This window comes from Musca vetustissima, unplaced genomic scaffold (genome assembly GCF_032173495.1).
Source record: "Musca vetustissima isolate MV318-11 ecotype Yass unplaced genomic scaffold, APGP_CSIRO_Mvet_v1 utg6462, whole genome shotgun sequence".
NCBI classification, from domain to species: domain Eukaryota; kingdom Metazoa; phylum Arthropoda; class Insecta; order Diptera; family Muscidae; genus Musca; species Musca vetustissima.
The window spans coordinates 127536-415893 of record NW_026885658.1 but is presented as its reverse complement, the minus strand read 5'-3'; the positions used below and the strand labels follow the sequence as shown (position 1 = coordinate 415893).

Sequence of the window (288358 nt, the reverse complement as noted above, 5' to 3'; positions counted from 1 at the left end):
TTTCATTTCAATTGAAAAAGGTTTCATTTAATTTGGAAAAGGTTTCATTTAATTTGGAAAAGGTTTCATGTAATTTGGAAAAGGTTTCATTTAATTTGTAAAAGGTTTCATTTAATCTGGAAATGCTATATATAAATATTGTTACGAATATAACTTTAGATTTAAGATGAAATCCGTTAATTTAAGAATTTGAATTGTAACGTAAATTTCTACTACGCAGTTTATTCGAATAACTTCACAACAACAACTACTGTATAGATTTTTCTACATCCTTCCATTTCCTCTTTCAATGTCTATTTTGTTGTTGACGTACAATTCTTGTTAAACGTCATCATTGATGATCGCTTCATTGATGATCGCTTCCTCTTTCTTTGTTACCCCCTCGCCTGTATATGCGTTGTTGTTATTGTTCACTAAATGTAAGTTTGTATGTGTTTGTTGCATTGGTAGATTGTTCGTAATCTAGGTGTTACCAGATCGTCTAGAAACTTCTGTAGCGACAGGCAAGGCTGATATAAATAGGGGAAATGGAAAGGCAGTTAGTCAGTTGTGAATCACATCGCGAATTGAAACCGTCAAGTAACGTAAAGCTGTAAAGTAACGTGCAAAGTAAAGTTGTGTCAATAAATTCATTGTAATACTCGTAATCAGAAAGAAACCGCGTTTTATTTGGTACGAACTGTATTGGGAAATAAAACAACGTCTACACGGGATTAAGTAAAATCCAAGAACGTAACAATTGGTGTCGGAAGTGAGATTACGATAATACTACGATGAAGTTTAAGGATCTACGAGTGGAAGACTTGAAGAAGGAGCTTAATAAATTGGAATTGTCCTCTACTGGCAACAAGGCTGAGCTACAAAAACGTCTGTTGGATGAGTTCGAGCGCCGTGGTATGAACATCGATACATATGAGTTTGACAGTAAGGATGAAGTGGATTTATCGGAAATGGGCGAATCCAGCAGTGGGGAAGTCTCGTCAGTAGCTGCCAGGGGTGACGATTTAAGAGAAATGCTGGCTAAAATGTTTGAGGAAAATTACAGAAGGAGCGAGGAAAATTCGAGAAGAGTGATGGAGAAACTCGAGAACATTACAGAAGTTATTGGAAGGAGAGTGGAAACCGTGGAGGTCCAAATTAAAGAATTGGATAAGAAAGTGCAGTCGGTTGACGAGAAGATTCTGTCTGTGGATGAGAAATTTCTGGTCCACGACCAAAGGGTTACGAATCTGGAGAAGAAAATGTCGGAACTGGAAATTAAGGGTGGTCCGTTGCGAGTTCCTGATAACACACTAAAAATCAAACCTCCTGTATTCGACGGCTCTACGTCATTCAATGTTTTCAAGTTACAGTTCGAGACAGTGGCTTCTAGAAATTCGTGGAACGACAGCGACAAAGCGGTTGCACTACTTCTGGCATTGAAGGGCAGTGCTGCTGATGTTATACAGAGTATTCCTGTCACTTCTAGAAACAACTATGAAGACGTTATGGCTGCACTGGAACGTAAGTACGGTGGCGAACATAAACGAAACATCTACCTTATGGAATTAAGGGGAATAGTACAGAGGGCAAACGAGACGTTACAAGACTTTGCAGCTGAGGTGGAACGTTTGGTGCTAATGACGTATCCAGGAGAGAATCACCCATTGCTGGACCGTATGAAAATCGAAACCTTTGTGAATGGCATACGTGACCCTGAGATTAAATGTGCAACATATGCGTCACCAAAAGCGTCATTTGCCGAAACCTTGCCCAAGAGACGGCAAGAATAATTGTTAAGCCCCAGACCCACAAGATTCGCCAACTGGAGACCGAATGTTGCGAACCCAAATCTCTCGTTAACTCGATCAAGGACGCCATGAGGCAGGTAATAGAAGAAACAAAGTTAGTGGGGATGACTAAGCCCAGGATTAGATGCTACAACTGCGATAAAGCAGGTCATATTGCGCGCGAATGCAGAGCTAAGCGCAAACGATCCAGGTCATCGTCACCACCTCCAACGAAAGATGGTAGAAGAATGGCTCAACAGTCCACCAATGAGTCACCGTTAAACTAAATCGAGCCAGTTCAGCGGGGCATGAACTGGTTCCCATCGACGATGGCCCCACAATCTCCATAGCAATATTACAACAGAAAAGTCACAACCTAACAACAACTGGGTACATCACTGGTGATAAGCGAGTTCTGACGTTAGATACTGGCGCATCAAAGTCCATCATAAGATCAGATCTGGTAAAGGGAAAAATAACGCAACTTAATGGAGTCAGAATGCGCACAGCAACGGGGGAGCACGCGGCAGTACACGGCAAGATTACCCTGAGACTAACTATTGCCAATAAATCGGAGAATTACGAGTTTATAGTTGCCGATATCGTAGACGAAGTGATAATAGGCGCAGATTTTATGATTGCCTTTGGTATCAATCTGGATATGAAAGAGCGTGTGATGACCTGGTCTAACGTCAAAATTCCGTTAAACGTGGGCTACGATGAAAGTACACCCATTAGACGTCTGACTACGGACCATCCAGAGATAATACCGCCCTGTGCCGAAGCAATAATATGGGTACCAATGAATGGAGATTGTGGAGCCGAGAAGTTGTGGGTGGTGGAACCAGCAGAAAACATAAACAGTAACATCCTAATAGCGAATGCCCTGGTGAAAAGCAACAAGGACGGATTGATTCCTGTTAGAGTTTTGAACCTGTCAAACAAGCAAGAGCAAATTTGCCAATTTTCCGATGTTGGACAATGCACACCAGCTGAAGCTGTAATTAATTTGGAAACTAGCACCGAAAAGCCAGCAGCCATGGAGAAGAAGCACCTCGACGGCTACATAAAAGAGTGGACACACCAATTATAACCTTCCGAGAGGAACAAGGCTAAGCAGCTATTATGGAAATATGCCTCTACCTTTGCGTTGACAAAAGAGCACCAAGGAAGAACATCAGTGGTGAAGCATGAAATCCATACAGCAGACGCGAGACCCATTAAACAGCCTCCAAGAAGTGTTCCCCTGGCAAAAAGAGACGAGGTCCAGAAGCTGATAAGTGAAATGGAAAAGAGTGGTGTAATAGAACCATCGTCAAGTCCATGGTGCTCCCCAGTGGTCTTGGTCAAGAAGAAAGGCGGAAGCACCCGATTGTGTGTGGACTACCGAAAGTTGAATGATGTCACCAAGAAAGACAGCTATCCGCTCCCAAGAATCGACGACACATTGGACACATTAGCCGGGACGTCGTGGTTCTCCACCCTCGACCTGCAGAGTGGGTACGGGCAAGTAGAGATCGCCGAGAAAGATAAGGAGAAAACAGCGTTTGGCGTTAATGGGGGTCTCTGGCAGTTCAATGTCATGCCATTCGGACTCTGCAACGCCCCGGCTACATTTGAAAGGCTGATGGAGCGTGTGTTAAAAGGGCTGCAGTGGAAGTCGTGCCTCATATACCTGGATGACATCATAGTCATGGAACGCAACTTCGACGAACACATCAGGAACTTAAAGGATGTTCTACAGCAGCTTTCGTTTTCAGGCCTCAAGTTAAACCCAAAGAAGTGCAGTCTCTTCCAACGAGAGGTGACGTTTCTGGGGCACCACGTGACGCCGGAGGGCATATCGACGGATAAGGAGAAAATTCAAGCCGTCAGAGATTGGCCGCAGCCCCGAAATCTCCATGAGCTGCGAAGCTTTCTGGGGCTCTGCACCTACTACCGTCGATTTGTCCCAAATTTTGCCAACATCGCCGCCTGTCTACATCGCATGACGCAAAAAGGCCAGAGGTTTCAGTGGGGCAACGACCAAGAGGAGGCATTTAGGAAGCTCCCATTTTGGCATACCCTATACCTGGCGGCAAGTTTGTTCTGGACACAGACGCAAGTGCGTGCGGCATCGGTGGCGTCCTTTCCCAGGAAATCGACGGACAGGAAAAAGTCATCGGGTACTACAGCCGGACATTGTCGAAACCTGAGAAGAATTACTGTGTGACGAGGATAGAGCTGCTTGCTGTCCTTGAGAGCGTTAAACACTTCCACAAATACCTATATGGCCAGCATTTCCTGCTGAGGACCGACCACGCTGCTCTCCAATGGTTGCTGCAGTTTAAAAATCAGGAAGGTCAACTAGCCCGTTGGATCGAGAGGCTCCAGAGTTATGACTTCAGAATCGAGTACAGAAAAGGCGGAAAACACGGTAATGCTGATGCCCTGTCTCGTCGGCCATGCAAGGTAGAATGCAGGCATTGCTCAAAGGCTGAGAATAAAGAGAATATCGTTGATGTCCGACTATTGCAGTTTGAGTCGGGTGAAGATTGGTCGACGGAACAACGAGGGAATCCCATTCTGGGCAAAATAAGCCCCAGACCCACAAGATTCGCCAACTGGAGACCGAATGTTGCGAACCCAAATCTCTCGTTAACTCGATCAAGGACGCCATGAGGCAGGTAATAGAAGAAACAAAGTTAGTGGGGATGACTAAGCCCAGGATTAGATGCTACAACTGCGATAAAGCAGGTCATATTGCGCGCGAATGCAGAGCTAAGCGCAAACGATCCAGGTCATCGTCACCACCTCCAACGAAAGATGGTAGAAGAATAGCTCAACAGTCCACCAATGAGTCACCGTTAAACTAAATCGAGCCAGTTCAGCGGGGCATGAACTGGTTCCCATCGACGATGGCCCCACAATCTCCATAGCAATAGTACAACAGAAAAGTCACAACCTAACAACAACTGGGTACATCAATGGTGATAAGCGAGTTCTGGCGTTAGATACTGGCGCATCAAAGTCCATCATAAGATCAGATCTGGTAAAGGAAAAAATAACGCAACTTAATGGAGTCAGACTGCGCACAGCAACGGGGGAGCCCGCGGCAGTACACGGCAAGATCACCCTGAGACTAACTATTGCCAATAAATCGGAGAATTACGAGTTTATAGTTGCCGATATCGTAGACGAAGTGATAATAGGCGCAGATTTTATGATTGCCTTTGGTATCAATCTGGATATGAAAGAGCGTGTGATGACCTGGTCTAACGTCAAAATTCCGTTAAACGTGGGCTACGATGAAAGTACACCCATTAGACGTCTGACTACGGACCATCCAGAGATAATACCGCCCTGTGCCGAAGCAATAATATGGGTACCAATGAATGGAGATTGTGGAGCCGAGAAGTTGTGGGTGGTGGAACCAGCAGAAAACATAAACAATAACATCCTAATAGCGAATGCCCTGGTGAAATGCAACAAGGACGGATTGATTCCTGTTAGAGTTTTGAACCTGTCAAACAAGCAAGAGCAAATTTGCCAATTTTCCGATGTTGGACAATGCACACCAGCTGAAGCTGTAATTAATTTGGAAACTAGCACCGAAAAGCCAGCAGCCATGGAGAAGAAGCACCTCGACGGCTACATAAAAGAGTGGACACACCAAAGCCAGCAGCCATGGAGAAGAAGCACCTCGACGGCTACATAAAAGAGTGGACACACCAATTATCACCTTCCGAGAGGAACAAGGCTAAGCAGCTATTATGGAAATATGCCTCTACCTTTGCGTTGACAAAAGAGCACCAAGGAAGAACATCAGTGGTGAAACATGAAATCCATACAGCAGACGCGAGACCCATTAAACAGCCTCCAAGAAGTGTTCCCCTGGCAAAAAGAGACGAGGTCCAGAAGCTGATAAGTGAAATGGAAAAGAGTGGTGTAATAGAACCATCGTCAAGTCCATGGTGCTCCCCAGAGGTCTTGGTCAAGAAGAAAGGCGGAAGCACCCGATTTTTTGTGGACTACCGAAAGTTGAATGATGTCACCAAGAAAGACAGCTATCCGCTCCCAAGAATCGACGACACATTGGACACATTAGCCGGGACGTCATGGTTCTCCACCCTCGACCTGCAGAGTGGGTACTGGCAAGTAGAGATCGCCGAGAAAGATAAGGAGAAAACGGCGTTTGGCGTTAATGGGGGTCTCTGGCAGTTCAATGTCATGCCATTCGGACTCTGCAACGCCCCGGCTACATTTGAAAGGCTGATGGAGCGTGTGTTAAAAGGGCTGCAGTGGAAGTCGTGCCTCATATACCTGGATGACATCATAGTCATGGGACGCAACTTCGACGAACACATCAGGAACTTAAAGGATGATCTACAGCAGCTTTCGTCTTCAGGCCTCAAGTTAAACCCAAAGAAGTGCAGTCTCTTCCAACGAGAGGTGACGTTTCTGGGGCACCACGTGACGCCGGAGGGCATATCGACGGATAAGGAGAAAATTCAAGCCGTCAGAGATTGGCCGCAGCCCCGAAATCTCCATGAGCTGCGAAGCTTTCTGGGGCTCTGCACCTACTACCGTCGATTTGTCCCAAATTTTGCCAACATCGCCGCCTGTCTACACCGCATGACGCAAAAAGGCCAGAGGTTTCAGTGGGGCAACGACCAAGAGGAGGCATTTAGGAAGCTCCCATTTTGGCATACCCTATACCTGGCGGCAAGTTTGTTCTGGACACAGACGCAAGTGCGTGCGGCATCGGTGGCGTCCTTTCCCAGGAAATCGACGGACAGGAAAAAGTCATCGGGTACTACAGCCGGACATTGTCGAAACCTGAGAAGAATTGCTGTGTGACGAGGAGAGAGCTGCTTGCTGTCCTTGAGAGCGTTAAACACTTCCACAAATACCTATATGGCCAGCATTTCCTGCTGAGGACCGACCACGCTGCTCTCCAATGGTTGCTGCAGTTTAAAAATCAGGAAGGTCAACTAGCCCGTTGGATCGAGAGGCTCCAGAGTTATGACTTTAGAATCGAGTACAGAAAAGGCGGAAAACACGGTAATGCTGATGCCCTGTCTCGTCGGCCATGTAAGGTAGAATGCAGGCATTGCTCAAAGGCTGAGAATAAAGAGAATATCGTCGATGTCCGACTATTGCAGTTTGAGTCGGGTGAAGATTGGTCGACGGAACAACGAGGGAATCCCATTCTGGGCAAAATAATTTCGGCCATAGAAAGGGGCAAGCGACCTAGTCGTAAAGAAATTACCTCCGAAAGCCCTCTTTTAAAATCCTATTGGGCCCAGTGGCACAGTCTACTTATAATAGATGGTTGCTTATATCGCAAATGGGAAAGTGAGGACGGTAAATCTCACCGGAACTTGATCGTCGTCCCAAACTCCAAAATAAGAGATGTCTTGTCGGAGTTTCACGATGGGCCAAGTGTAGGACATCTTGGCATAGCAAAAACCGCTGAAAAGATGAAGCGATCTATATCTAAATATGAACCGATTTTCATGAAACTTTGCACACATCATTCTAGACCTTATTCGTTTTGCTGTGCTAAATTTCGTGCAAATCGAAATATATATAGGGACTTTGGTACACCATTTACCTTAAATCGGACGAAAATATATACGGGAGCGATATCTAAATCTGAACCGAATTTCAATAGCGTTCGTCCTTGGGCCAAAGAAAAAAGCTGTGTCAAAGTTCATCCAATTTGAATCATAAATGCGATCTGTACTTTGTTTACAATTTAACATGGACAGACGGACGGAAATGCATAAATCGACTCAGAAAGTGATTCTATACATATTCTCAAAAGAAACCATGGGTCTATCTCGATTATTTTTGCCTGTTACAAACATATGTACAAAGACATAATACCCTGCACCACAGTGTGGTGAAGGGTATAAAATATTGGTTTAATATATTAAATACAATATATAATTATTTAAATTTATTAATTTTAGTTGTAATAATTAAATACTTATATTAATTAGAGTCTAAACGCAACCATAGACTCTTAGAGTCTAAACGCAACCATAGAGTCTAGAGTCAGCGACAGTCGTTTGCCGTGTGTTTCTTATAGGCAACGGGAAATCGCGACGGCTGACGTTCGCGTCTAGCGGCATGACGCTAGAATAGATTTTATTCATTTTTGCTCAGCGTCATACTCATAATTTCTCTCTTGCTCTCAATAGAGTTGCCATATTTTAGGTAAAAATCAACAGTGCTACCAAATTTCAATGAGAATTTATATCAAAACATATGGCAGTACTGTTAAAAAAACAAATATTTTCAAAGATTGTGGATGTTTTTTAATGAATTATTAATAAAATGGAAGAAAACTATTTTTTTTTTCAATAATTTTATCCAAATTCCTTGACATTATTGTTTATTAAATAATAAATTGATTTTGGTTTGCACAACGTAAAATTTTCTGTCAGAAAATGAAAATAAATAATTGACATTTTGTGCCGCTAACGCTAACTCTTTCGTTTGGTTTTCACGCCGGCGAAAAAGTATGACGCTGACTCGTGACTCTCTGGTTGCGTTTAGACTCTAAGAAACACACGGCAAACGACTGTCGCTGACTCTAGACCAAGGTATATTTAATAAGGTAGTCGCATCGACCCAGCTGTTGGACAAATAAATGTCAAAAATGTTGTTGTAATGTTGAACCAAAAATTAAAAAACAAAAGTATAAATGAAAATCTCCGAATTTCGAATAGCTTTTTTGGCAATACTTTTATTAACATTTGTTACAAGAATTTGTGTAAAAAAATCTTGCGAATCTGTTTGTTTTGGTAAAATATTTTTGACATATCAAAATACAACAACCGATGTTTGTTGTAGAAATTCGCCGATGCGGCTACCTTGTATATCTACCTTGCTCTAGACTCTATGGTTGCGCTTAGACTCTGAAGCCGAACAAAGTTTCGGCGGCGGCGGCTTTTGAATTTTATCGGCGGCTCGGCTTAGCCGGCTGTGAGCCGATCGGCGCAGGTCTCTGGGTACACTACGATTTTTAGTGTCCCGACACGACGATTTTTGGTTCTCCGGCCGCTGTTCACAACGTTTTTAGTGGACCAACATGCGGAACATTACGAATTTCGTTGTGGTCCTGTACAGTATCATTAAAATCTGTTTTAATGTTTGTGTTCCGGAAAACTAAAAGCGCATTTACATTTATTTCCTAAAACCGACACAATTTTGAGTAAAGTGGACCACACACGTCAAACATGTGCGTTCGATCGGTGTGAAGCTCCTAGCCCACACACGTCAAACGGATCCACAAAATTTCATTTCATATTTATTTTTGAAACGTGAAGATGGACAGCAATTGTGATGACGGAGAAAGATCAAATCTTTTTATTTAATATAAATTTACTAAATACTTATATTTTATTTTTTATTTCACACACTGTAGGATATATGTAAAAAACATCAAAAAAAATTCTTCATAAAAAATTTTTGCATATGTTTGACATTGTCCGCTGATCCGCACTCCACGAGATTTCACAAGAAATGAGAAAATATCCATACACCAGGCCACAGACGTCAAACATGTGCGCATCGCACAACGAGAAACATTGCTTCGATTGACGTACGCACATATTTGGCGTGTGTGGCCCACTTGATTTACAATAGAGGTGTATTTTCTCCTTTCTGACCTTGTATAATTGTACCATGGTACAATAATTAATTTTTTTTTAATTCAAATTAATTTTTTAATTCAAAATTCGTGATAACAATTTTTCTTTTTGTAAACAAGTGTCTGTGCAGACGTAAACAAACTAAAAGCGAATTTACATATAAGATTTAATCATGATTAAAGGCTGAATCAGGGTTTATTTTCTTAATCAGGCTAAATTTACCATGATTTACCACACAAATTTAAATCATCGTGCAGCAGGATTTATTTTAAATCATGATTGAAATCATGATACTACTGAGATGCAACGCGGGTTTTGTACGAAAAAATACAACTCTCTCACAATGTACCAAAATTTGCAACTGTTTTTACATGCCGTTTGTTTTTAAATTTAACGGCTGACAAATACAAAAATGACAGATCAAAGGAAAATAAAAATTAATTATAGAATTTTTGTATTATTAGGTTCTTTTACTTTCCAAACGATCACAGTATTGCAAAAACATTTCCATTGTGGTAATTCTTCTATTCTTTTTCAAATTGCAAACAAATATCTTTGGCGCAAATTAATAATTTTGTATGTATACTAACAAACATCAGCTGATCGGCATTTAGATCATGATTAAGGGTATGTGTAAACAATTAGGGTGTATTTCTGGATTTCGTTAATCGAGTCGATTTAAAATCGTATATGTAAATATACTTTAAATGTTTACGTCTGCAATGTAAATAACCTTAATTTATTTTCAGGATTTCGTAAATCCACATAAGTGTATTTGCGTAGGTACATGCGTATAACGTTAAAAATATTTAGTGTTCCTGTATCAGGTACGGTACAATACGATAGTGTACCGTTTATTTACGAACACTGAAAGGGACTTACCAATAATCATTTTTTGCTTTTAGTTCGTCGTTCGTTATACATTCAAAAGTTTTCATTATTTTACAGTTTATAATTCATAAATGAAATGACTGTCAAAACTTGTTCAAACATATTAATATTATTCGCTTTTGAAAATATATAATCGTGAATTTGACCATTGAATAATTGCATTTGTAATATGGAACGTTTTTATTTTGATTATTCGTTGAGTTGCAACGCTGGGTACAATGGCGGCCACGTCACTTTCTTTGCCTTCTTAACGTTCCCTTTCTCCAAGTTTTTGTTGTGTGTTTTGTGCCGACATTTGTGTTAAAGTATTGTATTGAAATGTATATCATAAGAAATTTAACAAAGTCTTTCAACGATTAATATTTTTTATGTATTTCCAGATTGAAATCTCACAATCATCAACGTCGAATTAGGTTGGATCGGCTGTGTATCTTTATAAATCGAAACAAACCGAAATACATACATTTTGCTGACCTACTAAAATGAATATCTTTCGATTGGCTGGTGATTTGGCCCACGTCTTCGCCATTATTATTTTACTTCTAAAAATATGGAAAACAAGATCCTGTGCTGGTATTTCTGGAAAATCGCAGATTTTATTTGCCTTAGTATATCTGACCAGATATTTGGATTTATTTACTACATACGTAAGCCTATATAACTCTGTAATGAAAGTCCTGTTTCTGGCTTCATCCGGGGCAACCGTTTATCTGATGTATGTTAAATTCAGAGCCACATACGACCGCAATCACGACTCGTTTCGTATTGAATTTCTGCTGGTGCCATGTCTTCTATTATCATTGTTAATCAACCACGAGTTTACTGTTATGGAGGTTTTATGGACCTTTTCAATCTACCTAGAATCCGTTGCCATCTTGCCTCAATTGTTTATGGTTAGCAAAACTGGGGAAGCTGAATCTATCACAAGTCATTACCTGTTTGCTTTAGGATCATACCGAGCTCTATATTTACTAAATTGGATATATCGCTACATAGTGGAATCACATTATGATTTAATTGCAATTTTTGCTGGAATTGTGCAAACAATTTTGTACTGCGATTTCTTCTATTTATACATTACAAAAGTGCTGAAAGGTAAAAAATTGCAGTTGCCGGCTTAAATAGTCACAGAACTTTTTAATTGAATGTAGAAGTGGACACGAAATTTGCAAATACATTTTTTAAATCACGTAATATCAATTATTCTTTATGTTACATATTTAAATGTATTAATATTTCTCCACCTTCCATTTTTCTAAAGTAATCGTAAGAACTTATTGTGTGGCTTTATTTTATGTATATTACGTTTGTAATGTTATGCGACTTTTGATAAGTTTAATTGAATGAAATAAAGATAGAAATAACACTATAATTTTTTAAGTCGAGCTATGTATACTTTCCAATTGCATATTAATAAATAAAATATATTTGAATAGTTATGAATTTACTTTGGAGCGAATGGAATATTAGAGCTAAACTAGAATCGATCTGAAATTTTTTTCTCAATGTAGGTCTTGTTAAGCTCAAAATTTTTGGCTCCTTTTGCATTTCGTTGAAAAAAAATATATGTGGTAGGTGCCAATAGTCGGCACTAAGAATTTTCGCCTTTTAAACGTTTCACCATTCCAAGTTCATCTTTTCCACGGTATTGTATTTAGGTTCATCGGTTTCGAAATTATGTTTGCTCCCCGAAGGAACACAAATTTGTTTGTATTAAGGGGACCTCCCATTCTCGATTTTAAATATTCTAGATTTTCATTGGGCTAGTAAATGAATACCTATGCATGTTAAAGTTTGTAACTTAACACACACACATATATATATATATATATATATATATATTTAAAGATTTAAAAGAGAAGGAAATTAATTTGCAAAATTTGGTTGTTGATGTTGTTTTGTTGTAGCAACTGTCTACATGGTTCTGATCCTCTGTTTCCAGGTTCAGGAAGGTTGCAATCTGCATCGGCTGCGTCCAAAGAGATTCCGGAGACAGATGAGTGGGTTTAGCAGGGCTGTTAAATAGATGCAGTGTATCGTGTGGTCCAAGTCCACACGCTGGTCATGTGTTTGAAACCGTGCTGTCAATTCGGGCCCAATACGAATTGAGGCGGCTGCACCATCCTGATCTTAGTTGGGCTAAAACCACTCTCGTTTGTCTAGGCAGCTGTCGTTCTTCTGCTGCTATAGGTGGTGGGTGGAATCCGATTACTGCATTCACATGGTATTGGTCCATTGCCTGGGTCACTGCTTCCGTGTGAATGCCGGTAATTCCTACTCGATAAGCCTTTTGATCTAGGGGTTCTCTTTATAACCGTTGGATCTCTCCCTAGATCATGTAGGTCTCTTCTTACATGCCTGGGTGGGTGAATCCTATCCATAAAATTGTGGAATGAAATATTCCTGCGATAACACCAAAGCAGGTACGGCATCGACAACATTCTGTTGTGACGATGCGGGTAAGACCATTGCCTCCTCATGTAAATGGTCCACTGGCGTCATAAGGAGGCACCCTGCCGCAGTTCTCAGGGCGGCATTCTGACAGGTTTGAATGTTCTTCCACTACGTATCGCTTACATTCGAGAACCACACTGGCGCCGCATAATTTACCACCGACCGACCTATTGCTTTGTAGGAGGTCAACAAGGTCTCTTTATCAGCCCCCCAAAAGCTGCCGGCAAGCGACTTGAGGACCTTGTTTCTGCTTCTCATCATATTACAAATAGCGGTGGCTTGCGTGGACTTAAATAAGTTATCGAACGTTACACCCAAAATTTTGGGATAGTTTGTGGTCGGAATTAGTGTACCATTGAACATTATGTTCAGAGGGAGCTTCATTTCAGCCGTCCATGTGGTGAACAGAGTGGCTGAGGATTTGGCGGCGGATATCTTCATATTCCTCAGATGGAAAAACTGTACTAAATCAGATATGTTGATTCCCTTAAAGTAGATTAAATTAATAATTATGTAAAATAGTGCCTTTATGACAAAAGTCGACACTTTTTTCCAATTGTCGGCAAAACATGGTGCCGACTTTGGGAACCTGTTATCCAATTCTCGGCATGGCTAAATAAGACATTTCAGAGGTTAAAAAATTTAAGATTAAACAATGTCTTCCATAATGTAAAAACACTCAAAACTGATTTTTTTATACATAAATCCCTATTTATAAAATGATCGAATAGTGCTTATTATTCACCCATATGCCGACTATAGGAAAACCTTAAAAATTCATTTTACATGTTTTGCAACTTTTTACTCGAAAACCGTTCCTCAACCCACAAAACTGGTAAAACATTGAATCAAATTTAAGAGAGCACAAAACAAAATGGCGTTCTTTTTGTAAACTTTTTACTCGAGAAATTTGGCCGAGTAAAAATGGTAAACAGGAATGCCTACTTCTGATTGGCTGTTATGTTGATTTTGAAGTATTGACATCTAATTTTGGCATATTTACTAGATTTGCGTTCCCGAACTTTTCAAATTATTTTGTACTCTGAGAGCTTTTTTGAAAAATTTCCCTTTTTAAAAAAGTACTGGAACAGACCAATAATTACAAATATTTTTTGATGATTTTAGATTCTAAAGTATTATCTAAAGTATTTTAGATTCTGAAGTATATTATCTAAAGTATTTTTATATAATTACAAGTTTTTTGAAATTGACATGCCCACTATTGTTTCTTAAGAAACATGAATTATCGCTAATGTTGACAAACCTCATTTACTTAGCTCGATTTAATTTTATATAGAGATAGGTTGTAGTGTTGTTGAAGATTATTAAAGGCGTTTTTCATATTTAGTTATAGGATTTTTTAGTTATTTGAAGTTATATAAAACTGATGTCGACTATTGGTACATGCCAGAATTGGGTGCGTTTACCCTATATGTATACAGTGCGAAGCGAGTACATGTTTGTACTTTGGACAATTTTTACGTCATAAAAATAAAAGTAAAAAAGCAAATTCAAAAGTGTTGGTCGTATTTTATTGAGTACTTTGTACTTAACAAATCAACATAAATTAAAAAAATAAAATAATAAAAAATCAACCACCATGTACTTACTTCTGCACGTTTGAAAAAAAATGCAGAATACGAACTCAGAGTTCCTGAGTTCTCTTCTCAAAAGAGCCGCAGCTGTGTTGCTTAAAAATGTTGCATGTGTAAATCCAGACTTATACCCTAGTTGTATATTTTTAATGTGTCACTTATGCAATTTCGCATATTTCAATCAGTTCTAGTGCGATTTCATTAGAAATATTATTCCAATCACATGAGATCCACTGCCAAAGTTCGTAAAAATCATTAGGGACTGATTGGTGGCGTAGGGGATGATAGATACCAAGCAACGGCCCTGATTGGCTTTAACATGGCGAAGCCCAGGCTTATCTTGGTCCCTCTTTCATCTCAATTGTGGACACTGACCTCCCCGCGGTGCCACCTGGGGAGCTATTCTCATCACCCGATGAAATAGTGAGCTAACATGTGCCGCGAGTTCACCCATAAGAACTATAAAAAAATGGGTTGAGGCGTCGGGTTAGTTGCCCACCCTCGGAAAACCCAACCTACTATGAAAAAGCAAAGAAAAAGAAAACCAAACCCCCCTAATGTTGACGACCCCCGCAAACGTATAAAGGACCACGATCTGCGAATCTGCACTTGGAATGTGCGCACGTTGTACAGAGCAGGGGCAGTGTTCGCTTTGGCGGATATACTCAAGAAGTACAAAGCCGATATTATTGCCTTACAGGAAATGCGATGGAAAGGGACAGGCGTAAGTAAATCAGACGATTACGCCCTGTATTATAGCTGCCATGAAACGAGACATGAATTTGGCTGCGGATTTATGGTTAACAGGAGAATAAAAGACCTTGTCTCCAGATTCACTCCAGTAGATGAGCGAATTGCTATAATCCGTATAAAAGCGAAGTTCTTTGACATCAGTCTATTTTGCGCCCATGCTCCGACCGAAGAAAAAGATGAACAGACCAAAGACATATTTTACGAGCGCCTAGAAACAGCATATGACCGTTGCTCTGGCCATGACATTAAAATTCTGCTAGGAGATTTTAATGCAAAAATCGAAAGGGAAAATATCTTTGGTCCCACCGTCGGAAAATTCAGCCTTCATGAAGAAACATCCGACAACGGCATGAGGTTGATTGACTTCGCGGCAGCAAAAAACATGGTAGTTAGCAGCACCAGATTCAAGCATCTCGATATACACAAGGCCATCTGGATTTCTCCTGATCAAGTAACGAGAAATCAAATTGATCATGTTGTGATAGACGGAAGGCATTCATCCAGTGTTTTAGACGTCCGATCGATCCGAGGAGCGAATATCGATTCGGACCATTACCTTGTGGCAGCCAAGGTACGCACCCGTCTTAATGTTGCAGCAAAGGTGCGATCTAATACAACACGGAAACTCGACGTCGAAAAGCTGCAAACACAACAGGTAGCCGAGGCCTACTCCGCTCAACTTACCCATCTGCTTGAAGAAAGCACTTCTTGTCCCGATAATAGCATAGAAGCACAATGGCAAAGAATTGCCCACTCCCTACAAACTGCAGCAAAAAGAACAATTGGGTACCAAAAACCACCACCAAGAAACCCATGGTACGACCAGGAGTGTCGTAATGCTACTGATGTGAAAAACGCAGCGTATAGGGCAACCCTGCAGACAGTAGCAACACGTAACGTGATGGAGAATTATCGGGAGAAAAGGAGAGAGGAGAAACGTGTTTTCAGAAAAAAGAAGAAAGAACAAGAAAAACGTGAGCGTGAGCAAATCGAGATGTACAGGAATCAGAATGAAGTCCGGAAATTTTACCAACGAGTAAAACACCAAACCGAAGGCTTTGGTGCAGGCACATCCTCAAATCTGTAGAGATGAATGAAAATTTTACCAACGGAAACCTGGTGCAGGCACATCCTCCTCTAGAGATGAAGAAGGAAACCTGGTGACAGATACAGACACCGTGTTGAGGATCTGGAAGGAGCACTTCGAAAAGCTACTAGTATCAAATAGTGGCGATGAAGAAGATACCCCAGAACCAATAAGAGATGATGGTATAGAGTGTATACCACCTAGCCAAGATGAGGTCATAAAAGCAATTAATCGGCTCAAGAACAACAAAGCAGCAGGAGCCGATGGGTTACCAGCCGAACTATTCAAGACTGGTGGCCAGATGCTGGTCAGGACCATGCACCAGCTGATTAATACAATTTGGCTAGATGAATGCATGCCCAATGATTGGAACCTCAGCATCCTGTGTCCCGTGCACAAAAAAGGAGACAAGACGATATGTGCCAACTATAGAGGAATAAGTCTCCTTCCCATCGCATATAAAGTGCTATCCAGTGTCCTGTGTGAACGATTGAAGCCAATGGTCAATGACATCATCGGACCATACCAATGCGGCTTCAGACCTGGCAAATCCACCATTGACCAGATTTTCACTCTGCGCCAAATCCTGGAAAAGACCCACGAAAAACACATCGACACATACCACCTATTTGTCGACTATAAAGCCGCATTCGACAGCCCTATCCGTTCAGAGGTGTTTAAAGCCATGTCTGCGTTCGGCATTCCTGCAAAATTAATACGGCTATGCAGGATAACTTTAAGTGGCACAAGGTCAGCCGTTAAAGTAGGAAAGGACCTATCGGAGCCCTTCAATACCGAACGAGGATTCAGACAAGGTGACAGTTTGTCGTGTGATCTTTTTAACATCCTACTCTCGCCAGACCAAACTCACACTTTACAAGACGCTGATACTACCCATGCTATTATATGGATCAGAAACATGGGTACTTGCGCAAGCAGATGAGGCAGCGCTTGGGGTGTTTGAGAGAAAAATTCTCCGAAAGATCTACGGGCCGATCTGCGTCGACGGTGAATATCGGCGTCGAATGAACCATGAGCTCTACAATTTATACGCGGACATCGACATAGTCAGTCGTATTGAGCTGCAGCGACTACGGTGGCTAGGCCATGTTGTGCGGATGAATGAAGATGCCCCAGCTCAAAAGGCATATAAAAATGAGCCTACTGATGGTTCCCGTAGAAGGGGAAGGCCACGAATCAGGTTAGGTTAGGTTTTGGGATGTGCAGTCACATGTGTGACTGCAACACTGTGAGACCGGTTGGGTCCGTTGTGATCATCCACAAGAGAAGATGAAGTGAAGAGAAGACACCAAGAAGACAGATCTGTAGGAGAGAAAGGAGTAGTAAATTAAAGGGGTGAGAGTGAGTGAAAGGTCGATGGTCCTATGAGTCATACAGAAGAAAGCATTACGTGCCAAGGCTATGTGCTCCTAACCATTTTATGTTTCTAATTATGCTGTAGATTAGAGCAGGTTCGGTTGATGAGAAGAAGCTGAGACCCGATAGAAAATGAGCACCCATTAGTCTGTGTCGCCTATAAGCCAGGGCTGGGCAGTGGCACAGGAGATGCTCAATTGTCTCCGTCTCCTCCTCGTTAGCACAGAGTCTACAGTAATCAGTTGCATCCAGATCCCATTTACTAGTAAGGGCCCTGATGTTGCAGTGACCAGTGATGATTCCCGTCATCACTCTAATTTCAGCTTTGTTCAGGTTCAATAGTGAGTGCGTTCTTTTGGTAGACAGAGTCGGCCAGATTGATCTTGACACGTTGCACCTAGGTTCGTTGTGCCAAAGTTCGCGGGCTGTTTCGTCAAAGAATGCCTCAAAGTTTCTGTAGAAAAGACATATGGGTGGTTTAATTGAGTCATCAGTTTCTAGATCGGTGGATTGAGACCCTCGTCTAGCTAGTTCGTCCGCTCTTTCATTACCCAAGATATCGCAATGTCCTTGTACCCAACACAACCGATAGCTATGGTTAAGTTCTTCCAGAGCTGCTCTACACTTGAGGACGGCTTCGGATTTGATGTGGCAAGATTTGATGGCTTTGAGAGCCGCTTGACTATCCACAAAGATAGTCACCGGTTCAACGACCTCAGCATCCAGGTTTTTTATCAATTCCGCTGCCTTCCAGATCGCGAAGATTTCAGCTTGGAAAACACTACAATTACTATCCAGCTTGTAGGTCAACTCAAGGCCTAACCTTTCACAGTAGACGCCTGCCCCAGTACCTTCTTCCATCTTGGATCCGTCTGTATAGAAGGCCAGACCGTCCAGAGGAGGGTTACTTCTTTTCCAGTCGTCTCTACTAGGAATAACGACATCTACATCGTCAAATCTAAGGATTGGTGATATATAGTCACTTAGTTTAGCGCGTTGGTCCAATGCTACCCCTGGTTCATTTAGAACACTACTATGCCCAAAGGTACAGTTCCGCCAGAGTTTCTGTTTTTGTAGCCTCAGGGCGCTACGCGCAGCCTGACACTTAATGCTGAGGCCCAAAGGCTTGAAGTACAGCATTGCGTTCAGAGCTGCTTGTGGCGTGCTCCTTCTGGCTCCTGTAACTAAGATTGCGGCGGCTCTTTGTACCTTGTCTAGTTTACTCGATGTCGACTTGAGGCTCAGACAGTTCCACCAAACAAGAGAGCCATAGGACAAGATGGGCTTCACCACAGTGTTATACAACCAGTGTATAGTCGATGGTTTAAGCCCCCAGCTTTTCCCAATAGAGTTCTTGCATGCATAGAGTGCAATCATTCCTCTCTTCGCCCGCTACTCAACGTTGCTTTTCCATCGTAGTTGACAGTCCAGGATTGTGCCGAGGTACTTTGCTTCGGGAGATAGGTGAAGTTGCACCCCATCCAATGTTGGTGGAACAAAAACGCCGAGCTTACGCTTCCTAGTAAACATTACCAGTTCTGTCTTCGTTGGATTTACACCAAGACCATTTGCCTTGGCCCAGCGTGACAGAGTCAGTAAAGCCCTTTGCATAAGCTCAGAGATTGTAGAAGGAAATTTTCCGGAAATCAATATCACCACGTCGTCCGCGTAAGCTACAACTTTGATACATTCCCCGTCCAATTCCCTCAAAATAATATTAATTACCTGTAGCCATAGTAACGGCGAAAGCACCCCTCCTTGAGGTGTGCCTCTAGTTACTGTTTTCCTGATTTTTGTATCCCCCACACTTGAATTTATAATTCTGCTGTTAAGCATTTTATTTATCCAATATGTCAGAGTATCAGGAATGCCGACTTCCCTAAGTGAGTGGTTTATGGATTCAAGTTTAACGTTGTTAAAGGCTCCCTCTATATCTAAGAAGGCGGCCAGCGTAAAGTTTGAGTTTTCCATGTTCCTCTCAATATATCCCACCACTTCGTGCAGTGCAGATTCCACAGACTTGCCCTTTATGTATGCGTGTTGTGAGTTGCTGAGAGAAGTGGTGTCTATACGACTCCTTATCTCCAGGTCGATCAGTCTTTCGAGAGTCTTGAGGAGAAAGGATGATAGGCTAATGGGTCTATAGTCTTTTGGTGCAGAGTGGCTTGGTTTCCCTGCTTTGGGGATATAAGTGACCTTTACCTCATTCCATAGATCCGGAACACACGAGAGAGTCAGACAAGCAGTATAAATCTTCTCAAGGATCAGATAAATACCTGGCGAGGCATATTGAAGCATCGCCGGAAGAATACCATCCGGTCCTGGCGATTTATACGGCTTAAAAGTGTTGACCGCCCATCGTATCTTATTTCTGTTTACCACCCTGCTAATGAGATCCAGATCCGGGGTAGCAAAAAGCTGAGTGTCATCACGATCACCGTCGATGGTACCCACGTCTTTGCAACCCGGGAAATGAGTCTCGGCTAGGAGATTAAGAGTCTCAGAACCTGAGTTCGTCCACGCTCCATCTTGCTTCTTAATACTACCGATGGACTTCGGGTCCTTGGATAGTAGTTTTCGAAACCTGGCAGCGTCATTGACCCCTTCTATTGACTCACGCGCGTTTTATCTCACTCTTGTATTTATTGAAACTAACTCTGTAGGAGTTCCAATCAGTGTCGAGTTTAGACTTATGCGCCCTGTTATACAGTCGTCTGGTCGCTTTCCTGAGCTCACCAAGTTCCCTGTTCCACCACACTGGCCGAGATTTCTTTCCAGGATGTGTGAGCGGACAGGATTCCTTATGGCAACATAGGAGAACGTCCGTTAGATTTTTCACGGCCCCGTTGAGTTCCACAGCTGTTCCTAAATTTGTGTTAAGAGTCAGCTGGGAGTTCGTTAGCCCCGTGAATTTCTCCCAGTTTGTTCTCCTTGGATTCCGATAAGGCTGTTGTCTATCTCCGTCAAAAGAGTACTCGAAGACAATCTTTAAATGATCCGAGAAGAGAACATTTATCAGATACCCTCCAATTCCTGATGACGGAGTCGTCTAGATTTGAGAGGGTTAGGTCGATGACCTCCTCTCTACCCTTAACTTTAAAAGTCGGGTCACTACCCCTATTGCATATACGTAAATCATAGGATAAAATGAAATCAAAAACGGACTCACCTCGTATATTTGTGTCCTTGCTACCCCATTGAAAATGGTGAGCATTTGCGTCGCATCCCAAGATAACATCGCAGGTGCTCTTCATTTCGTTGAGCATATTTCGTACACATGTGCCTGGTGGATCCCTCTCCTCAAAGGGCATATAGACTGAGGAGAGCAGGGTGGCCTTCCCCGTCTTGTGCTCCAGCCTCACAGTGCACATGTCACCATTGCTGTAATTAGACAGAAAGATTAAATTTAAGCTCTTCTTACCTACTATGCATGTTCTCACCTTGTCCCCCGTGGACGTGGCGAAGATATCAAAGTTGGCATTCCTTAGTCCAGAAACCATATTATTATAAATATATGGCTCCTGAACTAAGGCAATGTCCACTTCCGAGTTCGTGAGGGACAGGAGTAGTTCGGCGGCTGCGGCCTTGCAATGATGTAGATTGATCTGCATTATGCGCAGCATACGCCGCTTCCCTACTCCTACTGAATTTCGGTGGAGGTGCTCAGTCGAAACCGAACCCATCCTGAACCGAAGTTCAATTTCCCCTCACGTTCCCTGAGATACTTCTCCCCTGGTGGGTCAACCGCCACTCTCGCCACCATACCACCATCCTCGTTACACGGAGTTAGGTTGACCACAATCCAACTCGAAGTAGTGAGGCTGGGGTTTTGTAGCGCCAGCATCTTCAACAGGAGTTCCTTATCCACAGAAGGTGGGGGAACCCAGGCCGAAAGGACTCGTCTTGTCGGGATTTCTGCTAGGGAGACCGCTGCAAGGTTAGCTCCTTCCCAGAGCGCGCCAAAGCCACTAACAGTTTCCACAAGGAAATCCTTGGATTTCTTGTTTAAGCAGTTAATGACTTTGGCACCCTTCTGCATGAAGGCACTACCAAACTGTCGGTCCCCTTGGTCCGTCCCACAGACGATAGCCGACCGAAGGGCTCCTTCAAATAGCAACCAATGACTCTCACTAATTCTACCCTGAGGATCAGCTTTGTCTATGATTGCCACAAGAAGGTCTTCATCGGTGGCTATCTTAGTTGGTCTTTCATACGGCTTACGTCGTTGACCACGAGCCTTGGAGGTCGCCTTTCCAGAGGAGGTTGAAGCCTTCTCCGTACTCGGTCGTTTCTCCGCCGTTTGTAGTCCAACACAAGCCGCATAAGAGGTAGAAGGGTCTACCAGACGAGAAGTCATCGTCTTCTTGGGTGAGGGTTGAGGACCCTCCGAAGAGCGGATACGTTTCACAGATTTATTCTGTGGGGCGACATCTACTCTCCCAGGAGACGCTGGTTCCATCGCTGATTTTCCCTTCTTCCTGCTTCGACCACTCTTGGATCCACTCAGCGCCTTTTCCTCCCCCTTGTCGTTAGGCGCAGAATGGGTGACATTCTGCTTGAGGGTACTCTCAGTAACCTTCTCCTGTGCTTCCTTACTCGGGGTCAGATCAGCACTGGGCTTCGGGTCAGAAGTCGGCTTAGCACCTTTGTCAGAGACAGTGGGCTTCGCCGATTCTACTATTTTTGTGCGAGCAGTGAGATTCGGGAGGGAGATCTTGTCCATCTCGAGTTCGCGATGGAGAGCGTGAGGGTAAATTCTCTCGAATTTCCTCACAAATCTCATCTTACCCTTGATGAGGTGAACCTCCCTCTCCGAGATCAAATTCGCGTCTCGCCCCACGAATTTGCGAAGATACGAAACAGCACGTTTGTAGTGCTTCGCATCCGTCACTTCTCGGGCCTTCCCAACCTTTGAGCTACTGTCCGTTTCCGGGGGATCAACAGATTCTCCATCGTCGGACATCACCTCTGTTGCAGATTGCCTCTGAAGTTTGTCGGCAGGTGCCGACACAGGACCTGCTGAAGACAGACTGGAGGTCGGTTGGACAATAGGGTCCACATTTCCTTCGTTGCTGCTATGGCCACGAATCAGATGGTAAGACCAAGTAGAAAACAACATCTTGGAACGTGGTCTTCCAAATTGGTGGATTTGCGCACAAGACCGACGCGGTTGGAAATCTTTTTTAAGCTCGGCTTATGGAACAACCGTTCTGTAACAAGCCAGCTAAGTAAGTAAGTACTGATTGGTACTGCCCCTCCTCTCTACGATTGACCCCAAATTATCCTTCGGATTAATGTGGGGACTTTGTGCTGACCACTGTTTTAATTCAAAATTTTGCTCACCAATATATTATATCGCGATTTTGGCGGTGTTTCTTTGATTATCATGTTGCTTATAAATACTTCTGCTACAGGTTAGGCGTTCTTATATACCAAGACCGGTTTATATGACCCTACAATGCTCTCAATAGACTTCTTCCATTATTATATTGTCAATTTTTTACATCGATGCAAGACCCATAAGTTAAAGCCAACACATTCCATGGCGATTACTCAATCGTGCTTCAAATTTGGCCCTTGAATTAGTTTTCATCACCAATAATGATTATCGTCGGATTGAAAACGATTGAATTTGGATTCGTAGGACCCGATAACACGTTTCCGGTCAACCACTGTTCAATTTTTGAGCACGTTGTTTTTTTCGCCGATGTTGCAGTTTTTTACGATAATGTCGCGAAGGGCTATTCATGTCGTTGACCGACTTACAGTTTTGACGAGTACTAACGAAGCCTATTTTGGTGTTAAGACATTTCCCTTATAATTAGATGGGGGTCCACACAACTTTGAAGCTGTGCGCGACCTCTAATTTTAGGTTTAGGAACTACAAAGCACCGTTTTTGAACCCTTCTGGCCACTAATAGGTACAATTTAAGTTCAATACCTCTTCAGTGGTTATTTGATGTTTGTTCAAAATTTCCACAATTTTTTATTAGTAAACGGGATTTATAGAATATAAAACTTATATTTTCTAAAACAAAGTACACATAAAACCTAATAAAAGATTTAAAGTGAGTACATTGGAGTTAGTTTTGTTTTCTTTATTTTTTTCTTAGAAACTTATGATTTAAAATTTTTAAATTTGGTTGTTTTGTTAAGTACAAACTTCCCATTAAATCAACATTTTTGAATTTGCTTTTTTACTTTGACAGAATCAATAACAAAAAAGTTCAATTTCTTCGGAATAAAAATTTGTGGATGGGGGTATTTTTAGGAACAACCATTTGGGTTGGTCTGGACCCGTGCAGGAAAATATAGACAAAATATCTTATGGAGCAATGAAATCAAAAAAAAAGTTTGTGTTCAGTAACGAATACGCCCCAAGGGCAAAAAAAATCATATATTGCTTACAAGAAATGAAGTTAAACGCGGAGGTGCTGGCGGAGGTGGCAACCTAATGGTGTGAATTTGATTTTTCCTGTATGATCTTCATCCAATATTTCAGATTACAGATCCAGGGACCCGTTTCGAATACGAAAACAAATAAATAATTTTGAAAATTGGAGGAAACTTCTAAGCAATCTGCCAAAAAGAATACAAAAAGTCTTTCAAAATAAAGGTGGATGCGAAAAATATCATTAATATAAACATCCTAAATTACAATCTGTGCTAAAACAATCGAATGTACGAATAAATATTAATTCCTTCCCAAATGTACTTTTTCTTTCTATCGTGTATAGAAATTTATTTATCTTGAAGATCTACACAAAAATTATTTTTGAAGTACAATTTATGTTGTAAAAGCTAAATTTGAACTGAATTTCATTTTATAATGTAAGCATTTTTCGAATTTAATGAAAATTATTCATACTACCGTGTGTACTTATTATTTCGCCCAAATGCGTTCTGGTAAATATAGGTCTCGGAAGCTCGAATGAAACTACTTTTTATATTAGACAAAAATTTCATCAAAATAAAAATTTGTATTAAATAGCCAGCCTTCGATCGGGGATTTAAGTCTTTCTCCTATGGACAAACGAATAGTATGTCCATACTATCTTGAAACATAATCTGTTTAAAATTTCATCTAGCTAAGTTCACTTATTTAACAAAAATTTAGCATTTTATGAATGGCGTTTTTTCAACACTGGTGAAACATGATTTTCTTAAAAAATATTGGGCATGTCGATTTTTAAAGTCTTGTAAATATAGCAACATTAAAAAGTAATAGCCTCTAAAGTGAGTACATTAACCCATACCGAGAGTTGGATGCAAGTTTCTCAAAGTGGGCATTTATTGTAATATTTTAATAAGCCAATTTATTTTATATAAATTTTTCAAGACAATTCTGATGGAAACTTTCGATAATAAAGTGAATATCTATCTATAGATATAAAAATGAATTGCTGTTCGTTAGTCTCGCCAAAAATTGGAAAACGGCTGAACAATTTTTTCTTACCTTAGTCTTAGGTGACAAAAATTTGAAAATCGCGAAAAATTTTCAAAAAATTTTATGAAGCCTATTTACATTTCCTCGAATTTAGTATCAATCTATTTCGATAGCACCACGCCATATATGTTATTTTGAGATAAAAATGTTGGTGGATCATTCCTCAAAGCCTTCATTTGTTATTTATAGAACAATTTCAAAATATTAAATTTTTTTCAGTTGAATTGACATTGTATTGAAACTATTTTATGTGAGAATAAAAAAAATGAGAAGTAGTATTCGAGTAACTGGTTATGAACTGGTTATTTTACTAATTACCTGTAACTACCACTAGTTACCTCTTCATGCCCTAGACTGGTGAATTTAACATGGGTATGTCATTGGGGAAGTCACAAACTATAAATCAAATGCCTAGTTACTTCTGTATAGAAAATTAGATGTATAACAGTTTGAAAAATTACAATTTATTCTGTACAAAAATATTTGTTATAACATACATATATAGCATTTCCACATTAAATGAAACCTTTTACAAATTAAATGAACCCTTTTCCAAATTAAATGAACCCTTTTCCAAATTAAAGGAAACCTTTTCCACTTGAAATGAAACCTTTTCCAATTGAAATGAAAGCTTTTACAAATAGAATGAAACTTTTTCCAAATTAAATGAAACCTTTATTCTTATCTAAGGAAATATAATATTTGCACTAATTTTAAACCAATATTTGAAAATTAAATCAAAGAATATTAACAAATATAGTTGTATGGCTATGTAATTAACATAAATATTCTTTAATTCGGTGTGATTTCATTTAATATCTTTACTACATAAAACTAAATAAATAGTAATACAAACTGGGGTATTTCTTGACATTTTAATAAATAAATATTTAAGAACAAGAATTGAATACCCGGCCCTAAATGCGAAATACATATTTGACTTAATAAATTGTTGATGATAAGGTAACTGCTTATCTTAATGAAGGGGTTCCCGACTTGCAGCTTGTGGGATTTTCAAAACCATGTCCATAACGTAGCTAGAACAATCTTGCCGAGTAAGCTGTTGAATACTTCGCTCGATTACATCAACAATGTTATGTTCCATTGAAACGTCACACAGCTCTGCTCTTGGACATAATTTTATTATTGAAAATGCATTTTCGATAGGATTTAGCATTGGAGAATAAGGCGGTAAGAATTTAAGGTTGCATCTTTTGGATTCGATCAAATTTTTTATGTCATGTCGCTTGTGTATTTGAGCGTTATTTTCCAACTCTGGATTGATTTTCTCAAAAAAAAAATTCTATAAATAATTTAAATCTATTTGCATTGACACTGGAATTAGAAACGATTGTGTGATGTACAACTCCCGCGTTGTTTATTGCTGCAATTATAGTGACATTACGACCTCTGACCGTAGGCAACACAATGTGTGCTCTTGTTCCTTGTCTTGAACGGGCTTGGGTTCTTCGTATGTGAAGATTAAATCCACACTCATCAATGAATATTAATTTTTCTCCTTGTTGGGGTATCCATTTTGTAAAGTCTTGAGCATATGTTGTCTCAAGCCTAATGTTCTGGAGTCATTCATTTGTTCTATTTCAATAGAGGCCATCTTAAACGTAATTTTTAATTTCCGTAATCCATATTCTATGCAGCTTGTGGAAATATTTATTTCATTTTCTCTCAACAGTTTGTTCCAAAATTTTGTTTGTAATTACTTCACATTGTCGAGAGTTTACTGTTTTGGATGTTCACATTATCGAGAGTTCACTGTATTTAAAAATTGCAACGTTTAAAATAAATGCGAAATTGATTTTATCTCGGGAAGCTCTGATAATTGGGAACCTGAGGAAGAATCAATATCCTCGCCAAGTATTGCAAGTGGAAATGCTCCAGAACCTACCGAAGCTACATCTACAAGACCCCGAAACAAATTGGGTCAGTATAACAAAATAATAAAAGACATGATATTTTTATTATGTAAATTGTATGAAGAGGGGAGAACCATTTCCGAGGCTGCAAATTTAACCTGCATAAAAATAAATTCCGAAAAAACATTTATAAGAAGATACAAACAAAATTTTGTATCTTCTTAAGGAAAATAAGCGTGGAGGAAATAGAACTAAGTTGTTGACACCACAAGTTTTAAGCCTGATCGAGTTCTATATAGAAAGTCAACCTGAAATTACCCTCAAAGCCATAAAAACTAAATTGTTGAGAGAAAAAGAAATAAATATTTCCACAAGCTGCATAGAATATGGATTACGGAAATTAAAAATTACGTTTAAGATGGCCTCTATTGAAATAGAACAAATGAATGACTCCAGAACATTAGGCTTGAGACATCATATGCTCAAGGCTTTACAAAATGGATACCCCAACAAGGAGAAAAATTAATATTCATTGATGAGTGTGGATTTAATCTTCACATACGAAGAACCCAAGCCCGTTCAAGACAAGGAAGAAGAGCACACATTGTGTTGCCTACGGTCAGAGGTCGTAATGTCACTATAATTGCAGCAATAAACAACGCGGGAGTTGTACATCACACAATCGTTTCTAATTCCAGTGTCAATGCAGATAGATTTAAATTATTTATAAAAAATTTTTTTTTTTGAGAAAATCAATCCAGAGTTGGAAAATAACGCTCAAATACACAAGCAACATGACATAAAAAATTTGATCGAATCCAAAAGATGCAACCTTAAAATTCTTACCGCCTTATTCTCCAATGCTAAATCCAATCGAAAATGCATTTTCAAAAATAAAATTATGTCCAAGAGCTGAGCTGTGTGACGTTTCAATGGGACATAACATTGTTGATGTAATCGAGTGAAGTATTCAAAAGCTTACTCGGCAAGATTGTTCTAACTACGTTATGGACATGGTTTTGAAAATCCCACAAGCTGCAAGTCGGGAACCCATTCATTAAGATAAGCAGTTACCTTATCATCAACAATTTATTAAGTCAAATATGTATTTCGCATTTAGGACCGGGAATTCAATTCTTATTCTTAAATATTTATTTATTAAAATGCCAAGAAATACCCCAGTTTGTATTACTATTTATTTAGTTTTATGTAGTAAAGATATTAAATGAAATCACACCGAATTAAATAATATTTATGTTAATTACATAGCCATACAACTATATTTGTTAATATTTTTTGATATAATTTTCAAATATTGGTTTAAAATTACTGCAAATATTATATTTCCTTAGATAAGAATAAAGGTTTCATTTAATTTGGAAAAAGTTTCATTCTATTTCTAAAAGGTTTCATTTCAATTGGAAAAGGTTTCATTCTATTTGTAAAAGGTTTCATTTCAATTGGAAAAGGTTTCATTTAATTTGGAAAAGGTTTCATTTAATTTGGAAAAGGTTTCATTTAATTTGAAAAAGGGTTCATTTAATTTGTAAAAGGTTTCATTTAATGTGGAAATGCTATATAGCATTTCCAGATTAAATGAAACCTTGTTTGGATTTAGTTCGGCTCAAGGTTAAATAAAATGCTGTATTATGATTTCTGATTTTTTATTTTTATTTTCCAATATTTCGACTGTCTTCGACAGTCATCTTCAGGGAAATACTAAAAGATACAATTATTTAATACGGTTTTCACAGAATAGTATAACACAAATATTACGTTTTGAGAGAAGCTACAGGTTTGTTACACCGTCTATGCTAAACTAAACTCTAATTCGTCTGTGCTTATGAACTAAATTTCTATACATATGTGCACAGTGGTCCGTGTCAGTCTTGTAATTCATTCTCTTCTCTTGTGGTACATTTATTATATTAAGCATTTCTAAAGTAAATCGTCGTTTGTAATTGTTTTCTTGTGTCAAAATATCAACGTCTTTGAAATTTGGTGTATGCCCCGTGATTGTGCAATGTGCTGCAAGAGCCGTCTTTTGTTCTAATGGCTTGTCTGTATTTTGATCTGACTTATGACCAGAAAGTCTTGTCTTTAGCTTGGTTTTTGTTGTACCAACATATACCTTTTGGCATAAGTTGGTTTTGTCCCCGTTACATTTTATCTTATATACTACATTGCACTTGTCTTCTTTTTTTATTTTCGATTTTGTCTTGCTAAATAGGCTATTGATATTATTTTTAGATTTTAGGGCTAGTTGATAATTGGTTTTGTCATAGATATTTGAATTGCTCAATCTCTCGGAAAGTCCTGGTATATATGTCATTGACTTGTACGATTTTTCTTCTTTTTCGATTTTAGCTTTATTTTTCGACTTGCAGGATTGTAGTAGTTCGTCAATTGTTTTTAATGGGAAATCATTTTTCATTAATATGTATCGTATCTTTTCTTCATTTGCTTGGTGAAATTGTCCGTCGCTTATGTTTAATACCCTGTTTATAAAGTTTGTGGCCGTATTTATTTTTATGCGTCTGGGGTGTTTAGAATAGAAATTTATTAATCGTCCAGATGCAGTGGGTTTTTGGTACCAATCTATTGTTAATTTTTGGCCTTGTCGAATTATCATTGCGTCAAGATAAGGTAATTTTTGGTTTTCTTCTATTTCGTGTGTAAATTGTACATGTTTATCAAATGAGTTGAGGATGTTTAAAGTGTTGTCTATTTCCGTTCTTTTTACAATGCAGAAAATATCATCCACATATTTCGTAAGAACTTTTGGTTTTTGTGTCAATTTCTCCATTGTAGCGTCCAATAACTCCTCCATTACTATGTCTGCAATAATCGGTGACGCTGGAGATCCCATCGGTAGTCCTTTTCTCTGTTCATACACCTTGTCATCATAAATGAAATATCTTGAATCTTTTATACAAAGAGTTAGTATTTCTATGAAGACGTCCTTTTGTATATTCTTTTATTAAGTCCCATTTTTCGGTAATAGTCTTCAATGCTAAATTTATGGGTATGCTGGGGAATAGTGAAATAACGTCAAATGATAGTAAAATCTCGTCTTCTTCTATTGATATATCCTTAATTCTTCTTCTCATCTCCATGGCGTCTTTGATGTTGTAACATGAATTCTTGGTCAAGTTCTTTAAGATGTGTACAATGTATTTGGAAAGTTCATACGTTGGGGAATTAACGGATGAACATATGGGCCTGAGGGGCATTCCTTCTTTATGTATTTTTGGTAAGCCGTATATTCTTGGCGCAATTGATGTGTAAGTCGTCATTTTATACTTTTCTTGCAAATTTATGATGTTCATATTGTACAATTTTTCGGCCAATTTGTTGTTTTTGTTTTGAAGGTTAGATGTTGGGTCCCGTTTTAATCTTCTATATATGCACATATCCCGTAAAATATTTTTCATTTTTGTTTCGTAGTTATTTTTGTACATAGCAACCGTCTTTCCCCCTTTATCCGCGTTTAATATTAAAATGTCTTTATTTTGATTCAAAAATTGTTTTGTTTTACCCACTGTGTCAATAATGATTTTATCTCTTATACTTAGTTTTGTCTGTTGTAAGTGGTCGTCAATGAGAGAGACTAGTTTTATTCTCGCGTTTTCTTGTTCTTCTTTGTTGTTCAATGTTTGTACGCACTCCTCGCTCTCTGCTATTACATTCAGTAAAGGGAATGTTGCTTTTGTTGTTGGGAGTGCATATTTTGGCCCCAACGAGAGTAGCCACTGAACATCCTCAGGTATGTGTGTGTTAGTATTATTAGAAAACCAATCGTTATTTTGCTTTACGTTAAGTTCTTCTTGTTGCTTTTGGATCAATGTTTGATATTTGTTGATGTGCTTCATTTTACTCTTATTGTTATTGTTATTTTGGAGAATGCTTTCGCTCTCCATAAAAAGGTAAAAGTCTTTCTCGTCCATTGTTTGTTGAAGTATCTCTTTTGTCTGTGAGAGTATGCTTTTGTTTTTCTTCAATTCTTTATGTTTTTGTTGTATTAAAAGTTTAAGTAGTTTAATGTGGAAATTGTTGTTGTGTCTCCTTAGTGACGCTAATAGATTTGGCGGTATTTTGTCATTTGTTTTGAATATATATTGTACGTGTTTTTTGTTGTGTTTAATATGAAGTTTGGTATGATACCCATATTTCTGCATTTTATCAAAAAGGTTGTGGATGTTGTCAAAGCTGTTGTTTGTCTGCTGCATTTTGAGTACTGTTTTGTTTTTTTGATTATGTCTGCGTTATATTTTCTCCTTATTTCTTTGTATAAATGCATTTTTAGTATTTTACTTTTTTATAATTTTCGGAGTGCCTCCCGTGATGTTTATTGTTTGTTGTTTTTGTTAACCTGTGATGTATTATTTTTCTTGTTTGGATTTAGTTCGGCTCAAGGTTAAATAAAATGCTGTATTATGATTTCTGATTTTTTATTTCGACTGTCTTCGACAGTCATCTTCAGGGAAATACTAAAAGATACAATTATTTAATAAGGTTTTCACAGAATAGTATAACACAAATATTACGTTTTGAGAGAAGCTACAGGTTTGTTACACCGTCTATGCTAAACTAAACTCTAATTCGTCTGTGCTTATGAACTAAATTTCTATACATATGTGCACAGTGGTCCGTGTCAGTCTTGTAATTCATTCTCTTCTCTTGTGGTACATTTATTATATTACCTTTTACAAATTAAATGAAACCATTTCCAAATTAAATGAAACCTTTTCCAAATTAAATGAAACCTTTTCCAATTGAAATGAAACCTTTTACAAATAGAATGAAACCTTTTCCAATTGAAATGAAATAGAATGAAACTTTTTCCAAATTAAAAGAAACCTTTATTCTTATCTAAGGAAATATAACATTTTCAGTAATTTTAAACCAATATTTGAAAATTAAATCAAAGAATATTAACAAATATAGTTGTATGGCTATGTAATTAACATACATATTCCTTAATTCGGTGTGATTTCATTTAATATCTTTACTACATAAAACTAAATAAATAGTAATACAAACTGGGGTATTTCTTGACATTTTAATAAATAAATATTTAAGAACAAGAGTTGAATACCCGGTCCTAAATTGAAAATAGGGCAACACTGTCGCCATAAAGTAAACAATAACGAAGAATGACAAAAGGAAACGTCAAAAAATTGTAAATGAAAACATATTTTTGTGTGGTACGAGTGTTTTTTTAAACAAAAATGATGAACGAATTAAAAAAAAAGAATTTTATGAGATCTATCAAATATACTCTCCCTAAGTGACCACGGGTATGAAAATATAAGTACGAATTATGTGACAAATGTTTTCAAATATTTAATTTTTATAGATTTATATAAAATGTCTCAATAAAGATTCGTTTATGTATTTTTTAAACGCTCGTCGTTTCAAATAGATCCACAACAATTCCAACTCCAATAAAAGAGGCCGCTGCTTTGAAATTGCTTGGACAAGGTGGTTATCAACAACAACCTATAAATATGCACACATAGTTTCACATTTTATATAAAAAAATAATATATTACTTTTTCCAACCACCGACATCTTTTACAGGAGGTCAATTTGAATTGAGGTCATCAGACAGTTTTGTCCACAAATTGTTGGCGCGTTGTTTCGCATTTGAACTCTGCAACCGTCCCTTTGCCAAATCACTGTGTTGCCCCATAAAATCTACTGAAGTTAGGAACTGACGTTGCTGAGCCTGTAACTGTGACTGTTTTGCCTTTTACTTATCCAACAGACAATTTTGTGTCCCTTTTGGTGGTATAAAGTAACTAGATCTACAAGTAACTAGTTATATAACTATATATTAGCAGACAATTGATATTTTTTGGACAACTGGGATATAATTGAATGTACACGCAATTATTGTATGTACACGTTGTCCATAAATTTCACGTAAAGTTTGGGACAAACGCAAGGATGAAAATCAGAAGATATTCGGAATAGAATTCTGATTCTAAGATACATGACGTAGATTATTTTTCTTGAAAATAATAATAATAATAGTTCTATAGGGCCACGTTGTTCCTTAATATACATCATGCCGTCATCATGCCGTCATGCCGATGGCAAACTCTTCAATCATTATTCCAAAAAATAATTTAAAAAAATCAAATTTTGAGTCGTAAATTCAGTTATTTTTTTTCATCACAACTTAAATAATTGTATACTCAAAATTATTTACTGTCAACTTTGAAAATGAATAAAATTCACCAGATTGAAGGGGTTTCATTTTAAAAATCAAAACTATTTTGATGTTCTTCATGCATTGTGTGTGTCACACATACATAAATAAACTTTCAAAAAATTACACATACAATAATAAATGCTGTACGGCATGATTTATAGTAGTGTATGGGACCCTTTAAATATCTAAAATGTTGCTATGCCATATGGTGGTTATATACCTAATCGTTGGTCAATGTTTTTGAACTTATAAACACAACATCTGGAATATATCCGACACCAAAAATGTTTATCACATAGAAAACTAATTTACAATTATAAGGTTCGTTCCCGTACTTTTTGATAGTAAAGCTAGTAAAAAAGCGAACTATCAAAAATTACTCTCACATACAAGATTTGCGCAAAAAGTAAAGGAACAGAAAATATTTAAAACATGAAGAAACGCCCAAATCAAAAACAGAAACCTAATGCACACAAAGAAACAAAAAGTTAAACGGCGTCCATTGTGTGATTTTGATAATATTAATAGTTATTTTTTATTTGCATAATTTATAGGAAAACATTATCGAATATTTGGAAGTGGAGTTTCTGACGACTCCAAGCCCGGAAAGTCTTACGTGGCTGGACGCTCCCATAATGTTAATGCTATTGAAATTGGTAGATATTTTGATTGCATTGTTTTAGCGCACTAGAACAACAAGATATGGAAGAAGTCAAGTTTAGGGGCTCCACTCTGATCATTTTAAAATGATTACCGTTAGTGGCCCTCCTTGGAGCTGCCAGCCATTCATCTTCACTATCCTCCAAAGAGAATAAAAAATCTGTTTGCCAATTTTTAAATTTGGTTTTATTTTCAAGCAAATGTGTGTGCGCGTATCCCTTTTGTTGAAGCGCTAACTTTCATATGCTTTATTTCGGACTGTATATCTCTGGCAATCAAATGTCAAATTCACAATTTACTACATTTACTATTTCGTGCAAATTGGTCTTGCAGAAAATAGGAGAAGAGAACGCAATTTTGGTTTTAACTCTCATAAATTTAACTTCAATTTTTGCTACTTTTCGGCGTAAGGGAATGTTTTTCTAGCAAAAATTCCAAAACTAGTACAATATAGTACTATATTGCAGGTTTGGGATCACAGCTATAATTTCTTTGCAATATTCTATCACCAACATGGTATAATAATAGAAGGTAACAGCAAGTGTTGTTGTACAAAAAACGATACAACAACCACATGGAAATTTGTTGTTGTAAGTTCTACTAGTGTCAACTCATTTGACAGAAAAAATGTAAACAAACAAACAAATTATCATCAAATTATTTTTATTTCGAAAAAGAAATATTTTCGAATCCTCAAAATAAAAATTGAAAAACATGAATGAAAATCTATCAAATTTATATTTCTATCGCTTCCACATATTTCCTATAATTGAGCCATTGCCATATATATGTGTAACACATATGAAAATGCTGGGAATAGCGAGTTATTCCTTGAAGAAAGATTTGCTTCCTCAAACTTTCCCAGCAGGCAGATTGAGTAAATTGAATACAGGAGCACATTTAATAAAGAACAATTTCAAATTGTATGCGTTCCCATTTTTCCTGTTGGGTGATTTTTAAAAATATAATTTGTCAAATTCATATTGACACTAGTGTTACGTTGGAATCAAATCAGCTGGGATTTGCTGTTACCTTTTATAATTGTACCATGTATCACCAATATCATAAAGGGCCACATACACTATAAATCATGCCGTCATGCCGATGACCCCTTTTTGTGTATGTGAGATTTACTAGTGTATGGCAAACTCTTCAATCACTATTCCAAAAAATCGATTTTTGTTCTAAAAATTGCATTTTGAGTCGTAAATTCAGTTGTTTTTTATTCCGACACAATTTTATTATTTTTATTATTTTTTTTTTATTATTTACTGACAACTTTCAAAATGAATATTATTCACCAGATTGATAGGGGTTCATTTTCAAAATCAAAACTATTTTGATTTTCTTCATGCATTGTGTGTGTCACACATACATAAATAAACTTTCAAAAAATAACACATACTATGATAAATGCTGTACGGCATGATGTATAGTGTATGGGGCCCTAAGGATAGAGAGCAACTATCAAAAAACACCAAAATTAAGAAAATACAAATACCTTAATATGTCAACTACCGATATATACAGCTTTATGTGGTAGTAGGTTGTCCGTGCTTAGAAAAAATAATGTTCAAAACTAAAGACACTCTGGTTGTAAAACGGGTTAAGAACTTTAACATGCCGAAAATTAAACGGGAAATATATGTGGCGTCTTTTTAAACGTTAAGCTATAGTGCTGGGAATAATATTACGTTTACATTTAACCGGATTTCGTTGACCCAGTGGGTTTCAATTGTCAATTCCATTGCATTTGACATATATGCAAAATCCTCATATAATATGCCGTTAAAGTTTTTCATTCACAGGAATCCGTTATCTCAAACTCAAAGTCTTTATAATACCGAAAATGGCGGAACCTGTACGTAGGAACTTGAATCTACATACATAGAAATTTTTCCGCAAAAAAATGTGTTTTACTCTCCAATATCCCGGAATGACTTATTACAGTTACTACAATGGGAATGAATATATTAATTTTTGGTAGGAAGATTTGACACCACATGAGCAAATACCGAACAATGGACAATACCATTGTATGGGGGCTACCTGGAAACTTGGACAATATTGATAATTTTTGGTAAAGAGGTTTTAATCATCCAAAATAAAAAATTACAGCCACTCCCCAAAATACCGAATATTGTGGGTACCGTTATATGGAAGCTACCTTAAAGAAATGACCAATATTAACTCTGTCTGTTTACTCGATATTTGGTAACAATGGTTACACAATGTTACTAAATGTTGTCTGTTTACACAAAAATCCCGTAAAAGAGAGTCAAGTGAGAGAGCAAGTATGACAGTTGAACAACAACAAACTTACTGCAGTTTATTGAAAGAATTTTATTCAGTAAGATTTTGCAAACTCAGCATTTTTTGATCAGCTGTTTTATGACCAAACACAAAAATTATCCAAAACATTTTTTTTAATTTGCAAAGTTCAATTTGAAGTTAAGTTGTGCAAAAATTACAGAAAATGGAAGAAAATTCGTAAATAATGCAAAGTTTAATTAAATTGGAAAGTAATTTTTTATATTTTTAGGCAAGTACCGGAAAGAGGGCAATGTATTGATTTAGTGAAAGTACCAAATCAATTTTTCTTTTATTGTTCATTTTATTTTAATATTAAATGCAATACAAATAATTGTGTTCGCCCTTTGTTGTTTATTTTGGCTCAAATAAAATGTTTTCTTGAATCAGCTGTTTATTTGCTAAATCTTGCTAAATGTTGTCTGTTTACTTTTTTCAGTATTATCGCAAAAGAGAGTAAAAACGGCTTACTCTCTGAACTATAACTTACTGAATAAATGTTACTGGAAATGTAACCAGAAATACCTATTGATAATGTTTAGTATGATTCATTCTATCAAATAAAAGAATCAAACGTCAAATTGTAGCTGATTAGATTAATAAATGTATATCCACTGAGACTTTAAAATGAAAAAATAGCAAGACTCGCTAATAAACATAAATTGTTGATATTCAGTACTGTAATGTCTCTTTATGTGTGCTCGGATGGAACTACCGACCCATTAAGTTATTTTATAACCGAAACGAAGCTCGGTCAATCAAAAGTTAATATATTTTATAAATATTTGATTGAGGTATCAAATATGCAACAGTAAAATTTCGTAGAAAAATTTGACAACCAATACAAAATATGTTTGTATATTTTTCTGTTTTGGGAATCCTTGGTTCGGTTCGGTTTACCACAACATAATTAACTATGATTCATTGTTGATGAGGCGTAATGGTTGCACTTCAGGAATTATTCCGGTTTGGCACGGTTTCGAGACTACAGTGAATGGGCAATCCCCAGTCGGTTCCGGTTTCAACGCTTTAGATGACTTAGCGTACAATATCACCCATTGTAAACTGTGGTGGTACCTTCTCGGCGGGAAGAGAACTTATACGATGTAGTACTCGTCGCTTCGCCCTGTCGCTCTCGGGATGATCGACAAAATTTGCTCGACCAACTGCTTCTGCGGGAAATTTGGTCTCATCTCGGGTATTCGACTAGCAGGTATAAATCTAGCAGCTGTAATGATGTCCCGGAATTTCCTACCTGCTAACCTCAAAAGGAATGGAAAGTTATTTGAAGCGCTGATTAGCGAACTCTCTGAGTTCTTGTCAGTTGACGTTCCTATGGTTAAATAATGTTCGGCTTTCAGAGATGATGAAATCGGACGGTTTGCTGATGAGACGTTTATGGATGGTGGTCTGAGCCAAGAGCAATTACGGGCTGTCGTTCCATTCTTCTGATTCATAAAATCCACTGTTGCATTAATGATGCACTGTTTAACCTCTACCATTCTATTATTTCACGCTCTCCAGATGGTATCGAGAGCGTTATATATACAAATGAATCTACGCTCATGGCGTCGCGTCCTATCGATGAGGAATCTTTCACGAAATTTCCACATTGTTTACCACATGGACTGCGATGATGGAAATACCATTGAATTTGCAGGTCAAGGGGCATATAATTCCGAAAACCAACTAACCCAAAATTCTTGGGGTCACATCCGACAGCATGTTCAAATAGTCTGCGTAAACCAATGTTAAATGCGATTAGTGGAATAGTAGGAACAACATTCTCAAGTCGCATGCCGGCAGCACTTGGGGCGCAGACACTGGCTATGCAGTACCAGATTGATTTCCGAACATTAGTGCAGTACATACTTCAGGGATAATCATCCTCATCATCAAATGGTGGATAAAACGTCCCTATCCAGGCGTGTCAGGAAGAAACTGCATGAGATAGAGGTTCAACGTTAAAAGGAAGCCCATAGATTAGCTGCTACCGAGTAGATCTAAATAGCATTTATACTGATGCAGTTGCCACAGAATTGAATGTATACAGACTGAATGCCACCAAACGTCCAACAACAACCTGTCCCAAACTCCTCAAAGTACAACAAATGGGGTACCGTTATATGGGGCTATAAACGTATATAAATGTGAACCCATATCTCAATATGAAATATTTATGTGCAACTTTTTACAGCTCTATCTTAAATAAAATATTGCAAGCTTGGTGGTATTTTTAACAGACATGCATAAATCGAAATACATTTTTTCTGATCAAGAATAAACATATGGGAATTTTCAAAATTATTTTAAAGTTCCATTTAAAACAATTTTGAAAAATTTTTTCGGCTAGGTTATGGAAATTATGCTCATTTGAAATCTGTACGCGTTCACAAATTAGGATGCTGCGCAACAAAGCTATAGCGGTTTTAAATCTTGTACTTCAAATATAAATTAAATGAATTCCTATTTAATAAAAATATAGCAATGTAATTATTTATATGTTAAAATACGACACTGTATTGTACTCAAACTCTAACACACGCATAATGAACTTCTACAATTCCTTTTTACATTCCTTGTCTGTCTCTATTAAACCGTTGAACTAAAAACATCGTGTGTCGGGTTTTACTTGTGAAAGGGTTAAAAGAACAGTTAAAAAGTATTCCACAGGCGCCAACCTAAAAGGTTATAAAGACCACCAAATTCTAACAGGAAAAGTAAGAAAATTCCAGAATAGTGCAACAGAAAACAGCAGTGAAGCACAAGTATACATGGCGAAAGCAGAGACTAATAATACCGTTCTTGAATCAGCAGACAGTAAAGCTAAGTGGTGTTTAGACAGTGGCGCGACAGCGCATATGAATTGCGAGAAAGCGTTTTGTGTTGAAAGAACATAAGGAGAATGTGTACTTGGCGGCAGAGCAGTTTTTAACGGCCAAAGGCAGAGTTGGCAAATGTACGTTAATTTTAGACAATGTGTTGTATGTGCCTTCTATGAATGTGAATTTTGTGTCCAACATAATTATGACGTAGGCTTTGATAATTAGGGAGCGAAAATAAAAAAGAAACGCTACGGTAATGTTTCAAACTAAGAAAGATCAGAGCTTATACATAATTAACAGGAAAATGGTATATGTTTTCTACGGGTTAATAATGAAAAAGCGGTAATGTAGCATTCGGTCATTTAAATTTTCAGAACTTGCAACAATTAGCAACCAAGGTGCTAGAGAAAGTGACGCCATATGAAGCATTTACTGGTAAGAAACCAAAGTCAAAAATCTTCGAGTATATGGTGAAGCAGTTGTGGTTTGGACAAGACAAGTCGTAAGAAGTTTGCCGCCCGCTTGCTGCAAAAGCTCATAGAGTTGATGAAGCCGAAAAACGAGCTATAGTTGAAAAACTTGATGTAATGTTTGCTGATAAAGGAATGCCTAAGGTTAGTTCCCAGAGCAGGGATGGAAAATTCAGTACAATAGTACTTTTTTCAGTACCTTTTTACCCAAAAAGTACCGTGGTACCCACCTGACCATTTCAGTACCACTCCAATCCTTCATTAAACCATGATATATATATATATATATATATATTTTTGTTTTTGGATTATAATTTGTTATGGATGTGACCGACAAAAGTATGCAGATGAATATATTGATGTGATTGCAATATTACTCTTGAAAAAATTAATAGATTTGAGTAGATTTTATTCTAAATTAATTATATTTTCATTTCTTTCATCTAATTTTTAATAAATTTTTCTGTATACCAATGTTTAAGTAACTTTTTTATATACATTTTTGTACTTCTTTTATGTCATGATCTTATGTTTAGTATACTCTGAGTTCATGTTAAATTATATATACTTTTATTCTACTTAAGTACTACTTCCGCTCGACTTTCGAGTAAAATTTTAGTCTGGAGACAGACTTTTTTTGGACTTTTGTAGCTAACTGCTACTTTTGCTAGTTTTCGTTCTGATAATTAGTGAAATGTAGATGGGTTATTATTTATTGTCCGCTTTTATTGTCTTATTTATTTAATACAAAACTTTTTTAATTTATCTTTGAATACATATATTATATTTCATATTAATAAGTCAATTTTAAAATGTAGATTGTTAATTTCTCCAATGTGGTCTTCGGACTTTCAACTTACCATGAATAAATAAATAAAAATAGAATAAAACAGGTGAAAAAGCGTTAAGTTCGGCCGGGCCGAACTCCACCATACCTCCACCATAGATATACTGACAGGTACTAGAAATGAAAATATAGGGAACATACCAAAAAGTGGTCCTATACCGACATTTCTAAAAAGGGATTATGTAAACAAAAATAAAAAATTCAAAAATTTTTAGGGGATAATTATACCCTCAGATTTATCGCTACTGAGGGTGTATACACTTTAACTCGGTGAAAATGTGGCTGATCGAAATATTGGTTCTAGACCCCATGTTTATTTGGATCAAATCCGTTTCAAAAAATTTAGATTTCATCCAAACTTTGTCCATCTTATTAATTCTTCCAATCTTAGTTCAAATTCGAAAATGGGGAATAGCGGTCCACTTCTTGTGAAACCTCCATACAGGGGCAAGGTCTAAATGCGGGTTATAGTTCATTATCGAACCTTACGTTCTACTTGTTTATCTCGAATCCTCCGCAGGTGAAATGATTACATCAGAGACTTAAAACCAAACTCAAAACGCGGAACAAATCAGATAATAATTTTAATATAAAAAAGGGGGTTATATGGGGACTAACCCAAAATGGGGGCGAATATTAATCATTTTTGGTAGGGAGATTTGGTACCAAATACGACTACAAAATACCAATTTGCAGCAAATTCGGTTGAATAACGCGTTCAAGAACCGAAATACCAAAAATTGGGGGTACCCTTATAGGGGGCCTACTAGAAAAAGTGGGCCTATGTTTATCATTTTCTGTGGAGACATTTAGTACCCAATAAGAACCCAATGTAACAAATTTCAGCGAGTTCGGTTGAAAAACGCGCTAAAGAACCCCAAAATACCGAAAATTGAGGGGTACCGTTATATGGGGGGTACCAGAAAAAATTGACCTATATTTATAATTTGTAGTAGGGAGATTTGGTACCTAATAAGAACTCAATGTACCAAATTTCAGCGAAATCTGTTGAAAAACACGCTCAAGAACCCCAAAATTGAGGGGTACCCTTATATGGGAGCTATGCCTAAACGGGGACCGATATAGCCCATCGAACTTGACCTACCTGCAGACAAAAGACGACTCTATGCAAAATTTTGGCATTCTATCTCAATTCGTTTAGACGCTAGAGTGATTACAACAGACAGACGGACATGCTTAGATCGTCATAAAATTTTACGCTGATCAAGAATATATAAACTTTATAGGGTCGGAAATGATTATTTCGATGCGTTACAAACGGAAAAACAAAACTAATATACCCTCTATACTATGGTGGAGGGTATAATGAACAGGTTTAAGACTGATAACTGTTCGGTTATGATTAAAATTACAAACATTAAACGGCATATACATTAGAACTTTTTACCGGGTTAACTTATTTGATGAGGATTTATTTGACATATATGCAAATGAATTGACAATTGAAACCCACTGGGTCAACGAAATCCGGTTAAATGTAAACGTACTATTAAATCAAGTTAATGAGTTCCAATTTTTTTTTATGGATATGTTTGTCAGATACTCAATTTGGCATACTCTGTGCTATCTCCTGAGGTAGGAAAATTGATGACATTCCTAGTCGTCGTGATTACTTCAATAATTTCAAGAGCACTTTGGAACAGAAATTCATGTTAGTTTGTGATATATTGGCTTTCGAAAAAGAGGCAGTGAAATTAAAGTTAGTGATAAACTTGTAGCATACAACTGTTCGAAGAAAGTGGATGATATTAAGCAAACCATAGGTGGCAGGAGAACGCATTTACACGGCCTTATTATATTTCAGAATTTGCAGTGAAATTAAAGTTAGTCAATGACATACATTTTCAAATGCAATAGAAAAAGCAAGAATTCTCATATTCTTGGGGTTGGGTTCATCAGCTGCCAAATTTGTATTTCCACGGTACACAATTAATATTTCAATAAGAATTTGCAGTGAAATTAAAGTTAGTCAATGACATACATTTTCAAATGCAATAGAAAAAGCAAGAATTCTCATATTATTACCATCAGAATGATAAACTTGTAGCATACAACTGTTCGAAGAAAGTGGATGATATTAAGCAAACCATAGGTGGCAGGAGAACGCATTTACACGGCCTTATTAGCTCGTCGGTGGGGTTGGGTTCATCAGCTGCCAAATTTGTATTTCCACCGTACACAATTAATATTTCAATAAGAATTTGCGTGCACTAACAATTTATTTCGAGTGAATCGATATAGGGATGAATTAATACAGAAAGATAGATTCAGATCTAAAGAAACAAATATTAGAGAAAGAGGAAAATAATGGAGAGAGTGCGAAAAGGAAACATATCAAATGATTTAGAGCTACAGCTGTTTATGTGCTCTTAAGCCCTCCCGACCATGGTTACATTTATAAAGAATCCAAAAGAATAAAATAATAGTTTCTTAGTAACCCCCAGATTCATAGTAACAAACGCAGTTACAAGGGAAATCAAAAAGTTATTTACTGATCTATTCTGAGTTCATAATGATGTTTATTTTCAGATCAATTGATTTTTCATAACATTTTAAAGAGGGTAATAGAATTCTAAATGGGGTTTGACTCATAAGGAAAACTTAAATTGTAAATATGATCTAGGAATACACATATTCGCAATAAAAAAAATATAAATTGCATTCGAATCAAGTTGAAATAACAATTGTATTATATATAAAAGAAAAATAAACTATCGATAATACATGCAAAAAGCATTTAAAAGAAAATTAGCGATAATATTACTAAAGGTAAAAATAGGTAGCAGTTATATAAATAACATTATAACCGCAATTGTGTTTAAGAAATTCATAAGCTATTATTATATTTGCATTAATGTCTTACAAAGCGGATCTTCTTTCATGAACAAAATTTGCATGTATGATACCATTCTCAATTTCAGATCAATAAAATAGTAAACAAATAAAGAATAATACAATATGGTTTCAATCCAAATAACTAATCATATCGTATTGTTCCGTTGTTTTGCGTTCATTCGAACATACCTCCACGGTACCAAAAATTCATCATAGCATAAGATCAAAACAAAAAAAGATAATAAAAACTTACACTGATCATTTAGCGGCTCCCACGCAGAAAGTACTTTCGGCGAATTCAGAGTATGCTGGTTGACCACAATATTGTAATGTTACACCATGAAGTTATGCTAGCGAGAGAGGTATGTTATCGTAACATCAAGCAATGTAAAATATACGATCACGACAAAATTGAGATCGGCTGCTTAGCTTTGATTCTGTTATTGAAAGCGGCCTCTGGATTGTTCTCACATATCAATTCCTAGAGTTTTTCTGTTTCATCAAAGACTATCTCTTACATTACATACACCATGTTATGAAGAAGAAGTCTTGGTAATGATCATTAATGCACAAAAAAACATGTGTAACATGCAATGTAAATGATGATCTTTGATGAAACTCTATTCCTTTTTAATAATCATTTGAGATGGACAAATATCATTTAAGATTTAAGTTATAAATAATCACTTGTGAGATGCAAATATTGCCAATTAATTTAGAAAATTTAAAAAAAAAATCTAAATTTTTCTACACTTATAAACTGTGATACGACTTCTATACACATTTGATCATACCATGATTATAAAAAAACTCCAGTAGATTCCTGCCTTGGATGTTTCGGCATAATTAGTTTCATTTCGGGCCAACTCTGGTGTTGGTATAAATAATATATGTACCACTTTCCATTTCGATTATTCTGTGATCTGACACACTGTTTTTTTTTTTTTTTGAGTTTTATTTCACTTGATGTTGCCTGTGCAAAGAATGGGTTGAACTAACGTCGCTTTGTGAATAAGACAAACATGTGGCCGCAAAAAAATGTGATGTGGTGAGCGCATAAGATTTTATTCTGCAAAATCTCTCTTTCTGCTATGCAGTGAAGGCAGTGAAGGGCGAATCTAATAGAAAAAGTAATTGATCGAGGAGAGAACTCAATAAAGTTTTTGTATCACTTTAAATAAATCACGTTCCTCTTACCTTCTGTTCTGAGTGTGGAATAGACATCTGCAAGAATGTACTCGTACAATAAATGCCCATCCACATTCATGGGTGTTAAGTCGTATTCAGAGTACACAACAACATTGGATGAGTGCAAATGAATTCAACCACCGAAGTTGTGTTGTTCTTCGTTGTGCTTTGTCCGATCAAACGATGAAACTCGAAAGCACAACATGCAGTATGATGGATTACAAGAACAAGTTAGACAACATCAATGAGTCCAATGAGTGAACATCATGCATTGTATTTTTTATTCTCTGTTTTCATACAACGACTTAACATTAATGGTGGGCATTCATTGTACAGCATAGTTGGGCAGACGAGCACACCAGCGTTGATGTGTTCTCTTAACATTTTTTGATGTTAAAACAAAAAAAAAAACCTTAATAAATATTTTTCCGCAATTTTTTTAATGAATTTATTTTTTGAACTTCCAAAGATGTTATTTATGTTTTAAAAATATTAAATTAATTAAATTCCGTAGAATTATTCATGTTTTTATTTTCCCTTAACAATTTTTTAAGAGAAATTTTGCCCACCATTGTTGTACAGGTACATTCATGCAAATGTTTACCTTGTACACTCTTTAAAATTTATCAGTGAGCAATAGTGAGAAATAATGTCTTTTATTTTTTTCTATTAAATACAAGTAATTAAAAACTCTAGAAAAATAAGTAAAAGTTGAATGAAATGACGTAAGAAAAAACATCGGAATCTTCCTTAAGGGATATACAAAAATAGGCCTATGCTGAAAATGTTCCCAAATATTGCAAATTAGAGTACAAAGTTATATGAGGAGTACAAATAAGTATTTGCGGAAATACATACGCACTTCTTTTGGGACTTAATGACTTTTGTTGAATTTTTACATGCTAATATTATTAAGTAGAGTAGAGATTGTTTATTAAAAAATATGAATACAAATAAGTAAAACGTCCTTAAGTTCGACAGGGCCGACCTTTTTATACTCACCGCCGTGAGGTGAACAGTCAAATTTTTAAATTGATCGGTATTTTTATATGAGTTTTATGCCATGGTAAATAACTACCAAGAGAAATATAAAAAATACAGGCTATTGGAAATTTGGGCTAGGACCTTGTACATAACGTAATCCTCAAATTGTCAACAATTTGGTGTACAGTTTTGTGGGGTCCATATCGCGGACACCCGGATTGGACACCCAATGAAAACCCAAAATAACAAATTAGAACCTACTCGATTGAAAAACGTATCCAAAATACCGAAAAATGGGGTAACGTAATATGGGGGAACTCCAGCGGGCCGCCCCCCTGCGTACATCCCTGCCTCATAAATACCTAAAATACCAAACTACAGACAATTCGGCTGAAAATCATTTCCAAAATCCTAAATATGAAATGTTGACTTAAAGCCTTTACGTGATGTTAAGTCAGTGACATGTGATAAATTGGACTTAGCGCCTTTACTCATTAATGCAAAACAACAATAACAAAATATATTTATTTAAATATATATATATATATATATATAGGGGAGAGGGGGGCACCTTTGAACGTGGGGCACCTTTGAACAGCGCTCATAAAATCTTGGTTTAATATTTTTCCGACCCGCAACCACATTTTTGTGTATGGCAATCTTGTTCTCTATCTGCATAAACCACTTTGGCTTGTTTTTTCAGTTGTCAACAATTTGTGCATGGGTGACCATGTTTTCGCAGTACATTTGTAAACTTTTATTCATTTGGTTGTAAGGGCGCAGGAAGAATTCTGTGATAGTTTTCTTTCGTCAAACAAAATTTTTGCATTCCAATAATCATTTCAAACATAACTAATGTAATTTCTTTCATATATATTTATTACAAAAAAAGTTATTATAAATTTCCCTAAAATGCCATGGGTGGGGCACCTTTGAACATGCCCATTAAACTCGAGTAAAAAACGTAGTTTTTAACTTTTGGCTTCGATTTCTCAAAATTTCAACTGGGCTAATAAGATTGCAAAATTAACTGTATTTTCCACCATATTAATTTTTGTTTTTAAGTAATTTTATGTTTTAATAAACTTTGATCTAAATTTTTTAAATTTTGAACATTTTTTATATATTTTTAAATGAATAAATGCATTTCTGATATGTATGAATAAAATACATACATATTTGAACATAAACACTGTAAAAAACCATGTCGTTCAAAAATACCAACCATTATCAAGCTTATAGTGTGTCATATGTATATTCATTTTAAAGATTACATATGTACCTATTAGTTAAAATTTATAAGAAACCAAAAATTATAAAATAAAAAATTTTATAAGGCTTGAAAGCAAAAAGTGTTCAAAGGTGCCCCCCTCTCCCCTATATATATAAAAGCTATTTTGAAATCTAAACCGATTACATCGAAACTTGTCACAAGTTAAGTTATACTAATTTCAGTATGTTTTGTGCATATCGGCCACATTTTGAGATCTTGGTGCATCATTTACTTAAAATCGGACGAACATATAAATGGAGGCTATATCTAAATCTGAACCGATTTTCAGGAAACTTAACACACATCATTCTAGACCTAATTCAGTACGCCATGCCAAATTTCGTGCAAATCGAAAGATATATAGGGAGTTTGGCACACCATTTACATAAAATCGGACGAAAAGATATATGGGAGCTATATCTGAATCTGAACCGATTTTCACGAAACTTAATACACATCATTCTAGACCGTTTTTTCCCAATTTCAATAAATATTAAAAAGGAACCATGTGTCTATCTAGTTTCCTTTTGCCTGTTATTAAATTGGCTTTGCATATACTTCTCGGGAGGATATACTTAAATGTGAACTGAAAAAGGCCATTTTGGATCGTAGCGGATTAGTTTTGTATCTCGACACCCCCCGAAGGTAGTAATATTACAACAGAAGTACATACGGACTAACTAATAATGAGTCTTAACATATAATAGGTTATAAACTGACAATTTGTAGTACCGAATATCCCCCACGCTATGGGGTATCCAATTCGAACCCAAATTAAAACTAATTTTTATATGTTTAAAAGTGCGTTTAAAAACATCTAAATATTGAAAAAAGAGAAGTAGCGCTATATAGTGGATACATTACTAGATATTCATAAATGTTGCCCTTATTAAGAATATATATACTTTATATGGGCGGAAATTACTATTTCGATTGTATAAAAACCATAATATATCTTCATTTAATTCGGGTAATTCGAATACTACTGTATAATTCGACACACTCATTGTGTAAAACATGTTCGTGTACAAACTTGCCGCATTTGTTCTAACTTTGTGTGTTACAACATACATTCATACCAGTTCGTCGAGTCTGAAACGTGGATTGTATGAATCAAACGAATGTACAACAAATTCGAAACTCTCATACCTGAAGCAATTCATGTTTGTTGTACCCTCACTCATTGCACTTCATTTCAAACAAATTTATAGAATAGAAGCCATTACTTTGTGTGAGTGACTCATGGGTGGTGTTTTTGTGCATTCATGCAGATGTCTAGTGTGGAATATATTCTGCAGGTTAACAATTAGATAAAAAAAAACTTCAACAATCCAAAATCATAGGACTTCTAATCAAACTGATTAAACATTTTGTTATGAAATTTTAACAAATTTCGAAATACGGACGTTCTTACAATTGAAATAATCTATGTAGTCATAAAAATATAACAAGTCTTATGTTGACCAAAATTATGTTGCAACTCTCTGGAAAAATAGGTTCTTCCTTCGATGGATTATATGACAAAATGAACGAGACAAACTATATTTTTCCTTCATGAAGACTTGGTGATGTTAACTAATAACGTATTCATTCCAGAATTTTAGTTAAAATCATAAAACGAAATACAATAAGCCAACAAGAAGCACCGATAGGTAAGATAATCCTGCTTACCACAACTTCATATACAGAGGGCTTTCAAATACGTTAAATAGGCTCTTCTTTTGAATTTGTCTTCAAGAGTTAAAACATAAAAATAAGCAATGAAGGCAAGCGCCACTACAAACTAAGTGATATCTTGAAAATCGATCTTTATGAAACTGAATAAAATGTTTTTTTTTTGTATTCTCTTGAAAAAGTACTCTTTTATTAAAAAAAGTACTCTTTTGGTAACTTTTCACATTTTTCATCCCTGTCCCAGAGTAAGGAACAGAACATGTTATCTGATGTGTCAGACTTGTCGGAGAGTGTCTCTAGAGAGGAAAAGTTCATAGGTTTCCATGAGGACGAAACCGAAGATCGAGAAGAGTTGTTTCAAGCTACGGTCAAGGAGAGACGTAGCATTTTAGAGGAAAAATGGCAAACACATTCCATGTGGAATGGTGGTACCACATGGAATGTGGCGTTGGCGGTAGAGAAGAAAATGTATTTACATAAGATGGATGTGTGTACCGCATACGTAAATAGCGACTTGGCCGAGGTGGTGTATGTGAAGCAGTCATAAATGTTTATTAGTAAACAGTATCCAGATCGTGTGTTGAAGTTGCATAAGGCAATTGATCCATGTCTATACATGATGAAGATTGAAGGTAAATTGTGTGTAATAGCAGTTTATGTAGACGATCTTATCATTGACAGTCGTGATATGGACTGGTAAAACGTCGTTAAGTTCGATAGGGAGGAACTTTTTATACTCACCACCGTGAGGTGCACAGTCAAATTTTAAAAATCGAACGAACGCAATATGGGGATATCGACCAATATCGATAAGTTTTTGTTGGAAAGTGTGCTACCCCATAAGTACCTTAAATACCAAACAATTGGACTTAGCGCCTTTACTCATTAATCCAAAAAACAATAACAAATGCGATAACTGTATTTGTATTTTTTAGATCGATTTATTTTGTCTTATTATACATAACTGTATCGAAATCTCATTTTCTAGAAAAATGGACTTGCTGCCTTTACAGGTTAAGCCAGCTAGGATTAAAAGTTTAATCTAATTTATTTGTTTTTCTGTAATAAATAAATTCTTTGAGGAAGAGTGTTGAAAAATTATGGCAATGTAATTCTTTATACGTTAAAATACAACACTGCATTGTATTCGAACACTAACACACGCATAATGAACTTCTACAATTCCATTGTCTGTTTTTATTAATCTGTTGAACTAATAACATCGTGTGTCCAACCAAAAAAGTTATAAAGACCACCAAATTCTATCACTATTTGTTGTAATTCGCGAATTTCTTCACAAATAGTTAAACGCATTTGTTTTGTTTGCAAACGTGTCAAATCATATTGAAAACCGGTTTAATAATGGCGACATACAAATAAAAGCATGAAGACTTCTAAAAATATAATAAAGAAATTATTGAATTGCCACATAATGTTTTTTTTTTTTAAATTTCTGAAGACGGTGAAGGGAATACGGATTTGCCCAAAATCTTCTAAAGTATGTGACGCTTTCTTCTACAAACTCTTTTAGCGGCTAAAGTGTGCTGCATGATTCATTTTACTATGCAAAAATGGATAAATATCACGCAACGTTCGTAAGATTTTTATGCGCATCTGATTTCAGTAATCTCCTATAAAAATACACAAAACTACTCCTATTTTTAAATGATTGCTTTAGAATAGGGTTGGACAATCTAGTTCACAGAGCGGATCGATCTTTCTTGTTCCTTTTGTAGAAAGGAACTAGTTCCTTAATATAGTTCCTTTGCTCCATATAGTTCCATGCCATATATTCCCCACTAATAAAGTTTTTTTTTTTATAAAAACAACAAACTGGGATTCAGCCTGACTATTTTGCAAAAACAAAATACAAATGGTGTCCCAAATAAACCGCCAACACTACTGAATTTGTAGACGCAGGCACGGTTAAACTGTTTGGCTTGTTGCTATATACTAGCAACACCAACAAAGTCACACCTTGGTATTGTTTGTAAATGCCAAGGTATATATATATAAGGTAGCCCCATCGGCGAATTTCTACAACAAACATCGGTTGTTGTATTTCGATATGTCAAAAATATTTCGCAAAAACAAACATATTGACAAGATTTTTTTACACAAATTCTTGTAGAAAATGTTAATAAAAGTATTGCCAAACAAGCTCTTCTAAATTCGGAGATTTTCATTTAAAATTTTGTTTTTTAATTTTTTGGTTCAACATTACAACAACATTTTTGACATTTATTTGCACCAACAGCTGGGCCGATGTGGCTACCTTATTAAATATACCTTGGTAAATGCCTTGTTAATGGTGTTTTTACACGATATGTATTTTACATATGTGCTGTCACTTTTTTCATCCATATGTAATTCCTTATGTGTGTCAAAATTAGCGGCGTACAAAAAACATTTATTTTTGTGTTCAAATCGGCATATGTATTTTACATATGACATAACCTATAAACAAAAAAACAATTTTATTTTTTCTTAAATCAACATCATTTTTTTATTAAACACCTACAAACGAAATAATAATTTGTAATTGTTGCCTTTTCATCCTTTTCTTTGAATACATACATACATATTCTTTTCTTTGAATTGCAATTGAAATATTTTCTTCCAACAATGTGTTTCATTCAAACAGCTGATTTCCTTATGTTTCACATACGAAAATAGAACGCGTCCTATTCGGGAAAAAATACATATGTAATTGTATATCGTTTTGACACATTGAAATTTCCGTATGTTTTACATGACGAGTTCGATTTCCATATGCAAAAAATTGACAGCACATATGTAAAATACATATTGTGTAAAAACATCATAACCTCGAAGTGAGGCACCAGCGAAATTCTCATGCAGCTTATGTCGTTGGTCAGCTAAGTACTTCGCTTTGTTACAAGATACATTTGGGTATGAAAGGTTTTTTGTATAGAAGCAATAGCTTCTGGGGAGAATATCCCAACAAAAAACTAAGGGAACTGATGAGGGTCAGTGGCGTGTTCCGAAACTATAGTCTTCCCTGCCTTACCCGTCGGCAAACAATGCCATACATTCCCCACTAATAAATAGTTATTTTTTATAAAAACAACAAACTGGGATTCAGCCTGACTATTTTGCAAAAACAATTAAATTCATTTATATTTTTGTGTTGTAGTTTTGGCTATTTGAAATTGAAACTAGTTTTACTTACAAAAACAAAATTTCTTTTTGTTTAATTGTTTGGATTGTTGTAGAAGAACACTTCCTGTTACCTTTTATAATTATACAATAATTGAAAATAAGAATGTCTATCTGGCTGACTTCCAAAATGTATCAATGCACATGCAAAGTAACTAAACATCGCAACTAGGAACTTTGCAAACATTTACAATATAAAATGAATGTGATGTAATGTTAGTGATAACAAATCAGCTGTTTTATGAAATAAACAAATTCCATAAAACAGCTGAACGGCAGTAAAAAAATATTTGGCAATATTTTTGTATTTTATCAGATTGTCAAAAAATCCTGCCAAACTTCGATGTGTTTATAAAAGTTAAATAAAAGAAAAATGTGTTTTAATATTGCCCAAATAATCCCAATAAAGGGAAAGATCTTTTCAATGGACAACGTTTAAAATATATTTATATCAGTCGTTTTGAGCTGCAGCGACTACGGTGGCTAGGCCATGTTGTGCGGATGAATGAGAATGCCCCAGCTCAAAAGGCATATAAAAACGAGCCTACTGATGGTTCCCGTAGAAGGGGAAGGCCACGAATTAGATGGAAAGACCAAGTAGAAAACAACATCTTGGAACGTGGTCTTCCAAATTGGTGGATTTGCGCACAAGACCGATCGCTTGGAAATCTTTTTTAAGCTCGGCTTATGGAACAGCCGTTCTGTAACAATCCAGCTAAGTAAGTAAGTAATATTAAAAAATATAATTACTTAAAAAAATATAATGAAACACTCCTCCACCAAGATCAAACGCATATCCTGAATATGACTTGAAACGCACATCTTACGGAGTTGAAACAGGTTTACTTTCTTGCATAAATCAACATGTTTTATAGGATCCTTATCTAGGCATTCGAAATTTTCTCATACATATTCTTTAATTGCGTTCATGTTTTCCATATCACGACTGTCAATGATAAGATCGTCTACATAAAGTGCTATTACACACAATTTACCTCCAATCTTCATCACGTATAGACATGGATCATTAACATATGGACTAAACCCGGCCATTCTAAACACCTCATCCAGCTTCGATTTCCTAGCACGCCCGGACTTCTTTAGACCATAAATTGCCTTATGCAACTTCAACACACGATCTGGACACTGTTTACTAATAAACATTTATGACTGCTTCATATACACATTTGGGTATGAAAGGTTTTTTGTATAGAAGTAATAGCTCCTGGGGAGAACAAACAACTAATGGAACTGTGAAACATCAATTTTTTCAATCCTACATGGAACGGGAATGAAAAGTAATACCAAAATCCGCTTTTTAAAAAACTCTAAATGTGTTTTGGACTTTGAGGCATCGGTCAATGTTTGAAAACAATAAACAACCGCAAGGAGACATAAGAAAGATTTTGCAGACAAGCCAATGGGTATTATTTTTAACAGCAACGAATGGGCACGGCTAAATAAATTTTACGCTGATCAAAAATGTATATATATACTCCATTAAATCCCCTTCTCACATTTTAATGTATTACAAATTCAATGATATAATATACAGCCCATATTATTCTGAAATGAATATTAAAAGTTGAAGTCTTTATTTATATTTTTATACCTAATTAGAAGATTTACTTTATGGATGTTTTTATTCAGAGAAATCAGCAGTTTCTGGTTTTATTAGGAAATTAATATTGTTCAGCGGTTTCTTTCTCTATGATACAACATTTCAAGTAACCATCTCATATTATTAATACGTAAGTATTTTACGGGAAATATTTTTACTACGATAACGAATTTTCCTTTTTATCGGAGAAAATAGTAAAATCTAGTAGATTCTTGCAGTACGGGAACAGACCAAATATGTTACTATTTTATTCCCATATTAAACAAAATGGTATTTTTTAGGAATTCGTTTTATTATTCTTATAATCAAAACGCGCGGATATATATTATTCATTTCTCTCCTTCATTGAGATATTTGTCAAACTCTCTATTTTCGGCTGCAGTATTGTTCTCTGGTCTTGCTGTTTTGTTTAAATCATTATCGAAAAATTTCCAACGAAAACGACACACTAACAATTGAATGTTCAAGTATATTTGAAATGGCATACTGCTAATGAAGAATGGATTTGACTTCTAACCACTTCCAAAATCCCAGAGTATGTGCTATCGAGTAGGTTATTATACAATGTTTTCCTCGATGGCAAGGTGTAGTTCGGACAGTGTGAAACCTAACTTATAAGATGTCTGATCTCAGGCTCCTCAACAATTCTGGATGCATGATGTCCATTAGCAAGCATATTCAGCACTTGGCGGTCAATTTTTTTTTAACTTTGAACGTATTGGGTTATGTGCTGTTGCGGACTCTGTACTTGTGCGGTGGCACTAGTAGACGATTGTATAAATAGATGCTTCCTGCTAAAATGTCGGCTCAATTTTCCAAGTGACCCTGACGCAATGCTAATTGATGTTTTGCAATATTTGCATGGAACTGTGGAACTTGAGAACTACAGCTTCGAGGTAGTTAAAGACTTTATATACCTTGGTACCGCCATAAATAAAACGAATGACATCAGTTTTGAAATTCGGAGAAGGATTGTGATGGCCAACCGATGCTACTATGGTCTGAGCAAACAACTCAAAAGCAAGGCCACCTCCCGCCAGACCAAGCTCACACTTTACAAGACGCTGATACTACCCGTGTTATTATATGGATCAGAAGCATGGGTACTTGCGCAAGCAGATGAGGCAGCTCTTGGGGTGTTTGAAAGAAAAATTCTCCGAAAGATCTACGGGCCGATCTGCGTCGACGGTGAATATCGGCGTCGAATGAACCACGAACTCTACAATTTATACGCGGACATCGACATAGTCAGTCGTATTAAGCTGCAGCGACTACGGTGGCTAGGCCATGTTGTGCGGATGAATGAGAATGCCCCAGCTCAAAAGGCATATAAAAACGAGCCTACTGATGGTTCCCGTAGAAGGGGAAGGCCACGAATTAGATGGAAAGACCAAGTAGAAAACAACATTATGGAACGTGGTCTTCCAAATTGGTGGATTTGCGCACAAGACCGATCGCTTGGAAATCTTTTTTAAGCTCGGCTTATGGAACAGCCGTTCTGTAACAATCCAGCTAAGTAAGTAAGTAATATTAAAAAATATAATTACTTAAAAAAATATAATGAAACACTCCTCCACCAAGATCAAACGCATATCCCGAATATGACTTGAAACTCACATCTTACGGAGTTGAAGCAGGTTTACTTTCTTGCATAAATCAACATGTTTTATAGGAACCTTATCTAGGCATTCGAAATTTTCTCATACATATTATTTAATTGCGTTCATGTTTTCCATATCACGACTGTCAATGATAAGATCTCCAATGATAAGATCCTCCAATCTTCATCACGTATAGACATGGATCATTAACATATGGACTAAACCCGGCCATTCTAAACACCTCATCCAGCTTGATTTCCTAGCACGCCCGGACTTCTTTAGACCATAAATTGCCTTATGCAACTTCAACACACGATCTGGACACTGTTTACTAATAAATATTTATGACTGCTTTATATACACATTTGGGTATGAAAGGTTTTTTGTATAGATGTAATAGCTTCTGGGGAGAACAAACAACTAATGGAACTGTGAAACATCAATTTTTTCAATCTTACATGGAACGGGAATGAAAAGTAATACCAAAATCCGCTTTTTAAAAAACTCTAAATGTGTTTTGGACTTTGAGGCATCGGTCAATGTTTGAAAACAATAAACAACCGCAAGGTGACATAAGAAAGATTTTGCAGACAAGCCAATGGGTATTATTTTTAACAGCAACGAATGGGCACGGCTAAATAAATTTTACGCTGATCAAAAATGTATATATATACTCCATTAAATCCCCTTCTCACATTTTAATGTATTACAAATTCAATGATATGATATACAATGAATATTAAAAGTTGAAGTCTTTATTTATATTTTTATACCTAATTAGAAGATTTACTTTATGGATGTTTTTATTCAGAGAAATCAGCAGTTTCTGGTTTTATTAGGAAATTAATATTGTTCAGCGGTTTCTTTCTCTATGATACAACATTTCAAGTAACCATCTCATATTATTAATACGTAAGTATTTTACGGGAAATATTTTTACTACGATAACGAATTTTCCTTTTTATCGGAGAAAATAGTAAAATCTAGTAGATTCTTGCAGTACGGGAACAGACCAAATATGTTACTATTTTATTCCCATATTAAACAAAATGGTATTTTTTAGGAATTCGTTTTATTATTCTTATAATCAAAACGCGCGGATATAGATTATTCATTTCTCTCCTTCATTGAGATATTTGTCAAACTCTCTATTTTCGGCTGCAGTATTGTTCTCTGGTCTTGCTGTTTTGTTTAAATCATTATCGAAAAATTTCCAACGAAAACGACACACTAACAATTGAATGTTCAAGTATATTTGAAATGGCATACTGCTAATGAAGAATGGATTTGACTTCTAACCACTTCCAAAATCCCAGAGTATGTGCTATCGAGTAGGTTATTATACAATGTTTTCCTCGATGGCAAGGTGTAGTTCGGACAGTGTGAAACCTAACTTATAAGATGTCTGATCTCAGGCTCCTCAACAATTCTGGATGCATGATGTCCATTAGCAAGCATATTCAGCACTTGGCGGTCAATTTTTTTTAACTTTGAACGTATTGGGTTATGTGCTGTTGCGGACTCTGTACTTGTGCGGTGGCACTAGTAGACGATTGTATAAATAGATGCTTTCTGCTAAAATGTCGGCTCAAATTTCCAAGTGACCCTGACGCAATGCTAATTGATGTTTTGCAATATTTGCATTTAGCTCTTGTTGGGTCATCTTCATTATAGTGAAGCCAAACTAAGCTTGTCTTGTCAGATCGGTTAGTCCATGAATAGTGTCATATCCCAACATTTAGTTTCGAAGGCCTGTATAATCTGGGCAGTGGTGCAGGAAATGTTCTAGCGTTTAACTGTCTTCCCCACACGCTGTGCACCTGCTGCTACCCTCACCTACAAAATCAACCAACAGGAAAATTGGGAACGCATGCAATTCAAAATTATTCTTTATTAAATGTCCTCCCGTATTAAATTTACTCAATCTGCCTGCTGGGAAAGTTTGAGGAAGTAAATCTTTCTTCATGGAATAACTCGCAATTGCCAGAATTTCCCTACATGTTACACATATAAGTGGCAATGACTCGATTATAGAAAAGATGTAGAAGCGATACAAATATAAATTTCATAGATTTTCATAGATTTTCATTCATTTTTTCAATTATATTTTGAAGATTCTAAAATATTACATTTTCAAAATAAATATAATTTGTTGAAAATTTGTTTGTTTGTTTACATTTTTCTGTCAACACTAGTATAACTTACAACAACAAATTTCCATGTGGTTGTTGTATCGTTTGTTGTACAAATTCAATGTCAAATACAAATTTTTTGATGGCATGCATTTTTAACCAATTAAGCGGGAAAATCAATTAACAGGGTTTAATTATCCGAGAAAATTTACATGTATTTTCCTATGAAATAATTGTTGCCCCATCATGTGCTTCAATTAAGCGTGGAAACCAATTAACCGTAGGGTCAATTAACCAAAAAGTACTGTATTAAAAAAAAAAAATTAGTTCTCAACTGACGTTTTTAATTGGTGTCAAGAACAGCGGGTTTACATATATCCTTTGATCATCATAAAAGGCCGAATCAGAGTTTATGTTCTTAATCAGGCTAATAATAGGCTACTATAAAGAGTAAAGTGATTGATTGACTGACTGATTTAACGATTCATCAACGCCCAGACGAAACGGCTGAAGCTAGAATCTTGAAATTTTGGGTTAGTGTTACTCTTGGTCCAAAGGTGACAGATAAGGCTGGGTTTTTGGAAATTCGTACTAGAACCGTACGAAAAGTACTAAAAAGTATTTGGCGAACCAGTAGAGCTAGAAATCTGAAATTTGGATTGAGGGTCACTGATGGAGTGTAGAATAGATGTAGCAAACTTTTTGGAAATTCGAACTATAAGTATCGGAAAAGTACTGAAATGTACTAAATTTGTACAATTTTGTAGCATGTGAATGGATTGAGCTAAAAACTTGAAATTTGGAATGCAAATTAAGGTTGAGAATTAGGGTCGATATGAGGAGAGTTTGGAAAGCGTTTACTCATGTGTACGAAAAGTACTATATGGTATTATATTTGGTACAAATTTGATTTGCAGGTACAAATCGAGCTGGAATCCTGGAATTTGAAATTAAAATTACCGTCGGAGTGTAGGATTGGGATATGAACGCAGTTTTGGAAATATAATCGGTACAGTTTGGATTTGGGTGATCCTATAGAGCGGGAACAATGAAATTTGGAGTCAGGATTACTGTAGGGGTGTGGGATTGGGGTCAGGATTCAGTTTACGAAAATAATACTTATGGGTACTAAATGTACTAAATTTGGTACAATTTGAAATTTAAGTGTAGGGTTGGAGTATGTAGGATGTTTTAGAAATTTGTACTAAATTTGGTACAATTTAAATTGTGGGTGAAGCGATAGAGTTGGAATCCTGAAATTTTGATTTAGGATCACTGTGGAGGTGTAGGATTGGGGTATGTAGGAGAGTTTGGAAATTGGTACTACTATGTACAATTTAGTACGATTTGATTTTTTGGGTGAACCGAAAAAGTTGGAATCTTGAAATTTTGATTTATGAACACAGTGTAGGTGTAGGATTGGGGTATGTAGGAAGATTTGGAAATTGGTACTACTATGTACTAAATTTAGTACAATTTGAATTGTGGGTGAACCGATAGAGTTGGAATCCAAAAACTTGAATTTAGTATCATTGTGGGGGTGTAGGATTGGGGTATGTAGGAAGTTTTGGAAATTGGTACTACTGTGTACTAAATTTGGTACAATTTGAATTGTGGGTAAACCGATAGAGTTGGAATCCTCAAATTTTGATTTAGGATCACTGTGGAGGTGTACAATTGGGATATGTAGTAAGTTTTGGAAATTCGTGCTACTGTGTACTAAATTTGGTACAATTTTAATTGTGAGTGAAACGTTATAGTTCGAATCCTGAAAATGGATTTAGGATCACTGTGGGGGTGTATGATTGGGGTATGTAGCATGTTTGGGAAATTTGAACTAATGTGTACCAAATTTGGTACAGTTTGAATTGTGGGTGAAGCGGTAGAGTTTGAATCCTGAAACTTAGATTTAGGATCACTGTGGTGTGTTGGTTTAGGTTAAGTAAGAAATTTTGCAAATTCGTACTACTGTGTACTATATTTGGTACAATTTGGATTGTGGGTCAACCGATAAAGTTGGAATCCTGAAACTTCGATTTAGGATCACTGTGGGGGTATAGGATTGTGGCATGTAGGAAGTTTTGGAAATTGGTACAACTATGTACTAAATTTGGAAGAATTTGAATTATGGGTGAACCAATTGTGGGTGGGTGAATTTTGGCACTGTTGTGTGCAAAGGTTTGGGGTAAGTAAAAAGTTTTTGGAAATTCATACTATTATGTACTAAATTTGGTACGATTTGAATTGTAGGCGAACCTATGGAGTTTTGGAAATTCTACTACTTAATTCCGTACAATTTCAATTGTGGGTGAATTGATAGAGTTGGAATCCTGAAGTTTGATTTTGGAATCATTGGTTGAGGAGGGTACTTATGGAAATAATGTGTTCTAAATGGAAAATTTGTTAAAATTTTGATTTGCGTGAACCTTTAGAGCTCGAATCATGAAATTTGGTACTAAATGGTACTTAAATTTTATTTATGGTCGATATTAATGTGTGGATTGTTTTTTTATTCAGACATATTCAGTTTTAATTAAAAATAAAATAATATGTTAATACATTATTAAATATTTCCTACATTCGCTAACGAAGTTGCGGGCATATGCTAGTTCATGGTACCATTATAAAAGGTAACAGCAAATCCCAGCTGATTTGATTCCAACGTTATACTAGTGTCAATATGAATTTGACAAATTATGTTTTTAAAAATGACCCAACAGGAAAATTGGGTAGCATAAAATTCGAAATTGTTCTTTATTAATGCCCTCCCATATTCAATTTACTCAATCTGCCTGCTGGGAAAGTTTGAGGAAGCAAATCTTTCTTCATGGAATAACTCGTAATTCCCAGCATTTTCATATGTGTTACTCATATAAGTTGCAATGGCTTAATTAGGAAAGATGTGGAAGCGATAGAAATATAAATTTGATAGATTTTCATTCATGTTTTTCAATTTTATTTGAAAAATTCGAAAATATTACATTTTTCAAATAAATACATTTTTTTGATAATTTGTATGTTTGTTTACAATTTTCAGTCAAATGACGTTGACACTAGTATTACTTACAAAAACAAATTTCCATGTGGTTATTGTATCGTTTGTTGTACAACAACACTTGCTGTTACCTTCTATTCTTATACCATGATGCTAGTTTAAATATAAATTTACCATGATTTGTCATACAAATTTAAATCATCTTGCGGCAGGGTTTAATTTAAATCATGACAGATTCAACGCTGTTTTGTCACATACAAAAGCGGAAGAAAAAAAATTATAGGATTTGTTATTACAATATTTTCTTCATTAACCGAAAAATGTTTACATTTATAGAAAATCGAATTTTTCAATGACTGGAATTCAAAATACGCATTGTCAATGTTGAAAATTTTTAACTTTATATTTTTATACGCAATACTTACTGGGTAACATTAATTGAAATACATGTATTTAACTTTTGAGGTTAATAGAATCGTAAGCATACATATGAATTTAGGTATGATCCTTACAAAATTGCATTTGACTAAAAAATTACAAGTACTGATACATTAGTTGTGTCTGATATTTGGTAACAATTTTGTAAACTCAGCCATTTTTAGATCAGCTGTTTTATGACAAAACACAAAAATTATTATATCAATTATAATAATAAATCCACCCTCTACATTATTTTGCTTGTTAATTATAATAGTAGTTCCATATGAACCTGTTGTTCCATAAGGTACCTAAAATGCTGTTATTCCATTAAATCAGGTAGTACCATTATATATGCCTAGTCGTTGCGCAATGGGTCACATATAAGTTATCAATAAACTACCCACAATCAGGTTTTGGCATGTCAATTCCCTACAAATACTTAAAAAGTAAATAGGGTGTTGGCGTCCTTATTGCAGTTGATGCCAAGTATTCAATTAAATAATTTAACTGATATAGAATTACATTACATTTTTCAAATAAATACATTTTTTTGATAATTTGTATGTTTGTTTACAATTTTCAGTCAAATGACGTTGACACTAGTATTACTTACAAAAACAAATTTCCATGTGGTTATTGTATCGTTTGTTGTACAACAACACTTGCTGTTACCTTCTATTCTTATACCATGATGCTAGTTTAAATATAAATTTACCATGATTTGTCATACAAATTTAAATCATCTTGCGGCAGGGTTTAATTTAAATCATGACAGATTCAACGCTGTTTTGTCACATACAAAAGCGGAAGAAAAAAAATTATAGGATTTGTTATTACAATATTTTCTTCATTAACCGAAAAATGTTTACATTTATAGAAAATCGAATTTTTCAATGACTGGAATTCAAAATACGCATTGTCAATGTTGAAAATTTTTAACTTTATATTTTTATACGCAATACTTACTGGGTAACATTAATTGAAATACATGTATTTAACTTTTGAGGTTAATAGAATCGTAAGCATACATATGAATTTAGGTATGATCCTTACAAAATTGCATTTGACTAAAAAATTACAAGTACTGATACATTAGTTGTGTCTGATATTTGGTAACAATTTTGTAAACTCAGCCATTTTTAGATCAGCTGTTTTATGACAAAACACAAAAATTATTATATCAATTATAATAATTATTCAAAACATTTTTTTTTAATTTGCAAAGTTTAATTTGCAATTAAGTTGTATAAAAATTATAGAAAATCGAAGAAAATTTGTAAGCAATGCAAAGTTTCAATAAATTAGAAACTTAAGCTTAAATATTCCCGGGGAATATACCAAATCAATTTTTTCTTTTATTGCCCATTTTATTTTTAATATTAAATGCAATACAAATATTTGTGTTCGTTCGTTCTTTATTATTATTTTTTTGCGCAAATAAAAATGTTTTCTTGGATCAGCGGTTTATTTGTGAATCTTACTAAATGTTGTCTGTTCACTTTTCTTACTCTCTGCACTAGAACTTACTGAGTAAATGTTACTGGAAAAGTAACCAGACACACCTATCTTTATTTTGACATTTGTTATACTCAAATATTTGTTTGTATTTCTCAATCGAATCTCATTTATAAAACATAGTTGTAAAATTATATGTTATAAAACACAGTTTTTGTTCGAGATTATATATCTCTCTTTTTTGGTTTTATATCAGCTGTGCCCAAAATAGGTCCCATGGGCTGTCGGTGTGTGTCAAATTGCTCACACATACAATTATAAAAGAGAAAATTTTGAAAATAAAAATTATTTTCAAAATTGTCATTCATTCCTTTTTGTTTTTATACACTAACCGAAAAATTGGGATATTTCTGGAAACATTAGTTCGGAACAGGTCGAAATATGTGAGCAATATTATGCCGGAAGGGCAAAAGCAGAAACAAATATATGTTTATATGGGAAAATGTATCATCAACAACCATATTTCCATTAAATATTAAATTTTTTCTTCCTTAAAATTTAAAAATAATATTTTAACAAAATTTCTCCCAGTATATGGCATAGAAACAGAACTTTTGAAAATTTTGTATTTGAAACATATACAATCACAAAACTTGAATGTATTAGTATGGACAGCCCTGTTTTATATTGAATTATTTGCCATATTATCATTGTGTTTATTTTCAATAGCTGTCAAATGGAAAAAATAAGCAAATGCAATATATAAATATATATAATATATAAAAGGAAAAGTCTTTAGTTACATATAACCCAAGAACGGCTGCATCGATTTTGATGATTCATGCAAATTTAGAATGATATCTATTCTGGGGAGGATAATATACATGATTCTAAGATCCACCCTCTACATTATTTTGCTTGTTAATTATAATAGTAGTTCCATATGAACCTGTTGTTCCATAAGGTACCTAAAATTTTGTTATTCCATTAAATCAGGTAGTACCATTATATATGCCTAGTCGTTGCGCAATGGGTCACATATAAGTTATCAATAAACTACCCACAATCAGGTTTTGGCATGTCAATGCCCTACAAATACTTAAAAAGTAAATAGGGTGTTGGCGTCCTTATTGCAGTTGATGCCAAGTATTCAATTAAATAATTTAACTGATATAGAATTTGTCGGCATATCCATTGAATGAGGTAAATTAAAGGTTCGTTCTCGTACTTTTTGATAGTAAAGCTAGTAAAAGAGCGAACTATCAAAAATTACTCACATACAAGATTTGCGCAAAAAGTAAAGGAACGAAAAATAGTTAAAACATGAAGAAACGTCAAAATCAAAAATTTCATTTGTTAAGGACAAAAAAAGACTACAGAAACCTAATCCACAAAAAAAAAACACACACACACACAAAAATTTAAACGGCGTCCATTGCGTGATTTTGATAATACAAATATTTTTTGTTTATTTTTTTATTTGTATAATTTATCGAATATTTGGACGTGGAGTTTCCGACGACTACGAGCCCGGAAAGGCTTACATGGCTGGACGCTTCCATAATGTTAATGCTATTGAAATTGGTAGATATTTTGCGAACTAGAACAACAAGATATGGAACAAGTCAAGTTTCGGATCATTTTGATTACCGTAAGTAGCCCTCCTTGTGCGGATTACAGTGATATACATTTCATGTGGGAAAATGCATAGTTCCCGAGTTATTGGTCTTGATATTTCGGAACATATTTTGTTTAAAACAACCCTTTTTCTATTGCCACCAAGGCAATATGGGTATCATTAAAAGGTTATACCGGGTATTTTTTGGAGAACTTAAGAATAACACATTCACATTTGGACAGGCTCATACATGGCTACGCAATATATTCTTCATCTAGTTATATAACACAAACCATAACCTTTAAAATGATACGGCTAATTAAAACAACATACTCTCCGAACTTTCAAGGCCCATATCTCGGGAAGTCTGCATTTCTCCCCATATCACTGTAGTCAGTTCACCGAGAACTACTTACTGTAAAAATGTCAAAGCGATTCAATTGGAGCCCCTAAACTTTGGATATTTTGGCACTATTAACCAACCCAAGCCTCAAAAGAGAATAAAAAACTGTTTGTCCATTTTTAAATTTCTTATTTGTTTTTTTTTTAAGCAAATGTGTGTGCGTGTGTCCCTTTTGTTGAAGCCCTAACTTTCATATGCTTTATTTCGGACTGTATATCTCTGACAATCAAATGCCAAATTCATAATTTACTACATTTACTATTTCGTGCTAGGCCAAATTGGTCTTGCAGAAAATAGGAGAAGAGAACGCCATTTTGGTTTTAACTCTCTTAAATTTAACTTTAATTTTTCCTACTTTTCGGCGTAAGGAAACGCTTTTCTAGCAACAATTGCAAAACTAGTACAATATAGTACTATATTGCAGGTTTGGGAACACAGCTTAAATTATCGCAGCATAATATTTAAAATTAGCATATATTACTAATACAATCCGTAATTAATAAAATGAATTATTCGGCCCGAATATTAATTATTGGCGTTTTTAATATGCCATCTGTGAAGTGGCTTTCATTGCCAGAGTCAGAAGCTCTTACTCCTTTGACATCTGAAATGAATTTAAATCAATTTACTTGTGAAATTATGAGTCGATTTTCTGGCATTAATCTCCAACAAATAAATAATATAGTAAATAATCGTATGAAAATCCTTGATCTAGTTTTTGTAAATCATACACAATATTTTGAGTTAATTAGAATACCTACTATTTGTAGTCTTGAGGATAATTATCACCCTACCGCGATACATGATTATTTAATTTCTGACGATTCGTCAAACTCATTCAAAAATAAATACATTTTAAACGGCATGTATTTGACATGCATACAGTGGAATTGACAATTGAAACCCACTGGGTCAACGGAAATCTGGTACAATGTAAACGTACTATTATGTTACCCTAAACATTTTTTTTTTTCTGAATGTGTTCCTACTGTTAGAACTAGAAACTCTGATAGACATAATTGGAATACTTGCGAATTGTCAAGTATAAACAACACAACAAATAAACTTTTTTGAAAATATAAAAAATCTGGATCTTCTATAGACTTTGCTTACTATTCTGTTGCTAAATCCAAATATGCTATAGAATCCTGGAGGTTGAATAACTTAACAATCGTTAACAAGATTAAGAATAATTTTTATTCCAATCCACAGTCTTTGAATTCGTTAATCTAAAAAGAAAAGTTTCTTCTAAGCCTTAAAATTTAAAATTCAATAAAAACTCCGAAATTGCAGAGTGTTTTAAATTTTTTTTGCCACTACTTATTCAAATACTACTTATCAGATTAAAGATCCATATCCTTATGAACTATCATAGATAGATCAAATATTTATGTCTTTCTTACAAAGTCGAGTGGTCTATAAAAATCTACGTAATTTAAAATGTTGATTTTAAGAATTGTTCAGATTCATTAGCATTATTTAATTTGGTTATGTTCCTACTTTTTGGAAGAAGTCTTATATAATACCAGAGGAATTGCAGTGTGATAATATTTGTGAATTGCTGGAAAAGCATTATAACCCTAAACCAAATTAAATATTTTTGAACTTTAAATTCCACTCTCTAAACAAATATACGAGTTATCGTTGTATGATGCAATAAATTTGGTAAACATGTACAAACAAGCTGAAAAGGTTTTAAGACATGAATAATCAGCAAGAAGCGTTAATATGGTGAATATGGCAAAGACAAGAGAGAAAGAGTGAGAAAAGAGTTAGAGAGACAGACCAAAAGCGAGATCGAAACAGAATACAAACTGTTATAGACGAGGCAGCAATGAGCATAATTCAAACGTTGCCGTCACATAAATTCTGCATAAAATTTTTGCAAAAAGGAAGGCCACTTAAGTCGTTGGTGTTTCAAAGCAAGATTCACAATAAAACAAAATTCTGACGGCGAAGGCAGCGGAAAGGAGGACTCAGAGCAAGCTCAAGCATACGTGATAAAATTATATGTACATTACAAGTAAATGATCGAAATATCACATCTGAAGTCGACACGGGTGCGCTAGTCACCATTATAAGCCTTGTTGATGCTTACAAATATTTTTCGAATAGGACACACACAATGATGATAGGACACACTTAGACCGTTTAGAAGAGGTGTTAAGAGATTAGACCGATACAATATGCGTATAAATCTTGGTGTTTGTATGGGGGTGTGATGCAAAACAAAAATAATGAAAAATAAATGAGAACACGTGGGTTATTAGTTTTATATTAAAAAATAATTTGTTGTTTATTCAATCTTTATTTTCAAAGTGACAACAATAATTTACCTTTGTAAATTGGAGTGGCGTCAGAGGCCTTGGTGCTTTCGCTTTCAAATCTAAACGACAAATGAACGCTGAGGATAGTTGTCGTATACTACTACTAAACTACTTCCAAGAATCTCTCATGTACCAAGGTGAGAAAAACCAACAGCAACCACCGCCCGGTGGCATCTGAACTCTGCGGTCTCCGCGGAGGGAACTTGCTGAGTAGATACCCGTTGTGTCAACCAGCAAACGTGATTGACTGAGCTCGGGAAGTTGATGGTCAACATATCTAACTTATACATTGCCTCTCACCTTGATATTTTTATATTTATCAAGAAATATCTATTATATCTAAGAAAAATAGGGACGCAAGTTCAGTTTCTGTGAGCATTTAATTCATTTCAAATTCAATTCGCTTATAGAGGTACTGGACCCGAAATTATCCAACCAAACGTTGTATATTGGGCCGTAGGTAGACCCGGCTGGGATATTACGCGTGGGGAATTATCTTAGAGTAAATTTCTGGACCTTAAACCATTGCAATGGGTCCAGCTCTGTCAAAATTAGGATCGGCAAGTTCCAATCCTACAAATGACTCGTGCACGGAAGGTGGAGCCGACATGTAAGGGGTTACACCACGGGTGATATTGGCTAGACTACGGCCAAATTGTATCTGAGAAGAATCAAATCGCGAGACTATACGAAAATCGGCGTATTCTAATTGGTTTACCTTAGTGGTTGGCCATCGAAGTTGTCGGACAAGAGATGCGAAAACTTGGCTTACCTGACAACATGGGTCAAGCTACGCACGGACCGGTACGGTAGAATGTGGCAGGCAAATTCGTATCAACAAAGATGGCGTAATGGGCAGTACAGTAGTCGGCAAAACGTGAGGGGGTGACACAGGGAAAATACCTCGAGGCACAACTGAGGTAGATGTTCTTTGCACGGCGCGAGCTGAACTTTTAGACCTACGTTCCTGAAATCATAAGGTGGAGCAAACTTTATCACGACTTTCATGAATACATTTTCTAAACTCATTTTCAAGTTCTCGAGTGGCACCGACAAAGTTGGTACCATTGTCTGAAAATATTGTTTTTGGACAGCCACGACGACCTATAAAACGATAAAATATGGCAAGAAACGTAGCGGAGGACAATTCAGATGCTGCTTCTAGATGGACAGCTTTGGTAGCGACGCAGACGAACACGCAGACATATCCTTTCGTTATACGACAGGCTCGACCAGTGAATGACTTAACGTCAAAAGGACCTACAAAGTCGACTCCAGTGTTCGTGAAGGCTCAAGTAACAGAAGTTCTTTCAGGAGGGAGAGCACCCATTATTTGATTACATGGTCGATGCATCTCTAACAAACAGCTGCTAGTTGCGGTGCGGATCAGTACTTTCACCCGAGGTATCCAATACTCCATACGAAGGAGACGCAACATTAGTTGGTTTCCACCATGAACGGACTTTGTATGTACATATTCAACAAGGAGATGTGTGAAACGACACGAATGCGGCAAAATGATGGGGTATTTTTCGGCAAGAGTTAAAGTGTCAGATTTGACCAAACGACCATTCAATCTCATGACACCGAATTCATCCATCACTGGGTTAAGCGACAGAAGGGAGCTACTAGAGGACAAAGGGCGTTTATCGATAAAGGTCTTATATTATGTTGCGTAGTAAACTTCTTGTGCTAAGGTGGCAAGACGACGTTTAACTTTTCCAATTTCCTCTGAAGTTATAACCTTACTGGTAAAAGAATTTTGTGACATATAAGATAAAACGCAACGCTCTATCCAAGGATGAACAATTATCTAAAACATCTTCATATTGGGTAAAAAATTAAAAATGTGATTTCATGCTTCGAACCTCTAAATTAGTTTCAGGCAGAGTTAATTCCTCAGTATTCCAATGTGAAGTATCAAGACTCAAGCAAGAAGGATCTTTCCACCAAAGTGTGGACTTAGCAAGTTCTACAGGTGAAAGACCACGACTTCCCAAATCAGCTGGTTTGTCCTCAGATCTAATGTGAAACCAATTGGCATTTCCTACATTTTGTTGAATTTGACAAACCTGATTTGCTACAAATGTCGTCCAAGTAGTAGGTGTTTTTCACAACCACGCTAACACAATTGTCGAATCCGACAAATAGTATAACTTTTGAATAGGAATGTCTATCTTAATTGAATTGACCTGGGGATAATTCTTGCCAGGAGGTTTGAGTTGTAGAGAGAAGTGAATCGTCCCATCCAATATTATCTAACCACACTTTTTGCATTATAATTTTTGCAACGACAATAACGGGAGCTAACCAACCTACAGGATCAAATAATTTGGCTATATGTGAAAGGACTTCCCCCGCTTTGAGTAATTAGATTTTATAGGAATTGGATTTACCGCAAAATAGAAGGAGTCTAGACTGGCATTCCATCTTATGCCCAAAGGTTTGAAACTGCTGTCTTCTACGAATGACAGAACTTGAGCATCGTCTAAAGGTAAGGTCACACTAGGCAAATATTTGACGAAAAGTGTCAAATATTTCATTGTCATAATCTGACCACAAATATTTTCAATGGCAAACACAAAACCAGCTGATTTTGGGCAAACAAAATTATTTGACAGCAAATAAAATTTTGCGTGATTTGCCCACAATGTGAACGCCGACTAGCAAACATTTGCCTTATTTTTGGGCAAACATTTATTTGCCCTTACAATATTTTTGTAAGAGCAAACAAAGAAAAATAACAGCCCAAGTTTCGTTAGCCCATGTCCACCTGCTGCTAATGCACCCGTTGAAGATTATATCAAGGATCCCATGGAACATCACATGGTATTCATGGATGAAGTGTGGCAACAAGTTGATCTGCCATCCACACGCTGATATTTGAAATTTTTGAATCTTTTCATGTTCTTTTACTATATTTCTTCATCCTATACAATAATTTACGATGCTCCTCTTCCATAATTTCTTGGAAAATATCGAGCAAATATTTTTTTGTTTTTTGACAGTTTGATCAATCTGTTTTATTGTGCAAATATTTGCTCAAATGTGACCACACGTCAAACATGTTTTCCCATTTCGTTATTTGACACTATTTGCTGCTGTTTGAGCAAACAAAATGTGTCAAATATTTGAGTGCAATGTGAACACAAAATCAAGAGTGCACAAATTTTACGTTTTTTGGGCAAACAAAATAAAAGACATTTGAGTCAAATATTTGCCTAGTGTGACCTTAAGTGACTAGGGGGTAAACGTGCAAGAATAGATTTTTCGCTTGAGGTCCAGTTTCGTAACTCAAATCTAGCTGTGGACATGAAAGTGATAAGTTGGTCACCCGCAATCAATGTGGAATTTATATAGTGACCACCAGAAGGAACGTCATCGACATACATACTTTCACGTAATATTTTAGCAGCCAAAGGATATTCTGATTCACAATCATAAACAAGTTGAAATAAAGTGCGTATAGCAAGATAAGGGGCACAGTTTATGCCAAATGTGACCGTTTGCAATTGGTAGTCTTTAATGGGGTCACTAGGGGTGTCTCTGAATAAAATCCTTTGGAATGGTGTATGTTTTGGGTGGACTCGAATCTGGAGATACATTTGGGTAGTATCACAATTAAAAACAAATCGAAATAAGCACCATCTCAAAATTAATAGGACTAAGTCAGCTTGGAGTGTTGGTCCCACGTGGAGAATATGGTTAAGACTTGTACCAGTGGATGTCTTATTCGATGCATTAAAAACTACTCCAATTTTGAGGTCTGTTTTTCCAAATTGACAACGGGGTGATGGGGTAAATAACACAAATCTGGCGCTTGAGAAGGGGAGACAAGTTTCATATGATCTAAATCAAGGTATTCGCGAACAACTGCATCGTACACATCTTTGAGGGAGGGTTTGCATAAAAGCGACTTTTCATTTCGAAGATATTGACTCAAGACATTCTGACGTGACTCACAAAGTTTCAAATATTGTGGGAACTCAGCTCGAAAAGGGAGGGTGACAACATATCTACCATCTGAATTCCTCGTGGTGGTGGACCTAGCAATTTGCGCTTGGGAGCCTCCTCAAGTTCCCAAAAACGCAGAAGACTTTTATTTAGACTGTCTTCTTCACCAAATTCTAAAGTGGTCGTAAAGACACGAACTGGTGAACATGAAATTGGACCAGAAGACAGAATTTTGCGCCAAAGAATTTGAGGATATAAATCAGCACCCAATAACATATCGACAGGACGACAATCAAAGAGATGTGGATCAGCTAGACGAATTTGAGGCAAGGCACACGAACCGCAGGATCGATAGAAAAGGAGGGAAGATTGCCAGAAGTTCTGGAGAGAACAAAGGAATCTAAACGAGAGCTGATCCTTATGCGACAATTTTTTCTTGAAGTGACCGAAGGGGAATCATTTACAACAGAAATGTTTGCAAGGGTGGATTGAGACGACAATTTGATTCTATTTTGCAAGTGTTCAGTGATAAAGGTAACCTCGGACGCAGGGCCAATGAGGTTCGCACTGGATACGAAGCACCTTGGTGCACAAGTGTGATTATAGCTGTTCCGAGAAGGACTTTAGAATTGTGGGAAGTGTGATAAACTTGTCGATTTACTATGGTAGGGTTTGCCCCAGAAGACGTAGAAGCGACATTAGCTAAATTAGAATCCGATTGGGCAGTGGAGGGAACGGGCGTTGCATTTAACGAGATACTATTATTGTGTGCCACTCTATTAGGTTTGTGCAAAAGGGTATGGTGACGTCCTTGACATATATTGCAATTGTGGGGACTTGGACATTTACTAACCGAATGACCTTTAGAAAGGCAACTGAAACACAACTGTTGTTTTTTAACAGAAGACAGTTTTTGATCAAAAGTTAAATTTTTGAATTGAGGGCAAGAATAAAAATGGTCTGTTCCCGTACTGCAAGAATCTACTAGATTTTACTATTTTCTTCGATATCATAAAGGAAAATTCGTTATCGTAGTAAAAAGTAGTTGATTCTTGCAGTACGGGAACAGACCAAAGTGTGGCTTTCGTTGGAGCAAAAGAAGCAACGAGTTGGAGTGGAACTTTACTTGTTCAGAAGTTTTCACCAAATGTGCCTTAACGTTGCGTGAATTTGAATTAGACGAATCAATACCTTTTATATCACGCAAACAAGCCAGCGTCTGAATTCTCTCAGTAAGGAAAGAATCGAGCTCAGACCATAACGGTAAGGAAGACTTATCTTTGAGACTCTGTTCCCAGAGTGTCACTGTATGTTTTGGTAGACGCTGAATGCAAATAAAAACCAGAATAGGATCCCAATGATCCGTTTTAATGTCGTAAACTGACATTGCAGACAGACAACCGTTGATGCCCCGTTGTAAAGTTTTTAGCCCCGAACTATTTTCATTGTTAAGCGAAGGAAGATCAAACAGAATTTTTAAATGACTATTAACAAGAATGTGCTTATTGTCATAAGTATCGTACAAAGATTTCCAAGCAAGAGTGAAACTTTTATGTGTTAGTGGAAATTTAGAAGCTATGTTCCTAGCATCACCTTTAGTTTTTTTCACCAAGTGACATAATCTCTCGATGTCACTTAACCGAGAATTATTGATATATCAATATCACACGGAGGTAAATTGAGACTATACATATAGATATTTGCAACATTCGGTGGTAAACTCCAATTGGAAATTGAAATGTCAACTGGATTCTGAATATCTGGGTGAACAGTGTTAGATAGAGTTTTCAAACGTATACTATGAATCGACACATTTCCATCGTTAGAAAGTCCTGGTTAAACAACAGTAGACGGATTAGGCACATTAACAATTTGCTGAGGATGAGGGGAATTGTGCGGGATACTAACATTAACGACGTTAGGCATTGTAGGAGAAGATTTTTCCGCTTTAAAACTTTTCAAAAGCTCTTTTATTTCGGACAAGCAATCTATGTAACTTTGACGTGATGACTGGTATTTTGCATCGGTAGCAGAAATTTTATCCGACGTCGTACCTTCTAATGTCATTAAATAGTCAATACACTTTTAATTTCATCAATATCCCTTTGGCAGGTACTTTGAATTAGTAACGGATCATCAAGCTCTTACCACAATATTTCATCCATTCAAAAAACTTCCTGTTATGAAATTGCATCGACTTCAACGCTGGGCTATTACGTTGCTATCATACGATTATGCAAACGCAGACGCATTGTCTAGGTTACCAATGGGAGGCGACACAGATTTTGACAGAACTGAATCCGACGTATTACATATTGATGAAATATATAACGTCGTATTGCTAGACTGTCCTATAGATCAAGCTCTTGCCACAATATTTCATACATTCAAAAAACTTCCTGTTATGACATTGCATCGACTTCAACGCTGGGCTATTACATTGCTATCATACGATTATGCTATAAAGTACAAATAAACATCTCATCATGCAAACGCAGACGCATTGTCTAGGTTACCAATGGGAGACGACACAGATTTTGACAGAACTGAATCCGACGTATTACATATTGATGAAATATATAACGCCGTATTGCTAGACTGTCCTATAGATTCTAAAACTGTATCGTTGCACACGGAAGAAGACGAAACATTACAAGTTATCACAAACTATGTGAAAAATGGATGACCAGAAAAGAACAAATCAAGTAAATCTTTAAATCCATATTTTGCAAAAAAGAATTCAATTTCAATTTCAAAATGGGGCACTTTTTCTGCTAATGATCATTCACGTGTTATAGTTCCAAATTCACTTCGTTCAAAGGTTTTGAATATGCTACATGACGGACATTGGGGTACATGCAGAATGAAGCAGGTAGCTAGAAGATATGTATGGTTCCCAAATATTGATCAAGAAATTGAAGGGATGGCAAAAAAGTGTAGCATATGTCAAGAAAATAGCGATAGCCCTCGTCAAGAATTTTCGGCATGGCCTGAAGCAGATCAACCATGGGAAAGAAAACACATCGATTTTGCTGGTCCTTTTCTTAACAAGATGTTGCTCATTGCAGTTGATTCGTATTCCAAATTTCAAATGAGACCAGTATCGGCAGCTACCTCGTCAACAACTATTACAAAGTTTTTTTTTGCAATTGAAGGCTTACCACGTACCATAGTAAGTGACAATGGTACACAATTCACGTCGGCGGAATTTAAAAGATTTTGTGAAGCAAACGCTATTGAGCATTTGACTACAGCTCCGTTTCACCCAGCTTCTAATGGATTAGCTGAGCATTTTGTTCGAACTTTCAAGACAGCTTTTAACAAAATCATATGAAAAGGCATTATACAAGTACTTGGTGACATACCGATCAACACCAAATCCCCAGACAGGAAAATCTCCAGCGGAATTACTTTACGGACGACAACCTCGTACAATTTTAACGGCAATGTTTCCTGTGAGAAACGGAAAATCAAATATTTCTTCGAAATTTGCTATTGACCAACAGGTATATGTACGCCATTTTTCGGATAAGAAACGCTGGATAGTGGGAGAAGTAATGGAAAAAATTGGAAGTTTTATGTACTTGGTAAAAACCACACAGGGAGAAGTTCGAAGGCATCAAAATCAAATGAAGAGTAGAATAGAAACCAGTACTGATAGCAACAAGCGCAACCAATTTCAATCACCATGTGGAAGGAAACTGATGATATTGACATATTAATTCCGGATAATCAAACGAATAAAAACACAAGAGAACGAACAGCACATACAAGCGCACCAGTTATAGAACGATCCAATATTACAAATAACTCGACCAGAATAGAACCAATAAATCAAGCGTTAACCGAAACTTCATCAGTGGTAAATTCTCAAAAGACTGAAACCGATAGGCAAGGCCTTAATGAACCGCTGGACAACCAAGATAGCTTCAGGTCACAACGCATCGAAAAACGTCGGCAACAATTTACCCCCAGAAGATCTGAAAGAATTCGTAAGAAATTTAGAGGGGAATCTTCTAATTAGAAGCAAGGGAATATTGGTAATATAAAACTACTTGGTTTGACTTATCATAAGTGTCTTTGACTTTACCCCATAAATCCTGAAGTTCCGTACTTTGAATTTCAAGATTGAAACCCGTATAGCTTTCAGGCTTTAGTAAGTGGAAAGCGGCAACAAATTTAAACACGTTATCGGAAGCACGACTGAAGAAAATTTATTTTTGATGACATGATTTTTGAACCAGTTTAGCGGGAAAGTCAATTAACAGGGCTTAATTAACCGAGAAAATTTACATGTATTTTCCGATGAAATATTTTTTGCCCCATCATGTGGTTCAAATTGTTATAAATATACCCTCGATTGGTATGCAATTCTTTATGTTAATTATATTTTATTAAAAAATATCTCAAAATAAAATGACAATTTGCAAAAAAAAAAAATAAAAATGATAAAATTTTCCCAAAAAATACTAGTGCCGAAAGTAGGGTGAGTTTTTATAAAAGTCCAAAAGACTACTACGCATCAACAAAAATAATCCATTTATTATTATAAAAATAGGAAAAAAATATTATTGAACTGTGCGTCGCAGAATAGCGAATACAGCACAAAAGGAAATATAAGACAAGCAGCATTGGGAGAGTGATTATAGGTGGAGAGAATAATAAATTGTTGGTAGGTTTGTTGTTAGTCGAATGACGCTAAAAAAAGCGCGCGGAATTTGCGTACGTCCATGATTCCCACCATAATAATTCCTTGAGAAAAACATTTAAAATCCGCACATCTCCATTTAGAAATCACCGATTTTCTCCGATTGGAGAAAATATCTTTCAAAATCTTCACGTAATCCTTGAAAAAATATTTGTTATGCAATTTCACGTCTTTGCGTCGAAAAATCATTGAGAAAAAATGTTAAAAAGATGTTTACACTTCTGCTTTGGAAGGTCCTTAAAATTTTTCAAAATCCTATACTTCTGGTCCTTGGGAACATTTTCTTTTTTCAAGAATCCAAACTTCTACATTTGATGATCCTTGAAAAGGTTTTCTTAAAAAATCAAAGCTTGAGAAAATGTTATTTAAGCTTATCCTTGTAGTGGTCCTTAAAAAATCTTCGCTAGTTCTTAAAAAAAGTTGTTTAGAAAATCCAGGTTTGTGTCGTTTACGCTGCCTCAAATATTCTTCGAGATTTTTTTAACCTCAATTGGTTAGTCGAAATCGTTTATAGCGACATATCGGTTATAACGGCTTATCCAAAAGTAATTTGTTGGTGTGATTAGACTACAACAGGGATGCACGCCCTTGCACTCTATCGGTCAACTCAACTCAGACGGATTCTTATGCTCATTTGTTTAGTCGTTGTTGAGACTTCAACACGAAAAAAATGAAATGCACGTCATTTTGGAGCTACGCTTAAGCGGCCCACACACGTCAGACATGTACGTTTGATCGTTGTGAAGCTTCTAGGGCACAAACGAATCACAATAACTTAATTTCGAATTTGATTTTTAAAGACGGAAGATGGTCAAATTGCCATCCTCTCACCGTGTGCATCACTGTTGTAAATGATTTGCCAAAGTCTGTATCGCATTCTAAATTGCTAATATATGCAGATGATGTCAAGTTGTTTATTACCCATAATCTGAAAAGCAATCTGAATTAAATTAATGGTGTGACAAAAATTTAAACAAATGTAAAATGTATGTGTTTTTCTTAACATTCTTCTTGCACTGAGAGGTTTACATTGGAATAGTAGTTTTGTAGTAGTTTGGAATAGTAGTTTTACCATCTTACACTAGCATGTTAAAATTAATTCGATTGCCTACATTAAATGGCATAATTACAGAAGGTAGTCTCATTTGAGAAATTAATAATGGCAACCTTCTTTAATTTGGTACTCATTTGTCACTTTCAAACTGTTGTAATTTTCTTTATTACACCGAACTTTAAGGATTCTGAGCTTTTTGGACTAACCAAAATCTTCAACGCGTTGTTTATCTCACATCCTATGTGGATGTGAGATAAACAGACGGATTCTTATGCTCATTTGTTTAGTCGTTGTTGAGACTTCAACACGAAAAAATGAAATGCACGTCATTTTGGAGCTACGCTTAAGCGGCCCACACACGTCAGACATGTACGTTTGATCGTTGTGAAGCTTCTAGGGCACAAACGAATCACAATAACTTAATTTCGAATTTGATTTTTAAAGACGGAAGATGGTCAAATTGCCATCCTCTCACCGTGTGCATCACTGTTGTAAATGATTTGCCAAAGTCTGTATCGCATTCTAAATTGCTAATATATGCAGATGATGTCAAGTTGTTTATTACCCATAATCTGAAAAGCAATCTGAATTAATTTAATGGTGTGACAAAAATTTAAACAAATGTAAAATGTATGTGTTTTTCTAAACATTCTTCTTGCACTGAGAGGTTTACATTGGAATAGTAGTTTTGTAGTAGTTTGGAATAGTAGTTTTACCATCTTACACTAGCATGTTAAAATTAATTCGATTGCCTACATTAAATGGCATAATTACAGAAGGTAGTCTCATTTGAGAAATTAATAATGGCAACCTTCTTTAATTTGGTACTCATTTGTCACTTTCAAACTGTTGTAATTTTCTTTATTACACCGAACTTTAAGGATTCTGAGCTTTTTGGACTAACCAAAATCTTCAACGCGTTGTTTATCTCACATCCTATGTGGACTCTGGCATAATTAGGGTATTCGGTTTCTTTTATCTTACTTAATTTCAGTGCCAATTGAAATCTCTCGAAGTAATCTTTTACAGAAGAGTTCTGCTCCGATCTTTATTCCGGCATCGAAAATGTTGAGCCTCTCGATGGAATTTCTGTTGGCGTAAAAGCATTTGCAACAGCAGCTTGTGTTGCCTCAACCACCGATTTCCGTCTTGCAATGCCTTGCCAAAAAAAATACGAATTGTAATACTAATTATAATTAGGATTGCATATGCAACAGACGGCTACGTATCTGATAAACAGAAGTCCTAAAAAATCTTCAAATGAAAACGTCTTGCCTGCTGAAATGTGGTACGGATTCAAACCAAACTTAGATCCCTGAAAATATTTGGCTGTAAGGCATATGCATATGTGAAAACGTCTTGCCTGCTGAAATGTGGTACGGATTCAAACCAAACTTAAATCCCTGAAAATTTTTGGCTGTAAGGCATATGCATATGTGACCATAGAAAAATTTCGCAAGATGCAAACATAAAGAATGTTCTTCAAAAACTCTCAATGGACAAGTGCAATGATGTTAAAACTCCTCCAGAAATACCCAGTCAGCTTCCACATATCCACGCTGACTGGGGAAGTGATATCAATGACACGAAATGTAAAGCAAAAACTTCGTATTTTTATTCGTCGAATAAGTTTCCTATTTAAAACATGTTTTTGTTTTCATTCTTAATTCACTTTATTTTAAATTTTATAAAAACAAAATTATAAATGTACATAAATAAAAATATATGATATACATAGTATGTATATTTTAGTTTTAATAAGAAGTTAATATTATTATCATATTATTATTTACATTTCTTACAACAATTTGAATAAAGTATACAATACATATGGATACATAGAAACATATTATTTATAGATGTGCCTTCATACTTTTAGAAAAAAAATATTTATAATATTTTGTCAATATTTACATCGGTCTTATGTATCGACATAAGAGCTAGAGCTGAAGATCTTGTAGTATGCATACGATTGCGAGTGTATGTCTTAATTTTACCTAGTGTTGAAAAACTACGTTCAGCTGTTGTAAGAAGTATTGTAATTAAAATTGTGAGTAATACATATATATATATATATTTGGAAAGAGATTATTACATTCAACTATTGCTTCAAGAGCATTTGATGGTTTTACATCTCTTCTCTTCCACATAGTGATCTACAATTCAATTTCGGCTAAGACCTCACGTTTAGAATTTTTTAAGTCCTTTTCATAAAATAATTGTTAGGAGTATTGTTGACTATTTGAGCAGGTATAATATTAAATAACGATTTCAGCAAAGTTTCACTACCCAAAAATCTATTACTTAAATTGGAAATTAATTCATTTAAATAAGGAATAAAAATTGCTGCTCTATAATACTCCTCTGGAATATTGATCCTATATCTTTGTGTCCCTACTCTTCTTGGAAGAGTGATTTCGACTCCAAATTTCTCCGCAGTAAGTTTTGCATCTATGAATATTTCGTGGAATTCTTCATCACAGTTGGACCTAATACCATGCAATTTTTCAATTACTACGTTTATGTGTTCATAAGCGCAGACGATGTCCAAGTTTATAGTTTGAAGAAACTGGGACAAATGGAGTGTTAAGTCAAGCAATCAAAACACCCAACAAAAAATCAAACTTGCATATCCTATTATGGTAATTTAATGCTTCACTACAACCTATAAATAGATAAAAATATGTGCATAAAAATCAATATATCAACATAACATTGAATGGTGAGCATTCATAAATAAATTTTACCTTCTTCCCCAATTTCTTCAAGAGCTTCCACAATTTCTTCGTCAAAACACTGCACCGAGTCGTGACGTTCAACCCATCGTTTTTCACAATAGGATGGTAGACGTTTCGATGATTTTCCATGCTTTTCAAATAGTGTACAATGTATCGGAATCATTAGTTCCCCTCATTGCAAGCTCCTCTTTTCCACATAAAAGAAAGTTTATATAACTAATCTTAATTTGTATATTTGATCTTCCGATGCTTGCTTGTCTAAAACGTTGCATATTTTTTTAGAAGCATCATTCATTGCAGATATACAATTTTGAGCCTTTATTGTTGCCTCTTTATGATATTCGGGTTTTTCATGAACTTTAAAACATTCAATTGCATCCTTTGGTACAGAAGGTTATTATCAAAATCAAGCAAATATCAACTAAGAATCAGTTAGGGGATATCTGCACAAGTCAGTGGATCGAATTAACTTTGAGAATCTCTATAGCTCTATCGGTTTGCAAGATTGAGAAGGGGCTTTGGAATTGTTTTTCAATCATAGCAAGTTTTTTTAGCTTTCGATTATAGCAAGCTATGAAATCATGTTTTCTGTATACGCTATATATATTGTAAATTTGTAGAAAAATTACTCATTGTATTTTAAGAATATCTGTTGAGGCGAGGAGTGTGCTCTTTTAGGAGATTAGGTGGCAGGAACTGAACCGGTCAGTATATACCCGAATATAGACTTTTGGGCCAGCAACGATTTTAAAACTAATTTTGGTGGTTCAGCTTCCAGTATTTGGGGGTAAAGATCAGCACCAAGTAGGAAATCTATTGGGCTGCCGTCAAAGGTGTCAGCTAAATCTAAAGGAATTTTAGATTTCAAAGTTGAAATAGGAGGATGTGAAAACAATTTCCCCTTGACATTAGGCCGAACAAATGCCTTTGCGTCAAAATTTTAGTTTTTGGGGGAAAAGGCTTGTGCCAAGTGCATTTTTAAGTTTTTTGCTTACAACAGATAGAAGAAGGATCGGGACAATTATGAACAAGGTCTTTACAATTAGATACTCGACTATTAACATTTGTAAAAGGCTTGTCCGAAGAACGGGACAACAAGGTCTTTCCTCGACTTTTGACCTTTGTAAATGCCGGAGGTGAATTGGAGGGAGTAACAACATTATTGGTTGGTGACCGGTGAAGAAGGCTGTGGTGCCTTTGCTTGCATGTAGTGCAACTGTGTTTACTAGTGCACGTTTTGACTACATGTCCACGAAACAAACAATTTACACAACATTTATTTTTCTTAACAATCGAGAATTTGTCCTCAAACGAAAGTTTTAGAAACTGGGGGCAGAGTCGAAGATGGTGGCTCTGGTCAGGACAAATGGTACAAGAAGATTTGGAGGGTGAATTTATAACTCGAGGTGGGGTAACACATTTAGAATGATGTGCCGACAACAATTTATTGGGGGAATGAGGTGTAGCGATATTACTAGGTGAGGGGGAATGCATTTTCTTTGGCAACAACAACTTATTTTTGGTGGGGAGGACGTGTTCTAGACAAATCAAAGTTTTGTATCCTCTCCGTGAGGAAAGCGTCTAATTCTACCCAAGAGGACAACGACGATTTAATTTTTATACTTTGCTCCCACAGAGTCAAAGTAATTTTTGGCAAACGCTGCAAACAAATGTAAACAACAATCGGATCCCAATGATCCGTGATGACGTCATAAAATGACATTGCAGCAAGGCAACTATTTATCCCTCGTTGGATAGTTTTAAGACCAGAAACCGTTTCAGCTTCTATGGAGGGGAGTTCAAACAAGCATTTGAGGTGAGAGTTTACGACGATACGTTTATTGTTATACGTATCGGACAAAGCTTTCCACGCTAAAGGGAAACTAGAATTGGTGAGTGGAAATCTGGAAATGATTTCACGAGCTTCACCGGTGGTCTTCTGTATTAAATGGCAGAGACGTTCAATGTCCGAAATATGTGAATTGTTTATAAATAAGGTGGTGAACAGATCCCGAAAAGTAATCCAAGATATAAAATCGCCAGAGAAAACTTCAATGTCGATAGGTGGAACAACTAGCCTATGCTTATGGACAGGTGGATTGGTGTAGCTATTGTTGGTGGAAGAATTTTGAAATTCTGAAGCAACTATAGGAGTGGTGGACTGCACATTACTCGAAGCGGAAGGTGAAGGCATATTTCGTGGAGATTGTGAAACTGGTGGAGATTGTGTAACTGGTGGAGCTATAGCAGGGGAACAATTACTTACAGGACTTTGAAGGTGATTGAGATGCCGATTTATGGTGGATAGACACTAAGAATACGCAATAAATGCTGTATTGTATTTTTCTTCGACGACATCACCCTGTGCATTCTGAGATGTCGCAAGGTATGTTTTGCACTCATCATAGATGCACTTAACTTTATCCCATAACTCTCGAATTTCTGTATTGCGAATTTCGAGGTTGTATACAGAATACTGGGATTCTGGAATTTGCTCAAAGAATTTCACACTTTTTAGGACAATTCCAGTGGCTCTGTTGAAGCGGGTGAGAGGAGTAATCGACATTATGGTAAAGAGGGGAGAAAACAAGTAGATGATATATAATAATGCCGAAAAATAAAAACTCCTCTATAAACAAAAAAGTATGGGGGAATCAAACTTAAAATGCAAGAAAGATTACTATAGCTCAAAATATATTTCAACAAAAATTCAAAAAAAAAAAAAAAAAATGTAAAAATTTTGTAAAATATTGCAAATGGTATATTAAAGTAGTACAAAGTGAAGACAATTTTGAAGAATTTCTTCACGATGCCAAACTACTTTAAAAAGACCATAAAAAACAAGTATTTTTTTCAAATTTCCTCAAATTAAACCAAACCTACCAATTGTAGGGTGTAGTTGAGGAGGTGAATGCAAATAATAGGGTGCGGTTGTCCAAAAATCAAACAAGAATTTATCCACTGAGCAAAAGTAATGTGTAAAAACAAAAAAAGCAATATATTTAATTCTCAAAAACAATATTAGCAAGTAATTTTGCTTGGATATATGTAACAACGGCCGATTGTAGGGTGCAAATGTCCAAAATATGTAGATAATTCTACAACAAGATTTCAAATATACAAAGTTGTGGAGTAAACCACGACTACAATTGATAAAATTGTCAAACTAATAGGAAAAACAAGTATTTCCTTACTCCGAATAATGTACGAAATTGCCAAGTGTAGGGTGCAAAGTCCAAAAAATGCTGAAAGCCTCACAAGAAGTGATTTAATGTTCAATGAGTAGAATTGAAAACAACAACAAATAGGGAGAAATATTCAAAAAATTAATATTTTCACAAGCACTCTTTATGCTTCAATTGTGTGCAATAGCTGCCGAATGTTGGGCGAATTTGTCCAAAAATATCAAAAACCCTACTACCAATCAGTATTTATTAAAAAAATATAAAAAATATTTTTAATATAATTTGCTATTGAAAATTCCCAATTTTTGTCGCTTGGTACCACTGTACTGTAGTGTGGTGAATAACGAATATCACACAAAACAGAATAAAACACAAGCGACGCTAACAGCGAAATGACTATGCGTAAGCAGCTACGCACCCACACAACACACGACGTGAGAAACGATCCAACAGTGAGAGTTGGAGTCGACAACAATTGTTGGTATATTTTCTGTTATACCAAGGTGACGCTAGAAAAAGGCGCGTGGAATACACGTGTGTTGTTATTGCAAAATGACAATGCAAATTCTGCAGTGAGAACTGGCCAACGTTAGAACAATAATAACAACAGAAGAATGTTTGTTTGGTGATGGATCGAAACAACAAATAAACCAAACAACGAGATCGTGGACTATTAGGGTGATTGTTGTTATTGTTTATTTAGTAATGCAAATACTCTGAGGTTTAGAATAGAAGAATAACAACAGCAGCAAATCGTTTGGTTGGCGAATAATGCAACAACAAATAAACCAAACGAAAAATAGGAGGAGAAGAGTTTTTTATGTTGTTATTGAAAATAGTACAATGTAATTTCTCTACTTGATGAACAAAGGAGGGGATAACAACAAGACGAATTCGCTTGAGGAAAAAAGCAACAAATAATCCAAACCAACAATATATGGAGAGGTGATGTTTGTTGTTAGTACAAATATGTTAAATCGAGAAAAAACGAATATGTTTGGTTGGTGTGGGTAAAGAACAACAAGTAAACCAAACAGACAATATGTGGAGTTGTGGAGGATTTTTAAATGAGAATCGATGAGAAATATAAGACGACGAGTGGTTTTAACAACAACACCAAATGCTTTTGTATGATCAACGCGACGTAGGGTGATCAGTACAAGGCGATATACTGCTAATATTTTGTATGGAAGAAAATACGTATTAAAGCAAGAAGTGGTATTATATGTCGACTAAAATGACTTAAATCACACAGCGAATGAAAACGGGAGATGTGTGTTGCTATGGTGATATTAAAAATATGAAATTCAGAGCAAACAAAAATAGCAACAACACAGATTTGTTCTCTAATGATCAACAATGATTTTTATGATCACTACAACAGAATATAGCAACAAATGTGGACTGTATGTAGGTGAATAGGAGTTAGATTAGAAGTATGGATAACCGAAAGCCGACCAATGCCAATTCAATACCGATAGAAGTTGGCAAACAAACAAAAAAGACTAACACTCGCGGTAGCTCACTTTTGACGAAATCTGAGTTTACGTACCTGGTGTTAGTATGGTGACTTGTTGATGTGATGATGAGAGATGATTCAAAATACTAATTCGGCTCGATGCGACCAAATGTTGAGGCGAGGAGTTTGCTCTACTCCTCGCTGTGGTGATGTTTGTGTGGTGGTTGGGGTGATCAATGATTAACTCAAGGGAGCGGGGGGTTGCGAGCGACAAGAACTCTCAAGCGGTTAATGGTGTATGGAAAAGAAAGAAATGCAAAGAAAATAAAACACAAGAGTTATTAATATAATATTCCATGTATCTTGGATTTATTGGTGGTTCTTTCTTTTCGTAATACAACAAATAAATTACCTCTTGTAATTTATGGTGGCGGCGCTGAGACCTGTTAATAACGCGTAGACGTTATTCGACTAGTTAACTCTAAGGTGGTTGGTCGACAAGTTAACTCTAAGGAGGTTAAACGACAAGTGAACGCTGTGGTTCGTGCAATCACAGAGGACTGCGGTGATCGCTGAGGATCGGTTGTCGTTTACTACATTAACATATTCCAATGGGAGAAAAGGTCAAGCTAGGAGAGCAAAACAGCAACAACCACCGCTCGGTGGCATCTGCACTCTACGGTCTCCGCTGAGCGAACTTGCAGAGGAGATGCCCGTGGTGTCAATCAGCAGACGTGATTGACTGAGCTCGGGATGTTGAGTCAGAACGTATCAAACTTATACAATATCTATCAACATTTTTCTTCAATAAATAATTATTCTTCTTCGTTTCAATTTTGATTCATCGTATTCTACAATTCTAAGAATAAAATAAACGGCGCAATTTTAAGATTTTTTTCTTATGCCCAAAATTAAAATCTCGATAACTTTTGCGCGCACCAACCAAAAATTTGATCGCGAACGGATTCGAAGTCAGGATATTTTTCAATATATGTGTAGAAAAAATCATTGATGTAGTACGAGAACAAAAAAACCGATTTTTTGAAAATAAAGTTTATTGTTTTATAATATGATGAATTAACAATAACTTGATGTGGGCAATTTTTAGTTTTTTTATTTAATTAATTTGTAACATTGAGCACACAAGAGCTAATAAATGATTCCGACCGTAAAGTCGTAAGTTTGTGATCCATACATGAATAATCTATAAATTTTTCCGCTCTTAAGAAAAATAATTTACATTTTGAAATTTGAGTTTTATTCAGTTGTTCCTGGCTATATTTAAGTAGCAATATATTCTTGGTGATCCTTGAAAGGATTTCTGGCTGGGTTTTCCGTGTTGCTACAGTTTTTTTGTTTGGCGGTTATTTTGCTAAAGATGCCGTCGCAGTGTATTTGCAATGTCTGCAATGAACATATTTCAAAATCTAAATACAAAATTGGATGCACTGGCTGTGCACATTATTTCCACTTGGATTGTGTGGGTGTATCTGAAACTGAGGCTTGAGTTAATAAGGCTCTTAGATATACGTGCATTAGATGTATCCGTGCCTCTGGTGGTGATGGTGGGGCTGGTGTTGTTGATCATGGCGCTAGTGTTAGTTCGGCTGTTTCTAGTGCTTCTGTTGATAATAATGCTGCAATTGTTAATGCGGATGACTTGCGTAGTTTGCAGAATGATATGTTATATACCATGAAACTAAAGATGGATACTTACATGGCACTGTGTATGCAGGAGTTTAAATCCCAAAGAGATGCTCTTTTTAAATTGTACAGTGCTGAATTTTCTGCGGTGAAGAGCAATATCACTGAACTGAAGCAGTAAGTTTGTGATCTGAAGTTAACTGTCAGTGAAATGAAAAACACTGCTATTAGTGTGGAAAAGAGGTTAATAGATAGAGTCCATGAATTTGAATTATACAATGCTATGCTCCAGCGCAGACTGAATCGGTCGAATGTCATTATTAGAGGACTGCATGATGGAACGAAAACTAGATTCTAGCAGCAGGAACTATTTAATTTTGCCAATCGATCCCTAGATACGCAGATGCGGATTGTATTGGATAATGAATGTGGGGCGGTGCAGTTTCCTGTTACATAGTCATGACATGTATATTTATTTTTGTTGATCTCATTTTCTTTAATTTTAATATTTTTTTCTTAAAACAATTATTTTTTTGATTTGGTATATTCTTTATTGTTTAATTTGTTACTTTTCATTATTACTTTGATATGTATTCGATGTTTAATCGAACTTTAATAATTATGCTCCCCAGTCTCTTATTTAATTTTTATGTGCCCTGATGTGAATCTAGGGCCTATCACACTGTGCTACAAAATAAGAAAAAAATTTTTTTCAGGGATTCTAATGTACCAATCCTGTTTAGTTGGAGTCCCTGGACCACGAAAATACCTCTAAAGGAAATATGGGTCTCTATCGTTTTCTGTTACAAACCGTTATGTTTGCAACAGGCAAAATGAAACGAGATATACCCATAGTTCCTTTAGAGAATATGCATAGAATCAATACAAAAATGTGTATAAGTCATTTTCGTGTCGCACGGTGTAATTAGTGATGCTCAATTCATTAGGCAGAACATTCATTGCGGCGGTGGTGGTAAGCTTACGTATGCACATTTGAACTTTCAGAGCATTCTCCCGCCTAGATTCAATAACAAAGTGGATGAGATAAAGTGTCTACTTGTTGACAGTGGATTGATTTTTTTGGTGTGACTGAATCTTGGCTTAACTCTGCTGTCTCGTCGAGGTCATTGAGAGTTCCTGGCTAAATGGTCTGCGTAGTGACTGTATTGGGCGTGTAGGTGACGGTGTTATGTTGTATGTATGTGACAAATTGTCATATAAGGTGGTTTTTAAATCGGACCATTATGGTGTATGCGAATCTTTGTGCGTCGAGCTGTGTTTCGGTGCATTTACGTTGCTTGTTGCCGTTGTATACCTGCCGCATGGAGATGTGGATTCGTATCGTAAATGCCTGAGTAGTTCTCAGTATGGTATACGCAAGCTTAGACTCATATTTGGGTTTTCCGTTTCGGCCTGTAGACTAATTTCGTCGTATCTGGAGTGTAGATCCCAGTTTGTTGTGCACAAGGGTGTCCAATCTGATATCGGTCTAATCCAGTGTGGAGTATCGCGGGGTTCTGTGCTGGGCCCATTACTTTTTAATATGTTTATTAATGACATCATGGATTCTGTTATTGCTAGTAATTGTAGTCTCTTCTTGTATGCGGATGACATACATGTTTTCATTAGGAGTGTTGATCTTGCCAGGTTGGAAAATCTGGCTAACACAACGTTGCAATCTCTCTCTCTATGTGGATCTCCTCCAATGTTTAATTCCTGCTATGACGGTTCTATGTTTAATATTTGCGTCTTGATATAAATTAGAATAAGACTGACGCTGTTTTGTTTAATTCCTGCTATGACGTTTCTATGCTTAATATTTGCGTTAGTTCCTTTACTATTAATATTGTTGATGAAATGAAGTGCTTGGGTGTAATCATTGATGCCAAACTTAGTTTTTCGACTCACATTGATCTTCTGTTGTCCCGTGTGCGATTCCAAATTAGGAGGCTTTATAGTGTCTAAGCATATTTGCCTCTTGGCGTTAGGGTGAAGGTGGCTATGCCGTTGTTGATGTCTCAGTTAAACTATTGTTTGGAGGTAATTTCGGGCTATAATTCGGGTCATTTGTATCGGCTTCAAAAGGTTGTAAACTCCAGTGTTCGTTATGTATATGGTTTGGGTCATGTTTCCCAATTTGTTGTTAAATTTCTTGGCCTATCCTTTGATAAGTATGTCGAATATCGTATCCTTTTGTGTTATTATAGAATTATGAGAAATGTTGATTTACCACTGTGTAGTAGGTTTGTGATGTGTAGATCCTCTCGGAATCCTAAGTTGTTGTATCCGAGGTTTTCGTCTGTAATTTGTGAAAGATCATTTGTAGTTAGAGTCGTAAGATTGTGGAAACAGCTCCCTTTGAGCCTCGTAAGTTTACCTTTTTCATTTTTGCGTATAGGAGGGAATTGTTTGTGCATTTGATGAAGTTGGCTTTGAATAAATCGCTGACTACAGGTTGCATAGTGTTACTTTGCCTTTTTTAATTCTTGGCTGGGGAGCAATCTTTATTTAAGTTCTATAGCATTTATATTAGAGATTTATACATACGCGCTGATACATATGAAATTTAATGTGTGTGGTTGTAGTATTGCTCTTGGGCTCGAGAGGGATATATACAGCCTTATTCTGGATGTCAATTCCACGTGAATTTACTCGCTCTTCCCCTTCGACTTATTCTGAACAACATTTTCCTGTGAATTTTTTCGCATTCTCGCTTTCGCCTTATTCTGAATGAAGTTCGAAAGCGAAAAAATCCGCTTTGGGGAAAAATTAGGTATTCTGGATTACAGGGAGTAGGAGAATGAGATGAAATTGTGTGCGAAATTTTTCGCCAATAATTTCAAGGGGAGCTGACTACAAAAACATACGTATTAAATATTTTTATGAAAAATATTTACACAATACTTATTCTATGACGATTTAGAATATTATAAATGATAGTAAGCAAATTTTTAACTGGAAAAATCAAATAAAATGCCATTGGAAATCCTATTGATAACGATACATGCTGAACCAAATATTGCCAAGGAATGTATAAAGGTAATAAAGAATATTTAAGTCGAGTTTGATGCATTTTGGATGCGAAATACAGACATTTCGGGTGAGGAAAAACTTAAATAAAAATTATGAAAGACAAAAATAAATTTTCAAAAAAAAAATAAAATAAAAAAATAAATAAAAAATATCGTGTGCATGATTTGAAGTAAGAAATAAAGGAGTAGGAGCAAATCATAACTGGCCACTTTAAGAATATGGGGAGATAAAATATAGAAATTAAATCAAGAGGCACACAATTATGTAGTGAAATAATAAACTGTGAATTAATTAATTCAATCGCAGATTTCTTCCCATTATTCGTTGTGTTTTTGCCATCATAAAAAATGTTCTTTTATTTGTAATCTATTGTAGTTGTTGCACCAAATTGCATCAAAACAATGAACAGCTGTTTCACATGCCATATTGTAGGTTGCCATATTTTTAAACTTTAATTTATTTTCTTTTAATTACAAAGCCTTTATACAACGGATTATTTATATTTCTCATTTGTATTGTTATAAAGTTTAAATAACATTAAAAAGTAAACATTTTCAATAAAAAAATCAATAAATAATATATTGAAAAATATTACACAATTAAATTAAAATGGGGCAACACACATTGCAACTTAAATTACAATACGGCAACACACATTACAACTTAAATTACAATATGGCAACACAAATCTTTTTTTCAACCACCATTTTCGAAAACTCGAATCCGCATCTCGCATTTTTTGCGTCTCCCTATTCATTTAGAATAAGGCGAGAATGTGAAAACGAAATTTTTTTTACATGCGATGTATCTCCCAGCGAATATCCAGAATAAGGCTTCCTTTCCCCTCCACTTTTTTAACTAAAGTTAAGTAAAGTGCAGTGGATTGGGGTTCTTTTTTTGGAATCTGTTATATGTTTGCATTAAATTTCATTTTGTAGAGTTTTTGACTGTTATGTATTTTTAATTTATTTACTTTATTCTTTGTTTGGATTTTTTTGTTATATAAGTTATTGGTCAGCTCTATTACAGCTCTGTCTGTTTACTCGATATTTGGTAACAATTGTTACCAAATGTTACTAAAAGCTGTCTGTTTACACAAAAATCCAGTAAAAGAGAGTCAAATGAGAGAGCAAGTTTGACAGTTGAACAACAACAAACTTACTGAAGTTTACTGAAAGAATTTTATTCAGTAAGATTTTGCAAACTCAGCATTTTTGGATCAGCTGTTTTATGACCAAAAACACAAAAACTATTTTTTTTAATTTGCAAAGTTCAATTTGAAGTTAAGTTGTATAAAAATAACTGAAAATGGAAGAAAATTCCTAAGTAATGCAAAGTTTCAATAAATTAGAAACTAATTTATTTATTTCATTCAAGAATACTAAAGCCTTCAAGGCCAACATATATATATATATATATATTTAGGCAAGTTCCATTTAGAGGGCAATGTATAGATGCAGGAAGCTTAAATGTTCCCGGGGAACATACCAAATCAATTTTTCTTTTATTGTTGTTTTTATAGATAGTAGATAGGACGGCTCTGATTGGTTTTAACATGGCAAAGCCCAGGCGTATCTTGGTCCTTCTTTCAGCTCAACTGCGAACACTGACCTCCCCGCGGTGTCACCTGGGGTAGCTATTTTCTTCACTCGTTGAAATAGGCAGCTGATATGTGCCGCGAGTTCACCCATAACTACTATAAAAAAATTGGTTGAGGCGCCGGGTTAGTTACTCCCACTCGGAAGTTCCCCTTACTATGAAAAGGCAACAAAACCTAACCCCCCAATGTTAACGACCCCCACAAATGTATAAAGGTCCACGATTTGCGATTCTACACTTGCAATGTGCACAGGTTGTACAGGCCCAGCTTTCGCTTTGGCGGATGTACTCAAGAAGTACAAAGCCGATATTATTGCCTTACAGGAGATGCGATGAAACGAGACATGAATTTGACTGCGGATTTATGGTTAACAGGATAATAAAATACCTCGTCTCCAGATTCACTCCAATAGATGAGCGAATTGCTATAATCCGTTTTAAAGCGAAGTTCTTCTTCATCAGTCTTATTTGCGCCCATGCTCCGATGGAAGACAAAGATAAGCAGACCAAAGACATATTTTACGAGCGCCTAGGAACAGCATATGAAACTCTGCTAGGAGAAAATCGGAAGAGAAAATATTTTTGGCCCCACCGTCGGAAAACTTAGCTTCCACGAAAAAACATAAGACAACGGCATGAGGTTATTCGCGGCAGGTAAACAATATGGTAGTAAGCAGCACCAGATTCAAGCATCTCGATATACTCAAGGCCACCTGGATTTCAGCCAACTGAACAACAAGAAATCAAATCGATCATGTTTTGATAGACGGTAGGCATTCATCTAGTGTTTTAGACGTTCGATCGATCCGAGGAGCGAATATCGATTCGGACCACTACCTTGTAGCAGCCAAGGTTCGCACTCGTATTAATGTAGCAGAAAAGGTGGGATGTCGAAAAGCTGCTAGTATAACTGATAGCAGAACCATACTCCACTCAATTTACACACTTGCTTGACGAAAGCACTCCTTGTCCCGATAATAATAATGTCAAATGTCCACTGTGTACAAAAAAGGAGACAAGACGATATGTGCCAACTATAGAGGATTTAGTCTACTTCCCATCGCATATAAAGTGCTATCCAGCGTGCTGTGCGAACGACTGAAACCAATGGTCAATGACATTATTGGACCATACCAATGCGGCTTCAGACCTGACAAATCCACCATTGACCAGATTTTCACTATGCACCAAATCCTGGAAAACCCCTACGAAAAACACATCGACACATTCCATCTATTCGTCGACTATAAAGCCGCATTCGACAGCCCTATCCGTTCAGATTAAATCTGACCACCTTATTGATATTTTGATCGTATATATTGGTTCCTAGATCAATATTAATGTACCATACCAATTCAGAAAAGTCAGAAAAATGAGGTTTCGCTATATTTTTTGTAAATAATTTGTTTGTCGAGAATCTTAGGGGGGGCTGCGAAGCGCCACGGGTTCAACTAGTTATTAATAAAAATATTATTTTCTACTTTCCAAGCAATCACAACATTGCAGGAAAATTCTAAGTGTTGATTTTTCTTTCAATTTTCAAATTCTAAACAAATATTTATTGCACAAAAGGTGTAAACGTCGAAAACGTCATATACCTGTATAAAATGTAGTAAACGTCGTTTATTTCAATATTATCAGCATATAAAGTTATTTTCAAGAATATATATTATTTTTACATATATCTGACTATTCCTTGCTAGAACTGATAAAAATTTCTAAATTTTTTTGAGAAGAAAATTCTCAATTTTTTTATGGATTTGAGTAAAGCATGCATAATTTCCAAATTGATTAAAGGAAATAGCTATTTTGTCAAAAATCTAATGGATTTGGGTAGGTTTTCGACGTTTCTGACGTATGTATTATACGTGGGAAATGTATGTCATTTACGTCACTGTTTCTGACAGACCATCTCTGATTGTCATTTATATCATGTCCAAAGGCATCGTGCATACAAATATACTTTAACTGTATGAAAGCGAAGCCAAGGTTGGTATTATCGAAGAAAAATTGAGATAATTAAAAAAAATTATGATCGACCTAGGCACTTTACGGAATTTCTTCCATTTATTTATACACATATTTATATAATTTATAATAGAAACAATGCCTTATGTCTAGAGTAGTGCGCGGTCGCTGTATAACATTAATGAATTTTACATTGTACAGTAACTTATACATATTCGGTGTCAGTGTATTCATCGTCATCATCTGATGATAATTTCCTTTTTCTGCGTTTATTTCGAAGAGATTGCTTCCGTGAAACCGTTTTTATTGTCATTACTGACTTCAAATTTTTTGGCAAAGGAATGTGTGTGCCCTCCTGCAAATACAAAAATGTACAATTTTATAAGTTATAGTTATATTAATAAATAAAATGTATAAAAATAAACTATGTTTATGATTTTTCGACCTTTTAAATGTTCAATAAATTATAGATGGCTGATCGAGCTTGAGGTCAATATTGACCTCAGTTCATCTATAGTTTATAAAAATAAACTTTATTTCAGAAAATAAATTAAATAAATAAAAATGAAAAAAATTATTGATTGAAAATTATGCTTTCCTGGTTTCCACATTATGAAGAGAACGATTAATTAATAAACAGGGGTAAATATCCAATTTATTTTCATAAATTCTGTTAATTATTGTTGTATATCTATTGTGTGAATCAAACAATGATTGGTCTTAAGAGTGTTTATTTATTCATGTTCACAGGTTCACAGTTGCTCTTAGACTAAACCAATACTTATAACTAGTGATCTACATAGATAAATACTTAATGTACCAATTACTTATTTAGATCAATACATGAGTATGTAACATCCCTTTCCTCAACATATAAGATTATTCTTTCAAAAGAAAATTTCAATTTACAGTTTTTATTTATTATTTGGTATTTATAATTTAGTACTTTATATTTCATATCTTTTTGGGATTTTTATAGTCCTACCCGATTTTGTTACATATGGTTGATCATCTATAGGAGTATTATGTTCAATTTCAGATTGTGGGTTTGTGGAAATGTCTGCATTGTCTTCCATATGTATGCTGTTACTTAATATAGGATTTTGATTTTGCTCCACTTCATGTTGCACCATTGTTCCAGAATGAAAATCAGATAGATCAGATGCAGCAATTTCAATTTTTTTAGAATCATTAACTTTCCTGGGTCTGATATGAACTCTATTTCTTCTATATTTCACTCCTCTTTCATCCTGAACATAATATGACCTTTTACACTTCATACTATCAACCACAATTCCTGGAAACCAATTAGAATTTGGATCTCTTTTAAAATAAACTTTATCACCTATATTAAATTGACATAATTCCTTACTTTTTCTATTGTAGTACCTGGTAGACTGTTCTTTATCCTTATCAAATGCATTTTTATATTCTTTGAATTTAATGACCTTTGGTTTTAATTTATTTGATAAGACAGGAATGTTCATACGTAAGTTTCTAGACATTAAAAGTTGTGCTGGAGACGGCAAATTATTCTTTTCAGTGTTACGATAATGTAATAATGCTAGATATGGATCTGTCTTGGACTCTTTACATTTTTTCAGAATATTTTTGACGATTTTCACTGAACTCTCAACTTGTCCATTGGATTTTGCATGATATGGACTTGTAACTATATGCTCTATGTCCCATTCATGCAGAAAGTTTTTGAATTTCAACGATTGAAATGGTGGACCTCCATCTGATACTAATGAAAGGGGAATACCATGACGAGCAAAAATTGATTTTAAATGTATTATAAAATTTTCAGCTGTAGAATTATTTTCCAAAAAACAAATTTCAATAAATTTAGAATAATAGTCTGTAACAATCAGGTATATTTTATTGTCAAAATACATTAAATCAATACCGACCTGTTGAAAAGGAAATTTTGTTATTTCATAATTTCTTAATGGCTCTCTCGTGTTTGACGATCTAAATTCTGCACATACTAAGCATTGATCAATCATATTTTTAATATCAACAGACATACTGGGCCTATATAAAATTTCTCTTGCCATATTTAAACTTTTGTTAATACCTAAATGACCTTTGTGTATTTTTTCTAACATATCTGAACGCATTGAAGATGGTACTATCAATTTATTTCCCTTAAAGACTATGTCATTTAGTACATGTATTTCACCTTGAAAATTCCAAAAAGCTTTTAAACTGCTATGAACCATGTCTTTACTTTTTGGCCATCCATTAATGTAATAATTTTTTGAAATTTGTAAATTTTCATCAGAATTTGTTGCTTTAGCCAATTTATCCAAATAGGGTTTAGTTACAGCAAGACTTGAAAATATTGCATTTACATGACATTTTAAATCTGACTCATAATGGGGAATATAATTTTCTTTCAAAGCCGCTCTTGACAACGTGTCTGCAATATACATTTCTTTGCCTGGTACATACACCACTTCCAAATCATAAGCTTGTAAAGCTAGCATCATACGCTGTAGTCTAGCTGGAACTTCATGTAATGGTTTTTTAAATAAATAGACTAATGGTTTGTGATCTGTATGCACGATTACTTTCCTGCCATATACATACTGATGGAATTTATCACATCCAAATTGAATTGCAAAGAGCTCTTTTTCTATTTGAGCATAACGCTCCTGCGACGCAGTAAGTGTTCTTGAACTGTAGGCAATAGGTTTATTATTTTGCATTAAAACTGCTCCTGTTGCGGACTTTGAAGAATCTACAGACAATACTAAAGGTAGCTTTTCATCATAATGTGACAAAACTGGCGCATTGCAGATTGTTGTAACCAAAATTTTATAAGCCTGATCACAGTTTTCATCCCATAGCCACTCAACATTATTCTTTAATAGGTTTCTTAAAATTTCGGTTTTTTCTGACATACCTTCTATAAATGGACCTAAAAAGTTTACCATGCCTAAGAACCTTTGTAAATCATTTTTATTTTTCGGAACTGGCATTTCTTTTATGGCTTTGACTTTTTCATCATCTACTTTGACACCCTCTTTACTAAAGACATATCCTAGAAATCTCACTTCCTTAAGAGAAAACTTACATTTCTTTTCATTCAGCTTTAAATTGATTTCTCTTGCCCTTTCTAATACATTTTCTAGCCTTTTGTTATGAATTTCTTCCGTTTCACCATAAACCAAGATGTCATCGACAAATATTAGAACTCCATCCAAATCTCCTAAAAGATCCCTCATGACTCTATAGAATATTTCAGTTGAAGCATTTATGCCAAAAGGAAGTCTCAAATATTTATATCTACCAAAAGGTGTTTGAAAAGTACATAAATCAGAGCTTTTCTCATCCAACTTAAGACACCAAAACCCTGAATATGCATCTAAATAAGAAAAACAAGACGCACCCTTTAACTTTGACCTGATATCATCTATATTTTGTAATTGATAATGTTCTCTCATTATGTATTTATTTAAATTTCTGGGATCAAGGCATACTCTCCTGACTTTTTAACTGTGACTACGATGGAATTAACCCAAGCTGTAGGCTTTGTAACTCTTTGTATCACCTGCATGCTTTCCATTCTTTCTAATTCTCTTTTTAAATCATTTTGCAACGCAAATGGAACTTTTCTTGGTGGATCAACACATGGAACAGCATCTTCTGACAATTTCAGCGAACATACAGGTGGAAGACATCCGAGACCCTTAAAAACATCATTATATTTATGAATAATTTGTTTACAATTGTTTTCTTTTAATGAAAATACTCTTTTTATAATACCAATTTTTGTACACGTTGGTAGCCCTAAGACTGTTGGGCACTCAATGTCTGTTATGACAAAAGGAATCGACTTAACATCATCATTAATTTCACAAACTATGTCACATTGACCAATTACTGGAACGCTTTTACCACTAAAACCTGACAATTGAACAAAGGACTTGCACAAGGCACTTTTTAAATTCAAACTTTTAAATGTTTTTAATGACATGACATTTATATCATCACCTGTGTCAAGAATGCAATTTACTTTTTTGTTGTTGACATTAATCAATAATTGCCACGACTCTTTAGAATATGACTTATTTTGGTTTAATGTTCCAATGAAAAATTGATTTGTGTTATCCTGTTCACTTTCTACTGAATTTGACTCTAATTGCCTGACATTTTTATTTTTAAAACAAAATTTAGCATAATGACCATACTTATTACAAATTCTACACTTAGCTGACATCGCTGGACATTTAAATCTGTGTTTCTGACCACATTTGTTACAACTGTTGTTGTCTCTATCTTGCTCATTTTGGTGGTACTGCTGCTGACGATATTGCTGTTGTCTCTGCTGATAACCAACGCTGCTGCCCTTTCGGTTGTCTCTGTTGTTGCTTCTGCCATAACCTCTGCCTTGACGAGTGATATGCATGATATTTTCATTTGTTGTTGTTGAGTTCTCCTCTCTCATTATCGTTTCTGCATTTTGCTGAGCAATGATCACTGTTTTTGCAATTTCAACGGTTCTTTGTAACGGTGGATTTATTTCTTGCAGTAGGCGTTGACGAATGTGCGAAATGCTGGAATTCATATTGGCAATGAAAACATCTCTAACCAACGATTCTCTTAAATCACCAAATTCACATTTTGTGCTTAGATTTTCTAAATCCGTAACAAAATTACTAATATTTTCACCAGACTTTTGTTTCCTCACGAAGAATTTTTGTCTTATTATGGTTAGATTTTTTGTAGGCTCAAAATATGTATCAAATTTTAATTTCACTGCAGACATTGTAGCACTTTCCATGTCAAGACTAAATGAATTAAATATTTCCATACTACAACTACCCATTGAATGCAGGAGAATAGCAACTTTTCTTTTTTCCGACTCTTTGTCTAGTCCTGTGGCCAATAAATATATTTGAAACTGTTGCCACCATTTTTTCCATTCTGCAGCACTTTCATTGTCCAAATTTATTGATGTGAACAACTTCGGCAATGACGAAGAAAAGTTTGCAATCGACTTGTTCTCGTATTCCATTTTTAATTGTTTTTCAGTTTTCACTTAGATTTTTATTTTTCATTTAATTTGTTTGTCACGACTTATTTTTTTTTATTTGACAATTTACTTTAGACTGCACTCACTCCTGACACCATGTTGTATATCTATTGTGTGAATCAAACAATAGGTTCGTTCGTTTACTCAATAATTTGTACGAATTTGTACAAATTATTACAAAATGTTGTTCGTTTACCCAAAAGTCCAGTAAAAGAGAGTGAATTGAGAGAGCAGATTTGACAGTTGTGTTACTGAGTATTTGCAAATTCTTACAAGGAAAATTTACTCAGTAAGAATATTCTTGTACCATCAGCTGATATTTAATCAGCTGTTTTGTTATGTTTTGTAAACAAACAAAAAATTGTTCTCAAGAAAATTGATTGTTTTGTGAATTTTATTTTGATTTTGTATCATTAAATACCAAAATGGATGAAGAAAACGCAAGTATTTATAAATAAGAGTAATAAGAGTAATTGGCGAACGATTTTTTATGTTCCAAATCGAAACAAAAAAGTGTGCATCCCTAACATGTCTGGAACACCATCGGTTATGTCCACCCCCATATCAATTGCAGATACAGGAAAAACAGGTCACAACCCTTTTAAATGTTTATGGGGAACAAACAACATCAATTTTCCGCTTGTTATCCATTTTACTAATAAAAATGCTGTTTTATAGTTTGCGCCAATTTGTTTGTTGTTTTAATCAGCTGTGTCGAAACAATCTTTTTACTGGATGTTGTTCGTTTACTTTTTGCAGTTTTCTCTCTTGAAAAGCAAAAATTCGTATTTACTCTCTGCAAATTCTTACTGAGTAAATATTACTGGGAAAGTAAACGAACGAACCTAATGATTGGTCTTAAGAGTGTTTATTTATTCATGTTCACAGGTTCACAGTTGCTCTTAGACTAAACCAATACTTATAACTAGTGATCTACATAGATAAATACTTAATGTACCAATTACTTATTTAGATCAATACATGAGTATGTAACAATTATGATAACGACTTATCGAATTTACTTTGAATTATTAAAAACTTTAATTCAAATTCTAATAATAACATCTTTTACATTTTGATTTTACGATTACTATGGAGAAAGACTTTGACAAAATCAATCCCGTTCCTTAGAAGGGGAATCATTTCTAGTCGCTCATATTGGGATCCTTTCCCAGCAAAACCATATTTGAAGGCCGGCTCAACATTTGCAAACGAGTTTGGGAGTTTGTTCGTTTTTCGAAGTCTAAAAACCTGTTGTGAATGTTTTCAAATTTGGTAGTGTTCCACAATGATTTTAAAAAGTATGATAAAAGTTTCAATGTTTTTTCAGATTGTTTTTTTGCTAATTGGTGTTGAGAAACTTTTATATATATTTTTTTTTTTGTTTCTTACATTAGCCATAACATAGATTGTTATGGGAAAAAATTGAGAAATAATTATACATTGAAAAACTCTGATTTTTTTAAATCTTGTTTGGTAATACGTTTATTAATATTTTCTAAACAATTTTATATTGAACTAGCAGACCCGGCAAACGTTGTTTTGCCGTTTCAAAATTACATCAATTTAGGGTTTTCCTCCAAAAATTGTTCAGGAGAAGATCAAGTTTTGATCTAACTACTATCACTTCAAAAGATAATTTAATATGGATTACGTAATCGAGTTCTCGGGTTACAAAGAGTGTAAGTAACAAAACATTCGATTTTTTATGTTTTTCTCAAACATTTCTTTGGAAAAACTCTTCCCACAGCAATTAAAAACAACCGTAGGAAAATGTGAGTCAAATTGGTGCAGTCGGACTCAATGGAAGCATTTCTCACATCATGAAAAATATATTTGAGGAACAATAAAGGCACATACAAGTTAGACGCCTAGAGCGTCTAATGCGCAATTGTCTCCATGTAGGAGTCGAATTTAGATATATATACTTCCCAAATCTCTATCTCTATATATCTAAAAATTACGTGTAAACCCAAAAATACTGCACCGATTTTGACCAAATCGTATGTACAGGCTCTATGGGATGTGAGGAGTGCTTCTGCGTAGTTCGAAGTTCATCCGACAGATGGTGCAATATTTAGTTTTTTTTTGTGTTTTTTGCACCGTAACTCAAGAACTACTGCATCGATTTTGACCAAACTTTATGTATATGCTCTATGGGGCGACATATGGCGTGCTATATAGTTTCTTTGTGTTTTGCCCGATTAGAGATAGGGTGCTTAATCGACGTTAAGTATTCCGACACAAATTCATACATAACCTGTTTTCGTGGAAAGCGCGTGGGAGTCATGCAAAAAAAAAAAAGATTATAAAAATGATGTAAACAATGTATAGCAACTCATTTATGCTAATATCTAACTAGCATTCCATCACAGCATATTTAAGATAATTTACGAAAGAAAATTTTATGCCGGGTATGACGTTTGCCACAGGAATCTCATATAAGTTTTCAATGTGATTACAGTCTGGAGTGCAAGCCGTCTGTGTAAAATATTTATATGTTTGTCACAAAACCCACAACAAAATTTTATTTCAAACTTTTTGTTTCTTGTTTTACACCAAAATATTTGTGTAATCACATATGGATCTAAAAAGAAAAAATAATTCTCTTTCTCCTGACTATAATATCAACCCATATCTCTTTACTTTTAATTCGTGTTTTCCATTTTTCCTGAAAATATTGTTGTTTTCAATACATTTTTTTATTTTCTCACCTCAAATGTCACATTTAAAAAATTTGAGAATTTTTGTTTTGGCTTCCCCACTTTTGTCTCTCGTTTTGTACGCTAATTAGAACAAAGGGGAAAGAAATGCATATTGCATCCTGTAGACAACAAAATTTACATCCTTCTGCATATATAAAAACTAGAATTTCGTTTACTTTTCATTCATCATTTTCAATTTTACTGAAAAAGTTTGAAAATTTTAAAAATTTTTTCATGCTGTCAAAATTAATTTTTTTTCGATAAATTCTCTCAATTGTTAGAGATGGGACAAAATTCTTGGTGATTCAGATAGTGATTCGAATTGAACAACGTACAAAAGTAGGTGTTCGCTCAGACAATTTTGTATGGGGAACTAAGTCATTACTTCATAATTAAGGGTCGAACAACGAATGAGAGAGCGAACAACGCTCATTTGTACATGGCATAATGGTGTTTTTACAAGATATGTATTTTACATATATGCCGTCACTTATTTCATCCATATGTAATTCCTTATGCGTGTCAAAATTAGCGGCGTACACAAAATTTTATTTTTTTTTTGTGTATTTTACATATGACATAGCCTATAAACAATAAACACTTATTTTTTCTTAAATAAACATAATTTTTTTATTAAACACATACAAACGAAATAATAATTTGTAATTGTTGCCTTTTCATCCTTTTCCTTGTCTTGCAATTGAAATATTTTCTTCCAAGAATGTGTTTCATTCAAATAGCTTATTTCCTTATGTTTCATATACGAAAATAGAGCGCGTCCTATTCGGAAAAGAATACATATGTAATTGCATATTGTTTTGACACATTGAAATTTCCGTACGTTTCACATGACGAGTTCGATTTCCATATGTAAATAAAGTGACAGCACATACGTAAAACACATACCGTGTAAAAACACCATAAACAGTTGTAGATCTTTAATATGTACAGGACCTACAATACCAGTTCCTGAATACCGCTAATATTTTATATTCATTAAGGTCACAAAATATATAACTTCCTTACTTTTATTGTATTGTGTATATATTAAATGCTTTGCATATTAAAAAAGAAAATATCTGTGTTTCAAATCAAGTCTTCTATTTTTAGATTTTTTAGTTATGTGATCAGTATCTACTTCAGATTTATGTATAGACGCTCCTATGTCTATACATAAATCTGATGTAAAGTGGGATTTACCTTTGATTTTTCAGATACTTTTTTAATCGACGTGAGGTAGAAAAACTTCTTTCATCTGACGCTGTGGTTACCGGTACGTTATTAAGATTTATAACAAGATTTTCGCCACATACTACAATTGCATCAAGTGGATTTCGCTTTCCATCCATGGCTTCTCGAAATATTCTACATAAAGTAACAGACCTTTTTGGATTTTCTAAAGAATGAATCTTCGAAGCTGTATTTATACTTAATTTTGAAATGTGAACAGAACTATGAATGTGTACCACAGAAATTAAATTTTGATTTTATAATGGTCTGCACTCAATTTTATTTCATAAACTAGAACCTAGCCCAAAGGGCCATGAGCGATTCCAAAAACTTTATTACATAGACTACTCCAAAAGCTTAAAATTAACAGTATATAATTTAATCATATCATAAACAACAATACATGAACTATTCAAGGGCTTAAAATTAACGATTAATTATTATTCCTAAATTCAAATTAAAACATACGAAAAACCAGTAAGGAAAGCAGTAAAGTCGGACGGGGCCGACTATATGATACCCTACACCACCTTGGGTATATTCAACAGATGGAATCCTAACAAACGTCGCATTTTTGAAGGGCCGTTAACATGAAATTAAACATGTCATTCTGCAACCTATATAGAATAAAGAGTCTTTGGTGCACCATTTACCTTAAATCGGAGGAAAATATATATGGGAGCTATATCTAAATCTGAACCGATTTTTATGAAACTTAACACACATCATTCTAGGCTTAATTCAATCCGCTGTGCAAAATTTCGTGCAAATCGAAAGATATTTAGGGACTTTGGTGCTCCATTTACCTTAAATCGGACGAAAATATATATGGGAGCTATATCTAAATCTGAACCGATTTTCACGAAACTTAGCACACATCATTCTAGGCTTAATTCGCTGTGCCAAATTTCGTGCAAATCGAAAGATATATAGGGACTTTGGTGCACCATTTAACTTAAATCGGACGAAAATGTATATGTGAGCTATATTTAAATCTGAACACATTTTTCCAAATTTAAATAGGGTTCGTCCTTGGGCCAAATGAATGAGCTGTGCCAAATTTCATCTAATTCGAATAATAAATGCGACCTGTACTTTGTTTACAATTTTACATGGACAGACAGACGGACGGACATGCATAAATCGACTCAGAAAGTGATTCTATGCATATTCTCAAAAGGAACCATGGGTCTATCTCGATTATTTTTGCCTGTTACAAACATATGCACAAAGACATAATACCCTGTACCACAGTGTGGTGAAGGGTATAATAAAAATATATGAAACTAAGCTTAGGATAAATCAGATATAAATATTTAACAAATATATACATTAAAATCCATGAACATCTGCATATTGAAGTATCTTTTTCTTGTAACATTTTAACGAAACACTGAATATTTTAAGAACCTGTGGCAAACTATTGAACACCCGAGCAACCCTTGCATGGAAAGACTTTTCCAACAAAGGGTTCAAACGAGGCACTTGAATTTGAGTATTTCTCATGCCATGTACAGACGGGCGTCGCACAGTGGGTTAGAGTACCATGTTTTCTTGTATCAAATCAGGGAAGCTATGTTAGAATAATTTTTCTTTATTTTTCAGTTAATACCATTAAAATAAGTTAAAAAAATGTTTTCTAAGTATATTTGAGTATAATTTTATTAAGTAGTGCCAAATATCAGTGTAGGTATATAGTGGAAGGGGTACAATATGATAACTTAAACATTGAATTTTATACATCTTAAAGTTAATCATCCACATCGTCATCATCCGCAGCCAGGGATGGTCCGTATGACGAATTTTCAGGTTTTCGACTGTCAAATGGTATAAACGTCGAAAACGTCATATACCTGTATAAAATGTAGTAAACGTCATTTATTTCAATATTATCACCATATACAGTAATTTTCAAGAACATATATTATTTTTACTGTATAAATAAAAAAAATAAAAATTCTGAATTTTTTTAAGAAAAAAATTTTGATATTCGATATGAATTTGAGTAAAGCATACGTTATTTCCAAATCGATAAATGTAAATAGCTATTTTATAAAAAACATAATGGTTTTGAGTGGGTTTCCGACGTTTCTGACGTATGTATTATACGTCGGAAATGTATGTTGTTGTTGTTGTAGCAGCCCTATTGCTTTTACACAATGGGCTGAGGTGAAAGACGTTGGCCGAGTAAGACTCGGGTCGTTTCGGATCGTAGACCCCTCTGTCGTGGAAACGTCTGGAAATGTATGTCATTTACGTCACTGTTTCTGACAGGCCATCTCTGTCCGCAGCATCACCAACTTCTGATAATTGTTCAATATGTAATAGGGCATTTGACACAATTTCGGGTCCGTGAATAAAAAACTTGTGCAAAGTGATAGGCATATTATACCAAGGATACATTTCAACAAAAAGTCGTCCTGTATTGTGTGCATATATTTGAAATTTTTCATTATTAATCTCATGGCTACTGGATACAGCTATAACCGACACGTGTATTTTTATTAAATTAACATATATTTTTTTATTTCGGCAGATTTTTTTAGGGTTTTGTCATTCTTGTCATTCATTGTTTGAGCGCTCGAATTCATCATAAGCTTCGACGATTATAAAAAACAACGTTCGAACTTGTACCTATAAAAAAATGCTAATAAAGAACCATTTTACCCGACTACTTGAAACTGCACAACACAATCACTATTTGTCAAAACAATGAATATTATTAAAATAAACAAAAGCAAAATATTATTGTAACAACATCTCAAAACAGAGTTGCCAAATTGTGTGTTTCATAAGAAATTAAAGGGATAGAAATTCCAGTAAATTCATAAATTATTTAAAAAAAAAAAAAAATAATAATAATAATAATAATTTTTAAAAATGGTTTGTCCTTACGAGTTATGTAATATTTCCGTAGATGATGAGTTGTGTGTCACATGCTGGTTTTGCCTTAATCAATGGCACGTTAAATGTGCTCGAATTAATGCAAAAGTAGTGGACACAATTAGGGATAATGTTGGTGTCCGTTGGTGCTGTGTCCATTGTCGAAAACTTTCAGCTGACTTTTATAACTTTGTAAAAGACTTGCAGTCGGAGCTTGGTTCGATGAAAAAGGAATTTACATCGTTATCAAAACGATTTGAGAATTTTTCGAATTTGTTCGACAAGTACCAAGAGCTTGATGAATTTGTATCATCACCGTCTGTGTCTGGGCAGAAACGTAAAAGGTCTGCGAAAAAGGCTCCCAATAAAGTCGTGCCTAGTCGCAAACCCACAGTTTCTGTTGGGAATACAGTGCCACAATCACCTTCCGTCAATATCACAGATACAACGGAAACTGATTGTGTCCAGACATATGCTAGTGTTGCGTCACATTCGGCCTCGGAAATCGTTAAGGATGTAAATGAAGTGATAAATCCAAAATCTGTGAGTATAAGTAGTGCTAGTCTGGAAAAGACTTCAAAACCTACTCACGGAAATCGGGAATCATCAGTTCAATCATCTAATACGTCTTCCGTAGCTGGCACTAGCAATTCCCTCCAACCTGGTCAAAGACCATTATCTATGGCTCCCACCAGGAAAATGGTATTTGTATCTAGGTTTGCACCAGATACCTCGGCTGAGGATATAAATTATTATATAAAATCAAAAATCGATGGAAATTTCTTCCTACGTTGTTATAAGCTCCGGTCTGCTTTCTCAGAAAGTAGATCATCTTTTAAAATCGTAGTAGAAGAAAGTATGTTTCATCGACTAATTTCGAGAGAATTTTGGCCTGCTAATGCATTTGTAAAGGAATTTCTGGAAAGATCTGAAAATTTAGCTCATTTGCCTCAGAGGGCTGAAATATTGCCAAAAAACTAAATATGTTTCTCAATGTTTGCTATCAGAATGTAAGAGGGTTAAACACAAAATTAACTCGATTATTCTCTGATAGCCTTGGGTTTAATTATGATGTTATAGTATTTTCTGAAACTTGGTTAAAACCATCCGTGTTAAATAGTGAAATTTTGTGTTCTAGATATCAAATATTTAGAAAAGATAGAGTTCTTAAAAAAGGTGGTGGCGTCCTTATTGCAGTTGATGCCAAATATTCCACTAATTTAATTGAATTAAACTGTTTTGATATCGAATTTATTTGCATATCCATTGAATTAGAAAATTTTAAATTATTTGTGACTTGCTCATACATTCCTCCCTCATCGCAACTTGATATTTATAATCAGTATTTGTTAGCAATAAATTCAATCACTAACAAAATGAATGTCTCTGACAAAATATTAGTTCTCGGCGATTTTAATCTGCCGTCCGTAAAGTGGCTTTCATTGCCAGATTCTGAGGCTCTAACACCTTTGACATCTGATGCAAATGTAAACTTATATACCTTTGAAATTGTAAATCGTTTTAGCGACATAAATCTTTATCAAATAAATAGCGTATCAAATTGTTATGATCGAATTCTAGATCTAGCATTTGTGAATTATACACAATATTTTGAAATTATTAGAATACCTCCAGTATGTACTCCCGAAGATAACTACCATCCTACATTATGCATATCCATGATGCATAATAATTTAGCTACCAACAATTCTTTAATATCATTTAAATCTGTTCCTAATTATAATAAAACTGACTTCCGAAAGCTAAACGCACTTATCTCAAACGTAAATTGGAGCACATTATTTATTTGTAAGGGTCATATTGATCTAGAATTATCAGTATATAAATTTTATGATATCCTAAATAAATTTATTCTAGAATGTGTTCCCATTGTTAGAGTTAGAAACTCGGAACGATATCCATGGGTCACATCTGGGCTTTCAAGTATTAAAAATTATAAAAATAAACTTTTTAAAAAATATAAAAAATCAGGCTCCTCTATAGATTATGCTAAATATGCTGTCGCAAGGTCTAAATATACGTCAGAGTCCCGAAAACTTTACAATCTTTATTTAAACAAGATTAAACTTAATTTCAAATCCAATCCTAAATCTTTTTATGACTTTGTTAATATAAAAAGAAAAGCTACGTCAAAGCCCACCATCTTGAAATTCAATAATCAGACATTTGAGAAAAACTCTGAAATTTCAGAGTGCTTTGCAAATTTTTTCGCTACAACATATTCATATTCACCCTGTCCAAATAAAGATACATATAGTTATAAATTATCGACGATAGATCAAATATCTATGCCTTTTTTACAGAGTCAATATGTTTCTAAAAATCTACGTAATTTAAGATCAATTAAAAGTCCAGGTCCGGATGGCATTCCTAGCATAATTCTAAAGTACTGTTCAGATACATTAGCTATCCCTTTAACGCTATTGTTTAATTATTCCCTGAAATACAGTCATTTTCCGACCTTCTGGAAGAAATCCTATATAGTTCCTTTACACAAATCTGGTAGCTTAACTAATGTCTCGAATTATAGAGGAATTGCTAAATTAAGTGCAATTCCAAAATTATTCGAAAAACTGATTACTGATGTAATTTCTCATAAAGTTCAGCCAATCTTAAGCCCATATCAACATGGTTTTCGTAGTGGCCTCTCAACCATTACCAATCTTATTCAATTTTCCTCAACCGTCATAAAAGGTTTTATTCAGCGTAATCAAACCGACACGATTTACACTGACTTCAGTAAAGCTTTTGACAGGGTTAACCATGAACTTTTAATATATAAATTAAATCAAATTGGTTTCAGTATAAATTTAGTTAAATGGATATCATCTTATTTGAGAAATAGATCACAGGTAGTTTTGTTTGATGATTGTCTCTCCAAATCCATTAATGTTTCTCCCGGCGTTCCCCAAGGAAGTCATTTAGGTCCACTCCTCTTTCTTCTATTTATAAATGATTTACCAAATGCAATAATCCACTCCAAATTGCTAATGTATGCTGACGATGTCAAGTTGTTTATCACCCATAACTCCATGAAGCAAGCTGATTTACTTCAAAATGATTTAAATAACCTTTTTCAATGGTGCGAATTAAACTGTATGGATTTAAACCTAAACAAATGTAAGCATATGTGTTTTTCCAGATCTTCTACTTTAACAAGGCAATACAATATTAATGGTACTGTTTTATCAACTGTTGATTCATTTGTTGATCTTGGTATTTTAATGGATCCAAAATTAAATTTTAATAATCATGTTATTTCTATGGTAAACAAAGCCCACGGTGTCTTAGGATTTATAAAACGATGGGCTAAAGAATTCTCTGATCCCTACATTACAAAACAACTTTTTACATCTCTTGTGCGACCCATATTAGAATATGGTTCTGTTGTATGGGATCCCCAATATACAATTTATTCCGATAAAATTGAATCAGTGCAGAAACAATTTCTAATTTTTGCGCTGAGAGGTTTACATTGGAATAGTGACTTTGTGTTGCCTTCTTACACTAGCAGGTTAAAATTAATTCGATTGCCAACATTAAAAAGTAGACGTATTATGTTGAACACTATGATAGTAATTAAAATACTAAGCGGTAATATACCCTCAGACTTCCTAATTTCATCCATTAGAATAAATGTTCCTTTTCGATCAAGTAGATATTATCAACCATTATACGTAGATTTTCATCGCACAAATTATTCTATGGGAGATCCACTTAGTAAAATGTGTATTGATTTCAATTCTGTGTATTCTAACGTAGACTTTTGCATGAATATAGACCTAATAAAATCTAATATAATCATATTTTTAAATGAATAATACAACTTAATAACAAACTGGCTGTTGAAGTAGATTTCTGTAGCTGGTTTTCTATCCCTTCTCATATTCCATCATAATGCGGATTATGATGCGTACGCGATCCCTACGAAAGGGGAGGTCGCCCCCTCGGTCGGCAGGGGTGGGAAAGTGAGGCGTGGGAACGTACGATAGAAAAAAAAAAGAATATTATTAAAAGAAACAAAAATAACAACAATAAAATAATTAGAAAAAAAACATGAAAAACAAGAAAACACAACACACAACAACAGCACCAGTCGCGAGATCAGAGTGACTTTCAGCTAATTTGACTGCTGCAACACTTGCATTAAACAATGCATGGCTTCTAAAAGGCACAAAAGGACAGCGTAAAATCTTGCAATATAACACAGATTTATGTTCTCTTTAATATAAACCAAAAATTATGACACGAATGTGGACGAATATTAACTATTTATCCATTTAAAATATAAAAATATTATTTTTTTCAATATAAATAACTAAATCTTAATCACTTCCAAACTCAATTTCATACTCAAATGTTAACGAAGTATTTGCAAAATAACCTAAACTTCATGGTTCCATTGAAAAATGTTTAACTTTTACAATACTTTTTAAAATAAATAAAATTTTCAACGGGAACGTTTTCATTTTTTTCAGCCTTTTTTGGCACAAAAATTTCTATGAAGTTTGACTTTGAAGTTTCACTACAAAAACACCAGTCCACTTTTGACATTTATTTCAACGACAAGTGATGTAGAATTTTATATACATTACCCGTGTGCAAAAATTGTTAACGATACTTAAAATTTTATTTTTTAATTAATCCAAGGAAACAGGGTATTCTAACCCACTGTGCGTCGTTCGCTCTCTCATTCGTTGTTCGACCCTTAATTATGAAGTAATTACTTAGTTCCCCATACAAAATTGTCTGAGCGAACACCGATTTTTATACGTTGTTCAATTTGAATCACTCTCCGAATAACCAAGAAATTTGTCCCATCCCTAACAATTGAGAGAATTTATCGAAAATAAATTAATTTTGACAGCATGAAAATATTTGTAAAATTTTCAAACTTTTTCAGTAAAATTAAAAATGATGAATGAAAAGTAAAAAATTGTCGAGTTTTTATATATGCAGAAGGAAGTAAATTTTGTAATCTACATAATGCAATATGTATTTCTTTCCCTTTGGTTTAATTAGCGTACAAAACGAGAAACCAATGTGGGGAAACCCAAACAAAAAATTCTCCAATTTTTTTTGTGACATTTGAATTGAGAAAAAATGAAAATATACACAAAACAACAATATTTTCAGAAAAAATGGAAAACATGAATTAAAAGTAAATAGATATGGGTTCATACTATAGTCAGGAGAAAGAGAATTATTTTTTCTATTTAGATCCATATATGATTCACGCAAATATGTTACAATCTTGGTGTAAACCTAGAAACAAAAAGTTTGAAATAAAAAACTCTGATGACATGAATTAAGAATAGTGTTGTATGAACGGGTTAATTCATGTACGTAATTCTGAGAGCGAACTACGTTGTTCGAATGCCCGTCAGAACATGGCATCACAGACCTACTGAATGAAAATAGTTCTACTACTAAGGAGGGGGTTTGGGTTTTATAAACCTTATAGAAAAAAAGCATACATCTGATTTTAAGGAAATCATCAAACGAAGTAGGGGAGACTGGGGCACCTTCGGCATCGGGGCACCTTCGGCAACCGCGTTTTCGATATGAAGCTCTCACCTTACATCACTAGTTTCGATACATAGGTATCGAATATCGAAATAAATAACTGACACAAATGGTCTGTTCCCGTACTACAAGAATCTACTCGATTTTACTATTTTCTTCGATATCATAAAGGAAAAAAGTGTTATCGGAGTAAAAATAGTAGATTCTTGCAGTACGGGAACATACCAAAAGTTTGAAATTTCTAGCTAATAAGCTTATTTACATACATGGGTTTTTGTATTTTTATAGTTTTTTTGTAATACAGTCGACGCTCGGTATTACGAATGCTATATTGTCAGGCCCATTCATTATAGCGAAAAATTCGTTTATCGCGAAGTTTTTTAGGGTGCCATTTTATCTAAAAACAAAAATGTTAATCCACTTTTCTTTGGATTTCTAATAAAAATAAATTAATTAACGTAATAGCAGCAATAATAACGTGTTTATATATGTTTTTTATAAGGCTGACCCATTATTTTTTGCGCCATTCGTTATGCCCAGTATATAAATTTGGAAAACTTTCGTTATATGCGAATTCGTTATACCGGGCGTCGACGTATTTCAATTCCATTTCGTAAGTATTTCGTGTATAAAACTTTTTACATTTTTAAGACAATTTTATTAAATAGTGGTTAACTACGATGTGTATTATTACACAGATTGTTCAATATTATTTCCTTAAAATGTTTTTAAGTTTGTCTTTAAAACTAATCCTTTAATATGGTTCGAAATCGCATATATAAATCAAACGTGCTTGTATTGACGAAAATGCGATAGAAATCCCCTATTTCTGATGGTGTGCGACCTTGAGATGTAAACGTCCGCCGTTCGAAAATAAAGCCATATAATTCATTGTATGGCGTATTAAAACCAAATAGAGCCTTTAGAGGATCAGAATTTCAACCAGACTGATAGCGATGACAATTACCCGGCTATGACTATGGTGCCGAATGTGCCCCATCAAATGCCGAAGCTACCCCGGGTTGGGGCACATTTGGCGAATTTGACTTTTTTAAAAAACTGTAAAATTTTTTAACTAATACTATTTTTTTATATCTTTTTGGTACTTTTTTTTATAATTAAGTGTCAGAGGATAATAATCAGCCATAAAGTTGTTATATATGTATATAGAGCTCTAAAAAAGGTGCCGAAGGTGCCCCAGTCTCCCCTACCAAGAAACTCTTTAACATAAGGAGAAACATGATCACGCAACTTAAGTACAAACACATAACGCATTACTCTGTGGAATAAAAGCCTATGTTTGCGCAGGACAAAACCACAGCTGCCACCAAAAATCTCAACGCAATACATAAAGTGAGGCATAATCAGCGCATGTACTACCTGTACCCTAATACTTTTCGGCAAGGCAACGTCCAAACAGTATAACTTTACCTTGGACACTAACGAATTAACATGCACATCAAACACCAAACCACTATCAAGCAACAATCCAAGACACATCATGGAGCTTACAACATCTATAGACGAACTATAGATGGAAACATTTAATGAATCCGCTCGCATGTTGCCAAAATACATAACTTTGGTTTTCTCGGTATTTATCGAGAGCCTATTGGTAGACAACCACCTAACTAACACATTAACAGTGAAATCAATCGAGGACTGCAACACATCCATAAACCAGCGTTCGAAAATAAACATTATGGTACCGTTCCATAGTGTTCTGTACCGTACCAAGGTGGATAGGTACACTAAAATAACGTACTGTACCGGTACACAAACACTAAAAATATTTTTAGCGTTACTGTTCCGGAGCACAACGAAAATCTTAGCGTACCTGCTGCGGTACACTAAAAAACGGAACACTAAAAATGTTAGTGTTCCGCTTATCGGAACTCTAAAAATCTTAGTGTTCCACTTGCCGGAACACTAAAAATCGTAGTGTTCCGGCAGTGGTACACCAAAAATCGTAGTGTTCCACTGGTCGGAACAATACAAATCGTAGCGTTCCACGTCTGTTTTTTTTTTTTTTTTTTTTTTTTTGAGGTAAAATGAGATCAAATAATAAAAAAATAATACTGAATATAAGTTTACTTGCAATAAAAAAAAGTGAAAATGTCCATTTGAAATAGGTATTTTGGCCAGTTTTTGTGACAAAATTATACAGCTTAGGATAAAATTTTCATTAATTTACACAACGAACATATTTTCCATAATATTGGGAGATCTCCTTGTAAAATGCTAGTACGAAATTTTTTTCTTAAAACAATTATACCTGCATCCATCTATGATTCATACTTTTAGGAAATTTTAGCAAAAATATTCAAAATTTGGTGATTGTCACACAATCAACATAATTATTACCTGCTTATTCATTAAAAGAAGTGTACAAATTACGCGGGTATGAAAAAAATATTTTTATGATTTTGGGATAAATGTTACAAAACCACATATTCTTTATGATTTTTGCACAGGTAGTCTTATGCAATACATTTTTCCGATCAGCGCAATCGATTATCAGCGAAAATGTAATCCAATGGAATTTTCAGTTGCGAGTTGGCATCAGATTGAATTTTCACTCGACGACCTTTTTTAGTTATAAAATATTTATTATGTTAAACTGTAGATGCTAATAAAATATTACTAATTTTTAATAAAATATAAACAAATACAAATTTAACAAGTTTTCTATTTATTAAATCTATTGAAAAAAATATATAAATTTTATTCATACAAAAAATAAAATATAATTAATACATCTTTTTGTGTTCCGACAAATGGAACACTACGATTTTAAGTGTTCCGCCAAGTGGAACACTACGATTTTTTGTGTTCCGCCAAATGGAACACTACGATTTTTAGTGTTCCGGCCAGTGGAACACTACGATTTTTTAGTGTTCCGGCAAGTGGAACACTACGATTTTTTGTGTTCCGACCGCGGTACGCTACGGTTTTTTAGTGTTCCGACAGCGGTACACTACGATTTTTAGTGCTCCGACCGCGGTACACTACGAATTTCGTTGTGCTCCGGAACAGTAACACTAAAATATTTTTTAATGTTTGTGTACCGGAACACTAACGCTAAAAATTTTTTAGTGTTTGTGTTCCTGGTACGGTACACTACGATAGTGTACCGTTTTTTTGCGAACACTGCCATAAACACATATTCTCCTTTAAATAATATTTGTATATCATCTGCAAACGCAAATGGCATACAACTTCTACTATTAATACTACTGAACATATCATTAACATACATTACAAATAACAGGGGACCAAGAACAGACCCCTGAGGCACACCACTACTTACTGGCAACGTACTCGAAAAACAATTCTTACAAGCAACATACTGTTTTCTTTTAATTGTCGAACATGTGAGACGAGCCGTCATATCCTCGACTTCTCAAAAAGGGTAGATCCAATTCTGTGTTTATTATAACGGTCGAAAATTCTTTTCCGTCTAATTCCACCTATCAAATGAAACATTATATGACTTTTTTGATACATTTCCAAAAAATATACATATATAGTTTCATCCGCTAAAATCGAAAATAATACAACACTTTTCACATATTCAACAATTGACTTCTGGGCGTATTAACCAATTAATTCTATTAAATCGTTCTGTATTCTGGGAATCAGGTATGTTGCATTTTTGGGTGTACTCTCCAAACATTTCCTAAGATTACGTCTAACGACAGTATTCAGGAGGCTTTACTTCCCTTCAAGGCGATGTCTTCCATTTCATACAATAAAATTGTCTCACTTTAACTGTACACGTTTGTTCTTTCAATATATAAGAAGCTTGTTTGTCCATAACATGTTTTATAGGTTTTGAAAGATCTTTCATTCTCGATATAAAGTCTTGATTTTTCATCATTGCATCTTTGTGGTATTCCTTTTTTTCGTTGGCGGTAAATCATTCAACAGCATTCTTCCAATTTGTAAGAGGGCATGACAGACGTAATTTTGGGACTAGGTGGTTGCCCTTTCCGCACCCTCTTTTATTTGAAAATAACATGCCGACTTTACAAAAAGCACTGTTGCACGTATATGAAAAAAATATTTTTAACATTTTATCCACAATCTATGCTCTTCTTTATACTTTTAATAAACAAATAAAAATTTGTTTATTTTTTTGTTTCAAAAACAGGGCAAATTGCAGTGCACATGTTTAGGTATTCAAATTTCAGTTTTAAATCTATCAAGGTCCCTCAAAAATTGCACAAAACCACATTTTTATTAAATATAAGCTTTTTATGTTTAAAAATTTGTAAAATCGCTTATTGAAAATTCATTATTGTTAATAAAAATAATTCAGGTACTAAAGAGTAAATGTTTAAGTTGCTGGCCATAAAAGGTTCGTACGACATTTATAAACTAAATATAGCATTGAATGATATTGCATTTTCCATTAATTAATGCGAAATGAACCTTTAGTGGTTTTGTGTTTTTTTTATTAATGAAACTACATACATATATGATTGCATATATTAGTCGTTGTGATGTGTGTAAGATTTGTTAATCACGAAAAAATATATTTTTGTCAAATATGTATTATCAAATAATGTTTACCTTTATTGGAGAATGCGATGTTACAGGAAAAGCTACATTTTGGGAATTTAAGTTTGCAGATAAAACTGATGACATTTTTTTGTCACTGTCTTTTTCAATAATTGTAACGTCGATAACTTCCTTGGTATTTACTGCAGATATAGGTGATGAATCAGATTTAGTAAGCATATTATTTTTCGATTTTTCTCGTAGTTCTTCGTCTGATTCTACGTCTTCAGGATCAAGTTTTAGCATTAATTGCTTAAACTAAAAAATATGGGAACATATATTAAAGAGCAATGGACATTATATAATTATACATACATCCAAATATTTGAGAACAATATCCATCTTTTCTTCTTTGCTGAGGGGGCATGTGAGTAATTCTTCCGAATTCGAAGAAGTTTTTTGTTCATGTTGCCTTTTTATTACATCAATTGTAGTAACTGGATTAAAATCTGGAACGTTTTTTCGCGTAACAGCTTTTTCGTGCATTTTTGGCTCTGAAGGTGAGTATCGAGCTATTTTACTATCTGTTATGCTATACATATCTTTCAGGTGTTCCTTCAGAATCAATAGTAACATACATGCTTGGGCGGATGTTATGCATCTTTGTATTTCAAGTGTATCTTCAGGGAGTCTTTTAAATAGAACTTCGGGGTCTTCTTCGTCGTCATCGTCTTCTAAGATATCTTGGGCCTTTTCGCTAGGCTTTAAACATTCTTTAAATGTTGCCAATATATTGGTTCCAGCCATTGATATTAGCAAATCAATTTGATGAATTAAATAGAGTGGTTCGTCCTGAACGACATAGGGGAAATAAGCTAAATTATCTGCTATATAAAGCATTTGGCGAAGTGATGTTTTCTGGTCATCAAATTGTTTAGTGACTGTTTGAACTAACGCTCTTCTTTGTGGTTTTGTAGATCGTAAAAGTGTATATAAAAAATCATTTAAAGCAGTAGGTAGCACATCCGCATCTCTTTTCCTAAAAATATAGCAAAAGTGTAACAATACAGTACAATTATAAATCAATTGCATATATATTTGTTTCAAATATAAACATATAACACGGTGTTAGAGAAAGGAAAATATTCTCGAAAATCTTTATTAAACGTTTTTTGCGAGAAGCAAATTTTGAAATATTGATATGACCTAAAAATCGGTGTCTAAGGCATTAAATCACCAGGCGAACATAAATATTATTCTTCTATATTTGTTTTGCAAATTTTTTTACAATTCAGTTTTTTTTTAATTTATTTATTTTTTACGTTACATTTAAATAAAATTGAAAAATATTATAGTGACATTTATATAAACGATACAATTTTATTCCTTTACAATTTTATTCCTTCCATCCAATCGAATTCCCTTTTAATGTAATGTTTAATGTCAGTTATATCTGTGCTCATTTTTCTATTTTGGCTTAAAACACTAATGGTTGGTTCTGATTATAAAATCATGTATGTGAACAGGTCTTGATTTTTTTACACTATCACATTTTCGTGTGTGATTTAATCTGGCATTTCTAATTATTTCGTGACATGATTCAATCTCCGCTTCTGTCAAATTTCCTATTGTATTATGTATTTTAACGAAATTAAGTTAGAGTGGTGTAAGTCTTAACTATATTTAATTTTTTTTCCAAATGTTAAATTTCGTAAGTGTCAAAAAGTGAGATTAGGTTGTAAAATTAGTAGGAGAGATATAGAGTTGTCAAAAAAGTGACATCAATATTTAAAAATTGTCATATCTTAATGGCCAATTTGACTATTCTCTAAAAAAAGATAAATCTCTCTTAGTTGCAAGTAGTAGCAGAACATTTTTGCATATTCCGCTTCGTAAGTGATGTCCAACTAACGTAGAAAAAGTCTCCAGGTGGCAACTTTTTTATATTCTACATGATATATGAAGAATATATATTTTTTCTATTATACTAAATAGGTAATTTCTTGACACACATTTTCAACGTGATTATTTTTCCGATGATTTTCGTTTTAGACGATCTATATAAAATATGTCATATTTCATAAGCTATAACTTCATTATTCCTCCATTTATCGACTAAATTCTTTTTAATTCGTAATATCTGAACTGTTTTCTGTAAAATAAAATGTATAAATTTTAACAGCATATTTTTTGATTTTTGTTCACTGAGGCAACACTTTTGTCTTATCAAAAGCCTTCGATACCGTCAACCATGCCACACAGTCGCATGTGGAGTCCCGGATTATAAAATAGAGATCTGTTTAACATATACCTTTCCGGTATCGTTAAGTATGTCTATCCTCCCGATTTAGCTTCCACGCGCAGAATATGAACATATTCGCAACAAAATCTACGGCCACATTGTTCAAAACATGGACGGCGGAGATGAAAATGCCATTGAATGTGCATATCGAGGGGCTTACAATTCCGACCACCAACTACCACAGTTATCTGAGATAAGTTGAATAGTAGGAACAAGATCCTCAGATTGCCGGCAGGTTCACAGTAATATACACTGCCTGAACATTCTTTTATTCTAGTCCTGTCTTTCATTATTCTTATTCTACACGATAAACTTATGTTTTTTCACATTGCACTATAGGTAATTTGGACAGTTTTTTAGGCAAAAAGTCAATTTTTCAATTTTGGAAAATAACATCTTTTTTGATGACATGTCAAAATTTTTGATTTTGTAAGATTTTTGCGTAAAAGTGTCTTAAAAGCGGTGCAAATCGTAGCCAAACTCTACACTTTGAAAATGAAATGGAAGAAATAAAAATAAGGCGTATTTTAAAACGTTTGGAACCGCTAAATACAAAGCGTAAACATAAAAATTAATCATGGAGAGTATTGGCGGTGGTGTGTGCTGTTTATTTAAGCGTTTTCCCCTAATGACCAAATAGTTAATTTACATTTCCAAATTATACATTTTGTACAAAATGCTTTGAATGACAACTTTTGTTTTGTTTCTTTTTTCTACTTTTGCTTTAGTATATCATTCTTAGTGCCAGATTGTAAAATTCCTTCAAATTATTAAAGAAAAAGGGAGGTTGTTTTAAAGAAAAAACATGTGACAACACTTTGTTAAAAAGTAGTTTCATTTATTGATAAATAACTATTGATAACTATTAAAAACAATATTTTTATTACTTTAAAGTAATTTCAGAGTATTTACAAGTAACAAGTTCTCAAATAAATGCAATTCCACTTTCAAAATCAAAAGTGGTTTCATTCAGAAAAAAAATTTCGTTTTCTGAAGAAGCTAAATACGGAATTAATTACACTTACACATTTTCGATATTTGGTTTGATGAAAGAAATAAAAGCAAAGAAACATATTGTTGTTTGAAACGTACTCGTAAGTAAAGTTGAAAATACAAACAATATGGACCGAAAATACGTCAAATTAAAACACAAATTTAGGCGGGGCACAGCTATTTAACGGCGGAATGTAAACGTTAAGCACCTCTACCTCGGCGGTACCACACTTGACCGCTACCCCCATACATTCCATGTATGGGTCACAAGAGTCTAGCTCAAGCGAGATAGGTCTGTACTGGACAGAATGGAATCCTAATTCTCCACCTCTTGTACGATCTTTTCTAATCACGTTGTATCTATCACAACTTTGAAGACTGCAGGTGTTGTTCAGCTTCGTTTCCTGGATCGCAGCGACCATAGTACTTCTTCGACTCATAAAATCCACTATCTCATTGATTTTCCCTCGAAGTCCATCGCAGATGAATTGGAGAAAGAATACGTTATCAGGAGTTGCGACAGCAATGTGCGGTGTTAGCGGCTCCGGCTCAGGTTGCTGCTGCGGAGATTGCGGGGGAGTCACGTAATCCGAAGACGACGACGATTATGACGTGGACCACGGTGATGACGACGACTCGCTGGGGACTGCATTGGCGCAGCATGAAGCAACGTAGTCCCTTTCGCTATACTTCTGTATCCGGCTAAGGCCGGATTAACTCCTGAAATGTACCCATTTTCTGCATCCGTTACATCTAACCGAGATAGACCTGTGGTGGATGCTGTTGTGACAAACTGAGCAGAACCATGGTCCGGGGCTTGTCTCAATCCCGGCACGGACCAACAGAATCCGGAGCAAACATTCCGGGAATGAAGCTCCCGAGATGAAAAAATACACATTGTACTTGCTGGGTTGACAGCCCTTGGTCGGGAGTTGATTCCTCCGAGTCAATCCGGCCATAGAACCGGCCGTCGTGGGATTGATAGCTGTGCCCCCCGTTATTTGCCTGACATTAGTCATCTTTTGGAAGGCAATAACCGTCTGGTGCTAGGGGATTTCAATGCACATCATGAGTTATGGCATTCCGTCCTAGGTAATGACCAGAGGGGCATGGCGCTGGCCGAGCAAATTGATAGTTCAACGTTTTGCACGGTGAATGAGGACATACCCACCAGAATAAGGGGAGACTGCCAAAGCTCACCGGACATCTCCATCGTGTCTCCGGGTCTGACGAATGACGTGGCTTGGCAACCCGTCATATCATTAGGGTCAGACCACTTCCCTATTATCATATCCATCAACAGACCACCCGACTTCATAACTTCTGAACGCCGTACTTTCCTTAATCATGGGAAAGCCAATTGGCAAGAGTTCAGAAATTTCACCAATCGTCGCTTCAGAGAACTGCCCATCCCTTCTGATGCTCGGGTAGCAGAAAGGAATTTCCGGGACATCATCACTGCTGCAGCCGCTCGCTATATACCTGCGAGTCGTATACCCGAACTAAGACCAAACTTCCCAGCAGAGGCAGTGGGACTATTCGCTAGTCCCGCGTGATGAGCTTCGTCGTATTTCAACCGGCAGTTTATAGAGCACTCCGAGAGAGACCGGGCGAAAAGGAGAGTATTGCGCCGTATACGCTCTCTTCAGGTGGAGGAGGAACGACCACAATTTACATTGGAGGATGTTGCAAGTGTCATCAGGAACGCGAAATCATCCAAAGAGCTTGGTCCAGATGGAATCTCCATGGTTATGTTGAAGCAGCATGATGAGCCAGGAGTAGATTATCTTACTAAAGTCCTCAACTTGTCGTTATCCACCCTAGTAGTTCCCGATGCCTGGAAAATGGGCAGGTTGGTCCCGCTACTGAAGCCGGACAAGGATGCCAGCAAAGGTGAGTCATACAGGCCGAGCTCACTTTTGTCGCCAGTAGCCAAGACACTTGAGGCTTTGCTACTCCCTAGTATTCGTCAATGATACTCAGTTGCTGATCATCAGCATGGGATCCGTAAGGAGCACAGCACAACAACAGCTTTGCACGCCATTTCCGCACACATAGCAGAAGGACTCAACCAGAACAGGCCGTGTAAGAGGACAGTCATGGTGGCGCTAGACCTATCAAAGGAATTTGATACCGTCAGTCACGCCAAGTTGTTCGAGGACGTCGAGAGAACAACCCTCCAGCCAAGTTTGAAACATTGGATCGTGAACTATATGTGTGGACGCCAGTCGTACGTGGAATTCAGAGACAGGAAATCGGTGGCCTGTAGAGTTAAACAGGGAGTTCTCCAAGGAGGGGTGATATCTCCGGAGCTGTTTAACCTCTACCTCTCTGGAATTCCACGCCCACCGGACGCCATAAAGATCGTAACATATGCGGATGATTGCACGATTATGGCGTCAGGACCTACAATTGATGACATTTGCGAGAGGCTGAACCACTATTTCGTGGATATCCCTGACTTTTTCCGGTCGAGGCATATGAAAATATCCGCCGCTAAGTCAACGGCCACACTGTTTACCACATGGACAGCGGAGATGCGGCTATCTTTGGATGTGCAGGTCGAGGGGTCCACAATTCCGACCACTAATTATCCCAAGGTTCTAGGGGTCACATTCGATAGTCTATACAAGTCGTCCGCGCATGCCACAGCTATTTGCGATAAAGTCAGGAGCAGAAACAAGGTTCTCAAGTCGCTAGCCGGTAGCACTTGGGGAGCTGACAAGGAAACCTTGTTAACGACTTATAAAGCAATATGCCGGTCTGTGGTAAACTATGCGGCGCCAGTGTGGTTCGCTAACGTCAGTGCAAGCCTTCAATCCTGCCAGATTGCCGCCCTGAGGACTGCAACAGGGTGTCTCCTCATGACTCCAATAGACCACATACATGAGGAGACGAAGATCCTTCCTGTGCGTCAACACAACAAGATGTTGTCGATGCAATACATGCTTGGGTGTTATAGGAGCAGCCATCCACACCGCTAAGGATTGAATAGTATTCACACGGCCGCAGTTGAGGAAGCAGTTCAAGAATATCGTGTGAATATCATCCTCGGAGACCATCCGCCTTTGATAGCTGCAGAAGAGCAGCAGCTACCTCGACAAACTAGAGTGGTATTGGCACAACTGAGATCTGGATGGTGTAGCCGTCTCAATTCATATTGGGAACGAATTGATGGAGAGGTCGACAATGTCTGCCCGGCATGTGATAACGGACCACATTATACGCTACATCTGTTCAACTGCACAGCCAAACCCACTCACCTAACCCCATCTTCTCTCTGGACTCAACCAATACAGGTCGCAGCCTTCCTGAACTTAGAGTTAGAGGCCGAACCAGGTTAAAGAAAATAGAAAAATACACAGCAGTACAAGCTGCTACAACAACAACAAAATTAGACTGTTTTGCATGCATTTGTCAAGACGGACCAAATGTCATAGGAAGACAGAACTTTTCCGCCAATAAACGAATACACTCGAATTTTGGTTACAAAATAAATCACGTGACTCGTAAAAGGGAACCCATTCTCGATTTTAATTTTTCAAGATTTTCGATGGGCTGGTAAATCAATACCAATGCGTGTTAAGGTTTGCAACTTTACACATATATAATTGAAGATTTAAAGAAGAAGAATAATAATTTACAAAAAAAATTTGTTATTGTTTTGTTGTTGTTTTTTGTAATTAAAGAAAAGTCCTTATTTTCGATGGCGGGCATGATAACTCCTCACTGGAACATCGGAATCCGAAAATTCCAACGGTGTTAGAAAGAGTACATGTCTGGACTAGGATTATTGGCTTCGCTCTAAAATTAACAAAATGGTGGACCTTTGAAAAAATATTTTTGGAAAATCGCCGATTTTTTACCAAAACCCAAGTCAAAAAATAAGGAAGATCTTCACCGATTGGCTTTATCCTAGTTCATACGATAGCTACACACTCACAGAGAAACGTGTAAAAATTTGAAGACGATTGGGTAATTAGTTTTTGAGTTATCGTGCCCGCCATTCGCAAAAAAATGTTTAGAGAAAAACGCGTTTAAAGTTTGAGAAGCCCTTCAGCCGTCACTTGATGCTGACACAATAAATCGGCTATATCTTCAAGACTTCTTGAGATTTTCATTTGAAATTTTGTAGGGACATTCTTTAATTAGTGTTGATTCGAATTATATCAACAAAATTTTTGACCCCGAGAATGGGGGGGGTCCCCTTAAGGAATATAAATGGAACTTAATTAGTCGTTTTTAATGCATTCTGCGAAAACATACAATATTGTAATAATTATTCCTTTAAAAATCTAATCGCGGGGTAGAAATTTTTTTAACTTACTAACCTAATTATTTTCAATCGTTTGTTGTGAACTAATGAAAATATCTGAAAAATAATTAGATTTGTTTGTTATATGTGTAGTTGCTTATAACCGTTGTTCGTTATATCCGGTTTCTACTGTGGAAATCTGCGTTTTCTCTTTCTTGTACATATAAATCATTTAAAAGGTAAAAAAATAGTTTCACATCGCTGTTATTAATTTTTGCCTCAAAAACAGGACAAATTACCTATAGTGCATTGGTGTAAACATATACCAAAATTTATGATATAATAATGTACAAAGCAAGGATTTTTTTTTTGTAAAACGATATTAAATAATTTTTTCGTTTTTGCGATTGAAATAAGCTGAAAAAACTCAAGGTGATAGATTTCGTGATCAGAATAAAGGAAAAAAATATAAGTTCAACAAAAAACCGGATGATGTTAAATTCCTTCATATAATAATTTATTTAAAATTAAACTGTTTCCGAAATCGATTTCAAAATAACAGGAACATGTATTAAAAAAGGAAAGGAAAACGAACAACTTATCTTATCCTGCTATATTAGAAAAATATTAGTTTGGGGTCATATTATGACCCACATTATGGGGTCATATTATGAGGGTCATATGGGGTCATATTATGACCCACATCAAATTGAATACAAAGTTTGGAAGCACACATTGCATTCCACTAGATTGGATTTTCAAAATTATGACACTACGCATAAATGGGCTTATTAATCCCGTCTTCGGCTTGGTAAAATTATTACGATGTGCATTGTTTGGATTAAAATGGAATTCAACTCAATTGATATTGGATTTACAAATGTTAAAATGTTGACACTTTGTGCGAAGGTGAAATCGGATATTCCGTTAGCTTCATACTAAATTTACTAAAATATTCTCAACCCGGAATATAACCGGGTTGAGAATATTTGTATAAATTTGATGTGCATTTCTTTGGCGACAAAATGGACGAAACCAGAGGAGTGATTTTAAAAAGATATTACATGAAACCGATTAAGCAATTAGCCGATGTAACAACCCGAAAACTGATTTGCCTAAAATGTCTAATCAAAATGGAGTCATCCCTTTGTCAGCATGTTCAAAATACCTTGAACAGAATTTTGTATTACATAAGATTATATCCTTGGAGTGTTTTAAGATAAGAGTCTGAAATCCCACATGCAACGCTGATAAGGTATATACACATATGGTAGGAATCTTCAACGCTCACATGGATACACATGATGCGAAACTTCATGAAATGAACGAATTTGGTGCTTTGCTTTGCTTTGCTTTGCAAGAGCAGTTTAAGTAGTACCTAAGGACAAATGTTAAACGATAAAATCAGTGCATTACAACCACTCAAAAAGAACGGTAGTGTAGAGCCGTGCCTCACTTGGCGCCACCGTTTTTTTAAAAGAACACGTTATAGTTAATGATGCTAAGGACACATTTTCCTATATTTTACACCAACCAAAGGTTTCCGGTGGATATTTCGAGGTGTTGCAACCGGAATGACAAATTTTATATACACTCCACCTTATGCTGGAGGGTATAAAAAGGTATATTTCACAATCTTGTTTTAGATAAAATTATTTACTACAGTAGTCTTGACTTACCTGCACAAACAACACTTGCAATGATTTCTGTGCAGGAAAGTCAAAAGTGCAGATATATTAAATCTTTTACCCGACTCGACGTGCAGCTAAATCGAAAGTGCATCTATGGACAAGGCAGCTGTATTTATAAATGATTGATTGAAACCTTGAAATCTTTATTTTGTAATCCGTCAGTATGCATATATATACATAAGAGTTATGACATTTTCGCAACCTCGTATCCCTGTATCATGTTTTGATGATGTTTTACATAAGATTTGATAATATCTAAATGACTAGACTATTCTTAAAAAACCGCATGCGTAGAATAATTTAGAAATTTATGAGAATAATAAGTATTTTTAAAACTACTATCGAGTAATTGTAAGTCAATATTTTATAAACCACAAACTTTATAGCCACACAAAATATCATAACAGTTTGTAATGTGTATATGTAGTGTCTTTAATTGTGAAAATCGTAAAAGTTTTCAGCGTCAATACAAAGTAATGCATAAATAACATACCTACACTGAATTGTAAATAAAAAAACTTCAAATATTCATCGTTATGTCGTCGTCGTTCCGTATATCGTCGTCGTTGTCGACGACGTTTCTCTTTCGACATCACTTCGCATCGACACTAATGTGACGATGTCGACTATTTATCAATTATAAAAAAAAAAACAAAAAACACATCTCTAAAATTGTGGTCAGCTGTTTATTTTGTTTGATATTTTTGTGCAAAAATGGACATTATGTCTTGGTACATGTGTTTGCAACATCAAAAAAGAAACGAGATCGACCCATAGTTACTTTTTAGTATATACATAGAATTATTTTTCAGTTGATGTATGCATGTCCCTCCATCCATGTATTATTTTAAACAAGTTACATGGCACCATTATGATCTGAACGGGATGAAATTTGGAAAAATCCATCCAATTGGGATGACATTTTATTTGGCACATAGACGAGTCCTATTGGTATTGGACAAAATCGGTACAGATTCTTATATAGATCTTATATATTTTAATTTATTTACACTTTATTTTGCATTACGTATTGAATAGATTCTAGAATGATGTATCTTGTTCTTGACCGGTCATGTTTTTTTTTTTAATTTCCAAAAAAAAAATGTTCAAACACTTCAGTCGTCAACAAAAATTATGACGAAGAAATCTTCGAGATCGTCGTCGTCACACATTGTTACGGAATACCAAAAATGTTCCAATAGTTATCGATAAATGTCCACAACGGCATAGGGAATACCATTTTGCAAAAGACGACTCTCTTCGACGTCGTTTTGTGTCGACGACGACATATGGAATAGGGGTGAATGTCTTATTTTGTTCATAATTTATGTTACTTTTCGATTAACGGGAACCCCCATTCTTAGGGTCATAATTGTTGTTTATATAATTCGAATCTACACTAATAAAAGAACTCTTGAAGATAAAGCCGATTTATTGTGTCACCATCAAGTGACGGCTGAAGGGCTTCTCAAACTTTAAACGCGTTTTTCTCTAAACATTTTTTTGGGAATTTCGGGCATGATAACTCAAAAACTAATAACCCAATCGATTCCAAAATTTTACACGTTTCTCTGTGAGTGTATAGCTATCGTATGAACTAGGATAAAGCCAATCGGTGAAGATCTTCATTATTTTTTAACTTGGTTTTTGGTAAAAAATAGTCAAATAGTCGTGACCCAATGCACACAAAAGTGATTAATTGCATATACAGTTGTTATAAGGATTCAATTTATAATAACACATTGGTTATAACGACTAGAAACGTTCTGCCCTTCATTTTGATATATTTTATAAGGACATATCGCTTATTGCGACTATTTTCGACGGTCACTTGACCGTCGTTATAAGCGATTTCGACTGTATGTCAGTTTTTGGGTGAAATTCAGCTAAAATAAATGAATACTCCAATATTTTTTTTTTTGAACTTTTTGGTATTAAATCACCGAATATAAGTATTAAGACATTATTTCGTCGACCAAAAGTGTTTCTCAAAATTGCCACCATAAATACAAATGGACGTAACTACACTTTTACTAATTTTACAGGAGAAGCAAAAAACGTATAAAATCTATAAAAATGGAATAAGGCTGGACTTTTTTAACTGCACTGAGTCGTATTTATTTTTTGAAAAACATTTACTTTTTTGGTTTTTAAAGGTTTTATGTTGTTTAATAATATAATAATAATGATTCTTTATTTAAAATGTTTCATTTAATTCAGTTTGAATCTTTGATTATTTATACATATATTGTAAAACAAGAAAAAATAGTTTTTGATCGATAATGGATATTTATTAACCGTCTGTCCTTTCTTTGAGTTATGATTTTATAACGAATTAAACTCGCTTATTAGTAATCCTATATAAATTTAGGATGTTTTCAAATAAGACACGAGCTTATTCCAATGATTTGCCTGACGACCATCCAAAATGTTGACCATATCTTCCTCAGACAATATCGCAACATGGAAAATTCTAAATCTGAATTCTCTCAGAACTGGACATTCTTCCAGAAAATAGAAAAAAGGTTCATATTGATTTGTATTACATAAGGTGCATTTTCCCCCTGCTGTCAATGTTGAATCTTGTCGCATTCAAATTAATCATTCCACACCTTGTTTTCAGAATCCATTAAATTCGGTCGCTAGTATAGGAATCAGAAAAATAAAAGTCTCCCCTTGAAAAATCTAAAAATTTTTATATTTTAGTTTGGTTTTCACCTTTCAACCTTAAATTTTCCTGAAATATATGCAGCTTTTCGGAGCTAATAATATTTGAAGTAAAAAGTTTCCATTCAAATTCATTTGCAGTATTTGGCCATTGAACATTCAATCGGGCTAAATTCTTTATGTTTGCTACCAAGAGTTGAAACAATAATTTTGAATCAACAAATTGTTTAACTTTAGCCGGCGATCGTTGTATCTGTACATTATACGATATGGATACTGTAAGTGTATATTGAGTGTGTATAGATGACTACTTTCGACCGACGTCTCTAGCATGAGAGAGCATAATTTGGAGTAAAACAGGGTACGTTCAATATTTTCTTTAGGAAATAACACTGCAATTTATCTATCTCGTCGAAGTAAGAAAATCGCCAGGCTTGAGCCGCATATGATTGTATTGCCCTGCATACAGATTGATAGACATTCCATTTCATTTGAATATTAAATTCATTTTTTCCCAGGAAGTTTTTCCGGGTCGAGTTTACAGCCATCTTTGACTGGCTTGTTCTGTTTTCAATGTGTTTTGAGAATGAAAGTTTTGTTGTGAAGGTAACGCCTAGATATTTGTATTCATTTGTAATTTTTACATCGCTTCCACAGTACGACCATTTCTCACTTTAACTAAGTCGACCGCCATTTCGGAATAGCAGAATTTTAGATTTTGACATGTTAACAGTAAGATTCCAAATACGACAGTTCTTCAAGATTGAATATCATGGACTGCAGAGTCGATATATCTTCCGACAGTATTACTATGTCATCTGCATATAACAGCAATCGTATATTCGTATTGTCTATGGTTATTCCAGCTTGTAGATATTCATGTATGTTGTTAATGTAGAGTGAGAATAGAATAGGTGACAAAGACAATCTTGCTTTACATCCGATTTAGTTTCGAAATAAGCTGACAGTTCGTTTAATGTCCTCTCTGCATATTGAGTGTTGTTGTATATATTTTCTATAAGTTTAAGAAATTTGTATGATACACCGGGAAAGCTTGCATATTAGAGATTTTCTGAATACATTGTCGAAAGCGGCTTTAAAGTCCACAAAGAACGCGTATACTTTTTTACCCTCATGAAGCTTTACGCTTACAATTGATGCTAAATGTACACATTGTCTGCAGTCGAATAACCTTTTCTGAACCCTGCTTGGTATTCGGTTAGAATTTGGTTTCTTTCTACCCATTTAAAGAGTCGTTCATTTAGAATACCCATTTTAGCCATGCAGTTCATGAAGGTTATTCCTCTATAGTTCGATGGCTCGGTCATAGCTCCTTTCTTGTGGATGGGGAATATAACAAAGGCGTTGTCTATGATTCCAGTATGTAAAATAGCATTGTATAGCTTTATTAGTTGTTTATGGAAGACTTCTGGGGCGGGGACAATGTGCTCATATTGTATTCTATCCTCTCCTGGCGATTTATTCATCTTCTTTTTCTTCAGGATTTGTTGCAATTCTCCTAAACTGACTTCACTGTCTAATATAGAATCTGTATTGAAGAACGGGGCGTAGCTTATCTGCTGCGCATTATAATCAGGACTCAATAGGGTTTAAAAGTATACGAGGATAGGACTGAGCTGATTTTGAAGTTTTGATTTCTAATTTCTCTAGCCGCTTTCCACCACTGCTTTAAATCCCTCACTTGGTTTATTGTGGCTAATAGTTTCATACTATGTTACTGTTTATTAGTTTTACAAATACCTTTGTAAATTTGTAAGGCAGTACTCTCTTCTAGACTCAGCTGTATTAGTTTTTTGGTGTGTTTTTAGCAGCGAAAACAATATTTTCCGCACACTGTGGCATTTGTCAATCTTGCTTGTTTTTGGTTTTATTGAAGTTTTTATAGTATCCCCAAGATCCTCCAATGTAAGATCGATTTTCCTGCCTAGGAATTTATTTAGGTTTCTTTGAAGTTTTGATTGGTAGCTGGCTATATCGTTCTTATGTAAGCAAAGTTTGGGTAATAAATTTAAGCTTTTGTTCGGAGTATTTCCTATTTGTAGTTTAATACATAGCTTAATCGGAAGGCGATCTGACCATGTGGTGTCTAACACTTTGAATTCTTCCACAAAGTTTAGAATTTTTCCTAATACCGCGCAAATATCATTAACCGATTGGCCGTTTGTGTTTATAAATGTTAGGTTTCCTTATTCGTTTCCTTATGTTCTTCCATTGAGAATTAGGAGGTTGTTGTTTGTGAATAATTTTATGAGTTGGTTTCTTTTCCTATTTATGTGTTTGTCTTTAGATTTTCTTGTGTGCAATACGCTTGAAAATAACTCTCGGTAAATTTCATTTATATTCTGTGTTATTTCACCAATCCTTGAGTTAGGTCACCGATTAAAATGGGGTTTATAAAATGGGTTTCTTCAAGTAGTTTGTATATTTCGCTGTAATCATTTGCCCATTGAACAGGTTTCCAATATTGGGGTATGATGGTGAAAGACAATCCGGTTTTATATCAGTTACGTTAAAGGTTTTATGTCAGTTACGTTTTTTCAACATGATAATTTCTGAAACAAAAGGACGTAACTACAACAAAATTATAGTACAACAAAATGACTAATAATTATCCGATTGAGACTAAAATTTTTACAGCGTACCAAATTGAGTTTAGAGTGACGTGTATTAAGTTTTCTTGAAATCGGTTCAGATTTAGACGTAGCTTCCACATATATTTTCGTCGGATTTTAAGTAAATGATGCATTAAACCACTATATTTCTTTCGATTTTCACGAAATTTTGCATAGAGTACTGGATTGAGTACAGAGTGATGAGGGTTAAGTTTCGTAAAAATCGGTTCAGATTTAGACATAGCTGCCACACATACTTTCGTCCGATTTTGTGTAAATAGTGCACTACAGGCCCTATATTTCTTTTAATTTGCACAAAGTTTGGCGTACTGAATTGAGTCTATAATGATGCGTGCTAAGTTTCGTGAAAATCGGTTCAGATTTCGATATAGCTCCTATATACATTTTCGACCGATTTTATGTAAATGTTGCACCAAAAGCATAGAACTTTGCACATAATTATAGCTGGTTAGTTAAAAAAAAAATGAAGAATATACATAAAATACCGAATTTTGGAGTACCGCTATACGGTGGCTACCGTAAAAAATTGCCAATATATCTCATTTTCAATACCAAACATCCCAGAAGAACCAATAATAATGTTCAGAATTTCTATCTTCGATATTGCGAGTTTTAGTGGTTTGCAGGAGAGTAGTTACGTCTTTTTGCGTTAATAAAAATATACTATTGTAGATACGTCCGTTTACATTTCTTTAATTAGATCGCAGTTGTTGACGTTAGATGTCTAAATTTTTGTGTGAACATGTAGTTTGATTAAACGAACAATAATCAAACAAAAGGTCAATTTCGAATTTTTCTGTATTTACGTCCGTTTGCATTTATGATGACGATATATTCTTTTGTTGTTGCATTTTGTTTTTGCAAAATAGTCAGGTTGAATCCCAGTTTGTTGTTTTTATAAAAAAAAACAACTATTTATTAGTGGGGATTGTCCGCCGAGGGGTAAGCCAGGGATCTCGCAACTGATCCTCATCAGTTCCCTGCAATTTTCAAACCACTACACAGCTTTGTGTGATCTTGGTATCAATTATCGTGCTGTTTACATCATGTAGATATATTTTAAATTAATTTGTAGGTGGATATACGCCTTTAATATAAATAAAATAATGATGTAAACTATTTTTCTTATATTTCGCGGAAATGCTCAACTTTTGCAATGTTTTTTTAAATATCTCAGTATTTATATTTAACGGGTATTTTAAAGAAAACTACAGTGTTTTAAAATTCATCAGATATATTAGATTATAATTCCTTATATTTTATATATTGTTCTATAAATATTAATTATATGTACAAATATATTTATACTTACACATATCCTCGTATTACACAGTTTCTCGATTTATTATTGTGTTGCAATACTTCTTGTAACTTAAAACAAAGTTGTAAACCAAATTGTACTTTCATATTTACAAAACCAGCATAGGATCTATCAATTTCCTTAAGTAGAGCATCTGCGCGATGTGCGGACTAAAAAATTATTTTTTTTTTAATTTTTAAATTATAAATAATATTCTAGAAACATCAAAACACACCTCAAGCTTGCAGTCGGTGCTCAAACAAATCAAATATGGAACCATACGTACAGGATGTACTAGACCTTGTCGCAAAACTATTTGAACAACTTTTACTGCCCATAGACGGACGGTATCATCGCGATTAAGAAAACAATCAAGTATTTCTTGCAGGTACAACTGAATCACACGACTTGACATACCCGAGGAAACGTCATTCATTTCCTTAAGATCTTCATTTTGGGACTGCTTTTCCCCTAAAATAGTAAAAAATAATACATAGTACTCGTTAGTAAACTTATTTTGTAATATGCAACCATGTCTAACCAGTAGCGGTATTTACGAATGCTTGTAAATTTGCATTGTTGATCTAGTACATCTTGTACTATATTCGTAGTGAGAGTTGCGCGTATATTCAGCAGTCTTCCACGTCCACTTAAAACGTTTTACTACTCTTTGCACCATTTTTATGAGTATTGTAAACTAACGAAAATATCTGTTTTTATATTGGAAATGCATGGAAAGAAACTGTGATGTATTGCAGCACGTTTATAATCATTTTTAAGTTTATCATTTTATGATAAATAGTATTTTTTATTAATTTCACATAACTGGGTGAATATAAACTTGCAGCAAAACATCACAGTTTCTTTCATGCATTTACAATATAAAAACAGACGTTTCCGTTAGTTTACAATACTCATAAAAATAGAAAAATAGAAAGGGTTGCATTTTTACAACCATTCGTGAGTTCCGCTAGTATGATTATTTTTGTGATAGTACACGTTTGCATTATAATACTCACATTCCTTTTCTCTATTGTGCATGTTCATTTCAGATTCTGTAAGATAGATCCATATGTTCCGCATACATATAATTTTTATACTTGCTTCTATTTTATCTGAACTAAGAATATCACAGTAAAATTGTTTTAGCTCCGGTCTTATCAGGTAATTGTCATTCATTACACAAAATGAACCTAAAGCTATTAATGATTGTTTTCGTATCTCGTAGTTAGAGCATTTACTAAAGAACATAATACAGTCAAAGACGTCATCGCATATTGATGTTGATAAAGTACCGCAATCACCTAAAATAATATGATAATTTAATTAATATCAAATTTAATCATGTAAATAAATGCAAATTATTCTTGGTACATAAAAAGAGGCATCCTGAAAGATCCCGATTAAAAAGCAACAAATATAGGTTTGGTCCGAAACTCAAAGTATTAAAAAGCGTTAAGTTTACACACTTTGGTATAATCTTCTGTTAGAATACATAAATTAATTAAAAATTGAGCTCATACTCTGGTGGTGGGAGATATTTTTTTTGGCAATTTGTGGCTAGAGACTCTATTATACTTGCATAAATTCACTTTTGAGATGACATGATAACGTAACTTATCAATACACAAAGCTAGATCAACTTCTATTTCCAACTATTTCATATGTCTTCAAGGACACTTAAAATTATTTTCAGTTCAGCGTCGAGATGGGGGCGTACCAATTCAAATCGAATCTTAACACTGAACTAGAATTTATTAGCTTTCTTCTGAAGAATGCGTTTTGTCGTATGAAATAATCCGTGAATTGGAAAATTTGGGTTGACAGATTTTTATCCCATGTAAGCCAATTTTATAAATGAAGAGCTTAAACAGCTCCATTGTCTTAGGCCATTGTATAGATCTGGGGGTAGAATTATGACCTTCTCACCCTGTTCTTATGGTAATTTATGTTGTAGAGTAATTCATTTATGCAAATAGACGAAGAAACAAAAGAAAATGACAATCTTTTCATTCAACACCTGAGGGATCAAGTTCCCAATAACATACCAAAGCAGTTAAGGGTTCTGCAAGTAAGACCACCAATAGATCTATCCTTTGAGGAATTTTCTAAAATGTTAAAGAGTGTAATAAGTATTTTGCCTCAATACAAATTTGACAAAATTCCAATATATACGCCTAAAGCCAGCATACTAAAGATGTAAAATGAATAATGTATGCTATTTTCATTGCATATATTGGTTCCTAGATCAATATTAATGGACCATAAAGTTTTCAAAGTCTGAAAAATGGGGTTTCGCGATATTTTTTTTAATAATTTGTTTGTCGGATTTTGGTTTTAATAGCTTTTAGGGTCCTGTCCTCGCGATATACTTTGCAAAACCTCCTTTTTATTATTCTACAGTTATTTGGTATGTTTTGAAGCCGCGACGACTATATCTAATACTCTCATTTTGAGATTAGGACCAGAAATTACCATATATTAAATGAAATATTGCTGGAAAATGTATTGAACATAAATGTAAGAAAATATTCGCGAAAAAATGCCGTGGTTTATTGGAATCTTCGCCAAATCGCTTTTAGTATGTGGTTACCCGCAATGGCAACTTTAAAAAGACAAAGCGTGTGTTATATAATGATTTTTTCAAAAATAATAATAAAAAGCAAAATACTTTTTTGTGATAATCATTTTTGGGTTGGTATAGATTTTGGCCGATATCTTCGAGACCAATAGGTCTTTCGCAGTGATTCTTGCAGAAATAAGATCTAAATATGTCCACAAACATATCCCATCATACATAATTCATTTTAAATCTTTAGTATGCTGGCTTTAGGCGTATATATTGGAATTTTGTCAAATTTTTATTGAAGCAAAATACTTATTACACTCACTGTATGTATGTATATATTCTTTGAATAACTGATTTTTTATATTCATGATTTATTGAAGTTTTTAATTAAACAAAATGCGATTAATTTTGTTTATTTTATTGTCGATTAAACAGTATATAAATCACCGGTCAATATTGCGCTACGTTGCCTATACTGCAATATTTCCATACGCGTATGTCAAATTCTCGGGCTTAAGTGCGGCTACCGACAAACTCTTTACAATTCAAACTACTCAAGACAATTTTTAATAAGAAAGCACGAAAAGCCTTATTATAGGGGCCTATATATCAGAATATATGGACCACTAAAACATGCATATATTTCTAATCAGAAACCCAATGTGTTCTGGTAAATGTTGAGACAAAATCATACATGTTTTTACAAAATAAAATTTAACACAAAACTTACAAATACTGATACATTTTTATTTGACAAATTTCCAGCTAACAATTTATTATTTAAATTTATCTATAGTATAAGTGAATTCCAAACTTATTTCTAAATTTATAAAATTGAATTCTTTTAGCACTCTTACAATGTGTTCATTTTGGGCAAAATTGCTTTTATGTGTTGTTAGATTAAAATATTCAACAAATCTAAGGGATCTTGCCGGAACTTTGAGTCCAATTAACCGAAGAAAATCAGGACAAGCTATATATCCACAAACCAAGGCAAATAATAGACATTTTAGATCTACGATTACTCAATAAATCTAGGTGTATATTACTATGATGATGTCGATTATTACTAAAATTATAGCCACTATCATTTTAGTGGGCAAACAATGTTTGACGTATCATTTTTTGCAGCGCTTATAACTCAAGAAAAACAAATCTTAAAAATCAAATTGTATATGGGAAATTACAAAATTCTTTTAAAATTCCATAAAAAAATGTGAATTTTTTTTTGCTGCGCACAAAATAATAGCGATTTTAAATCTTGTATTTCAAATATAAATTAAATTAATTCCTATATTTTTGAAATTCGCGAATTTCTTCACAAATGGTTAAACACATTTGTTTTCTTTGCATACTTGTCAAATCATATTGAAATACGGTTAAATTGTCGCGAAAAACAAATGGAAGCATGAAGATATCTGAAAATAAAATAAATTAATTTTTTAATTAAATCGAAATGTTTTTTGAATTTTCGATTTTTTAGTATGGTTAAGGGAATACAGTTTTGCCTTAATCTTCTAAAATATTCGACGCTTTTTTCTTCAAGTTCTTTTAGATGATTGTTAAATATCGGTATATTCATCTGATGACAGTTTCGACTGTAAAAATTACTAAATATATTGCAGTTACAATACATAAAAATTATCAATACTTAAAAGCATGGAATTCGCGTATTAGTTGAAATCAGTTGATGCGCATGTGTTTTCAATGTCTTTCAATAATTATGAATTTTTCGATGTTTAATTTAGCGGTCAAAGTGTGCCGCTCGATGCACTTTACTATGCAAAAACCCAAAAAAATGGCTAAAAATCACGCAACGTGCATACGATTTTTATGCTCATCCGATTTCAGTAATCTCCTATGAAAATACACAAAAGGACCCCTATTTTAAAAGGATCGGTTAAGAACCGCGGATGTGCCTCTCCACAACCAATTTTGGATAAAATACGCATATTATTCGCGTATCGATATTTTTTGGCCTATTTCCACACAGATTCGCGAACGTGATATCACAGGAATGAATGTATGTGAAATCAATTCGAAGAAAAACGCGATATATACGCGAATTTGTCAGAATAAGTTTTTGCAGTTTTTCCCACATGGATAGGCTCTTTAGATCCGGCACGTAAAAAACTAAAATCACACGGGGTTCCACGGAATTTGTATGGACTTTCTTAATTTCGGACTCAAAAAATATGTTTCGTCTTTGGAACCCAATGATGTACACTAAACGAAGAGATATACACTAAACGAAGCAAAATCACGAGTTCTACAATCCTATAATTAGTTTGGTCCATTATCTGAGTGCGCATCTTAATTATAAGAAAAATTCAAAAAACACCGAAAATCCGGCTTCAAAATGTCAGCATCTTTTTTGGGTGGATGCAGTGATTTTATCGAAAAATCATACATTAGAATCATATTGTCCATGGGGTATTCTGCAACATAGTCACTGATCACATGTGCGTGCGTTGTGTAGTTTAGCCACAAATCAGGAACGAACACAAAAAAACTCGTTGGCTTCAACATATTTTCCCCCATTTTTTACATTACCACCATCACAGCTTCCACCCAACATATTATTTATTACCAATATTTTAAGATTTAGACAAGAATACTTCATTTTATAGAAATGAATTTAAATTATATGCAATATGTTCATATTTCGCGAGTTATAACCTTGCAAACCTCAGTTTCAAGGAATTTAAAAGATTTTTGTAATTTCACATATACTGTACTGTAAGGTATTGAAAACGATCTGTTTTAGACATTCTTTTACATTACACAACGATAATATATTAATGTTATTCGATGTCCGTTAAGTTATGCTCCACCAAGGTGGTTATGCCTTCTTTACAATTTTAACAAAGCGAATTTTCGCTCATGGCGCTTACTGCAAACTAGTTACTCAATAGTTTACAAACCCTAGTGATATATTAAATTCTATACTGCAACGAATTATGTTGAAATGTGTGGCTAAAACTTTCGATGTAACGTATATAAATAAAAATCATTTCAAGGCCTTCGTGCCAAAGGAAAAATAGAAGACTACAAATTGAGGATTATATGATTGTACCCGCAAATCTGAATAATTTCTTCTTACGTTCCGGATGAAAGAGAGCTGTTCCCAATTTATCCCAAATGTAGAGTGAGTTACTACAATGATTCTTGATGGATGCGCGTTAAATGCGTATGGATTTTTTGAAAGAAATCGCTTTTTACGAGCTTATAGGCGTCAAAATGCAACGTGAACTACACCTTATCCCTCAAAATATACAAGGATTGGAGGATAACCTTCAGTACTACCCGAAAACCGCATCAAATGATTTAGAGGATTACGCTTCAATCGCGTATTTTAAATGTATATTTAACAATATATACTGCAGTTTTTTTTTTGAAAATTGCATTGTGATTTTCTGTATTCTGTACTCTGTCACAGCAAATAGTGTGTAGCATTCAATAAGAAAAACAAAACGCATAATCATGAGGCCACGCTTATTTGTTTGCCGTGATTTGGATTAAATATATGTAATTCTTTAAGTGAGAACATTTTAATTTTAATTATCTAAAAATAATTAATAAATACAAATTAATATTTGTAAAAATATGGAAAAAATATTAATTCATGCAAATTAGCATTTGTACATCCATGAAATTCAAAAGTAGTGCCTCTCTGCTTGTGGCCTGCTTTTTATGCTAGCTCAAAGAGAAATCCATTAATGTGAAATACATCAATAGATCACATCGTTCTAAATGGTATAGAATACAATTAACGAAATTGTCTCTGATCTTAATAAAATATTTATTTTTTTTAGCAACAAGCTGGTTATAGAAAGTGGAGGAACTGAGAAATTGCAATGCATTTTAGAAGAAACAAATTTTAATAATTTTAAATAGGGTTGAAATTTGGAGACTTAGTAGCATTTTTCAGACATGTACCCCAATATTCCTCAACCATCACTGAACAAATTCTTCATTCGATTCGATGAAGAAATGAAATATCAACAAGTGAAAAAGCGTTAAGTTCGGCCGGACCGAACTTTGGATACTCTCCACCATAGATATACTGGCAGGTACTTGAAATGAAAATATAGAGAACATACCAAAAAATGGACCTATACCGACATTTCTACAAACCGATTATGTAAACATTAATTTTTAATAGAAAATTATACCGTCAGCCTTATTGCTAATTAGTGTGTATACACTTTCACACGGTGAAAATGTGCCTCATCGAAATATTTGATTTCATCCCATCTTATTACGTCTTCCAAACTTAGTTCAAGTCCGAATTGGGGGAATATCAGTCCATGCCTTCTGGTACCACCCACACAGGGGCTACGGCTAAGCCTAAATGCGGGCTATAGTTCACATATAGTTCGTTATCGAACCGTACGTTCTAGTTTTTTATCTCGTTATCCTTCGCAGGTGAAATGATTACAACAGAGTGTTAGAACCAAACCCAAAAGCGGAAATATCAGATAATTATATTAATATAAAAAATGGGGTTATATGGGGACTACGCCTAAAAGGGGTTGACTATTAATAATTTTTGGTGGGGAGATTTGTTTCCATATACGGCCACAAAATACCAAATTTCAGTGATTTCGGTTGAAAACGCGCTCAAGAACCTCAAAATGCCGAAAATTGGGGGTACCTTTATATGGGGGCTACCAGAAAAATAGACTTATATTTATAATTTTTAATGGAGATATTTGGTACCCAATAAGAACCCAATATACCAAATTTCAGCAAATTCGGTTGAAAAACGTGCTCAAGAACCCCAATATGGGAGCTATGCCTAAACGTGGACCGATATATCCCATCTTCGAACTTGACCTGCCGGCAGTCAAAAGACAACCCTATGCAAAATTTCAGCACCCTATCTCAATTCCTTCGGAAGATAGCGTGATTACAACAGACAGACGGACATGGCTAGATCGTCATAGAATTTTACCCTGATCAAGAATATATAGCATTTCCACATTAAATGAAACCTTTTACAAATTAAATGAACCCTTTTCCAAATTAAATGAAACCTTTTCCAAATTAAATGAAACCTTTTCCAAATTAAATGAAACCTTTTCCAAATTAAATGAAACCTTTTCCAAATAAAATGAAACCTTTTCCACTTGAAATGAAACCTTTTCCAATTGAAATGAAACCTTTTACAAATAGAATGAAACTTTTTCCAAATTAAATGAAACCTTTATTCTTATCTAAGGAAATATAATATTTGCACTAATTTTAAACCAATATTTGAAAATTAAATCAAATAATATTAACAAATATAGTTGTATGGCTATGTAATTAACATAAATATTCTTTAATTCGGTGTGATTTCATTTAATATCTTTACTACATAAAACTAAAAAAATAGTAATACAAACTGGGGCATTTCTTGACATTTTAATAAATAAATATTTAAGAACAATAATTGAATACCCGGTCCAAAATGCGAAATACATATTTGACTTAATAAATTGTTGATGATAAGGTAACTGTTTATCTTAATGAAGGGGTTCCTGACTTGCAGCTTGTGGGATTTTCAAAACCATATCCATAACGTAGTTAGAACAATCTTGCCGAGTAAGCTTTTGAATACTTCGCTCGATTACATCAACAATGTTATGTTCCATTGAAACGTCACACAGCTCAGCTCTTTGACATAATTTTATTTTTGAAAATGCATTTTCGATTGGATTTAGCATTGGAGAATAAGGCGGTAAGAATTTAAGGTTGCATCTTTTGGATTCGATCAAATTTTTTATGTCATGTCGCTTGTGTATTTGAGCGTTATTTTCCAACTCTGGATTGATTTTCTCAAAAAAAATTTCTATAAATAATTTAAATCTGTCTGCATTGACACTGGAATTAGAAACGATTGTGTGATGTACAACTCCCGCGTTGTTTATTGCTGCAATTATAGTGACATTACGACCTCTGACCGTAGGCAACACAATGTGTGCTCTTGTTCCTTGTCTTGAACGGGCTTGGGTTCTTCGTATGTGAAGATTAAATCCACACTCATCAATGAATATAAATTTTTCTCCTTGTTGGGGTATCGATTTTGTAAAGTCTTGAGCATATTTTTGTCTCAAGCCTAATGTTCTGGAGTCATTCTTTCGTTCTATTTCAATAGAGGCCATCTTAAACGTAATTTTTAATTTCCGTAATCCATATTCTATGCAGCTCTCAAAATTATTTTCCAACAGAGTTGGAAAATAACGCTCGAATACACAAGCGATATGACATAAAAAAGTTGATCAAATCCAAAAGATGCAACCTTTAATTCTAACCGCCAATGCTAAATCAAATCGAAAAAGCATTTTCGAAAATAAAATTATGTGCAAGAGCTGAGCTGTGTGACGTTTCAATGGAACATAACATTGTTGATGTAATCGAGCGAAGTATTCAAAAGCTTACTCGGCAAGATTGTTTTAACTTCGTTATGGACATGGTTTTGAAAATCCCACATGCTGCAAGTCGGGAACCCCTTCATTAAGATAAGCAGTTACCTTATCATCAACAATTTATTAAGTCAAATATGTATTTCGCATTTAGGACCGGGTATTCAATTCTTGTTCTTAAATATTTATTTATTAAAATGTCAAGAAATACCCCAGTTTGTATTACTATTTTTTTAGTTTTATGTAGTAAAAATATTAAATGAAATCACACCGAATTAAAGAATATTTATGTTAATTACATAGCCATACAACTATATTTGTTAATATTATTTGATTTAATTTTCAAATATTGGTTTAAAATTAGTGCAAATATTATATTTCCTTAGATAAGAATAAAGGTTTCATTTAATTTGGAAAAAGTTTCATTCTATTTGTAAAAGGTTTCATTTCAATTGGAAAAGGTTTCATTCTATTTGTAAAAGGTTTCATTTCAAGTGGAAAAGGTTTCATTTAATTTGGAAAAGGTTTCATTTAATTTGGAAAAGGTTTCATTTAATTTGGAAAAGGTTTCATTTAATTTGGAAAAGGGTTCATTTAATTTGTAAAAGGTTTCATTTAATGTGGAAATGCTATATATCTATATATGGGCAATATTGCCAATTTTTTAACATAGCTGAAGCGGAGGTTCACCCCTTTATAACTCGGGAATTACTTAAGTATATGAAAAAAGTGAATAGATTTGGGTTAATTGATCTGTCGTTGCAAAGTGTTCATGATATTGACCTCCAAACTTTGTTTTGGTGGAAGCTGTGTCTACTTTAATGTAAAAAAATGTGTAAAAACAGGTTGAGGCGAACCAGTTTATTTATGTTCTCTATCGATTTGTGACTAAGCCACTCATTGCACGGTTTCGTGTCAAAATAAAATTAGAAGCCAACAAAATGGGGACTACACCCCTTATGTATCATCTTTCAAAATTTTAACTGCATCTACCTTTAAATGATGCTGACATTTTGAAGCTCGATTTTGAGTGTTTTTTTTTAATTTTACTTCTAGCTTTAATACGCAAACAGGAATTTATAAAAATCTATTATAAGATTATTGTAGTCGCGAATCTGCGTAATTTGATATGTATTTTGTGTATGTAGTATGCACAGCTTCAGAGTAATACTCATCCGAAGGGGCGAATTTTGTGCGATCAAATTTCTAAAAAACCTATTTTTCGTGCCAAATTTTTAGAACTGTCAACTGAATGACATGAGTACCCGCCATCAATAAGGTTTTTTACGTTTCGGATGATATAAAATCTTCTTCGTGAAAATCCATCTACTAGAACGGCGGGAACTGGCCTTCCAAAAACATGAAATTTGGCAAAAAATGTTTTTGAAAATATCGCGGATTTATTTGCGATTTCTGTGTATCATTTCCGCTTCAAAAAATGACCTCATACGGATTTTAATCTTTTTCGAAAAGAGAACTTTAAAAACTTCAGCCGAAAGAGAGATGTACGCAATTTATCTCAAAAATATATTGTGCTGGCACATCCATGGTTCTTAATGGACCACATTGAAATGGTATAGATCGATGTATTTTTTTAGGGTGCACATCGAAATCGGATGCGCGTTAATGGCATCTGGAGTTTTCGGAAATTATTCGCGTTTTACAATTTTTTGGGTACTTCAATGTAACGTGCGGCACATCTTAGCCGTCAAATGAAATTTCGTAAAATATATATGGATTGGAAGATAAACTTCAGTACTTCCTGGAAACCGCATGCGCATCAAATGATTTTGAGAATTACGCGATTTAGACGCAATATATCTCAAAATAGTGTGAGCTGGCACATCCGTGGTTCTTAATGGACCACATTGAAATCGGTATAGATCGATGTATTTTTTTAGGGTGCACACCGAAATCGGATGCGCGTTAATGGCATATGGAGTTTTCGGAAATTATTCGCGTTTTACGATTTTTTGGGTACTTCAATGTAACGTGTGGCACATCTTAGCCGTCAAATGAAATTTCGCAAAATATATATGGATTGGAAGATAAACTTCAGTACTTCCTGGAAACCGCATGCGCATCAAATAATTTTCAGAATTACGCGATTTAGGCGCAATTTAAAATGTGTATTTCATAATATTATTTTATTTTAAGATTTTTTCCTATTTATAGAATTCTAAGATTTATCGGAAGGGTCTTGATATAATCCGCAAGGCGTATACTTATACACAAAAACTGATTATTATTATATATGTCCATTTTTCGGCGAAATTCGGTTAAAATAGCAGAATAACCCAAAAATTTTTTTCTGAAATTTCTTGTATACAATTAAAAAAATAAATATGATGACATTATTTTTTCGAACCAAAAACAAATATTTTTCTTCAATATCTTGTTTTGTTGTCGCTTTGATTTAGAAACCGCTACACGGACTTGTGTGATTTTGATATCATTTGATTCACCATGGTGTTTAGATTATGTAGATATTTTTAAATTAATTTTTAGGTGTGTGTATGTCATTAATATAATGAAAATATTGATGTAATCTGCTATATTTTTTATTTTTCTTATATTTCGCGAATATGTGCAACTTTATTGTGATTATTATAATATATTCATATTCTTATTTTACGGAGGAAGATTATATCAACGTTTTTGGTCAATATAATAAACGGCGTAATTTTAAGATTTTTTTTCTTATGCCCAAAATTAAAACCTCGATAACTTTTGCGCGCATCAACCAAAAATTTGATCGCGAACGGTTTCGGAGTCAGAACATTTTTCTCTATATGTGTACCAAAAATCATTGATGTGCCACAAAAACAAAAAAGCTGATTTTTTGAAAATGGAATATTAAAAAATTGGCAATATTGCCCATATATGTATATAAAATACAAAAAAAATTTGTTTGTTTGTATGTTACCGATAGACGTAAAAACCGCTGAACAGATTTTAATGAGATTTACAAAGTATGTCATATGTCATGCCCTGAAAGTAACATAGGCTAGATAAACTTCCACGTGGATGCAGAGATATAGCATCAATAGTAAACATACTTCAAAATTTCGGGACATGTAGGGGAGACTGGGGCACCTTCGGCAATCGCGTTTTCGATATGAAGCTCTCACCGTACATCACTAGTTTCGATACATAGGTATCGAATATCGAAATAAATAACTGACACAAAGTTTGAAATTTCTAGCTAATAAGCTTATTTAGATACACAGGTTTTTGTGTTTTTAAAGATGTTTCTGTAATATTTCAATCCCATTTCGTAAGTATTTCGTGTATAAAACTTTTAAAATTTTTAAGACAATATTATTAAAAAGTGGTTAACTACGATGTGTATTATTAATAAAATGTTTAAAAATAAAATGTTTTAGAAATCTGATCGAAAAAATGAAAAAAACTATAAAAAGTACATTCGGGGTACATTCGGCATTTTACAATGGGGCACATTCGGCCATATACAGATAGTGCAATATTATTTCCTTAAAATGTTTTTGAGTTTGTCTTTAAAACTAATCCTTTAATATGGCTCGAAATTGCATATTTAAGATCAAACGTGCTTGTATTGACGAAAATGCGATAGAAAACCCCTATTTCTGATGGTGTGTGCGACCTTGAGATGTAAAGGTCCGCCGCTAGAAAATAAAGCCATATAATTCAAACATTGTGTGGCTTATTAAAACCAAATAGAGCCTTTAGAGGATCAGAATTTCAACCAGTCTGATAGCGATGACAATTACCCGGCTATGACTATGGTGCCGAATGTGCCCCATCAAATGCCGAAGCTACCCCGGGTTGGGGCACATTCGGCAAATTTGACTTTTTTTACAAAACTGTAAAATTTTTTAACTAATACTATTTTTTTATATCTTTTTGGTACTATTTTTTATAATTAAGAGTCAGAGGACAATAATCAGCCATAAAGTTTTTATATATGTTGAATAAGTACTGAGATATAGAGCTCTAAAAAAAAGTGCCGAAGGTGCCCCAGTCTCCCCTAATATGCGTATATCTTAAGAACGGTTACAGATACCGTCTTCAAACTCTGTCTGAATAACGTAAGTGTAAATACACATAATCCATACAAAGCGTGGTACGATCAGTGGAAAGTGCACTAACCGTTGCAATTAAGTAACCTACATCTAAAAATAAACAATGTTTCGTTTCTACACTCAAAAACCGCTAAACAGATTTTACTGAGATTTTCACCACACGTCATGTCATTCGAGGGAAATAACATAGGCTATATAAATTTCTAAAATTCCGCGTGCATTTCAAGTTATGGCATCAAAAGTAATAACACCCCTGAACTAATATTCATTTTCTATGCTTCTATCTTAACCCTACGGTCAATAACCGTTTTTTTTTTTTTTTTTTTGCTGTAAAAGTGTTAATAATGGAGATATTTGGATCAAATTTTGAGGAAACACTCTTGAGGTATTTTCACACATAATCGAAGAAAAAAATTGTAAATATTTTCCATATATATAATTTACAATTTTTTAAGTTATTACCTACGTAGATCAATAACCGTGGTACATTTGTATCCATCCAAAGATAGCTCTGTAACTCATTCAAAAATTGGACTATCGTGAGGTATTTTGTTTTAAATTAGTCTATAAGGATCTGATCTAGATGTAGGAACTCAAAATTATATATACATTAAAATAATATATATTTAAATCCATGCTTAAATGATAATCTACCTAAAAAAATCATAGTAAATTCGTTATAGCTTTCGAATGGGTTAGGCTTTTTTAGTTATTTTTTATTGGGATCTTATTTCCGTCCGTAATTTTCCAATTATTCTTCATATTGGCCCTATAATCGAATTAGTCTGATTTATTACAATCCTAAATTGGCGTACATATATAAACTATCATTAAATAAGGTTTTAAAGTATTAAATAATATTAAAAATGCGCCAATCACAATCTCTAAACTCATAAAATGTGAATAATTGGCAATAATAATTGTTTTAGTCCCTGTATACCAAGGGAAAACCAGGGTAGTTTCTGACTTCCACGAGTCGCCCTGATGGCCCTATGTTGTCTAGGGCCACAAAAAATTGCAGAGGGGTTGAGGAACACCTAATTAAGATCCCAATAAGAAACTAACTAAAAAAGCTTATCCCATTCGAAAGCTATAACGAAAAATTGCTCCAAATCAAGATTAATAGACTCATAATTTTTTGTCCAACTACGTATCATTATAAGTAGCGGCAATAACCACACTTCAGTAATGCAGCTAACGTCTGCCGTTTTCCATCTCTCCATTGTAGTGCTAATACAGATATTGGAATAAAAATTGTCTAAAATGAAATATATTGACATTTTAGTTTTTACATTTTGTCAGTTTTAGAAATAAAAACATTTCAATTTTGAGAATTTTTGAATTTCAACAATTCTACTACTATTCTAGAAAATGACTATAAGTTCAATAACAGTATGCATCAGCAATATATTAGAGATATCTAAAATCGAAATGCGGATTGTGGTAATGTTATAATAATCTGTGGTAGGTTATCAACATAGCTGAGCTTAAAACAAAATGTGTTCATTACTTGAAAAATAAAGTTTTGTTGATCAAACGAACATGACTAAAACTATTCATTCGAGAATGTGCAGAGGAAATGACGAACTAAAGCGAGGGTTTAAAAGATATGATTTTATTTTAAAACTAAACGTTAATTGCATACATATTGTTTTCTTTCCAATTGTTCTTTATTTTATTTTTGTTAATAACATCAGTGGGGACTGTGGAGAGCCACAGCCTCTGAGGGATTCAAAAATGCATCCTTCAAAATGAATTGCATTCCAATTTTTTTAAATCATTAGGGAATACAAATTTCCAACCTTATGATTGTATCTACGTTAATGTTACAGGTAAACATAACACTTTTGCTGAAGCTAAGGAACGGAATTATGGAACATTTATAATGCAAAATTTAAACTTGGCAAAGATTATTACAGCGGATGTCTTAACGATATTAATCAGAAGAAGGGATCCCAACCACATTATTGGGAAACAGTTGAGAATACATGCATAAAGGTAGGTGGTAGTGGGAATAAGAGATTATATTGATCGTTGAACGATTTTTTAATACTCACTTTTTCATAAATAAACTAACGAAACTTCAAAAAATATAAAACTATTGTTTAGAATTTTTGGTTATTTTTGCAGTAAGTTTAGTAATCAAATACCATCAAATAGTAGACTCTTTAAAACTGTGTTGAAACTGCATATAAATAGTTTACTGCATAAACTATCATATGTTGATAACTTTAGTAGGGGCAGCGAAGCGCCACGGGTTCAGCTAGTACTTTATAGGGTCGGAAATGAATATTTCGGTGAGTTACAAACGGAATGACAAAATTAATATACCCTCCATACTATGGTGGAGGGTATAAAAAATACATACAATAGCTACTAATCAACATATGAAGCAATCTCTTCACTATAATATGGTCACCAGGAAAAATGTGTTAATAAGATATACAAATAGTGTCTGTTTAAGTAAGAATCGCCTTTATATGCATTGTTGGGAAATGCATCCTTTGAACGCTCGTGTTCATTGTGTTTGCATACTCATTAGAAAACTGCATACTCCTTATTGTTACAACATTGAACTCTCAGTTTTCTAATGAGTATTGTTTTGCGCCAATGTCTCTTTGCAGCATTATTGTTATTGTTCATCGCCTTCTCGTATCGATCGCCACTCGTAACACAGGTAATCTGTTTTTTCTCCTTTTCTTCCCCTATTATTATTTATATTTAATTTATCAATAAAATTCTGGAATCAGAAACTAAAACGTTCGTGTTTTATTTCTTTCCCTTTTTCGAAACGCAATTTCGGCGCCTTAACATTTTGGTCCATTCGAGCCGGATGAGAGCCCTTGGATATTAGTTGCTAACAATTGTTCTTATAACAGAGATTATCGTCATCAACATCATTCATCTTCATCAACTGCATCATCGTCATCAAGGTATATTTAATAAGGTAGCCGCATCGGCCCAGCTGTTGGACAAATAAATGTCAAAAATGTTGTTGTAATGTTGAACCAAAAAATTAAAAAACAAAATTATGAATGAAAATCTCCGAATTTCGAAGAGCTTTTTTGGCAATACTTTTATTAACATTTTCTACAAGAATTTGTGTAAAAAAATGTTGTCAATCTGTTTGTTTTGGCAAAATATTTTTGACATATCAAAATACAACAACCGATGTTTGTTGTAGAAATTCGCCGATGCGGCTACCTTGTATATCTACCTTGATCGTCATCTTTAAAAAACATCAACAAAACAACAGGTAGGTGAGTGCAGTGTGTTTAAAAAAAATTGTGAGCTCGCAAAAAAAGAATAATAAACAAAAAACCAAAAAGTCTAAAGTCCAAAATACCAAAAAATTACAACTTTACAACAACAACAAAGGTCGCTTTACAACGCGTCGCTAATCCCTATTTTTTCGTTTGTCGCCTTTAATTTTTCGCTTGTCTATTATTGAACAGTGGTAACAAAAAACAAATATTTTTTATTGCAAATATATATTGTGGTAATTGTGAGAAAAAAATGCTTAAAAAGTGTTTTTTAATTAATGTGTGTGGCCAATATTATTAATAAAATTTAATTAACGTTCGTGTTAAATTTTGATAATTTTATTAATAACATAGACCTAATTTTAATAATAAATATTAAATTCCAAAATATTCTTACCTATTACCACTGTGTTGTGCAAATAATAATAGAAAAATAAACGTGCTATTCCCTTTAATATTCGCATATATCCCTGTTCAATAATACACAATAATATACACGTATATACGCTAGCGACATATTTACGTTGTACGGTCGCTTGTCTTTTTACTGCAGTACCATACACACACGCTGCACACATAACTAATATCGTAATAGGCAGCCGTCGCTTGGCTACGATAAACATACTTTTTTCGTTTTTATTTTGTTTGCGTGTACGCTACACTAATCGGGTCGGTCGATTGTGGCGTATTGGCACGTTTGGAACAAAGTAATATTTTTTCGTAAATTGAATAGTAGTGTGTGTATGAACATATTGAAAGCTAATTTTGGACATTTTAACTTGTCGTTTACCCTACAGTCCGCAATTACGACAGTGTTCATCGGTTTGTAAAAATTGTTATTTTTATTGTAATTTGAAATAAAAATAGTAATTTTTGCCGTTTTTATTACAAGTTTGTGTCGTATACATCGAATTATTTATTAATTGCTTAATATTTTATACATTTATATATTCAAATTCTTATCGATTTTCTAACGAAATCTTTGCAAATTTTGCTGTTTTTTGGGGAAGAAATTTATTTTGTCGTAGCGATTTCAACTTGTTGTCAGCTTTTCATTGGAAAAGCTTTGGTTTCAATTCTAATTAAATAGTTTTTTCTTTTTGATAATTTCTCGTGTTCGTGCGATTAAAAAGAAAATTGTAATCATGCCTTCTACTCCTCTAAATACCTACATCAGAGTTTCTGACGCTCTAGTCAAAATGTGTGATAAACTTCGGGCTTTGAAGGAAGAAGATGTAGATATCTTTATTTTAGAAATTAGAAATCTATTATTGAACAGTGGTAACAAAAAACAAATATTTTTTATTGCAAATATATATTGTGGTAATTGTGAGAAAAAAATGCTTAAAAAGTGTTTTTTAATTAATGTGTGTGGCCAATATTATTAATAAAATTTAATTAACGTTCGTGTTAAATTTTGATAATTTTATTAATAACATAGACCTAATTTTAATAATAAATATTAAATTCCAAAATATTCTTACCTATTACCACTGTGTTGTGCAAATAATAATAGAAAAATAAACGTGCCCTATTCCCTTTAATATTCGCATATATCCCTGTTCAATAATACACAATAATATACACGTATATACGCTAGCGACATATTTACGTTGTACGGTCGCTTGTCTTTTTACTGCAGTACCATACACACACGCTGCACACAGTGCTGCCAGTTAAATTTCATGAAAAATCGTCAATTTTTTAGAAAAAATCGAAATAATCGGCATTTGTATTTTTAAAAATCGGCAAAAAATCGGCAGCATATAATTTATAAATAAATTCATATTTTTTTTTGGTTTATAACAAATCAATATTGTTTATTACATTAAAAAAGATAACAAATTCAATTCTGTATAAAAAATAACATAAAAGATTCATTTTTCTAAAAAAAATGTAGATTTTTCTAAAATATAGTAATTATTATGTACACTAGTGAGATCTTTCAGATTTACGTATAACACAGTGTGGTATTAAGGTCATAAAATAACTTACATATTTTTTATTACACATTTTTAGTAATTCATTATCAATTTTGATATTAAAACAATTTGAATTATTTAGTTTGAGGTAATCTTTAGAATAAAAATCCCTTCCAATGAATCATTCTCAAGTGAGCTTCTAATTTTAGTTTTGTTAAGGTTTACCTGACTAAAAATTCGTTCCACATTTGCTGTGGAGTGTGGAAGAACCATAATTCTTTGTACAAATTTAGACAAAACAGGAAAAGCTAAATTTGAGTCTCCACGTTTAATTTCGGAAATTTTTTTTCCAAAAATTTTTTAAATTATATTCTGCATTTTCAAAAATTTCTTCAAAATTCAGAAAGTTTAACTCCCTAAACTCGGAGTCTAAAGATTGTCTCTCATTTTCAAAAATAAAATCGGTGAATTCTTTTAAAATATCTAGAAAAGAATTATTGCCCTTATTCATTACTCTTCCAGGATCAATAAGTTTTAAGCATTTATATTAATTTAAATTAAAATCAAAACGTTTTAATATTTAGTTTGCAAGTTCTATATGAAAATTAATGCAAGTGCTAACTATTTTGTCTATGTCATTTTTGGGAAGTTTTGTTTCTGAAACAATATCTTTAGCATATAAACCCAAATATACTTCATCATATTCTAAATAATTGTAAAATGTAAACTAGATAGAACTAGACAGAGTACAATGCTGACAAAAAATGCAGATATCTAAGCCATTGAAAACGGCTGCGGCGAGTCGCCGATAGTTCTGATTTAAAGCTGCCAATTTTATATGTTTGTATGGTAACGCCGTATTAAATTAAAAAATTTGACAATTTGAGTCGATTGTTGAAATATCGGCAATTCTGAGGCAAAAATCGGAAAATCGGCATTTTTCATTTTTAGAGTGAAAAATCGTCAAAATGCCGATAAATCGGCAAATATGGCAGCCCTGGCTGCACACATAACTAATATCGTAATAGGCAGCCGTCGCTTGGCTACGATAAACATATTTTTTTCGTTTTTCTTTTGTTTGCGTGTACGCTACACTAATCGGGTCGGTCGATTGTGGCGTGTTGGCACGTTTGGAACAAAGTAATATTTTTTCGTAAATTGAATAGTAGTGTGTGTATGAACATATTGAAAGCTAATTTTGGACATTTTAACTTGTCGTTTACCCTACAGTCCGCAATTACGACAGTGTTCATCGGTTTGTAAAAATTGTTATTTTTATTGTAATTTGAAATAAAAATAGTAATTTTTGCCGTTTTTATTACAAGTTTGTGTCGTATACATCGAATTATTTATTAATTGCTTAATATTTTATACATTTATATATTCAAATTCTTATCGATTTTCTAACGAAATCTTTGCAAATTTTGCAGTTTTTTGGGGAAGAAATTTATTTTGTCGTAGCGATTTCACCTTGTTGTCAGCTTTTCATTGGAAAAGCTTTGGTTTCAATTCTAATTAAATAGTTTTTTCTTTTTGATAATTTCTCGTGTTCGTGCGATTAAAAAGAAAATTGTAATCATGCCTTCTACTCCTCTAAATACCTACATCAGAGTTTCTGACGTTCTAGTCAAAATGTGTGATAAACTTCGGGCTTTGAAGGAAGAAGATGTAGATATCTTTATTTTAGAAATTAGAAGAACGGAATTGAGTAAAAAATGGGCAAACGTGGAAAATTCTTTTGAAAAATGTATTTTCTTTTTGGAATCGTCTGAGGATTCGTGTCAAGAAGATATCGAGTCTGTAGAATCGAAGCAGGAGGTCGTTTATGACATGTATATGGATTGTTTGGCAATGATAAACCGGGCCTTGCACAAACTTCAGCAAGGAAACGTTCAATGAAATCGGGATCCGTCTGATATTCCTCAAGAAGTCCAGACACAGTCTGCACCTCCTAAGGAAGTCCAGGCTAGCGATACTGATTTAAATAAAACGTCCACTCACACTTGTCGAAATGTGGGTAATCAGGCCGCTAGCTCCCCAATAACAGGTATTGGGAATCCTAGAGGTAATTCGAGTTTCATTGTCGATCCTCCGAACTCCGATATGGTTCATAATCTGGCGTTGCCTCCTTGTGATACGGATGTCTTCGAGGGCGATTTTCTTTCGTGGCCAACCTTCAGAGATCTTTTTAACGCGGTCTTTATAAACAATTCTCGATTGAGTGATATTGAGCGTCTTTGTCATTTGACACGAAATACTAGAGGGGAAGCTCGCGAGATTGTTTCTAAATTCCCCTTAACGAACCGCAGATTTGGTCTGGCGTGGAACGCATTGAAAGCCACATACGATAATCCTCGTTTGTTGATTCATAATCAGTTTCAAATATTATTCGCTTTCCCGGTACTTCAAGTTGAGACAAGTTCGGGTCTAAAGCAAATCCAGCGTGGTATCAATGGTTGCTTGTCCGCAATGTCCATTTACGACGTTCGTACGGATAATTGGGATCCGTTCTCAGTTTTTATTTGTCTTCAACGGCTTCCGAAAATTACACAAACATTGTGGGAGCAAAGTGTTAAAGTCAAGTCATCTGTTTCGCTTTGGGAAGACCTCGATAGGTTTTTAACGGAACGGATTCAAACACTCATGTGTCTCCATGGTATGCCAGGAAATGACTCAGTCAAAAAATCTGGCGATAAATATCTTCAAACCCATGTCATGAAATCATATCCTTCTCGAAAATCCCCATCTTCTCCTAAGAATGATTGTATTCTTTGCCCTCAACAGTCCCATCAGCTTTTTGAATGTCCTCGATTCAAAAGTATGTCGCTATCAGCTAGATTTTCCACAGTGAAACGTCGTAGATTGTGTGTGAATTGTTTGCGTAGGGGGCACGAGGTGAAAACTTGTATTAGTCAGCATCGGTGTTCGAAATGTAGGCGTAGCCATCACACATTATTGCATCGTAGTGACATATCACCCAATAATTCTATTTCTTCGGTTGGTTCGGTAAACCGGAATCCTTCAAATTCACCAAATCCTGTCCCCATCAATCCTTCTGTCCCATCCACATCAACTAATGTTTCTCGGCAAGTTTTCCACACGGCTCATAATAAATCCGTTATATTGGGGACAGCTATTGTAAATATCGTCCATTGTGGTGTTTCGTATCCCGCTAGGGCTTTAATAGATCCAGCCTCAGAATCATCGTTTCTGACTCAAGGCTTGCAAAATAGGTTGAAACTCCCTGTAAGTTCAACAGATGTCACTATTTCTGGGGTGAATTGTGCAATTTCGGCCAATTCTAGTAAAGTTCGCTCATTGAAAATTGGAAGTCCTTGCGATCCTACAGTGTTGTTAGAAACTCGTGCATTGGTTTTGCCGTCTATTTCTGGGAATTTGCCCTCGTTTAATGTTTCGTCGGATTTTAGAGCCCAAATGCCAAATATTCGTTTGGCAGATGATGATTTGTTAAAATCCCGTCCTGTAGAACTTCTTTTGGGTGCAGACTTGTATCCAAAAATTTTGTTGGAGGGTTGTCAATCAATTCTTTCTGGGACTTTGCTGGCTCAAAATTCAGTTTTCGGGTTACTTGTAACTGGAACTATCCCATCGTCGGAGATTCGTACCTTTGACACTTTAGTTGATCGTCAAAATTATAATAGAAATTATATGGTTAGATCGAATAAATCGGAGCTATCCACTTTTGCCCGCTACTAATTGGAGTAGCGTAATGTGTTCGTGCATCTTTTATGGAAAGTAAAGGGTTTTGTTCGACGGAATCTCTTCCTGCATTGTCATAGCTGAGTAAAATTCCTTTTAAGGCATTAACTACAACTGTGGGTCGATTCAGTAACTTTTAACGATCCGACAATCGACAATTTTGTCTACACATAAAATCGTTTGCAGTATCGAAAATGTTATTCTGTAAAAATGTGGACAAATTGTCGATAAACATTCAAAAAGCTTTTAATTTTGAACATTTTGAAAACAAAATACATACAAATTCAGAACAAAACAAGGCATGTTCAATATTGAAAAATATTTGTCGATAAGTTAACTTCGAATATTTTGGTGTTGTTTATTAACAAAATTTTTAACAATTGTTGTTAAACACTGTTATAGAATTGAAATATTGTTTATTTTGTCGTTATATTTTATCGATTTGAGAATTGGTTAAATTTGATAGTGAATCGACCCACTGGTGTAGATTTCGTTGTTCCTTTCAAGGTAAATTCTTTCACAGGCCCGTTTTGCAAGATTAACAAAGGATATGTTGGTATATTCCTACGTTTCTCATCAAATTTATTCCACTCCATATTTTCGAAAAATGGTACGACTTTTGAGGTCGTTTCTCGTGATGTACGTCGCAAGTTGGTGCATATCAATTGTGAAAATCGTGATTCTATTTCGCCGCTTTGATACTCAGGGACTATTGTGGTATTTTATTCCAGCTGGTGTTCCACATTTCACTGGACTCTGGGAAGCAGGAATAAAAAGTTTTCCCTTCTGAACATGTCGTAATTGACTAACCTATATCGCTTGTGAATAGGTTTCGTAAAGTTCAAGAGCTTGCTAATTTGTTTTGAAGTCGTTGTAATTCATAACGAGAAATTGCACGGTAATGGTTGTCACGTCAGAATCGTTGACGTTCGGTCGACAACGGGCATTGTAAAGCGGCCTATTTTTAAATTGATTGCACTGAAACATAAACGGAGTCCGTCACTGCGGATCCGAATCCAAAGTAAACAATTTCTAAGAAAATAAAATCGAAATCCGTTTCTGCGGATTTAAGCAATACTAGACCCGTATCTGCGGGTTCCTTCACAACTAGTAATCAAAGTATATAATTCATAACTGTGGGTTCAATCGTGATAACTTCCTTGCAATTCACGCCATGTTCGTATGGTTGAATCAGGGAGAACGTCCGTTACTGCGGGCGACTCGTATGCTCCCCAGAAACATAGTTGTATTATAAGTAAGCTAACTGTTTCAAGTTTGAATTTGGAAAAAAAATCAAAAATCTCAATTGCTCGCCCACACTGCACCGCCTACCATATTATTATATATTACTTTAAGTAACTATCAAAATTGAATTTCAATTCCCCCTTTTCAAGAATTCTGATTATTTTCGAATTATGATTTCTTGAAATTCTTTAATTTTGAAATTCTTTTAATTTATAAGTGTTTTCGGTCATATTACTTATAAAATACCGAGGAATATTTTGGTATACATCTTTAAACCTCAACCGACTCATTGAAGGGGTCTTTTCGGTCCCCTTTTGCAGAAGTGATTGAAAAGTCATTCAAAACGGGGTTAAAGGTGCGCTGAATATCCTGCAGAAATGTTCGCCATAATGTTTTACTATAAGTTTTAGAATAGACTAAAACTCAAAAATCAGCATAAATGTCAAAAATCTTACTAGTTTTAACACATTTTTCCCACAAAATGTTTTGAAAGGATGGTATAAGTAACAAAAATATTATCCATCAATTTTTAGCATAAGGAATTCTCTAAAAGGTACAATACCAACATTTTTATATTTTACATATTTCTTTTTATAAAATATATTTGAAATAAATAAAAAATATTTGTTTTTATTACACTGCGAACAAAATGGGAATGGAACGGTATGGATATTTCAAAATTGACACCAAAGAATGTGCATTGGACACCGCTATGGTGACAATTTCTGACCATAGATGGAGTCATTTTATACACGCTGTTATCAAAACATATAAAATGCATTACAATTTTTACAAAAAAGGCAAACTCGATATGGATTGAAAATCAAGTGAGACGAACAAAGAAAAATTGTAATAGATCTGGGGGCAAATTATGAATTAACTCGATATCGAGTTAATTCTGTTTTACTGTTTGGTAAGCAAGTTCTTGTCTATCCCTCCAAACAAATTTTGCCTTTGTTTTACAAAGATCGTTTATAACTTTAATTAATTAATTTTCCCTTCGACGGTCTTGACATATGCTGAATTGCATCCTTCTATACTGCTTAATAAAAATAGAATCCGACTGTATTGAAACTTGTACTTCTGCTTACAGTCATTTCTAAAAATTGTGGAAAATGCACGTAAATAAACATTTTAATATAATATTGTTCGTGTATTTTTTATTGATTCCTCCAATAATTAAGATTTTATGCAATACTAAGTAAAAACAAATTAACATATATAGTGATATGAGATTTTAAGAGTCATAACCCTAGTAGACACACACCATTATAAGAATTGGTTAAGGTGAATTATTTGTAATTACAATTATTATTAAATTGACCTGTTCATATAGCGAACATGTACTTCATATAGTCAAGTTAGTGAATGTCTTAATGTGAAAATCTTGCGAAATGAGAAAAAATTAGTTAAACTGGGGTATATTTTTGAAATTTTTCTTCTCGAATGTTTGTACACTAAAAAAGATAGGATTTTTCTATTGCAACATGAGGTATGCTTGGGTTAGATTACAGGGAGTAATCTACACTACTGACGATAATCATGTGTAGTGTTTTTGCTTGCCACATATGAGGTAATTGTGTGTCTCCTCTCTGTGTTATGACAGATGTGTTCACTCTCTCCTTTACACATTAGTCTAAAATAGGTTAAGTTATATTGTCATAGTTAGTTAAAAAATATTTTATATTAATAAATTAGTGTGTAAATGCACATAGACTTGAATTAGCCCTGCACGCACTTCACGGAGATAATCCGTGCTGGAAAGGGAAAAGATGCCCCTGTTTAATATGGTCCTTGAATGTATAATTTGGCTTCATTTGCAAAGTAAATTAAGAAATTAAATTACATATAAAGCTTACCTATTAAATACGATGCTTTGAAGTCAAAGTAACGCATCAGTATTCCAATTGTAAACAAACTGCGGCGAAACATTGGTGTATAGATATTTTCAAATATTTGGTTATTTTGAGTAATTTGGCTCCTGCTATAATCCAATATTCTATAAAACCTAGAAAAAATAAAACAAAAGTTGTTATTATATACAGTGAATGCTTGGCAAACCAAGTAAAACAGCGTTATATATTTTGTTGTTGTATGGTTTATTTCTTTTGACCGATCGTATGTCCGTTCGCCTTCGCTTTCACACTGAGAATGCCTGTGCAACTCATCACTAGTTCAACGAGACTATATAAATTTACTGTAAAATTTCATTCGATTTCCTTCACAAATAAATAAAAAGCGTTTGTTCGTAAAACTTCAGGTTTAAAGTTGATGACATGTTGTTTAAGCATGAATTGCTATTTGAAATAGTTAAACAGATAGCCTTTGATTTAAAGGTCATAGCCGTTGAAATCTGTCTACTCCTCTTTATTATACTCCTGTAATAGTATGGGCTTTATTGTAAGCCACCGCACATATTGTTGTGTATATCATTTACCAATAATAAAAACTCAGCATTGGTCGACACCAGTTTATTAATAAAACTATCGTCTTTTTATTGGGAGGATGTTTATGTTAACAAAATATAATTTCATAAAACCCCATATTTAATTGAAGATAATTCATTTTAATAAATGTTTAAATAAATTCGCATTAGCCTACCATATTATACCACATTACCCGCTCATTTTCATAACGATGTGAAATGCACATTTTTACTTAAAATATCACTGGAACTTTGCAGACAATTCTAAATAAAGAAGTTGTTAAGCCTTTAAATTACCTAAAATCTTGATATATCAAATCTGGTGGTAACGTTATACACTGGTTATATTCATAATCCTTGGTCAATATCTTTGAACTTATAAAAACAACACAAAGCATGTTTCCGATACCAAAATGTGCGCCTATCACATATAAAAGTGACATCTGTTACAAAATTTGTATCACAGAGAAAACTAATATACGAGGATATTGCCAAAACATGGACGAAAAGTACCAACTATTGTATGAGCGTAACGGAGCAGAGTCCAACCAGTTACATTTGATTCAGCGCAAATTCAGTATATCCGTTAATAAATACACAGGATTTGAAAAGATGCGTTGTAAAAAGGGAAGTTAGTTGCAAATTCGTGCCACCAGAATAACAAATGATAGTTCAAAAGTAAAGGAATAACGAATAATTTTCGACATTTTAGACTTGATTTCAATTTCTATTAATCTTTTGGGCTAAGAAATGCCCATGAAAATTATTGGTTTAGATAAACATTTTATATCCCACACACATACCGATCGTAATTATGGCAACGGAAGTTATAGCACAAATTTCAACACAATTTTTTGCATATATATCTATATATATATATACTAGTGGCCAAAACTAAAGCATCTGAAATTCAAAATGAATAAATGACCTGTAAGTTTTTTGAAAATGAAGTTATAGTGAAAGTTGTTTCACTATCGACAGTAATCGACGGCATAACCATTGTTTTTCATTACACCTACGAGGCGTTGAATCAATAGAATGTTGAATTTGATCCTTGGGTATACTATTCCTTGCATCCAGAACCTTTGAGAAAAGGCTATGTCTGTTTGTATTTGAAACTCTTTTGATTTTGCTATCTATGATACTCCAAAGATTTTTCTATGGGGTAAAGATCTAATGATTGTATTGGCTATTATAAAGGCCGGATTTTTTAACTTCCGCAACCAATCCTTGGTTTATGTTGGGTGGAAATTTTCAATCTGAAACATTCAAACATGCGGTATTTTTTCTTCAGGGAAGGAAACCAACACATTTGTATAGATTATCCGACCCATTACTTTATAAATCTCGTAAATATATCGAACTTCATAAAAAGGAAAACCACCCAATACCATTATTGACCCTCCTTCATGCTTAACAGTACCCTTGCAATACTGAGCCTTTCATTTATGGACATTCTCACGGTAATTTTTTCATGTCCGAGTCTTTAATTCATCAGAGAGTAAATATTACTCCACTGAGTCGCATTCCAAATAATATGAGCTTTTGCGAAAGGCGATCTAGGTTTCCTGTTCTTTTCGGAAATTATAGAATTTTGCATAAAATCAGCATACAATTCGAAAAATACACATTTAAGGGTTCAGCGGAATTGGTGAGAGGGTTATAGTTGATTATAACCTCAGGAACAGAGCGTAGACGAGCTGTGGTAACAGGTGTACATACCCGAAAACCGACTCACTGAAGAAATAATATGTTCCCAGATGAATTAAAGTTTAATATTTAAGGCTTGCTGTGTGAAGGTCTAAAAATGAAAGACTTGGGTCTCAGTATTGCAAGTATACTGAAGGCGGGTCAATAATGGCATTCGGCTTTTTTCTTTTTATGGGTATATCAGCATGACAATATGTCAAAAATCAGAGGTTTATAATAGCCAGCAATCATCAGATCCTTACCCTGTAGAAAAATATTTGTACTATCATATAGAGCAAAATAAAAAAAGAGTTTCACAAACAAACAAAGGTTCCGGATACGAGGGTGTACTATTCTTCTAACGATCAAATTGAGCCTTTTAAAAAGAAATAAAAATAATGCTTTCGATTACTAGCAAAGTTCACTTATTTATAAGAAAAAATCAAAAAGTTGCTATAGTTTTGATCATGAAGAAATCAGTTCTATAGAAATGTTTCTATTTCAAAAAATTTTGGGTTCATATTTTTTGTTTGTTTTTTTAAGTGAATAAATTACCAATTTATTTCTGAAAAACTTTCACTATAAGAATATTTTAAAAAAAGTTACAGGTCATTTATTATGTTCGTAATTTCAGTTCCTTTAGTTTTGGCCACCAGTGTTTTGGTGATTCATATTGATTTAGAATCCTATATGGTATGTGTAGGATAATATCTACCTACCCAGTAGAAGGTAATCGTGGGTTTATGTATTATGGGTATAAAACAATTGTATACCTTATTTAAATTTGATATATAACCGATTTGGTTAAAAAGCTCAAATTCAAACCCAATTAGAATACAAAATACCACCAATTTGGTTGGAAAACGCACACAAAATACTCAACAATCCAAAATTATGGGTGCTACCCAAAATTAATCATTTTTAATAAGAATATGTGTTACACAATGGGAACATCTTTGAATTGTATCATCAGCAGGAGACTTAAGTTTAAGTTTATGAACGGTCACAAATTTTTTGACAGAGAACATGTCAAGGCGTCGATTGATGCAACTGCCATTAAAATATGCTTTGGCACTAGCTGAAACTCAATTTTTGTAAAAAAATGATATTTATGAATTTATAGATTTATATTTAAATTAATAATAATTTTACCATTTATTATAATCACCAGTTCCATCTCTTAAATTGACCAGCATTTCATGATAATATATTTATATATATTTTGACACATGTCAATGTTATATAACATTTTTCAAATATAATTCATTTTAATTAGACCTGATGCATTTTTTAACCGTGACCCACAATGATACAGTAGTGGACATTCGTTTGAGCGCGTATGATGTTTTTGAGATTTTACTATGAAAACACATTATAATTATACATTTTTTTAACAAAATGGTGAATTTATTTAAGGTATCGAATATCAAACACAAACCAAAGACATTTTTCATACACTTTTTGAAATAACTTAAAATAAAGTATATTTTGCCTATTTTCCGGACATTCGTTTGAGCGCAGTTCATTTTAAAATAAAAAATGGCGTATATTAGCATGTCCACCGCTATTTAAGTAACCAAAATTAAGTACCAAATTTTGGACAGTATTCCTTCACAGCATATTTAAGGTAATTTACAAAAGAAAACTTTATACCGAGTCATATACTTTTGTCACAGTAATCTCGTATAAGTTTTCAAAAGGGTGACAGTCTGGAGTGCAAGCCGTCAATTTCGGCCCGATCTCCTTCAAATCTAGAAGGTTTTATACTCTCGGCCAGCTGAGTGTCTAAGCATATTTGGAAAAAATCGGTAACATTATATAGTAACATTTATATTAACGATACAATTTTATTCCTCTTCCATCCAATCGAATTCGCTTATAATGTAATGTTTAAAGTCTGTTATATCTGTGCTCATTTTTCTATTTTGGCTTAAATCAGCGACTACCACCTGAACGGATCATCCTTGCAGCCTTAGATCTGTCCCAGGCGTTTGATATGGTCGATCATTCCGAGCTGATATCCGACATCACAAATTCCCTTCCGAGGGATATCAGGCGTTGACTTTCCAACTTCCTTAATTGGCGGCAAGCCCTCGTTAAGTTGGTGGCCAAAAATCCAAATATCGCAAGATCAAAATGGGAGTACCACAAGGCGGTGTCATATCTCCCATTTTGTTCAACATGTATCTTGAGAAACTCCGCATTTCACCACCAGGGGGCTGATGCTGGGAGTCGATAGAGAAATAATTGCGTATCGAAAATAATTCCGATCGTTCGCAATTTTTTTTTCATTTCATTTATTTAATATCAATACATAGGAAGCCCAATAGGGCTAATTAGTAATGTATTGTAGTGATAATATTATGCTAAAGTTATAAGTAAATTAAAATATAACTGTAATACAAATTCAATAATTGTATACATTTTGTCGATTATATAGGCTCCCCAGCCAGATGAACACTACTAAAATAAATATTAGAGTTATAAAGGTCCTATGGCAGTTAGCTAAAAATAAATATCGAAAATTTTTTTTTAAATAGGAATACCATTAATATGGTTTAATATCAATGTTCTGAACGAATTATATGAGTATATAAAGCGCTTAAGATGATTAGGCAAATAATTCCAAAAACGATAAACGCGAACAAAAAATGATTTTTCGTATATCACGGCGTGTACCAGTGGGATATCAATTTGAATATTCCGTGTCGAGTTAATAAAAGTGAATTGATTAACCAGAACAGTGGGGCTGGATGTTTTCATAATTTTATAAAAATTAAGAACCAAACGGAGATTAATATATTCACGAAAATAACAACGCAAAAATGTACGCGCATATTGCAATACACGGTAGTGGTCTCTTACGCGCCGGCTATCCGCTGAATAAAATCAATGCTCAAAATGCAATTAAATTATATGAAAAATATACGAGGTTAGTTTGGGCAACAATTTTGCCTGGCTAGCTCATCCAGAATGGTAAGTTCTCAAGCCGTTATTCTTCAGCGCGCGAACATATTAAAATAAACATTCCATGCCACGAAATCCAAACGTTTATTAAAAGTATAGTTGATTATAAATTACATTGCCCAAGATTAATTGTGAGTTATGGTTGCATCTTACATGTGACTATTTGTGGTATGACGAGGTCTAATGTCACACCGAGGTACACATGTCCCACCCTGACACCTATGACATTGTACGTACCTGTAATTTAACACTGTCCCTTAATGTGACCTTAAAAACTAAAAGCGTTCCTTCCTTTAAATGTGAAGTCAGTTTAGAATATCATATTCATAACAAATTCCATTTTTATTAAATATAAATCTTAATATAATTTGGGAAAATAATCAAATTAAAAGTAGAATATGCCAAATGCCAAAATATTGTTTAAAACAATACCCCATATTGTGCAATGGAACTAACCAACATTTTTATTACAAAGCCTGATGATTGAGCTCAATAATATAGCAATCGATAAAATTGTCCCTAAAATATCATAAGTGGGTCATGACTAAAAATGTTTGCTGGGTTAGCTTCTAATATTTGACACTCATCTTCTTTTACAATAACAACAAAAAACTCATTCTTAAATTCCTAACGGGGTATTTCAATGTATAATAGGAAGGCGAAAAATATGTATGTATAATTATGTATAAACATGTGTGAGCCGGTTATGTGTCGTTATGTACAGCCAAGTAAATTTTGGAAGAGGCAAAATAAAAAAAAATCTGACTTTGTATTACATACATATAAAAATATCAATATGTCGGTTAAAACCCGTTATTTATGGCAATCACACTTTCAGATATCAAAATAAGATTTTTGCAAAAAATTATAATGTTTTTGCAAAATAGTCAGGCTGAATCCCAGTTTGTTGTTTTTATAAAAAAAAACAACTATTTATTAGTGGGGAATGTATGGCATTGTTTGCCGAGGGGTAAGGCAGGGTAGACTATAGTTTCGGATCACGCCACTGATCCTCATCAGTTCCCTTAGTTTTTTGTTGGGATATTCTCCCCAGAAGCTATTGCTTCTATACAAAAAACCTTTCATACCCAAATGTCTCTTGTAACAAAGCGAAGTACTTAGCTGACCAACGACATAAATTGCATGAGAATTTCGCTGGAGCCTCACTTCGAGGTTAACAAGGCATTTACAAACAATACCACACCTTTCCCACTGTTGTGTGTTGTCACATCGCGACAAATGCACACAACGACTTTGTTGGTGTTGCTAGTGTACAGCAACAAACCAAACAGTTTAACCGTGCCTGCGTCTACAACTTCAGTAGTGTTGGCGGTTTATTTGGGATACCATTTGTATTTTGTTTTTGCAAAATAGTCAGGCTGAATCCCAGTTTGTTGTTTTTATAAAAAAAAACAACTATTTATTAGTGGGGAATGTATGGCATTGTTTGCCGAGGGGTAAGGCAGGGAAGACTATAGTTTCGGATCACGCCACTGATCCTCATCAGTTCCCTTAATTTTTTGTTGGGATATTCTCCCCAGAAGCTATTGCTTCTATACAAAAAACCTTTCATACCCAAATGTCTCTTGTAACAAAGCGAAGTACTTAGCTGACCAACGACATAAACTGCATGAGAATTTCGCTGGAGCCTCACTTCGAGGTTAACAAGGCATTTACAAACAATTCTATACCTTTTCCACTGTTGTGTGTTGTCACATCGCGACAAATTCACACAACGACTTTGATGGTGTTGCTAGTATACAGCAACAAACTTCAAACAGTTTATTTGGGACCATTTGCATTTTGTTTTTGCAAAATAGTCAGGCTGAATCCCAGTTTGTTGTTTTTATAAAATACAAATATTTATTAGTTGTATTGCATTGTTTGCCGAGGGGTAGTGTTGGCGGTTTATTTGGCTTCTATACAAAAAACCTTTCATTTGTAATTTGTTCTTGTAACAAAGCGAAGTACTTAGCTGACCAACGCTGCAAAATTTCGCTGGAGCCTCACTTCGAGGTTAACAAGGCATTTACAAACAATACCACACCTTTCCCACTGTTGTGTGTTGTCACATCGCGACAAATGCACACAACGACTTTGTTGGTGTTGCTAGTGTACAGCAACAAACCAAACAGTTTAACCCACTAATAAATAGTTGTTTTTTTTATAAAAACAACAAACTGGGTTTCAGCATGACTATTTTGCAAAAAAACAAAATACAAATATTTGCCATACTAGTGAAGTTGTTAAACTGTTTGGTTTATTGCTGTGTACTAGCAACACCAACAAAGTCGTTGTGTGCATTTGTCGCGATGTGACAACACACAACAGTGGGAAAGGTGTGGTATTGTTTGTAAATGCCTTGTTAACCTCGAAGTGAGGCTCCAGCGAAATTCTCATGCAGTTTATGTCGTTGGTCAGCTAAGTACTTCGCTTTGTTACAAGAGACATTTGGGTATGAAAGGTTTTTTGTATAGAAGCAATAGCTTCTGGGGAGAATATCCCAACAAAAAACTAAGGGAACTGATGAGGATCAGTGGCGTGATCCGAAACTATAGTCTTCCCTGCCTTACCCCTCGGCAAACAATGCCATACATTCCCCACTAATAAATAGTTGTTTTTTTTTATAAAAACAACAAACTGGGATTCAGCCTGACTATTTTGCAAAAACAAAATAGAAATGGTATCCCAAATAAACCGCCAACACTACTGAAGTTGTAGACGCAGGCACGGTTAAACTGTTTGGTTTGTTGCTGTACACTAGCAACACCAACAAAGTCGTTGTGTGCATTTGTCGCGATGTGACAACACACAACAGTGGGAAAGGTGTGGTATTGTTTGTAAATGCCTTGTTAACCTTGAAGTGAGGCTCCAGCGAAATTCTCATGCAGTTTATGTCGTTGGTCAGCTAAGTACTTCGCTTTGTTACAAGAGACATTTGGGTATGAAAGGTTTTTTGTATAGAAGCAATAGCTTCTGGGGAGAATATCCCAACAAAAAACTAAGGGAACTGATGAGGATCAGTGGCGTGATCCGAAACTATAGTCTTCCCTGCCTTACCCCTCGGCAAACAATGCCATACATTCCCCACTAATAAATAGTTGTTTTTTTATAAAAACAACAAACTGGGATTCAGCCTGACTATTTTGCAAAAACAAAATACAAATGGTATCCCAAATAAACCGCCAACACTACTGAAGTTGTAGACGCAGGCACGGTTAAACTGTTTGGTTTGTTGCTGTACACTAGCAACACCAACAAAGTCGTTGTGTGCATTTGTCGCGATGTGACAACACACAACAGTGGGAAAGGTGTGGTATTGTTTGTAAATGCCTTGTTAACCTCGAAGTGAGGCTCCAGCGAAATTCTCATGCAGTTTATGTCGTTGGTCAGCTAAGTACTTCGCTTTGTTACAAGAGACATTTGGGTATGAAAGGTTTTTTGTATAGAAGCAATAGCTTCTGGGGAGAATATCCCAACAAAAAACTAATTGAACTGATGAGGATCAGTGGCGTGATCCGAAACTATAGTCTTCCCTTACCCCTCGGCAAACAATGCCATACATTCCCCACTAATAAATAGTTGTTTTTTTTTTTTTTATAAAAACAACAAACTGGGATTCAGCCTGACTATTTTGCAAAAACAAAATACAAATGGTATCCCAAATAAACCGCCAACACTACTGAAAAAATTATAATGTTTAATATAAATATCAGATTTTCTTTATATTTCAATGTCAGCTGTTACTACATTTTTAATTTCGTGCATACATCAGCGCATTAATATGTATGTGTGGTTAGGTATGGCTGATTCAATGCTGGGAAGGATTGGTGGCAGGATTGGTTAAGACTGTTCCTTATGTTGGTAATGGCGTCAATTGTTCCACAATAATGCTCAATCAACTCAATTCTTTCCTGTAAGGTCAAGAATGACCTTTACAAAGCATGCAATTCTCCAAAGCATGTAATTTGTTGGTGCCACGGGGAGACTTTTATTTCACTGAACTACTTATTAGTATGGATTTATTTATTTTTTTAAGTCTTTCACTGAAACCCTCTTTATAGTATGTATCACTATGAACTGATTCGTGTGCTGACTTTTTTAAATTCACTCCAGTAATAATTTGATCGTGTTCAGCCCAGATGTACCTATGTGTTAGTGACTGCAGTCTTACCGTCATTGCTGCCGACTTTAGTGTTGCCACTATGCCTACCTTAAAGCTTGGCGTAGGCTTATTACGTCGTGCATGAAGTCAAAATATTAAGCTCGGCACACAATAGGTGCGTCCAGCACAAAATTGACGATCCGTTTCAGGTCATACAATTTTTCTGAATATTCTTTAATATTTAAAGACCATTTTCCGGAATAAATTTCAATTCCATAGTTTATAAGGGATATTAACAAGGACTGCGCCAAATGAGATCGTACATGCGTTGGAGTATAAGCCTTTAATGAGTATAGCCTTCTTAAAATGGAGTAAACCATATTACCGAGGAGATTAATATGGTCTTCAAAATTGAGATATGAATTAATAATAACGCCTAGACATTTAAGAGAGTGGACAATTTCTATCGGCTGGCCATTGAGAAGCAATTGATGACAAGGGAACATACGATTCCTAAGTTGGAAAGTAATAGCCTTAGTCTTAGAAGGATTAATTATCAGACTATTAGTAACCATCAAGCTTCCGATAAAACTAAGATGACTATTGATCAAATTTTGCGTAGCGTCATACTTAAAGAGCAGGAAAATATCATCTGCATAGACATAAGGTTGACAATAATCATTTTCAAGTTTTGAAATCACATCATCCAGAGATAACCGAACGAGTTGATGAATTAATACCATTTACAGAAACATACTGTTTCCTATTAGATAGGTACGAGTAAACCAATTTACTGGCACTTTTTGAAAAATTGCCATAAATTTTTTATATAGAAAACCCTGATCCCAAGTGTCTGTGAATTTTTTCCATAGAAAAAACTTGAACCCAATAGTATGTGAAAAAAAAAATTCTACCCTCAATAGAAAAAACTTAAAACCAAAGAGCCTGTGAATTTTTTTCTAAACAGAAAAATTGGAAATTTACCTTAAATTTGTTTTTTTAGATTATCCCTAGGTACTAAATATTATAAACAGTGGTATACTCTTTAGGTGGTATTTGAAAATGTCTGTCAACGCAAATGCGTGTAACTCGATATTTGAAACGCCTTTACACTTTTTCTTTTGTGGATTCGACTTTAAAGTGCAGAAACTCGAAATTGAGCCCGTTTGCCGATAGCTAATATACTATCGTGCAAAATAGCGAAAGCTTGCGTTTGACAGCTAAGCGTTATAGCCTCATAGCATACGAAATTCCGATACACTTTAAGCGATATCGTCTGGCAGAATATCAAAAGTACGAAATTTCGATCGTACGTCCATAATTCCGAACGCTATCGACTCTCAGCATCAGCCCCTAGATGTTTCGGTGGTGTCGTATGTCGATGTCTGTACGATTATTTCGTCTGACTTTAACTTTGACGACGCAAGTGCAATCATTTCGAACTATTTAGCTACCATCGCCAACTTCTTCCGGGAGCGCTGTCTTCCTAGACGCGAGAAGTCAATTTAGAACTTGACATTCTCATTGAAGGTAGGCGCATCAACACCGTCCATAATCCGAAAATCCTTGAGGTGGTCTTCGATAACCTGCTTCAGAAGGTGAAAGCTAGGAATAAAGTTCTGAAAGCTTTGGCTGGAACCATGAAGAGACCAGGATCAAGCAATATGTGTTGTTGACTAGACATGCTATCTGCCGTGTCATCCCAAACATCACACAGTGATGCCAAATATATCTCCGCGGAATATAAATATTTTAGTACACAATATTGGACACAAACTCGTTCCAAAGAATTTAGAATTATTTGAAGGGTTCATATTTTTTAATTTTTTGCATATAATGCATATGCACGAGATATGCAAAAAATATGCAAAATATGCACGGTATGCTAGGTCGATATGCAAAAAATATACAAAATAAAGCCAAAATTATGCAAAAATATCCAAATTTGCAAAAAATATGCACGGTATGCTAGGTCGATAAGCAATAAATATGCCCGGTATGCTAGGTCAATATGGTATGCTAGGTCGATATGCGATAAATATGCAAAATATACACAAAAAATATGCAAAATATGCAAAAATATGCAGAATATGCAAAATATTGGCAAAAATATGCAGAATATTCAAAAATATGCAAGATATGCAAAATATATGCACGGTATGCTAGGTCGATATGCAATAAATATGCAAAATATATGCATATAATATGCAAAATATATGCAAAAATATGCAGAATATGCAAAAATATGCAGAATATGCAAAATATTGGCAAAATATGCAGAATATTCAAAAATATGCAAGATATGCAAAATATATGCACGGTATGCTAGGTCGATATGCAATAAATATGCAAAATATATGCATATAATATGCAAAAATATGTGAAATATGAGCAACATATTTCACATATGCAATCATTTTAATCATGGTAATTTTTTAAATTTTTATAAAATAGACCTCGAATTTGTGTGCTTTCATTAGTTTAAGCTATAGAAATCAAATTTTGTATGTATGCGGTTCATGGTTCAAATGTTAGATATTTGGGGCATTATGAAAAATTTGCTAAATATATGTATAAAACATGCAAACGTATATGAACAGTTATATGGGGATATACTAAAACGTGGACCGATATATCCCATTTCCAATACCAAACATCCTAGAAGTAATAATAATATATGTGTAAAATTTCAAAGTTCTATCTTTAATATTGCGACCTAGCATACCGTGCATATTTTTGCATAATTTGCATATTCTGTATATTTTTGCATATTCTGCATATTTTTGCCTATATTTTGCATATATTGCAGATTTTTGCATATTTATCGCAAATCGACCTAGCATAACCGTGCATATTTTGCATATTTTTTGCATATATTTTGCATATTTATTACAAATCGACCTAGCACACCGTGCATATTTTGCATATTTATCGCAAATCGATAGCATACCGTGCATATTTTTGCATATTTATCGCAAATCGACCACCGCACACCGTGCATATTTTTGCCTATATTTTGCATATTTTTGGCATATTTTTGCATATTTTTTGTATATATTTTGCATATCGACCTAGCATACCGTGCATAGTTTTTGCATATTTTTGCCTCTTAACCGTGCTTCACTTGGCGCCTTTGAATTTGTCATCATTAGACCTCGGATTTTGCATATTTTTTAATAATGAAGATATAGAAATTCTGATTGGACACAAACTCGTTCCAAAGAATTTAGAATTATTTGAAGGGTTCATATTTTTTAATTTTTTGCATATAATGCATATGCACGAGAAATGCAAAAAATATGCACGGTATGCTAGGTCGATATGCGAAAAATATATGCAAAAAATATACAAAATAAAGACAAAATTATGCAAAAATATCCAAATTTGCAAAAAAAATATGCACGGTATGCTAGGTCGATATGCAATAAATATGCACGGTATGCAAGGTCAATACGGTATGCTAGGTCGAAATGCGATAAATATGCAAAATATACACAAAAAATATGCAAAAAATTCAAAAATTTGCAGAATATGCAAAAATATGAAAAATATGCAAAAATATGAAAAAAATATGCAAAATATATGCAAAAATATGCAGAAAATGCAAAATATAGGCAAAAATATGCAGAATATGCAAAATATTGGCAAAAATATGCAGAATACTCAAAAATATGCAAGATATGCAAAATATATGCACGGTATGCTAGGTCGATATGCAATAAATATGCAAAATATATATGCATATGCAATCATTTTAATCATGGTAATTTTTTAAATTTTTATAAAATAGACCTCGAATTTGTGTGCTTTCATTATGTTTAAGCTATAGAAATCAAATTTTGTATGTATGCGTTTCATGGTTCAAATGTTAGATATTTGGGGCATTATGAAAAATTTGCTAAATATATGTATAAAACATGCAAACGTATATGAACAGTTATATGGGGATATACTAAAACGTGGACCGATATATCCCATTTCCAATACCAAACATCCTAGAAGTAATAATAATATATGTGTAAAATTTCAAAGTTCTATCTTTAATATTGCGACCTAGCATACCGTGCATATTTTTGCATAATTTGCATATTCTGTATATTTTTGCATATTCTGCATATTTTTGCCTATATTTTGCATATATTGCATATTTTTGCATATTTATCGCAAATCGACCTAGCATAACCGTGCATATTTTGCATATTTTTGCATATTTATCGCAAATCGACAACCGCACACCGTGCATATTTTTGCCTATATTTTGCATATTTTGGCATATTTTTTGTATATATTTTGCATATCGACCTAGCATACCGTGCATAGTTTTTGCATATTTTTGCCTATATTTTTGCATATTTAGCATATTTTTGTCTATATTTTGCATATTTTTTCATATTTTGCATATTTTTGCATATTTTTGCATACTTTGTATTTTTTGCATATTTATCGCAAATCGACCTAGCATACCGTACATATTTTTTGCATATTTTTTGTATATTTTTTGCATTTTTTGCATATTTTTAACACGACTCCACATTTGTACTGTGCGGTCGCAAACTTCTGCTTCGTGTTGATTACGAATTACGGTGATAATAGTATCATTATTAAAAATCTCTCTTCGTCTATTATTTTCACACTTCATTTAACAAACCGCGCTTTGTGTGTTAAACAGACAGAAGATTAACAAAATACTATGGGCCCGTGGCCCAACTCTGTCCCCCAACGGAAGAGTAAATCTGGTCCCTTCAAAAAGATGAAACCTTCAAATAACCTTGGCGGAGCTACTACGTCAAATCGCCCATCAACATTTCGAAACAACAGGTATAGTGTTCTTTCTGAACAAAACGACATGGAAATAATTGAAGAGTCTCCATCGGCATCGGGAGAGGTGCTAAAACCACCGCCACTTATTGCTGACAAAACTATACCACTCACTGAAATCCAACACATTCTTGGTAAAGAATGTAGATATAAAAGTACCACGATTGGAACAAAAATCTTCCCATTCACATTTGAAAAATATGAGTTTTGTAAAAAATCTCTTATTGAATCAAAAATTGATTTTCATTCCTTCAATCAAAAAGGTAACCGATTATTCACAATATTTCTCCATGGTCTTCCAAAGATGGACACACAAAACATTACTGATGATCTCAAGACATACAACTTATCTCCAACCAGTGTAACTGAAGTTACAACAAAGTTCAGCTCTTCACAAAATGCAGTGTACAAAGTACAGTTCCTACGCAAAGAATTCTCACCTAATCACCTCAGAGAAGTCAACTTCATAAGAGATATTTATGTCACTTGGAAGAAACAAAAACCCAAAAAGGGCGATTGACCAACGCAATGTTGGAACTGCTTAATGTTCGGACACGGGAGTGAGCATTGCTTCAGAAAACCAGCATGCATGACATGTGCAAATTATCATCACTCTGAGAAGTGTCCATTCAATGCGAACGACAAAAAACCAGCAGTCTTCTCTTGCTTCAACTGCAAGAAATCCGGCAGAGAACGACATGATCACTCCGCTAATGACATCAGTTGTCCAATGCGTGCACAATATCTGGAGATCAGACTAAGAGCAACAAGCAGAAATAATAAGAGAAATGTCGTAAATCATTCATCAGTGAATACAGTGAGAAACTCCTCAAATTACACACGTGGCATCCAACAAACACACCACTCAAGAGACATACCTTAGGTTAGCACCGCCAACCCAATCAACGGTACCAACAATAATAATACTCTCACCTATGCTGATATGCTAAAAAACTACAATAACAACAACACTCTGTTTAATATAGATGAGTTATTCAATATATTTACTAATGCTCTTGATGAATTGAGCAAATGTACAACAAAATCACAGCAAATGTTTGTTATTATGTCTCTTGTCAAATATGCTTATGAATTTAAATAATTTAAGAGATCTTAAAATAATTCATTTGAATTCCAATGGAATAACAAACCATAGTCTTTTAAAACAGTTTGAAAATTTGTTAGAAAATCAAGAAGCTCATATAGCTTCATTAAATGAAACTTTTTTAAACCATAGTCATAAGACATATCTTAAAAATTACTATATATATCGTAATGATCGAACGACTTCAAGAGGGGCCGGTGTTGCTCTTTTGATACATCGCACCGTACAACACAGACAACTCCCTATAATAACAACTAAATTTATAGAGAACGTGTCTGTAGTAATAAATGTTAATAATCGAAACCTAAGAATTACATCTGCTTATTCTCCCAGATTTACTGCTCATTTTGTTAGTGATATGATACAACTAACATCTGACAACAGCGACTATATAATCATAGGTGATTTAAATGCAAAACATATATCATGGAAATGTTCTTCAAATAATTCTGCAGGCATTTCCTTAAATAATTTGTACATGCAACGAAATTTCGTGATATACAGTCCTAGTCCAACCCTTTACCCGCATCAAATGGGCAGGAATCCATCAATCGTTGACATAGTTCTCAGCAATACTAATCTAGAAATAGAAGTTGAAACATTAGGTTACAACTTTCCTTCAGACCACAGACCTATAGTATGTTCAATTGCATGTCAATCAATTCAAAAAGTTAGTACACACACATTTAATTCAAAACACTGTAATTGGGGATTATACAAACGCAAAGTTAACGACAGTCTTAATAATATTCCCAATCCAAGCTCCAAGTCCGATATTGACACAGGATTAAAATCCTTTATCAACACTATTATATCTGCCAGTAGTAGTGCAACGTATCCAAGTACTCAAAATTTTCGACACGACTTTCCCAGAGATATCACAAAATACATAAGTGACAGAAAAAGATTTAGAAGAAAACAGCAAAGAGCAAGGAATACAAACGAGGAAATGTTTTACAAGCAATGTTGCCAATTTCTAAGTAAGAAGATTAATGAGAGGATAAACCAGGAAAGAAATATGAAATGGTCAAATTTCCTTTCTAAAATGAAACCAGGAGACAAACAGTTTTGGAAGCTTAGCAGAAACTTAAGACGAAAGGGCTCCAATAATATTCCCACACTAGAAGTAGAAAATAGAAAGTTATTATCTGACGATGAAAAAGCGGAAATTCTTGCAGAAACTTTTTTTAGTTCTCATGTACTTACAATAGATTATATTCGTCCCTCTGAGCAGAAAATAAACAGAGCGGTAACCAAACTAAAATCGAACCCATCTAGTACTGAAAATATACACTTTATTACATTCAATGAAATAAATTCAATAATAGCGAAACTTAGAGTAGCAAAATCACCTGGATTTGATAAAGTGTCAAATATTTTAATTAAAAACCTTCCTGTCAATGCAATTAAAAAACTTATATTGATTTTTAACTCTTGCCTACGACATAATTATTTCCCAGAACGTTTTAAGGAAGTTATAGACCTATTAGTCTCTTAAGTAATCTTGGAAAAATCTATGAGAAACTTATTCATTCCCGATTAAAAGAATTCGCTGATTTAAACGACGTCATAGCAAAGGAACAGTTTGGCTTTAAAGAAGGTCATAGTACAATACACCAAATTTCTAGAATTAAAAATAAAATCCTAAGAAATCGGCGTAGTAAGCGATCAACAGGGATTATCCTATTAGACATCGAAAAAGCGTTCGATACTATATGGCATACCGGTTTAATATACAAACTTCACAAGATGAAATTTCCTAAATATTTATGTAAAATTATAGATGATTTTTTGTGCAATAGAACTTTTAAAGTTGCCGTGAACCAGGTTTCCTCCTCCGCAAAAAACATCCCATCCGGTCTACCGCAGGGATCTATTCTTTCCCCTTTACTTTACATAATTTACACATCAGACTTAAAGGTGCCTCGTTCAATAAATGTTGCATATTACGCAGATGATACTGCATTGATAACATCAAGTAAACTCACTAGTGCCTTACTAAAGAAAATGGAAAGCAGTTTGGACACTTGTAATAAATACTTTTCTAAATGGAAAATAAAAATTAACCACGGCAAAACACAAGCTGCAATCTTTCCATTCAACAACTCACCAAAAAGATTCCCTCGCCGTCCTTTATCCTTTGGTCATGAAACTATTCAGGTATTAGATCATATAAAATATCTTGGTGTTGTCCTAGATAAAAAATTAAAATTTCAGAAACACATTGATTCTGTGCGTTTAAAAGCAATGTCAGCGATTAAATCACTCTGGCCCCTCTTAAATCATCGTTCGTATTTAGACATTAAAAACAAGAACTTATTATACAAATCTGTTATACGTCCAATTATGGCATACGCATCTCAAGTATGGTATACTTCAGCTAAATGTCATTTAACGAAACTTCAAATTATACAAAATAAATGCTTAAAAATGATTTATAACAAGCCATGGCGTTATCGTACACATACATTACACGCTGAGACTGGATATGAAACATTTCAAGAATTCATAAGAAGACAGAACGAAAATTTTTTTACAAATTCCTCAATCTCGAATTATCCCATAATAAGAGAATGCATAGATATAACTTAGTATATAACAGTAAATATATATAAATCTAAAATATATCAAACAGAAATCTTTCGTCTGTGGTGATGCTATTTTACAAATAGTTCTCCAATAGACAATATTGGTTTCTAATAATGTTTGACCTATTAAAATAAGATAATAATAAGGGTTTTCCCATTTCCCTTTAGCCAAGAATTATTAAAAATACTAAAAGGATACAAATTGTGATGTAATGTAATTATATGCTGTAATATCTATAGATAAATCCCATACTCTAGACTTTTAAGTACATATAATTTTGTAAACATGTTAACTTTGGATGAATAAAAGAATTGAATTGAATAACACGACTCCAAATATCGATCAAATGGAGCATGAAACGCCTAAATACAAAATTTGAGTCCAATCGGATAAAGCATAAAAAATATGCAAAAATCAGAGGTCTAGTCATCATCAGCAATACAGTTTACCGTCAAATTGAAAACGGTTGAATTTTGATTCGTCTGACGTTATCACACGTTTCTAGTAGACTGGGGATCGTTGAAAAATGTTTGCTCTGATTTAGCAGTTTTTTCGATAATAGAGGTTCTTGTATTTTTTACTGCTGCTATAACCAATGTCGGGAAGAAGGGCTCTCCACGCCGTACACCGACTAAACTTATCAACATTTCCCATATCATTAAAAGTGGGTCCACATTAATTATAAGCATTTTACGACCTCTAAATTGATATTTGGGAACAACGGCAAAGGATATTTCACTCATGATCCGGATGACAACTTCGGCGGATTTTAAAGAATTACTTGTAATTTATTATTGTTGTGTGTATTTTTTATTTTCGTTCAAAACTTACGAAAATGTTTTTAATAAACGAGATTTAAATAACATAAATTTTATGCTTTCTTAAGAAAGAAGTAAAAAACCAATAAAGATTTAGAAAACGCGCACTTTTCCATTTTTTCTTCAAATTGTCTATAAAATGCAAACGGGCAAAAGAGAGTGCATACGAGTTATTTCCGTGAATTCGGGATCTTTTTGGTGTTCATTGATTTTTTTTGTTAAATCGTTTGCAAAATTTATTAAGTACTAGATACTTAATAAATGACAACAATAATTTTTGAATTTTCTTTTTTTATATTACTTTTATGACGTAAAAATTTCTTAAGGGACCCCACCCCCAATCCCGATTTTAATTTTTCAAGATTTTCAATGGGCTTGTAAATCAATACCAATGCTTGTTATGGTTTGTAACTTTGCACATATATAATTGAAGATTTAAAATAGAAGAAAAATAATTTACAAAAAATTTTTGTTATTGTTTTGTTGTAGTTTTTTGCAATTAAAGAAAAGTCCTTATTTTTGATGGCGGGCATGATAACTCCTCACTGGAACATCGGAATTCGAAAATTCCAACGGTGTTAGAAATAGTACATGTCTGGCTCTCGTATGAACTAGGATTATTGACTTCGCTCTAAAATTAACAAAATGGTGGACCTTTGAAAAAATATTTTTGAAACATCGCCGATTTTTTACCAAAACTCAAGTTAAAAAATAAGGAAGATCTTCACCGATTGGTTTTATCATACGATAGCTATACACTCACAGAGAAACGTGCAAAAATTTGAAATCGATTGGGTTATTAGTTTTTGAGTTATCGTGCCCGCCATTCGCCAAAAAATGTTTAGAGAAAAACGCGTTCAAAGTTTGAAAAGCCCGTCACTTGATGCTGACACAATAAATCGGCTATATCTTCAAGAGTTCTTGAGATTTTCATTTGAAATTTTGTAGGGACATGCTTTAATTAGTGCAGATTCGAATAATATCAACAACATTTTTGACCCCGAGAATGGGGGGGGGGGGTCCCCTTAATGTACAAACATCCACTGTAATCACGACAACATACGTCCGAAGATTATAAGTTCGTTCCAATTTTATTATAATACTTACTTTTGAAAGCAGTCGCGGATAAGCTTAAAATTTTTTGTTATTTTATTTACAACAGCTCCCAGACAGGATACACAGCTCGAGACAACAGCTTGATTTAAAGAAACAACTAGCAACATTAAATGTTCCTCCAATGATGCCAAAAAAGATTCGCTAGCGTTGTTAACCAAAGGAACAACCTGGAATTTTTTTATTTATTTTGAAATTTAAATTTACCAATACTGTGAATTTAACTTACTTTTTCCAGTATATCAGCAACAGCACATATAAATTTAGGAGCCGTAGATGGATGACATTTGATATTTAAATAAGGTTCTATTGTCATAGCATGTCTCACTAATAACTGTGGACGGACTTTAGCTAGCAAATGTAACGTTGTTATGCAACCTAGCATTCGTTCATTATCTGTATCTTCAAGTTCAATTAGTCTATCCACAAGACCATCCGCTAATTGTTGACACGCCAATATAATTTCTGGAGGAGGTTCTGTATTTTTTTTTATTACATCTTGAGAACTGCCATCCAACTTCAACATATTTTCTTTGGGTTCGAATATCTGGATAGAAAAATGATTACATGTAAGTCTATTCTATAACGACAAAATATAACTGAAGTAATACATACACTATTTAATAAACCTTCTAACCAACTTGTGCCAGTATCGTGCGCTGTATTGACGACATCAATAATTTGGTTGATTTTTCTAAGAATACCGTGCTAAAATTAAACATAAAATATACATAATTTTTTTTATTATATTTGTAGGTTTAAGGGCTAATTTAATCTCAAAATATAAATAAATGTATTTCAATGATTGTTACCCAAAAAGCGTGGCATTGGCAGAACGTATTTGGTTTTTTTTTTTGTTAATTTAAAATAGAATATCAATCAATAACATTTTTCAATACCCTAAGATAAACAATAATGGTGGTGAATAGATATGAATTTTCGTACGCATATCCATTGAACTAGGTGCGAGACTAAAATAAACAAGTTACACAGTACACTGAATGCTGCATTTTTTTATATATCTGTATAATTTGCAAATATATGTTCAGGGTAGGTCAATATCTAAAAAAATCGTGATAATCCGCGAACATTTCACAAAAATCAAGATTACATTTGTATTATTGAAAATTTTAAAAATCTTTGTTGTATTAGTTTGGCTGTAGGCTTTTTAAAGTAAAAATCGTTTTTAATTTTGATTTTTAATATTTATTGTTTCCAATATTTCGATTGGATTCTCCAATCATCCTCAGGGAACTACAATTACATATATTTTAACAGATTGAAAAAACAATGACAATATGTAAATAAACTTACTTGAAGAAAGTTATGTTGTCTTTAAGTCAACGTTCTTGCTTCAACTAAAGTCTAACAGATTTGTATTTGTTTACTGTGTGTCTATAGATTTGAGCGCAATTGTCTGTGTCGGTTTTATAATTGAGTCGAGTGTCAAGTGGAGTGTTGATTATGTGCAACATCTCAAGAGTAAACCTTTTTTGATAATTACTTTCTTGAGTTAGAATTTTTATGTCATTAAAATCTGGGGTATGTCCGGTTTTTGTGCAGTGTGCTGCAAGAGCTGTTTTTTGCTCTACGGGTTTGTAAAGAGCTTTTTGATCCGATTTATGTGCGGATATTCTTGTCTTTAATTTAGTCTTAGTAGTGCCAACATATACCTTTTGGCATACGTTGGACTTGTCTCCCTTACATTTAATGCGGTATACTACGTTGGATTTCTCCTCGTCTTGTATTTTACTTTTTAATTTGCTGAAAAGATTATTCAGCGTGTTTTTAGTTTTAAATGCCAGCTCAAATGTTGTGTTGTCGTAAATGTTAGAATGTTTTAATCTTTCTGAAAACCCACGTGTATATGTCATAGTTTTGTAAATTTTCTCGCTGTTATCGCTTGTTTTCTTTGTCTCTTCTTTTCTTGCTCGTGCCATGAGATTGTCAATGGTTTTGTCCGGAAAATCATTTTTCCTCAGGATATTCTTAATTATATTAATGTTTTTGTTGTGATAGTCTGGGTGGCTTATGTCTAAAACTCTATTTATGAAATTGGATGCAGTGTTGATTATTGTTCTTCTCGGATGTTTAGATGTAAAGTTAATTAGTCGTCCCGACGCTGTAGGTTTCTGGTACCAGTCAAGTTTAAGATGAGGTCCTTTTCGTATCACTAGTGAATCCAGGTATGGCAATTGGTTGTTGTTTTCTAGTTCCATAGTAAATTGTATTTGAGGGTTGAATGAGTTCAAGATGTCCAAATTGTCCTTTATTTCGTCTTTTTTCATGACTGTAAAAATGTCGTCCACATATTTGGTCAAAATCTTTGGTTTTGTGTACATTCGCTGCATTGATGAGTCCAGTAATTTCTCCATGACTATGTCAGCTATGACAGGGGAGGCTGGAGAGCCCATCGGCATACCTTTATTTTGTTTATATATTTTGTCGTCATATATGAAATATCTTGTGTCCTTTATACATAGCGTTAGAATTTCCATAAACAATTCTTTTGTCATAGATGTATATGTTTTAATTGTATCCCACTTATCTTCTATGGTGTTGAGAGCAAAATTTACTGGTATGCTAGGGAAAAGTGATACAACGTCAAATGAAATTAAGGTTTCGTCGGGGTTGATCTGTATGTGCTCAATTCTTGTTTTAAAATCTTTTGCGTCTTTTACGTTATATTGTGAATTCTTAGTCAGGTTCTTCAATATGTTGACCATATATTTACAAAGTCCGATAGCTGGGGAGTTGATTGTGGAGCATATGGGTCTCAAAGGGGTACCATCCTTGTGAATTTTGGGTAACCCATAAAATCTTGGCGCAGTTGATGTCTTATTCGTCATTTTGTATTTCTCAGTTTCATTAATTATCTTTAATTTAAATAATTTTTCCACCAGAGAATTGTTTTTGTTTTGTAATATATTTGTCGGATCTCTTTTTAAGCGTCGATATGTGCATAAATCTCCCAAAATTGCTGCCATTTTCGTTTGGTATTCATCTTTGTAAATGGCTACTGTTTTCCCACCTTTGTCCGCACTGGTTATGATCAAGTCATTATTTTGTTTTAAAAAAGTTTTGCACCGACCCACTTAATATTTGTTTGTCTCTTGTGTTTAATGTTCCTTTCTTTTTCATATGTTCGTCTATTAGAGATACCATCTTTGTTCTCGCTATGTCTTGTTTCTCCTTGTCATTGATTGTTTGTATGCAATTTTCTCCCTCTGCTATGACGTCAAATAACGGGAATGTTTTTGTTGTTATGGGTAATGCATATTTAGGTCCCAGCGAGAGCAACCACTCAACTTCTTTTGGGATCTCTTTCTCTGTTTTGTTTACAAACCATCCGTTTTCGTTGTCCATGTTTACTTGTTCGTTTTGTTGTTGTAATGATTTGAGCTTTTTGATTTGTGTTGTCTTGCATGTGTTAGTGTAACTCTCCAAGAGTTTTGCTTCACTCTCCATAAAAAGTTGCAGGTCTTCTTCATGTAGAAGTTTGGTCATTTGTTGTTGCAATTTCTTTTGTCTTACTTTGTTTTTGTGAGACAGTTTATGTTTTTGTTGTATTAATAGGTTTAGAATTTTGTTGTGAAAATGGTAGACGTGATTATCAAGAACTCTTTTAATGTTTGGCGGGATATCATTGTTTGTTTTGAAAATGTTGTATATGTGTTTTGTGCTGTAGTTTATGAAGTTAGGGATTATGCCAACTTGTTTGCATTTCATAAGAAAAGTCGTGGAAGTCAATAAAGTGGCCGTCGCTTTATTGCCTTTGGAGTATTGTTTTGTAATCTGCAGTAAATGTTCGTTGTAGTTTTCTTTGATTTTTCTGTAGATAGTCATCTTTTCGGTGTGCCTTCCGTGTATGGTGTTTGAATTGGTATCGTTTGCCTAGTTTTGTTTATCTTTGTTGTATTAGTTTGGCTGTAGGCTTTTTAAAGTAAAAATCGTTTTTAATTTTGATTTTTAATATTTATTGTTTCCAATATTTCGATTGGATTCTCCAATCATCCTCAGGGAACTACAATTACATATATTTTAACAGATTGAAAAAACAATGACAATATGTAAATAAACTTACTGAAGAAAGTTATGATGTCTTTAAGTCAACGTTCTTGCTTCAACTAAAGTCTAACAGATTTGTATTTGTTTACTGTGTGTCTATAGATTTGAGCGCAATTGTCTGTGTCGGTTTTATAATTGAGTCGAGTGTCTCAAGAGTAAACCTTTTTTGATAATTACTTTCTTGAGTTAGAATTTTTATGTCATTAAAATCTGGGGTATGTCCGGTTTTTGTGCAGTGTGCTGCAAGAGCTGTTTTTTGCTCTATGGGTTTGTAAAGAGCTTTTTGATCCGATTTATGTGCGGATATTCTTGTCTTTAATTTAGTCTTAGCAGTGCCAACATATACCTTTTGGCATACGTTGGACTTGTCTCCCTTACATTTAATGCGTAAAAGACGCAAAAGATTTTAAAACAAGAATTGAGCACATACAGATCAACCCCGACGAAACCTTAATTTCATTTGACGTTGTATCACTTTTCCCTAGCATACCAGTAAATTTTGCTCTCAACACCATAGAAGATAAGTGGGATACAATTAAAACATATACATCTATGACAAAAGAATTGTTCATGGAAATTCTAACGCTATGTATAAAGGACACAAGATATTTCATATATGACGACAAAATATATAAACAAAATAAAGGTATGCCGATGGGCTCTCCAGCCTCCCCTGTCATAGCTGACATAGTCATGGAGAAATTACTGGACTCATCAATGCAGCGAATGTACACAAAACCAAAGATTTTGACCAAATATGTGGACGACATTTTTACAGTCATGAAAAAAGACGAAATAAAGGACAATTTGGACATCTTGAACTCATTCAACCCTCAAATACAATTTACTATGGAACTAGAAAACAACAACCAATTGCCATACCTGGATTCACTAGTGATACGAAAAGGACCTCATCTTAAACTTGACTGGTACCAGAAACCTACAGCGTCGGGACGACTAATTAACTTTACATCTAAACATCCGAGAAGAACAATAATCAACACTGCATCCAATTTCATAAATAGAGTTTTAGACATAAGCCACCCAGACTATCACAACAAAAACATTAATATAATTAAGAATATCCTGAGGAAAAATGATTTTCCGGACAAAACCATTGACAATCTCATGGCACGAGCAAGAAAAGAAGAGACAAAGAAAACAAGCGATAACAGCGAGAAAATTTACAAAACTATGACATATACACGTGGGTTTTCAGAAAGATTAAAACATTCTAACATTTACGACAACACAACATTTGAGCTGGCATTTAAAACTAAAAACACGCTGAATAATCTTTTCAGCAAATTAAAAAGTAAAATACAAGACGAGGAGAAATCCAACGTAGTATACCGCATTAAATGTAAGGGAGACAAGTCCAACGTATGCCAAAAGGTATATGTTGGTACTACTAAGACTAAATTAAAGACAAGAATATCCGCACATAAATCGGATCAAAAAGCTCTTTACAAACCCATAGAGCAAAAACAGCTCTTGCAGCACACTGCACAAAAACCGGACATACCCCAGATTTTAATGACATAAAAATTCTAACTCAAGAAAGTAATTATCAAAAAAGGTTTACTCTTGAGATGTTGCACATAATCAACACTCCACTTGACACTCGACTCAATTATAAAACCGACACAGACAATTGCGCTCAAATCTATAGACACACAGTAAACAAATACAAATCTGTTAGACTTTAGTTGAAGCAAGAACGTTGACTTAAAGACAACATAACTTTCTTCAAGTAAGTTTATTTACATATTGTCATTGTTTTTTCAATCTGTTAAAATATATGTAATTGTAGTTCCCTGAGGATGATTGGAGAATCCAATCGAAATATTGGAAGCAATAAATATTAAAAATCAAAATTAAAAACGATTTTTACTTTAAAAAGCCTACAGCCAAACTAATACAACAAAGATAAACAAAACTAGGCAAACGATACCAATTCAAACATTTTAAAAATAATTTTTTAATTGGATTGACATTGTTTTTATAATTATTTTTTGTGAAAATAATTTATTTCTGTAATTTTTAAATACGTTAGAAACATTGTTTATAATCAATTCGGTTTAAACGAAACTATTCTTCTTGAAATTAAATTACGACTTTAAATAGAGTATAATTCAATTATGTGGGTACCACTCTATCAATACTCATAAAGGTTTTTTCAGTATTCGAACGGTTCAATGCCGATCAGAGCAATATTTGACCCTTGTTGTCAAGTCAGTGTGGTTTACGCGACTCTGTTCGACGAATTAAAAAGACCACTACCAGAAATAGATAATATGGATCACACTAATTTTCTTGTCATGTCTAAGGCTGACTCAGCACAAAGACAGTTTGGGATGGCTAGAGTTTCAAACATAGCGCACATAAGAGCTCCCTCTAATGTATAGCCACGAACTCGCGAATCCTATGCAATGGTTCTTGGACCAGAAATTTATTGCAGGGTAATATCGCGTAGAGAGTACAAACATTTGGTAGAGTACACAACATTTGTGTTGTAATATCGGTCTCAGTACACTTCTAAATGTATTGAATTTATATATTTGCACTAAATTGAATTGAAACACGGAATCTTAAATATATTATATTTATATACTAGCAGACCCGGCAAATGTTGTTTTGTCGTATCAAAATTGCATCAATTTGGGTTTTGTAAGAATTAACGACTTCATGAAAAATATATTTCAGAAACTATTTACCATTTAATTTATTTGAAATTTCCGCAATAAAATATACGCATAATATTTTCCTCACAGCAATTAAAAACAACCGTAGGAAAATGTGAGTCAAATTGGTGCAGTCATTATCAATGGAAACATTTTTCATATCATAACAAATATATTTGAGGAACAATGATAGCACATATAAGTGAGCATCTAATGAGGAATTGTCTCCATGTAGGAGGATTCGAATATACAGTCGAATTCGGTTAAGCGAAATTTGTTTATCTTAAGCAGGATTTTCAATTAAAACAAATTCGGATAAGCGAAACTCGTTGCGTTTAAACGAAGATGTCAAACAATATCTGAAAAATTGTGAAATTTATAAATATTATAAAATGAATTTAGTACGAACTTTATTTTTTCGGTAGACATTTTATTGGAAGGTTGGAAAAATGTGCAACAAAAGTTTAGGGTAGCACATACAAATTTTAATGAAGTTCGTCGCCATTACGAAAATTATATTATTTCGCTTAAACGGTGCTCGTTTCATATATATATACTTCCCGAATATAAGAATGATTCAGATATCGTGTGGGGTATATGCCATGTGTTGGTTTTATAACAAAGAGAAATTGGCTCGCCATTATTGTGCGTTTTTAAGCCTCCTTATCTATGGTCCATACTTTGCATAGTCTTATTTTAGGTACTTTGAAACTAGTAACAAATACCCTATAAATTGCCTTTAATTCGGTATTTCATGTAGGGTAAGGAACTTCTATGTAAATTCGGTCGGTATAGTACTTTATGGTATATATCCCACAAATTGGAAGGCATGTCGGTCCAGCCGTTCCTTCAAAATATGTTTTCAAGATTTTCGCGTATTTTTCTCAAAATTTTCTTTCATAAAAACCTTCCCACTTCAATTACAGTTAACAGAAAGAAATGTTTAGTCAAAACGGTCATGCCGTTCTCAATTGATGAGTTTCTATACATTGTGTACATAATTTTTATAATCTTTTTTTTTTTTTCGTTTGACTCCCACATGCTTTTCACGAAAACCGGTTATGTATGAATTGGTGTCGGAATACTTAACGTCGATTAAGCACCCAATCCCTAATCGGCCAAAATGCAAAGAAACTATAAAGCTCGCCATCTGTCGGACGTACATAAAATTAAACAGAAACACTCCTCACGCCCCATAAAGTATATACATAACGTTTGGTCAAAATCGGTGCAGTTCCTGAGTTACGGCGCAAAAAAAAACACAAAAAACTAAATATTGCGCCATCTGTGGGATGAACTTCAAAGTACGCAGGAACACTCCTCACGCCTCATAGAGCCTGTTCATACAATTTGGTCAAAATCGGTGCAGTAGTTTTTGAGTTTAGCGATTACGAACATACACGTAATAACGTATTACTTTAAAAATATGTATTATATTGGCATTAATTTATAATTTAGATACGTTGGCCTTTGCACGTTCCCTCTGCGGACACCACTGAGAGCATACATCAGTGGTCGACGGTTGTTGGTTTGCTCATTTTGATACATAAGAGATTCATTTTGATACAGAAGAGGCCTCTGGCGCCATAAAGGTAATTTAAAGGAATTTTTAAGGTCGGACAGTAAGGATAGCTGAGTATTAAATTTGCAGTCAAATCATATTTTGAAACCTCTCTCAGAGTACAAAATAATTTGAAAAGTTCGGGAACGGAAATCTAGTAAATATGTCAAAATTAGCCAATCAGCCAATCAGAAGTTGGCATTACTGTTTACCATTTTTACTCAGAACAATTTTTGAGTGAAAAGTTTAGAAAGAGAACGCCATTTTGTTTTGTGTTCTTTTAAATTTGGTTCAATGTTTTACCAAATTTGTGGTTTAAGGAACGGTTTTCGAATAAAAAGTTGCAAAACTTGTAAAATTAGTAGATTCTTTTAGATTCTGGAATGGAACTATACCAAGGTCTATATAAGGTCGACCATTAAGCGAATTCCTAGAGAAAACTTAAGTTTAATGTCAAATTTTTTGCCGAGACAAAAACAAATTGTTTCGCTTTTAAATAAAAAATACAACCAAAACACAACACAGTTTATAATTTTGTTACATAATTATTCTTTAAAATCTTGAAATAGTTGAAATGTGATTCACTTAAATTAAAATTGAATTGAATGTTGACAAAATATTAATATTTTCCTTTTGACAGCAAATAATATGATTTGACAGCAAACTTTATACTTACCTGTGCTTACTGGCCGACCTTATATAGGCCTTGGAACTATACATACAAAATTATGTAAGACGTCAACACGAAAATATTAATATTCTCCCAAGATTCAATTCAATTTTAAAGCACATTTCGACTATTTCAAGATTTTAAAGAACATTTTCAAGTAGATTTTCTTACAAAATTATAAATTGTGTTGTGTTTGTATTTAAAATATAAAAAGGCGAAACAATTAGTTTTCGCCTCGGCAAAAAAATTGACGTTAAACTTAATAGAAGGAGCTGTTTTCTCTATGAATTCGCTTTCGACAATTCAATAAACCAGCAAACACATAATTAATCAAAAGAACTAATACACTTGCGTTGAATTCTTGAATTCCCATACTTTTTTAAATTCCCATGTTGTGCAAAATGGTGTGCTCAATTTCGAGCGAAAGTGCGGCTCGAAAGCATAGCTGTGTTCAATATGTTACGAAATGTGTTCAATAAAAAACATATGTTTCATTGAAATTTGCAATTTGTTTACCAACAAAATTAAGAAAAAATATGCCTGCTGGCTTATTAATTGCCCTGGTTTCTACCAGAAAAATGGAACGTGCTAATGATACTGGAACGTGCTAAAATAAGCATTTATGGATATTTTGAGAGAAATGGATCCTTTCATACACAAGGGTGCCATTCCCGAAAGCCTCCAGTTAGCAGGTACCTTTAGATTTCTGGCTGTTGGTGAGTTTCAGAGGGTAGTGGTAAATGATTTAAATATAAGTGTTGATCGCACAACAATGTGTAAAATATTGTGAAGAGTAATGAAAGTCCTGGAAGACAAAGTGTGTGCAAGCTGTGGACAGCTGCAGACCAGGATCCAGCCATGATGCTTTTATTTGGCATATGAGTACAGCTAGGCAGCATTAACAAAAGAGGAAATGGTATGCAAAATAATTGGCTTCTAGGAGACAGTGGTTACGCTTTAGAAATATTTTTTGACGGCCTATAAACAAGTGGAGCATGGATCTTGCCAACATCGATATAATAAAGTGCACACATCTGCAAGAAACATTATTAAAAGGACAATTGGGAAAATGTTTCACTTTCGAGCAAACTCGAAATGCAGCACATGGGCGATTGACATAAATTTTAATTTTTACATGTCAAATTTATCGGGCATGGTCTGGCATTCACTTCAACGGCAGAAGTGTATCGAACACATGCCGAGGTGTTCCGTAATACACCTCAAATGGCTGTATTCTTTACACTTACATTTTCATAGCGAGAGTTGGATGTATTCATGTTTTTCTATATAAAAGAAAATATTTTTTGAAATAAGAAAGGCACATGATGATAGATAAATATGTTATTATTGCGTATAACTCGTTTAAAATCACAAAATTATGATAAAACGCATTTAAACCCCTATTTTAAATAGATACTTAGGTTTGTGTTGCATTTATTCCGAATGAATCTCTCGCTTGACACAAACAGTTGATTTGCACTACGATTGTACAAGATAGGGTCAACAAAACAATGATATTAAAGAGTCTTTCATACATATATTTTATGTTGCGAATAATAAAATATTAACAAATAATAATAAAATTATTGTTAGAATTTACGAAACTACTAAAAAATAACAGAAACAATGTTAAAAACGAATACAGTTTATATTGTATGGCAACACTATATCTGGAAAGTACCATGTCGGCGTTTATTTTTGTCGCAGTTCGAAAATTTCAATGAAGTGAAAAGAACACACCGTGAGTTCCAGAACAAGCCCGTATGTTTTAATTTCATCAATATTTGTCGGTAACAACAGTTTCAGAAATACAATATTGACCCACTATTTGGTGGAGGGTACAACATCAACATGTTAAAAGCATTGTGAGAGATTTATTTTTTCGTTCTACAACTATTGAATGTAAGATTAATTGATGATCGGACAAAGAAAAGAATAATTTTATATTTGAAATGTAACACAAATGATACGTTCAAATATTCTAGATAGACTATAAAAGTTTTTCTTCAACTTGAAAAGGTTTCTCCAATTGCTTCTACCAACCTATTCCGCCTCAGTTGCATTTGAAGCTCAGTCAGTATCCACGAATCCAATTATTGTTTTATATTTAGGCAGTTTATATTTTATGTTTTCTTGAGGAACCTTAATATTCTCTTATAGCGTGCAAAATATTCAAAAGCAAAAATAACTACCGAGTAACTCAAGATATGGATTTTTTGCTTTCACGCTGCAGCCGTATTTACAAAGAACTTTTCAAGGAGTTGCACTCTGTCATTCCAAATTTGTATAAAACCTTATTGATGTTTGCTGATTCATACCTAACAAAAAATTTCAGAACTCCAAAATTGAAAAGTTTAAAGGGACAGACCCCTTTAACTTTTTCAACTGAGGACACTTTGCTCCCAGCAATAATTAAGTCAGCGTCTTTTTCAAAGACGTTACTTCATAAGCAATTGCATCATACCATTTGGCAACATCTTTCAATTCAGAAATTAACATAACTTTCCGGTATTCTTTTTGATAATACTATTTATACAAATAAAGTGAACATATCCGAGATTAACGTTTTCTTAACAAACGGATTTTTTGAATGGTTATTTTTTACAGTTTAAAACCTTTCGGAAAAAATACCATGTTTTCCGTGTAAGGTGTCTGAATATTCCCACATTCTATTTGTAAAGCATTTTTCAGATTTGGTGTGCTTTAGATGTTATAGGTACACTACATTTCAAAATATTTTTTAGAATGTTTATATGATCAATATTATCCATAATTATTTCCATTAAAAACGAGATCTCCATTACAGAGCGTATTTGCTTCACGGTCGGAGTTGTGTGCTTTGGGTCCACGGCTATATTCGCCCTGCACCATACCTTACTTGGTCCATCCGGCCCAAACAAGTTAAATTTGCTTACATCAGCAGAAATAACAGATTACCAATATGCTAAATCCTTTTTTTCGTGTTCCGAAACAAACTCCAATCGGTTTATCCCGTTTTTGGGGTTTTATGAATGGTTTTTCAGTGCAACTCTACCATGAAGACCATACTTACGCAAAATTCTTCGAATTGTTTCTGGGTTACATTTCTTTTCCAGATATTTCTCGGCGTTTTCAGCATGTTTAGTCGTACTTAGCTTTGGATTTTCGCCCATTTTTCGGAGCAACCACTTTTCGTCTCTTATATTTTTCTCACTGGTTTTCGGCTTTGTTGCTTTTTTTGGACAGCAGAACGAGTAATATTGAGTATTTCCACTATTTTCCGTTGAGATTTTGAGATCGTTGTGTGGCGTCCCATGATCTCAAATTCTCACGGTGGCTATCCAAAAAAAGCAAACTCACGCGTAAAGTGTAAAAAAAACTCGATCCATGAGAAGATTGATTTTTAACGTTATTAAGTTGTAAATAATACCGGTGGATAATTTTCATTGTGAGGTTGCAATTGCTTTTGTTTAACAAATATTTTATATATATCACCAAGTAACTTTCATCAAAAGGAAAGTCCAGAAATCTCATCAGGCAAAACAGACACATTTGGTTCAGTAGTCACGACCATCATTCTCCCCCTCCTGCTGATGACTTATTCTCCTTTCAAATATAGTTTCACTACTTTTATGATTTAGTGATTAAGGGAAACAAATAACCGTTTAGTTCATAGCCCACTTGATGGTAACAAAATAGCTCCCAATTTGAAAAAAAATTTGAAATGTTCATTTCTTATCTATTTTTATTTTCATAAACGTAAACAAAATTGACAACAATCAATTTATTTTCGACAGAATTGCTAAAGTCAGTATAAATTCAGTTTGATTTCGTGAATTTAAAATTAGGATAATGTACAAATTAATTTGAAGTTAAATGGCGTATACATTAGAACTTTTTACCGGGTTAACCTACTTTATGAGGATTTATTTGACATATATGCAAAGGAATTGACAATTGAAACCCACTGGGGGTTAACGAAATCCGGTTAAATGTAAACGTACTATAAGGCTGTTAATGCAAATTAAGGCTGTAGTCTGTCTAGGCTATTAGTCGTATATCATAAAAACACTTCAACATAATTTATGCAATGCATAAATGTTAAGTAAACCGGAATGTGGCTTTCATTGCCAGATTCTGAGGGTCTAACACCATTGACATCTGATGCAAATGTAAACCTATATACTTTTGAAATTGTAAATCGATTTAGCGACATAAATCTTTATCAAACAAATAGCATATCAAATTCTTATGATCGAATTCTAGATCTAGCATTTGTGAATTATACACAATATTTTGAAATAATTAGAATACCTCCAGTATGTACTCCCGAAGATAACTACCATCCTACATTATGCATATTCATGATGCATAATAAATTAGCTACCAAAAATTCTTCAATGTCATTTAAATCTGTTCCTAATTATAATAAAACGGACTTTGTGTTCCCACTGTTAGAGTTAGAAACTCGGAAAGATATCCATGGGTCACATCTGGGCTTTCAAGTATTAAAAAATTATAAAAATAATCTTTTTAAAAAATATAAAAAATCAGGCTCTTCTATAGATTATGCTAAATATGCTGTTACAAGGTCTAAATATACGACAGAGTCCCGAAAACTTAACAATCTTTATTTAAACAAGATTAAACATAACTTCAAATCAAATCCTAAATCGTTTTATTACTTTGTTAATATAAAAAGAAAAGCTACGTCAAAGCTCAACATTTTGAAATTCAATAATCAAACATTTGAGAAAAGCTCTGAAATTTCTATCTATGTTTTTTTGCAAAGTCAATATGTTTCTAAAAATCTACGTAATTTAAGATAAGTCCAGGTCCGGATGGCATTCCTAAATTAAATGCAATTCCAAAATTATTCGAAAAATTGATTACTGATGTAATTTCTCTGAAGTTTAGCCAATCTTAAGTCCATATCAACATGGTTTTCGTAGTGGCCTCTCAACCATTACCAATCTTATTCAATTTTCCTCAGCCGTCGTTAAAGGTTTTATTCAGCGTAATCAAACCGATACAATTTACACTGACTTCAGTAAAGCTTTTGACAGGTTTAACCATGAACTTTTAATATGTAAATTAAATCAAATTGGTTTCAGTATAAATTTAGTTAAATGGATATCATCTTATTTGCGAAATAGATCACAGTTAGTTTTGTTTGATGATTGTCTCTCCAAATCCATTAATGTTCCTTCCGGTGTTCCCCAAGGAAGACATTTAGAGGTCCACGGTTTTTTCTTCTATTTATAAATGATTTGCCAAATGCAATAATCCATTCCAAGTTGCTAATGTATGCAGACGATGTCAAGTTGTTTATCACCCATAACTCTATGAAGCAAACTGATTTACTTCAAAATGATTTAAATAGCCTTTTTCAATGGTGGGGAGGTCGCCCCCTCGGTCGGCAGGGGTGGGAAAGTGAGGCATGGGAAACAGTCACCTACATCTGTATTACCATGGTATTTTTGTCAACTTTATTTGCTCTTTTGTCTCCAATAATAAAACATACAGCACGTTTGCTAGCTAGATACCCTTCTTTTTGCCTGCAATTTCGCACTCTGTGATATTTAAAATGGCTTTTTCCAATGAACGTTGTCTTATCTTTATCTACTTGTTCGTATTGATCCGACAATTTCACATCCTCCGTCATCAGCCTTTCCTTTATTATATGGGTCTAAAATCTAAAATCTAACGCCAAAATAGCAAATAACAAAAAAATTACAACATTGCTTGCTAAATCCATCCTCAAAATATGCACAGTCAAGCATAATGACAAACAATAGCAACACATTACAAAAAATTTTAGCAAGCAAAACTAAAGATTATTGATATTGTTAGTAGCTACAAAATAGCAATGAACGACTACAACATAATTGACAACGCGCCTAACAACCAAAGCTTACAATGAAGACTAAGACCTTAACTCTACAGTCAATAACAAAAAAAAGTAAATAACAAAAAAAGTATTATTTTTTCTTTAATAAAAAATTTTTTGATTTAATTCGAATCTACTCTAATTCTAGAATGTTCCTACAAAATTTCAAGTGAAAATCTCAAGAACTCTTGAAGATATAGCCGATTTATTGTGTCAGCATCAAGTGACGGCTAAAGGGCTTCTCAAACTTTAAACGCGTTTTTCTCTTTTGCGAATGGCGGGCACGATAACTCAGAAACTAATAATCCAATCAGTTTCAAATTTTGACACGTTTCTCTGGGAGTGTGTAGCTCTCGTATGAACTAGGATAAAGCCAATCGGTGAAGATCTTCCTTATTTTTTAACTTAGTTTGTGGTAAAAAATAGGCGATTTTCCAAAAAAAAAATTTCAAAGTTCCGCCATTTTGTTAATTGTTGTGCGAAGTCAATAATCCTAGTTCATACGAGAGCCAGACATGTCCTCTTTCTAACACAGTTGGAATTTTCGGATTCCGATGTTCCAGTGAGGAGTTATCATGCCCGCCATCGAAAATATGGACTTTTCTTTGAACCCAAAAAACAACAACAAAACAACAACAACAAATTTTGGTAAATTATTTTTCTTCCTTTTTACATCTTCAAATATATATGTGCCAAGTTACAAACCTTAACAAGCATTGGTATTCATTTACCAGCCCATTTAAAATCTTAAAAATAAAAAATCGAGAATGGGGGGGTTCCCTTAATAAATCAATTCAATTCGATTATAGAAAAAGTTTCAGGTCAATGCGAAGAATAATTGGAAAATAACGGACAATAATCTTTGTTAGTCTCAGTATACCATGTTAGTCCCAGTTTCCACGAGTCGCCCTGATGGCCCCATTATGTCTAGGGCCACAAAAATGTGCAGAGGTGTTGGGGAACACCTAAATAAGATCCCTATAAAAAATAAATAAAAAAGCTTTACCCGTTCGAAAGTTTCAAAGGAATTATTATGATTGTTTTAGATACATTATCAATTAAACATGGGTTTAAATATATATTCTTTTAATGTATATCGTTAGCTAAAATGTAAAAAGGCGTAACTAACAAAAGCCTAATTGTGTAGGAGAAGCAAAAACCTGTTTTGAATGAAAACTATAAACATGTCAAATGAAGATTTTTCTAAGTTCACTTTTATTATTATATTATTATTATAAACCCACTTGTAGTTACGTCTTTTTGTTTTTTTTAATAAAAGCTTCTTTTTTGACCGCAGACGTGTAAAACTTTGTCAACACATGTAGTTTATTAACATTCACAATATTCATTCAAAAAGTCAATTTTAAATTTTTTGTTTGTTACGCTTTTTTGCATTTTAGCTAACGATATATAATTTAGAGTTTCTACATCTAGATCAGATCCGTACAGACTAATTTAAAACAAAAACTCCACGATAAGCGAATTTTTTAATAAATTACAGCGTTATATTTAGGTGGGTACAAATGTACCACGGTTATTGATCTACGTAGGTAATAAAAAAAATTATAACAATTATATATGGAAAATATTTATATTTTTTGTACAATTATGGGCGAAAATACCTCATCAATGATTCCAAAAAATTTTACAGCATTTTTATTAAAAAAAGAAAAAGGTACAAATGTACCCGGTTATTGACCGTGGGGTTAACTGTGGCTGCTTAACAAGATTTTTAGCAAACACAACTCGAACATTTTTCGACTTCAGTGTTGCCCATTGAATGTATATCAATTGTATGAGAGAATTAAAAATCGCGATTATGATAATTTAATTTTTTCGAATAATTAGAAATATTTGCTAGAGGGGTTTTAATATATAATTTATTGACAGTTTTTGATTACAATTTGACAAGTTTAAATTAAATAACAACACACAGAATTAAATGATTTTTTTCTAATTTCTGCGTTGGCAACACACAAACATAAAAACAACCCTCGGCTGATTATCCGTCGGCAACGAAATATGAATATATAGTCGTACTACCGATTAGTCATAACAAAAAAGCTCGCATGTGTTTTTTAGTCAAAATGTTAATATATTTAGCAGTAGTTCTGTAAAGCTAATGCTAATATTTGTTGATGCTGCATTTTCAACCCTGCGTGTATGTAATTTTCAATATTTTCGCATTTGATTTTTTTCGCAGCATGAACTACCTAGTATCACATAACAACACCAGAACATAGTACTCATACAAAGGTAAGGTGACCACACGTCCTCTTTCTTAGATTTTAATTGGCTGTCATCAATAAAATGTTTGTCCTCTTTTTGTCATCTATGTCATGTTTTATATAAATATAGTCTTTCCCGTACTAGGTTTGCACCTTGTTATTGACGTGCATATTCTCATGAGTAAATAAATAAATTTATTAATACTTATAGTAACATAGAAAGATAACGATAAAATATATCCAATATAGAAAAATTATTTCTATATTTTAGAAAGGATATTTAACGAATTTTCTACACATTGATAAGCGTACGAATTCTGCCTAGATTAACAATTGTGTTTTATGGTAGGAGCAATAAACTGAATAAAATTAACATGTTGTGGGGAGTATTATATGGATGAACTAAATTCAAATTTTGACCGAAAACCAGATGCTCAAATATGAAAGTTGACGGTTTGAAACACTCAAAGTTAAACTATGCAAACACAGAACTGGCAAAATTTACATCTAATGTTCTCAATGTTGACATGAGCATTGTGGGTCCGTCCGGGTCCAGGTAGAAGTGGTACATTTCATAACCATAACATTCAAAAAGATGATCAACATAGCCGTTACAAATTAAGAGAAATAAGTCCCTATTAAAATCTAACAGCAATCTAAAAATAAGGCTGGTCGATTTCTGTATATATGTGAATGATAAAAGTTATACATGGAAAGCTTATGGCTTATAACACCCCTGATGCCGATTTTTTACATAATATACTTCGGGACTCAAATGCTAGCACACCAGTTACTTGCTGCTTTGCCAATGGAGATTATCCTGAAACACAAGCAACATCTTTCACTCAATAGCAACTCAATAAATGCCGTATACTCTCGTACAATGTAGCAACTCGGTAACTCTCTGAATTTTAGAAACTTTATCTCTTGTATAAATAATTTCGACATAGTATTCTTATATGAAACACACATTATTCATGAAAAACGTCATCATTTCTCATATATGTTTAAAAATTATCTTATTCATTGGATTGCTGGGGTGAAAACACAACGCTGACCGTGCTAAAGGAGGATGTCTTTATGGTTATAGGAGAAATCTGGAAAAAGTATATTTAAAATTTACATCTTTTCCAAATAATAATGCCGCACTTTCTGCCAAATTTAATTACGAATTGATTTATTTTATTCAACGTTATTTGAATTGTACAAATTGGGAGAGTGACTTTAACTCATTCGATGTCTTCTTAAACCAACTGTCGCCCGCCAACTTTTGCATTGTTGGGACTTCAACGACCGAATTGGTTCTGAGCAATGCCTAGAAAAGCAACTCCTTCAAGAGTTCCCACATATAAAAGACACTTGTCACTCAAAAGACAACGTGCTTAATACCTGTGGTAGACGTCTTTTAGAGACACTTGACATAGGCCGAATTGTGCTGAATAGTAGAATTAATGGGGATCTAGATGGTGAAATAAGTTAGTTACTTAACCAGAACCGGCCGTGCGATAGAACAGTGTTGGTAGAGCTTGACTTATCAAAAAACTTTGATATTGTCAACCATGCCACGCTGTTTGAGGACATTGAAAGCACTTCCCTCCGGCCGAGTTTGAAACGTTGGATAATCTATATGTGTGTACCCCGGTCATACGTGGAGTTCCGGAACAAGAAGTCCTAATACCGTAGGTTTAAACAGGGAGTTCCCCAGGGCGGAGTAATTTCTCCGGAACTGTTTAACCTCTACCTTTCCGGTATTCCACGCCCTCCGGACGGAATCTGGATCTGTCAGAATGCCGCCTTGAGGACTGCGACAGGGTGCCTCCTCATGACACCAGTGGACCATCTTCATGAGGAGACGAAGATCCTTCCCTTACGTCAGCATAGCAATATGCTTTCGTTGCAGTACCTGCTCGGGTGTTTCAGGGATAGGACTCCCCCACCCAGGCGTGTCAGGAAGGATCTGCATGATCTACAGAGAGAGGTCCAACGATACAAAAGGGAGCCTCTAGATCAAGTTGCCTAACGAGCAGGTCTGAATGGCATTCATACAGATTCAGTAGCCGCAGCGCTGAACGGATACAAAGTGAATGCTGACCTCGGAGCTCACCCCCCACCCATAGCAGCTGAAGAACGTCAGCTGCCCTGACAAACCAGAGTAGTCTTGGCCCAGTTACGTTCTAGATGGAGTCCGTACCCAATACGAGTTGAGTCGACTGCACGACTCAACTCGTATTGGGCACGAATTGATGACCAGGTGCAGGACGTCTGCCCAGCATGTGGAACAGGCCCTCATACCACACTGCACTTATTCAATTGCCCAGCCAAATCTACTCACCTTACTCCGGAAGATCTGTGGTTACAGCCAGTGGAGGTAGCTGCATTTCTAAATCTGGAGACAGAACTAAAGGAAATTTAAACAGAAAATATACAATTCTTATAAACTGCTACAACTGTGTTGGTTTTGTATGCTCTGTAACATACACACTTAACTTTGTGGCCCAATGTTGCCCAGAAGCAACAACATGTTTTAGAGTTTATATTTAATATAGAGCTAGTAGATAAATATTATTTGGATTTCATATGGACGACACATATCAAAAGAAAAATAAAAAAAAATCAAAATTTTGGTTATGTTATGAGTTTTTAACAGCCTGTTTTTGTAAAATTCCAAACGAACGAATTCGAGTGACTTACGACCAAACTCCTTGGTTTTGAAAAATATGTCATTTATTTTTGTTTTAAATCAGAAAACATTTATAAACATAAATAAAGGCTTGGTCGTAAGTCACTCGAATTCGTTCCTTTGGAATTTTACAAAAACAGGCTGTAAATATAGAGAAGATAAATTTGTGTATACAGTCGAATTAATGTTAATCGCTTCGTATTCAAATTTTATGATTCTTGTAAAAATGATTATAGAGAATAATTTAAAATAATTTTTCTGTCGATTTTGCATTTAATTTTCTTGATATTGGACTTTTTCCGAAAGAATGTACTGCATCTCACCGAATGCAAAGAAGGATGTAGCGATGTCTATTTTAGTGCATTTTTGTAGGATAGTTGCATTAAATCTGTGAACAGAAATTTGTTCTAAGATAGTGGAAGATTCGGGGCTCAAAGGGTTAAAAATTGAAAACTAGCCATTTTCTTTCGGACCATATGCCATTGGAACATGTACTTCACATTCCAAACACACATAATACAATTAAAAGAAATAATGAACCAGCAAAACTTCTTTGCAACAATCAGGCTTCTTATACATACAAAAACTCAATAACGTTCCAGCGCTTTTATAATAGTAAAGCTAGTAAAAGGAAACATTTCAAAATCGCTCTCAGAGTACAAAATTATTTGAAAAGTTCGGGAACGAAAATTCCTGTTTACAATTTTTACTCGGACAAATTTTTCGAGTAGAATGTTTACAAAGAGAACACAATTTTGTTTTGTGTTCTCTTAAATTTGGTTCAATGTTTTACCAGTTTTGTGGGTTCAGGAACGGGTTTCGAGTAAAAAGTTGAAAATTAGTAGATTCTTTTAGGTTCTAGAACCTTAACAGACACTACAGCAACAGTCCGGATGTGTGTATAGGCGTGTCATGGTCGAAACTATCAAAAGTTTAATACGAACCGTTGATCCAAAAAAAAAAAAAAAACACTATTTTGAGCCCAAACAAAAATGATTCAATTGGAAATGTGCGAGTCTGCGCTAAAAAAAGGATGTGCCATCTTAACATATATAGAAGAGTCAACACAGTAGGCAGTAGAATGAGCTACCTATGTGCTACTAATGAATTCAGAATTTACTTAGGTCCAATCGGTTCCAAATGTTGACATGTTTTTCTGGGAGAGAATAGTTATCGTATGAACTAGGAAGAAATTACTTATTTTTTAACTTAGATTGTCGTCAAAAAAAAGGCGAATTTCGTTTTTTTTAAGTCCGCCATTTTGTTAATTTTTGATCGATGTCGTAGTTCATACGAGAACCAAACATGTACTCTTTCTAACACCCTTGGAATTTCCGGATTCCGATGTTCCAGTGATGAGTTATCATGCCAGCCATCAAAAATAAGGACTTTTCGTTAATCACCAAAAACAACATCAAACAACGTTCCCACGACAATCGGATCTACGCTCCGGAACGACCCGAGTCATACACGGCCAGGGATTGTCAACTCAGCAACAGCTGTACAAAACAATTGCTTTTCGCCTATGTGAGCAAACAACACTAGCCGATTTGCTCAAGATGCTGTTAATCATGGCTGGTATTGAGCAGAACCCTGGACCCCCACCCGTGTGTCACAGTAGGATTACGCGTAACCTTGTCCAGGTGCAATGCAGTCAGTGCCTAGGTTGGTGTCACCTAAGGCGCTCCTCTGGCTTATCCAGTCATCGTGACTGGACAAACTCAATTGTGACAAGCTGTTGTAGCACCCCTTCCACTGCAAGTTCACAACTTCCACTGCAAGTTCAACAACTAGTGATAACACTGGAACATCCCGCTCCATCTGGAATTGTTCAGTTTGCAGGAATGTCATCAGGAGGAATGTTACGTCTGTCCGTTGTAACAGATGCAATAACTGGTGCCACATGAGAAGGTACACAAATCTGTGCTCTCACCGAGATTGGCGGACTGCAGTTTAAATGCCACCTCAACCAGCACTCCTTTAAGAATTCCACTCCTTTAAGATCTTGCAATTAAATTGTCATGTCTCAGACCATCAATAAAGTAGTGGAGATCACCAATTTCATGCATGTGCACAATGTAATAATTGCAGCAATACAGGAGACAAAGCTGACTGAAGATATCAGGCTCAACTCCCACGTCATCGTCAGACAGGACAGACAGCGCAAACCATGGTGGAGGTATAGCGTTTATAATTAACCGAAATGTTAATTATCAGCTTGTCCACCCACTGTCCCAAGACCAATATCTTGAGGTTATGATTATATCAGTGCAATCACGAGGAAGCACGCTGGAGATAGTCAAAGTCTATATCCCGCTCGTAAACAGCATAGGGCCAAGTTATCACCCCTCTATCCAGCACCTCCTCGTGGGTGCTAACAAAGTAATTACCGGTAACTATGCGTATTGATATACGCAAATTCATAAACTACAACAAAGCCAACTGGCATGGCTTTATAAATGATGTTGATAGTGCCTTAAATCAGCAGTCACCCCTGATGTGCCAAAAAGGGTGAGAATATACTGAGACATGCTATTCTCCGGGAGGCCAAGCGTTATATTGCTACAGCCCGTCTTGTAGATCAGCATGACCACTTAAGGCAGGTCAGGCCGGATGACAAAGGATTGCACCCATGATGGAATTGCGAGCATATGTGGAATTCCGAGGCAGAAATTCGAAATATCGCAAAATCGAAATTGGCGTATCGCAAGGAGGAGTAATGTCACCACTCCTTTTAACCTGTACCTTGAGAAGCTTTAACCACAAGGCATCAACCAGAAACGGCTTCAAAAAATTAAATAATTTTCGTTTTTGCAAAATAGTCAGGCTGAATCCCAGTTTGTTTTTAAAAAAAAAAACAACTATTTATTAGTGGGGAATGTATGGCATTGTTTGTCGAGGGGTAAGGCAGGGAAGACTACAGTTCGGTTCACGCCACTGATCCTCATCTGTTCCCTTAGTTTTTTGTTGGGATATTCTCCACAGAAGCTATTGCTTCAATACAAAAAACCTTTCACACCCAAATGTCTCTTGTAACAAAGCGAAGTACTTAGCTGACCAACGACATAAACTGCATGAGAATTTCGCTGGTGTCTCACTTCGAGGTTAACAAGGCATTTACAAACAATACCATACCTTCCCACTGTTGTGTGTTGTCACATCGCGACAAATACACACAACGACTTTGTTGGTGTTGCTAGTATACAGCAATAAACCAAACAGTTTAGCCGTGCCTGCGTCTACAACTTCAGTAGTATTGGCAGTTTATTTGGGATACCATTTGTATTTTGTTTTTTTGCAAAATAGTCATGCTGAAACCCAGTTTGTTGTTTTTATAAAAAAAACAACTATTTTTTAGTGGGGAATGTATGGCATTGTTTGCTGAGGGGTAAGGCAGGAAAGACTATAGTTTCGGATTACGCCACTGATCCTCATCAGTTTCATTAGTTTTTTTTTATATTCTCTCCAGAAGCTATTGTTTTTTATAAAAACAACAAACTGGGATTCAGCCTGACTATTTTGCAAAACCAAAATACAAATAGTATCCTAAATAAACCGCCAACACTCCTAAATAATTTTCTCAATATTTGCTACCAGAATGTAAGAGGGTTAAATACAAATTTATACTGATAGTCATGTAAAAAATATCTGTGCTTAATACTGAAATTCTAAATTCAAAATATCAATTTTTTAGAAAAGATCGGACAAATAAAAGGGGCGGTTGTGTCCTCATCGCAATCGACGCCAAATATTCCACTGATGTAATCCAATTAAATCATTTAACTGATATAGAAATTGTCGGCATATCCATTGAATTGGGTAAATTTTAATTATTCGTCACTTGTTCATATATTCCTCCTTCATCGCAGCTTGATAATAAATAAAATGCCATCTGCGAAGTGGCTTTCATTGCCAGAGTCAGAAGCTCTTACTCCATTGACATCTGATATAATTTAATTTAATTTACTTCTGAAATTATTAGTCGATTTTGTGACATTAATCTCCAACAAGTAAATAATATAGTAAATAATCAGGAGAAAATCCTTGATCTAGTCTTCGTAAATCATACACCATATTTTGAATTAGTTAGAATACCTCATATTTGTATTCCTGAAGATAATTATCACCCAACCTTATGTATATCCATGATACATGATTATTTAATTTCTGACAATTCGTCGAACTCATTGAAAACTACTTTTAACTACAAAAAAAAAACGAAGTTTTGCAAACTCAACTCACTTATCTGTAAATAGGACTTCTATATGCCTTTGTAAGAGTCCTATTGATGTCGAGTCTACAATAGATACATTTTATCTTACTCTAAACAAATTTATTTCTGAATGTGTTCCTATTGTTAAAACTATAAACTCTATCATAGTTTATGGAATACACGCGAATTGTCAAGTATAAAAAAACTCAAAAAACAAACTTTTTAGAAAAAAAAATCTGGCTCTTCTATAGACTATGCTAACTATTATGTTGCTAGATCAAATTATACAATAGAATCCCGAAGGTTCTAAAAAGAAACGTTTATTCTAAGCCTACTATTTTAAAATACAATAACCAAGAATTTTCGAAAAACTCCGAAATTGCAGAATGTTTTGCAAATGTTTTGCCACGACTTATTCTAATACTACTTATCAGATTAAAGATCCATATCCTTATGAACTATCAAAGATAGATCAAATATTTATGCCCTTCTTACAAAGTCGAGAGGTCTCTAAAAATCTTCGTAGTTTAAAATTTATTAAATGTCCAGGCCCTGATTGTATACCCACTATAATTCTAAAGAATTGTTCAGATACATTAGCATTATCTCTAACGTTATTATTTAATCATTCCCTTAAATATGGTTATGTTCCTACTTGTTGGAAGAAGTCTTATGTAATACCCTTACACAAGTCTGGTAGTCTAACAAATGTCTCTAATTATAGAGGAATTGCTAAATTAAGTGCTATTCCAAACTGATACAATTTATACAGACTTTAGTAAAGTCACCTATACCCGATTCAATTGTTTGTAAATGATTTGCCAAATTCTGTATCGCATTCCAAATTGCTAATGTATGCAGATTATGTCAAGTTGTTCATTACCCATCACTATGAAAAGCAAGCTGATTTACTCCAGCATGATTTAAATAGCCCATTTCAATGGTGAAGCCTAAATTGTATGGACTTGAATTTAAATAAATGTAAACATATGTGTTTTTCTAGAAATTCTTCTTCGATAAGACATAACTATATTAATGGTTCGGTTTTATCAACTGTAGATTCTTTCGTTGATCGTGGTATTCTAATTAATACGAAATTAAATTTTAACCATCATGTTATATCTATGGTAAATAAAGCCTATGGTGTCTTAGGATTTATAAACAGTGGGCCAAAGAATTCTCTGATTCATACATAACGAAACAACTATTTACGTCTCATGTTAGACCTATTTTAGAATATGGTTCTGTTGTATGGGATCCCCAATATGCAATATATTCTGATAAAATCGAATCCGTGCAGAAACAATTTTTACTTTTTGCACTGAGAGGTTTACATTGGAATAGTAGTTTTGTGTTGTCATCTTATACTAGCAGGTTAAAATTAATTCGTTTGCCTACATTGAAAAGTATACGTATTATGTTGAATACTATGATGGTATTAAAAATATTAATAGACCTTCGGATTTCCTAATTTCTTCTAGAATAAATGTTCCTGTCCGATCTAGTAGACACTACCAACTGTTATATGAAGACTTCCATCGCACGAATTACTCTATGAAAGATCCTCTTAGTAAAATGTGTATTGACTTTAACTCTATACTCTGTATACTCTAATGTAGATTTTTGCTTGAGCGTAGAACAAATAAAATCTAATATTATTGTATTTTTAAATGAGTAGTAAAACTTAATAACAAACTGGCTGTTGAAGTAGATTCTGTAGCTGGTTTTCTATTCCACTCTCAAATCCCATCATGATACGTATCATGGTGTGTACGCGATCCCTACGTAAGGGGAGGTCGACACGGGTGGGAAAGAGTGGCGTGAGAACGTCGAATAAAAAAAAAAGATGGTATAATATGCACATGATTGCACCGTCTTCGGGAGTAGACATTGACATAGCCAGACTAAACACCTACCTGTCAACCATCTCAACCTTCATGCAGGAAAGAATGTTGACTATATCGTCGTCAAAATCTACAGTTATCCTCTTTACCTCCTGGACGCGTGAACTAAGGCAAGAACTTGACATAAGATTCGATGATAGAATAATTCCGACTGTCCAACACCCAAAGATCCTGGGTGTTGTATTCGGTAACATGCTAAATTTCACTAAACACGCAGCGTACATTAAAGGGAAAAACCAGACAAGAAATAAGGACCTGAAAGCACTGACAGGAACCTCTTGGGGAAAAGACAAGGAAACCATAGTAGCGACTTATAAGGCCATCAGTCGCTCAGTCTTTAGCTATACGCCATTGGGTGCCTTTTTAAGTGGCACCCAATGGGGTAACCTACAAGTAGCACATAATAGTGCCCTCAGGATTGCTACCGGCTGCGTTTTGATGTCGAGCGTGGATCACTTACATGAGTAGACGAGGATACTGCCGGTACGGCAACATAATTTGTTGCTTTCTAGACAGTTTCTCATGGCCTGCCATCTGCCTAGTCACCCCAACCATTACATTGTGATGCAGGATCCTACATCAGACACTTCCGCCCGGACATCCAAGGCGTAATACCAACTGGCATCAACAGACTGTCAATAGCGGCAGGCCTGAAGCAGCTGCATACCAGAACGGTCCAAGAAGCCGCCAACGGATACAGCCCCAACAACGTCCTTAACTGTCATCCACTAGCAATCTCTGAAAACGAGAGACATCTTTCCAGACTCACCGGAAACACTTTGGCACAACTCCGGTCGGGATGGAACAACGTCCCTGACATGCAAGATCAATGTCCAAACTGTCAACAGTCCCCGACAATACGGCAACAGTCCCCCCAATTTCTGCAATTACCATCTGATTTATAACCCAAATATATAACATAATTTACTATATTTCGTCAGCGGGTTCTACGATACCGGATTATCCCGATATATTTCGGCCAACGGCTGCCAACCCAGTTATATATGTTTGTATTGTTTTTCTGTTTCGGGAGCAACATATCCCGGAATGCTTGCTCCGGATTCTTTTGGTCCGTGCCGGGATCGAACAAAACCCCGGACTGTGGTTCTGTTCGGTTTGCCAGAACATCATTCACCACAGGTCAGTGTCGGTGAGATGCAATGGGTGCAGGGATGGGTCCACTTCAGGAATTGTTCCGGGTTGGCCCGGTTGCGAGATTACAGCGATAGGGATTACGTGGATATCGTGCTGCGACAGCGCAATCCCCAGCGAGTCTTCGTCGTCGTCTTCTTTGTCGGAGTACGGAACTCCACCGCAGTCTCCTCAACAGCAACTAAGTATGCAGCACTTAACACCGCCGTTGCTGTTTCCACCCCTGACAGTGCATCGTTTCTGCAATTTAATTGCAACGGTCTTCGAGGAAAAATAGATGAGGTAGTGAACTTTATAAATCGAAAGAATATTTTGGTCGCGGTGGTGCAGAAAACCAAGCTCAATGAAAATTGTAGCCTACAGCGTTATGATGGTTACAACGTTCTGAGGAAGGATTGCACCAGAAGTGGAGGTCAGGGTCAGGGAACTTACGTTGGAGATCAGCAGATTAGTCGCGGAGCACAAGCGGAATTCATGGTTGGAGCACCTGAAGAGTTGCAACATTGGTACCGGAGTAAGTAAACTGTGGGCAACGGTTAAGTCGCTCTCGAACGCTGGTAAGAAGGATGATAGGACCTCAGTCACATTTAACGACGAAACTGTGACTGATCCGAAGAAATGCGCAAGTCATTTTAACCTACAGTTTGTCGAGCATCCCGAGAGCGACAGGGCGAAGAGAAGAGTACTTCGTCGTATAAGATCTCTTCCAGACGCGAAGTCATCTAAAGCGTTGTGCCCTGATGGAATATCTATGTGTATGCTGAATCAGCTGGACGAGCCAGGAGTCGAGTACTTGACCAACGTCCTCAACTTGTCGATAGCCTGGACTATGGGCAGGGTGGTCCCGCTACTGAAGCCGGGCAAGGATGCCAGCAAAGGTGAATCTTACAGGCCGATTTCACTTTTGTCTACAGTAGCGAAGAACCTTGAGGCTTTACTCCTCCCGATCATAAGAGGAAGCTATCCAGTTGCGGATAATCAGCATGGATTCCGTAAACAACACAGTACAACAACAGCGTTGCACGCCATTTCCACGCATATAGGAAGAGGACTTAACCAGAACCGGCCGTGCGATAGAACAGTGTTGGTAGCGCTTGACCTATCAAAAGCTTTTGATACTGTCAACCATGCCACGCTGTTTGAGGACATTGAGAGCACTTCCCTCCGGCCGAGTTTGAAACGTTGGATAATCAACTATATGCGTGTACCCCGGTCGTACGTGGAGTTCCGGAACAAGAAATCCAAACCCCGTAGAGTTAAACAGGGAGTTCCCCAGAATGGAGTGATTTCTCCGGAACTGTTTAACCTCTACCTTTCCGGTATTCCACGCCCTCCGGACGGCATAGAAATCGTTACATATGCAGATGATTGTACGATCATGGCGTCGGGTCCCATTGTTGAGGACATATGTGTGAGGTAGAACGCCTATCTCATCGATTTAGCAGCATTCTTCAAAGCGAGGAATATGAAAATATCCGCCTCGAAGTCGTCAGCCACACTATTCACCACATTGACTGCGGAGATAAGAATGCCGTTGAATGTGCAGGTCGAGGGGCATACAATTTCGACCACCAACTATCCCAAAGTACTCGGGGTCACATTCGACAGCATGTTCAAATCGTCCGAGCAAACCACAGCTATCTGCGATATATTGAAAAGTAGGAACAAGGTCCTCAAGTCGCTTGCCGGCAGCACTTGGGGCGCGATAGGTCGGTCTGTGGCTAGCTATGCGGTTCCAGTGTGGTCTGCGAATTCCAGTGATACGCAATAAAGAAGTATTCAGACCTGTCAGAATCCCGCCCTGAGGACAGCGACAGGGTGCCTAGTCATGACACCAGTGGACCATCTTCATGAGGAGACGAAGATCCTTCCCGTACGTCAGCTTAGCAATATGCTTTCGTTGCAGTAGCTGCTCGGGTGTTTCAGGGACGATCATCCCAACCATCATATGGTGGATAGGACTCCCCCACCCAGGCGTGTCAGGAAGGATCTGCATGATCTAGAGATCCTGCACCCATAGCAGCTGAAGAACGTCAGCTGCCCAGACAAACCAGAGTAGTTTTGGCCCAGTTACGTTCTGGATGGTGCAGTCGGCTCAATTCGTATTGGGCACGGATTGATGACCAGATGCAGGATGTTTGCCCAGCATGTGGTACAGGCCCTCATACCACACTGCACATATTCAATTGCCCCGCCAAATCCACTCACCTCTCTCCGGAAGATCTGTGGTTACAGCCAGTGGAGGTAGCTGCATTTCTAAATCTGGAGACAGAACTGAGGGAAACTTAAACAGAAAATATACAAATCATATAAACTACTACAACAACAGCAACACATTATCCCAATCCCAAGGCAATAGCTTTGTCAATCAATCTCACCAGCACCTACATTCATCCTAACCACACCCCACTTGCACACAGGCACACGTCAAATCTAATTAAAACTAAAATTTAGTAGTCTTCAACAGTAGAAAACAATTGTCTGCAGACAACCTGTTACAACAAAAAAAAAAAAAAAAAAACACGACCAAATTTTGCAAATTATTTTTCTTCTCTGTTAAATCTTAAATTATATATGTGTAAAGTTACAAATCTTAACATGCATTGGCATTCATTTACCAGCCCAATGAAAATCTTGAAATTTTAAAATCGAGAATGGCCCCTTAAACCCTGTTTTGTTTGCCCTTTACCTAAACGACCTGTCTCTGATGCACTTTCGCATGATGTAAACGAACGGGCTCTCCGATTAAAATTCTGCTTTATTCCGCAGATCATATTATAATATTATCCGATTCTGTGGATAAGCTACAGCGAATGATTGACTCATTGTACGAGTACGGTAATTTGTGGTGCTTAAAAGTAAATTTAGAAAAATCGAAAATTGTAATATTTCGTAACGGATCAAGAATATCTAACACGCTCTGCTGGAAATACGGGAAAATAATATAGAAATCATTAATAGCACGGTGAGACACGAAAATCATTCAGGGGTTCTAATGTACCAATTCTGTTTAGTTTATATATTTATATTATTCTTTACTTTCGAGGAGTATAATTTTTCCTTTCAAACAAGATATATATTTGGTAAATCGGTTGAGGATTGGCTGAGTTACAGTGGTTGAAATGTGAAAAAATACGCATAAAAAGACAAAATTTAGTTTTCTTCGGACTGTACGATGAAATTATGATATCAAACCGTATACGTTTATTTACAACTAGCATATGCCCGCAACTTCGTTAGCGAATGTAGGAAATATTTTAAAAATGTATTAAAAAACATATAGATATATATTAAATCGATCATATTACTATACGTCAAACAGGTGCATATGATCTAGTTATCCAGCACCTTTTAAATCTATACTTTGTAAATTAATTTACAAATTATATAATAAATAAAATAAAATAAAATGTATTAAAAAATTATTTTATTTTCAGAGAAAATTAATATAGACCATGAATTAAATTTGAGTACCATTTAGTATCAAATTTTATTATTCGAGCTCTAAAGGTTCACCCAAATCCAAATTTTACCAAATTTTCCATTCTACACCTCCATAGTGATCCTTAATCATTCCTACTGTATCGGTTCACCCACTATTCAAATTGTATCAAATTTAGTACACAGCAGTAGTACTTATTTCTAAAACCTCCTTCCTATCCCAAACCTACACTCCCACAGTAATCCTAAATCCAGGTTTCAGGATTCCAACTTTATCGGTTGACCCACAATTCAAATTGTACCAAATTTCCAAAACTTTCTACTTAACCCAAACAACACCCCCACAGTGATCCTAAATCTAAGTTTCAGGATTCAAACTCTATCGGTTCACCCACAATCCGAATTGTAACAAATTTAGTACACAGTTGTGCGAATTTCCAAAATTTCCTACTTAACCCAAACCAACACTCCCACAGTGATCCTAAATCTAAGTTTCAGGATTCAAACTCTATCGGTTCACCCACAATACAAATTGTACCAAATTTAGTACACAGTAGTACGAAGTTCAAAGACTTCCAACTTAACCTAAACCAACACCCCCACAGTGATCCTAAATCCATTTTCAGGATTCAAACTCTATCTGCTCACTTACAATTCAGATTTTACCAAATTTAGTACACAGTAGTACCAATTTCCAAATCTTCCTACATACCCCAATCCTACACTTCCACAGTGTTCATAAATCAAAATATCAGGATTCCAGATTTTTCGGTTCACCCAAAAAAAAAATCGTACTAAATTTAGTACATAATATTACCAATTTCTATACCCTCCTATATACCCACAGTGATCGTGCATCAAAATTTCAGGATTCCAACTCTATCGCTTCACCCACAATTTAAATTGTACCAAATTTAGTACACTTAGTACAAATTTCTAAAACTTTCTACATACCCCAACCCTTCACCGCCACAGTGATCCCAAATCCAAGTTTCAGGATTCCACTTCTATCACTTCACTCACAATTTAAATTGTATCAATTTTAGTACACATTTCTAAAACTTCCTACATGTCTCAATCTAACACCTAAACAGTGATCCAGACTCCAAATTTCATGATTCTAGCTCTATTGGTTCACCTGTAATTCAAAAAAAGTACTAAAAAGTGCTAATAGTGGAGCTAGAATTGAACTTGGAGCTAAAACTCTGAAATTTGATGGAGTGTACCAAAGGGTTTTTGGAAATTCGAACTATAACTATCCGAAAATGTACTAAATTTTGGTACAATTCTGTAGCATGTGAACGGATAGAATTAAAAATTTGAAATTTGGAGTGTGAATTAAGGTTGAGAAGTAGGGTCTATTTAAGGAGATGGTTTTGAAAGCGTGTACTCATGTGTACGAAAAGTACTATATGGTACTATATTTGGTACAAATTTAATTTGGAGATACAAATCGAGCTGGAATCCTGGAATTTGAAATTAAAATTACCGCCGGAGTGTAGGATTGGGATATGAACGTAGTTTTGGAAATTTGTTACTTATGTGTACGAAAAGTACTAAATCGTACTATAATCGGTACAGTTTGGATTTGGGTTATCCTATAGAGCGGGAACAATGAAATTTGGAGTCAGGATCACTGTAGGGGTGTGGGATTGGGGTCAGGATTCAGTTTAAGACAATAATACTTATGGGTACTGAATGGTACTAAATTTGGTACAATTTGAATTTCCAAAAACCCAGCCTTATCTGTCACATTTGGACCAAGAGTGACCCTCACCCAAAATTTCAAGATTCTAGCTTCAGCAGTTTCGTCTGGGCGTTGATGAATCGTTAAATCAGTCAGTCAGTCAATCAGTCAGTCAATCACTTTACTCTTTTATTAGTATAGATAATTCAATTAAATTACATTTTCATGGACTTAATTTTTTTTTAATTTTAAATTTTCTTTTGTTGCGAGAGGGAATGGAATTATGTAAACATTTATGTAGTAATGTGTATAAGAATAGGTTTCTAATTTAGTTAAACTCATTAATAATTAATATTCTATATTGTAAACAACGTGCTAAGTATATATACACTGTTTTAAATCCTCTTGTGTCATTTAAGAAATAGTACTGCCTGTACTCTTTCAAAACAGAGCATTTTCCAATAAAATGAAACATTTAAATTAAATAGTGTTCAGAGGCCCACGGAGGAGAAATTAAAACATCGAGAGTTCAGGTCTAACAATCCACCCCTATCTTTGATAAGAACACCAGCCATGTATAAGAAGGATAACTGATTAAAGCTTATGATTCACCGAAGTATGTTAATTGTGAACATTGGTCGTATAAGTTTTATTATATTACGGGTAATATTTCTTAGGCAAGATGATCCCAATTTCACGACCTTTGTTCACAATTAACATACTTCGTAAGCTTTAACCCGCTATCCTTCTTACATGGCTGGTGTTCTTATTAAAGCTAGGGGTGGATTGTTAGACCTGAACTCTCCATGTTTAATAAATAAAAAATATTTTGAATTACCTTATCTCCTTTGGCACATGGTGTAAACCACATTTTCATAAAAACTTCCGTAACCAATTTTTGGATACCTTCTTCGTCGTTAACACGTCTGATCATCTTGACACATATCTCCGGTATTTTTTTAAAATCTGGATATTCTATGCATATGTCGCGAAGAATCTTAATAACACGCTTTCGGACGGATACACCTGTATCCTAAAAATATATATATATATATTGTATGAAAATTTAAAAAAGCATCAACAATTTGTGTGTACCAACCAATATTCTTGTAGATAACATGTCGTAATACTGATCTATAAGTTCTTCGTTGCTGAGTACAAATTTTCCAATCAAGTCAACCGCTGCTTCTCGCACGGAAATAGCCGCATCCAAAAACTTTTGATTTACTCCCACTTGCATATCTTTTCGTTTCAGAACAAATGGATCCACTTCCACAATATTAGCTAGGCACTTCATTGCTCTAGTTCTAACAGCAATTGAAGGTTCGCTAAAAGTACACAAAGAACTGATTACTCCAATTTAAAAAATAATGTTATAGGTACGTACTTTACAACTAATATAATTTTTTTTAAGTAGCCATCAAATGATTGGCTGAATGGCCTTTTTGCTCCCAGGTATTGTGCTATAAGTTGAGCATTATTATAGTCAATATAAGTCTTGATATGTTGAGTTGTATGGTTACTAATATCAGCAGGAGAGGCGTACGGTTTTATTTTTGAAAGAAGATATTTCTTTCGTTCTTCCAGGCTTTTGAAAATCTCTAGGTTCAATTCTTGATCAACAACAGATGAGTTGAAGCTATCAAATTCGTTGGCGTTTTTTTCATCGCCGCTTTCTAAATCACTTTCAGCGTGCGAAGAATCTGAAGACACACCTATAAATAATAAAAATAATATTATATATGTATATACATATGTAATTAAATAATATTTTAAATACTCAAGTAATCAAGCGTATTAAAAAAAAACTCAGATAGATTCTAATACATATATTTCGTAAGATTAAAAAATTCAGTAAAATTATTTGAGGACAATTTACAATTTTATTATTATATGACACAAATATCTGTCGAAATGAAATATATCTAGAAGTGCTTAAATTAAAACAAACATAAAACGAGATATTGAATACGTAATTGAAATGTTGAAAATTTAGTTAAGCTTTGATTGTAAACGTGTGATTTGAACATTTTTTAGTAGAAAATTCGAACATTTTGTTTACTTCAAATATAAAGAAGATTCTTATTTCCCACAACAAAGGTATATATTTAATTGTAACTACAATCGGTGATTTTTAATTTTAGTTTGTTTTTTAAGCCGAAAAGGGCCTTTAAAGGGGACGAAGCATGGACTCTTATTAAAAACATTTCTGCGAGAAGGTATTCTACCCTCTGAAAACTCAAATACTCCAGGAGGTATTGCTACACAATCTGACCCTCACTGATGATGAGCGGAACACCAGGGTGATTCCGGCCAAGTTTACTCAGGAAGTTTGCTGTGGCTCTAACGAAGAGAGTATGGGCCGTTATGACCAACCGAGAACATGTCTGACTCCCACTGCACCTAGTCGGCACATGCCAGAAAAAAGCTACAGAGGCAGGCTGGGACTGGATCGATATCAGATTACAGGTAATCTAACGAGATCCCGACAACGGTCGGTGATTCAAAGGTTGGGCCTGCCCGAGAAGCATCTGATTCTAAGAACTATAAACGAGCCACATCATATATTCCCAAGTTCGTAGAGCGAAATGCGAAGTTCAAGAGAACTTACCCTCACGCTTTTCATTGTGAACTGCAGGTTGAAATTGTCACGCATTGTCAAAGCGGCAAAAAAAAACATACGACAGACCGACTACAGTGGTGACCGATAAATTGGCAATTATCGACAGAGCTGACGCTATGGATACATTTTGAAGCCGGTATTCGTTCGGCCACGATGGGAATCGACAGTTGGAAGCGTCTTCCATCAAAATAATGTCAATGTTATCAACTGTCTGAACAAGAAATTGCGAGATTTTATAGATCGGACGTTGGATGACTTTGGGAAGAAGCTAATGTTGCTGAGGTCTCCCTCCATAACTGAGATTCCTTCACTAAATTAAACCTAATATGTCTATCTAATTACAGCAACGGTAAAAGGTGCACAGTCAGACTGCAGCATTGGTACTGGGATGACCACAGTCAGATGCTCGACGAAATGATGTGTATATGCAAGTGATCCTAGGATGCAACGCAAATGCGCACCCATTCCAATGAGGTAATAAGGACACAAACATAAGGGGTGAGTCTATATTCGTATTTATGTTATCATAGTCTTAATGATATGTTATAAAATTTTAAACGTAGAGATAGTAAGGACTCGCCCTAATCCTCTCAAATCTAGATGAATCCGTCATCAGGAACTGAGGGTACTTGAAGAATGTTCCGTCTCGGGTCAAACTGTACAACATGGAGCATGAGACGTCGTTCCAGTATCATTAGCTTCTTCAAGTAGAAACCAGGACAATTAACAAGCCAGCAGGGATTTTTTCTTAATTTTGTTGTAAAACAAATAGCAAATCCGTCAAAAAACATATGTCTTTTGTTGATAGATATTGGATGCAGTTCGTAACGTATTGAACAAAGCTATTTTTCGTACCGCACTTTCTCTCGGAATTGGCACACCATTTTGGAAAAAATGGGAATTCAAAAACTCTCGGAACATGTCGCATGGGCGATTATATTCATTTCCATTCACAACTTTATCTTTTTTATTTGTTATATACATACTTTTTAAGTCACCTAATTTGGCAAATGACACCCTCTAGTGGAACTTTTCGAAATCATCAATACTGTTAAATTCGCTAAACGCTTTGAGTCTCTGCCGTTTTATTAAAATCCTAAAATTGGTAATATATAAATGTAAAAACTGACGAAAGATTATTTTTTATTATTTATTGTTGTCATTACCAGAATAAATTAAGATTTATGCCTGAAGTTGAAAAATCCCAATGAAACGTTGGATGAACAAATTAATAGCCGGTTTCACTAAAACGATTTGGTTTCTGTAACAGCCTAACCTAAAATTCAACTACCTCGTTCGACGTAAAGTAGAACACATGTATTTATATGAATGCTACCGAAATACGTCGAACGTACAAAATTTCAATTTGAACAATTTCAATTTTGACAGAACGTATTTTTCATTTTTTTCTTTTGTTGAAAATAACATAACCAAGGCACATATATTAGGTAGTCGCATGGGCGAATTACTACAACAAAACAATTTTTTTGGTAACATAATATGTCAAAATTTGTAAACAAGGCAAATAAAATTTAATTCGCCTTGACATTTCAAAATTTAGGCAAATTTAATTCAACCAATCAGAAAAAAATGTTTTAATACCCTACACATCTATGTTAAAACTATGTGTTGCCTCAAGAGTTCGTAGCTGCACTACTCCTAGACTTAAAATTTTGTATATCGTTTATCATCTGTCCGTCTGTCCATTTTAATTTGTAATCTGATTATCATGATCCGAATCAAATGGTGATTGAAAAAATTATCTTCTGAAAACACAACATCAGCACTATTTTGAATAAACGATTCAGTATGTGTCGGCATCTTTCAATAATTTCCCTTGATGAATTCTGGAAATTTTGTATGTATATACTGTTCTGGCATAAGTCTACTTCTATTGGTTTTGGTAGAGTCCGGTTTATATTTAAACGCCACAATTATGACCCAAACCCAGGAAATTACGGAGATGGGGATCTGGCCTACGAATTAATATAACTATTTCATAATAATCGTTCAATATATTTTATTTGAAAAATCGCTAACTTTGAATTGTATGTTCTGAAAGATATAGATTAAAGACTGCAATTGTATTAATGTATGTACACAGAGGTGGTATTTACACACACTCCACTCTATTTTTGAGATAAATTGGGTATATCTCTCTTTCGGCTGAAGTTTTTAAAGTTCTGTTTTCGCAAAAGGTCCGTATCAGGTCATTTATTGAAAAGGAAATGATCCACAGAAAATGCAATTAAATCCGCGAAATTTTCAAAAACATTTGTTGCCAAATTTCGTGTTTTTGGAAGGTCAATTCCCGCTGTTGTAATAGATGGATTTTCACGAAAAAGATTTAATTTCATCCGAAACGTAAAAAACCTTACTGATCGCGGGTACCTATATCATTCAGTTGACAGATCTAAAAATTTGACCCGAAAAATAGGTTTTTTAGAAATTTGATCGCACAAATTGAATGAATGAATGAATGCTGAGAAGTCTAGCGTGATATACGACACGCCATAAAGGGGATGAAATAATTGTCGGTCTAGCTCGAGGTGGTTAACAGTTAATGCTACTGTAAAACCACCCCTTAGCTACTACATTGGCAAAATTCGCAAGATTTGCATCGAATGAGATAAACGTATCTGTGGGGATCATAATAATGAGATAACCGTATCTATGGGGTCACTCCAGAATCATATCCCTCAAGAGGGAAACAAAATGAAGTGAATTTGTGGGTCTATGCGATGATAAAGAAGAGACTGAATCGATCGAGCATCTTACATGTTGCAGGAGACATCTGTTTGGATGATACGAGATCGACACTCTGTAATTTTTCTCTGATATAGATCCCATTACAATTTTTAGCTTTGCAAGGAAACAGTCATGCCTGTGTTATCAAACTTAACCACAACACTTTTTCTTTTCATGCAATTTATTCTTTTTCCCACTTCTCTTATTTTTGCTATTTTATTTGTTTAGCTGTTATTGTTATTTTAATTTATCTAATTAATATTAATTATAAAATAAATGTGAATTAAAAATATGAATATAATACAAATTACCTTTCCGTTGCGCATTTTTATTGCGATTTTTCGTAATTTTCTTACGGCAAGCATATCGTTTGTCTCCTTCAGCAATCTTTCGACGCTGATAAATTATATCTCTATACCACTGCACCAAGTAAAAATGGCGTGCGTAGTCCCATATTAAATTTTCTTCCTGAGCATTTACAGCTAAAAAATCCAAAAGAATCTTTTGCAGAAATTCTGTTCTTTCCTCCTCGGGATCTAATTTAATATTGTTCTAAAAAAAAAAAACATGTAACATCTCCAGGTTTGTAGCTATAATTACTTACGTTAATTACTGGCAGGTCGCCTTCTCTTTCCTGTTCTTGTTTAATGGATTTTATCATAGAATCAATTATATTAACTTTGCATCGGGATTCTACAGTGTCTTTTCGCAAACGTGATGCTACAATTCCCAAGTAATCTAAAGACACTAAACGTATACTTTGCTCTATAGATTTATCAGATACATATCGTACTAACATAGTACCGAGAAGTGAAAGTAAAAGTTCAGATGCTGGCCATTCTGGTTTGTTTACCGTTGATAGCAAATCGTGAATAAAGTTTTCAAACAAAGGTCTGAAGTCTGTTTCATTAGTACGAGATTTGCATTTATTGAGAAAAGTGGTAAGAAAATTTCCACCAATACTTATTGCAACTTCATATTTCTTTAGTACTACTATATCAGAGTTATCCTTCTTGGGGTTATGAGGCAATTCCTTATTTTCACATTCACCAAGTTGTTCGTTTGAGCAAAGTGTATCTGGCAGAATTGTAGCACATTGAATCAGTTGAAGAACTAGAGCCGTAACCATTTGTATGTTACCTCCATTATTTGTTACTTTAAATGGGCGGAGATTACGTTTTGATGAAGGTAAACGGTCAATGGATGATAAAATATCTCCCAATATGCTACTTCGAATTTTGTCGTAGTTTTCCTTACGAAATATCTAAAAATATATATAAAATAAACAATTTAATATTAATTAAAAATAAAAGTATTAAATTAAGTCCATATTTTATTGACATATAAATCATTTGACAATTGGGCCACTTTTCAAGACTTTTGAAAATGTTCCGTTTAGGATTTCTGGAAATCCGTCCATTTTAGTCTGACAAAATTGTTGATAAAAATGTGTTTTAAAAATTAACACTCAGTTGACACGCTGAAGGGGTCTTTTCGGTCCCCTCTTCCTAAAATTATTGAAAACTAATTTAAAGAGGGGTATTCCGAAATTTACAAGTAAGAAATTTACAGTACAATATTATCTATATAAACAACAAATACAACGATGAATTAGCATACGTAAATAATTCAAAATCGTCAATATTACCACATCTGAGGACTATTTCGTCTATGACAAAATTATTCTACATCGAACTGCCAACCTATGTCTTCAAAATTTAAAATGTTTTTCATTTATATTTTTTGTATTTTAAATTAAAACCAAGGTGTATTTAATAAGGTGTATGCATCATATACAACAACAAATATTTTACAAAAACAACATTGTTGTTATAGAAATTAAATTGTCATGCTGACAATAAGTTTTTGACAAAAATCAAATCAGCTGGGATTTGCTGTTACCTTTTATAATTGTACCATGTTAAAAAGCCTAAATTTAAAGACAATTTTTGAAATCTAAATGTAATATTGAAAAGGTTTTCGACAATTTACTTTACAAACAATAAAGAAAAAAGTTTGAAACCATATGATTGTAACTTACACCTTATTAAATACACCTTGATTAAAACAGCATTTTTGACAGCTAATTGTACCAACAGCTGTGCTGATGCGGTTACCTTATTAAATCTGTTAACAACTAATAATAGCTGTGTTTGGTTACTTGTCCGGTAACATTTACTTTGTAGAGGAGGAGGTAAATATATACGGTTGAACAAATATGTGAATAACTCAACGTATTGTTTCGCCTTCTGCAATGAACTTCGGCCGTGCAAATTGAATTTATGCAGCTTGTCAAATGTGATGGCAAGATATTTTTTTATACTGGATTTAAAAGAAATTTCAATTCAATTCCACCATTCTTGGACATTTCCCAGCGTTTATGATACAAATGGAAAACGTTAAAAGAAATGGAGCCAATACACTTCATTGGGGGAATCCAATGCTGATCAATCCACATCTTGATTAATCCGAAAGGGATTTTATTTATAATCTTTACCAGGAATGGATCAATACCCAAATCAATCATCTTATAAATAATTCATTTGTGCCAGACAGAGTCAAACGCCTTCTCAGTATTTAAGGATATTGATACTTTGCAAATTTTACAGCATTGTTATTGCGATTTTTCTTAATTGGGATAATTTTTGCTATTTTCCACACAGTAGGAAAATACCATTGTTGATTGAATTGTTAAAAATGTTCGTCAAAAGTTAATGGCAAAATCCGGAAATTTACGTAACGTAAAATTATAGACTTTTCAAACTTCTGGGTCAGCAATAGAAGTTTGATTATCATTTTACATTTTTGATTTCAAATTTAAAATCCTTAATATTGCTTCTCTATGCCAAAATAGCGAGAATGATACACATCTGTTTTAAGAATAATTTGGTAGTTGCTTTTGAACAATTTAATTAGAAATGAAGTTTGTATATTTAGACCCCAACGAAGTTCTAAGAGGACGGGTGAATAAATGATTCAGTCGAATACCTTTTCGATATATACGAAAATGGCAAACACCATATCTCGGTAAGAAGGTGGCTTAGAAAATAGCTTAGAAAGTAAAAAAAGGACGAGCTAGGATTTAGGAGATGAGGCGGATGTTTTCCACGCATGAGGTAATATTCCATAGATAACAATTGTAGAGGAAGTGATGCAAATGTGGTATAGGTTGGTAATGTCACTTTTTTGTAAACTGAAAATTTTAGAATAACTGAAACATATTCTGTAGTTAGCTGTTCTCAAAAAAATAATAGAGCAACGATCTGTTTAATTTATTTAATTCACGTTGAGAATCAGTAGCAAACATTAATTTTTTCATGAAATTGACTTTTTTCGGTTGAAGTTTAAAAATGATTTTTTGTTTTACAGATGTATTTTAATCTTTATTATAAAAGCATTAAAATAATTAGTAAGTACTAAAAATCAAATAAAATGCGCGATTGCACCACATATTTACAAATTTAGGAAAAAATTAGACATTTCTTCAGTAAACACAAGTGCAGGTAATGTGGTATACCTTGAGTCTGTATGAAAAAAGCCCGCACAAGACGAAATCTCATTAGTATTTGAAACATTTGTACTCTACGAGAGTCTTTAAATATTGTCATGTGTAGACATTATTATATAACAAAAATTAAAGTTCCCCTCAACGTGTCCATTAAAAACCTTAACAGACATAAATCTCGAGCTAATTCGCATTAATTAAAAACAATAAATTATATAAGATATCAATTGGAAATGAAATTTATACTATACCACATGAACGTCATGTGGTATACCACATTACCTGCACTTGTTTTAAAAGCACTTTTAATGGAACTTCAAATATTTTCTCAAATATCTCTTAAATTATTAGAATAATATTATTTTCAAATTGATACATGGAAAAACAAGACATGCAGCATGTTATGTGTAAAATTTCAATTTAATCGGATAAAATATAAAAATTTGTCAATCTAAAAACAAATGGGTATACCACATTTGCATCACCTCCTATATTACGAATGGATAATTTTTTACCATCGGTTAAGAAAGTTCATCCGAGAAGGAGTTCATCATTTTAATGGTGTTATGGTTTGACCAACCACTATAACATAAATATTATCGGTTATTTCAGGAAATTTATTTTTTTCTGACAGTGTTGATATGTCAAAATTATTTTTTAATGAAATTATATTAGGACTGAAAGCGCCATCAGAAATTTATTTTTTTCTGACAGTGTTGATATGTCAAAATTATTTTTTAATGAAATTATATTAGGACTGAAAGCGCCATCAGACCTTAAGGTGCTCCAAAAGTTGTTAAACTCTGATGCTATTTTATTTGGGCTATGTTTATCTATATATAAAAGTTGCGTTAGTGACTGACTGATCATCAACGCCCAGACGAAACGGCTAAAGCTAGAAACTTGAAATTCGGCATGTAGGTTGGGTTTGGTGCGTAGGCGTGTGATAAGGCGGGGTTTTTGAAAATTCGTACTAAAAGGTACTGTATTACGCGGGAACGGTTAGATGTAGAACTCTAAAATTTGGTATGCAGCTTTGCTTACGACAAGCGAAGAGGTAAGTGTGAAAAAATTTTTGAATTTAGTACTAAAAGGTACTAAATATTATATTTCAATGGAACCAGTGGAGATATATATCTGAAACATGGTATGTAGCTTAAGCTATTGCAAATAGAATGATGTGCAAAAATATTTTTTTGGAAATTAGTACTAAAAGGTACTAAAAAGATCTAAAACTGCATTACTCCGGAACGGTTGGAAGTAGAACTCTGAAATTTGGTATGCAGATTTTGTATGCAGCTCTACCAATGATAAGCGAAGGGGAATGTGTGAACAAATTTTGGAAGGTACTAAAATGTACTAAATATTATATTACAATGCAACAAATAGGAATATATATCTGAAACTAGACATGTAGCTTAAGCTGTTACAAATAGAATGTTGTACACAAATATTTTTGGAAATTAGAACTAGAGTGGTACTAAAACCTGTATTACTTCGGAAGTAGATATATGTGGAACTTGTACTTAAGCTGTTAGAAAGATGGGGAAACATATTTAGTTTTTTAATTAGTTCTAAAAAGTTATAAATCTTGTATTACAAAGAACCCATAGAGATAAAAATGGGAAAATTCTTATATAGCTTTAACTGTTACTAATATAATGTTATACACACTGTTTTTTTTAAATTAGTACTAAAGTGAAAATAAAAATTACAATGCAAATCGGAATCGTGGTAGATTTCACTATTACAAAGACTATGCTATGTATTAATATATTTTTGAAGATAGTACTAAATGGTAAACAGTGAATGGTAAGAAATATAAACATACTAAATATTTGTACTAAGAGTGGGGAGCTTTTGTATGCAAAAAATAGTGCATTGATAATGCTTTATATTAAATGGGGTTTAAAAGGCATGGAAACTACTAAATATTGTACATGGGTATTGAGCGATTAGAAGTGAAAGAGTTTGGAATTCGTGTATGTGGCTTCTAAAATAAAAATATAATTTTCCCAGTGCCACTAACAAGTTAATAAGACAGAATTTGACATTACCTAATCTCTATGTAAAATAGTCAATATAATTGTGTTATAAGTGACTGACTGATCATCAACGCCCAGACGAATCTTGATATTTTACATGTAGGTTAGTGTAAATGGTACTAAATTGTTCTTAATGTTACTAATAAGTACTAAATATTCTGTACGGTAGAACGGAATATGTTCTAAACAGTACTAAAACACATTGTATACTGGTACGGGTAAGATAGAATTCTGAAATTTTCTATGAAAAATAATGCTTTTCGCATTTTGTTTTGCACTAAAAAGTACTAAGAATAGTATAGAGCGGAAAGGTTAAACTTTATATTTGTAATAACAAATAAAATATGTCAGTCGGTGTTGGCAGAGACCATCCGCGTTACACACAGGTTTTATTATTAGCTTTATATAAGGTATATGTTCTTATCAAAGAGGTTTCGGATATAATGTTGTTGAAATCGGTTATTCAATCTGCTTCAAATAAAAAAAGTTTATATAAGTGAAGGCTTAGTAAATATAATAATTTGAGCAAAGTTTTGATTCAAATCGGGCATTTCATTCTGCTGATATTGGATTTATAAATATTGAAAATTTGTGAGGGACGTACCAGGAGGAGTGGACCGATATTTCCCGTCTTCAATCTTAAACTAATAGAGGATAAACTCAATTCTTTCCAATGAGGATTTTGTAACATGCAACGCTCAGAAAAAATAATTTTCGGCAATGGAATGGAAATCTTAAATATAAAGGTAGAACTCTGTGGTCCGTTACCACATGCCGGGCAGACATTGTCGACCTCTCCATCAATCCGTGCCCAATACGATATTCTTGAACTGCTTCCTCAACTGCGTCCGTGTGAATACTGTTCAATCCTGCTTGATAGGCCTGTTGATCTAGAGGCTCCCTTTTGTATCTCTGGACCTCTCTCTCCAGATCATGGAGATCCTTCCTGACATGCCTGGGTGGTGGGTGCCTATCCATTAGGTAGCGGTTCGGATGGCTGCTCCTATAACACCCAAGCAAGTATTGCATCCACAACATCTTGTTGTGTTGACGCACAGGAAGGATCTTCGTCTCCTCATGCAAGTGGTCTATTGGAGTCATGAGGAGACACCCTGTTGCAGTCCTCAGGGCGGCATTTTGGCAGGATTGAAGATTTTTCCACTGCGTTGCACTAACGTTAGCGGACCACACTGGCGCCGCATAGTTTACCACAGACCGGCCTATTGCCTTATAAGTCGTTAACAAGGTTTCCTTGTCAGCTCCCCAAGTGCTGCCGGCTAGCGACTTGAGAACCTTGTTTCTGCTCCTGACTTTGTCGCAAATAGCTGTGGCATGCGCGGACGACTTGTATAGGCTATCGAATGTGACCCCTAGAACCTTGGGGTAATTAGTGGTCGGAATTGTGGACCCCTCGACCTGCACATTCAAAGATAGCCTCATTTCCGCTGTACATGTGGTAAACAGTGTGGCCGTTGATTTAGTGGCGGATATTTTCATATTCCTCGACCGGAAAAAATCTGCGATATCTACGAGATAGTGGTTCAGCCTCTCGCAAATGTCATCAATTGTAGGTCCTGACGCCATAATCGTGCAATCATCCGCATATGTCACGATCTTTATGGCGTCCGGTGGGCGTGGAATTCCAGAGAGGTAGAGGTTAAACAGTTCCGGAGATATCACCCCTCCTTGGGGAACTCCCTGTTTAACTCTACGGGCCTTCGATTTCCTGTCTCTGAATTCCACGTACGACTGGCGTCCACACATATAGTTCACGATCCAACGTTTCAAACTTGGCCGGGGGGTTGTTCTCTCGATGTCCTCGAACAGCTTGGCGTGACTGACGGTATCAAATTCCTTTGATAGGTCTAGCGCCACCATGACTGTCCTCTTACACGGCCTGTTCTGGTTGAGTCCTTCTGCTATGTGTGCGGAAATGGCGTGCAAAGCTGTTGTTGTGCTATGCTGTTTCCGGAATCCATGCTGATGATCAGCAACCGAGTAGCATTCACGAATACTAGGGAGTAGCAAAGCCTCAAGTGTCTTGGCTACTGGCGACAAAAGTGAGCTCGGCCTGTATGACTCACCTTTGCTGGCATCCTTGTCCGGCTTCAGTAGCGGGACCAACCTGCCCATTTTCCAGGCATCGGGAACTACTAGGGTGGATAACGACAAGTTGAGGGCTTTGGTGAGATAATCTACTCCTGGCTCGTCAAGCTGCTTCAACATCACCATTGAGATTCCATCTGGACCAAGCGCTTTGGATGATTTCGCGTTCCTGATGACATTTGCAACATCCTCCAACGTAAATTGTGGTGGTTCCTCCTCCACCTGAAGAGAGCGTATACGGCGCAACACTCTTCTCTTCGCTCAGTCACTCTCGGGGTGCTCTATAAACTGCCGGTTGAAATAACACGCGCACCTCTTCGGATCTGTCACCTCAACGCCGTTAAACGAGACAGAAGTCCGATCCTCCTTCTTTCCAGGGTTCGAGAGCGACTTAACCGTTGCCCACAATTTACTCACTCCGGTACTGATGTTGCAACACTTCAGATGCTCTAGCCACTTTTTCCGCTTATGCTCGCCGACTAACCTGTTCACTTCCAACGTCAGTTCTCTGACTCTGGGGTTAGTAGGGTTAGAACGGCGAAGCTCATCACGCTCATTCGCTAGTCCCGCTGCCTCTGCTGGGAAGTTCGGTCTTAGTTCGGGTATACGACCCGCAGGTATATAGCGAGCGGCTGCAGCAGTGATGATGTCCCGGAAATTCCTTTCTGCTACCCGAGCGTCAGAAGGGATGGGCAGTTCTCTGAAGCGACGATTGGTGAAATTTCTGAACTCTTGCCAATTGGCTTTCCCATGATTAAGGAAAGTACGGCGTTCAGAAGTTATGAAATCGGGTGGTCTGTTGATGGATATGGTGATAGGGAGGTGATCTGACCCCAATGATATGACGGGTTGCCAAGCCACGTCATTCGTCAGACCCGGAGACACGATGGATATGTCCGGTGAGCTTTGGCAGTCTCCCCTCATTCTGGTGGGTATGTCCTCGTTCACCGTGCAAAACGTTGAGCTATCAATTTGCTCGGCCAGCGCCATGCCCCTCTGGTCATTACCTAGGACGAAATGCCATAACTCATGATGTGCATTGAAATCCCCTAGCACCAGACGGTTATTGCCTTCCAAAAGATGACTAATGTCGGGCAAATAACGCGGGGCACAGCTATTTAACGGCGGAATGTAAACGTTAAGCACCTCTACCTCGGCGGTACCATATTTGACCGCTACCCCCATACATTCCATGTATGGGTCACTAGAGTCTAGCTCAAGCGAGATAGGTCTGTACTGGACAGAATGATGCAATATGAATGCTAATCCTCCACCTCCACCTCTTGTACGATCCTTTCTAATAACGTTGTATCCATCACAACTCTGAAGACTACAGGTGTTGTTCAGCTTCGTTTCTTGGATCGCAGCGACCATAATACTTCTCCGACTCATAAAATCCACTATCTCGTTGATTTTCCCTCGAAGTCCATCGCAGTTGAATTGAAGAAAGGATACATTATCAGGAGTTGCGACAGCAATGTGCGGTGTTAGCGGCTGCGGCGCAGGTTGCTGCTGCGGAGATTGCGGGGGAGTCACGTAATCCGAAGACGACGACGATGATGACGTGGACCATGGTGACGACGACGACTCGCTGGGGACTGCATTGGCGCAGCAAGAAGCAACGTAGTCCCTTTCGCTATACTCCTGTATCCGGCTAAGGCCGGAACAACTCCTGAAATGTACCCATTCTCTGCATCCGTTGCATCTCACCGAGATAGATCTGTGGTGGATGCTGTTGTGACAAACTGAGCAGAACCATGGTCCGGGGTTTGTCTCAATCCCGGCACGGACCAAAAGAATCCGGAGCAAGCATTCCGGGTAATGATGCTCCCATGTTGAAAAAATACACGTAGTATTTGCTGGGTTGACAGCCCTTGGTCGGAAGTTGATTCCTCCGAGTCAATCCGGTGCATAGAACCGGCCGTCGTGGGATTGGGATCGAGAGTAGTAGTTGAGTTTAGTGTTGTATTTATGGTAATTGTTAGCATTGGAGCTGTACTATTGTTAGTAACAATTTTTGCAGAAGTAACTTTTTTAGATCCATAAGTGGAGATTAGATGAGCTTCGGCGTTAGAATTAAAGATATTCATGCTTCTCGAACATTAAGATTTATATCTTAATTTTGTTGACTATTTTTTATTTAAGGAAACTTGCACAATTTGGGACTTTAGTTGTGTATCAACTTCCAGTTACGAATGTCGGGTGGTGGAGGAAAAACACATAGACAATTTATTTTACAGTATTTGAATGTATTACCTAGTTTTAGATAATGTTTGTATTTTAGCAGATTTGGAATATATTCATGGACAGTAAATCAAAAGATGTATCCAATTTTAAGGCGTGAAGGGAGGTTGATTTTGTTGAATTTTATTGCAGCTGCTCTCGTGTCTGCTTAAATGAAACATACTTCAATTATCCAGATTTCGCATTATTGAAAAACTCTGATATTGAAACAAATGCTCTGTATTTTGGCATTTTGAATTAACCAAAATGCATAATATGTATACATTTAATGTTCACATATATCCGTTTCAATTATATACACGTACATACGCTAGGGACATATTTACGTCGTACGGTCGGTTGTCTGTTTACTGCATTAACAAACATAAAGAATATCGTAATAGGCAACCGTCGCTTGTTTTTTTTTTTTTTTTTTTTTTTGCATGTGCTCTATCCTAATGGGGTCGGTCGATTTTGGCGTGTTTGAAACACAATAATACTTTTTTTTGTAATTGAATAGTACTAAACTTTATTTCTGAATATTTTACTCGAAATAAAGTTTTTTATCTTGACCAATCTTGTCTTTAATATTTCATCGTGTGTGTGCGATTTTAGAGAAAAATCAATGTTATGTAGATTTTAATACAAGTTAGAAGTTTTGAATTAAGCAAAATATTTGCAAAGGGTGGAAAATTATTTTGAATAAAATATATTTTCTATTAAGAATTGTGTCAGTCCGTACAATCGAAGCATGCGGTCGTTTATGATGTGTATATGGATTGTCTAACAATGATAAAAAGGGTGTCGCCTAAACTTCGACAATCTAACGTTCAGGTAAATCTGGATCCGCCTGATATTGCTCAAGAAGTCCAGACACAGTCTGCACCACACAATCAAGTACAGGTTAGCGATAACGATTTAAATAAAACGACATTCTGATCAAATTCCAGGCTGCTAGGTGTGCCCTGAGACTCCGGGAAACAGATGCCTTGAAATCGCTGAACTATGGTCATGCCAGCATTCTAAACATAACGCCAAGTTATGACCTTTTAGGGGGGATAGTCATATCAGTGATTATATTCCTCCCCACAGGGATTTAATGACATTAAAGTCGAATTTCCTAACAGGGAATCCTGGACTAGTGGCTCCCTACCTCTGCCAGGTCTGTCAATCTTCACAGACGGGTCCAAGATGGAAGAAGGCACTGGCGCAGGCGTCTACTGCAGGGAATTAGGTATACGAAACTCATATAAACTCAACAATGATTGTAGCGTTTTTCAAGCAGAGATTCTTGCAATCACGAAAGCGGCCGAGATAGTAAAAGCACTTAATACAGACTTTACAGGACCGGTGACTATTTACGTAGATAGTCAGGCGGCCCTGAAAGCGGTGAAGTCGCATACTATAAACTCGAAAGCAGTTCATGATTGTAAGACCGCTCTGAATGATATACGTCAAATAGTTGGGTTATGCTGGGTTCCAGGACATAACGATATTGAAGGGAATGAGATAGCCGACGAGCTTGCTCGAGGGGGGTCACAGTCGTCCAGTCTTCTGATTGAGAGATCTGTGAAACCCCCTATTAGCTATTTCATTGGCAGAATCCGCGCGTTCTATTGCGAGGTAGTCGGCAACAGATGGCTAAGGGAACCTGCATGCAGAATCTCTAAATCTATCTGGCCAGAATTCTCTCATAAAAGAACGTCTTCGCTGCTGGATCACAACAAGAGGGAGATTAAGATCGTTGTGGGGATCATTACTGGTCACTGCAAAGTTAGATCTCTCACTTCTAAGTGGGACTCCAGTGGAGAGGATTACTGTCGTCTATGTGAGGATGAAGAAGAAGTGGAAACAATTGAGCACATCCTTTGCAAATGTCCATCGCTGATCAGCAGAAGACATAAACAGTTTGGATGTTATGAAATTGATAATCTAGTCTTCTTCTCCAAAATAGACCCTAACCTAATTCTAGGCTTTGTCAAAAAATTGACTTGGCTAAAATAATGTCTCTTCCGCTTCCGCTCCCTCCTATTCTGACTACCTCTCTCTCTACTCTTCCACTATCTTTTCTTCTTCTCTTTATAGGTACACCTATACATAAAGGATGATCACAATGGACATAGTTTCCGAGTGGACGGTTGTTACAACAGCCGTACATCCCAAACCTAACCTAACCTAACCTAACTCATATACTCATACTAGTAGGTATTGGGAATCGTAGAGATAGTTCGAGTTTTATCGTTGATCCTCCGAATTCAGATATAGTTCATAATCTAGCGTTGCCTCGTCTACGGATGTCTTCGAGGGTATTTTCTTCCGTGGCCAATTCTTCCTAATTCCCCTTAACGAAGCGCAGTTTTGTTCTGGCGTGGAACGCTTTGAAAGTCAGTTGATAATCCTCGTTTAGAGATAAATTATGTAAACATTGCACGTTGAGGCGATGACGATAGATATATTGTGACACTACCTTTGCGAGCCGCATTCGTTGTAGATATAACTTTAAGAGATTATCGATTTAATGCTTCCTTTTTTACCCGGTGGGTTGGTTAAGACCCGTTATTATAACCACTAAAATTATAATTTAAAAGGTGTATGATCCTCTTTACCCGCTACTTATAAAGCACACTTGATGATGATAAGACGAATATTTCTAACGTTTAAAACATGTATGCATTTATAAATTATGATTTAGCTTGAAAATTTGTTTTAATAGGCTGTACTTACTGTTGTAACTAACTCCAGACAAACAAATTGTAGTGTTTCTATATTATCGACGAAAAAGGGTTCAATGGATAAAGCAGATAGTGGTAAGACAATGGTATCAACAAAAATGCACTTGTCAAATAGCATTACAAACACTTTCATTAACTCAACTACTTTAGAATACAAAAGTTGCAAGTTCCTGTTGTGATTGTGATGATATTTAGACTTTTTTCTATTGTCATTTTTTTTCACACTTTTGACAGTATATACTGAATCATATGATGGAAATATAGTTTCTCTTAGTTGAAACTGTATAAATTTTATTATTAGGGCGATGTTATCTTCTTGCAAAAATTTTAAATCGCTCACTGTAGAATATATGTTACACACAAGAAGGCTAGCCTCAATTGCATTTAATATCTTTTCCATTACTTCTTCATCTACAATTTCATCATCATCATCCTAAAAATATGTTAATTAGTAAATATTTGCTCAAATGGTAATAATAATTATTATAATACATACTGGTCCACATGAATAGTTTTTTGCTAAATACACATTACGCATGGCATAATTTATTAATAATGTTAATTTATTTTTTGGAATTAAATCCAAAACATTTTTTGCTTTAAGTTTTGCCACATCGTTGCTCATTGCATTTAACATCTTGGACGAAATACATTCGATATTTTCGTCAACATCATCTGTAAACAAAACAAAAAAAAAAAACAAAATTTACTCGAAATAACATTTAAATAGACTAATATACATTTTACCTGATTCAAAGTTAGGAGATTCAGTATCATCAAGTAATTCTATTATGTGATCCATATTACGCATAAATTGTTGATATGTTTGTGAGCGTAGTACGTCATCCTTAGAGCATTTCGGAGGGAGTACTGAAAGAACTCGTTCAACTCTGCGGACTTTGGGCTTGGAATCTAAAAATACACATATGCAGTGATTTTTTATTTATATGACGTTTTGTATTGTTCGAAAGATACAGATGTGATTAAATAATGATGCGATTGCATCATATTCAAAATGTAGGACGTCAAATTTTTTAGGACAAAATTTGTCTCGGCATTCATAAATAAATACTATTTGAATCAATAATTTTTATTAAATAATCCGCGGACGTGAATTCTATAGCATTAATTGTTATGCTAAAGCATAATGATGTGAATGCATTTGCGTCTGTGAATGTGTAAAAAATATTGTAAAATTGAGATTGAACGGGTTGTACTTGTTGATTGTTAGAATGTTAGTACATTATGCTAACAATAAATAGAATGTAAAAATCTGTAATGAAACGATTAACAAATTAGTATAAAATACACATTAGTATCCATTAGGGAAACATCTTCCAAACAGAGGTACCCTAATACTTCCTGTGCTTGTTTTGATATATAATTCCCATGTAAAAATGTCGCCATTTTCAGTATTTTGAAAGTTTTAGCAGCATTTCCTATCGAAGGGGAATGCAATTTGCAAAGAGATTTGCTGGGTAACAAATCTCTTTGTTGGAAATTGTCAATGTGAATATTTTGAAATAGTCCTCATATAATTAATTATTAATAGTTGGTCTTATTTTTATATAAAACTAGCGGGCCCGGCAAACGTTGTCTTGCATATCATTATTGTTGATGTATAATTCACAAATATAATTCAAGATAGCCCAATATTAAGGGTATCTCCATATAACGGTACCTCGCAATATGAGAAATTGTAGCGATTTTTTCAACAGAATTGGTTGTAATTGAGCAGAAAGTGTCCGTACCAAATATTATCAATATTTATATTTTGGATGATCATCGAGTAGAAAATGTTCCTAACAAAATTTGGCCAAGCTTCCGAAAAACCTCCATATAATGGCACTCCACATTATACGATCCTTTGGAGATTTGGACACGTTTTTCCACCTAATCAGCTGCAATTGGTTGTTTTATTTGGTAGCATGAATCCTACTAAAGTTGTCAATATCAGTTCATTCTTCTGTATTTTGGGGGGTTTTGTCACGTGTTAGAAAAAATTGGCTGTAATTTTATATTTTAGATGATCAGTGAGTACAAAATCGACTTACAAAAAATTATCAATATTGATTCAAGTTTCCCCCATATTTTCTCATGTGGTGTCAAATCTTCATACCAACAATTAATTAATCCCCATTCCCATTGTATGTCTGAATATAATAAAACATTTTCGGTTCTGTAAAGACATTGACCGAATTTTCTCATAGAGTTGGCTATAATAGGGATAACGGATTCCTGTGAATAAAAAACAGCATCCCAGAAATTATGCACTATTGATTAACGTTTTAGAAATACGCCATAATTATTTCCCGTTCAATTTTCGGTATGTTGAAGTTCTTACTCCCGTTTTCCAACCTGAGTGTTATCGGTAGTTGATATGTTCAATACGAATAGGTAACATCGGATGGAGGTTTTGGTAAAACCTTCAAATTAGATAATATGTCTTGGATATTTTTTTGACTTTAGCGATCACGAACATACACGTAATTTTTATATATATATATAGAAGAGATACACATCCTTTTTTACTAAACCTTATTCAAAATTCGCACATAATTTGTATGTTCACACTGCTTTTAGGTGCTTTCAATGTCGTGTTTTCTGCGTTTTTACACTATATGTGATATTGAATCTCTTTGTGATACCTATACTTAAATTTTGCGAATAAAATATTAACTATGATGATTTTTTAATTCGTCAGAGTTGCATATATTTTGGCCCAGGAATTATCGTGTTATCGATTTTATCAATGAATTTTACAGAAAAATACCATAAATTTCTGGAGAAAATTCAATTACAGTTTCAATTGAACCTGAATTGAAAGTTAACATATTTTTTAACTTTAAATACAAAGATTATAACAAATTACCATATAGTTAATTTCAGTTTCATATGAAAGCTACTGAAATTGCAAACTGAATAAATGACCTGTAACTTTTTTTTTAAATTAACCACCTATGAGACATTGAATCAATGAAATTCTCAATTTGATCCTTGGATATACTATTCCTTGCATTCTGAATCTATGGGGAGGGGTTACGTTTGTTTGTGAATCCCTTTTGATTTTGCTATCTATGATGCTCCAAAGATTTTTTATAGGGTGAAGATCTTATGCTTGACTTGATTTTTTTGAGCATATCGTCAAGCTGAAGCACCCACACAAGCAATATATTTTCGTCAGCGAAGGAAACCATATAGTTTTCAACACATTTGCATAAATCCGATCCGATTTGTTGATCAGTACGAACTGATTGCTTTCACTACTGATATAGTTGCTTGAAACCAACTTATAATTCGAGAAATCACGGATTTATGTATGGAATATTTCTTCGAAATCCATTTCTGTGATAAATTGTTTTCAAAATCACTGAATTGTTTTCGAAATCACTGTGGTTTTATAGGTGTACTGTATTTTTTTTTCTAGCCAAAACATAGTAATTAAAAATAATTAAAATTTCAGAGCGCATCTGTTTGTACAGTAGATTTGTTTTTTTATTATTTATTTCAAAACAAATTTTGCATTTAAGTTCTTTTTTAAAAAAAATAAAGTATCCGATTTAACACTGAAGAAACCAACACGATATGTTTATTTTTGAAAAAGTTATACGACATTTAATAACTTTTCAATTTTAGTTACTATAGTTTTGGCCACCAGAGTCAATTCACAATTATCGTACTTTAATGAATCACAATCTTTAATCCTCATCAAAGCTAGAGGTAGATTGCTAGACCTGAACTATCAATGTTTTAAATCGTATTCAGTGGGCCTCTGCACGCTGTAATTTAGACGAAGTTGAGAATATTTCTCACTTTATTGAAAAGTCCTGTTTTGAAAGATCCCAGGCAGCAATATTTCTTAAAATTTTCTTATATCCTCCTTATGGTGGAAGATCATCGAACGGTTTGTACTAGATGTTAATTGTAATGTAACGATTAACAATTCTATACAAACATATATATGATAACCATTAGGAAAAAAATCAGTGGTGCCATCATTGGTTCATTTCTTTCCGCGATAAGAATTCGATTATCTTCTGCAACTGTGTCTAACGCTTAGGCGTCACTTTTTTTTCACTTCCCCGTTGCTTCTAGTACTCAAATTATTTTTAATATTTTATTATACAAAACTGGTAAAACATTGACTCAAATTTAAGAGAGCACAAAACAAAATGGCGTTCTCTATGTAAACTTTTTACTCGAGAAATATGGTCGAGTAAAAATGGTAAACAGGAATGCCTACTTCTGGTTGGCTGTTATGTTGATTTTGAAGTAATTCCATCTAGTTTTGGCATATTTACTAGATTTTTATACCATACACAACTATGTTGTCAGGGTATTATAGCTTTGTGCAGCCCCGAATGTTTGTAACGCCGCGAAATATTGGTCCTAGACCCACCTTTAAGTATACCGATCGTCATATCTCGACTAGCTGAGTCGATCTAGACATGTGTGTCCGTCCGTCCGTCTGTCCATTATAATTTGTAAACACGATACAGGCCACAGTTATGGACCAATCTTCACGAAATTTTGCATGTAGGATGGGTTCTGGCCAATGAAGACCCCTATTGTTTTTGGAAAAGATCGGTTAATATTTAGGGGATGAAATGGACCAAATACTAAATTTTTGTCGGTTTTTCTGGTCGCTCCAGAGGACTCAATTATGGCCCAAACACCGCGAATTTTTGCATGGAGAAGGGGATCGGGCCAGAGAATAAGCATGCATGTTTTGATAAAGATTGGTCAATATTTAGCGGGTCAAATGGACCCTGACTTTTGTGTGAAAAATGAGAAAATTTGTATTCTATGGCATATATATATATTACTCCTGGAGGATGTAAACCCCTGGAGTTGATAGCATATCCAAGAGGAGTGGTTGGCCTTTAAATTGATACCAAATATAGTGATGTATCTACTCAGATGTGGGAGTTACAGTCAAATATTTACAGGTGCTTATGTAATCAGATATTATTTAGTAACCCATTACCACATTAGAGGGAGAAATATCGCGCTGATGGCTTTGAAATTTTTCATGAAGTTCCAGTTATGGTCAAGAACAACGCCTACAATTTTCGGTGATGATCAGATTAAAATTTTGGGATGAAATGGACCGAAAACATAATTTTTTGTGTGTTTTCGAGTAGAGTATAATCCGAAAATCACAACACACCCACCGGGAAGGTAATCTGGACAAGTAATTAGAAGGACTGTACTGAATATTCGAAAAAAGTAAGGAAGAGGTGTTGTTAACCTTTAATCGGACAAGAGGGGGCAAATATCACGAAATATTACTCAGACTCGGAATAAACATCCTCAGAAAGTTAGAGTTCGTGGTAGTTGTGTAGGGTATCGTATGGTCGGCCCCGTACGACTATACTGCTCCGCTCACTGGTTTTATTTGTTCTTTTTTTTTGTATTGCAAAGCCATTCGACCAATATCTATTACAATATGCTCCAATGACAAATTATATGCAAATAAATTAAATTTAATTGAACTAAATTAAACGTATGAAAAAAATTATAGCTAAACATATTATAAAAATATTTACATTTTACGTACTCCTCAGGAGAGAACTACTCAGAAAATACCTCCTTTAAGAGGCTGTTAAAATCTAATTTAAACATAATATGAATATGTACTTTTTATGAACTTCTTCGGAGAGAACAACTCAAAAAACACCAAATTTAAGAAACTGTAGAACTCTAAAATAAAAATAAATTGTAACATATTCCGGTTTTATTAAATATATGATTACCGTAGCGACTACTCAAACGAGATTTTATTATATTGGGATATCGCTAAACATTAGTCAACCGAAATTCAGAAAGCAGCTTAAACCGAAACAACGCAGGCGTTATATTAAAAAATTTAAGTTGATTAGGGAGTGTATTGAATAAACGAGAAACTCGGACAAGGAATGACTTGTCCATTTGAAGATCTAAACGGGGTATAATTAAATTCGTATTCCTAAAAAAGCGCGAAAAATTAACTGCAATTGCCAAAAATAGAGGACATTGCGATTTATATACTTTATAAATTAATATTAGACATCGAATATCAACGAATCTGTTAAAGGGACAGTCAATAAAAGGTTCTACAAAGGAAGAAATATGGGAAAAGATCCTAACAGAATATGCATATCTCACTGCACTATGTACCTTCCTCATATTATGCATGTTAGCTACGGAGTAAACTTCCAAACAATACAGAATGTTTGGTAGAACAAGCGCATGAACCATTTTTCCCTTTATATGCTGAAGAAGGACTAGGTCGCAGCTATAAAGCCTTCGTAATGCAATGTTAGCCCGAGAAACCACTCTATCGATATGCGATGTAAATGACAGCTTATGATCAATAAGTACACCAAGAATTTCTAAAACGCCAACAATTTGTATTTCGACCCCTTCGTATTTAACATTCAGGTCATTAGAATGAGAGGAAAATAGCAGAGACTTAGTTTTCGACGTATTTATGCCCAACTTATATTGAGTCACCCAACTACTCACTAAAGAAAGTGTATAATCAATTTTAGATTGCAAAACATCCATATTAGACATTTGAACCGTAAATAACAGCTGAACGTCATCCACAAACAGATATGCTCAACAAAAGTCACCTATACTTGAAGTCAAATCGTTAATAAACATCGTAAAAAGTAGCGGCCCAAGTACAGAACCTTGGGGTATTCCACTCTTAACATTCAATATATTAGAAGTTGATCCACCAACACTAACACATTGCTTCCTATGCAACAAATAAGAAGAGACCAAATGACATGCTGAGTCTTGAAAGTGATATATCACTAAGCTTATTCAATAACTTTAAATGATCCACTCTATCAAACGCTTTCTCAAGGTCCATGGAAATTAAAAGTGGAGTCCGTCAGTCCTAGCAGAACACTCGTTGTACTCCTTTTAGCACGAAAACCATAGTTATAATCGCTTAACAGATTATTAGTTTCGATGTAACCCAGCAACTGTTTTTTTAAAACGTGCTCTACGAACTTGGCAAGAATAGGGAGGACAGAAATAGGACTTACATTTTCAATAGCAACACAGTTAGTTTTCTTCCTTATAGGAGTTATCTTTGCAATTTTCCACTGCGATGGGAAGGTCGAAGTCATTATTATAGTATTTACAATATGAAGGAAAATAGTTTCTAGATGAGGTAGAACCAGTTTGAGGAATTTCAAAGAAAAACCATCAATACCTGGTGCGTTGGATTTTATATTACAAAAGGCTATGTTTAATTTATCTAAATTAATAGTACGAAAGCCAAATCTCCCCTCATCCACTGACGAAAAATATCGAGATGTAGGCTTAATCATCGGAGCATCGGACTGATTATTAATGAAATGTTGATTTAATTCGTCGACCCCTATATTTAAGCTTTTACATATATCTGGACTGTTTGCAAGCAGACCGTTATTACCTATTCTATTCCATAAGGTTTTTGAATTTAAATCCTTCGACAAGTATATCGCATGTACTTGCCTCTTCTCTTTCCTTATAACCGTTTTGGCTTTATTCCTTGCCCTACAGTATATTTTCCACTTGTGGCTAGTTTTATCAGATAAATAATCTCTGAATGCCAAATCCCTTAAGGGACTGTGGTACTTAATCACAGGCGCGTTCATCCATTCGGCATCATTTTGTTTAAACTTCCTTCTTTTTATAGGACAGACCGAGTGAATATATTCCAGTCCTGCCATAAAAGTATTTAACTGATTGTCAACATCATACAAACGAAAAATATTTGAAAAATCAAACGAATGTATCTTCGCGAGCAATGCATCCTGAGAGATACTGTCATAATCAACAAATTCATAGTAATCATTCACACGCGAATGTAATGAACGAATGGACAGGCAAATTAGAACGTGTTTCGATATAGGACATATATATTGATTCGAGAAAACAATATTTTCGGGGAAAGACAAAAGAAAAAATTCTAAAAGAGAAGTCGATTGGTGGGTAACATCGAAGTGTGTCGGTAAAGGATTGTGATGAATTGATAAATTCAATCTATCACAAGCAGATCTTACGGAAGATGCGGTTGGAATATAAAATCACTATATTTGAATATCACTAATCACTATATTAGAATATCGTAGCAAAAGTTCAGAGACTTCTTCTTTGAAGGATTCGAAGTCCCCATAAGTTGTTCATAATATTAACAAATCACTTGAATTCGAAAATTAAATAAATATCAGCAATTAAAGTGAAATAATAAAATAATAATGAAAATAACCTACAGAGTAAAAAAGCTACACTTACTTTATACAATTTTATCCCGCTAACATTCCTATCATGTTAAATTTATCACAAACTCAAATAAACCATGAAAATATAGCTTAAGCGTGACAAAATTGTATATTACAATTGTAACTATATAAAACAATAATTTTAATATAAAGTATATGTTCAAGATTTCAAAAATGGATATTGTTCTCTGGGGGCCTACTAATTTAGATTCACCAATGGGAAAGGCAATCTTTGCTCTTGGTGTATCACCGTGTACAAGAGCGTACTTCTCAATAAGTCCTTTATTCCTCAACATAGGACATTCATATACCAGCTTCATAGCATCCGGAGTAAGGTGTTCGTTCAGATAAATTTTAGACTCACCATCTCCTCCAAATACATCTCGGATCCGTATAGGCGGTTTCCGATGATAATTCGCCATAATTTGGCCTCTAATACGGATCGAATTGAGTTTCACAAGAATGGATTTGCCCCCGGCAAAATAGCAGCAGTGTTGTAAATCTGATGGCATTAACGATATTCCACATATGCTCACAATTGTTATCCCAGGCTCACTTATATCCAAAATTCCCTTTGGTATGCCATTAATCACTATATTGGCGCGATTAAGACGTCTACGTAGGATATTTTTCTCTCTATTAATAGTTTGTAACTGACCAAAAATGAGTGACTCAGATTTTGTGACATTGGAAGTATGTGACATTATATCAGCATTTAGCCTTGTATACGTTTGCATTTGAATATCCATTTCTGACTCCAATTTCGAAATATAAGAATTAAACTTATTGAGATCTTCTCTTAACGCCTCAAATTGTGTCTTAAATTCCATCCTTAGCTTTTCTACCCACTCATTAATTGTTTTTTTTTTGAATATATCAGTTGTCTTTTGCCACTGCTCATCAAGTTCCTGTTTCTGCAGTTGTATCTGTTTTTTAAGAGATTCGCCAAATTCACGAAAGCTAGTGTCAATACTTTCAACTTCCGAACTAGAATCACTACTCAGCTTAATATTGCTACTTTCCACATTTCCAATGGTACACAACGGACAAGTAAAATCAACAACCTTTCTTTTGAAGTTACCTTGATCGAGTTTCAGGCATTTTGTGGCCTGAAAATGAACCGAGCATTGTAGACAACATACACTGTACTAGAGATACGTAGTCGAGAGTAAATGTCGATAATTCGATTAGTCGAAAGTCGATTTACTTATCCCTACACTGTACTGTGTTTTAGTACAATTTTAGTTGCACAAACCGCATTTATATTGCACATTGCTGGGTGCCATAATGACAACAATAATATCCAAACGTATAATTTATTATTGTTTTATAAACACAAGTGGAGGCGCCGCACAGGTCAAAAACAACAGGGTGAACAGCGACTTCAATGTGAACTACTCCAAAAAGAAAATTTATCTCGAAAAACAACTTTAATTTGATTTTTTATTTAAATTATTATTTACTGTATTATTTTAAAAAATTCAATAAACGTCTGAAGAGCGCACAAAAAAATTCAGCTGTTCATGAACTTTTCAAATTATTTTGTACTCTGAGAGCAATTTTGAAATGTTTCCCTTTTACTAGATTTACTATTAAAAAAGTACTGGAACAGACCATTTGATATAAAATATTCACAATTAGAAAATATTTTTTATGTTATACACGTTTAAAACATTATAAAATACAACAATGTAAGAATCACGATACATCTTTTTTATTTATATAAATATCACACTATTGAACAAATGTAAACTATTTCTTGGGACACATACAGATCTCTTTGAAAATCTTACATTAACTAACTTGATTTATATGTTTTCTCTTCTAATTATTTTTAGAAGCATATGAGAGACAATTTTCAAAGACTACAAATTGTTTTTGTAACATTTGATCAATTTTCTTTTGTCTTCCTAGACGTCATTAAGAAGTAACTCCAAAACGAGAAAAGAAGTGAGGCGAAAGTGACTTTTTAGGCGAGGGTTTAAAAATTAATGTCAACGTTTAATATATATATATATATGGGCTATATTAAAGAATTGGCAATTTCTTTAATATAGCTGAATCCGAGGTTCACCCCTTTATAACTCGGGAATTGCATACGCATATGAAAAAAGTGAAAGTGGGTGTAAGCTGTTTCTATTTTAATGTAAAAAAATGGTTAAAACAGGTTAAGGCGAACCAATTTTTTCTATCGATTTGTGACTAAGCCACTCATTTCACGGTCTTCATGTCAACGTAAAACTAGAAGCCTATAAAATGAGAACTTCGTCTCTTATGTATCATTTTTCAAATTTTTATCTGCATCTACCTTTAAATGATGCTGACATTTTGAAGCTCGATTTTGACTATTTTTTGAATTTTACTTATAGTTTTAATGCGGAAACAGGAATTTCTAAAAATCGATTACAAGATTATTGTAGTCGCGAATAAGATATCCTTCGTGAAAATCCATCTACAAGAACGGCGGGAACTGGGCATCCAAAAACACGAAATTTGGGAAAAAATGTTTTTGAATATATCGGGGATTTATTTCCGTTTTTTGTGCATCATTTCCGTTTCAGTAAATTACCTTTTGCGAAAACAGAACATTAAAAACTTCAGCCGAAAGAGAGATGTACCCAATTTATCTCAAAAGTAGTGTGAGCTGGGTCATCCATGGTTCTTAATGGACCGCACAGTGTCACGACCGCGGCCCAAAATGGTCAAAACCAACTTCCTCGGAGGACAAATTTATTGATGGGAGTTTATAGAAAACACTCCAAAGTAGAATAATATTTTGGTTGCTTGGGATGCTAGAAACCAGGATTCACTGTTGCTTTTATGTAAATAGAGACAATATGGAGTTTAGTTCATACAATTTGTTAAAAATATAACATATTCAAGAAATAGTTAGAAGTTATGGATGTTATGCATACCATTAAACAAATTATTGAGGGTTAAATGGGAAATGGAAGGACTGATTCAGAACATAGTAATCATACAATATTTTACATAAAATTTGCAATTAATTGTAAAAGAATGTTATCGGAAGCGGAGATATAGTCGAATTAGTATTAAAATTTTGCTTTTTCATGGTTACTTTTGAATTTGATTTGGTCATCTTGAATATTATACTAATTTGACGCATTATTTAGTCCTTCTTTAGGAAAATTAAAAAGGAAAAAGTCTAAATTTTGGCAACGCACTTGGATTACCTTTATGGAATGTTCATACAGAAGTTTTTTCGTACATGGCATTGGAGATGTATAGTACAGCACTTTACGTTTGGAGTGACATTCACAAGACTCTATCAAGTCATGCCACAAAATAATTAGGAGCAACCCGAATATTTGGAATAAGGATTTTATTCAGTATTTTATATAACAATCCGACCATGTTATATCCTTAAACAGCCATACAATAAAGGCCCAAAATTATAACATGGATGATACGATATCGTACATTTGGGAAGACAATATTTAATTTATTCCTGATGTATGTTCTGAAAATGATAAATCAATAATGTGTGTAGTAACTAAAGTATATGAAATATTTCGTTATTAATAAAACTAACAATACAAATATAGTGGTAAATAGTGATTTTATGGTATAGAATAGTTGCATATTCAGGAATATAATTACTTATTCAGGATCCTTTGTATGGTATGGGAGGTATATCAAATATTGGTCCGATCTTGGCGTAGGGGATGATAGATACCAAGCAACGGCTCTGGTTGGCTTTAACATGGCGAAGTCGAGGCTTATCTTGGTCCCTCTTTCATCTCAATTGTGGACACTGACCTCCCCTCGGTGCCACCTGGGGAGCTATTTTCATCACCCAATGAAATAGTGAGCTAAAATGTGCCGCGAGTTCACCCATAAGAACTATAAAAAAATGGGTTGAGGCGTCGTGTTAGTTGCCCACTTTCGGAAAACCCAACTTACTTTGAAAAAGCTAAGAAAAAGAAAACCAAACCTCCCTAATGTTGACGACCCCCGCAAACGTATAAAGGACCACGATCTGCGTATCTGCACTTGGAATGTGCGCACGTTGTACAGTTCAGGCGTAGTGTTCGCTTTGGCGGATGTACTCAAAAAGTACAAAACAGATATTATTGCCTTACAGGAAATGCGATGGATAGGGACTGGCGAAAGTAAATCAGATGATTACGCCCTGTATTATAGCTGCCATGAAACGAGACATGAATTTGGCTGCGGATTTATGGTTAAGAGGAGAATAAAAGACCTCGTCTCCAGATTCACTCCAGCAGGTGAGCGAATTGCTATAGTCCGTATAAAAGCGAAGTTCTTCTACATCACTCTCATTTGCGCCCATGCTCCGACCGAAGATAAAGATGAACAGACCAAAGACATATTTTACGAGCGTCTAGAAACAGCATATGATCGTTGCCCTGGTCATGACATTAAAATTCTGCTAGGAGATTTTAATGCAAAAATCGGAAGGGAAAATATCTTTGGCCCCACCGTCGGAAAATTCAGCCTTCATGAAAAAACATCAGACAACGGTATGAGGTTGATTGACTTCGCGGCAGCAAAAAACGTGGTAGTTAGCAGCACCACTTGGATATTTCCCGATTGCACAACGAGTAATCAAATCGATCATGTTGTGATAGACGGAAGGCATTCATCCAGTGTTCTAGAAGTCCGATCGATCCGGAGAGCTAATATCGATTCGGACCATTACCTTGTGGCAGCCAAGGTACGCATATAATGTAGCAGCAAAGGTGCGATCTAATGTGACACGGAGATTTGACGTCGAAAAACTGGAAACACAACAGATAGCAGAACCCTACTCCGCTCAACTTACCCAACTGCTTGACGAAAGCACTTGTCCCGATAATAATATAGAAGCACAATGGCAGAGAATTGCTCCCTACAAACTGCAGCAAAAGCAACACTTGGGTACGAAAGACCACAAACTGAAGGCTTTGGTGCAGGCACATCCTCCTGTAGATATAAAGAAGGAAACCTGGTGACAGATACAGACAGCGTGCTGAGGATCTGGAAGGAGCATTTTGAAAAACATCTGGTATCAAATAGTAGCAATGAATAATAAATGACGGTATAGAGTGTACACCACCTAGCCAAGATGAAGTCAGAATAGCAATCAATCGGCTGAAGAATAATAAAGCAGCAGGTGCCGATGGGTTACAAGCCGAACTATTCAAGACTGGTGGTCAGATGCTGGTAAGGAGCATGCACCAGCTGATTAGTACAATTTGGCTAGAAGAATGCATGCCCAATGATTGGAACCTCAGCATCCTGTGTGCATTCGACAGCCCTATCCGTTCAGAGGTGTATAAAGCCATGATTGCGTTTGGCATTCCTGCAAAATTAATTCGGCTATGCAGGATAACTTTAACTGGATCAGCAGTTAAAGTTGGAAAGGACCTCTCGGAGCCCTTTAATACCGAACGAGGGTTCAGACAAGGTGACGGTTTGTCGTCTGACCTTTTTAACATCCTACTGGAAAAGGTCATTCGAGAGGCAAAAGTGAACAGAAATGGCACTCTGTACACCAAACAACACATGTTACTCGCCTACGCCGATGACATCGACATAATGGGTCGAACACTGAGAGCGGTGGTAACAGCCACATTTGAACAGATTGAGAAGGAGGATGCCAAAGTGGGTCTGGCAGTAAACGGCCAGAAGACCTAGCTGATGGTATCAACGCGTAAAATTAAAAAAAATAAATATGATGACATTATTTCATTGAACCAAAAACTAAAAATTTCCCTTGATGCCTTGTTTTGTTGTCGCTGTAATTTACATATGTGATTTTGATATTATTATATTTATCGTGGTGTTTAGATAATGTAGATATTTTTAAATTAATTTTTAATTGGATACATGTCATTAATATAATAAAAATAATGACGTAATCTCCCAATTTTGTATTATTTTTCTCATATTACGGGAAAATGAGAAACTTTTTCGCGGTTATTATAATATCTGCATATTCATATTTTACAAAGTTGACTTCCTTTGTAAAAAACGGCGTAATTTTAAGATTTGTTTTCTTATGCCCATAATTAAAACCCTATAACCTTTGCGCGCATCAACCAAAAATTTCATCGCGAACAAATTAGGAGTCAGGACATTTTTCTCTATATATGTACCGAAAATCATTTATGTACTAAGAAAACAAAAAGCTATTTTTTTTTAAATGGAATATTAAAAAAGTGTCAATACTGCCCATATATATGCAGTGGCTACACAAATCATAGAAATATTATTAAAATGGTGGTTTGAACACATATTTTGTTGGAAAGGAAAGGTGTATTCATGTGCATCTTTTGCCGACTTCCACTTTCAGTTTCACTTACAGTATAGTTATCTACGGCGACTTCAGTGATAAAAAATAGTAACAAAATAAGTCATAAAGCTTATGGTCTGTATTTTACTGCAAATATTTAATTTTTTTCAATTTCAATTTATTTCATAAACGAGAATATAGCCCAAAGGGCCAAGAGCGATTCAAAAAATCACCAAATATAGTCTACTCCAAAAGCTTAAAACTAACAAGCCTAATGATATCTTAACATCTATTTAGTTGGAGGGGTTCAGAACCATTGTACTTTAAAAACATTTTTATTATTATATTTAGATTATTTGATGTAGCGACTAAGCACATAGGGCCAAGAACTACAATATTACAATACCAACCTACTCTCCTCAACCACTAATTTAAATTTACAGGTTTAAATATCTTATTAATATGTCACAATCATCAATATAAAAAATGTAATTTGTTATAGTTATAATTATATAAATGTTGAAATTAGTTATGCAATAAAAACACAAGCAAACAAAACCCATGAATTTTAAGATGAATAGAGGTTGAAGTAATCGTAATCGTGCGATAACATTTTAAGGAAGAGCTAAATGTTTTAAGAGAAGTCGGTAAGGCGTTAAAAATTCTAGAAATTCGGTCTAGAACTGTTTCTAACAGATCTAGAAAACATAAACAAATGAACTACAGAGGAAGGAGTCTGAAACTTAAATACCTTATATAACAACAACATTGACCTTAAACTCACTCACAAAATTTTCAAAGGTACAACCGAGGAATTTTTTAACGTAAGGAGAAATGTGATCACGACGAAAAATCTGAATTCAGAGACTCAACATCAACATTCCCGACTTCTCTGTCCATACACAAACCGTTTTTATTTAAAATTGGCCACACTTCCTTTGTGAATTTATTAGAAATTTATGATATTACCAAAGATGTAATTTTAGGTAAATTTTCATGGCAACCCTGTCGTGATTGTTGATCAATTTTTTGCGCTCCGTAAACTTTTTAAAAATATTAATATTTTGTGACTAAATACGTGTCTGTGTATTAAAAAGTGTTTGAAAGTGTTTTTTAATAATTTTGTGCATATTGTACTAATTGGTGTGGTAAATCCTTTTTGATTAGTGCTAAAATAATTGTATTTTTTCAGTCTAATTATAATAGTCATCTTTTTTTCATTACCTGTGTGTTCCTCTTTTTACATTACTTTTTTAGTTGTTCTTTCTCTTCTTTCTTTCTTTTTGTTTGTCATTACAGAGTTGCCAACACTTTGTTTTTATAAAAAAAATTAAGGAATAGAAATCCCAGATATTTTTATTTGTAACATCATTAAATAATAAAAAAAAATTAAAATCATTAGCATTGATAAAAAATTAATTTTCCTCATTATCGACCCGATTTGAAAACTTTTCTTCAATGTTCGAGAAGTACCAAGCTCTTGAAGAGTTTGTGCCATCGCCGTCAGTTTCTGGACAGAAACGCAAAAGATCTACGAAAAAGGTGCCAGGCAAAACTTTGCCTAGTCGTGAAGCCTCGGTTTCTGCTGGGAGTACTGTATCACGAACAGTTTCTGAAAGTGTCATAGATACAACTGAATTTGTTCGTGGCCAGTCGTATGCTAGTGTTGTGACGGGGGCAGCTACTGAAATCAGAAAGGATTCATCGGAAGAAACAATAACCCCTAAAACCATGAGTGTTGCTATCCCCAGATTGGAGACAACTACTCATGGAATAAAGGAGTTATCACTTTCTTTATCTGGTGCGTCTTCAGCGGCTGCTTCCGTGGTTTCAACTGGTATGATCCCACAAACTTCCCAAAAACCATTAGTAACGGTTCCAGCAATGAAAATAGTATTTGTATCTAGGTTTGCACCGGATACTACGGCTGATGATATAAATTATTATATTAAATCAAAAATTGAGGGAAGTTACTTTTTACAATGCTTTAAGCTTCGATAAGTATATTCAGAGAGTAGGTCTTCATTTAAAATATTAGTGCATGAAGATATATTTGCAAAGTTGATATTTCGAGAGAGATATGCTAGAGCATTCGTAAAAGAATTTCTAGAAAGGACAGAAAATTTGGCTCGATTGCCTCGTAAACCAGAAAAGGCTTCAAAAAATTAAATAATTTTCTTACTATTTGCTACCAGAATGTAAGAGGGTTAAAATAAAAGTTAACTAGTTTATATACTGATTGCCATGGTTTTGATTATATTATAGTATTTTTTGAAACTTGTCTTAAAATATCTGTGCTTAATAGTGAAATTCTAAGTTCAAAATATCAAATTTTTAGAAAAGATCGGATAAATAAAAGTGGTGGTATTCCACTAATGTAATCCAATTAAATCATTTAACTGATATAGAATTTGTCGGCATATCCATTGAATTGGGTAAATTTAAATTATTCGTCTTGATATTTGATATTTATAATCAGCATATATTAGCAATATAATCCATAATTAATAATATGAATAATTCGGACCGAATATTAGTTCTTGGCGATTTTAATATGCCATCTGTGAAGTGGCTTTCATTGCCAGAGTCAGAAGCTCTTACTCCATTGACATCTGATATAAATTTAAATCAATTTACTTCTGAAATTATTAGTCGATTTTGTGGCATTAATCTCCAACAAATAAATAATATAGTAAATAATCATGAGAAAATCCTTGATATAGTCTTCGTAAATCATACACCCTATTTTGAATTAGTTAGAATATCTCTATTTGTATTCCTGAAGATAATTATCACCCAAGGTTATGTATATCCATGATACATGATTATTTAATTCCTGACAATTCGTCAAACTCATTAAAAAATACTTTTAACTATAAAAAACGAACGTTTGGAAACTCAACTCACTTATCTCATCTGTAAATTGGACCTCTATATGCATTTGTAAGTCCTATTGATCTCGATTTTACAATAGATAACTTTTATGTTACTTTAAACAAATTTATTACTGAATGTGTTCCTATTGTTAGAACTAAAAACTCTGATAGACATCCAAGGAATACACGTGAATTGTCAAGTATAAAAAAACTCAAAAAACAAGCTTGTTTAGAAAATAGCTATTCTGTTGCTAGATCAAAGTATACAATAGAATCCCGAAGGTTGTATAATCTTTACCTTAACAAGATTAAGGATAATTTTAGATCCAATCCAAAGTCATTTTATGAATTTGTTAATCTAAAAAGAAAAGTTTATTCTAAGCCTACTATTTTAAAATACAATAACCAAGAATTTTCGAAAAACTCCGAAATTGCAGAATGTTTTGCAATAATACTACATATCCTTATGAACTATCAAAGATAGATGAAATATTTATTCCCTTCTTACAAAGTCGAGAGGTCTCTAAAAATCTGCGTAGTTTCAAATCTATTAAATGTCCAGACCTGATAATTCTAAAGTATTGTTCAGATACATTAACATTACCTCTAACGTTATTATTTAATTATTCCCATAAAACTTAATAATAAACTGGCTGTTGAAGAAGATCCTGTAGCTGGTTTTCTATTTCACTCTCAAATCCCATCATGATACGGATCATGGTGTGTACGCGATCTCTACGTAAAGGGTGGTCGCTCCCTCGTTTTCATTAGAATCAAAATTAAATATAATTCAACTACATTTAAATTTTTTTTACATCTCAATAGAAAATGAAGCCAATACATCAATTTTCATCAAAGATTCGTAAGGGGAAATTGAACATATTTTTTCTTCATGACCAATTAGAAGACCATGCCACAACTGTTTCAATGGAGAAAGTCATCACGCAACACTATGGGCCAGGAACTCAATTTTTTGACAAAAATTCCATTTTAGGTGGAGAGGAAAAACATTTTATATTTAAAATCTGGGGACTTTGAGCTTTACACCAGTAAAAATGGGTCACGGGTTTCAAATGACATGATGTCAAAGTCGAAATTTCATATTTTTGTGAATATTATTTATATTTGAAAAATGTTATTAACATTGGCATGTGTCAATATATTTACATGAAATGACGGTCAATTAAACATATGGAACTAGTGATTATAACGAAGGTGAAAATTATTAGTAATTATAAGATAATCATAAAAAAAATCGTATTCAAGTACAAAAACAACTGTGCATATAATGGCACTTTTTTTAAATTTGGTGACTTTTTGTACCACATAGAATTACGTTTATTATAAAAAAGTCACCAAATTTTAAAAAGCTGTGTCATTATATACAAAGTTGTTTTTGTACTTGAAATTGAAAAACGGTCAAAATGATGTACTCTTTCTAACACCGTTGGAATTTTCGGATTCCGATGTTCCAGTGAGGAGTTGGCGGGCATGACATCAAAAATAAGGACTTTTCTTTTATTACAAAAAACAACAACAAAACAATAACAAAGATTTTTTGTAAATTATTTTTCTTCTCTTTTAAATCTTCAAATATATATGTGCAAAGTTACAAACCTTAACAAGCATTGGTATTGATTTACCAGCCCATTGAAAATCTTGAAAAATTAAAATCGAGAATGGGTGGGGTTCCCTTAAAAATTTAATAAAAGATTAAAATTGAGTTTTATTCTTTGAACTTTAAACATATTAAATGGTCAATTTTGTTGTTGTGGTAGCCCCAATATAACGGTGCCCACCTAATGTTTTTTTTTTTTTTTTTTTTTTTTTTTTTTTTGGGAATTTTGTGCGCATTTTTCAACCAAATTGCCTGTAATTTAGTTGTTAGATTTCTTTTTTGATTAAGTTTTTCACTCAAATGGGCTATATTTCACATTTAATAAAGTTATGTCATACTTTTAATCCCATAATACGTAAACCAAAGAATTAATACTATTTTGATATTAAAAACTGTTAAGAAATGAATTATTATTTTTTTCTTATCTTTGATCCGCCATTTTAGATTCAAAATCAGATTTAAATTTGCAATCAGTGACCATACAACCCGTGTTCATAAATAATTTGATAAATTCGATTTTTTAATGTATATATTTTTCGTTGAATTTTGAAAAATAACGGTAGTTTTTCTTTTTGTTGTCCCATTTTCGCGTGGAGAGTAACTGGGGAATATATTTATTAGTTTTATAGTGTCATTTGTCGTAAGTGTAAACGCTGTTAGCTACACAATATCAATAATAAATATTAAATTCGAATAAAGTAGTATCTTAGTAAGAACTACTTATACTCCCAAGGGAGTTTGTCAGTCTCCTACCGGGCGCGTCCCAAGGTGGCGGATAGGGGGAAGTTGGATGATCAGACTATCTCATTATTATCACCTAAACCCTGGAGGTAAAGGAATAGTCAGATCACCCCACTTTAGGGTTTTTTGCCCCGCGGACCAAAACTGACTACGGGGGTGTTCCCTTAAAACAAGAAACAAAGATGGAAAGTAAGGAAGATAAAATAAAAGTTACGGTGCAGAGCCTAAATAACTCAGTACCATCGGGTGTCGTTGATCTGCCCACGAGTCACGCCCCGTCGTCATCCAGCGATCGTGAGCAAAAATCACCTACAGATGTGGGTGCCTTGGCATCTGTAGTCGAGGGTATCGCTACAAGCACTCAGCCAGCAGGCACAAATAAGTTAGACCAAGAAAGTAAGACCGACATAACCGTCCTAGAATGCCGGAAGAGAGAAGAGGCCGATAGGACTTCCTCGAAAGCGGCGAAGAGGATTAGGTCTCCGGAGGAGCAGACCAATGCCAAACCTGCAAAAAAGAAAAAGAGCTTCACGTCGACCGATAGCAAGAGAAGGCTAAGCATGACCCCTAGTCAAGGAGGCTGTCTACAGAATCCATCGACTGAGGGTGGCGAAGCTGGCTCTAATATCGAGAAGACGGGCGCTACACCGAAATCTTCCGACAAGACTGGGAATCCCAAAAGGAACGCCCGGCCTTCGCGTAAGAGGAAGGCAGTAGCAACAATCGGTAAGGAGCCGCCGTCTTATGCAAAGGTTGCCAGAAGGCGCTACAGGGACGAGCTCTGCTATGCAGTAATAGATGAACGTAGTGCATCCGGTAAACTTAAAAAGGAGACGCATGATGAGGTGATGAATGCGGTCAACAAAAAGATCATGAAGCACCTGCGGCAAGGTGGAGAGCCCATAGATCTGAATAGCTGCGAATTCAAAGGGGACTTCCTAATGCTGGAGTTCGAGTCCTCAAAGAGCATTGAGGTCCTCAAGAATTTAGTGGCAAGTATTGCCCCCACGGACGAGGCAATCAAATTAAAGCTTGTGAGGAAGAGGGACATCCCCCACCTACAAAAAGCTACGGTCTTCGTCCGAGGTTGGGGCAGCGACTTCACGACAGAGGACATGCTTGAAGTCTTTGGTCTGCAAAACAAGACACTGCTGGTGAAGAAATGGGAAGTCTTCCACAGAGAGGAGAACAAAGACGGGACCCTCCTTGTGGTAGGCTTGGACAGGTCTTCAATGGCAAGTCTGGCCAAGACTAAAGGCAAAGCCCACTACGTATCAAACGCTGTCTACTTCAAGATCGGGAAGGCGAGGATCGGAGAAGAAGAAGCCAAAAAGAGTAGCGGGGGAGAAAAACCCAACAATAATGGCGACGGAGTCGAGGAGAAGATAACTGACTCCCTAGAAGATCGCCTTTTGGATGAAAAATGGTCGAAGTCATCCAAATAAACCTCCATCGGAGTGAGACGGCAACAGTGGCTCTGATGAAAAAACTAATTAAAGGTAATATACACATCGGTCTAATCCAGGAACCATGGACTGTTAAGAACAAGGTCTCTGGATTAAACCACATAAATTACCAATTATTACCAATTCCCGACCGAGAACCTGCATAATATGTCACAAAAACGTATGCTTTTTATACTCTCCAGAGTTGTCAACACCGGATGCAACCATACACCGGATGCAACCATACGGGAATGGGAACATTTACCTGGCGTCAGTTTACCTCCCATTTGACTCGCCGATACCACCACCAACGGCGGAGCTGCAACGACTGGTGAGAAGAGCAAAAGAAACAGGTAAGGACTATCTTAATACTAACGACCTAATTACTCTTAACATAGGCAACAAACCTACCTTCGTTAATAGAATTAGAGAAGAAGTGTTAGACATAACAATATGTTCAGCGAACCTAATGGACGAGGTACAAGAATGGAGAAGTTTAAAATCCTACGGCCACCGCCGAAACTTTCGAAACAAGTCCAAAACAAATTAACATAACTATGACAGCCTAAGCACTGACGATATAGACTAAAATGTCAATAACTTAGCGGAAGCAATAGTAAAGTCCTTTGAAGAAAGTTGTCCTCTTCGAGAAAGGAAATCTGCCTTCGAAAAACCCTGGATGACCGGGGAGATTCGAAATAAAGGGAAAGAGGTCCGAAAACTTTACAATAGAGCACGCCGCAAGAAATCTGCAGTATACTGGGACAACTTCCACGATAAGCAGAAAGAATACAACAAAATGACAAGAACCGCCAAACGCAACTACTGTAAAACCTTCTGTGAACAGGTCGATAGCGTAAACGACGTCTCAAAAATAAAAAAGTTTCTGTCAAAAACCCACACTCAAGCCGAAACGATGGTAGACAGTGAGGGCAACAGGATGGAAACAACTGAAGAAACAATAATGCTTCTGATGAACTCTCACTTCCCACCGAACCCATCCATAAGTGATGACGCTACGGTAACAAGGGAAGCAAGATCTGTGGAACCTAAGATCGATGAATCAATGGTGCGAGATGTTATAAAGAGCTTATCACCATATAAAGCGGCAGGGTCAGACAACGTCTTCCCTGCTCTTTTACAAAAAGAGGTCGACTATATATCACCATATTTAGCGGCACTCTTTAATGCATGTATAAGGTTTGCGTACACACCCAAAGCCAAACTGCTTTACATGAGGTAGTACACCACATCGAAGAAACTTTCGAGAAGAAAATATACACTTTAGCAGTCTGCATTGACATCGAAGGAGCCTTTAATAATGTCAGCACCGAAACACTTATCCAATCGTTAGAAGCCTTTAGTGTTGACCAGGCAATTATAGACTGGGTCAACCATATGCTAAGGAACAGATGGATAAACTGTAGCCTACAAGACATAACTATCAGGGACAAAGTAGGACAAGGGACACCGCAGGGAGGGATACTGTCACCACTCCTGTGGGTCACCACTATCAGTAGTCTCTTAAGGAACTTAACCGAAGATGGTTTTGAACCAGTCTGTTATGCAGACGACGTTATAATACTTCTAAGGGGAAAGAACCGTAACTTACTATGCAAGAAGGCTGAAACGGCGTTAAACATCGCTTTTATTTGGGCGAAGCCGAGGGGTCTAAACGTAAATCCGGACAAAACGGAAATATGTCTCTTTACTAGAAAGACAAAAATAGGACAGTATGAAGAACCAATCTTTCAAAACAAAGTGATAGCAATATCAAATAAAGTCAAATATCTGGGTGCCATCCTAGATAGAAAACTTAGATGGAAAGACCACATACATCAACGGGTCGAAAAGGCCCATAACCCAAAGATGGTACACTGGATCTACAAGAGCGTTATTAGGCCAATTCTAACTTACGCGTCTGTAGTCTGGTGGACAGCAATAGATAAAAAATGTAATAACACTACAGAAAGTCCAAAGAACTTGTTGTCTAGGCATATGCAGGGCAATGCGGACAAAACCAACTAGGGCACTGGAAACTACATTGTATATACACCCAGTTTATATCCAAATAAAATACGAAGCGGCCATCGCAGCTTTAAGAATTAAAGCCATGAAAGAGTGGATCGACAACGGACACTACACACCGCACGAAAATATACTACAGGCTACGATCGGACACTCAATTAACCACTTTGAGTCAGATCGAATACCTGAAACAAGAGTAATCACATTGTGTGAAATTCTGATACCGGACAGAGACTCATGGAACAGCGGAACACTAGCACATATGCCTCCGGGGAACTGTTGTTACACGGATGGCTCCCGGCTAGCGGGAAAGACGGGACTGAAATCTCACTTCGCCTGCCAGATCACAACACGATCCTACAGGCGGAGGTTCAAGCTATAACGGAGTGTCTAAGATGGCTAAGCTCTAACTCTGGGCATAATAACATAAATATCATGACAGATAGTAAACATGCAATAACATCCAAAACAGTTACATCAAAAACTGTACTGGAATGCATAAAAACAATAAACAACTTCTCACGATACGGTCTTGTACGCATAATATGGGTACCGGGCCACTCAGGAGTCATAGGAAACGAGATAGCCAACCAACTCGCCAGACGTGCTACTGACCTAACCAACATAGATGTGAACAGTGCAAAACCTTTTAGCGCTTCACGTCTAGAAATGAGGTCATGGGCGAAAGAGGCACACAAAACACTCTGGAATAACGAGAGAATTGGAAAAACACAAAAATCTTATGGGGAGACCCAAATGAGGATAAGACTAAGCAAATACTTACGCAAAACAAGAAAGAACTAAGCAGACTGATAGACATTCTCACAGGACATCTTAACCTACAGTCACATTTACACATGATTGGGTGTTCGGGAAGCAACAGGTGCAGAGCGTGTGGAGAAGACAACGAAACGTTGGAACATTTCCTATGCCACTTCCCGGCTTTTGCATGCATCCGAACCCAATTCTTGAAAAACGGCACTATTCCTGAACTTAATGACCTAAGAAGGTGTGAATGGAAAATACTAAAGGACTTCTGTAAAAACACAGAATTCATAGAAGAATAGGGAGACCAAACAAAAATTTAAGAATAATTCCAATCTAAATACCTTTCCTTCCTAGAGCGCACAAAAGGCCTCCTATGGCTTAAGTGTATGTCCCATATTGGACATGTGGTGGTCTCAACCACCACTCTTTTCAAACTAACTATATATAAACATATATAACAACAGAATCCCGTGGTAAGTGCAGTTAAATAGTGTAAGAAAATAAGTAACGCGAGCGTGACAAAATTAACATATATTTTTATACAGACTCTTATATAAGATTTTTTTTGATAATGCTATTATGCACATGTTACATTTTTCCTCAATAAGTTGTTTTAGAACCGGACCTGCAGGTAAAAATTTTGGATATACTAAAGGTCTTGGGGCCACACAAAGATATAATAACCTGACAACATAGATGTGTGGGGTATAAGAATTAGCATTTTTAAAACATTCGGTCTACTTTTTCTGGTAGGCCCCACATAAACCAAATTACGGTATTTTGGTAATTTCCTCAATAAAAATTATAAATATTGTCCAATTTTTTGGGTAGCACCCATATAAGACACGCTCAATTTTCGGTATTTTAGGGTTCTTGAGGGAACTTGCTGTAATTTGGTATTTTGTAGTCACATATGGTAAAAAATCTTCTTACCAAAAATTATTAATATTCACCCCCTTTTAGGGTAGCTCCCATATAACCCCCTTCTTATATTAAAATAGTTAGCTGATTAGTTCCGTGTGTAGGAGTTGTCTTCATATAGTTTGTAGGATAATCGTTACTCGAAATAGTCAGTTTTACCCTACAAATTATGGAATTCTAAGACGATTAAGCCATCGGTTGTAATCATTCCGCTTTCTAAGAAAATCTTGATAAAAAAACTCGAATTTGACGATAATGAAATATATCGGCCAGCATTTAGGCATCTCTCCATATAATTATACCTTCTGAATTTGAGACACAAAAGAAAAATATTGGGTATAGCCCTCATATAATTATAACCCCAAATATTCGCTAATTCCTACACTATGTAATCTAAAATGCAGTAGTTTGAGGATTGTATATTCTACCATGAGTTATTAGTATCAGTCTACGCTTTGGGGTTTTCATTAAAAATTGCTGAAATTTGTATTTGGTGTACATAACGGTTTACAAAAACCGGTTTGTAGAATTATCGGTATAGGTTCACTTTTTGGTATGTTCCCTATATTCTCATTTTAATTAGTATCAGTCCACGCTTTGGGGTTTTTATTAAAAATTGCTGAAATTTATATTTGGTGTACATAACGGTTTACAAAAACCGGTTTGTAGAATTATCGGTATAGGTTCACTTTTTGGTATGTTCCCTATTTTCTCATTTCAATTATCTGTCAGTATACCTATGGTGGAGGATATCCAAACTTAACGCCTTTTCACTTGTTAATTTCCAAAAATGTGTGTTTTATGTTTTTAAAATTGGGAATAACTGTATCAAGTTATTTAGAAAATGTTGTGTTTGGAACCCCTTTTAATCATTATATATGTACACATTGCCGTAAATAAACAAGTATGATGGTGATATGGCTACTAAAACAAAACAACAATTGGACAAACATCAAATTATAATTAAATGGAATGCAGAACCATTCAGTTCCAGAGAAAGTGATTCAGTAGAGCAACATAAAAATATTCTTTTTTAAATTATTTTAGAAAATCAGTCCACCATCATATCTCTACTACTGCTTTCCTTGACATTGAAGGAGCCTTCAACAATGTGAAACTGGGAGCTATCCATTCTGTTCTCGATAGTTCAGGTATGCCATCGCTTCTACCTGATTGATAGAATGCTGGAAACTATTGGAGAGAGTTCCGTGATCTCCTCTACTATGACTTCTTGTGATAAATGAGATAGATGCTGGAATTCGATCACCTTAGGATAAAGGTTGTAGCCTATGCCGATGATGTAGTCTGACATCATGCAGAATGCGTTATTAACTCTGTACAACGGGGCACACATCAATGGTCTTGACGTAAACCCCCCGAAGAGAAGAATGGTACTCTTCGTTAGGAAATGGAAGATCGCTAAATTCAGATTGCCATCCTTGGGTGTAGTTATTTAAAACCTTTCGTTAGAAGCAAAATACCTTGGTAAAGTCCTTGGAAAGGAATGTGGAGGGACGCACTAAGAAAGGTCTAATAGCACTCGACTCATGCAAGGACTCTATAGGTAAGACTTGTGGACTAAAACCAGACATCAAACTCTGGTTGTATGTAACGTTTGTACCTACCATTCTTACACATGGTTGCCTTGTATGGTGGCAAGGGGTCAACAAATGTACATTGGTGGCCAAAAAGAGTACTGTACCGGAGCACTAAGAAGCACAGGCAGCCTTGAATGCAATCATGAATCTCCAACCACTGGATTTTCTGATTAAATTCCAGGCTGTAAGATGTGCCCTGAGGCTCCGGGAAACGGATTCGTGGAAGCCGCTGCATTGTAACTTCTTTAGCGCTAACGACTTTAGCGACATTAGAGTAGTTTCCTAGTAGGGCAAGTGACTCCTTACCTCTGATCGGTCTGTCTATATTTACAGACGGGTAGAAGATAGACGAAGGTACTAGTGCAGGCGCTTACTGCAAGAAACTAGCCATACACAAATCATATAAACTTGCGATATTTGCAGCGTTTTTCAGTCAGAAATTCTAGCACTCAAGAAAGCGGCTGAAATTGTCAAAACACTTACTACTGACAAAATAGGACCGGTGCACCGGTGCAGTGAGAAAAAATGCAGATCTAGCGCGCAGAAAATAAATGTAGATGTTTTACTGTATGTTTATCGACATTTTGGATAAGAATAGATTTAGATGGACAATTTTAATTATTTTATGAAAAAATTTGGCAATTTTTTTATTATCCACTAAGCGGCGATTTTATTTTTTAGAAAAAACTTAAATTTTTAGGTGAAAATTACTATTTTGAAGCTTTTTAAACATTTTTTAATAAGCAACATTTTTCGTTATAACTAATAGTACTCCTAAAATGGGAGCTTCTTTTAAAAATTCCGACATATTTGGAGTGTAAAAAGTGGGTCAAGGGCAAACACTATTGCTATTATATGTATCTTTATTATCGTTAATATTATATATCTAAAACATTAAACTATATATATTTTATAAAATTTAGACATTACTTATTAAATACTAATCACATTCAGAATCCGAGTTTTGATCTGAATTATTTGGTAGCATTGGATCCTCCAGTAGTTTAAGGACTTCTTCAGATACAAACTTGATATTTTTGGGTCAGAAGAAAATAGCAACCTATTGAAAAAATCCCTCATTGTTTCCTTACGAATATTTTTTCTGGTTTACAGTTCCCTGTAGTTCCGAATGTCCTTATTTCAGGATTCCATGGCTTCGGAATGTTGTCTGACATTCCTATGGGCAAAGCTGCACATTTAATTATATGAGCTCCATGCACTAATATTTTGTGTATGCTTGAAAATAGCAAACTATTGAAAAAATCCCTCATTGTTTCCTCACGAATATTTTTTCTGGTTTACAGTTCCCTGTAGTTCCGAAAGTCCTTATTTCAGGATTCCATGGCTTCGGAATATTGTCTGACATTCCTATGGGCAAAGCTGCACATTTAATTATATGAGCTCCATGCACTAATATTTTGTGTGTGCTTGAAGGCCTATAGAACCATTATATCCTTGGTTCTATATGCCTAAAATAATAAATGTTTCCTCAGTAAGTTTTTTAAATTACTCTGCGATAATAGCATATCCGCAGGCCTTGGTTGAAAGGATGATACTAAAAATTTTAATTAATTTTTCATCAGCACCAGTAATCGACGATGCCAAGCCAGGTTGGCTAAAAACGCCTAGCAGTATTGCCATCGTTTGTTGTTCCGGATACTAACTTAGTTGTGTCAACAATAATGTGCATTTCTTCTTTCAAATCATTAATGATACGTGCCTTCCTTTTTCGAAAAGTGGCCGATCGGAGCTATTAATTTTCCACTTTTTCAAAACCACTCGGTAAAAAATGTGCAATATACATTTTAAACATCGAATCCTTGCATGTAAGGTAGACAGAACGTATTCGTATAAGTTGATATTTGGTGTTAATGACGAAATTTTGTTGCTTATAGCGAAAACCATAAATGTAGGTAAAACCGTGTATATATGAATGTTACAACAATGATATTTTTTTAGAGTTCATAAAGTAGACCCTTTATCTGCGGTATTTGAGAAGACTCTTACAACCGATTTCGTTGTAATTTTAATTTTTATTTAGAAAGATATCTGGAATAAATGAATATTCAGTGCATGAGTTTAAAATTAATGTTTGGAGTAGCTTACTTAAATACGGTTTTCTCGGGAGCAAGGAATTACTCTACATCATTATTGTAACATAAATATTTATTTTCCCTTTTTCACATGTTTAAGCATGGTGCTGTACACTCCAATTTGTAAATTTTGATAACACATTATAATCTTAAGTTTTGCTTCCTACTATTAACACTCTTCTTAATTATAACGTTTATAAAAAAGGCTCAATAAATTAAACCTTAAACCTTACTTAAATACCCTCATTTTCATACTCACACCCATTACTCTGGAACCTTAGGACTGTATTTTTGAACTTGTTTTTTTTCTTATCTGCTTTGCTGTGATCTATTTCAAGTCATATTTGATCAATTATATCAACAAAATTCACAAATTTTCCTACACCAAATTTGCATTTTTTCAAAAAATACGAGAGTCGCAGGAAAAAATTTAGTATGATGTTCTAGACAGACACGCTGAACTCGACTGCACTCCATACGAAACCCCTATTTTACTTGAAAGAATTTAAAAAAAACGGACCTTACATATATTTAGTCCGAAACACCTAAATACCAGTACTATATATCAAAAATGGACAAAATTCTATAATAATATATATCTATATATATCTATAACTAAAAAATACCATTTTTAACATTGGAAAACATATATATTTTAAATGTACTTGTTGTGTATTAAGAATGCAGTTGTTAACTTTAATTCACTTTATTGGTTCAGCTTACAAACTATTCTTAGTGAGGTTAATTACGCAATGCAAGAATGTGTAATATGTAATAAGATAGACAAGTTATGTAGTGATGACAATGAAAATCGTAAATCGGGATCGATAAATCGATAATCACTTCTCCCTCCTCCAGCTGAAATTTTCAAGGGGAAAATAGGACTGGTCACCGGCTCACCCGGAATGAAACCCAGGAATGAAAGCACTGTAGTAAGATGCCTTTCCCAAAAACAACTGCAGCTCCTCTATAGTTGTTGGTTTTGGTGCATCCCTTATGGCACTTACATATTTGGAAGATTTATGTATTCCCTTCGCATCAAACACATGCCCCAAAAACTCTACAGATGACGCCAAAAACACACACTTTTTCCTGTTTAATTTTAACCCCGACTCCCGTATTCTTTCCAATGTCACGCTCAGAACACGAAACAGTTCTTGAAAATCATTAGCGAATATTAGTATATCATCGAAGAAATTTACAACATTTGGTATTCCCTGTAAGACCACTTCCATCTTCCTCTGCCATATTGCTGGTATATTTGCTGCCCCGTAAACCGCACGTTTAGGGCGAATCAATCCGTGTGTAATTGTATTTAAGGTTAGAACATGTGCAAAGTCATCATCTATTGTCAGGTGGGTGTATGCATCTGTGACATCTAAGTGAGCAAATATCGTCGCTCCTTGCATCTTTTTGAACAGATCCTCTGCCTTTGGAATAGGATGCTCATCTATAATCATCTGATGATTCACTGTCGGTTTATAGTTACCCGTAATTCGTATCATACCATTCGTTTTAGTCACAACATGGGTTTTGGAGGCCCACTCTGAAAACTCCACTTTTTCATACACGCCTGCAGCTATTTTGGCATCTATCTCGCTCGCATACGCACCTCTTAACGCCAAGGGCACTTCTCTCGCCCTAGCGAAGATTGGCCTTGAAGCCGTCTTTAAATGCACTTTTGCTGGTGGTCCAACCAGCTTACCAGCTGTCTCACTAAAGACGTCCACAAAACTATTAATTACATTCTCCAATTGGACCTTTTTCATTTGTATTTAGGGATGGCACATCTAAAACAACACTGTTTGTCATGCCCATTAGCCGACTATCATCTGTTGTTCTTGTAAACAAACTAACGAAATTGATGTCGTGCGCAAAATGTGTAATCCATTCCCTACCAAACAGGCTATCGAACTCACCACCAACCAGATACAAATTCAACCTCCGCTTCGTCTTTCCCACCGTCACATCTACCACCACTCTCCCAACACAATTTATTCTATGGCCGGTGTAACTGGAGAATTTCCTATCTGACTTCAATAGCTTTGCATTACTCACTGCACTGCTTACCTTGTTCACCTCATTTAATTGTTTAGCAATGTCTTCCTCTTCTAGGATTCATTACATGCCATTTGATCCGTCCTTCTTTTACACACCCTGGCTATGTGGCCCTCTCCACCACAAGCAAAACCCCTTGATTTATTGAATTTACAATCTCTTCTCAAGTGTTCACCACCACACCCATAACACCGTAACATGGCATTCCTCCTTCTAGACGGCCGTTGACTCTTTGTCTTTTCCGGCGCAAGCCCCAATTTGCACGTTTGCTCTGCTTGCACCACTTCACTTGCATTAACCTCCTTTGTTGCCGTCCACGTCAACTCTCTTGAATACGCTAGTTCGTACGCTTCCATTTCCTTTATTTCCGTATAAGTTCTGTTGGTAGTCTAGGGCTTATAAGAACTTTCATAGCAGCATTTAGTTGTGAGCCCATATACGCACGTGCGTAATTTGCATATTCGCTTTCTGGGACTTTCGACAACTCTAAACTCCAATCAAACCTTGTGAAATAATCTGGAACTGTTACTTGTTCCATTTGCTTGTATTCACTTATGGAAAGAGAAGTGTTCGTCGTCCACGAGGGCTGCATTTGGGGCCCCGACGATGTGGATCCCGTCATCACTCCACGCATTGCCTCGGCCAGCATCTCCGCTATGGATTTCATTTGCTCGGGTGTGATACTCATCTTAACCCACTTCTACACCAATGTTGTGTATTGAGAATGCAGTTGTTAACTTTAATTCACTTTATTGGTTTAGCTTACAAACTATTCTTAGTGAGGTTAATTACGCAATGCAAGAATGTGTAATATGTAATAAGATAGACAAGTTATGTAGTGATGACAATGACAATCGTAACTCGGGATCGACAAATCGAGAAGCATACGACTTAATTAGTTATGCGTAACTGCAATACATATCAGTACTATTATTCCGTTCTAACTTATTAATTAGGATTATTTTATACGGACTTAAGTACACTCAACACTTTGCTTTAAAACTGCATTAATGTTTTAAAGTTTCCTTCAAGTTCATTTTTTATTTTCTGCGCGCTAGATCGGTATTTTTTCCACTGTGCGGTGGCTATATATGTCGATGAGCTTGCTCGAGGGGGTTCCCATTCCTCCAATCTACCGATTGGGAGATCTGTACAAGCTCCTATTGGCTACTTTATTGGCAAAATCCGTATGAATGGGCAAAATATGGTCAAAAGAACCTGGATTCAGGATTTAAAAGCCAGAATTCTCTCGACGTAGAACTTCTTCGGTCCTGTCTCTATCTCCCCTTTTTCCACTTTTCAGGCATCCAAGAGGAGCACAATGGAAAAAATTCTCTGTATGAACGGCTATAAATGACAGTCGTACATCCCTTAACCTAGCCATCATCAACGATGCCAGAAGACATTCTATAATTCTTAAGGAAAAGAGAGATGTTAGACCATCGTGTTTGTCTTGTTCCCATTCTAAATCCAAAAAATGAATGGGTTTCCGAGATAAATAAAAAATTCCTTCCCATGAAAATACAGCGAAAATAAATATCTTCAAAATAAGAAAATATGCAAAAACAAATGTTCTTGTAACTATCGCGAATTTATTCGAAACATTCGTGAGTCATTTTGGTATCAACGACTTCGTCGAAAAGAACTAAGAGTCTGTTGGTTTCCTTATGATAGCCATTCTTTGAAAGAGTAATACAATGTCAGCCGCGCGGGATCATGTTCACAATGTGAGTTACTTCTCATTTTTGTGCTTGGAAATATAATAAAATTTAAAGAGACAGAACAACAGAAATATGTTTGTGAGTCTTTTAAGAGATATATACATCAATTAAACTTACATAACGAAAACACCATAATGTAGAGAAAAAAGCAAAAAATACATAATTCCCACAAACGTTTCTGAGTATAATCGTAAATAACTAATTATTGTAAAAATTTTATAGCGAATTGGTAATTTGTATGTCGGTTCAAATTTAAAAAAAAATGTTCTAGTTTAATATTTTTTGCTTGATTAAAATTATTAAACTTGGGAACTTTATAAAACTTGTATACTTACATATTTGATCAGGGGGAATATCATCGATCAATACTGGACGTTTTCTTTTAGAAACATCTTTTTCGTTTGCTTTCATTATATTAAAAGTATCTTCTAAAACAGTTGTTTTATTATCATTCAAACTTTGATCATTTATTTCTATACTGCAGTTTGAAGAATTTATCAGCAACGTTGCATTAGGTTTACTTATTGTATTGTCAATATCTGAACTTTCAGTATCCATTAGGCCAAGTTTTTTAGACAATTCTGGTGATTTTTGAACAAACTCTTTAATGCTTTGTTTCATACGGAGTACATCATTTGTTTTTAATCGGTTAATACGAACCAAGGGGTTTTTTGAGGCGTAGTCATTACCTTTTGTCAAAACAGGTTTATCATTTTTGTTAATATATATTTTTGATTCTTTTTTATCTGCCTGAGACACTTCGTTTGGATTAGATGAAGTAATTTCCGCATTAATTGTGTTCTTTATATGTTCCATGTTATCATGTGTGGAAGATTGTGTAAACTGATTAGTACAGGGCGATTTATATGGTACATCTTGTCTTTCTTCTTTTATTATATAATGATTTGCTGGGCTGGCATTGTGATATTTTGATTTAAGATCGGCTTCACATTTTTGATTCTTACTAAAATTATTTTTAATAAAATTATGTAAAATACTTTTCTATGTATTTATTATCATATTTGTCTTATTATTACCTGATAATGATCTCTTTTTCACATAAACTTTTTACTTCCAAATTATTTGCATAATCTCCTAAATTACAATATGAAGTCTCAGCATTACAGAGACGAATAATTTCCTCTTCGCCTTGCTCTGAAAAGATAAAAATTGGACTTAAAATAAATAAGTTGTATTAAAATGATATATAATATATAATCTTAATATATAAAAGAGCTTAGTGTTAAGTGAGTGACTGACAGATCATCGCCCAGACGAAACGGCTAAATTTGGAGTGAGGGTTGCTGTTGGTGTGTAGGCGTGAGATAAGTCTGGGTTTTTGGAAATTTGAACTTGAAGGGTACTTGATATTAGATGTCGGAATAGAAGTGAAATTCAGAAGTATGGTACATCAAATTATACCGTATTCACGATTTCCATAAGAAATATTATTATTTTTTATACCCTTCACCACACTGTGGCACAGGGTATTATGTCTTTGTAGTTTCTTTTGAGAATATGCATTAAACCTGCATTTTGGAAGTTCGTATTTATGTGTACGAAAAGTACTAAACGGTACTAGATTTGGTGGAAACCTAAAATTTGGAATAATTGTTGCTGTGGGAATATAGAATTGAGATATGGAATCATAGTACTTATGTGTACTAAATGGTACTATATTTGGTACAACTTGATTATATGTGAACGGATAGAGCTGGACTCCTAAATATGGTACAATTTGGATCTATGGGAACGGATGGGGATGAGATCCTCAAAATTATGATTAAAATTACTGTTGCAGTGTGGAATTGAGGAAGTTTACAAACTCCAACTTACTTCTACGAAATGTAATAAATGGTACTAAATTTGGTACAATTCGGATGTTGGTGAACGGATAGAGCTGTAATCTTTAAATGTGGACTTAAGGGTATTATTGGAGTGCATGACTGAGGTAGTTTTGGAAATTCGTACTTATGGGTACGAAAAGCACAAAATTTGGTACAATTTAGACTTTGGTAAACGGGTAGAATTTGAATCCTGAAAGTTGCAACGTAGGTTACTGTGGAAGTGTAGGAAAAGTACAGAATGGTACCAAATCTGGTACAATTTAGTGAACAGACAGAGCTGGAATTCTTAAATTTGGACCTATGATTACTATATTGAGGTAGGTTTCAAATATGGGTGCGAAAAGTACAGAATGGTACCAAATCTGGTATAATTTGGTTTTTAGTGAACAGACAGAGCTGGAATTTTTAAATGTGAACTTACGAAAAATTTTTGAAAGCAAAATTGAGGTAAATTTGAAAATTTGTACTTATGAGTACGAAAAAGTACTAAATTTGGTACAATGTCTATGAAGAGTACTAAATGATAATAAACTTGATATTAGATGTAGGAATAGAAGTGAAATTCAGAAATATAGTACATCAAATTATACCGTATTCACGATTTCCATAAGAAATATTATTATTTTTTTATATCCTTCACCACATTGTGGCACAGGGTATTATGTCTTTGTGCATATGTTTGTAACAGGCAAAAGGAATTGATGTAGACCCATGGTTTCTTTTGAGAATCACTTTCTGAGACGATTTACACATGTCCGTCCGCCTGTCCGTCCGTCCGCGTATTTTTGTGAACAAAGTACATGTCGCATTTATGATCCGATTTGGATGAAATTTGGCACATGTCACCTATTTTGTCCAAGGACGAACCCTTTTGAAATTGGAGAAAATCGGTTCAGATTTAGATATAGCTCACATATAGTTTCGTCCGATTTTAGGGAAATGGTGCACCAAACTCCCAATATTTGTCCGATTTAGACAAATTTTTACACAGAGTACTGAATTAGGTCTAGGATTGGATTTTGAGTCGAGATATATTTTGGATAGCGCTGTGTGTGTACTTGCAGCATAGCAAATGGTGGATGCCACGGTTGCTCAAATACGTCCATTTATATGTAGATATTTTACATATTTTGCCCTTTGGTGAAGAGTATCCGCATTTTGACGGTTTTTTTGTAAGTACCGGGCATTTTGCCAATATAATTAATAATTTAGGATCTGATTTGAATCGAAGCATTGGATTTTTAATGTACTTTTCTGTAATCCTACACAAATTAATGCTGATAATTTTCTCAATGTATAACGTGTATGCAGAAAAATAACATACAAACACACTCACGTATTCTTAGTTTTCTTGGTATTTTTATATTTTGATCTTGATGCTGTTATTGCTCAGCTCTTTGTTAGGGAAAAATCAGTTATAACACGTTACCAACCTTATGGACCAGAGATGGCCTGTCAGAAACTGTGACGTAAATGACATACATTTCCGACGTATAATACATACGTCAGAAACGTCGGAAACCTACCTAAATTCATTAGGTTTTTGACAAAATAGCTATTTCCATTAATCAATTTGGTATAGTCAGATATACACTGCGTATCATAACTATAGACGCACCCTTAATTCAATTGGTATGTTAGTTGACAAATAAAATGGACCCATTAAGTTATTGTTATTGTGAACAACGATTTCCGACCAGAATCCGATCGAGAACATGTGTGGAATCTTGACACATCGTGTCTATGCAGAAAACCTCCAATACCAAACTGTATTTTACCTCCAAGAAGTGTTTTTCGATGAATGGCGGTCAATCGATGAAGACTTGCGAATAATTTTGATCAACAGTGTGATGGATAAAATATTTGAACTTATTCAAAATAAGGGAGGCCCTAACCATTATTTATAAAAGTTATTTTATTTTATTTATGTTTTAAAAAATAAATTTTTCTAATTTTGTAAAAGTGCGTCTATAGTTATGCAACACCAGCAATTTTGAAAGTGCAGAATTTGGCGAAACCATAATGAATAAATTAATTTTTTTTTTGTTGAATAATATGTGTTTTTGATCGTTTTATTGTGAACAATAACTTAATGGGTCCATTTTATTTGTCAACTAACATACCAATTGAATTAAAGGTGCGTCTATAGTTATGATACGCACTGTATGTAAAAAATAATATATATTCTTGAAAACAACTGTATATGCTGATAATATTGAAATAAATGACGTTTACAAAATTTATTACATTTTATACAGGTATATGACGTTTTCGACGTTTACACCTTTTTGACAGTCGAAAACCTAAAAATTCGTCATACGGACCATCCCTGTTATGGACCCCGCTATTATCAAGAACCTCTCGTACAGTAGGACTATTTTTTTATATACCTTATTATCTGCTCGCAGCTCAAAATACTAAACGAGATAAAAGGCCGGATTATCAGTACCATAGAAAGAAAATTGAATTAACAATATCTCTTCCCAATAAACCATGTCCAAAATTAGGAAGAGAGGAATGGAGAGGAGAAGCCACAAAAAGTTGGATTTTAGAAGCCACAAACAGTTGGAGATGAGGAACAAGAAAGCTGACGAGAAGACCGTTGAATGACAATTGGCGTTGAACGAATTGAAACGTCAACTATAGCTCTGATGTAATATTGAAATAAAGACAAAATACATTTCGGGTAAATCCAATAAACTTAGGACGATAAAAAAATCTCAGGATTAAACAACATAAATTACCAAATTTTTTACAAATGAAGTGAAAAAGTGTCATTCGTAACTAGTGTCATTGTAAAAAGGCATGGTCTATGCCCGAACTGTCTATCTCATAAACACAATTGCTCCACTTGCAAAAATAGACATGCGCAACTGCACTGTACAAAAAATAGCATAAAGTTGTCAAATTCGATAAATGTTTTCCAGCTCATTTTCATGACAATGACACTACAACAAACAATTGGGCGTCACTGAAATCTTGGCAGTAAGTAAAATGTTATTGTTATAAACGAAACTTTGCTTAAATCTTATATTCAATCATAACTATTGATTCATTCCCATAGATTGAACACATCTAAAACCTTCTGCGATTGTTTGAACTCTCCCATCTGTCAATTTGAGCGTAGTTAACTTAAATTCTCAGTTTGTATTGGCTCTCATCCTCCTTGTCCAACCATGCACTTTTTACCATGGTCATAGGTGCCGAACACGAGGCAGATTCTCGTGACAGCTCCGGGAACCTAATTTCGAACACAGCTCACGGCTGTGAAGAGAATGATGTCCTCGGATGAGCAACAACCTGCTGCTTCGTACTCGTCAGTAGTGTCGATGGAGAATCCTGACAAGAATGGTAAGGGTTAGTGAAAGCCAAAACCCAGAAACCGATACTGGCGCCTAGCGACCCTGCTGCTCAACCAGAGGTACAGAAGGATCTGCGATTTGAACTAATTACAAAGATACACAGATAAGCTTAAATTTAATAGTGTTAGTATGCGTGTGTTACCCCGACGAACACAGACATCGCGCTCATCCAAGAACCATATCTCTACAAAGATAAGGTGACTGGTTTGAGCAATAAAATTTTAACGGTTTTGGCCGTCTCCACGGGAGAGAAACTAAGAACCTGTATACTAGCAAAAAAAATAACTAAATTTAGACTAGAGCTATCCCTCGACACCCCTAATAGTCTCTGCGTCTATTTCTCGTATTGGGGTTTGACCACTGGGGTAGCAGTGACACCAATCCAGTGGTCCATATTTGATTAAATTCTCTCAGGATATGCAACACAGCAACGTTTAGAAATAGAGTGAGTGGCGAAGTCATTGACATAACCCTCACCAACATGGACGACTCTGACGTTACGAAATGGAAAGTATCTTAGAAATGCTCCTTCTCGGACCATTAGATGATACTTTTCCAGATTCCTACCTTTAGATGAAAACAGAGGGTGCCTCGTTAAATCTGTCCGAAGACAGAAATGGTACTCTTCACTAGGAAACGCAAGATCCCAAACTTACGATTGCCAACTTTGGGTTGAGTTACATTAGCCCTTCCTTTAGAAGCAAAATACTTTGGTACATTCCTTGATCACAAGCTAACGTGGAAAATAAATGTTGAGGAACGCACTACGAAAGGTCTTATAGCACTCTACTCCTGCAAGAACCCTATAGATAAGAGTTGGGGACTAAAACCATAGATGAAATACTGGTTGTATGTAACGTTTGGTGGAAAGGGGTCAACAAGCATACACTAGTTGCTAAAATGAATACTGTACAGCGATCGGCTTCGATCCTGACTAAGAAGCTCACCTCTGGCAGCCTTGAATCCAATCCTGAATTTCCAATCACTGGATTTTCTTTTTAAATTCCACGCTGCAATATGTGCCTGAGGATCGGGAAAACGTTTGCTTGGAAGTCGTTGAATTTTGCAATGCTATTATCCTAAATACAACGTTAGTTAGTGACCTTCTAGAGAGGAGTACTCACATCAGTGACCAAGTATGCAGCACTTAACACCGCACGTGGCTGTTCCCACCCCGACAGTGCATCGTTTCTGCAATTTAATTGAAACGGTCTTCGAGGAAAAATAGATGAGATAGTGGATTTCATGAATCGGATGAATATTTTGATCGCGGCGGTGCAGGAAACCAAGCTCAATGAAAATTGTAGCCTATAGCGTTGTGATGGTTACAACGTTCTGAGGAAGGATCGCACCAGAAGTGGAGGTGGAGGCCTAGCATTCCTTATGCACCACTCTGTTCAATACAGGCCCATCTCGCTTGAGCTTGTATCTAGTGACCCATACATGGAATGTATGGGGGTAGCAGTTAAATGTGGTACTGCCGAGGTAGAGGTGCTTAACGTGTACATACCGCCGATTAATAGCTGTGAACCGCGTTATTTGCCCAACATTAGTTTTCTATTGGAGGACAATAACCGTCTGGTGCTGGGGGACTTCAATGCCCACCACGAGTTGTGGCATTCCGTCCTAGGTAATGACCAGAAGGGAACAGTGCTGGCAGAGCAAATTGATAGCTCCACGTTCTGCACGGTAAATGTGACACTCTTCCCACCAGAATAAGGGGAGAGTGTCACAGTTCGCCAGATATAACCATTGTGTCACCAGGTCTGATAAATGACGTCAACTGGCAGCCCGTCATTTCTCTTGGCTCAGACCATCTCCCCATAATCGTCTCAATCAGCAGACCGCCCGATTTCGTCATCTCTGAACGCCGCACTTTCCTTAACCATAGGAAAGCCAACTGGCAAGGATTCAGAGAGTTCACCAACCAGCGCTTAAGAGAACTTTCCATTGCTTCTGATGTTCGGGTAGCAGAAAGGAAAGAGGCATCATCACAGCTGCAGCTGCTAGATTTATACCTGCTGGTCGAATACGCGAGATAAGACCTAATTTCCCAGCAGAAGCTGTTGGTCTGGCAAACGAACGTGATGACCTCCGTTGATCTAACCCAGCAGATCCCAGGGTCAGGGAACTTACGTTGGAGGTCAGCAGACTAGTTCCTGAGCACAAGCGGAATAAATGGTTGGAGTACCTAAGGAGTAAGTAAACTGTGGGCAACGGTTAAGTCGCTCTCGAACCCTGGTAAGAAGGATGATAGCACCTCAGTCACATTTAACGACGAAACTGTGACTGATCCGAAGAGATGCGCAAGTCATTTTAACCGACAGTTTGTCGAGCATCCCGAGAGCGACAGGGCGAAGAGAAGAGTACTTCGTCGTATAAGATCTCTTCCAGCCGAGGAGGTACCACCATAGTTTCGTTTTTTTTTTTTTTTTTGCAACATCGCCGTTGAGTGAAAGATAAAGCTATCCAGTTGCGGATCATCAACATGGATTCCGTAAGCAACACAGTACAACAACAGCGTTGCACGCCATTTCCACGCATATAAGTGGAGGACTTAACCAGAACCGGCCGTGCGATAGAACAGTGTTGGTAGCGCTTGACCTATCAAAAGCTTTTGATACTGTCAACCATGTCACGCTGTTTGAGGACATTGAGAGCACTTCCCTCCGGCCGAGTTTGAAATGTTGGATAATCAGCTATATGTGTGGCCGCCAGTCGTACGTGGAGTTCCGGAACAAGAAGTCCAAACCCCGTAGAGTTAAACAGGGAGTTCCCCAGGGTGGAGTGATTTCTCCGGAACTGTTTAACCTCTACCTTTCCGGTATTCCACGCCCTCCGGACGGCATAGAAATCGTTACATATGCAGATGATTGTACGATCATGGCGTCGGGTCCCATTGTTGAAAACATATGTGTGAGGTTGAACGCCTATCTCATCGATTAACTGCATTCTTCAAAGCGAGGAATATGAAAATATCCGCCTCGAAGTCGTCAGCCACACTATTCACCACATACACTGCGGAGATGAGAATGCCGTTGAATGTGCAGGTCGAGGGGCATACAATTCCGACCACCAACTACCCCAAAATACTCGGGGTCACATTCGACAGCATGTTCAAATCGTCCGCGCAAACCACAGCTATCTGCGATAAGTTGAAAAGTAGGAACAAGGTCCTCAAGCCGCTTGCCGGCAGCACTTGGGGCGCAGATAAGGAAACCTTGTTGACCTCTTACAAAGCGATAAGTCGGTCTGTGGCAAGCTATGCGGTTCCAGTGTGGTCTGCGAATTCCAGTGATACGCAATGGAGAAGTATTAAGACCTGTCAGAATGCCGGCCTGAGGACAGCGACAGGGTTCTTTCGTTGCAGTACCTGCTCGGGTGTTTCAGGGACGATCATCCCAACCATCATATGGTGGATAGGACTCCCCCACCCAGGCGTGTCAGGAAGGATCTGCATGATCTACAGAGAGAGGTCCAACGATACAAAAGGGAGCCTCTAGATCAAGTTGCCTATCGAGCAGGTCTGAATGGCATTCATACAGATGCAGTAGCCGCAGCGCTGGACGGTTACAAAGTGAATGCCGTCCTCGGAGCTCACCCCCACCCATAGCAGCTGAAAAACGTCAGCTGCCCAGAAAAACCAGAGTAGTTTTGGTCCAGTTACGTTCTGGATGGTGCAGTCGGCTCAATTCGTATTGGGCACCGATTGATGACCAGGTGCAGGATGTCTGCCCAGTATGTGGTACAGGCCCTCATACCACACTGCACTTATTCAATTGCCCAGTCAAATCTACTCACAGTTGTACAGTTTAGCGAAATTATCGCAAGGTATTTTATTTGAAATAAGATAGTGTAAAAACAATCACCCCTATTCCAGAAGTCGTAGTCGACATCGTCGTCTTTTCTTTGTAGGCATCACTTCACGTCGACATTGATTTAGTATTTTGTAACATTCATGCAACGATTTCGACTGTTTTCGATGTTTGTAGTCAGCTGTGCCACACTATGGCACAGGGCATTATGTCTTGGTACATATGTTTGCAACATCCAAAAGAAGCGAGATAGATCCATGGTTACTTTTTAGCATATATAGTATTATTCAGTTTATGCATGTCCCTCCTTTCATGCATTTTTTTTTAATAATTTGCAGGTCAACATTGTAATCCGAATGGGATGAAATTTTATTTGGAATTACATATCCTGCTCTTTCAACACTTCAGTCGTCAGCATAGCTATATGCTTTCGTTGCAGTGGATAAAACTCCCCACCCAGCGTGTCAGGAAGAATCTGCGTGATCTAGAGATAAAGGTCAGTTGTCGCAGCGTTAACTGAATACAAATTGAATGCCGTCCGAGGAGCAAAGCCGTAACCAACTTACTCACCAGAAGTGCTACTGCCGACCCACTATAGAAATGAACAATGTAAAACCTTTCAGCGTAATGAGGTCATGAGCGAATGAAAACCACAAAATTCTTTGTAATAATGAGGGATCTGGAAAGAAGATCCAAAAGAAGATAAAAATAAAATTGCAGACAGGCACTTATTATCAATTGTTTTTTTTATTGTTCCACATATTTCAATAAGAGAAAATAAACGTTACCCACACGATCTTCACCTAAATGCCACACAGTCGTAATTTGAGATTTTATTTAGTTTTTCAAATGTACACTAATTCAAGAATGTCCCTACAAAATTTCAAGTGAAAATCTCAAGAACTCTTGAAGATATAGTCGATTTATTATGTCAGCATCAAGTGACGGCAAAAGTGATTCTCAAACATTAAACGCATTTTTCTCGAAGCAGTGCTTTATGAATGGCGGGCACGATAACTCAAAAACTAATAATCCAATCAGTTCCAAATTTTGACACGTTTCTCTGGAAGTGTATAGCTATAGTATGAAAGAGAATAAAGCCAATCGACGAAGAACTTCCTTATTTTTAACTTAGTTTGTGGTCGATAATAGCCGAATTTCAAAAAAAAAAAAAAAACAAAGGTCCGCCATTTTATTAATTTTTGAGCGAAGTCAATAATCCTACTTCATATGAGAGCCAGATATTTTTGATACCCGCCATCAAAAATAAGGAATTTTCATTAATCCACCAAAAAGAAAACAATAACTAAATTTTGCAAATTATTTTTCTTTTCTTTTAAATTTGCAATTATATAGTATAAATCTACAAACCTTAACAAAACGTTTAAAAATTATATTTTGTTGTAGCATATTATACTGATGTGTATTTTCGCTCTAATGTAGTTCAAAAAGGCTGTGACCTGTACCGGATGTGTCCAAAGCAGTGATGCACACGGTGAGAGGATGACAATTTGTAAATGTATGTGTGAGACTACAACACAAAGCTAAAGCGGTGTGAATGAAATTAAATTAAATAAAATGTTCGGTCTTTTTTGTGTCGTAACTATCGCTTTTAGAGATGGTATTTACGGTATTTACCGGGTAAATACCCAAGGGGTGGGTAAATACCCATTTGCGGGTATTTATTTGGGTATTTACTATATTGAATCAATAATAAAACATCTTACACCCTATTTCCGGGTTTCTGTTATCAAATCGATTTAGAATGGATTGGGTATATACCAGGGCTGTCCACACTAATACACGCAAATGTTTCTTATTGTATTTGTTTCAAATTCACAATTTTCAAATGTATGTTTCTCTCTTATTAAACTGTGAGAAAAATTGTAAAAACTTGTATTTCAAATTTTAAGACAGAAAAACATTTTGAATTCAATGCAAATATGCTTGTTAATAATATATTTTCCTATATAAAGATAGATTTGCTTCTGTTTTGCCAATTCCCACTGTATTTGTCACATATTTCGACTTTTTCTGAACTAATTTTTGCGAAAAATTTCCTAATTTTTTCGTTCAGTGTATGAAAACAAAAAGGAATGAATGGCAATTTTGAAAATATTTTTTTATTTTCAAATGTTTCTATTTTTATCATTGTGTGTGTGAGAGTTTTGAGTTTGGCCGCCTATGCCAAGCGGTTCGGCAGTTAATGAGTAAATACTCAAAATAAGGGTACCTTTGTATGGGGGCTACAGGTAAACGTGAACCTACATACATACATTTTTGCATGGACATTAGGTCTCTAGATCATGAAGATCTGTCCTGAAGTGCCGGGAGGAAGGAGTTCTGTCCATAAGGAAATGAAAGGGTTGTTCCCGACGATAACAGTCAAGCAAGTACTGCATTGACAACATATAGTTGTGCTTAAGCATTATCATGGATATTCCGCCCGGGCCCATGTATGTGTTGTAGTTGTTGCTTTTGCCGGCAAACCTAATCTAAAGGCTATAAATTCGTCTGATTTGTGGTAATGGCATTATTAAACCATATACAGTGAGCAGCAAAAGTCATGGTACTCCACATACAAATAAAAAAATATTCAGTAATTACTCAAAAAATAATTTACAAAATTTAAAACAATTATTTTTATTTTATGTACTCACTCCTGTCGTATTGTGCCGCTTATACTATACAGACGTGTTTTCTTAAATCATACTTACATTGCTGAGGCGTTCAAAAATGAGCAAAAAAGCAACACCTAGTGGTTCTCAGAGAGCAGAAAACCAAAATTTTTATTTGCCTCTCCAAACTTTGGATGATGATGATATTGAAGATGAGAACAATAATGATGAGATACTTGTCGATAATTCGATAAATGCTAAGGTTCCTCCCATTACCATACTGAAGTGCAAAATTGAACAAATTCATGAGTTATGTAGAATACTCAAAATAGACGATTACTCTATTAGAAAGATTTCAATTGGATTGAAACTTTTTTTAACGAACGCTACTGATGTCGATCCCGTCTGCAAAGCCCTAAAGGAAAATCTAAGTGTAGAATTTTTTACATATACGGCAAAACACGAAAAACCGTACAAAGCCTTACTATTAGATTTGGAAAAAATGGACCCAAATATATTAAAAAAGGACCTTAATAATATGGGATTGAAATGCTTAGACGTCAAACTGGTGTCCAGAAAAGTACAAAACGCTTCCCAAGAAAATGTACTATATGTAGTATATTTTAAAAGAAAGTCAATTTCCCTTAAGGAACTGCGACAGGGATACTCTACATTGAAACATATCAAAGTACGTTGGGAATATCAAAAACCTAACAGAAACCAACTTACGAGGTGTTACAACTGTCAAATGTTTGGTCATGGATCAAACCGCTGCAGCGTTAAAACTTTTTGTGCCAATTGTGCTGGAAACCATAATGCTTCTGATTGTAAAGTTTTAATTGAAAAATGTGCTAACTGCCTTGGTCCACACAAATCAACTTTTTTGGATTGTCCTGCAAGAAAGAAGTTCTTAGAAATTAGGCAGAAATTTCAGCCGAGACGTCAAACTAGGCCAACGGTACAATACAATAACAGTGCAAATTACAATAATATGTTCCCAAACACGCTTAATCAAGAAGTTCCACGTTCCAACGGATGGAATATACCTCAACAAAATCAGCAAAATACGTTATTTTCTTTAGAAGAAATGAAAAATTTAACCGTTGAGTTAATTTCAAATTTAAGCAAGTGCAAGTCAAAAGCAGATCAATTTGAAGTTATTACTTCTTTGGCTTTTAAATTTTTGTATTGAGTATTACCCAATTAAATATAGTTTCGTGGAATGCGAGAGGTGCTCGAAGCAAACTTAATGAATTATTTTATTTTCTGGAAACCCAAAATATTAATATATGTCTGCTTAATGAGACATGGCTAAACATTAGTTGTTCGATTAAGAACCGAAATTTTACATGCTACAGAAAAGACCGTCAAGACCGAAGAGGTGGTGGAGTTGCTATTCTAGTCAAAAAAGGTATAGAACACCGTTTATTGCCTAGTGTAAATACCTCTTTAATTGAAAATATTGGTATACGAGTTTTTTCCGACAACGATGCTCTCGATATTTACTCCTGTTATTTCCCGGGAGGCAATAGAAATCTCGCATCAAAAAAAGTTTGCTTTTCCTCCGACCTGAGAAAATTCATCGCCACACGCAACAAATTTATAATCGGAGGCGATTTTAATTCGAGGCATGCGTACTGGGGCTGTAATAGAAGCAATGCATGGGGAAATATTCTCTATGAAAAACTTCAACTTAATAACGTACAAATTTTATTTTCACTTGATTGTTCATACATTCCCGCTGATCACAGATCTGTACATAACAAATTCGTCTCAACTTGTTCGACAAGTTAAAACATTAAACAACCTTGGCTCCGATCACCTACCACTATTTTGTAAAGTTGGGTTCAGTGTGACATCAAGAGAAAATCATTTTCATAACTACAAGAAAGCGGATTGGAACAAGTATCGTCAGTATATTAAGAGGAATATACCTACATCTTTCTCCGAAAATACCCCCATAGAGGAAAATCAAATTGATTCAACATTGGAGAGTTTTACTCGAATTATAAAAAATGCTGTTGACCATAGCGTTCCAAAACAAAAAATAAAGTATCCAACAACACCATTACCTAATCATATTAAAATATTAATTCAACACAGGAATGTATATTGCAGAAATTTTAAACGTTTTCGTGATGCAGATGATCGATATCAAATGAACAGGCTTAACAAAATAATTAAGGAAGAAATGACAAAACACAGGAATAAATCGTGGAATGAATTCCTATCGAAATTAGACAAAGGATCTAAACCATTTTGGAACATCTCTAAAGTTTTGAAAAGAAAAAACAAACAAATTCCTACAATCTTACATAATAACACTGCCTATTATACATCTAAAATATTTTAGCAGAGCATTTTCAAAATAATCACTCTTTGTCGAATCACTTGAGCGATATAATGACTATAGAAGAGGTAAATAAAGGTGTTTGTGAGGTTGAACAAATTAATGGCAGAGTCTCCAATATGTTTTTAACAAATACTGATGAAATTGGCAATTTATTAAAACAACTAAAAAACAAAAAAGCTCCTGGCTACGATGATATAAATAACTTATGTTTGAAAAACCTGCCCTTAAATGGAATTAAATATTTATCATTCATCTTAAATTCTTGCTTAAGTTTATGTTATTTCCCTCATACATGGAAGTGCTCTAAAATTATACCAATACCAAAAGCAAACAAAACTGGAGATTCGACATCGGATTATAGACCAATCAGCTTACTTTCTTCCTTAAGTAAGGTTTATGAAAAAATCATAAAAGATAAAATCTTAAAATTTATTGATCGGCACAACATTATTCCTCCACAACAATTTGGATTTAGAAAGGAACAGAACACATCACAACCTTTGTTAAAAATAAGGGATATTGTTCACGATAACTTCTCCTCTGGCAATTCCACCGGAATGGTTCTACTCGACATTAAATCAGCCTTCGATACCGTTTGGCATAATGGCCTCATTTACAAGATGTACAAGCTAAACTTTCCCATAGAAATAATTAAAATAATAATGAGTTTTTACGGCTTCATGTTCACTCTGTTAAAAGGAAAGATGTAATTGCAGGTTGCCCTCAAGGATCTTGTCTTTCTCCCATACTGTACAACATTTATACGTCAGACATTCCCAAATTACAAGGCTGTACTGTCTCGCTGTTTGCTGATGATACTTCAATTCTTTGTTCAGGCTATTTTAGTAATAATATAATTGTTTCCCTAGAAACAGCGTTACTGGAGTTAAGCAATTATTTTTCAAAATGGAAAATTCTTCTAAACAATGAGAAAACTGAAGCGATATATTTCACAAAGAAACGTTGCGCACGCTTTATTCCTCAGCGACCATTACATTTTCACAATAAGGATATCATATGGAAGAGTAATGTAAAGTATCTTGGAGTAATCTTTGATACTCGAATAAATTTCAAGAGCCACATTCCTCACATTGTTGACAAAATCAATAAAATTACAAGAATGATGTATCCATTAATAAACCGGAACTCTGAACTAAATATAGAAAATAAAATCCTTTTTTATAAAGGTATTTTCCTTCCTGTGATGTTTTATGGAGCTTCAGTGTGGTCGTCTTCAGCTGAATGTCATATTAAAAAACTGCAAATCTGCCAGAACAAGATTCTCAAGATCATATATAACCTTCCATGGTTATATTCCACGAAACGACTACACCATTTGACGGGTTTTGAGCTTATTCACCAGAAGGTTAAGAGGCTGACTGAAAATTTCATTTTGAGATGTCAAATGTCCCAATATCAACATATTAATGAACTAATTCCATTGTAATTTTATCAACTTAACGTATTCTTCTTCTCCCATAACTAATTAGAGAGGTTTTTTTTTGCGAAATTTTCCTGTAATATTAAATATTAACTATCATACCCAACATTGTTATAAAAATAAACATAATTATAAAGTAGAAAAGGGATTTTAAATTCCTAACCTCTTGTATATATATTATATGTTTTCTTAACTATTATCTATATTACTCGCAATAAAGAAAGAAATTGAAATTGAAATGTATTCACTCCTATACTACAACAATGGAAAGTAATATTTCATTTATTTGTTCCAACAAACCATAAAAAATCGAGATCGTGTCAACTCCAATTTTTTGAACAGCATAAGTCATTGTACCCCTGGTCAGAGCTGATATTACAAATCATTTATGGGATAAAATATGTGGCAACTATTTAGAGTTTTGTCAAATTCTCTTTTAAAACAATAAAGGTACTTTCCACATTTCCAAAAGCATTTGCTTAGTGCATCAAGTGAAAGCAAGTATTCTTATAAAATGCATAGAAAAGAACTAAATATTGAAGAGTGAAGAATAATAATTAATAGCCATGAAATGGGAAAGAAATAGGTAAAATGATAAACAGAACTAAATCAGCAGTCCAAAAAGTGGTTAATCGATACAAAAAAGAAAATATAATTAAAAATAAACCGCGATTACCAGCGCTCCTAAAATCGCTGCAGACTTAAAAGAATCATTTGGGAAAGCAACTTGTGTTGGCAATTTGGTATTCATTGAGGAAATAATGAATAAAACAGTTTACATGAATATTTTGAAACACAATTTTAATCAAAGTGCTGAACAACTCAATATTCTGATAATTATTACTTCCAAAAGGACAATGATCCAAACACACACTACTATTGACATGAGAAGTGTATCGTATACAATACACCACACATGTTGATAACACCTCCACAAAGCCCCGATTTAAATCCGATTGAGCACATATGGAATCATGTAGATAAACGAATCCGAAATCATACAGTTTCCAGTAAAGCCCAACTCAAAGAAATGCTTCTGTCAGAATGGGGTAAAATATCGTCGGACTACACTAAAAAACGTGTATACTCAATGCCCGAACGATTGAATGAAGTTTTAAAACTCAACGGATATCCTACCAAATATTAGGTAAGTCAATTTTATTGTAAAAATTAAGTAATATTAAATAATTCATTATTTTAGTATAGGATTTAATACATGAAATAAAAATATATATCGCTGGCTTAATATGTAAAGGCAATAAGTCCATATTTTACAATTTTACGAAGAGACAAGAAGTTGGGCTTGTTGCCTATACTCATCACTACAAAACAACAACAAATACATAATTATAATTTTTTTATTAAATCGATGTATTTTTACTTATTAAACATGTCTGTATCAAAATCTTTAAGCCAGCAATAAGTAGTTCACTTACAAATGTTGGTTATTTTCTTATATCCATTAAACCACTTTCCTTCCATACACTGTGTTTTTTATTTTATAAATATGTTCTAATTCTGTTTCTATCCCAGATTCTTCCTTTTCGATACGAATATTGTCGGTCCCATAACATAAATGTCAAGATTTTGTTATTAAAAAAAATAATGAAAGTTTTGTATCCCCATTTTTCTTAAATTTAGATTAAGAGTTTAGGTTTTATTTGTTATACAATTTTTTTAAATAAGTTTAGTTTTGCAATAGCAATTTTTTAACTTCATTAGAATTTATATCAATTTTCTGATATGTATATTAATTCGGCTAATCCGGATTATCCGGTAATCTGCATTTCACAACTCATTGTGCATTTTATAATCCGGATTGTTTGTCTCTATTTGACTATATATGAGCAGTGAATGTTTTGCTTATAAGTATAGTATTTTTCCACGACGCCGTCAGTAAAGAGGTCATGCAAAACTTTAACTAATTTAGTAAAAATAGTACGCCTTTATATTTAAATCACATATTTTTGCAATGAATAATTTTATTTCCTAACAAAAACATAAAACTAGTTATATGATCACTAAATTAAAATAAAATTAATTATATCAATTTAAAAACATGGGTAATACGGATTGGGGTCTGCAATTGGTGGATTGGTGAGATTTTACTGTATATGTCGAGCCATATTCGCCAAAAAAACGTAACCCTCAATTTGAAATTTTACAGGAGAAGATTTTGTTTTAATAAATTCAGATTTAATAAAGCTATTATTTTGAAATTTAGAATTATAGTTTAAAACAAAACTAGTTTGTAACAAAACTATAGTTCTAAAATAAGTTTTCGGTTCACTTCATCCCAAAATTATTATCTGATCATCACCAAAAATTATAGGCGTTGTCGGTGACCCCACTTGAACCTCATGGAAAAGTTCAAAGCAATCAGCGCTATATTTCCGCCCTCTAGTATGGTAATAGGTTACTAAATAATATATGAATACGTAAGCACCTGTAAATATTGATGTGTAGGTCCTGCATCCGAGTACATACGACAATATAATTGGTATCAATTTAAAGGTCAACCACTCCTCTTGAAAATACTACCTACTTTTCGGGTCTAGGACCTTCAGGTGCAAATATATACCCCATAGAATACAAATTTTGTAATTTTTCACACAAAAGTCAGGGTCCTTTTAACGCGCTAAATATTGACCGATCTTTATCAAAACAGGCATACTTATTCTTTGCTCCGATTCCCTTCTCCATGCAAAAATTCGTGGTGTTTGGGCCATAATTGCGGCCTCAGGAGTGACCAGAAAAACCGACAAAAATAGTTTTTGGTCCATTTCATCCCCTAAATATTAACCGATCTTTTCCAAAAACAATAGGGGTCTTCATTGGCCAGAAGCCATCCTACATGCCAAATTTCGTGAAGATTGGTCCATAACTGTGGCCTGTATCGTGTTTACAAATTATAATGGACAGACGGACGGACGGACACACATGTCTAGATCGACTCAGTTAGTCGAGATATGACGATCGGTATACTTAAGGGACCAATATTTCGCGGCGTTACAAACTTTTGGGGCTGCACAAAGCTATAATACCCTGACAACATAGTTGTGAAGGGTATAAAATTTTCAAATGAAATGATTCGATCGGGTTTCTTAGATCCCATATTCAGATGTTGCAATGAGATCTTTTAAAACTTATAGAACATGTTATGGACAAGAAAGCTTCCGATACATTGAAGGAACAAACGTATAGAGTTAAAGTGATAATTGAGACAATTTTATTGTGTGGAATGGAGTACATTGCTTTTAGGGAAAGTAAAGACTTTGGAATGGTGTCGATAGACGTAGACAATCCCAATGAAGGAAATTTTAAAGCGCTGTTGCGATATAGAATATAAATTTATTGACATAGACTATATAATGGAGACCAAAAGTTTGGAGAGGACAGCCAAAACCATAAATAATTGGAGAATGTATCCAGAAGTTTATTGTTGACGAAGTGAAAAGTGCTGTATTCTTTTATGTTCTAACTACGGATATTTCCGGAACCGTGCAGCTATTAATATATTTTAGATTTTTTGACTAGGTATCTAAAAAATCAAAGAAAGCTATTGTTCCCCTTAAATTTCAAATTTAAGTTTAAATATAGTTTCGAAGATTCGAAAAATTTATGTAGAATATTTCGAGAAGCACATAATTTATTTAAACAACTTCATTCATACTGTGAAATATGATAACTTGAATCTATAAATCTATAAAATCTAAAAAACAGATAATGGAGTCTTTGAAACAAATAGAGGATGTTAGATCTAAACATTATTATTACATATAGCTGTAGTGTTAATCGTATCTCAAAACTTAATATTAACATATGACCCTACACTTGTCCCAGTTTCTACCAATCTGAATCTGATTTGACAACATAACGAGGAGTTCTACGAAATATACATGAAAACGAATATTATTGCTGAGAAATTTGGGGTAGAAGTTTCAGTGCAAATAAGGGTAGGTTCGCAAAAAACAGGTCAAATGTAATGATGAATTATACAATTTTTATATACCGATTTTTAAGAAATCTTTACACACAGCTTCAAATGAAAGAATTTTTTTTACCCTAGGTCAAGTAAAAACGTATTTGAAGTATCCAATCCAAAGCCCACGCTGTTCTTGATTAGCTCTTATATCTAAGCATAATACTGATGACGTAATAAATATATTGTTTATTATCACTTTAACGGTAAAAGTGACACACTTTACACCCACCCGTTTGAAGTGAATTCTTTACATTTTCATAGTTAATATTCCATCGAGTGTTCCGCAAGAACGGACAGTTCTCTTTTTATAGTTTGTAAATGATTCCCATAATTCTGCAAAGCAAGCTTATTTAATCCTATTAGCCCTTTTCAATGGTACAGATAAATCTACATTTAGTAATAGCAGTTGTGTGTTGTCTTAAATTAATTCAATTCAAATTTTTTCTTAAAGTAAAACTTATAAAATCTAATATAACTATGTTTTTAATAAGTAATACTGTGCCTTAACGACACAAATAGATTCTGCAACCGGGTTTATATTCCCTTCGCATTCCACCATGACACGGATCATGGTGTGTACGCCGTGCCTGCGAAATGTTAAGTCACCCCTTCGGTCGGCAGGTGGGAATGTTGTGGCCTCTACTGGAACCATAAATGCAGACAAAAATAACATGTTTGGTTGATTTGATCCCCTAAATAAGTGTCGACCCATGACGATTAGACATAACTGCAGCTTGCAAATTATAAAAGACAGGGGACACAGAGCTGAATTAAATAGGTTCCACACAAACTAATAATACCCTCAGAACATAGCATACTCATACAAATGAAAAATACACACCAATTCGACATCGACTTACTTGATTTATAGTTGCAGTTAAACACAGTTGGGCGAAAATTATATATTCCTTGTAATAATTGAGGATATGTCTTTAAGCTGCCAGTTTGTTTTATATTATATTCCGGCTTAAGGTCGCTAAAAAGAAAATTAAGAGTTAACAATAATTGAGTTTTTATTTATTTAAACTTAATAGTTAATATAAAAATTATATAAAAAGTGTTAGTAATATGATACATAGGGCTTATAATTTTATTTTTAATTAATTTGGTGTCACTGTTCTTTTAGGGTTTTGTCCCCGTGGACCAATACTGACTGCCATGGGGGTGATCCCCTAAAAAAATATATACAAAATAGTATGAATAACAAGAACATTGATAAAGTTAAGGTGCTGAGCCTAAAAAACTCTGTACCGGCGAGTGCCTTGGCATCTGTAGTCTACAAACACGCAGCCAATGAGAAAATATGGATTTGAGTTTAAGGATCACAGGGGAAGAGCAGTCCTCCACTTCCTCGGAAGTGGCGAAGAGGTTTACCTCTACGGAAGAGCTGACAAATGGCCAACCCACAAAAAAAAACAAACATAGCTTCACGTTGCTGATTAAAGCAGACTGCCGTATCCATTGACTGAGGATTACTATGCCGGATCTACTAACAATAAAACGAGCGCTGCATACGAATATTCCGTGAAATGCGGTTACTCCAAAATGACTAAGCAGAAATCACGAAAGAAAAAGACAGGGCAACGAATAGTAAGGACTCACCATCTTATGCAAATGGAGGGGGCACAACTGATACGAGAGACAAGGAAAAGTAAAAAAAATTGCGAAGTAGCTGATCTATGACATAAGGCCCGTACCTAAATGCAGAGGGTTGCGTACTAAAATACCCACCATCTCACCTTTATAGGGTTCGTTGAACGTCCTATTACCCCCAATAAGCAAGGATTTTATTTACTTGTGTGTCAATTGAAATCGGCAAAAATGGATGAAAACATTTTCTTAATTAACCGAAAAAGTTTACATATATAGAAAAACTAATTTTTTTCAATGACTGGAATTCCATTTTCAAAAAACAAAAAATTCAAAATACGCATAGTTAATGTTAAAAATTTTCAACTTTATATTTTTATACGCAATGCGTATTTGGGTAACATTTAGGTACGACCCTAATATGGGAAATGCTTTCATATATTTTGAAAAAAAATTTAACTAATATTTTCATAAAAAAAAAATAAAAGATGAAACAAAATATAAAAAAAATCAATTTCTGAAAAATGAATTGCTGTTCGTTAGCCTCGCTAAAACTCGAAAACGATTGAACGAATTTTTCTTATCTTAGTCTTGAAATGTTCTTGGAGCTTCAGGCAAGCTTTAAAAGGTGAAATTTGAAAATCGTGAAAAATTTGCAAAAAATATTATGAAGCATATTTGCATTTCCACGAATTTTGTATCAAGCTATTTTGATTGCACCACGCCATAGATGTTATTTTGAGATAAAATTGTTGGTGGATCGTTCCTCAAAGCCTTCATTTGTTATTTATTGAAAATTTTCAAAATATTTATGGGTCGATTATGGAAAGCAAACTAATTATATCTGGTGATAAGCTCAGTGGAACTATTTTTTGATGATGAAAATTTTGTTCAAGGTGTGTCATTTATTAGAAGGCATTAAGGAGATAAATCTATTACAACTACCATCATTTCTGTGAGTAGATGCTGACGTTTAGAGAAATGTTCAATCAACTGCTCATATTAGCTTGAAGGCGTAATTTTGACTACCAAAAGATGCCGTTGTGTACATAGATGAAGCCTTAAACCCTGATTTCTCTTAAAAATTTGTGCAGCTCTGATGTTTTTTGTGGAGGCCATGCCATGGGAAGTTTTCAAAAGTCCCATAGCAATGACTTCAACCTTGGCCAATGTCGGTTTTCGCCGAAGTTATCCGGCTAATAGAGGGAAAACTGTGTAAAATTTTGATTGTATCCAAATTAACGGAGGAGGAAAAAGGGAAGAATAAAATGTTTTTATTCGAAAACTAAGTTCCAGGGTGTTGTCGGATGTATTGATGATACACACGTACATATCATGGACCCAAAAGAAGATGTTCGCCACTTTCTGTCATTCATTTGGAATGCGTGTTGGTGGGCCATAGCAGTTAAAGTCTTCTGAAATGGCCTTCCACACATCAACGATAAAGGCTTTGGTTTGACCAAAAGTCCGCACGCCACGTGCTTCATTTGGCTTTGAGGCAATAAGGACCTCAAATTGTTATTTTGTAGTAATATTAACCATTATGGGAAAGCTACAAAGTTCAGTTATTATAAACAGCAACCAGAAATAAATGGTTACCGAAAAATTAAATTTGAAGCAACTGAAGTTGAAAACAGTTGTCATCCATAATGCAAATTTGGCAACTGGCAACGCAACTAAACTATGGTTGCCATCCGTAATCGACCCATTAATTTTTTCAATTGAATTGACATTGTATTGAAACTATTTTATGTGAGAATAAAAAAATAATTGAGAAGTGTATAATTGAATATACACGCAATCATTGTATGTACACGTTGTTCATAAATTGCACGTAAAGTTTGGGACAAACGCAAAGATGAAATTCAGAAGACAGAGTTCGGAACAGAGTTCTGATTCTAAGATACATGACGTAGATTATTTTTCTTGAAAATAATAATAATAGTTCCAAAGGGCCACGTTGTTCCTTAAAATGTTGCTATGCCACGGGAAATATCAAATCAGGTGGTTCCATATGGTGGTTATATGCATAATCCTTGGTCAATGTTTTTGAACTTATAAACACAACACCTCGAATATATCCGATACCAAAAATGTTTATCACAGAGAAAACTAATTTACAATTATATTTTCATTGCAAAATTACATCACCAATCTCATAAGGAAAGAGAGCAACTATCAAAAAACAGCAAAATTAAAAAAAAAAAAAAACTCAATATGTGAACTACCGATATATACAGCTTCATGTGGTAGTAGGTTGTCCGTGCTGGAAAAAATATAATTTAAAATTACAGACACTCTGGTTGTAAAACAGATTAAGAACTTTAACATACAGAAAATTAAACGGGAAATGTGTTTGGCGTCTTTTTAAACGTTAGGCTATAGTGCATAATTTCATAAAGTAGATTAACCCGGTTAAAAGTTCTAATGTATATGCCTTTTAAGTTTTTCATTCACAGGAATACGTTATGTCATACTATAAAGGAAAATTCGGTCAAAGTCTTTATAATACGGAAATATAATATAGAAAACTTTCCGCAAAAAATTACAGCCACTGGACCAAACTCCCCAAAATACCGAATATTGTGGGTACCGTTATATGGAAGCTACCTCAGAGAATTGACCAATATCAACCATTTTTAGTAGTATTCATTCATAAAACAACCAAATGCCAAATTCCCACAGAATCAAAAAATGTGGAGTACTATTATATATGTAGTGAGATTTTTTGCTCAATAAGTATACCTAATATTAAATTAGAAGCAATTCTTTTAAATATTGGGGGTATCGGTTTATGGGATCTACCCTAAAAAGTGAACACTAGGAGTAGTAGTAATGTATGTGCAAATTGCAAAGCTCCATCTTAAATAGTAAAGGATAAAAAAGCTACCTTAACATTGGACTACCGATATGAGGAATATATTGGGAAAAATGTAATTAATTCCCAAAGTCAAACTTATATGTGCATATAAATTTTATTAAATTTAAATTTTTTCCACAAATTCAAATATTAATAAATGTATATCCACCGAAACTTTAGAATGAAAAATAGCAACAAGACTCGCTAATAAATATCAAATTGTAGATATTCAGTACTGTAATGTCTCTTTACGTGTGCTCTGATAAATACCAAGGTATTCCAAAAATCTGTAAACTCCTAAAATGCTAAAAGTCATACATCAACAATATTGCCAGGCAAGACAACGTTTGCCGGGCCCGCTAGTTTACATTACTGAAAATTATAATATCTGACATTCTAGCATGAAACTATTGGAAATTACATTTAACTTGAACTCTGAGTTTTTCATTTTTAACCGGTACGTATTCATTATATCTGTTTTAGTAGTACTTGGAAATACACTACTGCACGTCTTTAATTAATATACATCATAAAAAAGGGGTGACACAAACAGAACCTTAGGGAACACCACTATTGGCCATCATTTCAACAAAAAATTTTCCATTAAATTGAACAAACTGAGAACTTTGTAATAAGTCATTTCAAGTATGTTTATTTCAATTTATATTTATTAATAATATTTTATATTGGTTATTTAACACTTAAATTAAGTAATTATTATGTGTTGATATATGTTAAACGTTGTCAGCACTCCGAATCAGCTAATTGTATGTTACTTGTTGCTGTCATTATTGTTGTTTCGCCGTCATTTGCGATCAGCTTTATTTGGTTTATTTGAGTTTCCAACGAAGGCATTAGCAAAAATGCACTTTCAGTTATTCTTTGTGGGAGAATGCTGACTATGCATTTCTCAGCGACAAATGTTTTGTTTATTTCGCAACTTTTCCCTTCCCAAACCGTCCCCGAGGCATATTGAGATACTACCACTTGCAGAGTTTTATTGAATGCAGTTAATTTTCGTTTCGCTAGAATTCGTTTCATCACAAATAGAGAAGACAAAGTTAAGCTTAGGTAGTGTTTTTCAGCAACTTCACGTTGAAAATTTTTAATATAATTTACATTTTGTGCAAATAGGGGATATTTAAAATATCAATACACTCTGTTATGTGGACGAGAGCTGATCGAGGTATTCCTGGTGTTAAGGATACTGAGCCATTTCGATATAAATTGTACCAGTGACCTTGACTTCATCATCAAACAATAACAAATATGTTCCTTTAAAAACTAGAGGAAACTCTCATTTGTTCAATTTGTACCGTTTGGTCGTTGATCACAACAACGTCATCATCAATTTTACAAGAATCGTTTATATGTCAATTTCGTCAAGATCTGCTTTTACAATATTTTTATATGTGACTCTGGAAATAAATTGTATGCATTGCCTGCTTCATCTTTCAGGTCCGAATATAGTACCAAATTCGTCATGTGCTTCAGTTCCGTATTAATGGAAAATTATTTAATTTCCATTATAAATGGGAATAAAATTTGCGTTATTATAATCCGAAAGTCAACCTAAAATGGGGGAAAAAAGTAGAAAAAATTGACCTCAGTTTCAGTTCTTATATTATATTGTTGCTAGATCTTTTTGAACCTCTTTTTCAACATATTGTTGAATTGTTTATTGCCCAACCTTTTGTTGGTTTTGAATAAAACTGAGTTCTTCGGCTTGCATTATGAAGTATCAGATCTTTCGGCTGAGAACTCTGAAGTTGATTTACAATTTATCCGTCGAAATCATTTGTACGGAATACTTCTATCGGTTTTTTTCCAATTATTGAATGTACGAACCTGATATACTCTATTGTTGCCAACAGTAAAATTTAGCACTTAAATTAAGTAATTATTAATATGTGTTCATATTATTTTAATTGATGTTGAATGTTGTCAGCACTCCGAATCGCACTTATCAATCGCATTTTGATCGTTATTATCGTTGTTTCTTTATTTGGTTTTAGTTTAAGTTTCCAACGAAGACTTGACGTTTTGTCGTTCACTGCATTGGTGGTGCAAAACATGACAACGAGGCACATTTAGTCACTCGTTGTGGAAAAATGCGGACTATGCATTACTCAGCAACATATGTTTTGTTTATTTCGGCAACTTATATATATTGAAAAAATCAACTTTGCAAACAGTTCCACTGAAAATAAATTTATTTTTTAGCTTTCTCATAAATAAAGAATAGTTAAGTCTATAGAAATCCTTAGACTATTTTTTTGCATCGGTCCAAGTCCCACAAGTTAAAGCCTCTCAATTTCATGACGTTTCCTCAACCGTCCTTCACAGACGGTTGAATTTTGATTCGTCTGGCCTGATCACACGTTTCCAGTCGACCACTGGCCAAATTTTGTGCGCGCGGAATAATTTGCATTACCCTTATCATTAGACTTGGGACCATATTCATTAGCACCGTATTACGACCTCTAATTTGAGATTTGGGAACAATGGGACACCGTTTTTGTACCTTCTATTTAACACACTTTAAGTTCTTCTGCATGTTCTATGATAGAAGAGTATCTTTCACTAAAGATCCTGACGTTCTTTTTGGTGAATTTTAGATTTTTGAATACGTGTAATTTTTCACATCTTTTCATCACCTCGTCGTAAAATGCAAACGGGCAATAGCGAGTGCATTTGAGTTATTTCAATGTTTTCGGGTTTTCTTGATGCTTATTTTTATTTTGTTTTGCATAATTTTATTAAGTACTAGATACTTAATAAATGGCAACAAAATGTTTTTATTTCTTTACAAACTATCATTTGTATGACATAAAAAGTGCTCAATGTACAAAGTGCTCGCCACTGTATATAATTGTGTGTGTGTGTGTTTTTTTTTTAATTTATTTTTATTTGCAATCGATTTACAAGAAACATTTAGCAAATAAAACAAAAAACAAAGATGGAAAAAGAAAAAGAAAGAATAAACGTTACGGTGCAGAGCCTAAATAACTCAGTACCGGCGGGTGTCGTTGATCTGCCCGCGAGTCACGCCCCGTCGTCATCCTGCGATCGTGAGCAACAATCTCCTACAGATGTGGGTGTCTTGGCATCTGTAGTCGAAGGTATAGCTACAAGCACTCAGCCTTCGGGCAACACCAATTCGAAGTTGAGGAACCACAGGGGAAGAGTAATCTCGACCCAGCCTTCAGAGACAGGAGGGGACTCTACTTCGAACTCTTAGTCTGATCATGATAATCAGACAAACATAACTGTCTGGGAGAGCCGGAAGGAAGATAAGGCTGACAAGATGATAGAGGAGGTGAGTAAAAACATCGTCAAACTCAAAACTAGGAAGAAGCAGTTGTCTGGGCACAAAGGCGGAAGTTGGCCAGATTGAACCGGACAAACAAAAAGAGCGAGACACAGGCAGAAACTCAAAAGGATAAGCCTGACCTTCCCTCCACTTCTGCGGAAGCGGCGAAGAGGATAAGATCTCCGAATGAGCAGACGCCAAAAAAGAAAAAGAGCTTCCCGTCTAATGATAATAAGAGAAAGCAGAGCCAAACCAACGTCAAAGGAGACTGTTACGAGAATCCACTGACGAGGGCAGACGAGGCTGGCTCTGATATCAGGAAGACGAGTGCTGAGTCGGAATCTTCCGCAAAGACCGGGAATCCCAAAAGGACCAACCGGAAGTTGCGAAAGAGGAAGATGACAGCAACAGATGATAAGGAGCCGCCGTCTTACGCCAAGGTTGCAGGAAGCGCTATCGGGACGAGCTCTGCTATGCAGTGATCGACGGAAATAGCGCGTCAGGTAAGCTAAAGAAGGAGACCCATAAAGAAGTATTAAATGTGGTCAATACCAAGATAATGAAGTACCTACTGGAAGGAGGGGACTCTATTGAAATGAATAGCTGCGAGTTCAAAGGGGACTATCTAATGCTGGAATTTGGAAGTCCAAAAAGCATAGAAGCCCTGAGAAAGATAGTGGCAAGCATTGGACCAATAGATGGAACAATGAAGCTCAAGCTGCTGAGGAAAAAAGACATTCCTCAACTACAAAAGGCTACAGTCCTCGTCAAAGGTTGGGGCAGCGATTTCGACACGGAACGCATGCTTAAGGTCTTCAGCCTACAAAACAAGTCGCTGCACGTGAAGAAATTGGAAGTCTTCCACAGGGAGAAGAAGGAGGAAGGGACTCTCCTTGTGTTAGGCTTAGACAGGTCTTCAATGGCAATTCTGGCTAAGACCAAAGGCAAGGCGTACGTGTCCAATGCCGTTTACTTCAAAATCGGGAAGGCAAGGATTGGAGACGATGAAGCCAAAGAAAGCAGCGAGGGGACAATTCCCAGCAACACAGAGGAGGGAGCCGATGTGAATATCACAGACTCTCAAGAAAACCGGTTACTGGAGGACAACTGATTGACGTCATCCAGATCAACCTCCATCGGAGCGAGACGGCAACCCTGGGCCTGATGGAAAAAAATATAAAAAGTAAAAAGGAAAACATCGGACTGATTCAGGAACCTTGGAAAATTAAAAACAAGGTCTCTGGATTAAGCCATACAAATTACCAACTCTTCTATGCAAATACGGGGTCTCGTCCGAGAACCTGTATATGTCGTAAAAATTTTTCTTCTCCCCAGAGTTGTCAACATCGGACGCCACTGTACTGAAACATTTACCTGGCTTCAGTGTACCTCCCGTTCGACTCGCCGATACCACCACCAACGGCGGAGCTGCAGCGACTGGTGAAGAAAGCTAAGGAAACAGGTAACGAAGTACTAATTGGTACATTTTGCGTGGGACAGTACAAATACTAACAAAAGGGGCCAGGCCCTTTTAGATTATTTGAATACTAACGATCTAATAACACTTAACATAGGCAAAACCTACCTTTGTTAACAGAATTAGAGAGGAGGTATTAGATATAACATTATGTTCAGCAAACTTAATAGATGAGGTACAGGAGTGGAGGGTCTCAGAAGAGTACTCCTTTTCTGATCACAAATATATTATGTTTAAAATCCTACGGCCACCGCCGAAACCAATACACTTCCGTAACAAGTCCAAAAATAACCGGGAGACTAGTCAAGGAGGGTTTTAGCGCGACGAAACTATGAATGCCTAGACACGAATGACATAGACAGGAATGTCAACAAATTAACGGAAGTAATTGTAAAGTCTTTCGAAGAAAGTTGTCCTCTTCGAAAAAGGAGATCTGCCTTTGAAAACCCCTGGATGACAGGGGAGATACGGAACAAAGGAAAAGAGGTCCGAAGGCTTTACAACAGAGCACGCCGAAAAAAATCCGCAGTATTCTGGGACAACTTCCACGACAAACAGAAAGAATACCACAAATTAACAAGAACCGCCAAAAGCAACTCCTGGAAGCTGTTCTGCGAACAGGTATATAGCGTCAACGACGTTTCAAAAATCATGAAATTTCTATCCAAGACCACAATCTTTAATGCTTGTTTAAGGTTGACGTAGTCTTCATACCCAAGCCCGGCAAGGCAAATTACGCCACACCAAAATCATATCGGCCAATAAGCCTAACTTCTTTCCCACTCAAAACCATGGAACGTACAATCGACACCATGATAAAGAGTAGTATGCCCAATGATACGCTGAAATACAAACAACATTTGTATGTAAAGGGAAGGTCAGTGGAAACCGCTTTACATGAGGTAGTACACTATATTGAGGGCACCTTCGCTGAGAAGATGTATACCTTAGCGGTATGCATTGACATTGAAGGAGCCTTCAACAATGTCAGCACTAATACGCTTATCCAATCCCTAGATACCTTCCAAGTGGACCGGGCAATCATAGACTAGGTCAACTATATGCTAAGGAATAGATGGATAAGCTGTAGCATAAATGATATAACAATCAGAGACAAAGTAGGTCAGGGAACACCACAGGGAGGGATTCTGTCACCGCTCCTGTGGGTAACCACCATAAACGGACTCTTAAGGAACTTAACCGACGAAGGATTTGAACCAATCTGTTATGCAGACGACGTTATAATACTTCTTAGGGGAAAGAATCCAAACGTACTATGCAGGAAAGCCGAAACGGTGCTAAAAATCGCATACGATTGGGCAAAACCGAGGGGCTTAAATGTAAATCCGGACAAAACGGAGATATGTCTTTTTACTAGGAAGACAACAATAGGTCAGTACGAAGAGCGCATCTTCCAAAACAAAACGATAGCCATATCAAACAAAGTTAAGTATCTGGGAGTAATTCTAGATAAGAAACTTAAATGGAAAGACCACATACAGCAAAGGGCTGATAAGGCCCAAAGATGCTGGTGTTTCTGCAGAAGAGCCGTAGACTCTAAATGGGGTTTCAATCCAAAGATGATACACTGGATATATAAGAGCGTTATTAGACCAATTCTAACATACGCGTATGTTGTCTGGTGGACAGCAATGAATAAAAAATGTAACGTAAAAACGTTGCAGAAAGTTCAAAGAACGTGTTGCCTAGGAATATGTGGAGCAATGCGTACAACACCAACTAGGGCTTTGGAGACAATATTATATATACATCCAATAGACATCCAAATAAAATATGAAGTGGTGGTTGCAGCTTTAAGACTTAAAGCAATGGACGAATGGATAGACACCGGACACAACACACCGCATAAAAACATTTTACAGGCAACAAATGAGTCGACTTTAAATATCTTTGATTCAGACCGTATACCTGAAACGAGAGTAGTGACACGGTGCGAAACTATAATACCAGATAGAGAACAATGGAATAGCGGAACACTAGTTCACATGCCGCCTGGTAACTGTTGTTACACGGATGGCTCTCGACTAGGAGGAAAAACTGGACTGGGACTTTTTATCGAAGAACCGGGTACCGAAATTTCTCTTCGTCTTACAGATCACAGCACGATCTTACAGGCGGAGGTTCAAGCTATAACAGAGTGTCTTAACTGGTTAGTTTCAAACCAAAGACAAAATACAGTAAATATTATTACGGACAGCAAGCAAGCTATAAATGCAATATCTTCCAGAACATTTAAATCCAAAAGTGTACTGGAATATATAAAAAAACCATAAATGATTTCGCACAACAAGGACCTGTACGAATTATATGGGTACCGGGTCACCAAGGAATCATAGGCAACGAGATAGCAAATCAACTAGCCAGAAGTGCCATTGCACTACCCACAATAGAGGTGTATACCGCCAAACCCTTTAGCGAAACACCCCAAGAAATGAGGGAATGGGCACATGAGACCCACATTACCCTTTGGGATAATGAGGGGGCAGGAAAAATCACCAAAATCTTATGGGGCGACCCAAGTGAAGACAAAACTAAGCAAATCCTAACGCTAAACAAAAAAGAAATAAGCCGACTGACGGGAGTTCTGACGGGGCACCTCGGCCATCTACTCACATCTACTCAAGAAGGCACATCTACTCAAGGAAGTAACGAGTGCAGAGCGTGTGGGGAAGACAGTGAAACGCTGGAACATTTCCTATGCCATTGCCCAGCATTTACATGCCTTCGTAGACAATTCTTGGGAAATGACACTCTCCACGGACTAAGCGATCTGAGGGGGTGTGAATGGAAAAGACTGCAGAAGTTCGCAAAAAGCACGGAATTCCTAGATGCATAGGGAATCAAACCCAAATGTTTTTCTTCATTAATATACACTTCACTAATTCTTGATTTATGCTTTCTCCGCACATCTAGAGCGCACAACAGGCCTCATATGGCTTAAGTGTATGTCCTTCTTATGTTGGACATGTGGTGGTATCATCCACCCCTCTTATCAACCTAACCTAATAAATTCTTAGATTAGAACATAGTAGTTAAATTCCAGTGGATTTAACAATATTACATAATTACAATTACAATTTAATATAAAAAAGCAAGCAAGGCCAATAACTTATATTAAATTATATAACAAAATCCAAACAAAGAATAAACTAAATAAATTAAAAATACATAACAGTAAAAAACTCTACAAAATGAAATTTAATGCAAACAACTAGTATAAAAGATTCCAAAAAAAAAGAACCCCAATCCACTGCACTTTA

General features: G+C 35.0%; 2 protein-coding genes across 2 annotated transcripts; one reads left to right on the top strand and one right to left on the bottom strand.

Moving 5' to 3' along the window:
• The first annotated feature begins 10762 nt into the window (after nt 1–10762).
• Nucleotides 10763–11437, top strand: LOC133332890 (ER lumen protein-retaining receptor). The gene has a single exon (XM_061541257.1). It carries the CDS (start codon nt 10786–10788, stop codon nt 11422–11424), a length of 639 nt encoding a protein of 212 aa, XP_061397241.1. The 5' UTR covers nt 10763–10785; the 3' UTR covers nt 11425–11437.
• A 101858-nt stretch (nt 11438–113295) lies between these two features.
• Nucleotides 113296–233576, bottom strand: LOC133332889 (nipped-B protein). The gene is made up of 19 exons (XM_061541256.1): nt 233546–233576; nt 224774–224938; nt 224523–224701; nt 224019–224459; nt 212020–212679; nt 211727–211967; nt 207432–207747; nt 207144–207372; nt 206883–207077; nt 174503–174595; nt 174117–174434; nt 173882–174057; nt 154118–154266; nt 130085–130369; nt 129301–129536; nt 129078–129235; nt 113579–114242; nt 113408–113521; nt 113296–113307 (listed from the first exon to the last, which is right to left on the bottom strand). The coding sequence occupies exons 1-19, from the start codon at nt 233574–233576 to the stop codon at nt 113296–113298; spliced, it is 4662 nt and encodes a 1553-aa protein (XP_061397240.1).
• Nucleotides 233577–288358: the final 54782 nt, after the last annotated feature.

Bases quoted from the DNA above. Each gene is read 5' to 3' on its own strand.
- LOC133332889 (XM_061541256.1), bottom strand. From the start codon at position 233,576: ATGGCACCCAGCAATGTGCAATATAAATGCG. The intron at 224,702-224,773 runs GTAAAATGTATA...TTTTGTTTACAG, and splicing joins ATCTCCTAACTTTGAATCAG to ATGATGTTGACGAAAATATC. The intron at 154,267-173,881 runs GTAAGTATTATA...TATTTTTTCTAG, and splicing joins ATCCGCGACTGCTTTCAAAA to GTTTTATAGAATATTGGATT.
- LOC133332890 (XM_061541257.1), top strand. From the start codon at position 10,786: ATGAATATCTTTCGATTGGCTGGTGATTTGGCCCACGTCTTCGCCATT.